Below are 251,735 nucleotides of genomic sequence, written 5' to 3' on the forward strand. Positions count from 1 at the left end.
AGAATGGCGTGAACCCGGGAGGCGGAGCTTGCAGTGAGCTGAGATCCGGCCACTGCACTCCAGCCTGGGCGACAGAGCGAGACTCCGTCTCAAAAAAAAAAAAAAAAAAAAAAGAAAAACAAAAAAGAAAACAAAAAAAGAAAGAAAAATTAAAAAATTCATTCATTCCTATAGATGATGCAAGGAGACCGTGGGAAAGTCACTGCTCCAGCAACCCTGCCAAAGCCACAGCTGGAGTAGTGTGCACTGGGCTGGGGGTCTTTTAGGGGAGTGTCTTGACTCTTACAAGAAAGTTGTAAAGGTGATAACAGCAGTGGCCGGGCACGGTGGCTCAAGCCTGTAATCCCAGCACTTTGGGAGGCCGAGACGGGCGGATCACGAGGTCAGGAGATCAAGACCATCCTGGCTAACATGCTGAAACCCCGTCTCTACTAAAAATACAAAAAACTAGCCGGGCGACCTGGCGGGCGCCTGTAGTCCCAGCTACTCGGGAGGCTGAGGCAGGAGAATGGCGTAAACCCGGGAGGCGGAGCTTGCAGTGAGCTGAGATCCGGCCACTGCACTCCAGCCTGGGCGACAGAGCAAGACTCCGTCTCAAAAAAAAAAAAAAAAAAAAAAAAAAAAAAAAAAAAAAAAAAAAAGGTGATAACAGCAACACAGTCATAAAAGGGTTGCTTTCCGAAGAAAGATTAAAGTCCTGCTAAGATGAGAGGCTACCTAATAGTCTGCCTAAATTTGAAATCAAAAGGAAACCAGCATTCTTAGTTCTCACTATTCTTGTGATCAAGTCCCTTTCATGTGAGCTTCATTCAATAGGAATCTGAATCCACAATTAAATTGCTAGATGTGTCTCCTCTTAGGAGCTTTCTCTTTTCCCTTTCCTAGTAAATCATTGTTAAAGCAATAAATGATCAAATCTAAGACCTTGGTGGAACCCTGAGACCTTGGATAAATGGGGGGAAATTCTCAACAGCTAATATACAACTTAAAGATAGTGACCTGTTCACCTACTTCCTGGTCCCTTCAGATTTAAATGAAATCCCTGTGAGACCATGCATTATAAACCTTGTTTGTCTTTCATCCTTTATAAGAAGATCACAAAATTCCAATAGTAAAAGCAATACAAATTCCTCTGTGGCAGGTACCATAGACTCAAGCACAGAAATTCCCACTGCAGGCAATTTCTGCAGTGGAAATGATTTTTTTTTTTTTTTTTTTTTTTTTTTTTTTAACTCAGATACTGTCTCACACTGTCGTCCAGGGGAGAGTGGCATGAACACGGCTCACTGCAGCCTCAAACTCCTTGGCTCAAGTGATCCTCCCACCTCAGCCTCTCTGAGTAACTGGGATTACAGACATGCGCCACCATGCAGACATAGACTCATTAATATTCTAGCAGATTTGTTGTGGCATCTTATTGTGCTTTTAATTTGTATTTTTCTAATGACTAAAGATGTTGAACATGTTTTCATATGTTTGTTTTTCATCCATGTATCTTCTTTGGTGATGTGACTATTCAAATATTTTGCACATTCTGAAGTGGGTTGTTTATCCTCTTCTAATTGAGTGATAAGAGTTTATATAGTCCCAGCCAGGCACTGTGGCTCACGCCTGTAATCCTAGCACTCTGGGAGGCCAAGGTGGGCGGATCACCTGACATCAGGAGTTCGAGACTGGCCTGGCCAACATAGTGAAACCCCATCTCTACTAAAAATACAAAAATTAGCCAGGTGTGGTGGGACATACCTGTAGTCCCAGCTACTTGGGAGGCTGAGGCAGGAGAATGGCATAAACCCGGGAGGCAGAGCTTGCAGTGAGCTGAGATCTGGCCACTGCACTCCAGTCCGGGCGACAGAGCGAGACTCTGCCTCAAAAAAAAAAAAAAAAGAAGCCGATAGCCTCATCCTTGTGACACTCAACTAACTACCTTCTGTCAAGGATATTAATGAGTCTATGTCTGCATGGTGGCGCATGTCTGTAATCTCAGTTACTCAGAGAGGCTGAGGTGGGAGGATCACTTGAGCCAAGGAGTTTGAGGCTGCAGTGAGCCATGGTCATGCCACTCTCCCCTGGATGACAGTCTGCAGGTAGACAGGCAGTGTTTCAGCCTTGTCAGTATCCAAGAAAACAAATCATATTTGTACTTACTATTGCGTATGCATTAAGGCTCCCCACTTCACTCTATTCTCTCATTCTTTAACATTATTATTATTATTATTATTTTAGGTAGAGATGGGGTCCTGCTGTGTTGCCCAAGCCAGGCTCACACTCCTGGGCTCAAGGGATCCTCTTGTCTCAGCTTCTCAAGTAGCTGGGACTATAGCCATGCACCACCGCGACTGCCTATTATCTCTGTTTTATAAAATCTGAGACAGGGTCTTGCTCTGTTGCTTAGGCTGGAATCTGGAGTACAGTGGTGCAATCACAGCTCACGGCAGCCTTGACCTCCCCAGCTCAAGTGATCCTCCTATCTCAGCCTCCCAAATAGCTGGGACTACAGGCACAGGTCACCACATCCAGCTAATTTTTAAATTTTTTGCGGAGATGGGGTTTCACTGTGTTACTCAGGCTGGTCTCGAACTCCTGGGCTCAAGTGATCCTCCTGCCTAGGTCTCCCAAAGGGCTGACATGACAGACATGAGCCACTGTGCCAGACCTTACCTCATCCTTGATAGGAAGCTGCATCAGTCTGATTCCACAAAACTACAAGGCTCTAAAATCCAGGTTAAAGCCAGTAACCCAGTCCCTTCTACAGCATGGCATAGGTCAAGATCTATTAACAAGGAAAAGGCCCAGTCCTTGTCCTCAGGAGCTCGTGATCCAAGTCAAGATCACATAAAAACATTTGAGTCCCCTTTGAAATGAGTATTGTTTTCCTGAACAAATTTTCAACTTGCTGTAGTTTTTTCCTGATCACTTTCATCCAGTCTTTCCAAGATGGGATATGTTTGTTTAGAAATGATTTCACCTGCGACAGCTGCTTCTCTCTTGCTCAGGCCTGTAGCACTGGCAGGATGGGCAAGTGTCATGGACTTCGTACTGCTAGGAGGCTCTGTAGTCACCGATGAGATCAGAAGTGGCATGATACAGTACAAGAGAGCCCATCTGGGCACAGCCCTGAAGGCCAACCCTTTTGGAGGTGCTTCTCATGCAAAAGGAATTGTGCTGGAAAAAGTAGGAGTTGAAGCCAAAAAGCCAAATTCTGCCATTAGGAAGTGTGTCAGGGTCCAGTGGATCAAGGATGGCAAGAAAATCACAGCCTTTGTACTCAATGATGATTGCTTGAACTTTATTGAGGAAAATAATAAAGTTGTGGTTGCTGGATTTGGTCAAAAAGGTCATGCTGTTGGTTATATTTCTGGAGTCAGCTTTCAGGTTGTCAAAGTAGCCTATGTCTTTTGGCCCTATACAAAGGCAAGAAGGAAAGACCAAGATCATAAATTTTAATGGTGAAAACACTGTAGTAATAAATTATCATATGCCAAAAAAAGAAAAAAGAAATTATGCCACCTAGGACAATGGTGCCATCAGTCAGCCTGTCCTCAAAGGAACTCTCTGGACATGGACCCAGCTGTCCATGCAGATGGGGTATCCCAAAGGGACCACTGCCCTGCCTACAGGGTTCCCCTCCCTGAGCTGGAGTCCAAGCTCATCCACTACCTTGCAACATTCCCTTAACCCTGCAACTCCAGCTCCAACAAATTGGCAGCTGGCCAGATATGAAGATGTTTCCTTTCCTGCCCTTCTGCTTCAGGGAGACGGGGAGGAGCTCCAATAGTTTACATGGGACTCAAACACTGTCTGTCACCTAGGGAAACAGTGCACGTGAGATGACATTGCAATTTTACATGTCTCCTCATGCATTCAGTAGAGCTTTATTTTAGGTTATAGGTCTGTGAGGCAACGTGTCTGTTCTTCAGTTTCCTTATACTGTACTCTGGTCCTATTTGGATTTGACAGTCTCATTTCAATCTGCCATCTAGGCCAGATAGCTAGGTCTCAAGTAAGAAGGATTCTAAGGCAAAACAAAAAAGTTCTAATGTTTACAAGGAGCAAAGGGATGCTTATGTTTAAAGTCTATATTCGAGGCTGTTCACGAGTGTGAGGTCTGGGTCAAATGACTCCCCCGACCCAAATCCTTACTCCACAATAGACTCTACGTGGAGACAGAGAACTGAGAGTTGGTCCCAAATATAGCTACTCAGGTTGTGATTAAACAAATACCAATTCCAGTTAACTCGTGAACTCTTAGGAGTTCTCAGATAATACATATCTCATTTTTGTCTGCTTACATGAGTGCCCACGTAAGAACTGAAAATCTTTTTTTTTTTTTTGGGACAGGGTCTCACTCTGTCACCCAGTCTGGAGTGTAGTGGTGCGATCTCGGCTCATTGTAACTTCTGCCTTCCATGTTTAAGTGATTCTCCAGCCTCAGGCTCCTGAGTAGCTGAGATTATAGGCGTGTGCCACTACACCCAGCTAATTTTTGTATTATTATTATTATTAATTTTTATTTTTATTTTTTGAGATAGACTCTAGCTTTGTTGCCCAGGCTGGAGTGCAGTGGCACAATCTCGGCTCACTGCAACCTCTGCCTCCCAAGTTCAAGCAATTCTCCTGAGTAGCTGGGATTACAGCCTCTTGAGTAGCTGGGATTATAGGTGCCCACTACCACACCCAGCTATCTTTTGTATTTTTAGTAGAGATGGGTTTTCACCATGTTGACCAGGCTGGTCTAGAACTCCTGACCTCAAGTGATCCGTTCGCCTCAGCCTCCCAAAGTGCTGGGATTACAGGCGTGAGCCATCGCCCAGTCCCAGAACTAAAAATCTTAACCCCACACTTCTGAATAAGGTTCTCTGTACATCTAGGACATGGCAGGACCTCCAGCAGAAAAGGCAATTTTGGCCTTTTCCTAATCTATAGCCTTAATTATCAACGTGCAATTCATCCTGAAGGTAACCCAGAAATCAATTCATTGTTTGTTCTGACTTTATATTTCAGGACATTGAACTTGCTTTTGCTTCATTTTTTTCTGGCAGACCTGAAGATCATCCCACAAGGTAGAACAACTCATTTGACCTATTTGACTTGGCCCCAAGTGTGCTTTGTACATAGATGAACTATTCTGAAGAATTCCAGTAGAACTCCCTGGGGGGAAAACACCCATTTTAATTGGCATACACCAGAGTCACCGGAATCAGTTACTAAATTACAATTTCCTTACAGTTTGGAAGGGTTTGGGGATTGTTATTGTTTTCCTGGTAAATTACTGGATCACACTGGTGTCTTGGAATAAGGCAACACATTTTAAATTTAAGTTTCCATAAACTGTAGCTCAACTTCCCCAGTTCCTAGGGGATTTTCACTGGCCCAGACTCAGGAAGAATTTTCTTCTATGGGATCCAAGATTTCAGAGACCAAACATTTCCTGAAGACTTTCCTCTGCTTTCTGACCTCCACCTACCTCCTCCCAAAGACATAACAAAAAAACGATTTCTGATCAGCGCAGGCAGCCAAGAGTGCCCAGTGGGCCTAAGGTATTGGGTAAAGGGACAGGAATCCACAATTCTTTCTTGGTATTAAGGTACCATTGAGTTGCCTGATGGCTCGAGTATGTTAACCCCTTGCTTCATGGCTGGAATTTTAATTACCCCTCCTGGAGCTTTTCTGAAGAATTGATTTTGTAAGTGGCGTTTATTCATATTTCAGAAACCAACTCTATCATCAAATAGGAGTGACAGTCAATTACAAAAGAAAGTTCACCCAAAGCACCAATTTATCAGACTGTGGCACATCCAGAAGTTTTGAAACTAGATAATGCTGCTGTCTCTGCTGGTAGTTTGTTAAAACCTGAACTGGGTGCCTTGGTTAGTGGTTTGGGAACAGAATTTTGGAGCTTTATAGGAGATGTCCTGGTCTGTTGTAGAGCCACTCACCACCCCTGCCTCCAGGAACTGGGGAGCTAGTAGAGTGTGGTGCCTGCCACTTTGACTATCACTGGCCAATCCTGTCTTCTGCATCCCTCCAAGGCTCCATGGGGACATCTAAGGTGAGGTTCCTCCATTTTGCAAAGTTGAAAATATCTCTGCTCATAATTTCAAAAGTCTTGTCTGAACTAGACTTTCCCTGCTCCCTCGGGGTAGGAATTTTGTCTCCTCTCCATCCTGGCATCTTTACCTCCTCCCCACCCCGGGGCCTGGTCCCCAGCCAGTGGACGCTCTGTTAATATGAACTGGCACTGGTGGGTTGCTCTGGGCACTGGCAAGACAGCTCTTGGCGCTTGTCATCAATTAGCCCAATTCTCACCACTTTTTTTCTCCATCCCCGTCATCAGTGGGTGCATCCCGCAGATCATGACCCCAAGTTCTAGATATAAGATTCCTGCCATGTCTCCTTTTCCCCAGAAGACCCCTCGGCGAACGCCCACCCCGACAGGCCCCTAAAGCTGCCTGTATTCTGAGCCTGCGGCTCCCTATCCCTGGAGTCCGATGCCCTCCTGGGCTCAGGCACCGACAGAGAGGAGCCAGGTGGCAGCAGGCAGGGCGCGCCGCCAGAGTGCCTAGCTCCCGGGGCTGCCCGCAGGGTGGGGCCGCCCTCGCCGCCGCTCCCTCTCCGCGCCTTCCCCATCCCCAAAGAGGACACCCCTCCTCCCGCCCGGCCCGCTCCCCACCCTCGCCGCGGCACCGCCTCCCCAGCCGCCCGCCCGCCCGCCCTTGCCCAGCGCCTCCCAGGCAGCCAGCAAGCGAGGGGAGCGCTCTGGGATGGGACTTGGAGCAGGCGGCGGCGGCGGCGGAGATAGAGGCAGAGGCTGGGGCTCCGTCCTCGCCTCCCACGAGCGATTCCCGAGGAGAGCAGCGGCCCTCGGCTAGGCGAAGAGGCCGACGAGAAAGACCCGGGTGACTGCGCTCCTGCCTCGCTTCCCAGGCGCCGGCGGCTGCAGGTGAGCGCAGCGCGCTTTCCCCCGGCTCTGCGCGGCCGGGCGGCCCCGAGGTGCAGGCGGACCGACCCACCGACAGACATACCGAGCTCGGGCTGCCCGACGCGCAGGCGCCCTCCCCAGGCCCGTACTGCGGCCCCCAGCGCCCCGGGGCCCCGGCACCTTCGACCCCTCCGAGGACAGCGGGAGAGGGAGGGGGGCGCTGCCGGACCCCTCGGCGGGAGAAGTCCAGCCACCCCGGCCGGGAGAGCTGGGCGCGCTCCCTGCGCAGGACAAGACGCGCCGCAGCCGCCGCGGAATGCCCCGTGGGGGCGCTGTGGCCCGCAGCGGGGACGCCCAGACCACGGCCACCGCGACCCGGGGAAAGGGAGACCTGTTGAGTGGGTATGCGGGGTGATTCCTATTCCACGGACAGCCGATGGCTCCCTCTTCTCTCTTTGGAACCTAGTATTTTCATGCCCGTGTCATCTGGATTTTGTTCTTGGGTTCTCTATGGCAGCTAAACCTCCAGCTTCCCTATATTATGGAAGAGGGAGAGAAAGGGGAAGGCATTTTGTGGTAGTTGCTAGAAACCCCAGAACAGTTTGGAGCCGTTTGGGGAGAGGACAGAGAAATGGGGACTGTCTCTGGTAGGGTGTCCAGGACTGGGGACACAGGAAGGTGCTCTCCTCAGGGACACTCGCGCCCACCCGAACAAACCCAATTGACCAAGTTTCAATTAGTCATAAATCAGGAAGCCACAATGCATCTGCACCAAGCACACTTACAATCGGCCTTTAAGGAATGGTCGAGAGAAGAGACTGGGGTCAGTCTGCTTAGGTTTCAACCCCAGCTGTGAAGTTGGGTACCCAACTTGAAGGTACCCAACTACTGTAAGCCTCAGTTTCCTCATCTGTCTGATGAGGATGGTAATACCCACAGAGCTGTGAGGATTAAGTGAGATTATGGCTACCGGGCGCGATGGCTGACGCCTGTCATCCCAGCACTTTGGGAAGCCGGGGCGGGCGGATCACCTGAGGTCGGGAGTTGGAGACCAGCCTGACCAACACGGAGAAACCCCGTCTCTACTAAAAATGCAAAATGAGCCAGACGTGGTGGCACATGCCTGCAGTCCCAGCTACTCGGGAGGTTGAGGTGGGAGAATCGCTTGAACCCAGAAGGCGGAGGTTGCGGTGAGCCGAGATCGTGCCATTGCACTCCAGCCTGGGCTACAAGAACTAAACTCCATCTCAAAAAAAAAAAAAAAAAAAAAAAGAGATATGGCAAGTAAAGTCCTTAGAACATTTCCAGGAGCATCCTAAGATCAGGTGAGCTCAATGGCTTGTCTTTCCAGAAATAGCAAGGATCTGCTATGAGCAGTGAATGCACCTCTTCCCCAGTTCAGAAAGAGAGGCTCTCCATGGATACGTGAGGGTAGCAGATAAGCCATGTGTATTCAGCTGGTATTGCCATGCAGGAGTCCACACCGGGGCAGTTCTCCCTGCTTGCTTCCAAAGGGACTACCTCATAAAACCATTTCAAAATACCAAGATGGGTTTATGGCCTGCAATGTTTCCTCTCAGTCCCTGAAACTGGGCGCTTAGAATCCTCTGTGCAGAACGAGATGCTTGTGGCTCTTCACCTTGCATTTTCCTATCTGTCCACACTTTTTACTTTTATTTCTGCCAATAGAATTCAATCTCAGGCCCCCAAGTTACCAGGACACTGTCTTCTATAAATTGGGGCTCTGGGATTCCCTGTTCCCAGAGTGCAGACCCAGGCAACCCAGGGCCACCAAGGCCTGAACTTGCTTGTCGGAGGTGTCAGAGCAGAGTCCGAATCTGAAACACCCTCAAGCAGCTGTCATGCCCTAAGCTCTTATCAGCGAGTGCCATATGTCTTTGTTTAGCAAAAGGTAGTTAAAAGTGTGGCCTGAGATTTAAAGAAAAGGAGAGCTGTTTGCTCTTTGAAATAAGAGAGCCATTGGAGGTTCTGGAAAAAAAATTCTACAGTTTATCTAGAAACAGTTCTGACTGGCACCTACGAGAAAGCAAGGCATGAGGTGGGGAGCAGAAAAGGGGGAGTGACAGGCTTAGGCCTCAGGAAAAGCAGGTCGAAGAGGGTGTGATGGGTGTAACACTGGCCTGAGCAAGGTGTTGGGTGTGAGGCTGGACAAGCAGTGGGAGAGGTGAGTGGGGGAGGTTTAAGACCAGTCAAGTTGGCAGAGTGCCTCTAATGCTGTCCCTGGCACTCACTGCCCTCTGGTCTGTAGCACATGCAGGAGCATCCCTTCTAGGGATTCCCTGTCTTCTAGGGAAGCTATGGAGGACTCCCCTGTTTAAAGCATATGGGAAGATAACTCAGGAGGGCCAGGGAAAGAGGGAGGCTGAGCATATACCAAGGGGAGAATGGGGAATGCCATTACTATTGCTAGTGAATTGTGCCAGGGAGGTCCTTCCAAGGGACCACTTGCCACTTGGAGCTTCAGCCCATGAGGTCACCCTTGAACCTTGCCATGTGGCTCAGCAGACAGCCACCACTGCCTGAAGGGAGCTCAGATAGAATGGCAGGCCTGGGCTGAATTCCAGAGGCCTGGGCTATTGTCAGTAATTGGTGGTAGTGACTATAACAGTGGCTTTGACATGGATGAGATAAAGTTGGGGTACAACCCAAAGGACACTGCTCTTGGCACCCGAAGGACGTGGGTTCCAGTTCCAGTCCCTCATACCTGCAAAGATTTTGGAAAGTTACTTAGACTGTCTGTGCCTGACATCTGTTTCTTCATCTGTAAATGAATAGATTTTTTTGGGAGAATTAAATTAGTTAACATGTGTTCAATGCCTAGCTCAGAATAAATGATCGATATTTGTTAGCTATACTTACTATTATTGTCTGAGCCTCGGTTGTGTCATCTGTCAAATGGGCATTATACTACGTCATAGGGTTGTTGTAAGGGTTAAATGAACTAATTAGTGTGAATTTATCCAACAGTGTGTGAAGGGTGTAAAGTACTCAAAGTGAGTCAATTGAAATGGAAAATTTCACAAAATACCTGCATGTAAAAATCAGTGGCTGAGCAAGTGGATCAGCTAACATTTTTGGAAAGTTATTCTAAAAGTACTGTCAGAGAAACCTTTATCTACTTATGGAAAGTGGGGCTCACTGCCCATGGGGATACCCTGTAGTTATTTTATGTTGTTGTATTAGTTGCCTATTGCTGCTATAACAAATTTGACAAACATAGTGGCTTAAAACAACCCAACGTTGTTATCTTGCAGTTCTGAAGTTCAGAACTCTGAAATGGGTTTCATAGAGCTAAAATCAAGGTGTCAGCAGGGCTCTGTGGTTCCTTTTGTAGGCTCTTGGGAACATGTCTTTCATTTTCTGACTTCTAAAAGCTGACTGCATTTCTTGGCTCCTGGGTTCCTTCTTCTGTCCTCAAAGCCAGTAACAGCATCTTCCAACCCTCCTCTCCATCCTGACTCTCCTGTCTCCCTCTTTTTTTTTTTTTTTTTTTTTTTTTGAGACGGAGTCTCGCTCTGTCGCCCGGGCTGGAGTGCAGTGGCCGGATCTCAGCTCACTGCAAGCTCCGCCTCCCGGGGTTACCGCCATTCTCCTGCCTCAGCCTCCCAGTAGCTGGGACTACAGGCGCCCGCCACCTCGCCCGGCTAGTTTTTTGTATTTTTTAGTAGAGATGGGGTTTCACAGTGTTAGCCAGGATGGTCTCGATCTCCTGACCTCGTGATCCGCCCGTCTCGGCCTCCCAAAGTGCTGGGATTACAGGCTTGAGCCACCGCGCCCGGCCCTCCTGTCTCCCTCTTACAAAACCACACCTAGAAAATCTGAGCTAATCAAGACAGAGTCTCGCCCTGTTGCCCGGGCTAGAGTGCAGTGGTGTGATCTTGGCTCACTGCAGCCTCCGCCTCCCAGGTTCAAGTGTTCTCCTGCTTCAGCCTCCCAAATAGATAGGATTACAGCCATGAGCTACCATGCCTGGCTAATTTTTTTGTATTTTTAGTAGAGACAGGGTTTCACCATGTTGGCGAGTCTGGTTTCGAACTCCTAACCTTAGGTGATCTGCCCACTTTGGCCTCCCAAAGTCCTGGGATTACAAGCATGAGCCACCACACCCAGCCCAAAGTCCCTTTTGCCATGTAAGGCAACAGTCACAGATTCTGGGGATTAGGCCATAGACATCTTTGACATATTATTCTGTCTGCCAGAGATATTAGATTGGGCATGATGGTAAGAAAAACTATTTGGAAAAAAGAAAGAAATATTAGAGTATTAGAGAAAATGATCTAAATCAAAGAGTTTTAGCTTACTGCTGTTTAGGGCTTCTCCCTGTACCCTCCCAGTTAGGTGAGTTTGTTTTCACATCTCTTTTTTTTTTCTTTCTTTTTTTCCCCAAGACAGAGTTTCTCTGTGTTGCTCAGGCTGGAGAGCAGTGGCACAATCTCTGCTCACTGCAACCTCTGCCTCCCAGGTTCAAGTGATCCTCCTACCTCAGCCTCCCAAGTTGCAACACCATGTCTAGCTAATTTTTGTATGTTTAGTAGAGGCAGGATTTCACCACATTGGCCAGACTGGTCTCAAACTCCTGACCTCATGATCCACCTGACGCAGCCTCCCAAAGTGCTGAGATTGCAGGTATGAGCCATCACGCCCGGCTGTTTTCACATGTCTTAAAGACCAAAAGCTCAAGACCAGAGGGGTCAAAGCTGTGGATCAAATCTCCATTTGTCAGCCCAGGGCTTCTTGAAACTCAGTTCAGAAGTGGCTCCTTCCTGTCCTTTTTGGGCTTTCTCCCTCCCCTTGAGTAACCCTCACATTTGTTTCTTTTGTAGATTTTTTTAAAAAACTTTTTAAAATAGACACAGGGTCTCGCCATGTTGTCCAGGCTGGTCTTGAACTCCTGAGCTCAAGTGATCCTCTTGCCTCGGTCTCTCAAAGTGCTGAGATTACAGGCGTAAGCCACCACACCTGGCCAGTAACCCTCAACTTTGGCCCTTAGAATAGTCTCTGTTTCTCCATCAACAGCATTTGCCGACTTTTCTAGCTGCTTCTCCTCCTCCATTTCTAGTGAAATAGAAAAAATGCCCCCATGTCCAGAGCAAGATCTCTGTGAAGCAAATCACTCTAGTGACATTTGACCTCCCTGAAATTCCCAGATGGTGTCTGTACTAGTTTCGTATTGCTGCTGTAACAAGTTAGCACAAACTTAGTGACCTAAAACACAGATTTGTTATCTTACAGCTCTGGAGGCCACAATTCTATAATGGTTCTCATGGGGCTAGAAATCCAGGTGTCAGCAGGGAGAATTTGTTCCCCTGCCTTTTCCAACTTCCAGAGGCTGCACACATTGCTTAGTTTGCTTCCATCTTGAGAGCCAGCAATGTCAGGCTGCATGCTACTCTCGCTGCCACCCCTCAGATCTCTCTTCTGCCTTCTTCTTATCCTTTTTTTTTTTTTTGAGACAAGGTTTTGCTCTGTCGCCCAGGCTGTCGTGCAGTGGTGCAGTCATGGCTCAATGAAGCCTCAGTCTCCTGGGTTTCAGTGACCCTCTCACTTAGGCTCCCAAGTAGCTGGGACTACAAGGATGTGCCACCATGTCTGGCTAGATTTTTTTTTTTTTTAATTTTCATTTTTTGTAGAGACAGGGTCTCTCTATCTTGCCCAGGCTGATCTTCAACTCCTGGGCTCAAGCAACCCTCCTGCCTTGATTTCCCAAAGTGCTGGGATTATAGGCGTGAGCCATCATGCTCTGACCTCTTCTACTTTTTTTTTTGAAACAGAGTCTTGCTCTGTTGCCCAGGCTGGAGTGCAGTGGTGTGATCTCAGCTCACTGCAACCTCTGCCTCCTGGGTTCAAGCGATTCTCCTGCCTCAGCCTCCTGAGCAGCTGGGATTACAGGTGCGAGCCACCCTGCCTGGCTAATTTTTGTATTTTTAGAAGAGATGGGGTTTCACCATGTTAATCAGGCTGGTCTCAAACTTTTGACCTTGTGATCTGCCCACCTCAGCCTCCCAACGTGCTGAGATTACAGGCGTGAGCCACCGCGCCCGGACCCTCTTCTACTTTTGAGGACACTTGTGATTACATTGGCCCACCTAGATAATCCAGGATCATCTCCTCTTTTTTAAGGTCATCTGATTAGCAACCTCAATTCCCATTGCCATCTAACATCACATATTCGCAGCTTCTGGGAATTATGATGTAGACATCTTTGGAGGGCAATTATTCTGCCTACCACAGGACCTGAGAAGGAGTTCCAAATAGTGACTGCCTGGGCTGCCTCATTCTTAATAACCACCCCCTTCCAGAATGTGCACAATGGCCCACTCAAGAGAGAACACCTGTTAAACTCTTCAAAATTTCTGCTACAGCTCTCAGGTCTCTCAGTTCCTGTGTTGGTGGAAGGACCTGAGGTCAATAGAGCCTGGAACTGCACACTTTATTTGTTAAGTTAGTTTTTTTCTTTTAAATCAGAGGAACATATAAAAAGGTGCACAAATCATAAGTGAAATCTCAGTGGAGTTTTACAAGTGAGCCCTCTCCACTGCCATGTAACTGCCCCCAAGATCTGCAGCCATAGCCCCCTTCGAACCCCAAATAAATTATCATCTTCCCCTAAGGCAACTACTATTTTACCTTCTATCACCATAGGTAAATTTATCTTGCTTTATCTTTTATTTTTATTTTGCTCTCTGGACCTGTGTAGAGTATTTGCCTGTTTTTTAAGCAAACTTTTCTTTTTTTCTTTTGAGACATGGTCTGACTGTTGCCCAGGCTGGAGTGCAGTGGCATGATCCTAGTTCGCTGAAACCTCTGCCTCTTGGCTCTAGCCAACCTCCCACCTCAGCCTCCCGAGTAGCTGAGACTACAGGCATGTGCCACCACGCTTGGCTAATTATTGTATTTTTTTTTTTTTTTGAGATAGAGTTTCGCTCTTGTTGCCCAGGCTGGAGTACAATGGCGTAATCTCGGCTCACTGCAACCTCTGCCTCCCAGGTTCAAGTGATTCTCCTGCCTCAGCCTCCCGAGTAGCTGGGATTACAGGCATGCACCACCACGCATGGCTAATTTTGTATTTTTAGTAGAGATGGGATTTCTCCATGTTGGTCAGGCTGGTCTCGAACTCCCGACCTCAGGTGATCTGCCTGCCTCGGCCTCCCAAAGTGCTGGGATTACAAGCGTGAGCCACCACGCCTGAACAATTTATGTATTTTTTGTAGAGACAGGGTCTCACTGTATTGTCCAGGCTGGTCTCGAACTCCTGAGCTCAAGCAATCTGCTCACCTTGGCCTCCCAAAGTGCTAGCATTACAGGCTTAAGCCACTGCGCCTGGCCTACAAACTTCTTATTGAAGTATACATACAAAAAAGTACACTAATCAAGGATGCAGCTGGATTAATTTTCATGCCATAAACCCATGTGTAACCAGCATTGTGATCAATAGAACATTGCCAGCACCCAGAATCCCCCCTCAGGCTCTTTCTGTGCACTAACTAACTAAGTATAACCAAAATCCTGATTCCTATGATTGTAGATACAATTTTATCCATTTTTGAATGTTATTTTGTTCAATATTATATTTGTAAATTTCTCATGTTATCATATGCCATAATTATTTTTTATTGCTGTGTAATATCCCATTGTATGGCCACACCATAGTTTTTCTGTGCTATTGTACAGGGCTATTGAGATTGTTTCCATTCACACTTCTTCTTTTTTTTTTTTTTGAGATAAGGTCTCTCTCTGTCACCCAGGCTGAAGCACAGTGGCGTGATCATAGTTCGCTGCAGCCTCAACCTCCTGGGGCCCAAGCAATCCTCCCACCTCAGCCTCCCAAGTAGCTGGGACTATAAGTGTGTACCACCATGCTCAGCTAATTAAAAAAAATTTTTTTTTTCTGGGCCGGGCACGGTGGCTGATGCCTGTAATCCCAGCACTTTGGGAGGCTGAGGTGGGCAGATCATCTGAGGTCGGGAGTTCGAGACCAGCCTGACCAACATGGAGAAACCCCATTCTCTACTAAAAATACAATATTAGCTGGGTGTGGTGGTGCATGCCTGTAATCCCAGCTACTCTGGAGGCTGAGGCAGGAGAATCGCTTGAACCCGGAAGGTGGAGGTTACGGTGAGCTGAGATTGCACCATTGCATTCCAGCCTGAGCAATAAGAGCGAAACTGAGTTTCAAAAAAAAAAATTTTTTTTTTATAGAGACGAAGTCTCACTTTATTGCCTAGACTGGTCTCAAATTCCTGCGCTCAAGTGATCCTCCCACCTCAGCCTCCCAAAGTGCTGGGATTATAGGCATGAGCTTCTGCTCCTGGCCTATACTTCATTTTGAAAGGGAGTGATTACCTACCCATATCTCAATTGTCATAAATGCAATTCAACCTGCAGAAATTCAGGAAGGGAAGATTGTATTTAGCACTGGTGCCAAATGCGTTCATTAGGAGAGACTTAAAAATGGTCTACTGGTTAGGATTAAGTTCAGCTGCAAGTTACAAAAAAAATGAAATGACAGTGGGTTAAAGAAAGAAGTTTATTTCTGTGTTGTGTTCAAGAAGTCTGGAGACAGTGAGTAGTGTCCAAACTGTGTGTGGGGTAAGGGCCCATGACCTGTGCCTGGTTGCTTTTAGCATGCATAGCTTCCATTTCCATGCAGTCTCACCCCGGATTTCGGGATGACTGCTGAGTACTAAACCAAAAAAAAAAAAAACCAAAAAGAACAAAAAAAAAAAAAACAACTGATGTTAGAGAGACAGGTAAGGCATTTGAAAACATTGTTTTATGGAAAAAAAAAAGTTTTATGGAACATTTATAAAATGAAATAAGCAGTTTTTCTAAATTAACATGTTACTTTATAACTTAAAATGTTTTAAATATGTTTTTTGACTAAATTGATACATTATTATAAGTAGATACTTGATATTTCATCTGTATCCTTCAAAGTATTCAAGTTGACCAAGAAATTGTATGTCGGGTCTTCCAATCAGGAAAAATAGGAGCCAGGCACAGTGCCTCACACCTGTAATCCTACCACTTGGGAGGCCAAAGCTGGAGGATCATTGAGCCCAGGAGCTCGCCACCAGCTGGACAACATGGCAAAACCCTGTCTCTACAAAAAATACAAAAATGTGGTGGTACTGGTGTAGTCTCAGTTACTAGGGAGGCTGAGGCAGGAGGATCGCTTGAGCCTGGGAGTTCAAGGCTATAATGAGCCATTATTGTGCAACTGCACTTCAACCTGGGCATGCAAGACTGTGTCTCAAAAAAAAACAAAAGAAGTCCGGGCATGGTGGCTCACGCCTGTAATCCCAAAACTTTGGGAGAGCAAGGCGGGTGGATCATCTGAGGTCAGGAGTTCAAGACCAACCTGGCCAACATGGTGAAACCCCATCTTTACTAAAAATACAAAAAATTAGCTGGGTGTGGTGGTGGTTGCCTATAATTCCAGCTACGCAGGAGGTTGAGGCAGGAGAATCACTTGAATCCAGGAGATGGAGGTTGCAGTGAGCCGAGATCACACCACTGCACTCTAGCCTGGGCAACAAGAACGAAACTCCATTTCAAAAAAAAAAAGAAGAAGAAGAAGGAAGACATTATCCTCCTATTACAGTCCCCTACATTCAGGCAAACATAGTATGTAGAGGAAGACATGGGCTTGACTTCGGTACTTTTTGGATGCAGAACCAGGGCCATTTTGCTCAACTAGTATTTTGTTAATTAATGAAAGATCAATACATGTGTTTGTTCAAATCAATAATTTTTTAAAGAATTTATTCACACAATTTGGTACCTAGCACAAGGAGGAAACAGAGGTGACAAGGTGTGTGCTGCAGCAGACAACAAACCCATTGTCAGGGGTCTATGAAGCAATCAGTTCTCATTAGAAAAACGAGAGAATATTTTACAGCATGAGTGACATGTGAGCTGAGGCTTGAGGACTGAATGCAATTTCAATGAATGTAGAATGTAGACATTTCAGGGCAAGGGACGGCATGGATGGAGGTGCCCCGCCATGACAAGAGTCTGAGTTCTTCAAGCCCTAATGGGGAGGCTGAGGTGGATGTGGGGGGCCGTCATGGTCCGAGAGGTGGGCAGTGGTCAGTCAAGGAGGGCCTTGAATGTTAACATTGCACAGTGAGGCCACAGGCCAATTCAAAACAACAAGGGAAGGGCCAGTAGGTGAGGGACCCAAGGCATGGAGGGCAGTTCTGAGGCTCCTGGGAGTCTGACTGAGAAAGGGTGAGGGTAGAACGTTCGCTGCAGCAGTGGGAACCGTCAGGAGGGCTAGACAGGGGAGCCGTACAGAGCCGGGAACACCAGAATTTATCCATTCACAAATCTGTTGAGGATCCAGAGGACACGTGGAGGCTGGCTCCAAGTTTCTGGTCTGGATGGCTGGGCGGATGTGGTTAGCAAGACCATGAAAGGATTTGAGGAAAAGATGACTTTGTGTCTGGACAGGCTGAATTGGCAAGCAGGCCTGCACCACTGGGTGGAAGTTACAGACAGCATCAGGTCAACATTGTGGAGAACCGAGGTCTGACATTTAGAGCTGCCTGAAGATGGTGGATGGCCTTGAGTCCTAACCAGATGTCTTCCCATTTGCCAGGGATTCCAGGATTAGGCGGAAGACAGGAAGGTACACCTGAGATTCACGCAACTCCAGTATTGTATGATTCTCTGTGAACGCATATAACAGTTGGTGTGCATACCTGGTATGCTGACAGAGAGATCTTGGGCAAAACTATTGAGCCTGATGTCTAAGAATTTATTATTAGAAAAATCTTTCTTTCTTTTTTTTTTTTTTTTTTGAGACTGGGTCTCGCATTTTTTTTTTTTTTTTTTTGAGACCGGGTCTCGCATGGTCACCCAGGCTGGAGTGCAGTGGCGCCATCTCAGCTCACTGCAACCTCCACCTCCTGCATTCAAACGATTCTCCTGTCTCAGCCTCCCAAGTAGCTGGAATTATAGGTGTGCACCATCATGCCCGGGTGATTTTTATATTTTTAGTAGAGATGGTGGAACAGGAATTAAAAGAAATTGAAGAATGTGTAAGCAGAAACTCAGTTGTATATAAGAAAACTCAATTCCCCCTGAGAAAGAGAAAGAGCCGGAGTCCTTTAAAAATTAACTGCCTGCCGGGCGCGGTGGCTCAAGCCTGTAATCCCAGCACTTTGGGAGGCCGAGACGGGCGGATCACGAGGTCCTGGCAAACACGGTGAAACCTCGTCTCTACTAAAAAATACAAAAAACTAGCCGGGCGAGGTGGCGGGCGCCTGTAGTTCCAGCTACTCGGGAGGCTGAGGTGGGAGAATGGCGGGAACCCGGGAGGCGGAGCTTGCAGTGAGCTGAGATCCGGCCACTGCACTCCAGCCTGGGCGACAGAGCGAGACTCCGTCTCAAAAAAAAAAAAAAAAAATTAACTGCCTGTTTTTCTGTGGCCAGTGAGCCTTATCTCTCCTCCTTTCCCAGGCATCGTGAAGACCCTGTTTCTCTAGCTGTGCAACTGCAAGGTCACTAGACAGATAAATCGTAAAACATGTTTTTCCTTGGAAAGCAAGAAATGATGTAATGCATGTCTCTCAATTAATTGAACAATTGTCTTTGTTTCTTGCTTCTGTGATATGCTTCCCCCTGAACAGATCTCTCCCCACCCCACAAAATGCTTAAAAGTTAACTTAACTCTTTGTTCAGGGCTCAGTCCTTTGGATGTTAATCTGACTGGGCCAGTGCACTTAAATAATAAATATCCTCCTCAACCCCATCGGTCTCTCTGATTCCTTAAAAAATCCCACTGCAATGGGATTTCACCACGTTGTCCAGGCTGGTCTCAAACTCCTGGCCTCAAGTGATCCATCCTTCTTGGCCTCCCAAAGTGCTGGGATTATAGGCGTGAACCACCACACCCGGCCTGAAAATCTTATTCTTAACAAGTAGACTGACTGCCTGAGAGGGGCCAGGGTACAACCTTGTCTCTGCCAGATAACGAGCTCTGAGGCCTTGGAGAGGTTTTTCTACCTGTAAATCTTAGTGTTCCATCCATCAAATTTGGAGCTCATCCGCCTCACAGAATGACTGTGGAGATCAAATGAGATGATACTGTGCAAAATGCCCAGTTCACTGGCCAGCCCATCCAGACACTTAATAAATATTAGTGTCCTGTTCCCTTTCTCTTTTTGTCTGGAGGTGGGGTTGCCACTGGAGAGGGGATCTTGCCACCTTCTTCAGGATAGCAGGATCTTGCCAATGGTCTGGTTTAGATGAAGAAAGTTGGCTCCCAGGCCATGCCTCTTATTTTATGGATGACTGGTTAAAGCCCAGAGAGTTGTTACCTAGGTGAGGTCACGCAGGTGTGTAGAACCAGGCCTCTAGTCTCAAGGACCACAGCATACAGTTCTGGCTCTGGAGGGAATTCTACTCGCCTGTCGATTTACTTGCAACAATGATGCTTAGAAGAACCCGTAGCTATGACAGAATAATCTCCTTCTCTCTCTCTTCCCCCACCCCCTTGGTAAAGTTAAATGAAAAGACTCATTGTCCCATGGAGAAGAGAAAAATTGCTAAAACAAAAGTCAAAGCCGTTCTATTATTTTAAAATATTCTTTCCATGTTCCCAAATGCTTCATGGAATCTGTTCAGATTGAATTAACCTCTATTTCTCAGCACAGCAATTCTCAGATGCCCATATATGAAAGGAACTGTTCTCAAACACCATTCCATTTTCCAGTTAGAAATGGGTCCTGATCTTCAAATGCTGACAGCTGTAAATGCCAAACTGAGAAACAACCATTGAGATGGATACATGCACTGACTTATTTTTTTGTTGTTGTTTCACTGCCATTGCAGTTTTTTTTTTTTTTTTTTTTTTTTTTTGAGGCGGAGTCTTGCTCTGTCACCCAGGCTGGAGTGCAGTGGCCGGATCTCAGCTCACTGCAAGCTCCGCCTCCCGGATTTACGCCATTCTCCTGCCTCAGCCTCCCGAGTAGCTGGGACTACAGGCACCCGCCACCTCACCCAGCTAGTTTTTGTATTTTTAGTAGAGACGAGGTTTCACCGTATTAGCCAGGATGGTCTCGATCTCCTGACCTCATGATCCGCCCGTCTTGGCCTCCCAAAGTGCTGGGATTACAGGCTTGAGCCACCATGCCCGGCCGCATTGCAGTTTTTAGGAAAAAAATCTATCTTGTCTGGTATTGATATTGCCACACTGATTTTATTTTGGCATCTATATAGTATCCTTTTCCCATCCTTTATTACTTTTTTTTTTTTTTTTTTTTTTTGAGACAGAGTCTCACTCTGTTGTCCAGGCTGGAGTGCAATGGTGTGATCTTGGGCTCACTGCAAGCTCCGTTTCCCAGGTTCAAGCAATTCTCCTGCCTCAGCCTCCCGTGTAGCTGGGATTACAGTCATGTGCCACCATGCCTGGCTAATTTTTTTGTATTTTTAGTAGAGACCGGGTTTCACAATGTTGGCCAGGCTGGTCTCAAACTTCTGACCTCAGGTGATCTGCCCGCCTCGGCTTCCCAAAGTGCTGGGATTACAGGTGTGAGCCACCATGCCCAACCCTTATTATTTATCTTTTTTACAAGCCCACAGCAAACATCATAATTCCTTTTTTAAATTTATTATGTTTAATTTACTTTATTTAAAAATATTTTATATTAAAAATATTTCTACTTAAAGGAACTTTAGAAGATTTAATGTTAGTTTTCAAGTCACTGTAAGATTTTCTTTCTATTTTTCTTTTTTTTTGAGGCAGGATCTTGCTCTGTCACCCAGGCTGGAGTGCAGTGGCAGCGATCATGGCTCACTGCAGCTTCGACCTCCTGGGCTCATGCTATTCTCCCACCTCAGCCCCACTCCCGAGTAGCTGTTCTAAGTTTTCTTCCTTTGTGCCACCATGCTTGGCTAATTTTTGTATGTTTTGTAGCAATGGGATTTCGCCATGTTGCCCAGGCTGGTCTCTAACTCCTGGGCTCAAGCGATCTGCTCACCTTCACCTACCAAAGTTCTGGGATCCAAGTATGCACCACGGTGCCGAGCCGAGGTTCCAGTTTCTTCACATCCTCACCAACACTTGGCTATGTCAGTCTTTTAAAAATTGTTTTTTAATTTTTTCATATTCCCAGGTCATACTATACTCTTTTCAATTCCAGCTCATATTATACTCTTTTCAATTTTATCTATTCTAGCAGATTTGTTGTGGCATCTTATTGTGCTTTTAATTTGTATTTTTCTAATGACTAAAGATGTTGAACATGTTTTCATATGTTTGTTTTTCATCCATGTATCTTCTTTGGTGATGTGACTATTCAAATATTTTGCACATTCTGAAGTGGGTTGTTTATCCTCTTCTAATTGAGTGATAAGAGTTTATATAGTCCCAGCCAGGCGCTGTGGCTCACGCCTGTAATCCTAGCACTCTGGGAGGCCAAGGTGGGCGGATCACCTGACATCAGGAGTTCGAGACTGGCCTGGCCAACATAGTGAAACCCCATCTCTACTAAAAATACAAAAATTAGCCAGGTGTGGTGGGACATACCTGTAGTCCCAGCTACTCAGGAGGCTGAGGCAGGAGAATCACTTGAACCCAGGAGGCAGAGGTTGCAGTGAGCCAAGATCGTGCCATTGCACTCCAGCCTGGGTGACAGAGTGAGACTCTGTCTCAGAAAAAAAAGAGTTTATATAGTCTGGATAGAAATAATCAATCAGATACGTATTTTACAAATATTTTCTACTAGTCTGTGACTTGTCATGCCATTGCATTTTGTTTGTTTGTTTTGAGACAGAGTCTCATTTTGTTGCCCAGGCTGGAATACAGTGGTGTAATTATGGCTTACTGTACCCTCGACCTCTCGGGCTCAAGCAATCCTCCAGTCTCAGCCTCCCAAGTAGCTGGGACTGCAGGTGCGTGCCACCCTCCCCAGCTAATTTTTTTTTTTTTTTTTTTTTGAGACGGGGTCTCACTCTGTCCCCAGGCTGGAGTGCGGTGGCACAATCTTGGCTCACTGCAAGCTCCACCTCCTGGGTTCACACCATTCTCCTGCCTCAGCCTCCCGAGTAGCTGGGACTACAGTTGCCTGCCACCACTCCCGACTAATTATTTTGTATTTTTAGTAGAGACGGGGTTTCACCGTGTTAGCCAGGATGGTCACCATCTCCTGACCTCGCACCTCGGCTTCCCAAAGTGCTGGGATTGAACCAACATGAGACATCACGCCCAGCCTAATTTTTGTATTTTTTTTAGAGACAAGGTTTTGCCATGTTGCCTTGCCTTAGCCTCCCAAAGTGCTGGGATTACAGGAGTGAGCCACTGCACCTGGCCTTTTGCCATTGCATTTTGATAAAAAGAAAGTTTTAAATATTTTTAGATACTAATGTGTATTTAACAGTTATGGATTTGTATGTCATTATTAGGATAATATACATAAGTAAGCATAAAATCTGTCTAATATACATTAAGTGGCTTAATATGACAAAATTAGAAGTGAATTAGAAGTGTATACTTTCTTTTTCTTTTCTTTTCTTTTTTTTTTTTTTTTGAGATAGAGTTTTGCTTTTGCTCTTATTGCCCAGGCTGGAGTGCAATGGCATGATATTGGCTCATTGCAGCCTTCACCTTCTGGGTTTAATCAATTCTTCTGCCTCAGCCTCCCACGTAGCTGGGATTACAGGCATGCACTGCCATGCCCAGCTAATTTTGTATTTTTAGTAGAGACGGGGTTTCTCCATGTTGATCAGGCTTGTCTCGAACTTCTGACCTCAGGTGATCCACCCACCTTAGCCTCCAAAGTGCTGGGATTACAGGTGTGAGCCACCGCACCCGGTCAACAGTGTATACTATTGATTGGTTTGATTACAGAATAATACCAATAATAATAATAACAGCAACAACAAGCCCAGTGTGGTGGCTCATGCCTGTAATCCTAGCACTTTGGGAGGCTGAGGTGAGTGAGGAGTTCAAGACCAGCCTGGGCAACATGATGAAACCCCACATCTACTAAAATACAAAGAATTAGCTGGGCACAGTGTGGTGCACCTGTAGTCCCAGCTACTGGGGAGGCTGAGGCATGAGAATTTCTTGAACCCGGGAGGCGGAGGTTGCAGTGAGCCAAGATCACGCCACAGCACTTCAGCCTGGGCGACAGTGAGACTCTGTCTCCAAATAATAATAACAACAACAACAACAACAACAACAACAACAAAATAGCTAACACTTATTCAGCACTTCCTATGTGCCAGACAGTGTTTGAAGTGCTTTAAATATATCTACATATGAACTGATTTATTCTATATAACAATTAGGTCTACTGTTATCTCCATTTTAAAGATGAGAAAACTGAGGTCAAGAGAGGGTAAGTAACCTGCTCAGGGTTAGACAGCTAGCATTATTTTGCTTTGTTTATTTTTAACTGCTCACTCTTCACCTCTCTTCAGTGCCTTTTGGTTAGCAATGGTGACTTGGAAATACAAACATTTCTTGAAATCCACATTAAACCCAAACTACATGCAATGATGTTTGTTTTTTGGAAATGATCACACACCACATCATATTCCAAGTGTTTGATTTGAGTGCAAATGCCTCAGAGTGGAAGTGGGCCTTGAGAGCATGTTGTATACATTTTGAAACAAATAAGCCTGGACTTTTTATCTATTCAGTTTGGAGAAAGGGGAATAGCAATAAAATAATAAATCACATATAAATGATGAAACACACTGAAGAGTGTTTTATAAAATGAGGTGAGGGCATGATGGCACACCTGTAGTCCCAGCTACTCCGGAGGCTTGGGTGGGAGGATCACTGGAGTTCAGGAGTTTAAAGAGGCAGTGAGTTATTGTGCCACTGCACTCCAGCCTAGATGACAGAGTGAGACCCTGTCCTCCCACCCCTAACAAAAACCCTGAGATGATAAATAGCAAGGCGGCTTGAAAGTAAATAGTAAGTTTAGGATTTGAGAAAGAGGCAAGATGTTCTAAGTTTTCTTCCTTTGTTTAGAAGGAATCTCAGAGTTAAAGCTATGAAAAGGGACCAATCTAATTTGTAAACAGTTTAAATAGGCTGGGTGTGTTGGCTCACACCTGTAGTCCCAGCTACTTGGGAGGCTGAAGTTGGGGGATCGCTCAAGCCTGGGAGGTTGAGGCTGCCATGAGCCATGATCACACCACTGCATTCTAGCCTGGGTGAGAGAGTGAGACCCTGTCTCAAAAAAATAGTTTAAATGGTTTAAAAAGTGCTGGGTGCAGTGGCTCACGCCTACAATCCCAGCACTTTGGGAGGCCGAGGTGGGCGGATCACAAGGTCAGGAGATCGAGACCATCCTGGCTAACACGGTGAAACCCCGTCTCTACTAAAAATACAAAAAATGAGCCGGGCGTGGTGGCGGGCGCCTGTAGCCCCAGCTACTCGGGAGGCTGAGGCAGGAGAATGGCGTGAACCCGGGAGGCGGAGCTTGCAGTGAGCCGCGATCGCGCCACTGCACTCCAGCCTAGGCGACAGTGTGAGACCCCGTCTCAAAAAAAAGAAAAAAAAATGGTTTAAAAAGGGGAGTGCGGAGAGTAGTTATTTGTAGTGAGCTACTGCTGGGGTCCCCAACCCCAGCCAGAATCGGTCCGTGGTCTCTTAGGAACCAGGCCGCATAGCAGGAGGTGAGCAGTGGGCGAGCGCCGCTTCACCTGTATTTACAGCCCTTCCCCATCGCCTGCTTTACGGCCTGAGCTCTGCCTCCTGTCAGATCACCAGCACCATTAAATCCATTAGATTCTTTTTTTTTTTTTAATTGCTGCTGCACAAATTAAGGCATTAGATTCTCATAGGAACATGAACCCTATTGTGAACTGCACACTCCTTATGAGAATCTAATGCCCGATAATCTGTCACTGTCTCCTGTCACCCCCAGATGAGATCATCTAGTTGCAGGAAAACAAGCTCAGGGCTCCCACTGATTCCTACATTATGTTGAGCTGTATAATTATATTGTATTATATTGCAATGTAATAATAATAGAAATAAAGTGCACAATAAATGTAATGCACTTGAATCATCCCAAAATCACGCCCCCATCTGGGTCTGTGGAAAAATTGTCTTCCATGAAATCAGTCCCTGGTGCCAAAAAGGTTGGGGACCACTGAGCTAGTGGGTTCTGGAACTTCACCTCTTATGAGCAGTTACTTTGGGCAAGTTACTTAACTTCTCTGAGTTACTCTATGAATTAAATCACTTAATACGTTGAAGGCACTTGGCCCAGTGTCTGGCACATAGTGAGAGGCGGTGAGTACAAGCATTCCTCTGTTTAAATATATATACTTAAGGCACGCATGTCGGCACATAGGATGATACTAAAAATAGTGAGCTATTAAACAAAGCGAGCTGTTGAAAACTGACTGTGAAACTGGACCTGGTGACAGGCCCAGGTCCATTCCCAGGTCAATTCCTGGAAGCAATTTGCTGAACAAACAGTTCACTGAAATAGTGAGGTTTTTTTTTTTTTTTTTTTTTAAGTTTTGAAACATGGTCCCTGCCTCACCCCTGCCCTGTCCCTGCCTCTGACAAGGAAACAACTATGGCTTTTTGTGACTTGATTTCTGGGGGTTTTCCTTTCGGTTTTCTACTAATCAATGCATTGGAAAATTGACCTGCTAGTCCTGGGTTTGAATTTGCTTTACTCTTTTTTTTCTTTTTTCTTTTTTTTTTTTTTGAGACAAAGTCTTGCTCTGTCACCCAGGCTGGAGTATAGTGGTGCAATCTCTGCTCACTGCAGTCTCTGCCTCCTGGGTTCAAGTGATTCTTGTGCCTTAGCCTCCTAAGTAGCTGGGACTGCAGGCGCGAGCCACCATACCTGGCTAATTTTTGTATTTTTAGTAGAGACTGGGTTTCGCCATGTTGGCCAGGCTGATCTCAAACTCTTGGCCTCAAGTGATCTGCCCACCTCGGCCTCCCAAAGTGCTGGGATTACAGGTGTGAGTCACTACATCTGGACTTTTTTTTACTTTTTAAATAAGTTAAATTTTTTTTTTTTTTTTTTTTTTTTTGTAGAAATAGGGCCTTGCTATGTGGACCAGGCTGGTTTCAAACTTCTGGCATCAAGCAATCCTTTCTAGGCCTCCCAAAGCACTAGGATTACAGACATGAGCCATGGCACCCAGCCTTGACCCTGGGTTTGAATTCTGGCTCTGACACTTCCTGACTGTGTGTGACCTTGGGCAGGCCACTGACCCTTCTTGAGCCTTATGGGAATGTGGGAATAATATTAGGTAATTGAGCAAGTTAATACAGGTAAAGAATTTATAATAGGGCCTGGCACGTGGCCTCAGTCTACTACCAGAGTCAAAGCCCATAACCATTGTGCCAACCCTCTCCTAATAAATGTATGCGGGAGACAGGGAGGCAGGGAGGCTGGCTATGTGATGCTACTTTATGTCAACTACACATTAATTTTATATGTATAATTTATATAAACTAATTGATGCCAGCTACTATTATTAGACTGAACTAATATTGTTACTTGGAACTCTCAGATATATAATAGTTTTTTTTGTTCAAATCCAAAATGTAAAATGTGACTATGAGTAATTGATAATGAACTTAACTGATAAGAAACTTCAGGATAGATTTTTCTCAAGTTTTCCATTCAGTCTTACAGTGAGTAAAGTGATGAAAAATTCCAACTATGCATGCCCTGCTCAGAGTGTCCAAGAAGAGCCTACCCATGGGGGCTACTTAAGCTCTCAAAGACCGAACACACAAACAGCATTTTCACTACAAGTGGCCTGTTTGAACTCTGAAAAGGTGGGGCGGCAGGCCTGCAGCTCCTGGAGTTCAGGGAGACCCAGAAATCTCACCCTGCCGCCTTCCCGTGTTGTGTTTGTCACAGCCTTGCCCCTCTTGCTCGTCTTGAAAATGGAAAAGATGCTCGCAGGCTGCTTCCTGCTGTTCCTCGGACAGATCCTCCTCCTCCCCGCCGAGGCCAGGGAGCGGTCACGTGGGAGGTCCATCTCTAGAGGCAGACACGCTCGGACCCACCCGCAGACGGCCCTTCTGGGTGAGTGACGGTGCCCACCCCCAAAAGTGGGCAGGTGGGGGTGGTTCGGGGAGGGCTCAGGGACAGGGATTGGTGACTGTTTGGGAAGCTCTCCTTTCCCTGGGTCCTCGTGGGATGTGCTGGGTCTGGGGTCCTCACCGGTGGTGAATGCATCTGGAGTTGAGGACACGGTTGCACACCAGTTTTCAGAATAAACTTTCCTTTGAAGCCTTTAATTGAATCTGAGGCTCATGGCTTTTCTCCAATATTCGGGGCAAGATTTCTCATCTGAAATGTCCTTGTTGTTGGACCTGTCTGGGCAAGGGTGTTATGAAAATTGTGTATTGGGTTTGCCCAGCTAGATCTGTTAATGATGCTTCCCTGCGTGGCAGCAGGGAAGAAAGAGCTGGCCCAGGGGACATTGTGAGCTGAATCGAGGTATTAGGAATGGAAAATGCCAGGGGTCTATTCATCTGATCCAGTGAACATGTTTCCTAGAGAAAGAAAATGTCATGAAAACATACGGAAAACGTATAAATCAGCTGATTCTAAACAAGGGCCTTGGTAAGCCTGGCTTGTGGAGGTTATAGCAAGGTTGGGTAGTGCCAAGAGAATGAGTTTTGGCATTGACCTGGGTTCAAGTCTTGCCTCTGCTACTTTCCAGATGTGATATAACCTCCCTGAGGCTATAGATGTGATATAACGTAGGTGATATAACCTCCCTGAGGCTCAGTCTTTTTTTTTTTTTTTGAGATGGAGTCTGGCTCTGTTGCCCAGGCTGGAGTGCAATGGCACCATCTCGGCTAACTGCAACCTCCGCTTCCTGGGTTCTAGCGATTCTCCTGTCTCAGCCTCCCTAGTAGCTGGGACTACAGGCGCCCGCCACCTCGCCTGGCTAGTTTTTTGTATTTTTTTTAGTAGAGACGGGGTTTCACCGTGTTAGTCAGGATGGTCTCGATCTCCTGACCTTGTGATCCGCCCATCTCGGCCTCCCAAAGTGCTGGGACTACAGGCTTGAACCACCGCGCCCGGCCGAGGCTCAGTTTTATCATCTGTAAAATGGAAATGTGAATGCCAACCTTGGAACATTTCTGTGAGGAATAAATGAGGTAACACACATAAATTCTAGGTACGCAGTAAGTAAAAGCTTTACCACAATTATCATTCTAATACGTTCTTTGAAACTGTATTTGACATTTGTATCTTGTTGGCCAGCCACTCGAATCTGACCCCCTACAAAGGCTGCTAAGAGAACTGCCCAGCGACCTGGTAGCCTCAGCAGCATCTGAAATTACAATCAGGGACCACAGGGACCTAAAGAGCCCTGTTTTCAGAGGTCAGACTCTTTATTGATGTTAACTAAATGAGGACCCCAGTGATAGATCTTCCAGGTTCTTGAAAGTCCTTGTTTCCATAGTGATGTAAACAAGACTTTTGCAAATGTGAAAATGAGTGGGAAGTGTTTAATATGTTAATTGAAACGTTTTGAAAAACAAATTCCAAGATGATTAACAACATATCTCTCTCTCTCTCTCTCTCTATATATGTATATATATATAAAACTGATGATGCACACAATCTCAGCTCATTGCAACCTCCGCCTCCTGGGTTCAAGCACATCTCCCACCACAGCCTCCTGAGTAGCTGGGTTTACAGGGGCACAATACCATGCCCAGCTAATTTTTGTATTTTTAGTACAGACGGGGTTTCACCGTGTTGGCCAGGCTACTCTCAAGCTCTTGGCCTCAAGTGATCTGCTACCTCGACCCTCCAAAGTGCTGGGATTACAGACATGAGCCAGTATGCCTGGCCAAGATACCTGATTTCTGGATCACCAGCAGTGACTGCACAGTTGGGTTTCTGATGGGGCTGGTCTCAGGAAAAGCCACCACACACTTGCCTGGAAAAGCACACTGCTTCTCTGGGCTCCAAGTCTCTCTCCCTCCTTTCCTCCCTCTGATACACACATACAGACCACATCACCCCCACCTTCCCTGGTTGTCAGCATCACGTCCTCCTTCGCCTAGAAGCCCATTTTGCTAAAGGCACCAACCTTGCATCCAGCATTGATTCCTTCTTCTCATTTTTCAAGAGAATGTGTCAGAGACAAAGAGGAGGATGGGACACAGCGTATCTTTTCCACCCCAAGACTGGAAGTGGGCATGGGTGTTTTCACTCCATGAGCTGTGCAAGTGGCTGCTCCCAGATATTCTGGAGGGCTGCTTGACTTATGAAAATGGTGGAGTGGGCCAGGCATGGTGGCTCATGCCTGTAATCCCAGCACTTTGGGAGGCTGAGTGGGCGGATCACGAGGTCCGGAGTTCGAGACCAGTCTGACCAACATGGTTAAACCCTGTCTCTACTAAATATACAAAAATTAGCTGGGCATGGTGGCAGGTGCCTGTGATCCCAGCTACTCAGGAGGCTGAGGTAGGAGAATTGCTTGAACCTGGGAGGTGGAGGTTGCAGTGAGCCAAGATCATGCCACTGCACTCCAGCCTGGCGACAGAGTGAGACTCCGTCTCAAAAAAAAAAAAAAAGAAAAGAAAACGGTGGCGTGACAATCATGAAACCAGAAGGCAAACACTATGGCCGTGGCCTGGATTCTTAAGTGCAATCTGCTTTTGTTCTTATTTTGATGGGGAACAAAAATGGAAATGCATGCTCATTGGTAGTCCTTGCCCCGAGGGTATGACCTTCTCTTCGTTCTTAGAATACTATAGTGTTTTGTATTTTATGCATGTTTGCTTCTCTTGGCTCTTGGACTATTTGTTCAGATATGGCCCAGGCCACATTTCACTTTTTAGTGGCAAATCATTTTGGCTAAAGCTATGGCATCCACTGGCATGATTTATTTTACTGGTTATTTGCTTGCAAGTATGTTCCTGAAAGTTTAACAGAGTAGAAACAGCAGAATGGTTTCTTAGGTTAACTTTTTGTTTGAACTTTCTGGGTTTTAAAAATGTTTATCTTTTATGTTTAAATTCAGATCAGAGTCTCAGTAACAACTTGAGTCAGTTTGAAAAAATAACGCATCTATTTATCCACCCATCCTGTGAACATCTGCAGGCTGTTCACTCCGCAGCCTGTGATGTCTGTCCACATGGGCTTATCTCTTACCTCATTCATTTATCTGGAATTTCTAATCTGTGCCAGACACTGGTTGTGGGGCGGGGGTAGTGTTTAAGATGAATAGACACCATCAGGAGGTGCACAGAGTAGTGGAAGAGACAGGCATGTGAAAAGATCATTAATTTGGTAGAATCGGTGTGCAAAAGTAGAGGCATGGCTACATTATAGCTCAACTCTGCCTGCTGAGCAGGCTTAGTGTAAGGCAGTGGTTCTCAAGCTTTGGTCTCAGGATCCTTCCTTTTACACTAAAAATTATTTTTATTTTATTTTATTTTATTTTGAGACAGGGTCTCACTGTCTCCCAGGCTGTAGTGTAGTGGCATGATCATGGCTCACTGCAGCCTTGACCTCTTGAGCTCAAGCAATCCTCTAACCTCAGCATCTCAAGTAGCTGGGACTACAGGCAAATGCCACTACACCTGGCTAATTTTGTATTTTTTATAGAGACAGGGTTTCGCCATGTTGTCCAGGCTGATCTTGAACTCCTGAGCTCAAGTGATCCCCCGCCTCAGTCTCCCAAAGTGCTGGGATTCTAGGCATGAGCCACTGTGCCCAGCCAAATTTTTTTTTTTTTTTTTTTTTTGAGACGGAGTCTCGCTCTGTCGCCCAGGCTGGAGTGCAGTGGCCGGATCTCAGCTCACTGCAAGCTCCGCCTCCTGGGTTTACGCCATTCTCCTGCCTCAGTCTCCCGAGTAGCTGGGACTACAGGCGCCTGCCACCTCGCCTGGCTAGTTTTTTGTATTTTTTAGTAGAGATGGTGTTTCACCGTGTTAGCCAGGTTGGTCTCGATCTCCTGACCTTGTGATCTGCCCATCTTGGCCTCCCAAAGTGCTGGGATTACAGGCTTGAGCCACCTCGCCTGGCCGCCCAGCCAAAAATTATTAAGAATCCCCAAGAACTTTTGTTCATTTGTTTTTTAAGAATCCTGAGGACAATCAAGGGAGTTTTTGTTTATGTGGGTTAGATCTATTGGTATCTACTTGATCAGAAATTTAAAAATAACAATAATGAAATCAGAATGTGTTAACAAACTATATATGTATAAAAAACTATATTTCCTGGCCAGGTGCATGGCCAGGTTCAGTGGCTAATGCCTGTAATTCCAGTATTTTGGGAGGTCGAGGTGGGAGGATCACTTGAGCCCAGGAGTTTGAGACCAGTCTGGTCAACATAGGGATAACTTGTCTCTACAAAAAAATTAAAAAGTTAGGCCATGCACGGTGGCTCACACCTGTAATCCCAGCACTTTGGGAGGCCAAGGTGGGCAGATCACTTGAGGTCAGGAGTTTGAGACCAGCCTGGCCAACATAGTGAAAACCCGTCTCTACTAAAAATACAAAAATTAACCTGGTGTGGTGGTATGCGCCTGTAATCCCAGCTACTCGGGAGGCTGAGGCAGGAGAATTGCTTGAACCCGGGAGGCGGAGGTTGCAGTGAGCCGAGATCACCCCACTGCACTTCAGCCTGGGTGACAAGAGCGAAACTGTCTCAAAAAAAAAAAAAAAGAGGGCCGGGCGCGGTGGCTCAAGCCTGTAATCCCAGCACTTTGGGAGGCCGAGACGGGTGGATCACGAGGTCAGGAGATCGAGACCATCCTGGCTAACATGGTGAAACCCCGTCTCTACTAAAAATACAAAAAACTAGCCGGTCGAGGTGGTGGGCGCCTGTAGTCCCAGCTACTCGGGAGGCTGAGGCAGGAGAATGGCGGGAACCCGGGAGGCGGAGCTTGCAGTGAGCTGAGAACCGGCCACTGCACTCCAGCCTGGGTGACAGAGCGAGACTCCGTCTCAAAAAAAAAAAAAAAAAAAAAAAAAAAAAAAAAAAAAAAAAAAAAAGAAAGAAAGAAAGAAAGAAAAAATTACCCGGGTGTGGTGATGCACACCTATAGTCCCAGCTATTTGAAATGCTTAGGCTGCAGGATCACTTGAGCCCCAGAGGTCGAGGCTGCATGAGTGAGCCATAATGGTGCCACTGCACTCCAGCCTGGGTGACAACAGTGAGACCCTGTCTCAAAAAAAAAAAAAAAGAAGAGTGGCACTGTTTTACAGTTTTGCAAATCTTGTAATGGTCTGGCTTCATAGAAGACAGCTGGATTGTCATTTCTTGACCATTCAATCTGTCACGAAATGTTTTCGTTAGATTATATGAAAATGCATGGATATGTAGTTGGAAAAAGTAAGAGCATTTAAATAGCCTTTTCATATAATTGTGAATGTTCTTTGATACTACACCAAAACTTGACAAAGAGTAGTTTCTTAAAGGTTAGTTGCAATGTGAAATCTAAAACCAGATCAACAAACTTTTTGTTCTCTATATACCCACAAGAGAATGAGAGTATAAAAGGCAAACATTCATGTTGTTATGGAAATAGTTCTAACCTCATGGATCCTCTGAAAAGGGCTCAGGGACCCCTAGAGTTCCCCAAACCACACTTAAGAATGGCTGGTTTAAGGGAATCGTTCCCAGTGAAGGTCCTGACCATGGAGAGCCCTGTGGGACAGCAGGTGGCAGAGGCATGAGGATGGAGTGTAGCAGTGGGGCTCTGATGTCGTGCTGGGTCTGCCAGGCATGTGGTCTGAGCTGGAGATAAGCCAGAAATCACTTAGGACCTTGAGGGCTCCAAGGAAGATTTTGAGCTTCATTTTGCAGGGGTGGGAGCCATGGAGGGCTTTAAGCAGTCAATAGTGGGTGTCGCTTTGTCTTTGCACCCACTGTACTCTCTGGACAGACTTGACCTTCCTGGGTTGTGGCAAAGAGCAGAGATCTAAATAGCAGGCTGCAACAGGAGAAGGAACGAGCATCTGCCCTAGGCCAAAGGTCGCTCCAGGCAACAACGCTGGCAGGTAGAGTCAGAGAAGCTGGCTGTGCTGTACCCAGAACCCTTTGGACTTTGGATTCTTCCCCTTGACCAACCTTATCAGTGACACCCATCCCCTTCCACACCCCTCCCTAGGCCCTCCTCAAGGGGGCGCTAACTGGAAGGCATGCTGCCCCACTGCTAATGGCTGCCTGCTTCGTTTGTGCACACTTTTCCTCTTTGTTACACCACTTTCCTTTGAGAGGGTGGACCTATCTCCTGAGCAACCAGTGCGGTATATCAGCCTTTTTGGAAACCTTAATCCTCCTTGCCCAAACTCCCATTCTTTTTTTTTTTTTTTTTTTAAGATAGAGTCTTGCTCTTTCACCAGGCTGGAGTGCAGTGGTGCAATCTGGCTCACTGCAACCTCTGACTCCCAGGTTCAAGCGATTCTCCTGCCTCAGCCTTCAAAGTAGCTGGGATTACAGGTGCCTGCCACGACGCCTGGCTAATTTTGGTATTTTTAGTAGAGACAGGGTTTCACCATGTTGGCCAGGATGGTCTCGATCTCTTGACCTCGTGATCCACCCGCCTTGGCCTCCCAAAGTGCTGGGATTACAGGCGTGAGGTGCCGCTCCCGGGCCCCAGTATATTCTTTTTTTTTTTTTTTTTTTTTTTTTTTGAGACGGAGTCTCACTCTGTCACCCAGGCTGGAGTGCTGTGGCCAGATCTCAGCTCACTGCAAGCTCCGCCTCCCAGGTTCACGCCATTCTCCTGCCTCAGCCTCCCGGGTAGCTGGGACTACAGGCGCCGCCACCTCGCCCGGCTAGTTTTTTGTAGTTTTTAGTAGAGACGGGGTTTCACCGTGTTAGCCAGGATGGTCTCGATCTCCTGACCTCGTGATCCGCCCGTCTCGGCCTCCCAAAGTGCTGGGATTACAGGCTTGAGCCACCACGCCCGGCCTCCCAGTATATTCTTGATTCCCACCACTTCACAAATTACTCTACCGCCAGCCAGCTTGTGGTCTCTGGTGGTGGTCTGTCTTATGAGGTCTTGTTGACATTCTTTTCTAAATTTACTAAACTGGCTCATTTTATTTCTGCTAACTAACCTTGAAACCCTTTTCTTTTCTTATTATAGATTCCCCTTTGGATCAATACTACACACTCAGAAATTATGTTTGTGTTTTAAGAGAGCATTTTGTGGCAATATGGCATCAATTCTAGAAGTGGGAGACAAAGATTTAAAAGGAAGTTGGCCCTGCAGTCTGGTCAGGGGATAGTGGGGCCTGAGCTCCCTCCCACCCCCAACCCCACCTCACACACTGCTGGAAGAATTCCAGAGGTGTTTCAAGGGTAGACACCACAGCATTTAGTAAAGTTTACATATAACAGTTAATTTACTACTTAAAAGCTAACGAAGAAAATCTAAGAACTCACCTGTTTTTTTTTTTTTTTAGACAGGACGTTATTCTGTTGCCCAGGCTGGAGCGCAGTGGCACTCTCATAGCTCACTGCAGCCTGAGCTCAGGCGATCCTCCCAACTCAGCTTCCCAGTTAACTAGGGCTACAGTCATGCACTCCCACACCCAACTAATTGTTTAATTTTTTTGTAGAGACAGGATCTTACTATGTTGCACAGACTGGTTTCAAATTCCTGGCCTCATGCAATCCTCCTGCCTTGGCCTCCCAAAGTGTTGGGATTACAAGTGTGAACCATTGCTCCTGGCAGAATTCACCTTACACAGCCCCACATTCTGCTTTTGGGGAATCACAATGTATTAAGAGGCACTTATTTTCATTTTTGCATGTATCTCTAAACCTGACATCAAAATATTCATAAAATTGCAATACGTTTCGTATAATGAGCTGAAACCTCTTAAGTGAGCAATGTGAAGTTGTTGGCTGCCTGGAGAATTAAATGTAAGCATGGCCTGCTCTGTGTTGCTAATGGAAATTTTTACCTAGGTTGATATTTATTAACTTTTTTTTTGAGACAGAGTCTTGCTCTGTCACCCAGGCTGGAGTGCAATGGCACGATCTTGGCTCACTGCAAACTTTGCCTCCCGGGTTCAAGCAATTCTCTGCCTTGGCCTCCTGAGTAGCTGAGATTGCAGGCACCAGCCACCATGCCCGGCTAATTTTTGTAGTTTTAGTAGAGATGGGGTTTCACTATGTTGGCCAGGCTGGTCTCAAACTCCTGACCTCATGTGATCTGCTCACCTAGGCCTCCCAAAATGCTGGAATTACAGGCATGAGCCACCGTGTCCAGCTCCAACCTACATTTTTAAGGCTTAGAAATTCCACTCAGTGGGATTTCTACATCCCAAAACAATACCTTTAATTGACTTTTTTTGGCCTCTTCTGTGAAGGAGGGAAAGCAGATGCCAGAAGCCATGAGAGTCTCTGGCTCTCCAACCAACCCAACATTTCCTGAAGCCATTTTGCCATAGTTAAAAGTTTGTCTCCTTTCCTGAGCTTTCCAGAGCTTTGTCCATCCTCTTCTTTCTACCTGGAATATCCTTCCCCAAACAAGACCCATTCTCATCCAGGGCCAGGTCAAATGCTGCCTCCTCCCTCTCCAGGCAAGACCTCCATTGAGGGACCACACACATTGCAGATCCTCTGCCAAAGTGCCAACCCTCCCTGCCTTACATTCCAAGGGGTAATAGTGATACCTTCCTCAGAGGGATTCACATTTTAGCTATTTTTGTCTCCTTTTACTACTAGACTGTCTCTTCAAGATAGGGACTGAATATTTTTCATTGCTCATAGCACCTATGAAAGGCAACTCTCATTTACTGAGCCCTTGCTGTGTGTTGGGACGTGTTATCTCACCTAATCCATAGCAGGAGCAAACACTGCAAAGTAATTATTGTTATATTCTATTTTCAGGCAAGGAAGCTGAGGCTCAGATAGGTTAAGCAGTTTTAGCAAACTTGTCAAGACTTCTGCAAACCTAGACAGAAAATGTCCTCAATCCCCAGCCCCTTTATGGAAAGGATGCATGGCTTAGGGGCAGATATGCCTTGCAGCAAAGAGAAAAGCACCCGTACTCTTGAATGTACTATTTTAGCCCCTGCTCGCTCCTCGACCCAGAGTTTTTATGTAGACCATAGAATGCCCTGCCCATCTGTATTTGGAGGTGCTGCTGCAGCCTGTCACACCTGGATTCTACTGACCTCCAGCCCTGGCTGTGGTCCTGCCCAGGGCTCAGTGTGTATTGAACAAGTAAGTGAATGAGACATGCGGAAGGCTGATTTCGTCCTTATTTGAATGACTTCCATCTTGATTAAACTTCTTCTTAGCAAGAGGTTATTTTATTCTCCTGGACCTCAGTTCATTCATCTCTAAAAGGAGGGTGAAGTCAATGATCTCTCAGGTCTCATCTAGGATGTGGTGATGTCACCAATTCCCCTGATACCCTTCTGTGTGGGAACCCTGATGAAATCCGCAGCTTTCCCTCACTCTGTCCAGGTAGGAAAGCCAAGGAGGAATCATATTCTGGAAGCCAAGGAAGGAGAAGTTTTGAGACACAGGATGGTCAGTAGGATCAGGCAGGACAGCAGGGCCGGGCAGTGGGGTCAGGCAACACAGCAGGGCTGGGCAGTGGGATCAGGCAACACAGCAGGGCTGGGCAGTGGGATCAGGCAACACAGCAGGGCTGGGCAGTGGGATCAGGCAACACAGCAGGGCTGGGCAGTGGGATCAGGCAACACAGCAGGGCTGGGCAGTGGGATCAGGCAACACAGCAGGGCTGGGCAGTGGGATCAGGCAACACAGCAGGGCTGGGCAGTGGGATCAGGCAACGCAACAGGGCTGGGCGGTGGCATCAGGTAACGCAGCAGGGCTGGGCGGTGGGATCAGGCAACGCAGTAGGGCTGGGCAGTGGGATCAGGCAACACAACAGGGCTGGGCAGTGGGATCAGGCAACACAGCAGGGCTAGGTAGTGGGATCAGGTACCATGGCAGGGCTAGGCAGTGGCATCAGGCAATACAGCAGGGCTGGGCAGTGGAATCAGGCAACACAACAGGGCTGGGCAGTGGCATCAGGTAACACAGCAAGGCTGGACAGTGGGATCAGGCAACACAGTAGGGCTGGGCAGTGGGATCAGGCAACACAACAGGGCTGGGCAGTGGGATCAGGCAATATGGCAGGGCTGGGCAGTGGGATTAAGCAGTAAGGCAGGGGTTCTTAAACTTCATTGTGCATCAAAAGCTCCTGGAAGGCTTGTTAGAACACAGATTACTGGGCCCTGTGCACAAAGTGTCTGATTCAGTAGGTCTGGGTTGGGGTCTGATAAGTGGTATTCCTGGAGATCTCAGTTTGAGAACTATTACTGTAGAGAAACCTACAAGGTTGGGTGGGAATGGGCAGGAGGAAAAGATACTAGCAGGAGATGCTGTGGGACACGAGCCAGAAAGACAATACAAGATGAGTAACATCTGCAGAAGATTGCAGCTGCAGAGTATAAACTAACTGTAATCTGGGTCCAACCCTTCTGAAACTTTAAAAATAAGCTGCTGGCATTGTCCAACCTTATAAGGAATTGGCAAAAGGTGGGCTTCAAGCCTACATGGGAGCCAGCCTCTTATAGCACGGCAGTTAGCAATACACATCTAAAGAACTAAGTGGCTGGCATGTGTCTTTATCATCAGAATTGATGATACAAATGAAGGTTGATGCATTGAGCTTATCAAATTGTTTTAAATATAGCAAAGGTTTTCTTTTTTTAAACCCTGTGAAGTAAAACCGCCTCCGTTTCAGTGCTCAGCTGCAGTGCATCGTGGGCAGCACAATGACAGTTGGAAACGTGGACCCCATGGAGGGACTGTCATGGCCGCCCTCAGCACAGACCTGCTGTTCCCTATCAAATTCATCATCCGTGCCTATGCTCTGTTTAATATAGAAACGAACCTCTCTCTTATCAATCGGTTTTTATAAACTGTATGAAGTAAAATTCTTCATTCCTATCTTGTGATTAACGCTGGGAGAATCCAAAAAGCACAGCATCTGACCTCCAATAAGCTATAAAGTTAAAAGCTTTTCTAGGCAAGGAATATATAACCTGATTTTTTTCTCCTTCAGATCCTCTCTCTCCTCTTCTTTCTCCCTTTCCTTTGTGTGAAACTCTTTCTTTGTCCCTTTCCTTTTCTATAAACTTCCTTGATCTTTCCCCTCTCCAGTCCTCCCACTTCTTCATTCCCTTCTTCAGTTCCAGGATGTTCTCTCTTCAGCTTGCCCATGTGTTTTGCACCTGCAACTCATGTGTGTGTTGGGGAGTAGAGGTGACGGATTATCCCTTCCGTGAGTGACAGTCACCTTTCTTTTCTTTGCTAGCTGGTGCTTTTAGGAGATAAGGTGTACAACCTTACCCCTAAGGAGCCAGTCCTGTCCCTCATCTCTCTAACTAATGATAATAATGATAACAATAGTAGTGATGATGGCTGGGTGTGGTGGCTCATGCCTGTAATCCTACCACTTGGGGAGTCCGGGTTGGGTGGATCACCTGAGGTCAGGAGTTCGAGACCAGCCTAGCCAACATAGTGAAACCTCTATCTACTAAAAATACAAAAATTTAGCCAGGCGTGGTGGTGGGCACCTGTAATCCCAGTTATTCAGGAGGCCGAGGCAGGAAAATTACTTGAATCTGGGAGGTGGAGGTTGCAGTGAGCTGATATCACACCACTGCGCTCCAGCCTGGGCAACAAGAGTGAAACTCTGTCTCAAAAAAAAAAACAAACAAAAAAAAACTGTAGTGATGACAAGCCACCATGTGCCAGGCACTGTGGTAGGCAGCTCACACTTCACTCTGCATGTACTATTATCCCTTAAATGTCTCATACAAGGTCATTCAACTACTGAGCAGCCAGAGGTAGAATTCAAGAAGCAAACTTGCTGTTTTCTCTATTTAAACTCTTGTCACCCAGGCTGCAGGGCAGTGGTGCGGTCATGGCTCACTGCAGCCTCGACCTCCGGGCCCAGGTGATCCTCCTACCTCAACCTCCCACGTAGCTGGAATTACAAGCATGCACCACCATACCCAGCTTTTTTTTTTTTTTTTTTTTTTTTTTTTTTTGTATTTTTGATAAAGACAGGGTTTCACCATGTTGCCCAGGCTTGTCTCAAACTCCTGAGCTCAAGTGATCCTCCTGCTGTGGCCTTCCAAAGTTTTAGGATTACAGGCATGAACCACCCACCCCGCCTACTTGAACTCTTTTCTCTAACCCCACCCTCCCTGTTTTATCCAACTGAATTGGACTCATCTTTCAGGTCTCAGTAGAAGCGCTTCTAATCTTCTAGGTTAGGATTAAATACTCCAACTATTGCATTCTCATGGAGTGCTGTATGTCCCCAAAACTGCACTTAGCCTGTACAGCAATTGCCTGCTTAATTGTCTATGTGGTTTGTCATTGTACCAGCGTGGCTGAGCAAGGTGCCTGGAACACAGCAGGTATTCCATAAATGCCTGTAGGAAAAGTAAATTAACTGACTTTTCCTCAATAAGTATATATATTCTAGAAATTTGAGTTGTGTATTAGTTTCCTAGGGCTGCTATAACAATATACTGCAAACCAGGTGGTTAAACAACAGAAATATATTGTTCACATTTCTGGAGCTAGAAGTCTGAGCTCAAGGTGTTGGCTGTGTTGGTTTCTTCTGAGCCCTCTCTCCTTGGCTTGTAGGTGGCCGTCTTCTCCCTGTGTCTCCACGTGGTCTTTTCCTCTGTACCTGTGAGTGTCCAGACTTCCTCTTCTTGTAAGGACACCAGTCACACTGAATGAGGCCTGCCTTAATAACCTCATTTTAACTTAATCACGTCTTTAAAGACCCTAACTCCAAATCCGGTTACATCTTGAAGGCCTGGGGGTGAGGACTTCACCATATGAATCAGGGGCAGGGAGAAGGACAGAAGTCAGCCCATGACAAGTTGCTTTGCTTTTCACTTTCCCGGTTTGTGGAGGACAGTGTGTCATCTTTCAACATGTTTCTAAATAGCCTCTTTTTCCTTTCTGATTCACTTGATGTTCCCACTTCAGGGTGATATGACAAATGCTGGGGAAGCATGTTCAAAGACTTGAGCAGTGTGTCACTTATTACTTTACCATCGCATATTTCAGAGTCATTAAAGCAGCTCCAGCAAGTGCAGTGGGCTGTGTAGCCGGTATCCTAGGGCTGCAGATACGACACGAGTGCACTCTAACCAGGGTGTGAAACCAAGTCCAAGTAAGATTTTTCAAAAGCCAAGAATTAGCACGACTAGCTCAGTCCTGTTTCAGTATATCCAGGGGAGGCTGATTTATAGGGAAAGATGAAAGGAGGACAATGTGTATATTATTTTGGCTGCTCAGAAGACCGTGGGGCTGGACAGGGGGGAGGAGGAAGTTATTATCTACAGCCAGCCAATTAGTAAGAACATCAAAGAGGAAGCTGGATGGCCAGATGGACCAAGAGCTGGGGCACAGGCAGGCTCTTCGGGAGAAACAAGATGAATGGATGCTTCGGACAACCTGAGTTCAGAGCGGGGAGAGGCCTTTGGAAAGGCTTGATGGATTATGTGCACTGAGGGTCATTGCGCCATAAGAAGTCCCGGCGGATGAGCCCCAGAGGCCCTTAAAGTCAGAGTGGACCGTTAAGTAAACTGCGGAGGAATTTCTCCTAGGAGGGCTCAGACTTGGCAAAGGCTGAGAAGGGCTGCTTTCCATCTCCAGCTCTTAATTCCCAAGCCCTGACACTGGGGCTCGCTTGTTCCAGCCTACTCGATCCATTTATTGAATAAAGATATACTGAGAACTGGCCGGGCACGGTCCGCCTGCAATCCCAGCACTTTGGGAGGCCGAGGCGGGCGGATCACGAGGTTAGGAGATCGAGACTGTCCTGGCTAACACGGTGAAACCCCGTCTCTACTAAAAATACAAAAAATTGGCCAGGCGTGGTGATGGGTGCCTGTAGTCCCAGCTACTCAGGAGGCTGAGGCAGGAGAATGGCGTGAACCCGGGAGGTGGAACTTGCAGTGAGTAGAGATTGCGCCACTGCACTCCAGCCTGGGCTACAGAGCAAGACTCGGTCTAAAAAATATATACACACACACACACACACACACACACACACACACACACACACACACACTGAGAACCCCCTTATTCCGAGGTCTGTGCTAGGCCCAGTGAAAGATGAGGAATCCTTACATCTTTGGGACTTGGTGGGGTCACAGGGGAAGCGTCCTCCTCTCTTAGGTACCTTTCATCCGTTTGCACCCAGATGTGGCCTGTCCCATGTGATTGTCCCACCACTGGTCAAAGCAGGCCTCTCTACTCTCCTCTTCCAGTTAAAGCTGAATTTGTCTCCAAAGTGAAGAAGAATAGGAAAACCATCAATTTTATGGAGCTTTTTAACTATACCAAAATGGTTTCATTCTGATACACTTTTTTTTTTTTTTTTTTTTTTTTTTTTTTTTTTTTTTTTTGAGATAGAGTCTTTCTCTGTTGCCCAGCCTGGAGTGGAGTGCAGTGGCCTGTTCTGGGCTCACTGTAACAACCTCTGACTCTTGGGTTCCAGCGATTCTCCTGCCTCAGCCTGCTGAATAGCTGGGATTACAGGCACGCCCCACCACACTGGGCTAATTTTTGTATGTTTAGTAGAGATGGGGTTTTGCCATGTTGGCCAGGCTGGTCTGGAACTCCTGACCTGAGGTGATCCACCCACCTTGACCTCCCAAAGTGCTGGGATTACAGGCGTGAGCCACTGTGCCCAGCCCTGATATACTATTTTGTTTCATTATTTGCCTGGGTTTTATTGATTCATCCACTCAACAAATATGTATTGAGAAGCTACAGTGTGCAAGGCATTGCTTTGGGTGCCAAGGATACTGCAGGGTCAGGCCAGGGTCACATCTGGCTCACCACCAGTCAGGCTTTAGGGTTTGGTACAAATTCCATGGCCTCAGGCACCATGGGTGCATGGGATCAGCAAGAGAAGTCCTTAAAGAGATGGGAAACTCACTCATCCCCTTCTGTAGAGGGGATATATTTGACAACAAATTAAATATCTTCAAAATCCATTTGTGCATTCAAGTTTTTCATTTCTTCTTAAGTCTATTTTGGTCATTGACATCTTTCTGAAAAATTGTCTCATTTGTCTACATTTTCAAATCTGTTGTTATAAATTACAGCTCATAATACTGAGCTATGAGGCCGGGCGCGGTGGCTCAAGCCTGTAATCCCAGCACTTTGGGAGGCCGAGGCGGTGGATCACGAGGTCAGGAGATCGAGACCCTCCTGGCTAACACGGTGAAACCCCGTCTCTACTAAAAATACAAAAAAAAACTAGCTGGGCGCGGTGGCGGGTGCCTGTAGTCCCAGCTACTCCGAGGCCGAGGCGGGAGAATGGCGGGAACCCGGGAGGCGGAGCTTGCAGTGAGCCGAGATCGAGCCACTGCACTCCAGCCTGGGCGACACAGCGAGACTCCGTCTCAAAAAAAAAAAAAAAAAAAAAAAAAAAAAAAATACTGAGCTATGTTTTAATAGGGAACATGTATTTTATAAATACATGTTTATAAAAATAGAGTACCACTATGTTGCCCAGGCTGGTCTGGAACTCCTGGGCTCAAGCAGTCCTCCTGCCTCAGCCTCCCAAAGTGCTGGGATTACAGATGTGAGCCACTGTGCCTGGCCAGGAGACACGTATTTTTTTTTAACAAAAAGTGCCCAATGCTAGGCCACGTGTGGTGGCTCACACCTGTAATCCCAGCACTTTGGGAGGCTGAGGCAGGCAGATCACTTGAGGTCAGGAGTCTGAGACCAGTCTGGCCAACATGGTGAAACCCCATCTTTACTAAAAATACAAAAAATTAGCTGGGTGTGGTGGCGGGCACCTGTAATCCCAGCTACTTGGGAGGCTGAGGCAGGAGAATCACTTGAACCCAGGAAGTGGAGGTTGCAGTGAGTGGAGATTGCACCATTGCATTCCAGCCCAGGCAACAAGAATGAAACTCCGTCTCAAAAGAGAAGGAAAGAAAGAAGAAAGAAAGAGAGAGAGAGAGAGAGAGAGAGAGAGAGAGAGAGAGAGAGAGAGAAGGAAGGAAGGAAGGAAGGAAGGAAGGAAGGAAGGAAGGAAGGAAGGAAGGAAAGAAAGAAGGGGGAGGGGCAGGGAGGGAGGGAAGGAAGGAAGGAAGGGAAGGAAGGAAGGAAGGAAGGAAGGAAGGAAGGAAGGAAGGAAGGAAGGAAGGAAGGAAAAGAAAAAGAAAAAAAGCAAAAAGTGCCCAGTGTTTTATTCTAGATCACAAAGCTCTTAGCAAAAATTCTAAAGAAACACTGAGACCTGGGGCATGGGTGTGTGTTGCCAGGAGAGAAGTCTCTATTGCCTCTTGAGTTTCTCCGATAATACCTGGCTTTTGTAGAAGAGCTTCACAGTTTTTCAAAGCACCCATCCCTGGCCTTACCTCTCCCATCTCCCTTGTCTGTCTGATGCCTCCAACTTCTCAGAATTGCCAGGGCCAGGGCACTGCTGGGCCCATGGTGTGGGTCTGTATTGCAGTAAAAGGCTCGTTACCCACTCCCCTCAACACAGTCTCCTGTTTTTAGGCAGCTTAAGAAAGCAGTCTTGTCCGTGGAGGAATGCCCAGTCTTCTTGGTGCAGATGCTGGGTTTGGGGACCCAGCTGTTTGCAGGAGTTGTCTAGGGATGTCAGGTGCCCAGTACCTAGGGACTGTGAGACTCCTGGGATGTTAGAGTCCCCACGCTAGCAGGGGGAAGACACTGGCCCCAAGAGAAGTTGAGTTTAGGGCAGCCAGTCCTCTGGGAGAAAGGAGAGCCTCAGATGCCAGCAAGCTTGTTGCCAGCCATTTTCTGACAACCCTGCTTATTTCACCACGTACGGTAATCAACATAGACTTTCATCTGCTCTGAGGGGTGCAGGTGGTGCTCCATGGAACACACACATGCACACCTTCACCCACCCTTTCCTGTACCTTTGGAGTTTGTGGCATGGGAACACTGTATCTATTGCCCTTGGATGTGGTTATAGTGCCACAAGCTTCTCTGTGCAGTACCTGAATGACAAGATCATATTTTGTGTTAGTTCCACGTGGAAGGGCTCTTCCTTACAGACATTGAAAGGGTACCAGTAGAATCTAAGTTCTAGGAAGGCAAGAGTTTTTTGTTTGTTTGTTTGTTTGCTTGCTTTTTTGTCTGGCACATGATAGATGCTCAGCAAATATTTTCTGGATGGGTGAACAAATGGAAACTGGAATGAAATGGAGATGCCTAGGTGGGTGGCAGGAAGGACTCTGCCTCTCCTGGTCTTTGCCCTGTAGATGCCAAATATTCTAGGTGGGAACTGGGAAGTTGGCAGATGCAGTTCTGTAGAGAGTCAGTGGAGCAAAGATTGGAAAAACATCCAGCCTGTGTCAGCTAGCAAAAGAGGGGTTTTGGGTCTATTTTGGGGTCAGAATATTAGAGGAGGTACCGTGTAACCTCAGGGGTCAGAGCATGGTTGAGTAGGAGGCTCCAAATAGTAAGTGAAACCCAAGGGGACAGAGATAGGACCACTTGATCTATCCTTATAGGTTCAGAGCTATGTCTTATCAAATGTTTTCCCTTCATGTATTAGCATGATAATCAACTCTTTCTACTTTGGTTTGATAATGCAATGTGTTACATGGATAGATTTCCTAATGTTGAACCAATCCTTGTATTATTGGGGTAAACTTTACTTGATCATAATGTACCTTTTAATACCTTACTAGAATTATTTTGCTAATTTATTTTTGTATTTAGATTCATAAATTAAACTGGCTAGTATTCCCTCTAATTTTCATTTCTTGCAATGTCTGGTTTTGGTATCAAAGTTAAGTTAATTTCATGAAAATAAATTGTTTTTGTAAAGTAGGTATTAGCTATTCCTTAAAGAGCTGGTAAATTTGCTCATAAAACCATCTGGGTTGAAACCCTTCTGTAGGGGAGATATGTTTGAAACTAATTTAATTTCTTTAAAAGCCATTAGTCTATTTGACTTTTCCATTTCTTTTGAGTCTATTTTGGTAATTGATATTTTCCTTGAATATTATGCCATTTGTCTACATTTTCAAATCTGTTGGCATAAATGACAGTTCATAATACCCAGCTGTTTTTTAATAGGGAACATGTGATTCTTTAATCAAAGGTGCCCAGTGCTTTGTTTCTGTAGATCACAAAGTTCTTAGGAAAAATTCTAAGGAAACATTGGGGGATGGGTGTGTGTGCTGCAGGGAGCTGAGTCTCGATTGACTCTTGAGTTTCTCTGATAATATCTGGCATATGAAAAAAGCCTTACAATTTTTCAACACACCTATTGCTTGCCTTATCTCTTTTGTCTTCTCAAAGTCCTTGAGATGTAGATTTTATAATGATTCTCGATTTATAGATAAGGAAAAGCCAGTCAGAGATACCAGTTTATCTGTAATATAGATGAAATCAGAAGCCACTCCTAGATCACACCATTTTAATTAGAAGAGAGTTTAGAGATCATCTTGTTGAGAGATTCTTAACCTGGGATCCATGGACCCTCAAAGTGCTCTTGGGTAGACTTCAGTGGCTCCATGCTTTGGATGAGAACAAAATTACGTTATTTTTCACTAAACTCTAAGTGCAATTTAACATTTCCTTCTATTATGATTGCAAGCAACAAATACCAGAGTAGCAGCAGTACTATATCTCCAATAGAGATCACAGATTTTCATGGCACATTGTAGCTGTCAGAGATAACTCAAAATATGGTTTACATTCATCTCTACTTCAAAATTGCACATTAGTAGACCCGCCTCTTGATCTTGACATGTTATTTTTAAAAGTACATGTTACTGTATACCAAATTTGTTTTTTAAAATATTTTGATAACTGCAGTTCAAATAATTGGCCTCCTTTCTAATCCTTTGCATTCATTTACTTGTTTATTGTGATAAAATATACATAAGATAAAATGGACTATTGTAACCATTTATAGTACATGTTTGATGGTATTGAGTAAATCTACAGTGTTGTGTAACCATCACCACTATTTCCAGAGCTTTTCATCATCCCAAATAGAAACTCTGTACCTAATTAAGAAATAACTCCTCATTCCTCCCTTCCCCATCCTCCAGTAACTTCTACTTTTTGTCTTTAAGAATTTGCCTAAATACCTCATATAAATGAAATTCTGTCATATTTATCCTTTGGTGGTTAGCTTTTTTCATTTAGCCTAATGTTTTCAAGGTTCATCCATGTTGTAGCATGTATCAGAACTTCATTCTTTTTGTGGTTCAAAAATACACTACATTTTAATCCATTCATCTGTCAATGGCCACAGGTTGTTTTCACCTTTGGACTATTGTGGGTTTGTTGTTGTTGTTGTTGTTGTTGTTGTTTTGAGACAGGGTCTCATTCCTATCACCCAGGCTGCAGAGCAGTGGTGTGATCAGGGCTCATTGTAACCTTGGCTTCCCTGGCTCAGGTAATTTTTCCACCTCAGCCTCCTTAAGCAGTTGGGACTACAGGCACACACCATGCCTGGCTAATTTTTTGTATTTTTAGTAGAGACAGGGTTTTACCATGTTGCCCAGGCTGGTCTTGAACTCCTGGGCTCAAGCAATCCACCTGCCTTGGCCTCTCAAAATGCTGGGATTATAGGCGTGAGCCACTGTGCCTGGCCACCTTTTAGCTATTGTGAATAAGGCTGCTATGAACACTGGCATACAAATATGTTCTTGAGTTCCTGCTTTCAATTCTTTTGGATATACACTAAGAAGTGGAATTGCTGGGAAATATGGTAATTCTATGTTTAGCTTTCTAGGAACTGCCAAACTGTTCTACAGTGGCTGCAGGCATGTTACATTCCCACCAGCAGTACACGAGGGTTCCAATTTCTCCACATCCTCACCAATACTTGTGTTTTTCATTACAAAAAAAAAAAAAAAAAATTACCATCCTAGTGGGTGTTGCATTTTATTTTAGGCATGTAAAAACTTTATTCTGAGAAGGAGTCAGAACTTTATTCTGAGAAGGAGTCCAGACTGCTATGGGGGTCCCTGATACAAATAAAGATTAGAAAACTAGGATGAGGGAACTCAGAGCTCAGAGATATTGTCACATGTCCAAGGTGAGATGATGGACTAGCAGCAGCCCAGGCCTTAGAACTAAGTTTCCTGGGTCTCAAAGGAGCCCTTTTCCCTCCTACCAGATGGTCTGTTCTCATGTACATGATCCACCCCAGCCAGTGGTCAGAACTGAGTCAGAGCTGGAGCTAAGCCATTGACCAACCAGCCACCGAAGCTGAGGCCAGCACCAGACACAGACTAGATGGACATAATTAATCCCTGTTTGCAAATCGCTGCAACGTAGAACTACCATGCACCACCACGGCTGCTAAATCCTTATCCAGCCCACAAATATCCACGAATGCCTGTGTGCAGATCAAACTCCATATTCAGTTGGAGTGTTTGGGGGACACTTACCGGGACATCAACGGACAATTTGGTTTATAGGTATGAAATTCAGGAGGGAGAAATAACCCTGTGTATGTTTCATTTAATTACAGAATAGGTGTCTTGATCTCTTGTTTCTTTGTGGGGACCCTCTATTTCCGCAGAGGCAGGTTCAGATGGCCTCTTGAGTTTTCTTACTGAGCTCCGTCAGCCTTGGCTCCTGAACCTTTCCACACTTATCAGCTCGGTTTTTGAAATAACCGTAGCTGACTTTTTTTTTTTTTTTTTTTTTTTTTTTTTTTTTGAGACAGAGTCTTGCTCTGTTGCCCATGCTGGAGTGCCGTGGTGCAATCTTGGCTCACTGCAACCTCTGTCTCCCGGGTTCAAGCAATTCTCTTGCCTCAGCCTCCTGAGTAGCTGGGATAATAGAGACCTGCCACCATGCCCAGCTAATTTTTGTATTTTTGGTAGAGACCGGGTTTCACCATGTTGGCCAGGCTGGTGTCGATCTCCTGACCTTAGGTGATCTGCCCGCCTTGGCCCCTTAAACTGCTGGGATTACAGATGTGAGCCACTATGTCCTGTCATCATAGCTGACTTTTTTTTTTTTGAGACGGATCTCACTCTGTCACCCAGGCTGGAGTACAGTGGCTCAATCTCGGCCCTCCACAAGCTCCACCTCCTGGGTTCACGCCATTCTCCTACCTCAGCCTCCCAAGTAGCTGGGACTATAGGCACCCGCCACCACGTGCGGCTAATTTTTTTTTTTTTTTTTTTTTTTTTTTTAGTAGAGATGGGGTTTCACTGTGTGAGCCAGGATGATCTTGATCTCCTGACCTCGTGATCCACCCGCCTCAGCCTCCCAAAGTGCTGGAATTACAGGCGTGAGCCACGGCACCTGGCCCATAGCTGACTTTTAATGAGTTTTAATTCTAGCTCTCCACTGTGCAACCATGAATAAGTAACTTAACCACCCTGAAGTTCAGTTGTCTTGTTTGTAAAATGAGGATAATAATGATACCTCTCTCACAGAGTGATTATGAGGATGGAATAAGACAATACACATAGAGGACTTGGCACAGAGCCTGGCACAGAGTAAGCATTTCATTAGTGCTGTCATTGTTGATTTTAAAGTTTATTATTAAAAGTCACTCTGACACCTGTAATCCCAGCAATTGGGAGGCTGAGGCGGGTGGATCACCTGAGGTGAGGAGTTCGAGACCAGCCTGACCAATCTGGTGAAAACCCGTCTCTACTAAAAATACAAAAAATTAGCTGTGCATGGTGGCGGGCACCTGTAACCCTAGCTACTTGGGAGGCTGAGGCAGGAGAATTGCTTGAACCCGGGAGGTGGAGGTTGCAGTGAGCCAAGACTGTGCCATTGCATTCCAGCCTGGACAACAAGAGCGAAACTCCATCTCAAAAAAAAAAAAAAAAAAAAAAGTCACTTTGTAAGTTGCAAAGTGCAACTCTACTATGAGATCTTTACAACTAGGAATTAAGCCAGTTATGATGGCCCATGCCTGTAATCTCAGCACTTTAGGAGGCTGAAGGGGAAGGATTGCTTGAGCCCGGGAGTTCCAGACCAGCCTGGGCAACATAGTGAGAGCCCATCTCAAAGAAAACCAAAAAAAAAAAAAAAACCTTAGGAATTAGAGGTTCTCATCTCTGGGCCTAAAACATCTGGTGGAGCAGCTTCTCAAGAACTGTATACTGAATGAATGAATGAGATGACATTTACTAATAGTAAATGTTTTATTAACTTTTATCTTTTATTTACCTATTTGACCATCTCTTGTACTGATTTAGATATAAAATATCAGTTTTTCTCTTTCAACCTTTTTTTTTTTTTGAGGCAGAGTCTCACTCTGCCACCCAGACTGGAGTGTGGTGGTGCAATCTCGGCTCACTGCAACCTCTGCCTCCTGGTTTCAAGTGATTCTTCTGTCTCAGTCTCCCGAGTAGCTGGGACCACAGGTGTGCCACCATGCCCAGCTAATTTTGTGTTTTTAGTAGAGACAGGGTTTTGCCATGTTGGCCAGGCTGGTCTTGAACTCCTGACCTCAGATGATCCACTGGCCTTGGCCGTTCAAAGCGTTGGGATTACAGGTGTAAGCCACCATGCCTGCACCCCCCAACCTTTTTTTTTTTTTTTTTTTTTGAGACAGGGTCTCACTCTGTTGCCCAGGCTGGAGGGCAGCACCCTGATCTTGGCTTACTGCAGCCTCTGCCTGCCAGGCTCAAGTGATCCTCCCATCTCAGCCTCCCAAGTAGCTGGGGCCGCAGGTGTGCACCATCATTCCCAGCTAATTCTTTGTATTTCTTGTGGTAGAGATGGGGTTTCACTAGGTTGCCCAGGCTGGTCTCAAACTCCTAAACTCAAGCGATCCACCTACCTTGGCCTCCCAAAGTGCTGGGATTACAGGTGTGAGCCACCATGCCCAGCCTCTTTCAACTTTAAATCAAGTATCAGTCTTAGAATCAATTCTCTATAGAATTTGTCATATGAGCCAGTCTGCTCTCTATTTCTCTGAGTTTGGCTTTTTTAGATTCCACATATAAGTGAGGTCATGCAGTATTTGTCATTCTGTGCCTGGTTTCTTTCACTTAGCATACCATGGGGCCAGGGAAGGTTTTTCTTTTGTTTTCTTTTTCTTTTCCTTTTCCCTGCTCCAGCTCAAAGGATGGGGCTGGGGAATCTTTAGATGAGTCGGGGGAAGGCCTCAATGAGAAGGTGACTCTTCTTCACATACCTGAAGGCAGTGACAGGATAAGGCGCCAGAGTAATGTTGCAGGAAGAGAGAACAGCAGGCAGGAATATGCATGAATTGTTCAGTACAGCAGAGAGGCCAGTGTGGCTCTTGCTGAGTGAGTGAGGGGACCACAGTAGGAGAGGAGATCAGAGAAGTAACAAGCGGGCCTTTAGTGGGGCCATTGAAACAGCTTAGGATTTTCTCTGAGAGAGATGGGAGCCATTGGTAAGGGAATTACACGATTTCACTTTTTTTTTTTGAGATGGGGTCTCGGTCTGTTGCCCAGGCTGGAGTGCAGTGGTACAATCTTGGCTCACTGCAACCTCCGCCTCCCAGGTTCAAACGATTTTCCCACCTCAGCCTCCCCAGTAGCTGGGACTACAGGGGCGTGCCACCACGCCCGGCTAATTTTTGTATTTTTGGGTAGAGACGGGGTTTCGCCATGTTGGCTGGTCTCGAACTCCTGACCTCAGGTGATCCGCCTGCCTTGGCCTCCCAAAGTGCTTGGATTACAGGTGTGAGCCACCGTGCCCAGCTGATTTGGTTTTTAAAGAATCACTTCTGCTGCTGAATTGGGAACAGTCTGCAGAGAGGCAAAGTCAAGCAGTGCTTAGGAGGCTAATGCCATTGTCCAGGGACAGGATGATGGTAGGGTTGAGGAATCTCTGGAGTGTAACAAACACTAAGAATTATTTTATTTTGTGGCAAATGTCCTAAAGCTTTCTTGAGCAGTACCAGGTTGCTGGGAATGTATAGAGACAGCCTACAGAGTACCCTGCGGTTTTAGCAAGGGAACATTCATGTAATATAAAGGCATGCAGGTTGTACGCTTGTATAGTTGTGTGTATACTGGTTGTTTCCTGTAGCAAAATCATGAAGACTATGAGTTCTACAGTTAGAGTCCCTAGACTCAAATCATGGCTCCACCAGTTACTAACTGTGTGACCTTGGGCAAATAAATTACCCTAACTTCTCTGAGCCTCATTTTTCCCTCTAGTAAAATGGGGACAGTGGGTTGCTGTGAGGAGTAATGAGTTAGCGTGTGTACAACATTTAGCATTGTACTGATATATAACCATGGCTCAATAAAATAGTAGCTCTCATTATGGATATCGATATAACCATTTGTAAAGGTCAAGGAACATCTCTATTTAACTTATTTTATTTATTGATTTATTTATTTTTTGAGACAGAGTCTAGCTCTGTTGCCTATGTTGGAGTGCAAGGGTGCGACCTTGGCTCACTGCAACCTCCACCTCCTGCGTTCAAGCAATTCTCCTGCCTCAGCCTCCGGAGTAGCTGGCATTATAGGCATGTGCCACCAGACCCAGCTAATTTTTTTTTTTTTTTTTTGTATTTTCGGTAGAGACAGGGTTTCACCATATTGGCCAGGCTGCTCTTGAACTCCTGACCTCCAGTGATCCGCCCGCCTCAGCCTCCCAAAGTGCTGGGATTACATGTGTGAACTAATTAACTTAGTTTATTTAGAGCCATAGCATACTGGAGCTGAAAAAGAACTAAGACACTTCGTTTAGACCAATGCTCTCATTTTACAGGGGAGAATGAAAACTAGAGATAGAAAGTTACATAGCCAAAATAAAATAAAATAAAGTTATGGGCCAGATGCGGTGGCCCACGCCTGTAATCCCAGCACTTTGGGAGTCCGAGGCGGGTGGATCATGAGGTCAAGATATCGAGACCATCCTGGCCAACATGGTGAAGCCCCGTCTGTACTAAAAATTCAAAAATTAGCTGGGTGTGGTGGTGTATGCCTGTAATCCCAGCTACTAGGGAGGCTGAGGCAGGAGAAACGCTTGAACCTGGGAGGTGGAGGTTGGAGTGAGCCGATATCACACCACTGTACTCCAACGTGGTAACAGAGTGAGACTCCATCTCAAAAAATAAAATAAAATAAAATAAAATAAAATAAAATAAAATAAAATAAAAATAAGGTTATGTGACCAGTGTCACCTAGCTGGTAGCAGAGTGGGGACCGGAACACAGGTCTCTGGACTCCCAGTCTGGTACTCTCTCTGCTATGCCACATTGCTTCCATATAACACCAGGTGAGAATAATAATAACAACAATAAAGGCTTATTTGACTCTTTGTGCCAGGCACTATTCTAAGTACACATATTTGCTCATTTTATCCTCATTACAACCCTATGAGGCAGGTACAGTTATTGTCCCCCATCTTGTGGAAGAGGAAACTGAGGGTGAGAGGGATAAAGCCACTTGCCCAGGGTGTAGAATGAGTGTGGTTTGGGAGACATGGGCAGGAGGCTGCTGCCCCATTACACTGCACGACCTGCTTCTCCCTTTATGTAACAGGGAAATTGAATCTAGTCTTTCAAGTCCTTTTTCAGCCTTCAAATTTGCAGACCCTAAATGCTTTTCTATTATCGGGTCTTGAAGAAATACCTTTCCACTTCATTAAAACTGCTGTCTTTTTTTTTTTTTTTTTTTTTTTTTTTTGAGACGGAGTCTCGCTCTGTCGCCCAGGCTGGAGTGCAGTGGCCGGATCTCAGCTCACTGCAAGCTCTGCCTCCCGGGTTTACGCCATTCTCTTGCCTCAGCCTCCCGAGTAGCTGGGACTACAGGCGCCCGCCATCTCGCCCGGCTAATTTTTTGTATTTTTTTAGTAGAGACGGGGTTTCACCGTGTTAGCCAGGATGGTCTCGATCTCCTGACCTCGTGATCCGCCCGTCTCGGCCTCCCAAAGTGCTGGGATTACAGGCTTGAGCCACCGCGCCCGGCCTAAAACTGCTGTCTTTTTAACTAGTCTTCATCTTTAATGATCATCTATAAGAAAGACTATTTGCAGAAGAGCCTAGAAACCAAGTCACAAGCCTGTGAGAGATTCCTGAAATGTTATTTCTGGCTTCCATAGCAACCCTACATAGGGCGTTAAGCTTAATGGAGTCAGCGAGAGCAGCTGGAGCTGGGCATTGGACGTGCTGAGAGCGCTGGGGAAACAAATCGTTGGCTCAATAGTTTTCCTTTTGTGTAATATACTGTCCCATTGTGTTTAGGGAGTTACGACTTCTGCCAAGTTAAGTAAGAATGGAGGAAATGAAGCATTGTATCAAAGTGTACAGTGTTTCCAAGCAGATTGGAGGGTGCGTACATGTCTGCCTCTAGGGGAGTCTCTGCAGAAGATGAGAGTGGGCCTGCAGAGACGTAGGGGTGGGGAGGAAGGGCAGCTCCGCTTTCCCCAACTTTGGGTGACTAGGCCTTCAGGTGAGCTTTGTGAGGACTGAGCATGCCCGTTTGCCGACTTCAACAGAGAGTTGGGGTGCTGCGTGAGCGAGGCATCAAAGAGGCCGAGATGCTGAGGATGACAGAGGCAGAGATGCTGAGACTGACGGAGCCACTAGGGCCAGTGCAGGAAACAGAGCTCACTAGGTATTTCAGGAAGAAAAAGGTTTAACCTAGGGAATTCGGTTATATAGTTGTTGGAAGGGCTAGAGGAGTGGGAGCCCAGGGACTACCACGCAAGAGCACCTCACTGGGATCAGGATGCTGCTGCCACCAGAACTGACTTCTGTGCAACTGCTGAGCAGACACCAGAATACAAAGTCTGGCTGCTGCAACTAACTGGCTTTCTAAAACGTTGCTTGCCGGCAGAGCCAGCATCCACCCCGCTTCATCCTTTATGAATGTATAGAATTGGGGTTCCCCAGTTCTTACTCAGAATCCTAGCTGCCTGCAACGTAGTCTGGGAAATACTGGTTTTGTCATTTTAGCTTCTGCGACACTGGAAGACTCATAGGGAGAGGTGGGAGTTCATGCCAAGTGCCAATTGACAACAATCGATGATTTTTTTCTTCTTCTTTTTTTTTTTTTTGAGATGGAGTCTCGCTCTGTTGCCCGGGTTGGAGTGCAGTGGTGCGATCTTGGCTCACTGCAGCCTCTGCCTCCCGGGTTCAAGTGATTCTTTTGCCTCAGCCTCCCAAGTAGCTGGGATTATAGGTGCACACCACCACACCTAGCTAATTTTTGTATTTTTAGTAGAGACGCGGTTTTACCATGTTGGCCAGGCTGGTCTCGAACTCCTGACCTCAGGTGATCTGCCTTCCTTGGCCTCTCAAAGTGCTAGGATTACAGGTATAAGCCACTGCACCCTGCCAATTTTTTTTCTTTTTTTTGAGACGGAGTCTCATTGTGTTGCCCAGGCTGGATTGCAGTGGTACAATCTTGGCTCACTGCAACCTCTGCCTCTCGGGTTCAAGCAATTCTCCTGCCTTAGTCTCCCAGGTAGGTGGGACTACAGGCACGTGCCACCACGCCCGGCTAATTTTTGTATTTTTAGTAGAGATGGGGTTTTGCCATGTTGGCCAGGCTGGCCTCGAACTCCTGACCTCAGCTGATCCACCTGCTTTGGCCTTCCAAAGTGCTGGGGTTACAGGCATGGGCCACCTCGCCCAGCCTGATATTTATTTCATTTGAAATTTGGATTAAGTAGGTAGAGGAGTTGAACACCAAATAGAGATGAGTTGAAAGGGCCCATCGTTGACCTAAACTATTTGCTCCACCACCTGAAAGTCCTTTGGGATTAAGTCTAGGCAACAGAGGGGCAGAAACTCAACTCCCAGAGACAAAAGAGCAGCCTTAACGTTTGTTCTCTCTGGTGCCTTCTCTATTAGTACGTTCATAAGGAAACATTAATTTACAGAGTAGGCTGGGAACTTGGATGGGAGGGGAAACAGGGTTGGGGGGCAGGCCTGGAGAGATTGGCTTTGGGCTGGGCCATAGATAGAGAAGACTGAAGTCTGGGCTGAGTCAGGAACCCTTAGAATAAGCCTAAAGTAGGAAGGGCACGTCTAAAACCCTTCAGTGCTCCTCATTTCTCCTAATGAAATCCAGACCTTTTATTTTTTTGGGAACAAATTCTTGCTCTGTTGCCCAAGCTGGAGAGCAGTGGCACAATAATGGCTCACTGCAGCCTCACCCTCCAGGGCTCAAGGGATCCTCCTGCTTCAGCCTCCCATGTAGCCGGGACTATAGGCCTGCACCATTACACCCGGCTACTTTTTTTTTTTTTTTTTTTTTGTCTTTTGTAGAGACAGGGTCTCAAACTCCTGAGCTCAAGTGATCCTCTTGCCTCAGCCTCCCAAAGTGCTGAGATTATAGATGTGAGCCACTGTGGCCTGCCTGAAGTCCAGATTTCTTATGCAGGAGGCACATGCCGTCCGCCCACATGGCCCTGTCTTCCCCAGCTTGTCCTTTAGGACCCAGCCTTGCTACATCACCTGTGGTTACCTGGGTGCGTGTGCATCCCACTCTGTTCTGGCCTCCAGCCTTTGCATATGCTGCCTTTTTACCTAAATGCACACCCCAACTTGTTGCCTGGTCAACACCTGCTTACCTTATAATAACATCATCCTATTATAATATTCATCACCTTGACCAGGGATCTTCCCCCACCCTCTATCTTGGGACAGGTGATCTACTCCAGGCTTTAGTCACTCATGCTTTTGCTGTTGTTGTTGTTTTGCTTTTTGTTTTTAGAGACAGAGTCTCTCTCTGTTGCCCAGGCTAAAGTGCAGCAGTGTAATCATAGCTCACTGCAACCTTGACCTCTTGGGCTCAAGCGATCCTCCTGCCTCAGCCTCCCAAGTAACTGGGACTACAGGTGCATGCCATCATGCTTGGCTTATTAAAAAACTTTTTTTTTTTTTTTTTTTTTTTGTAGTGATGTGGTCTCACTCTGTTGCCCAGGCTGGTCTCTAACTGCTAGGCTCAGGCAGTCCTCCTGCCTTAGGCACCCAAAGTGCTGGGACTATAGGTGTGAGCCACCGTGCCTGGCCTGCTCGTGTTTTTTATGAATCTTAATGAATCTGTCTTCTCTGCAGGGTTATAAGCTCCTCCCAGGCTGAGACTGGTTCTCATACTCTATCCCTAGCACCCAGCACAAAGAGGGGATTCCTGCAATGTTTGTACAACTCAACCAAACCAAAATGATGATAGAATTGTCTCCAAAGACAAACTTTGCCTTTGCTGGCACAGGGGTGTGGAACCTTGTACCCTGTTGTCTAGCCCCTTCCTCCTTGCATACCTGCCCCTCCTCCCCTCCTCCTTCCAGCCCTGAGGCACTGTTTTGGGGCCTCCACCTCCTTCCTCTCCTTGTCTTGCAGCCCAGCCCTGCATTGCTATTCACAGGTCTCTCTGCTCTGCTCTGGCTTTCACTTGCTGAATTCTCAGAAAGCAGATGAAGCAATTTATTCAGTTAAAGTGCTCCTGTGGGTCAAATGTCAGTTTGCTTTTTAAAACCTGCCTATGCTGCTTTTTACTTTGCAGAGAGCAGAAATAAATTACCTGTTTTGTTTCCTGGTGCTTTCTGCACTCTCTTGTATTGAGGGATGGTGTGTGTGTGTGTGTGTGTGTGTGTGTGTGTGTGTGTGTGTATTACAATTTTAAGAACATATCATTTCTCTTTTTTTTTCTTTTTTTTTTTTTTTTTGAGATGGAGTCTCGCTCTGTCGCCCAGGCTGGAGTGCAGTGGCTGGATCTCAGCTCACTGCAAGCTCCGCCTCCCGGGTTCACGCCATTCTCCTGCCTCAGCCTCCCGAGTAGCTGGGACTACAGGCGCCCGCCACCTCGCCCGGCTAGTTTTTTGTATCTTTTAGTAGAGACGGGGTTTCACTGTGTTAGCCAGGATGATCTCGATCTCCTGACCTCGTGATCCGCCCGTCTCGGCCTCCCAAAGTGCTGGGATTACAGGCTTGAGCCACCGCGCCCGGCCTATCATTTCTCAATTTGAGAAAGGAAGATAGTGAAGGGGTTTGATAGAGAATATCAAAATTATTTTGTATGTATTCAGTCAGCTCATTTTTTAAAAGAAAAGATTTTAATATCACTGGCTATTGTTTTTATTTATTTTATTTTATTTTTTGAGACAGAGTCTGACTCATTTACCCAGGCTGGAGTGTAGTGGCACAATCTTGGCTCACTGAAACCTCCACCTCCTGGATTTAAGCAATTCTCATGCCTCAGCCTCCCAAGTAGCTGGAATTACAGGCACGCACTATGACACCTGGCTAATTTTTGTATTTTTAGTAGAGACGGGGTTTCACCATGTTGACCAGGCTGGTCTCGAACTCCTGGCCTCATGTGATCTGCCCACCTTGGCCTCCCAAAGTGCTGAGATTACAGGCATGAGACACCGTGCCTGGCCTGACTATTGGTTTTAATTTTAACTTTAATTTTAAGTTCAGGGGTACATGTGCAGGTTTGTTATGTAGGTAAACTCATGTGTCACGGGGACTGGTTGTACAGATTATTCCATCACCCAGGTATTAAATCTACTACCCATTAGTTATTTTGCCTGATCCTCTCCCTCCTCCTACCCTCTGATGGGCTCCAGTGTGTGTCGTTCCCCTCTATGTGTCCATGTGTTCCCATCATTTAGCTCCCACTTATAAAAACCACTATTTCACAGCTTATTTATACTTCTCTTTATCAATTAAGAAAAAGACTGTTTGTATAGCAAACTCCAAGAGAAGATATGAGGGGCATTTTTTAGTGAGACTTGAGCAAACTACTTTACGTTGCAAGGAAATTCAATTCATTGGAAACTTTTTCCTCCAGGACTAAACTGGGGCAGCTTTCATTTTGGCTCCCTCACAAAGAAAATTGTCCAGGGTCTGGAAACCACAGTTGTTGAACCTCATATGACGTCTCTTTTCTTTCAGCTCATGCAACATTTACTAGAGGAGACTGGTGTGATGTGGCGTGTTTTTCCTTTCCTTTTTTTTTCTTTCCATTTTGCTGGCTCCTTGGTGCACACTTCCTGAGGGCCTGAGAGGGCTGTGTTCCTAAAGGAATTTATGACAGTCAGCAGGGACAACTGAAATTTGAGCTGGTGTGAACCCAGAATCCCTCAGGGCCCTACTGGCTGGAGTCTCTGCTTTAGGGAGCATCATTGCTACCCAAAGATGCACGCCCATTCCCCAGCACCTTCATAAAACAACAACAAAAACTTGTCATGGCATTGCCAAGCATATTTTGCATAAAAACTACCCAGGATGGATACTATCTCCATGGGCAGATGGAATCCATCCCGAAAGCATCTTTCTCTGCCAGCACACTCACCTCTCTCTGCTCTGCAAATGCCCTTCTGGGTAGTAGCTTGTTCAAGGGTACACAGAGCAAATCCGGCAATTCTGAAATTTCAACTTTTGTTTGTGAACTTCAGCTCTGCTCAGGAAGAACTTGTCAGAATGAAGGTTGACATTCAGCCTGTGTCTCAAGCATTCTTGAGAGAAACACACAGTGCCTGGCATCGTGAATGGCATCAGCTGCTTTCTACCCAGCTCTTTGGGATAAGTGGGTCCATGAGAGAAAATATACACAGCAGGGAGAAGACTGCATCAGCTCTGGCAGGACAGGGAGCCTGGCTACCCCAACTTCCTTTTCCCGAGCCATCTGCTACTTTTCTTTTTCTGCAACTAGGCATCCAAAGCAGGATGTATGCGGAGGAAGACCCTGGAAATCACCTCCATCTAGATGTACATTGTTGCGTTTATCCTCAGTAGTTGGTCAAGAAGTAGAGTGTATTCTCTATATATCTCTATTGGGTTCATCCCCCCTTATTCAGAAGTAGAATATCTAGGCTGGGCATGGTGGCTCACACCTGTAATCCCAGCAATTTGGGAGACTGAGGCTGGTGGATTGCCTGAGCTCAGGAGTTCAAGATCAGCCTGGGCAACATGGCAAAACCCTGTCTCTTTCAAAACTACAAAAAATTAGTCAGGTGTCGTGGTGTGTGCCTATAGTCCCAGCTACTCGGGAGGTTAAGGTGGGAGGATTGCTTGAGCCTGGGAGGCGGAGGTTGCAGTGAGCCAAGACTGCGCCACTGCACTCCAGCTTCGGTGACAGAGTGAGACCCAGTCTCAAAAAAAGAAAAAAGTTTTTAAAAAGTTTTAAAAACACTAATTTTAAGAAAAGAAGAATCTCTAGCGACTGTTGAGTGTGATCTGAAGTTAGGGTGTTCTGCTTAAGCACAGATTGTGCCTATTGAATAATAATTCCTCTTACCCTGCCTAGCTCTACAGTCACCTCTATACTTGTCTCAATGACTCCTGCACTGTGAGCTTCTTGAGGCCAGGGCCTGACGGTACAGCACTAACAATTGTATTTTGCCTGTGGTGCCTTCAGTAAAGTGCCTTCTATGTGCCAGCCCTGAGCCAGGCATTGATGAAAGATGAGTAAGTCCAAGTCATGATCTCAAAGGTGGCTTATAGATTGATGGGACTTACAGGCCAGTAAATACCATAAGTATTTGTGGGGCAACATCACGCACGTTAAGTTACTCATTTGGCTTACTGTCATCACGACCTGGTGCTGAGAAGGCACATTTGAACTCTGGTAGGTGCAGCAGGTGAATCACTGGGCCTGAGCGATGCCTCCCAGGGCACTGGCCAGGGCAGAGGGTGAAGTGGGGACATTTGCACTTAGGGGACTGTGTCTTGAGTTGAGCTTTATCTCCTGAGTCGCATGCCAGGTTCAGCTGCCAGTCAATGTGTTATCTGGTGATGGGGAGGGTAAAGGGCTCTTCACTCTTGGACACCTACTGGGAGCAGTGGCTAAAAATGCAGGTATTAGAGTCAAACTGACTTGGGGTTTAAATCCCTGTTCTGCCCCCACTCATTAATCCCCTCACTGTGCAATTGCCACTTAAACCCTCTGAGCCTCACACAAGTGGAGGACAACGGTGCCTATCTTCTTTATTTTCTGAACCTAATTGAATGCCAGATATGTATGTCATGCACGTGATCTGATAATGGAACAGAATATTTGCATCAGGAGACACGAGAGACTCCAGGATGTATGACTGCCATATTTCCAAGGCCACTCCTGGTTTGGGGGAAGAAGGTGGCAGGACATCAGAATGGGGTGCCCTGTCACTATCTTCTTTTCTAGACCCTTGGCAGATGGTCTCTCAGGCTCACATATCCCTAGAGAGAGAGCTCTCAGAATTGTTGTGCTTAAGAATCACTTGGAGCAATTACAAATGCAGATTCTTGGGCCTTAACCCCAGATATTCTGATTCCCTGGGTCTAGGGTACAGCTGGAATGCAGTGGTGCGATCGCAACTCACTGCAACCTCTGCCTCTCAAGTTCAAGCAATTCTCCTGCCTCAGCCTCCTGAGTAGCTGGGATTACAGGCGCCTGCCACTATGCCTGGCTAATTTTTGTATTTTTAGTAGAGGCAGGGTTTCACTATGTTGGCCAGGCTGGTCTCAAACTCCTGACCTCAAGTGATCCACCCACCTTGGCCTCCCAAAGTGCTGGGATTACAGGCATGAGCCACCATGCCTGGCTGTCCCCACCTGTTTCTGATGTTATCGAGCTGTCGCGTATCCCAGCTGCTACCTGTTCTTTATTGTGCCTTTGCTGACGAGCATTCCCAGCCCATTCCAGCTCATGGCAGGGTATCTGCAATCTTTCTCTTCCCTGCCCTCCCACACCCCCCACCCACAAGCTTTACCTGGAAGCTCATGTACACACCAAAGGGAATAAGCAAGGACCCAGACGGGCAGCCAGGTGCCTGGCACTAGATCGGGTACTAGGGATTCATAGGAGACACTGCATGTGGCCACGTAGCTGCAGGAGATACTGGTGGAAGGCAGTCAGACAGAGGTAAGCAGGAAGTGTTGGGGCTCAGAGGAAGGCCATTGAGGCCAGTGGAGAGTGGCCCATCAAGGAAAGGTTTTCAAAATAGATAACCACAGGGCTGAGTCTTAAGCTGAACAGGGAGCTGAGGGCATGCCTAGCAGAGAGGGCGCTGTGTAGGGACTACAGACAGGCAGTGTGACATTGTTGGGGTATAAGGTATAGGGCAGGGAGTGGTGGGCTGGTGTAGAAGGCTGAGTTCATGAGTTCATTCTCCCCTGAACATCAGCAACCTTGCCATTAGTGACCCTTAGGATGGTGGCTTTTGAATAAATTGCTTTGATTGAATAACTCCCCGAGACTTATGGATACTGGCAGTTTATGTGTTTATTTATGCATTTATTTATGAGACAGAGTTTGGCTCTGTTGCCCAGGCTGGAGTACAGTGGCATGATCTCGGCTCACTGCAGTCTCTGCCTTCTGGATTCAAGCAATTCTCCTGCCTCAGCCTCCTGAGTAGCTGGGACTACAGGAGCACACCACCATGCCTGGCTAGTTTTTGCATTTTTAGTAGAGATGGGGTTTTGCCATGTTGGTCTCGAACTCCTGACCTCAGGTGATCTGCCCACCTCAGCCTCCCAAAATGCTGGGATTACAGGCAGGAGCCACTTCACCCAGCTCGATACTGGGAATTTAAAGCTGTCATTTCCAGCTCTTGTGACTCAGATCAATGAAACTCACCAAAATACTCATTCATGGGAAAGTTCTGGCAGAAAGAGGAAGATTAAGGTCCATTTTTTGTCAGGAGAGTCTCTCTCTGGAAAAGCCATTGATGAGATGACTGGGGCATAAGGTTGGGAGGAGTCTAATGGGAGTGATTGGAAAGTGACACCTTGAGGACAAATCGGTTTCTTTTCATAAGCTCCCTCCAGTCTGTGTGTGATGGGAAATTGGAGTGCTGTGTCAAGAGGAATCCTGTGATTGAACTTTGATTCTGAGACCAGGACTGATTAGGGCTGTCAGCCACAGATGCCAGGGCTGGGGACATGGGGGTGACATGCAAGGCTTGGACTTGCCATCCTGGCTGCAGATTTTATCATGTGACCAGCTGTCTCTCTTTCTTTGGTTTATGCAGTTGATTTCAAACCCTACATGCAGGGCTTGACATTTTTACCAATTACACTCATCTTATTAGTTTCTACTCATTATTCCATCCCTCAGAAACCCTTTCTGGGCCTGACTCTATTACTCAGATTATTAGCAGTTCCTCCCAGCGTTGTATGCAGTGGTGTAGGGAGAACCACGAATGCCTCCAGAATTTGCAAAAATGTTCGGAAAATGTTACCAAGTGGGAAATGATTTGCTAATGAGTTCACAATATGTCTTAGACCCATTAAGTAATCCAGGGTGTCTCCCTAATATAGTAGAAGCAAGTTTTCAGAATAATCCCCAGTGGTTTTTTCAGAAAATGTGAATAGAGCACGACTGAGTCAAAGAAAGCCCTAGCTCATCAACTGCCTTCTGCAGTGTCAGGCCTGATGCAATGCCGCAGCTGGCGACTGACTAATAAGGGAATTGGAGAGGGGAGAATTGATTATTTCCTGGCCAAGGACCATGGTGCCTTAATCAAGTGCCCTAAATGCAGGCCACTGCAGGGGAAGTCGCTCTGGGGTACAAAACAAATATAGTCTAAATTACATCTGAAATAGCCTTTCAATTGTCCTTAAGTACTGAGAGCTGGTCACAGTCTGGAGGCACACAGGGACAGAAGCACCTGAGGAGGCTCAGGGGCCGCATCTCGGGTGTCTGTGGACGTGCTCCTGCAGGAGCACAGTGGTGAGTGGGATCCCAGTGCTGTGTCGCATGGTCGTCTTTGCTCTCAGTCCATCTGTCTCTCTGTCTTTCTTTGACAAGCTCATGTAGTTCAAGTCTCATAAATCAAATGCTTATAGCCAGGGTTCCCAAGCCCCAGGCTGTGGACCAATATCAATCTGTGACCTGTTAGGAACCAGGCTGCACAGCAGGAAGTGAACGGCAGGTGATCATTACCACCTGAGCTCCACCTCCTGTGAGATCAGTGGCGACATTCCATTCTCATACGAGCGCAAACCCTATTGTGAACTGTGCATGCGAGGCATCTAGGTTGCGAACTCCTTATGAGAATCTAAATAATGCCTCATGATCTGAGGTGAAACAGTCCCCCTCTTCCCCACTCTGTCCCTGGAAAATTTGTCTTCCGTGAAACCAGTCCCTGGTACCAAAAAGGTTGGGGACTACTGGCTTATTGGATGCAATTTCCTTGTATTCTGGTGTGCTAGTTTTATATTCTTATGGTGGAGGATCCATACCACTTTCACAGTTTGATGAGAATATCTCTTCCAATCTTTCTATTTGTTTTGTTCTGACCCCATGCCCACCTGTCAGCCCTCCATCATGAATGCGGTTTTACCTGGAAGCTCATGTGCCGACCCTTCACATGGCCAGCCTTGTCTGCCTGCCCTTATTTCTCACTGAAAAAGAATGTTAGCCCTTATAGTCAGACAGTGTCTCATATGATTAGCTAGTTTACCTCTATTCATTTTTTCAGACATGGGTAAAATTGAGTATTTCAATCTTTGTTGCAGAGCACCAGCCTGTACGACCAGGTTGGTAGAAGGATTCTATTTCATGTGCCAGTTCTGACAGATTGTTTACTGGTACTTGAAGTGCCACGTTGAAAGGATCCAGACTGAGGGGGACAGGGCCAGAATTGATTCACAATATCTGCCAGAGACTGAAGAAAAAGGCATTGCTAAGCTTGCTTAGAGCCTGAAATAGTCAACCATTCCCTCTCCTTCTCTACCAAGAGATAGTCAACCACTCCCTCACTGTCCTTCTCTCTCAGCACGTATCATTAGAGACCTCCTTCCAGACTGGCTTGATATGTTTATACTTATCAACAACAGCACACTGTATCTTTTTGGTCTTCCTGCTTCATGTATCCCATTATTATTTGTGTCCCTTTCACAGTCGGGAGTCTTTTCCTTCCTTTGTATCCCCAGGGCCTGACATACAATAGGTATGTTGAATGACTGGCTCTACGTTAACAGTTCTACCTAATTGTTCTGCATACAGGGAATCTGCCTCATTAGGGTCAGTCATTTGCCTTGCTGAGATCCATACTACAGAGTTCCCTGGATCCTCTTGCTCTGTGCCATCTAGGAATAAAACATACATTTTGCACGCCCCCCCTTTTTTTTCTTTCTTAAACTCCTGCTGGCTCATTATGATCATGGCTTACTGTCTCTCTTTCTCTCTGTTCTTCTCTCATCATAAAACAGCTTTTTGTCCCCAGTGTCCCTTTGAAACTCTTGGTGAGCTAGTTTATTCTCTGTCCCTTTAGGAAATTTTAATCATGTTTTTAATCATGCTTCGTAGTGTTTTGGGTCACCCTTACATAATTTTTAAAATCCTCTGGTTATTCCTAGTTCTAAGAACAGTTTTGGCTCTTGGCTTACTGCTGCTCTGTCCAGCATTACCCTTGTCATAATTGTTGGTGATTTCAATATCCACATGAATCATGAATCATCCTTTAATAGCTTTGAGATTCTTTTCTCCAATATTCTGGTCTTCCACCAGATCTCAACCACTCACTTCTCTCTCTCTCTCTCTCTTTTTTTTTTTTTTTTTGAGATGGAGCCTCGCTTTGGTTGTCCAGATTGGAGTGTAGTGGCACAATCTCAGCTCACTGCTACGTCTAGCCTCCCGGGTTCAAGCGAGTCTCCTGCCTCAGCCTCCCAAGTAGCTGGGATAACAGGTCCCTGCCACCACGCCTGCCTAATATTTGTATTTTTAGTAGAGATGGTGTTTCACCATATTGGCCAGGCTGATCTCGAACTCCTAACCTCAAGTGATCCACCCACCTTGGCCTTGCAAAGTGCTGGGATTACAGGCATGAGCTACTGTTCCCAGCTAGATTTCAGCCACACTCTTATCTTGACTGTGTAATTACAGTAACTTTTATCCCGCCATAATCTCAGTTTAAACCTCCTATCTTCCCAGCTTACCCCTACTAGTATTCCAACTCCAACAATTCTGTGACCTTATCTGGACTTTCAGTTAATTGATCCTGCTCTTTTTTCACTGTCTTTCACCTCGATTCCTCTATTTCCTGCTTCCCCAGCTTTAATTCCATCGGGAATCACTATAGTCACTGTCAACTACCTTTGCCCCTTTCCTGATTCATCATTCTCGTTTGGCTACATGATAACCCTGGTTACATTCAACTTTTGCCAGCCTTCCCCCATATCTGTGTAGCCGAATGTGGCTGCAGCAAAACATGCAACCACGTGGATTGGTCTCATGTGAATTTCATAACTGCAGCCTTCACGTAGGCCTTTAATGTGGCCTGGAAATCATACTCTAGTTCCCTAATCCCTTCACTCTTCCACTGTCCTAGAAACTGTTACAGTTTTTTTCACTTGTATTATTACATTTTTCACGGTTCTCTTGTTAAGTGCCCACAAACCATCTGCTCGTGGGAACTTTGCTGGGAATTGATATGGAACATCACATTTTCTGAAATCAGTTTTCCTGGGTATTTGACTATTGTGCAGACTATAGTCCTTCTATTCCCCACAGCCCTTCAAAGATTGGTGACCTCTCTGTCTCCATCACACCTGTCCCATCCTTCATTCTCCCCCGACCCTTGCTCCTACTGAAGCTTTCCATAAGCGCCTGTCAAGGAGTGAGAATGGGAACCACCCGTGGCTTGATTTGCTGGGCTGCTGCTATCCAGGGAGGCAAGCATCTGTTTTCATCATATTATTAAGTTTTTTTTTTTTAAGCACTTGGCAGGAGGTAGGCAAGTTTGGGCCATTGCTCTCAGGCCCTGAGTCCAGGCACGGAAAGAACTGACCCCAGAGAGCCAGTGCAGCCCTGGTGCATCTTGCATATTCTGGAAATGGCAGATCTAAAAGGACAAAATCCTTTCATATTCATCATGAGTATAGCTTGGTGGTTAAGAGTGCAGACTACAGAACCATCACGATGGGTTCAGATCCCAGCTCCTCTACTTCCTAGTGATAAAAGAAAAAATTCAACCAAATTGAATTTAAAGGAGTTTAACTGAGCAATGAACAATTTGTGAATCGGGCAGCACCCAGAATCACAGCAGATTCACAGAGACTCCAGTACAGCCACATGGTGGAGGATTTATAGACAAAAAAAGGGAAATGACATACAGAAATCAAAAGTGAGGTACACAACGGGTGGATTGGCTACCAGCTGGCGTTTTTCTTATTTGAACATGGTTTGAACACTCAGCAGTGTATGAATGGTTGAAATACGGCCGCTGGGATTGGCCAAGACTCAGCTATTGTTACAGATGCATACTCCTAAGTTAGGTTTTCAATCTTGTCTGCTTACTAATCTTGGTTGCAGTTTTTCCACAAAGACTGAAATATAGAAGCATGGAGTCATTCTCAGGCCATATTTGGTTCACTTTTACACTAGGTAGGAGAACTCAAGCAAGTCATCTCACCTCTAGACTCACCGTCCCCATCTATTAAAGAACAGTAACAACACCTACTTTTTTTTATTTTTTTATTTTATTTTATTTTTTTTTTGAGATGGAGTCTCGCTCTGTCGCCCAGGCTGGAGTGTAGTGGCCGGATCTCAGCTCACTGCAAGCTCCGCCTCCCAGGTTCACGCCATTCTCCTGCCTCAGCCTCCCGAGTAGCTGGGACTACAGGCGCCCGCCACCTCGCCCGGCTAGTTTTTTGTATTTTTTAGTAGAGACGGGGTTTCACCGTGTTCGCCAGGATGGTCTCGATCTCCTGACCTCGGAATCCACCCGTCGCGGCCTCCCAAAGTGCTGGGATTACAGGCTTGAGCCACCGCGCCCGGCCCAACAACACCTACTTTTTAAGGTGTGTGTGAAGAGTAAACAAGCCAACACCTGTAAAGCATTCAGAACAAGGCCTGGCACTAATTAAGTGCTCAATAAATATTAGCTATAAATTACGATTATTTTCTCTTTTGAGTCTCACAACAGTATTGTAAGGTATTATTATCCCTATCTTGCAGAGGAAGAGACTGAGGGTCACACAGGTTAAGGAGAGGCTCAAGATCATTTGGACAGAAAGTGGCAGAGGTTGGGCTTGCATGGGATCATAGGACTCTAATACTGTTTCACTTAGGATTTCAGAGCCCGCTTTGGTCTCCAGATGAAATGATTTTACCCTTGTCATGGAGATTCATACTCATTCCTTCTCCAAATGTGTCCTAACTTCCCCAGGCAGATGGCACCAAATATTTACAGTATGATTACACGGCCTTGATTGAATTTAGCCAGAACGGGAGAGAGGCTGATTAGTGACAAGGCTGCAATCTTGAGAGGAGGAAATAGTTCTGAGGTTGCACATTGTCATTCTGCTGGAGTAGAAATGTTGCTTAAAATTGTCCTGGCTCAGTTCCCTTTCTCTGGAAGGGTAAAAGACACTCATTTGCCCAATACATGGACTTTGGAGTCAAGCTGACAGTACTGGAAGAGCTGTTAACAGAGTCCAGATCATCACTTTATGGTTAGAGGGAGGACGTTTTATTATGGGCCCACAAACCGTCTTCCAATTGTGGCTGAAAACCCTGTCATGAGAGGCCAGAAGGAAGATCATTGTATGTTCTTCTCCCAGGCCAAGGAGACAGGATGTCCTTCATCAGAACTAATTGTCAGCATAAGACAATTCCTGTGCTTATGCTGGAAATCCATTTCCTGGAAACAACTCTCAACAGTTCCCATGTGGAGAATATGTGAGACTTTTTACAGCAAATGTTTTAGAGTGTTTCCAGGTATCTGCAAAGCTCCTATCATAATAGCTGGCTGTATTGATAATTTCCTAAGGGTGCCTGCCATGAGACAATGGAAAGGGCATCAGGTCTGACCATGGTGAGCCATGAGGGCCTTGCAAAGATAGAGTCAACTCTCTGGGCCTCAGTTTTCCTTTCTATAAAGTGAGTGACTTGGACTCTGTTGGGACCCCTCCACCTCTAAGAGTCTACTAGTCTATGATTCCATGAATTAAACTTCAGAAGTGGTTATGCTCCCTCATAAAATGGTAAAGATTTGGGTCCCAGAATCTCTGACTCCATTAGCAGGACCACACCTCCTCTAGAACTTTTTGGCTTCGTGTTTGTCATCATCTTTTTGAACTAACTGCTCTGATTCAATCTCTTTCACCTGACGACTTGCTTCCACCAGAATTCCATTTAATTCCACAGATGTTGAATGAAGACTTTCTGTGTTTCCAACTGCATGCCTACAAAGATAAATGAGACTAGTTTCCTAACCTTGGGGAAGTCCCAGTGAGATAGCAAGGTCACTTTATAGAACTTCTTTTCTCCAGAGAGCTCTCTATTTCTTTGACTTGTGTGTGTCCCTAGACCAGTAACATTGACTTCACCAGGGAACTTGTTAGAAATGGAAACCTACGGAATCAGAAGCTCTGGGGTTGTGGTGCACTGGTCTTAGTTTTTTTGTTTGTTTGTTTTTGTTGTTGTTGTTGCTTTTGAGATGGAGTTCCACTCTTGTTGCCCAGGCTGGAGCGCAATGGCATGATCTTGGCTCACAGCAACTTCTGCCTTCCAGGTTCAAGTGATTCTCTTGTCTCAGCCTCCTGCGGGCATGCACCACCACAACCAGCTAATTTTGTATTATTATTATTATTATTATTATTATTATCATCACATTTTTAGTAGAGATGGGGTTTCTCCTTGTTGGTCAGGCTGGTCTTGAACTCCCGACCTCAGGTGATCCACCTGCCTTGGCCTCCCAAAGTGCTGGGATTATAGGCGTGAGACACTGTGCACTTGGCCTGGTCTTAGTTTTTAATAAGTCCTCTAGAGAATTGAGATGCACATTTGAGTTTGAGAACCATTGAACTAGCCCTTTCAGGGACAAGCTATGAGACTGTGGTTCTGAGCCTTCAGGGACCCAAGGAGACATTTTGAAGAAAATTCAGTTACTTGGGCTGCCAGGACTTGGTGTTTTCAACTCAGAATTAGAGCTTTCTTGGAACCTCCAACAACATTTTGAACCTTTGTGGTGTTTTTGTAAATGTGCAGGTGTTGTGGAAGCTACCCATTTGTTTTGTAGGGAAAGAATCCAATTTAGCACACAATTCTCCATGGAACTTCCAGGCTTCCCTTTAAATTGATTGTGATGCTTGGATAGATACTGACACCATGACTAAGACCCATAATAAAGGCCCAATCCAAGGAGGATCCGCTACTTCCAAAGATCTCCAAAGGAAGAGAGTTCTCAGAGTGTGAGTCTTGTGTGAATTTCCCTCCCTTCAAAGGTGCCTTAATTAATATCCTTCTCCATGGCAGGGTCTAAGCCTGGCCCCTCTTTTCAGCAGGTAAAGATTATTGGGTCACATTCTCCCTGCAGTAAGTTCAGACATTAAGGGTGGGGCAGGTGTGGCTCTTGGAGAGGGGACCTGCCTGGGTCTTGGGAATGCTCTCCCTTGTCCTCCTTCCTGGGATCTGCAGATCCATCATCCACTGCCCCAACCCAGGGCTATAGGCTAAACCATAGGAGCCTTCATGAAAATGAGACACCCCCGCCTTCTTTTTTTTCTTTTTTCTGAGAAGGAGTCTTGCACTGTCGCCCGGGCTGGAGTGCAGTGGCACCATCTCAGCTCACTGCAACCTCCACCTCCTGGATTCAAGCGATTCTCCTGCCTCAGCCTCCCAAGTAGCTGGGACTGCAGGCACATGCCACCATGCTTGCCTAATTTTTTGTATTTTTAGTAGAGATAGGGCTTCACAATGTTAGCCAAGATGGTCTCGATCTCCTGACCTCATGATCCACCCACCTCGGCCTCCCAAAGTGCTGGGATTACAGGCATGAGCCACTGCACCTGGCTGAAAAGCACCCACTTAAGGTGCCTCTTAGGGTGAACTCAGCCCCTGGGGCTCAGGGCTTGGCTGGATTTCAGTTCCTCTCACTTCCTTGAGCAGGTGCCTGTGTGCAGCACCAACTATACAGCCATAGCTGTAACCCTGCCCCTACCAAGCCTAGGGCTGGACATGAGTGAGGGCTGATGGAGGGGTGGGCAGGGGAGAGCCTATACATGCAGCCAGCACATGTCGGGAGTTCCCACATGCTGGATCCTTCATTACATAATTTCCTTAAATTCTTACAGCTGCCCAACGAGGTGGATAGTGGTTGCACCTCTGTATATTTTTTTCTTTTTCTAAATTATGAAAGATTTCAAACCCTCAGTGCTCCCATGTTCTCATCTATGCAGTGGGTATGATGCTTCTTGCTCCTTTCTCAAAAACTTGTTCTGAAAATCAAATGACACCACAGTGACAAAGAGCTCTGGAAAAAAGATGTTAAAACATCCTGCAAATGTTGGGTTTCATATAGATCTTATCGCTGAGACCTCAAAGGCTCAGTTTCTGGGTCCTCTCTTTTGAGACACTCACCCTGGACTCACCCAGCCCCCAGGGTTATGCATGGGTATGGCAAAAGGTTGGTTTCCTGCCAGGCTACTGGTGTTTGGGGGGGTGCCTCCTCTCCTAAAACCATTAGACTTGTAAGGCAGCAAGGATGAGGTGTGTGTGCAGGCACTCAGGGACGAGTCACAGTCTGGCAAGCTGGCCTGGACAGGATGACCTCACGGGCCTTTCCCACTTCTCATTTTTATGACTAGCTTCACTGTTTCATTTTGGCTTTCTCTCTCTTTCTTGCAGCTGTGGTGATTAGGATTTAGGGCAAGCATTTGGGATCCCTTTTTTAATCCCTTTCAAATCCTGATTCAGCTGCAAAGTCCGGGAAGGGAGGAGAGAACAGGGGAGGAGGGACCCACCCTGGTGAAAGGCAGTAGCTCAGAATATCCGAGAAACTCCAACAGGAATGCCCAGCCTCCACCCACTGAGGCTGGAGGCCTCTCATCTCATCCAATATCATCCTAATGCTAGAAACACAAAAGGGATGAGTTTGTCTATGGACTCAAACCTTTTACAGCCTTCTTGCTTAGATGCTTAAGGCATAAATATGGTAGTCATGGTGGTAAGGGAAAGACTTAACATTTGCCTTTTTCCAATTTAACTGTGTCCTTTGTTGAAATATTTCTTAGGTCCCCTTTTCTCCATTTCCACTACTGTCCTGGGATTAGATCTGAGTCCCCCTCTCAATGAGATTAGTCCAGAAATTGTGTAGACCATCCATCTTGCAAACCACTGCCAGACTCTGTTGACTTTTCGTTATGTAACTCCCCTATGGGAGAGGTAAGTTACATAATATGATGCTAAGATGCCCCTCACTGGTGGCATCATGTACATATTTCTCAGTCTGAAAGGAAAGGTCTTTTTAAACTGGCTTCAGGCCATCTCTCCAACTAATTTCTTCCTGAAACTCCTAATATTCCCTCTACTGCAAGGTCTCATCACTTATTCTGTTACTCACCACATTCATTCCATCTTGGGCTTTGGTTCATGTGATCCACTCCATGTGCGCCTTCTCTCTAATCTAATCACCATGCACCTATGAGGTCAGCTAATGTCCCATCTCCTTGACACCAGCCCATTCATATCCCTATTCTCTTAGCAGCTATTGTCAGGACCACACAGTTTTTGTGACAGTTATTCTTTCATAGTTTTATTAGTTATGTCTCCCCAGGTAGACCGGAAGCTCCTTAACTTTGGACCCTGTCCTAAGCTTCTGTTATATTCTCTGCAGTGCCCAGCCAAGCTTATGTGTCATGCAGTAAAGAATAAAATAATTTTGACCCTGATCAGGTATTTGGTTACATAAAAACTGCATTGGCGACTTTCTGGAAACTAACATGTTGATTTATCTTGCAAAAAGATTGCTATCTGATTATAGCCAGTAGTCATGATCTTCCAGCCATGCACAAATATAACCTTATACTTCATGAGTGGGGAGGAAAATTGATGAAGACTGGAGGTTTCAAAGGTGATCATCAGCCCCAGGATTTCCAACAATAGCTGATCTGCACTGGGTCCTTAATTCCCTTTTAATGTTTTTATATTTGTATTTATAAATATTTTTAATTCAATCTTGCTCTTGTCGCCCAGGCTGGAGTTCAATGGCACTATCTCAGCTCACTGCAACCTCTGCTTCCCGGTTTCAAGCGATTCTCCTGCCTCAGCCTCTTGAGTGGCTGGGAATGCAGGTGCCCGCCACCATACCAGGCTAATTTTTGTGTTTTTAGTAGAGACAGGGTTTTACAGTGTTGACCAGGCTGGTTTTGAACTCCTGACCTCAGGTGATCCACCCGCCTCCCAAAGTGTTGGGATTACAGGTGTGAGCCACCACGCCTGGCCTCTCTTCTAATGTATTTGACCACTCCTTTTTCCCCAGAGAGCTCCTGTGAGAACAAGCGGGCAGACCTGGTTTTCATCATTGACAGCTCCCGCAGTGTCAACACCCATGACTATGCAAAGGTCAAGGAGTTCCTCATGGACATCTTGCAATTCTTGGACATTGGTCCTGACGTCACCCGAGTGGGCCTGCTCCAATATGGCAGCACTGTCAAGAATGAGTTCTCCCTCAAGACCTTCAAGAGGAAGTCCGAGGTGGAGCGTGCTGTCAAGAGGATGCGGCATCTGTCCACGGGCACCATGACGGGGCTGGCCATCCAGTATGCCCTGAACATCGCATTCTCAGAAGCAGAGGGGGCCCGGCCCCTGAGGGAGAATGTGCCACGGGTCATAATGATTGTGACGGATGGGAGACCTCAGGACTCTGTGGCCGAGGTGGCTGCTAAGGCACGGGACACAGGCATCCTAATCTTTGCCATTGGTGTGGGCCAGGTAGACTTCAACACCTTGAAGGCCATTGGGAGTGAGCCCCATGAGGACCATGTCTTCCTGGTGGCCAATTTCAGCCAGATTGAGACGCTGACTTCCGTGTTCCAGAAGAAGTTGTGCAGTAAGTCCTGCTCCTCTGTCACTCTTCTAGATAAACCATTAGAATTCATTCATTCATCTTCAGGTGTTCATTCTGTGTTACCATGTTCCAGATACTGTGCTGGCAATGGGTTTTCAACAAAGGCCAAGATAAACACAATGTGCTCCAGAGGCTTACACTTTGACCAAGGAGACACTTCTTTTTCTTTTTCCTTTTGAGACGGAGTCTTGCTCTGTCGCCCAGGCTGGAGTGCAGCAGTGCGATCTCGGCTCACTGCAAGTTCCACCTCCTGGGTTCACAGCATTCTCCTGCCTCAGCCTCCCGAGTAGCTGGGACTACAGGTACCCACCACCACGCCCGGCTAATTTTTTGTATTTTTAGTAGAGATGGGGTTTCGCCGTGTTAGCCAGGATGGTCTCGATCTCCTGACCTCATGATCCACCCGCCTCAGCCTCCCAGAGTGCTGGGATTACAGCGTGAGTCACCGCGCCCGGCCACAGACACATATTTTTGTTTATTTATCTTTCAGAGACAGGGTCTTGCTCTGTCACCCAGGCTGTAGTGCAGTGGCATGATCAAAGCTCACTGTAACCTCGAACTCCGGGTCTTAGGTGATCCTCTTGCCTTAGCCTCACAAGTAGCTGGGACTATAGGTGTGCACCACCATGCCTGGCTTATTTTTTAATTATTTGTAGAGACAAGGTTTCGCCATGTTGCCCAGGCTGGTCTGAAACTCCTGGCCTCAAGTGATCCTCCTGCCTCAACCTCCCAAAGTGCTGGGATTACAGGCATGAGCACCCAGCTGAGACAGACATTAAATATGTAATTATACAAATAAGTAACTATAGTTGTCACAGTGTAATGGAGGAAGAATTTAGGACGTGACGGAGTGTGCAACCCCGGGACCTGACCTAGGCCTGGGTGCTCAGGGAGATTGCCCTGGGGAAGGGACACATAAGTCCAAGCCACAGAATGAGGAAGAGTAGATAGACAAAGTTTTTCTTCAGCACATGGAGCTGCCCTGGAATTCCCTAAGTTGGAATTCATGAGTTGGAGTAGGGATAGGAATAGAAAGGCAGAAAAAGTAACATAATCTCTCCTTGGATGGTGTGGAATACCATGGCATTTTTGCCCCATGGTGGTGCTGGCAGAGGATGCTTTCTCAGCTGACAAAGAGGTCCAACGTATACAGAGGACCAAGGTGTGGTCCTGGCAGCTCCCTGCCTGTTAAGATCGGAGGGGCCGCTCCTCACCTGCCAACTCTTTCTGCAGGAAGATGCCTCTCGGAGCTGCATTCTTCTGTGTTGGAAGCTTTCTTCCCTCTTTTGCTTTCTAACGCTCTTTCCATAGGTCTTCTCTCTCCCTTCCTTCCCGCGCACTTTCCAGTTATCTCTACCCCTGCTCCTGCCCCACTCTCCTCAGCTGGTCAGCCTGCATTCTCCGCAGTTTCCTGCCTCTGTGGCTGCCTTTCTGTTTCTTCCTCCTCCAGGAGGGCAGGGGCCAGCGGCCCAATCCGGGAACTCGAGTCCTGATTTGGTAAACAATGTCCCACCCTGACTTATCCATTCCCAGTGGTCCCTGTCCCTTCCAGCTACCATGAATCTTTGATGGGGAAATAAAAGGAAATAATCTATTTTTAAATATCTATTTGTAAATGATCTATGTGTAAATATCTATTTGTAAAATGTAAAATATCTTTTCCTAGAGCAGGGTGGAGAATGAGCTTTAGAGCCAGACTCCGCACCAACTCCCCAGGAGGGGGCACCCAGGAGGGGGTTCTCAGAATGTGACATATTCTAGACCCCTAAGATATAGGCCCCAGGGAAAAACAGTGTACTTTTGATGTGTATTAAACAAAATCCCCTGTTGAGAACTAACCTCAACAAGTGCAGAGATCTCATTTGTTCTTGACTCCAGAATCAAAAGATTTACTTAAGAAATCAATGCCATGAAGAAGAAAGAACTTTTTTCCTTGCAATGCCACTTGGAGAGTGTTCAGAAGTGCCATTTCCCTGGCACTGCAGAGGTCGTGTTGTGGTGTGCCATGGCCCAAGTCAGCTGGAACACTTTAATCAGCAGGACGCACTGCAAGCATTTCCAAGGTTTATGACTTTGAATGACTTCTGCAGAATTTATGTTTCCCCTTTCCTGAAAATATTAAAAGGGAAATTGGTTCTGTAACCATTTTGACAGTTTATTCATTTGTGTTGGAAAATTTTAATGGAGGGGTTCTTTTTATAATCATTCTGGATTTATCAGAAAATGGAAAGATAACATGATAAGGCTGAGGAGCTACACAGTGGGACTGACCACCCCCGCTCTGCCCCCATGGTGTTTAATAGGATATACCAATATGGACTTGTTCGTGGAAAAACTATCTCTGTGTGCTTTATGACAAGGCAGCAAAATGAAAAGGCAGTTTGGACTTTTCCTCCCTTCATCTTCTTTGTTATAATCTGGAAGCTCTAAGAAAACATCAGTGTTATTCCATTTGTTCCTGTGGCCTGAGAAATGAATCCCCTGTGAGTCCCCCCATCCACTCTGCAGGAGACAGGGCTGCTGTCTCTCCCTGCACTGCCCTGCCAGGCTTTGTTCAGCAGACTCAGCAGCAGTCTTGAAAGGCTGAAGAGGCCCCAGGGCCTCTTTATCAACTGCACAGTAAAGACTGCAGTAACTAACATTTATAAAGCACTTTTCCGTATGTTATCGCAGAAAGTCCCAGGAGGCAGGCAGCACACTCCTGCCACTCTCTTTTTACAGGTTAAGGAAGTTGCTAAGTGAGTCACCTGAAAAACAGATAGCCAAGATATAGTTGGATGCTAATTCCAAATCTCTTGCTCATTTCACTCCTCTGCATATTGGGAATTATAAATTCCTCTTTTAAGGTAAACTATTTTCTGATGGCCACCTCCACAGTCCAGCCTGGCCAGGTAAACCTACCTTGCAGTTGGCATTCACCTGAAATAGGTGAAACTCTGAAGGGCGCCTTCGTAGGAGGAAGAGGAGCTGACTCTAGCTGTACAATCTTGAGCAAATCTTTGTGCTCTCTGAGCCTCAGTTGTCTCATCTGTAAAATGGGATTTTATATGCAGAAAGTAGATGAGTGAACAGGTGTTGTAAATGGTAGAGTCCTATTCAGTGTGCACTGTGTTATGTATTATTACAATCAAATACACTGCGGACCAATGGGCTAGGCAGATGGCCTCAGTTTTGTTCTGCACTCAGATGATTAGACAACAATGGTGAGCATTTTCCAAGTTGCAGATGACATCTCTGAGGTTTCAGAAGTTTCATTTGTTCCTTAAACATTCATTGAACTTGTAAACCAAAAAGTATCTGAGACAAGTCCCAATCAATTTAAAAGTTTATTTTGCCAAGGTTAAGGACATGCCTGGAAAAAATGAACACAAAATCACAGGAACAATCTGTGGTCTGCGCCTTTTTCCAAAGATGATTCTGAGGGCTTCAGTATTTAAAAGGGAGAGAGGGAGGGCATGGTCACATTACTGAATCCACATGTTGCAAGAGAAAAGGAGCAGGTAAGGGAATGGTCAATTATATATTCCTCTAGCGCTCAGTAAATCAACACTTTACATAAGATAAGGTGAACATAGAGTAGCTACTTACGGAGATATTTAACCTTTTATCTGTAGCGATCTGCTTAGGAACAAAAGCAAAGGCAGTTTCTTGCATTACTCAGCTTTTAGCTTAATGTTTTTCCTTTTGGCATGGTGAATTGGGATTCTGAGATTTTATTTTCCTTTCACAAACTATACCCCAATAATAGCCAATCTTGTCCTGTGCTAGGTACTTTTAAATACAGTATTCCATTTCATACTTAAAATAGCCCTTTGAGGCAGGTACTATCATTATCTTTTTTTTCTTTCTAAGAGATAGGGTCTCACTATGTTGTCCAGGCTGGCCTCGAACTCCTGGGCTCAAGCAACAGCCTCCCAAGTAGCTGGGACTATGTGTCACTATACGTGGCTCTATTATCCCTACTTTACAGAACTGGAAATTGTCAGGGTCTGCCTGGGGGCTCCAGGAGAGCTTTGAAGACAAGGTGATACTAATCATTACTAACATTTCTTGATATTAATGTATGCATGTGTTGTTTCAGGCTATTAGCATATGTTAACTCACTTTATTCACACAACAAACCTGTCAAGTAGATGCTCTTTTAGTTCCCATTTAATGGAAGAGGAAATTGAGAACCAAAGAGGTTAAATAACTTGTCCAAGATCACACACCTGTAAGTGCTGGAGCTTGTTTTTTGTTTTTGTTTATTTGTTTGTTTTGTTTTGTTTTTTGAGATAGGGTCTTACTCTGCCACCCAGGCTAGAGTGTAGTGGCATGATCATAACTCACTACCGCCTCAAAGTTCCATCCCAGCTTGGACTACAGGTGTGTGCCACCAAAAATGAATAATTTTTATTTAAATCTTTTTTTTTTTTTTTTAAGAGAAAGAAACAATGTCTTACTATGTTACCCAGGCTGATCTTGAACTCCTGGGCTCAAACAACCCTCCTGCCTCTGCCTCCCAAAGTGCTGGGACTATAGACATGAGCCACTGTGCCTGGCCTGTAAGTGGTAGAGTTGAGACGTGAGCCCAGGCATTCTGCAGGCAGAACTGAAAACCAATGCTGCATCCGCAGATTGGGACAGGCGGTGTCTGGGTGTGATCAAGGCAGGACCTTTATCATACAGTGAGGAATTGATTAGACTCTGGAGTCAGACCTCGCTGGGTGAGAGTCCTGGCTTTGTCTCTTTGGCTGTCTGGCTGTGAACCTGAGCACAGTGGAGGCTTTATACCTGCAGGCAGGGACTTCCCATACCAGCCACAGCAAGGGGAATCCTGAGGCTGCATTCTCAGGCCAACCCTGAGACCACCAGGGAGAGGCCAGGTGCCCTGTGAATTGAGGTCCTGTCTACGAGATGACCAAAACCCACACATCCTGGAGTCTGCCATTTTTGCCACCCAGTAAGAGAAAACACTGAATCTAGGGGCTGCAAACGCTGTCCCAAGTGTTCTGGTGATTCTTGCCACCTGGGCAGGACTGCTTTTAATTAACTTCTAGATGCTGACTTTATCAGCCTCGTCTGGTATTTTGGAGCAGGGAGCCAGGCTGTTCCTACCCTAATAGCCCCACTCCACCCAGGCCAGGCACAATTTAAGGTCCTAATAGTATTCCTAGGACACACCCTTCATGAACTGACCTGGGCAAAGTCTACAGTGATTGTACCCCTTTGAGGCCCTGCTGTGAAGTGGGGAGGCTGGACTGACTTCACAAACGTTGAGTCTACTGTACTCAGTAATACAAGACCTCCAGCCCACCTCCCTACACTGACCACTCCTTTAGTCATTCATACAATCATTAAAAAAAAAAAAAACTGTTCTTACTTCCTAGTCAACATATCCAATCCCACCAATGACTTAGACTGCTGATGAGTTATTCCTTCCTGCTGAACACAAGGCCTTGCCTGAGTGTAAACCCAGAGGGCCTTCTGATAAATGAGGCTCATAGGACTGTTTCCAGCAGGCCGGTGGAGGAGGCAAGACTGTGGTCTCCCCTTGGCTCTCATCACAAATGCCTGTCCCACAGAGGGCAAGGCATGAGGCCTGGATGCTCTGAAAGTCACTCAGCACTCACCCACAGCATTCTACAGATGGGAAAGTTTTATTCTAGTTTAGTGAAGATGTTTGGGATTCTTTTGGTTGAAAGTGTCAGGAATTCCATTTTTTTTCTAAAAGGTAAGGTTAGTGCATTATATCCATGGAAACAAGGACGGCAGTCGCGGGGGTCGTGCTTTCACTCCATCACCCCTCCACTCCTCTCCTTCTCAGGTCCACAGTCAGGAAGCATGGCCCCCCCCCCACCCCAGGCCCTGAGGCTCATTTGTCCTCAGTTTGAGCCCCCTTTTATTCGGTTCTGGTTCCTAAATGCCAGTAAAGGACTCTGATTGTCAAATCCTGTACCAACCAACAGTGGTCAGGAGTGGGACTACCTCAGACCACCACGGCAGCTCCCAGATGCAAGGTGTCTGGAGTGCGAAGGAAAGGCAGTTTTTAGAAAAAGCAAGTAGCAGATTAAATAATAGTAAATGTCTGTACTGAGGTCCCTAGAGCCCGTCCATGCCTCTACAGGTAAAGAAATAGCCTACAAAAGCTACCTGATTTCCCAGAACTTCCCTCACTTGTTCAAGGTAGAGGGGAACTAGAACACAGTCTTCTAGCTCCCAATCCAGTGCCTTTTCCATTACACCAAGTTATAATGTTCTAGTTCCAGTTTCTCTTATGGCACCTGGCCAACATAAGCCTTAGTAACAAGCTGTCACTGTAAAACCCAATGCAGTAGTTCTTTTAATTCCCCCTCCCCACCACCACTTTTTTTTTTTTTTTTTTTTTTTTGAGATGGAGTCTCTCTCTGTCGCCCAGGCTAGAGTGCAGTGGCACGACCTCTGCTCACTGCAACCTCTGCCTCCCAGTTTCAAGCAGTTCTCCTGCCTCAGCCTCCCGAATAGCTGAGACTACAGGTGCCCACCACCATGCCTAGCTTATTTTTATGTTTTTAGTAGAGATGGGATTTCGTCATGTTGGCCAGGCTGGTCTCAAACTCCTGGACTCAAGTGATCTGCCCACCTCAGCCTCCCAAATTGCTAGTATTACAGGCGTGAGCCACCATGCCTGGCCTAATTTCCCCATTTGATAGGTGAAGAAAGTGGAGTTCAGAGAAACCAAGTCATTTGCACAAGGTCATAGGGAGTGGCGAAGCTGAGCCTTCAGGCGGTCTATTTCCAGCAGCCATCCTCTCCCCACTGCTGCCTGCTGCCCTCCAGATATTATCTCTCCCTCACATCTCCTGTCTTCTTACTTTGTCTGTTAGGGTCTCAGCAAGAAGACAGGCACCAGGTACATCACTTGGGCCTCCCACTCATGGCAGTGGGTGACTGCCGTGTAGTTGGCTGCCTACACACGACACTTCCTTAATTACAGAGGGAGACAGGGACATGCTGTGAGTGCCTCAGAAATGCCCTCTGCCCTTGGGTAACTTGACTCCAGCAATCGATGAAAAGAAGAGAGTCTTTCAGGATGCAAAACAAATGCAAATTAAAAGTGGGATAATGATTACCCTTCACCATAAGATTGTCAAAACTTAAAGTTTGATGACACCAAGTACCGAAGTTTTGAGGGCATCATTAGGACCATCATTGCTGATACGAGCTGTCTTGGAAGGCAATTAGGCCATATCCATTTAAAGTGAGACCCAGTCCTAGAGAAACCATCGCACATGCCTTCAAGGAGACATGTTCAGGAATGTTCATCACAACACTGTGAAATAAAAACTTGGAAACCACCCAAATGCTGACCAATGGGGAAATGGCCAAATAAAATGAGGACAGTCATGTGACCAATGGATAAATCAATTGGGAGGGATAAACTAGATCTAAGATTTTGATTAAATCTAAAATACAGTTAGTTTTCATTATTCACAATAATTGTGTTTTATAAAGTCACTACAAACACTGAGTTAGAGAATACTAAACCATTGCTCCTGCGGGAATATAGGGTTAGGTTCCTGCAATCCTCTGGTGACAACATTTTTTGTCAACTAATCAATACATAGCCTTGTTTTATGTATGTTTCTGTTTAAAAACATCTTATTTGTTTTTTGTTTGTCTGTTTTTTGAGACAGAGTCTCGCTGTGTCTGCAGTGGCACAATCTCAGCTCACTGCAACCTCTGCTTCCTGGTTTCAAGTGATTCTCCTGCCTCAGCCTCCCGAGTAGCTGGCATTACAGGCGCCTGCCACCATTCCTGACTACTTTTTGTATTTTTTTTAGTAGAGTCACGGTTTCACCATGTTGGCCAGGCTGGTCTCAAACTCCTGACCTCAAGTGATCCGCCCACCTCGGCCTCCCAAAGTTCTGAGATTACAGGTGTGAGCCACCATGCCTGGCCGAAAACATCTTATTTGATATATACCATTGATTCATTAACATCAGACCCAGAGCCAACGATAACTCCTGACTGAATGAAACTTATCTAACATGTATTTTCCCTGTAAGGCACATTGCAGTCTTTCTGCACTGAGGAACACTAGACAGCACATCACGATTTTAAACAGCAAAATCATTTACAGAAATGAAAAAAAAAATCGTGGTGCTAAGTAGACTGTGAAAAGGATACTTGTTTACAGAATGAAAGCTGAAAAAGAAGGCAGAGTGGCACCTTATCCAACCTCAGCTGGGAACATCTGCACCAGGCAACACATTTTTTTTGTAGTCTCAGCTACTTGGAAGGCTGAGGCAGGAGGATCACTTGAGCCCCGGAGATTGAGGCTGCAGCGAGCTGTGACTGTGCCACTGCACTCCAGCCTACGTGACAGAGCAAGAGCCTGTCTCACAAAAGAAACTAAATGTAGAGATATTTTAAATTGAGTGCTTATGCACTCTGAGCATGTCCACTAGTGACCGTGAAAATGCTGTGAGTATTGGTTTGGGCTTACAAATACAGTTTAGTGAGTAGGCAAATTCATAAATGTGGAATCTGTGAAGAATGAGGATCAACTGAACATGTCTTCACAGTTTGACATCTCTGAAACTGGGGTGCATTTTAGATTCCATGAAATACAGTACACGTATCAACATGGATAGAATCTGTGATTAATGTTGAGTGAAAACTGAGTTGAAGGTCAATATATATAGGATGAACCTACAGATGCAAAATAAAACAAAATGCCACCATAATTCTCCTTTGCTGTAAAATGGTTAACAGGTATCTTCAGCATTCCCCAGGCACTATTCTCAACACTCTACCATCTCCATTAATTTACCCTTTTTGAGGTTCTTATGAGGTAGGTGCTATTTTTATCCTCATGTCATATAAAGAGGTTAAGAAAATTGCACAAAGGGCTGGGTGTGGTGGCTCATGTCTGTTATCCTAACACTTTGAGAGGTTGATGCAGGAGAATTGCTTCAGCTCAGGAGTTTGAGACCAGCCTGGGCAACATAGTAAGACATCATCTCTATTTTTGAAAATGAGAAAATTTCTAGTTTATTTAAAAATAATAATAATAAAAGAAAATTGTACAAGGTCACAAGAGACCTGTTTATTTCACCCTGAAGTAAAAATGACTGATCGGATCTACAAACCTTCCTAGTGCTATTTGTGCCCTAACACAGACAGTCAAACTCAGAACAGTACATTCTAAATTATATTGTTGTGAAATAAAACCGCTTCACTTCCCTAGTTCATTTATTGTCCACCATATTTCTTACTCCAATGTAAAGTGACATAAACTTCAGATGGATTTAATCACAGCTGAGTTTTCATAAGTGCTGGATTAATGGAATTGTTCTAAGCTTTTGAGAGCTCCTTTTATTTTAGCTTCATAAAAAATATATTTCTACATATAGACACCTTTTTTGTTTATGAGAACACTTGCATAACTTGTTGTTTGTACTGTTGCTTGTTAATTTTAAATACAATCAAGTTACATTGAGTAAAGTCAGAAATTAGGACATTAAAAAAAGAGAATTTTTATGAGCTACAGACAGACTTATGCAAGAACCAATGTACCAGAAAGCTGAGGTGCTTCAGAAACTAAATGCAGAGGGCAGGCATGGTGGCTCATGCCTATAATCCCAGCACTTTGGGAGGCCAAACTGGGAGGATGGCTTGAGCCCAGGAGTTTGAGACCAGCCTGGGCAATGTAGTGAAACCCTGTCTCTACAAAAAAAATTGTAAAAGTTAGCCAGGCATGGTGGCATACGCCCGTAGTCCCAGCTACTCGGGAAGCTGAGGTGGGAGGATGTCTAGAGCCCAGGAAGTGGAGGCTTCAGTGAGCCGTGATTGTGGTACTACACTCCAGCCTGGGAGACAGAGCAAGGCCCTGTCTCAAAAAAAAAAAAAAAAAAGAAAAGATGCTAAATAAAGAGATAACATAAAGATTATAGAAACATGAAACGTGTGAATGCATTTTTTACTCCAAATTTTGGTGTATACTTTTGCATATTAAAAAAATTACATTACCCTTGAAATATGATTTTGAGAAACTGTTAGTTCTTTAACACATTCTTGCTTATTTAATAGCTTTTCCTCCAGCCCCATTGCTGCTTCCTAAAAATCCACACTTAAGCCAAAGGCCCCTCTGATGCTGGCAAACTTTTCTGATTCCCCAGCCCACCACATGGGTTGAATTGGAAATTTAAGTTGAATACTAAGTTGAATTGGAAATTTCTTTTTTTTATTTTATTTTATTTTTTTTTGTAGATCAAAACCAATCAAGTATCAGCAATTTCATATAGTTCAGCCTAACACCGTTTCTCTTTGATTTTCCATGGCCCTTTATCTGGCCCTGTCTTGTCCACCTTGGACTGTGAGCCCCCTTGAGGGTAGGGACTGCAGCTTGTTTCTGAGTCCTGCCCATAGGAGAGGTGCTGAATAAATGCTTGCTGGCAGGAATGGAGTGAGAAAGGGCGTCACCGTTGACTTACCTTCCTGTGTCTTCCCTTTCAGCGGCCCACATGTGCAGCACCCTGGAGCATAACTGTGCCCACTTCTGCATCAACATCCCTGGCTCATACGTCTGCAGGTGCAAACAAGGCTACATTCTCAACTCAGATCAGACGACTTGCAGAAGTAAGACTGCTTTGCTGATACATTTGTGGTTTCTTCCTCTCCCCTCTTCCTCTCTCTTCTTTTATCTGGGCTCATTTTATTCATCTGTGATGCCTCACCCACCCCAGTTATCATCTCTTGGGGACAGAAATAAAGTTTGGTATTTTCTGTTGACCCCATCACAGTGCCTAGTCCAGAGCTGGGCACACAGTAGGCCATCAGGAAGAGTTAGAAAGCTAGGTAGAAGCACCATCTCAGAAATAGCCTCTTTGAATGTATGAACTGGTCTTCTTTACATCCAAGCTTGTTCTTTAGCAGGGACTACCGAAGAGCTTTTTCATCCACTGTCTTTATTAACTGTACCCTAAGGAACTGTTTCCATATTTTATTATCTTCTATAAAGCGTGGATTTAGGAAGAGTTATTAACTTCTGCTGGGAGTGATTATTCAAGTTCTGTTTTAGAGGGGTGCAGGGACCCAGTTGCTTTGGTGTGGGACACTTTATAGGTGTCCTAGATTTTAAAAAGGGGGTAAACAGATGTAAGATATTAGAACTCACATTCTCTTTTTTGGCTAAGTGCCAAAGACTAGACAATATACTGATATTTGAGCCAGCACAAGGTAGTCTACCCCTTAAAGGACAGAATTACCCATACACAGAGTACCATGTCCTTACTTTTTAAAGTTATGGATAAAGCCACTGAGTTAACCCACAGATGACCAGGCTACCAAAAGCAAGGCATGAGGAACCCACATGGAAGCAAACAAAACTCAGCTAATCTGACACTTAGTTCATGCACTGAGTAACTGTTGCAATGTGTCATTGTTGCAATGTGTCATTGTTATTATACCTCATGGCAAGCAATTAAGCATTAATGGAAAGCAGTTTGCACAAATGGCTGTAATTAGTGTCACATTTGTAGAGGCAAACCACCTTTTTCATGTTTCTTCTCACTTTTCTTCAGTTTCAGGGTTGAGTGGTTGGCTGGAGTTCTCTCCCTGCCCCTCAAGATTAGGTAACATCTGCTTGACCCTCCAGTTCTGTGTGGCCTGTGGAAGCCCAAAGCCCTCTGGACTCTGAATCGCAGGGGTGGGGTGGGGGATATGTGTTCTTAGGCTCCTCTCAGACCCCAGGATCCCAAGTTGAGTGCAGCCTGAATCACCCTTATCTTCCACTTGAAGATCTGACGCTTCCTCAAGACCCACAACAAAGTCACTTGCACCAGATACTCACAGGTTTGCTAGAGTTTCCTAAAGAACTGGGGGAGACTGTGAAAGGACATCTCACACATTGCTCAGCAAACAACCTAGAGATCTCTTTAGACACCCCCCTCTATACACCTCCACCTCTCCAGGTGTTCTACCTCCCCACAACCATCCTCTGGAGGCATCCCTCATCCTCTTCAGGCATCCTCCCCTCTGCCCCAGATGCTTCTCTGGCCCATCTCAGCCTCCCATCATCTTGCCCACTCTCTTCCTGCCCTTCTCCTTCTCCTCCTCCTCCTCTTCCTCCTCCAACTCCTCCTTCTCCTTCTCCTTTCTTCTTTTCCTTTGATTTGTTTTTTTAAGACAGGGTCTTGCTCTGTCGCCCAGGCTTTAGTACAGTGGCACAATTATGACTCGCTGTAGCCTCAACCTCCTAGGCTCAAGCAGTCCTCCCACCTCAGCCTCCTGAATAGCTGGGACCACAGCTGCATGCCACCATGCCGGACTAATTTTTGTAGAGATGAGGTTGCTCAGGCTGGTCTCGAACTCCTGAGCTCAAGTGCTCCATCTGTCTCAACCCCCCAAAATGCTGAGATTTACAGGAGTCAGCCACTGTGCCTGGCACCCTTCTCTTCCTAGGAGCACAAAGAATTCCTCTCCTTGTCTCATGTCCCACTGAGTGACTGGGATCTGGGACTCTGCTGATATTTATTTTCCATGGGCTGGCCTAGCCAAGCCAGAGGAATTCTGACACCAGCAAATAAAAAATAAAATGTTCTTGCCCTGATTTTATGAGCAAGGCCTTCCCCCACACAGCAAGGTTTGCCAGACCCCTGCCTGGGCCTGCCACAGGCCCTGATGTCCCCCAGCTCTCAAGTACTGCTCTGGCCTTGGCTTCCTCCTGCCTAGGGATAGTGCCACAGGAGAACATGAAGCAGACCCTGCCTGGACTTCAGACAGACTGACCAGGTGGAGGTGGAGGGAGGCTCTGGCGGAGGAGGGCTAGGAGCTCAGGGCAGGGCTTCTCAAACTTCAGTGACTAAGAATGAGCCAGGAAGCTGACTCCTGGGCTCACCCTTAGAGATTCAGAGTTAACAGGTCTGGATTTTCAATGAACTGACGAATGACTGCCACGCTTTGAGATTCACTGGCCTCAGGCAGTGACGGATCCCAGGGAGGGGCTTAGCTGAGCTCTGCTGTCCCATCTGACCCAGCTCTCTAGTCACCCTGAAGCAGTTAAGCCATCTTAACCTTCAGCCAGACTTAGCTTAATAAATGTGCAGTGATAAAGGATAGCTCTCTCTCTTTCAGAAGAAGATAATACTAATAACTCGCAGTGAGACAGAATAGCTCTCTCGGCCGGGCGCGGTGGCTCAAGCCTGTAATCCCAGCACTTTGGGAGGCCGAGATGGGCGGATCACGAGGTCAGGAGATCGAGACCATCCTGGCTAACACGGTGAAACCCCGTCTCTACTAAAAAATACAAAAAAAAAAAAAACTAGCCAGGCGAGGTGGCGGGCGCCTGTAGTCCCAGCTACTCGGAGGCTGAGGCAGGAGAATGGCATAAACCCGGGAGGCGGAGGTTGCAGTGAGCTGAGAACCGGCCACTGCACTCCAGCCCGGGCGACAGAGCGAGACTCCATCTCAAAAAAAAAAAAAAAAAAAAAAAAAAAAGAATAGCTTTCTCTCTTTCAGAAGAAGATAATACTAATAACTCTTTTGCTTTCCCAAAATTGGTGTACCAGGGGCCTTGGTGGAAGAACAAGGCCTTCACTGTCCACAGATCTGGGCTTGAACCCTGACCTTATCACTTACCAACTATGGCTGTCTCACTCTGAGCTGGTTATTTAAACTCCTTGACTCTCAGTTTCCTCACCCATAAGATGGGAAGGGTGGTAACAAATCAATACCTATCTCACTGATTATGTCCTTGTTAGGCCCTGTTTTTGGTCTGAGGGACAGTTAAAAGCCATGCCAAGTAAAGGCTGTGCCATCTACTGACCCCTGCTGATGAGCAGGGACCTGTGCCTGCCAACACCGAGAGAAACTCACAATGGGCCTCGAGAGGAGGGATGCACTCCACTTCTGGAAGCTATTTACACTTAATTTCCATGTCCTGGGCGTAGCTGGATAATCTCCCAGATGAAAAGCCATGTGGCTGACACCTCCTCCCCAAAGCACCTCTTACTCCCTAAGAAGTGCTTGCCATTCTTTCTTCCATACAATCATTGATTGGTTCATTTATTTTTTCATTTAACAATTGTTTTTGAGCATAAAAATGTGCCAGGCAGCATGAAAAGTACTGGAAATAAAATAGTGAATAACACAGCAATATTCTTTCTTTTTTGGAGCTCACATTTTTGCATGGGAGTGAATCAAATAAACAACCAGGGTAATTGCAACCAAAAGTGACTGCAATCCACGTCCACCTCAGTGTGCAACACATGAAGTCAGGCCTAACTATAGCCACTTGTTAGGTGTTTACCATGTGCCAGGAGCTTTCCTGCGTGCTTTATATCTGCTGTCTCATTTAATTCTCACAATGAGCTCCTTTTTTTTTTTTTTTTTTTGAGATGGAGTCTCGCTCTGTCGCCTGGGCTGGAGTGCAGTGGCCGGATCTCAGCTCACTGCAAGCTCCGCCTCCCGGGTTTACGCCATTCTCCTGCCTCAGCCTCCCGAGTAGCTGGGACTACAGGCGCCAGCCACCTCGCCCGGCTAGTTTTTTGTATTTTTTAGTAGAGAGGGGGTTTCACCGTGTTAGCCAGGATGGTCTCGATCTCCTGACCTCATGATCCGCCCGTCTCGGCCTCCCAAAGTGCTGGGATTACAGGCTTGAGCCACTGTGCCCGGCCCACAATGAGCTCTTAAAGTGGGTTTTATCACTCTCATTTTACAGATAAGCAAAATAAGGAACAAAAAGGTTAGACGATTTACCCAAGGTCACATGGCTAGCAACGTGATCAAACCAGAATCCATGTCCTGTTATGTCCTCGCTCTTGGCCATCATTTGAGAGTGTCCCATAACCCTAGAGGACCCCTAGATGGCAGCAGGACAACCCCTTCAATCAGAAAACCTTCTCCAAGCCGGGAAGACAGATAGGTTCCCCAGCCCACTAATCCCGGGGAGACTTAGAACTAATTCAGGACTAACATTCAACAGATTGTTACTTCCCCAAGGTCACTACCAATTGCTGTGGTACTGTCACTGCACAAAATCATAGTGGGAGGGCTTCTTCAGCAACTGCCTTCGAATACACACACACATACACACTATAGAATATATACATATGTATATGTCCCCACCATTGTATATTTGTAATTCGTGTGGAGAGGGGAAGCAGACAGTTGATTGATACATTCTTTGAATGGTGATGGACCTTGGCTATTAGACTTCTGGCTTCTTTTCCTATGGAACTTCAGAATTCTGTCCCCTCCCAGTGTCCCAGAAGGGTGATGGTTCTTATAGAATCAGGTTATTACAAAACACCTGAATCCCATATTCAGACAACCTGGATCAGCAGTTGAGCTGAAATCCTACTTGTCTGTAATTTCCACTTTTGATCCTATTTCTGCCATCTGAAGCCGTATACCAAAAAGTTATTTCCTTATCCAAATAAAAAGAGAAAGCCCTTCAATTATTGAAGAGTGTTATTCCCACACACTGACCCCATTCCTACCGATTTTCTCTTCTTCAGGGGAAAAAAACACATCTTTTGATGACTTAGTTTTGGGTCTCTTCACTGTCCAGGTAACCCTCTTCTGGGTGGATATTAGTTGTTTAAAAGAGCCTTTCCATCCGAAGACTAGATCAAATGCATTAAAGAATCTTAACTTCCATCTTTTCTTGGCCTTTTGGCTAAGATCAAGGTGTAGAATTTTACCTTCCAGGTTGTGTCTATATGGACAATTTTGAATGTACTGGATGTCAACATTGTGGATTACTTCTGCCTTTCAAAAAGTCTTCCCTATCCAATACCATTATATGAGATATATGCAAAAGCATCAGCATAATACCAGAACAATGGAATTTTATGTTCCTTCCTTTTCCCTTTTAAAAAAAATGGGGGGAAAGAAAACCTCATGAAGTGTGCCCCTCTTCACATGCTTCCCCTTCCCCAAATTCCTGTCCTACTAACAAGAAAACTTTATCTTGTTTCTTTTTCTTGACGTATTTTTCAAAATAAGGAATTTTCCCTTTCTTCTGGAACATTTAATCTACCTGAAAGCTGATGATAATGCAGCATTTAGAAAACTTCATTTGGCAGAAAATGTAGACTTTCTTATCCAGCTTAAATTTTTTTTTTCTCTCAAGAACGATACCAAATGCATTTAACTGCTTTCATTCTTTGGAAATGTTCCCAACATTATTTTTCCCAAGCTACATAAGTGATTTAATAGATTTATGCTAGAGTTTAAACAAGGAGCATGACCCAGAAAAACCACTGAATTATTAGAGAGAGATAATTATAACCAACATTCTTCATGAATTTAGATGTGAAAATTCTTAAAAATTTAGCCAATAGAATTCAACAATACATAAAAAGAACAATACATCAAGACCAAATGGAGTTTATTCCAAGAATGCAAGTTTGGTTTAACATTCAAAAATCAATCAATATAATTAACCATAGTGGCCAGGCGTGGTGGCTCATGCCTGAAATCCTAGCACTTTGGGAGGCCGAGTTGGGCGTATCACCTGAGGTCAGGAGTTTGAGACCAACCTGGCTAACATGGCAAAACCCTGTCTCTACTAAAAATTAAAAAAAATAGCCTAGTGTGGTGGTGCATGCCTGTAATCCCAATTACTCAGGAGGCTAAGGCAGGAGAATTGCTTGAACCTGGGAGGTGGAGGTTGTGAGCCGAGATTGCACCACTGCATTCTAGCCTGGGCAACAGAGCGAGACTCTGTGTCAAAACAACAACAACAAAAGCCACTAAAACTAATAAATGAGTTTAGCAAGGTTGCAAGATAAAATGTCAATATACTTAAAAAATTACTTCATTGTATTTCTGTATACTGGCAACAAAAGTCAGAAATTGAGATTTTAAAATCCCAGGTATAATGGCATCAAAAATATGTAAATTAGGGATAAATTTTAAAGATGTGTATGATTTACACATTGAAAATATAAAAGATTTCTGGGATTAATTTAAAAAGACCTAAATAAATGGAGAGATATACCACATCATGGATTGGAAGACTTAATATGGCCAAGATGTCATTTCTTCCCAAATTGATCCATAGATTCAAAGCAATCCCCTTCAAAATCCTGGCAGACCTATTGTTTTTAGAAATTGACAACTGATTTTAAAATGTATATGAACATGCAAAAAAAAACTAGAATAGTCAAACCCAGTCAATTCTCATTATTCCCAGTAGTTATGATCTATAAAATATCCATAAACACTAAATTGCAAATTCTGAACCATTGCTCCTAGATGAAATACAGAGTTGGGTTCCTGAGAGCTTCCAATCACAACATCCAATCATAAAGTTGTTTGATGTTTTGTTAAAGACACATTTTTGAGTATATACTGTTAATTCATTAACACTGAAAGCTATTGTTCATGTCTGAACAAAGTACTTAGGAACAATAGACAGCATTTCAGCACTACTCTTGGGGGCCATTTTCTTTTCTTTCTTTTTTTTTTTTTTCGAGACGGGACGGAGTCTCGCTCTGTGGCTCGGGCGGGAGTGCAGTGGCCGGATCTCAGCTCACCACAAGCTCTGCCTCCTGGGTTCCCGCCATTCTCCTGCCTCAGTCTCCCGAGTAGCTGGGACTACAGGCGCCAGCCACCTTGCCCGGCTAGTTTTTTTGTATTTTTTAGTAGAGACGGGGTTTCACCGTGTTAGCCAGGATGGTCTCGATCTCCTGACCTCGTGATCCGCCCGCCTCGGCCTCCCAAAGTGCTGGGATTACAGGCTTGAGCCACTGCGCCCGGCCTTGGGGGCCATTTTCAACAGCAAAATCACCAACGAGAAGTACAAAAAGGCAAAAAATGTGGCACTGCATAGACCACAGAAAGGATGCTTGTTTATGGGATGAGAGCTGAAATAAGAAGACAGAACATTGCCTTGTTTGACCTTGCCTGGGAATATGTGTACTGGGTGACTCAAATTTTTTGCCACTCTGCATATGTCCATGAATGGCTGAGAAAGTGTCATGGATATTGACTTGGGGTTACAAGCAAATTTTAGCAAGTAGGCAAATTCACAAATATGGAATCTGTGAATCATGCAGATTAAACAAAACTTTGAAAAAGATAAAGTTTATCTTTAAATTTTGTTTAAACTACCTGATTTCAAGACTAATTATAAAGCAACAGTAATCAAGACAGTGTGGCATTGGTATAAAGATGAACATATAGAGCAATGGAACAGAACAGAATCGAGAAATAAACCCATATGTATGTGGTGAAATGATTTTTGACAGAATGGGAAGGCAATTCAATGAGGAAACACTAATGTCTTCAACAAATAGTGTTGCAGCAATTGAATTGCCATGTGCAAAAAAGCAAGCAAGCAAACAAAAGGAAAATAGATCTTGTCTTTACCTCATACCATGTATAAAAATTAATTCAAAATGTATTCTAAGCCTAAATGTAAGAGCAGACACTATTAAATACCTTGATGAAACGGTAGAAGAAAAATCTTGGTGACCTCAGGTTGGCAAAGATTTCTTAAATAGTACACAAAAAGCTACAAAACATAAAAATCAGTATACTTCATCATGATGAAAACATTTGCTCTTCAAAATACTCTGCTACTAAAATGAAAAGGCAAGCCACAGATTGGGATAAAACATTTGCAAAACATATGTCCAACAAAGGACTTTAGAATATAAGGAATTCTAGCACTCAGTACCAAGAAGACAAACACCACCATAAAAATGGGCAAAAGATTTGAACAGACACTAAATCACCGAAGACATATGGGTAGCAAAGAAGCACATGAAGAGATGCTCAATGTTATCAGACATGAAATACCACTATACCTCCACTAGAATGGATACTTTTTTTTTTTTTGAGACAGAGTCTTGCTCTATTGCCCAGGCTGGAGTGCAGTGGCATGATCTCGGCTCACTGCAACCTCTGCCTACTGGGTTCAAGCAATTCTCCTGCCTCAGCCTCCAAGTAGCTGGGTCTACAGGCACGTGCCACCAAGCCTGGCTAATTTTTTTTTTTTTTTTTTGTATTTTTAGTAGAGACAGGGTTTCACCATGTTGGCCAGGCTGGTCTTGAACTCCTGAACTCAGATCATCTGCCCACCTCAGCCTCCCAAAGTGTTGGGATTACAAGTGTGAGCCACTGCGCCCAGCCAGAATGGATACATTTTAAAAGATTGACTATACCATGGGTTCACAAAATTGGGAACTGGAATGCTCATATACCACCAGTGGTCATGTAAAATGGTTCCGCCACTCTGGAAAACAGTTTAGCGATTTCTTACAAAGTTAGATATTTATCTATTATGTGACCCAGCCATTCCACTTTTAGATATTTACTCAAAAGAAATAAAAATTTATGTCTAAACAAAGATTTGAACACAAATGTTCACATCAGCTTTACTTGTAATAGCCCCAAGCTGAAAACAAGTCACATGTTGATTAACAGGTGAATGGGTGATACATTGCAACACATGCATCCTGTATAATACTCCTCTGCAGTGAAAAGAATGCGCTATTGACAATTGCAGCAGCCTGGATGCATCTCCAAATCACTGCGCTGAATGAAAGGAACCAGATCAAAAAAACAGTACATACCATGTGGTTCCATTTGTATAAAATTTTAGGAAATGGTATCTACTCAATAATGACAGAGAGCAGATTAGTGGGGTACTTGGGCTGAGGAGTGGAGAGCAGCAGGGAGAGGGATAACAAAGCGGCATCAGGAAACTTGGGGGATGATGACGATGCTTATTATCTTGATTGTGATGATATATTGATAAGCCCGATTTATCAAACTGTACACTTGAAATATGCGCAGTTTATTGTATGCCAGTTGTCACTCAATAAAGCTGACATTCATTAATCAGAACAAGGTTTCGGAAGCAAGTAGTGGTGCTGGACCAGACTGCCTTTCTGGAATAGTTTGTTTGTGGCATCAGTGGAGGAGGAGAGAAGGAATGTAAGCAGGGATAAATTATGGAGCAATTTGATTCTCAAGCTAAGTTCCAACAGTGTCCTTTGTTGAGTAGGGGAACTGAACATGGTGTGTCAAGGGCAAAACCAGGTCATTTTAGTAAATTGGGGCTGGCAATAATGTGTGTGCTGGATTAGAGATAGAGAGTGGGGCAGGGATGTCTTCACTTATCCGCTCATTCATTCAATACCTGTGGATTCCCCTCTATGGGCCTGGCACTCTTATGGCGTATTTTTCTTACATATTAGGGACCCAAGAAACATTCAGATCTTGGCTTCCCTTTTGCCCCCAACAGAGAGAGAAGAATGTGAAAGATGGAATCAGAGAACAATTCTAATCGGTCCAGTCAATTCAGTGTATGTTTCTTACGCCCATAGAATTAAGTAGGAGACCACGGCAACCATCCCAGCCCCAGGGAGGAGTTTATGACATCAGATAGGTGATGGCTGGTGGGGTCAGAGTAATTGAGACTGACAGATAACTTCATAGAGGAAATCTAGTTTTCAGGACAAACAGATGCGCCCAAGAGAGAGCCCACACACGTGGTTGGGTGCAGCTGGAGATGGAGAATTCGAGTTCAAGGAAAAGGCCTGAACAGTACGTGCTTGGTGGTGGTCATTGACCCTGAAAATAGATGAAATCTTGGAGGGAGAAAGCGGGTGTGGAAAGTGCAGGTCAGGATGTGAGCTCCGGGGCGGCCCACAGTCAGAGCTTGGGGCAAGGCTGGAAGGGTGAGCAGGCCGCACGCACGCACACTCAAAGCAGCTGCCTTCCCTGACAATCAATAGCAGCCACATGAGCTGTGGCTCAGCTGCTGTGAGCTGAAGCAGTGGGCTTGCTAAATGCCATCATCCAGCTTCCCCTTAACCCCGGCTGTCAGACCTGGGCCTGGGAGCTTAGGGATCGTTATGTGCAGTTTGCTCACCCTCTGGCTGTACCAGGACACAGCGTTTTCTACGAAAGAAGGAATCTGGGGTGAGTAGAGCCCCATGGGAGAACTGAGCTGACTAAATGTGAGTGGAGAAATGCCAATTGTGAAAAAAATGTACACATCAGGGGAACATGAGCTTGAACCTTGTACAGCTTTTCCTCCGCTTGGCTGTTTTTATGAGCACCCAGGCAAATGGTTCTCAAAGTGTGGTCCCCGCGGAAAACAGTATCAGCTTTGCCCAGAACTTACTAGAAATGCAGGTTCCCAGGCTTACCCTAGACCTACTGAATCAGGATCTCTGGAACTGGGGCCCAAGAATGTGGGTTTTCCCAAGCCCTCCAGGAAATGTCGATGTACGCTGCAGTTTAAGGGCTACTGACTTAGATGTTTTAAATAAGATCTCTCCCTGGGAGCATCCACTCAAAAGCGGGTTTATATTAACATAATGTGACAACGGTTTGGAAATTGAAAAGCACTCCACAAGAGTAAGACATTATTCTTGTTTATTTATTATTTTTGTCAACCTCATTCACTCAGATTTACCTGTATTTTAAAACTTTGTTTCAGAGATTCCCCCCTTCCTCCTTTTCCCTTCCCCAAGGAAAACCAAAATCTTGTTAGTGAACAGGAGAATTGATTGAAAAAAACTTCAACTGCTGCGGGAAAGGAGGAGACTAGGCACAGCTGGAGTTTGCCTGAAAGGATAGTTTTTCTCAGTGACATTGGGTTTGTTTTGTTTCTTTCAGTGTAGAAGCACGAGGCTGATGACTCATCTACCATGGACGTCTTTAAATCCAAACTGCAGTTGTCAAAATAAGATTAGGACTTTCAGACATGATGAAAGAGAGGGCACGGTCTCGAAAAGGCAAGCTTGGGTTTTTCCTGCATTTGTGGAGCCCCTACCTCATAGCAAGCTTTCCTGTGGAAGTGGTCAGAGACCCCATCGTTTACCCAGTTGAGTGAAATGGCAGCCCTAATAACCCATTTCTCCTTCTCTCTTGCTGTGATAAACAATTTCTTTCTTTCTTTTTTTTTGAGACGGAGTCTAGCTCTGTCGCCCAGGCTGGAGTGCAGTGGCGCGATCTCGGCTCACTGCAAGCTCCGCCGCCTGGGTTCACACTGTTCTCCTGCCTCAGCCCCCTGAGTAGGTGGGACTACAGTTGCCCGCCACCACGCCCGGCTAATGTTTTGTATTTTTAGTGGAGACGGGTTTGCACCGTGTTAGCCAGGATGATCTAAATCTCCTGACCTCGTGATCCGCCCGCCTCGGCCTCCCAAAGTGCTGGGATTACAGGCGTGAGCCACCGCCCCTGGCCCGATAAACAATTTCTGATTTCTACATCTCAGGTTAAATAACACCAAGAGCTATAAAAAGTAGAGGGTGTGTTCTAAAGGTGTTCATTTACTTTAACTCCAAAGACGAGATTAAAATGTCATTGGTGTCAGCAGCATGCAGTGCAGCTTGTCTAAAATTCTGAAACATTGGTAAAAAAAACCCTTTGATTTAGCCCTGGATGATGGCCAAAGCATTCGCCCCATTCTTCGTGCTCCCCCGTCAGTTCTCCCTCCTTCCGGTATAAGCAGATGAAAGTTTCCAAATTCTCTGGACTGAGATGCAGGCGCCAGGGTTTCTAAAGGAAGGCGCTTACATCTAGGGTGCATGGGAGCCTCTGGGGAAACGGTGGTTGGGTTTGAGCACAGCTTTGGGGCTCTTGGCAGCAAATCTTCACTCATTAGTTTCACCTGGGAAGACTGAGTTATCCCTCTTAAAATTCTCCAGGCACTGAAAGAAGCAAGCAGATTTTGCTGACTGTCAGATACATGCTAATGGTTGCTCCCTGGCAAGGCATAGCTCAAATTTGGCCAGGTCTTTTGTTATAAAATTCCAAATTACCTACTTTGCTGTACCACTTCAATTCAGCATAGAACTCAAAAACCAAACTTAACCAGAGATACATTTTTAGAATGTTAGGATCTAATATTCATGTTTGTAGGGTTTTTTTTTTTTTTTTTTTCTGAGACAGGGCCTTGCTCTGTCACCCAGGTTGGAGAGCAGTAGCACAATCATAGCTCACTGCAACCTGGAACTCCCTGGCTGAAATGATCCTCCCACCTCAGCCTCCCTGGTAGCTGGGACTACACGCGTGTGCCACTGTGCCTGGCTAATTTTTTGATTTTCTGTAGAGACAAGATCTCTTTCTGTTGCCTAGGCTGGTCTTGATCCTCCTGCCTTGGCCTCCCAAAGTGCTGGGATTACAGGTGTGAGCCACTGTGCCAGCCCATGTTTGTAGCTTTTATAGGTACCTAATAAAGTGAAACTATTAGAATTGGGATGTGAGCAAACTTTGGTTGAAGTTCATCTCTCTCCCATGCTTAAATAGGTATGCGCTACTGACACTTTTCTCTTCCCCCTTAATTTAGGACAGGAGAAGGATGCTAACATGTGTTGAAGACTTACTGTGAGCCAGGCACAGTGGGCTACACCTGTCAGCCCTGCACTTTGGGAGGTCGAGGTGGGTAGATCGCTTGAGCTCATGAGTTCAAGACAAGCCTGTCCAACATGGTGAAACCCTGTCTCTACAAATAATACAGAAGTCAGCTGGGTGTGATGGTGCGTTCCTGTAGTCCCAGCTACTCAGGAGACTGAGGTGGAAGGATTGCTTGAGCTCGGGAGGCGAAGGTTGCAGTGAGCCTAGATATTGTGCCATTGCACTCTAGACTGGGTGACAGAGCCAGACCTTGTCTCAAAAAAATTAAAAAAAAAAAAAAATCTACTGTGAGACAGATGCTTTGCCCATCTAGATTATCTCACTCAACCCTACAAATAAGATATTTAACCTCTTTATTAAAATGGAATCTCTCTAAAGTCCCTTACTTGAAGTCATCACCTAGCTGGGGCCAAGTCTGGCTCCAAAGTCGATATTTTTTTCACCTGCCTGCCTCACCCCTACCTTTTCTGAGGAGATGTAACTGACATCCTGTCCTCCCCCAGTGGTGGTTCCCTTTATCATTTTTCATATCACCTCTTTCAGGTCCAAATAAAAATTTGGAGAAGGTCAAAATCATATTTTCATTTCACACTGTTAAAAATGGAAGCCTGCTCTCTCACCACTCTCAACTCCCCTTTCCTGCTTATAACGTATCACAGATTTTTACCTATTTGCTTTGTTTACTATCAATCTTCTGTCAGTGATGTGCTGCTAAATGTTTAACAATCAGGTCTCCAGGAGACAAAAGCTCTGATTTGGAGTGTCTGCCAATTTCCGTGGTATAAATACTCCCACCATGGACATTTCAAGCTACCAAGATACACATCATCGTGTGAGTCAGTACGAGCTGCCTCTAGCACATGACTGGTCCCTCACTGGACCATCAGCTCTATAAGGGAAGGAATTTTTTTTTTGTCCACTTATTCACTGTTGTTTCCCCAGCACTCTGAACCATTTCATCATGGAATAGATTTATTCATTCAGTCATCCACAATCCTTTTAAAATGGGCCACATGTCAGATGCTAGATATCTGAACTAGTGCGCTGAGCAAGACATGCACTGTGGCTGCCCTATGTGGCAGGTGAAATAGACATGAAATAATTAGTTGCAAATGAAGTATTAAATTATAATTGTGATGAGGATTATGAAGGGAAACTCTGAGGGAGGACTTCACCCCTAGTGGTAGGTCAGAGCTTCCTGAGAAAGCAGACTTTCAGGTGAGTCCTAAAGGAGGTATGAGAGTTAGGTAGGGGAAAGGAGGTGAGGAAGAGGCTTGAGCATTCTAGACAGAACGAATGGCCTGTGCAAAGGTCCCAAGGCGTGAAGAAGCTTGATTTGAAAATGGAGAGGGCTGTGTAAATGGAGCAGAGAAAGTAAGAGGAGGCTTGAGATAAGACTGGAGAGGTGAAGGGGTGGGCCTTGTAGCCCCCTTGACCATCACATTAGAGTTTTTGGACTTCATCCTAAAGCAGTGATAAGCCATTAAGGGTTTTAAGCAGAGAGGCAGGAGCAGATTACTCTGGCTACAGGAGAATGCTAGGCTGGGATGAATACAGGAAAACCAGTTAAGAGGTTGCCATGGCTGTTCAGCCAAGAGATGACGGTGGCTCCATGGTGGCAGGGGAGATGAAGAGAAGTAAATCCAGGATTGACTGGATCTGAGGGGTACAGGAGAGGGAGGAACCCCGTGACTTTCAAGTTTCTGTTGCCATCTTTGGCCCCAGGGTAAAAGTTAGCTATTCTAAAAATTCATCTTTGCTAAAGGGAAATTAAAGAATACTTCAGAATCATCCCCAGCTGTCCCATTTCTGCCCAGTGACATTTATTAATTGAGACAGTGCTCTAGGCTGCCCAGCAAGGGAGGCTGTCAAGTCAACAATAGATAGCTACTAAGCACCGACTGTGTGAAGTGCATGGCATTATACAGGCACCGTAAGGAACACCAAAACTTAGAGAGATGGCCCTGTCCTTCACAGAGCTTACAAGAGTAGGTAAGAGAGATGAGTTAGGAACACCTGACAACCCTGTGCTTGTGTCACATGAGCATAAGTTCATTCATCCATTCAACAAGTACTTGTTGAGCAAGGACAAAGTGCCAGGCACTGTGCTAAATACCGGGACGTGGTGGATAGCAGGGCACACAGGTTCCCTAACTGTCATGACAGCTTTTCTGGAGTCCATTGCTGGGGGCTGGCTCTGAGATGTCATTGTGCTCTTGATGCAGGACAAGTGAGCCCCAAGGTGGGGCTTAGCCCATGAAGGTTCTTGGCTTTATCCAGGAAAGAATTCAAGGGCAAACAGAGGTAGAAGTAAACAGCTTCTACCTCTTAATATTCTTAATACTGTCTTGTCTTAATATTGACAAGACAGTATTACAGCCCTGGCAGTGTTACGCCTCTGTGACTGCTCCTGCAGAGCAGGGCTATCCTTATATGCAGAGAGTAGGTAGTAGCTCAGGGCAGTTTTACAGTCAGATTTATACCCACTTTTTTTTTTTTTGAGATGGAGTTGCCCAGGCTGGAGTGCAGTGGCGTGATCTCAGATCACTGCAACCTCTGCCACCCAGGTTCAAGTGATTCTCCTGCCTCAACCTCCCAAGTAACTGGGATTACAGGCACCTGCCACCACACTTGGCTAATTTTGTATTTTTAGTAGAGATGGGGTTTCACCATGTTGGCCAGACTGGTCTTGAACTCTTGACCTCACATGATACACCAGCCTTGGTCTCCGAAAGTGCTGGGATTAGAGGTGTGAGACCAGTGGACTATACCCACTTTTAATTGCATGCAGATTAAGGGGCAGTTTATGCAGCAATTTCTAGGGAAGGGATAGTAGCTCTTGGGTTGTCAGGTCATTGACATGGAGAGGGGTGGTAACTCCCAGGTGTTGCCATGGCAATGGTAAACTGACGTGTCACACTGGTGGGCGTGTTTTATGGAAAGCTGCTTCTGCCCCAGTCCTGTTTTTGCTAGTCTTCAATTTGATCCTATGTCCAAGCCCCGCCTCTGGTGTTGAGTCCTGCCTTCTACCTCACTCTGAGCCCTCTTCTGGTATGTGAGTACCTTTTGCTAGGGATGAGGAGAGGCAAAGAGACTTGGAGAGAATTTTGTTCCCATCTCAGTCATCTTCTGAAGACCCCACATCTGATGGAGGAGGTTATTCTTAGGATTTTAGGACCATCCCTCCTGGGAGGCAGGGCATCTGGGCCTTTTTCATTGTTCATTCAGCAAATGAACTCTTATGGAGGCCAAATACATGTGCTAGGACACTGTGCTAAGCTCTGGGGGGTCAAAACTGACCTGTTTATATTGGGGCAGACAGCCGTGATCAAGTCCTTCCAATACCATGGGATCAGTGCCTAAATGCTAGAGCGGAGCCATGTCTATAGTGCTGTGGGGACACAGGGGAAGAAGCCTTAAGTCCAGCCAACTTGAAGGAGGCTTCCCACAGGAGGTGACATTTGACTGGGGCTGTGAGCCATTCACAGGGATCACCAGGTGGAGAAGGTGGAAGGCTGTGCCGGGGTAGGGGGAGCTCTGGACGCAGTGCTTGTCATGCTTCAGTGAAATCCTCCTGGCCTCAGAGAGAAAGAAGGGCTGTTTTTCAAAAGCATAAGGAATCATCCAAAAACATCTGTATTTGTTTCAAAAGGAAATGGCCACTGCCAGAAAAACAGCAAAATTGTTTTGTCAGAACCCAGTCTGTATTTATTCCTTTGTCTTTGTTTAATTAGATTAATCCCTGAATGGTTTCCCTTGGGTCGGTACAAATCACTCATGGCCATAAATCCCCAACAATTCTAAAAACAGTAAGGAAGGACAATCCGCATGAAGCCAGCTGGCAAGCTTGCTGTTTGTGGGACAGTTCTGGGATGCAAGCAGTAATCTCGCACCCGCACATAGGTGTTTGGGGTTCTTTTAGCCTCTTGGAGAGGTGAGCAAGGACAAAAATCATTCAGATTTGTTTAGAAGAGGAAAGCTGAACCTTAGGGTCTCAGTCATTAAAGGGGGAGACTGACTGCTGGATCTGGGCCCCTTCCCCACGTAGGATTGTGAGGACCTTTTATCTGCTAGGTTCCATGGCATTCAGCCTGGCTGCACACTGGGGCCACCTGGGGACTTTGACAGATACCACTGCCCAAATCCCACCCCCTACCAGTCTAATTTAACTGTGGGAGAGAGTACCTTGGCATGGAGATTTTCAAAGGTTCCTGCCGCTTCTGCAGATGGGAGCTTGCAGTTACTCACAGACTCTTCTGCGGATATCCCAGCCCATCCTGAAAGGAACAAGCATGTCCTTGCTTTGCTCTGCCTACCCTGTGCAGGGAAGTCTTTTAGAAAAAAAGATTGTTCCTTCGAAGTCCTGGTTCATTGCTTTTGAAATGGTACTTTCAAAAGGGTTCACTTGTAATAGGTTGATTTTTTTCTTCCTCCATTATTATTATTATTATTTTTTTTTTTGTTTGTTTGTTTGTTTGTTTGTTTTTGAGGCAGAGTCTCGCTCTGTGGCCCGGACTGGAGTGCAGTGGCCAGATCTCAGCTCACTGCAAGCTCCGCCTGCCGGGTTTACGCCATTCTCCTGCCTCAGCCTCCCGAGTAGCTGGGACTACAGGCGCCAGCCACCTCGCCCGGCTAGTTTTTGTATTTTTAGTAGAGACGGGGTTTCACTGTGTTAGCCAGGATGGTCTCGATCTCCTGACCTCGTGATCCGCCCGTCTCGGCCTCCCAAAGTGCTGGGATTACAGGCTTGAGCCACCGCGCCCGGCCTATTTTTTTTTTTTTTTTTGAGACGGAGTCTTGCTCTGTCGCCCGGGCTGGAGTGCAGTGGCCGGATCTCAACTCACTGCAAGCTCCGCCTCCCGGGTTTACGCCATTCTCCTGCCTCAGCCTCCCAAGTAGCTGGGACTACAGGCGCCAGCCACCTCGCCCGGCTAGCTTTTTTTGTATTTTTTTTAGTAGAGACAGGGTTTCACCGTGTTAGCCAGGATGGTCTCGAACTCCTGACTTCGTGATCCGCCCGTCTCAGCCTCCCAAAGTGCTGGGATTACAGGCTTGAGCCACCGCGCCCGGCCTCTTCCTCCATTATTATAAAAGTTCCTGTTAGAAAATATGAAATCAGACAATTATAAATAAAAGAATGAAAAATCACCTGTGTTCGCGCCACTACTTGGTAACCATGGTAGTCAGAGTTCCTGTCAGACCCCTGATGGGGCAAGGCAGCATCTGCAGTAGAGATTGGGAGGACCCAGATGGAGAAGTTGCTGCCACCCTTCCAGAGCTGGTTCCAACATGCTGGAGTGTCACCTCCTAGCCGTCAGGACTTTGTGCAGGGACACTGCCCACCCACTTAGGGAGCTTAGAGTCTGGTAAGCTCCAAGACACAGTACATCCATCACTCCATAAACACATAGGTAGTTAACATTATGATTTATGCCGGAAGGGAAAGTGCAGGGGTGGGCTGACAGCCGATGGGTGAGGCCAAAAGTTTAAAGAATGTTTAAAGGTCCTCATAGCAAGAGGTTCATTTTCTTATCACTATTCAGGCAACCCAAAGCTACTTCAGCCCGGAACTCAGAAACCTACTGCTGTTCCCAAGAAAGCAGTGCTTTTCACTGAACTTTGCTAGAGGTCCTTAAATTTTCCCAGACCCGAGAGGATCTGTGGTGCTGCCAGGCTTATCCTTCCAAAGCACAACTTGGGTAAAATTGCTGGTCTCTCTTTTTAAGGATTTTTCCTTAGGTGGTCCCCATTGCCCGCTGATTGGAGTTCAGCCTACTCAGTCTGTGTGTAGAGATCCCTCTGCCTCTGGTGTCAGTGGTCTTTCCCATCCCCTCTTCTGCTACTTCCCCTGGAATTTCCAGAGCAGAATGAAGCTGCCACGCCTCTCCTGCCTCCCTCTTACTCACAGTGTGGAGTGCCCTTTCTCTTTCTCCGTACCTGCCAGCCTTTCCCAGTCCCTGCTAGACTTGCAGTAATCTGTCCCAATTCTGAACTCCCATAGTTTTCTTGGCACTTCTCTTAGGGATTTTTATCATGTCCTGCCTCGCGTGTTAGTTATTTAGGTGGCATCTAACAGCCAATGTGGCATTTCTGTTCCTCAAATGGGGTCAGTTTGTTCTTCAGGACCTTTGCATTCACTGTTCTTTTGGCAGAAAATACTCTTCCTAAAGCTTCTTGTTACTAGCAGCTAGTAGAATACAAGCTGCGTGACAGCAGAAACCCCTTGTCTGTTTTGTTCACCATGGTATCCCCAATGCTCAGGACATAGTAGGTGCCCAACACATATTTACTGAATAAATGAATGACTATCATATGATTCAGACATTTCTTATGTTTCTGGCCTAGCTTATTTAGGTTTTGTCATTCTTTGATCACTCACTGTGATCTTTATATTAGCTGAAGTTTTCTTCTGGTTATGGGTGTTTTCCTTACATCTGAATCCATTGGAAATCTACATTGGACATTCTGATTGGAGTTCCTAATTGGAAATGTAAGATATAAACATACTGCTGAGAGGTAAAACAATTTGTGTCTATAAGGCTTTATTTTTTTCATCTGCTTTATTGATTTGGGAGTGAAAAGACTTCTTTTAGGATTTTAAAACCAGAATTCTTATTTATATAATCTTAGACCTAAGCATTTTTAAAATGCGATGACGTAAGTTTTAATGTTTAAAATTGTTTAATGCATTTAATAGAGTTGTTGAATCAAATCAGCTTTTATCTTTTTAAAAATCAATTTGATATTTTATATTTATCTAAAAGCATAATAAGCTATGAAATTCAAAGATCTAGAAGATAATATTAAAATGTAGCCATTGGATTCAGTAATTAATCAAGCTTTCTAGGTAATTAAGTTTTTTAAAATCATACCTGTTGTAGTGATAGCTTTTTTTTTTTTTTTAGACAGAGTCTCGTTCTGTCGCCCAGGCTGGAGTGCAATGGTGTGATCTTGGCTCACTGCAACCTCCACCTCTCAGGTTCAAGCCATTCTCCTGTCTCAGCCTCCCACCTTCCGAGTAGCTGGGATTACAGGCGCGTGCCACCACGCCAAGCTGATTTTTGTATTTTTAGTAGAGATGGGGTTTCACCATGTTGATCAGGTTGGTCTCGAACTTCTGACCTCAGAAGATCCGCCCGCCTCGGCCTCCCAAAGTATTTGGATTACAGGCTTGAGCCACTGCACCTGGCCAGTGATAGCTTTTAACCAGAGAAAATTCTCTTCAATATATTCAACCCCTTTAATGCTCTCTGATTGTCTCCCATTTTAATGGTAAAATCATTGGTACAGCTAGCTGTTTCATGGTATCTGAGCTGTTCTCCTTGCTGGGAAATAGTGTCAGAGACTGAGTCAGTGATGGATGGAAGACGCCTTTAATATTTTCATCCACCAACATATTCTTAGTTCTGTTGCAGTAGATGCATACTGTAAGTCTGTTCCTACATTGCATGTGAATAAACAGCCAGAGCTTAGCACTTTGTGGACACGTAATAAATATTTGACCAAAATAAGACCACGAATAGGCATATATGTATTTCTCCTTGGTAATGTTTGTTACCTCTACCTAACCTCTTGGCTTCTCCATTTTCCTCATTTGTTACTAGGATGAATAAATAGACCACAAAGAGGGTTTTCAAAGAGCTTTGTCTCATTCCTCCTTATACCAGCAACAGAGCGAGACTCCATCTCAAAAAATTATTTAATGTATTTCATAGAGGTGATGAATAATTCCAATTTTGAAAAATATGTTGGCCGGGCGCGGTGGCTCAAGCCTGTAATCCCAGCACTTTGGGAGGCCGAGACGGGCGGATCACAAGGTCAGGAGATTGAGACCATCCTGGCTAATACGGTGAAAGCCCGTCTCTACTAAAGAATACAAAAAACTAGCCGGGCGATGAGGCGGGCGCCTGTAGTCCCAGCTACTTGGGAGGCGGAGGCAGGAGAATGGTGTGAACCTGGGAGGCGGAGCTTGCAGTGAGCTGAGATCCGGCCACTGCACTCCAGCCTGGGCGACCGAGCCAGACTCCATCTCAAAAAAAAAAGAAAAATATGTTTTATTTATTTTTATATTATTTATTTATTTTGAGACAGAGACTCGCTCTGTCGTCCAAGCTGGGGTGCAATGGCACGATCTCGGCTCACTGCAACCTCTGCCTCCCAAGTTCAAGTGATTCTCCTGCCTCAGCCTCCTGAGTAGCTGGGATTACAAGTACACACCACCATGCTCAACTAATTTTTGTATTTTCAGTAGAGATGAGGTTTCACCGTGTTGGCCAGGCTGGTCTCCAACTCCTGACCTCAAGTGATCCGCCCACCTCGGTCTCCCATAGTGCTGGGATTACAGGCGTGAGCCGCTGCGCCTGACTGAAAAATGTGTTTTTATATACACGCAGAAACTCACCTGGAAAGAAAACTCACCGAAATGTTAACAGTGGTTGCCTCTGGGTGGGGGGATTACAGGTGAATTTTGTTTTATCTGTTTTTTAATGCTTTCCAAATTTTCTACTATGATCACATATCGAATCCTATAATGTTTTTAAAAGTTACTTTGGTGAGGGCTCTGGAGCTGCTTGTTGCCTCGCCCTGGGCTGGAGGCGTTCTCAGGTGTGCCCGACGTTGTGTTCTAACAGCGTGACTTTGCCTCAGTCCAGGATCTGTGTGCCATGGAGGACCACAACTGTGGGCAGCTCTGTGTGAATGTGCCGGGCTCCTTCGTCTGCCAGTGCTACAGTGGTTACGCCCTGGCTGAGGACGGGAAGAGCTGTGTGGGTGAGTATCCCTCCAGCTGGGCTTGGTGGGGAAGGACAAGTTAAGCATGGTGAGGAGGAGGGGAGACTCACATGTATCTCCCACATATTCATTTCCTCGCCTTTAGGTTTCCACAAAGTGCTCAGTTGTTTGGTGTAGTTGTTAGGCAGAATTTGAACTTTAAAAGCTTCATTTATGGCTGAGGTCAGTGTTTTCTCATTCTGGGTTTCCAGTAAAAGGAACACTTATGGTAATCCATGCAAATGTAACTGTGTGTTACTGCGTCTCTTGAAAAGGATCGGGTGGATTTTCTTCAACTTTGGAGGGTATGTTTGGAATGGCCTGACTTACATAGAGCTCATGTGTTATATATGAAATTTACTTGGGTGGGTTGCTGAGTGACACCTCAAAGACAACAGGCAGCTTTCCTCCCTAATGTCACCTATAGCTCAGTGAAAGGCCAAAGTGACTTCCAGGTGGAAGAGCCCAGCCATATGGGCTCAGCGTAATCAGATAGCGTGGTCAGAGGAGACTAGCAGTAGCCTCAAATACCAGCCCAGGTAATGAGGCTCAAGGGCAGTGCTTGATGCTGCAGACATCCCCCCGTTTGTCTACAAAGCCTTTGCAACTTAACATGGCCTCATTTCTCCTTATACCAACAAACAGTGCCTGGTGGATAATAGGTGTTTCATAAACTGAACTGAATACTTATGAGGCAGAAAATCTAGAAGAAAAAGAACTTGACTGACATCAAAAGTGGAATGTAAATTTTCCACTAAATCCTGCATTTTGTCTTCCGTGTTCTATCGTTTTCAGGGCCCTATTTTCTTTTGCTTCTCACAAACAAGCTATGCTTATTTTTTTTTTTTTTTGCACATAGAATTTGCATTTCCCAGCACACCTTAATTCTTGGCTAGGGATATGGAAGGCAAAAACAAAACAAAACAAAACAAAACAACAACAAAACAGTAGCATAGGTGGTAGCCTGCAATTGGCAGGTTTGTTTTTACACACTGATAGGAATGAAGGCAACCTGTGCCTCTGACTCTCATCAGAGGGCCAGAAATGCAGCCGGTCTCCTGGGCCTTAGGGTTGTTTTTCTTCTTAATCTGCTGGTAGTGGTCATGATAGAGTGGCAGGGTACCACACCCACTACCACTAGCAAAAAAGAAGCCAACATATATACCGATGGTTATTTTTGCTTCCTTAATTTTTATTATTCAAGTAATACCCATTCATAGAAAAACTTAAACAGATGAGAAAAGTCACTATTAATAGGTTATTGTATTTTCTACCAGACTTTCTCCGTATAAATATCTACTTTAAAACATTTTGTTGGCCAGGCGCGATGGCTCACGTCTGTAATCCCAGTACTATGGGAGGCCGAGGCGGGCAGATCACTTGAGGTCAGGAGTTTGAGACTACCCTGGCCAATATGGTGAAACCCCATCTCTACTAAAAATACAAAAATTAGCTGGGCCTGGTGGCATGCCCCTGTAGTTTCAGCTACTTGGGAGAGTGAGGCAGGAGAATCACTTGAACCCAGGAGGCGGATTTTGCAGTGAGCTGAGATTGTGCCACTGAACTCCAGCCTGGGCGACAGAGCAAGACTCATCTCAAACAAACAAAAAATATTTTGTAAAGATTTAACAAAATGAGGTCACACTGTCTATTTTGTTTTATAACCTGCTTTCCCCGCCTGCCTCCGCCCCACTGTTTGTTAATTGGGTAGAAACTCTGAGTGCTGTGTGGTCAGGAGGAAATCGAGCCATTGTGAGTTAGGCGGGTGGAGGAGCTTCAGGAAACAGGATGAGGGTAATTGGTTGATTAGGACAAGGGGAGGGGCAGTAGAACACAGGGCTTGCTTGGTCACAGGGAATAGATGGGGCAGGAAGCCAACCTTGACCCATGGGAAACTGGAGGCCACTGAAAAACCCATTTCTCTGAGTGTTTCCAAATAATTACCTGCTTGTCCATGTGTAGTAGAGAACCTTTGTATCTCTGAGGATTTTGCTGTTATTTTTGGGATTTGACATTTATTGAAGAGCTACATGCATGAGAGGGTAGATGCTGTCATTGCCAGAGAGCTTTGGCATGCTGTTTATTAGAGATGGGCGTTTCTCTGCGGCTGCTTGTTTGCGTATAAGAATGTCTGCATTTTCTCAGAGGGGATCCAATCCAAAGAGTGGGAAAATGGGAGAGACTGCATCCCATTGCAACCCAGGTTTCCTCCGTCAGATGATCCTAGCATCACCAGCCTTACCACCTTTCCCCAATGCCCTTTGTAGTGATTCACCAAGCATCCGATCTGTTATAGGCTGGGAGTGAGATGATTAAGCAGCCAGGACCTTTGTTGCCAGTAGCCTTTCTTAGGGACTCCAAACAAAATCCCACAAGGTTATTTGCTGCTCAATAGGGCTATGGTGAGTGCAAAGCAAATGATAGAGAAAATAGAGGCCACAGAAGGTCAGAGAGAGACATCCTAATGGCTAGGCTGGAAGATCTGAGTGTGAAAGGAAGGGTGGCAATTGGACAAATGTCCAAGGCAGGGGGAGATACGAAGGACAGTGACTGTGGAGGTGGCAATGCTCTTCAAGCATTAGAGCTGAGTCTGGCCTGGGATGGGCAGGGCCAGCTCCCGGGAGCTGGTAGGTCAGAGAGTCTGTTACAGTGAGAAGGCCAAACTGAAAGCTAACCAGGTGGCCTAACCTGAGGGCTGGAAAGGGCTTATCAAAGATGGAGACTCCAGATACCAGACTTAGAGCAGAAAATTTAGAGAAGAGAAGAGACTGATGAGGACTCTGGACATATTCCATTTGTAGCTGATCTGAGGTGGCCTGTGTATAGATGGCAAGGTAACATTAAGAACAGAGTGATCATACCTCCCAGTTAATACAGGACAATACCAGTTTATGTCCTGTGGACCAATTCTTTTTTTTTTTTTCTTTTTTTTTTGAGTCTTGCCCTGTTGCCCAGGCCATGATCACAGCTTTGCAGCCTCAATCGCCTGGGCTCAAGTGATACTCCCACCTCAGCCTCCTGAGTAGCTGGGACCGTGTGTGTGCACCACTGTGCCCGGCTAATTTATTTTTTTTAGAGACAGGGTCTCTGTACATTGTCTAGGCTGGTCTCAATCTCCTGGGCTCGAGTGATCCTCCTGCCTTAGGCCTCCCGAAGTGTTGGGATTACAGGTGTGAGCCACCTCGCTTGATGCCATTTCTTTTTATTTTTAGACAGGGTCTCACTCTATTACCCAGACTGGAGTGCAGTGGCGCGACCTCGGCTCACTGCAATCTCTGCCCCCTAGGCTCACACGATCCTCCCACCTCAGACTCCCAAGTAACTGGGACCGCAGGTGCATACCACACGTCTGGCTAATTTTTTGTATTTTTGGTAGAGATGAGGTCTCTATGTTGCCCAGGCTGGTCTTGAACTCCTGAGCTCAAGCAAGCCACCTGCCTCGGCCTCCTTAAGTGCAGGGATTACAGGCATGAGCCACTGCACCCAGCCAACCCCATTTCTTACCCAGCTGACCTCATTTCTTGATGGCACATCTTTTCACTTTGAAAGGGGTTCCAGTCTGGATGATAAATTACATAATCACCCCAGTTAAGGCTGTCCAATTTTGACTTAAACTATTAAGCTCAGCAGAGAATTCCTGTATACATGAAGTAGAGATGATGTTGAAGACAGCAGAAGGAACTGGATTGTTCAGGATTTTGAAAATCAGATGTAAAGCCTAGATTTTATCTCTGAAAAAGAGCCACCGAAAGGTTTATATTTGGGTGACAAATGCAAAGCTTCATTTTTAGGAAATGTAACCTCATGGGGAACCGCAGGGTGTATTCCAGGAGAAGGATGGCAAGAAGTGGGAAGACCAGATAGGAGACTATGGCAGTTATCAGGTGAGAGAGGACAGGAGCCAGCCAGGATTTGAGGTGTGACTGTAGGAAAGGAGAGGGAGACAGTAAGGAATGAAAGGAGGTGCTATACATAAACGGAACAAGGAAAAGTCAAAAGTAACTCTAGGCCAGGTACTGTGGCTCATGTCTGTAATCCTAGTGCTTTGGGAGGCCTAGGTAGGAGGATTGCTTGAGCCCAGGAGTTCAAGACCAACCTGGGCCACATGGTGAGACCTCATCTCTACCAAAAAATAAAAAAATTAGCTGGGCATGGCTGGATGCGGTGGCTCACGCCTGTAATCCCAACACTTTGGGAGGCTGAGGCAAGCAGATCACCTGAGGTCAGGAGTTTGTGACCAGCCTGGCCAACATGAGGAAACCCAGCTCTACTGAAAAAAAAATACAAAATTAGTTGGGCATGGTGGTGATCATCTGTAGTCCCAGCTACTCTGGAGGCTGAGGCAGGAGAATCACTTGAACCCGGGAGGCAGATGTTGCAGCGAGCCAAGATTGTACCATTGCACTCCAGCCTGGGCAACAAGAGCAAAACTCCATCTCAAAAAAAAAAAAAAAAAAAAAAAAAAAATTAGCCAGGCACGTTGGCACATGCCTGTGGTTCCAGCTACTTGAGAGGCTGAGGTGGGAGGATTGCTTGAGCCCAGGAGATCAAGGCTGCAGTGAGTCATGTTCACACCACTTTACTCCACCTTAGGCGACAGAGCGAGACCTTATCTCAAAAAAAAAAAATAAAATAAAAAAGACTCCATGATCTTGAGCTTCCATGACTCTGAGAGTGATGGCAACAGTGATAGAAGAGTGATGGAATAGATTTTCAAAAAGATAAGGCCAAGTGTGGTGGCTCATGCCTGTAAACCTAGGATTTTGTGAGGCCAAGGTGGGAGGATTGCTTGAGACCAGGAGTTCTAGACAGGCCTGGGCAACAAAGCAAGGCCCATATCTACAAAAAAAATTAAGAAATTAACTGAGCGTGGTGGTGCACACCTAAAGTCCCAGCTACTCAAGAGGCTGAGGTGGGAGGATTGCTTGAGCCCAGGATGTTGAGACTATAGTGAGCCATGATAGTGCCACTGCACACTAGCCTGGGCAACAAGAGCAAGACCTTGTCTAAAAAAAAAAAAAAAAAAGGTTGGGGTGATCATTAGTAGTCATAGACAAGGCGAATTTTGAATTCAGGTCAGACACCACAAGAACATGTCAAGAGGAAGCAGAAAACTCAGCATTAATGTGACAGAGAGAGGTTAGAGTCAATGCTGCAGTCAGGAAGCAGCATAGTTTATTTCTTAATTTTCAGTTATTTTCTGTTTTAAATATTTATGTGTTGGTTCATTTGTTTTGAGGGCATCTGGACCTTTAAAACAGTGCGACCTGAGTTGAAATCCCAACTCTGCTATTTGCTAGGTGTGTTAGGCCATTTGCATTGCTATAAAACAAATACCTGAGATTAGCTAAAAGAAAAGGCTCATGATTCTACAGGCTGTAGAGGAAGCATGGTGCCAGCATCTGCTTCTGGTGACGGCCTCAGGAAACTTCCAATCATGGAAGAAGGTGAAGGGGAAGCAGGCAATGTCACATGGTGAGAGCAGGAGCAAGAGGTGGGGGGAGGCGACACACTATTTTAACATCAACCAAATCTCACATGAACTAACTGAGCGAGAAATCACTCATCACCAAGATGATGACACTAAGCCATTAATGAGGGATCCACTGCTGTGATCCAATATCTCCCACTAAGCCCCACCTCCAACATTGGAAATCACATTTCAACATCAGATTTGGAGGCAACAAACATCCAAACCATATATTATTCCACTCCTGGCCCCCCATATCTCATGTCCTTCTCACATTTCAAAATACAATCATGCCTTTGCAATAGTTCCCCAAAGTCTTAACTTGTTCCAGCCTTAACTCAAAAGTCTCAAACTCCAAAGTCCAAAGTCTTATCTAAAGATGAGATCCTTCGACCGATGAGCCTGTGAGATTAAAAAAAAAAAGTTATTTATTTCCAAGGTACAACGTGTTATAGGCATTGGATAAATATTCTCATTTCAAAAGGGAGAAATTGGCCAAAAGAAAGGGTGGTAGGCCCATACAACTTTGAAACCCAGCAGGGCAGTCATTACATTTTAAAACTCCAAAACAATCTCCTTTGACTCCACGTCCTGCATCCAAGGCACACTGTTGGGAGGGGTGGGCCCCTAAGGCCTTGGTTGGCTCTGCCCCTGTGGTTGCAGGGTATAGCCCCTGAGGCTGCCATGACAGGTTGTTGGGTGCCCATGGCTTTTGCATGCTAAGGTTGCAAACTGCCAGAGGCTCTACCATTCTCGGGTCAGGAGGGCGGTGGCTCCCTTCCCACAGCTCCACTAGGCAGTGCCCCAGTAGGGGCTCTGTATGAGAGCTCCAACCCTACATTTCCCTTTGGCACTGACTTAGTAGAGTCTCTCTATGAGGCTTCGCCCCTGCAGCAGGCTTCTGCCTGCATCCAGGCTTTCCAAGACATCCTCTGAAGTCTAGAGAGAAGCTGCCAATCCTCTTTCATGCCTGCATTCTGTGTGCCTACAGACTTAACACCACATGGTAGCCTCTAAGGTTTATGGTGGCTTGTACTCTCTGGAGCAGCAGCCCAAGTTGTACCTGGGGCCGTGTGAGCTATGGCTGGAGCTGGAGCAGCCTGGATGTGAGGAGCAGTGTGCTGAGGCTACACAGGGCAGTGGTGCCCTGGACCTGGCTCCCCAAACCATTTTTTTCCCCCTAGGCCTCTGGGCCTTTGATGTGGGGGATGGGGGTGCTGCCTAGAAGATCTCTGAAATGCCTTTGAGGCCTTTTTCCCATGTCTTGGATATTCGCACTGAACTCCCTTTTAGTTATGCTTATCTCTCTAGCAAGTGGTTGCTCCACAGCCTGCTTGTATTCCTCTCCGGAAAATGCTTTTTCTTTCTCTGCCACATGGCTAGGCTGCAAATTTTCCAAGCTTGTACATTCTGCTTCCCTTTTACATATAAGTTCCAACTTTATTTATTTGCTCCCATATCTGATCATAGGCTTGAATGCTTTGCTGTTTAGAAATCTCTTCCACCAGATAGCTACCTTAGGTCATCACTCTTAAATTGAAACTTCCACAGATCCCTAGGGCATGAACACAACACAGCTAAGATCTTTGCTAAGGCATAAAATTGGTGACCTTTACTCCAGTTCCCAATAAATTCTTCATTTCTATCTGAGATCCCATCAGCCTGGCCTTTACTGTCCATATCTATCAGCAGTTTGGTCACAACCACTTAACAAGTCTCTAAGAAGCTCCAAACTTTCCTTCATCTTCCTATCTTCTTCTAAGCCCTCCAAACTCATCTGACCTCTGCCCATTACCCAGTTTCAAAGCTGCTTCCATACTTTCAAGTGTGTTAATAGCAACACCCCACTCTCAGTACCAGTTTTCTGTGTTAGGCTGCTTGCATTGCTATAAAGGAGTACCTGAGACTGGGTAATTTATTTTAAAAAGAAAAAGTTTAATTGGCTCACAGTTCTGCAGGCTGTACAAGAAGCATGGCATTGGCCTCTGCTTCTGGTAAGGGCCTCAGAAAGTTTACAATCAAGGCAAAAGCCTAAGGGGGAACAAGTATGTCACATGACAAGAGCAAGAGTGAGAGTTGGGGCATGGGGAGGTGCCACACTCTTTTAAACAACCAGGTCTCATGTGAACTAATTGATCAAGAACTCACTCATCACCTAGGAGGTGGTGCTAAGCCCACCTGGGGGATCTATCCCTGTGATCCAATACTTCCCACCAGGGTCCACTTCTAACATAGGGGATCACATTTCTTTTCTTTCTTTCTTTCTTTTTTTTTTTTTTTTTGAGACGGATTCTCGCTCTGTCACCCTGGAGTGCAGTGGCGCAATCTCGGCTCACCGCAAGCTCCACCTCCTGGGTTCATGCCATTCTCCTGCCTCAACCTCCTGAGTAGCGGGGACTACAGGTGCCTGCCACCACGCCCGGCTAATTTTTTTGTATTTTTAGTAGAGATGGGGTTTCACCATGTTAGCCAGGATGGTCTGTAGCTCCTGACCTCGGGAGGATCACATTTCAATGTGAGATTTGGAGGACACAAACATCCAGACCATATCACTAAGCACATGTCTTTAAGTCTTTAATTTCTGAGCCTTATTTTCCTCATCCATAATGTAGAATAATAATATCTACATTGTAAGGTTTTATGGGATTAAATAAGATAGTGAGTGACGTTCCCAGTATACTCTAGGAACTTAGCATCATTATTACAACACCTATTATCATAATTTCCTGTATATAGTGAAGTATGGAGCGAGAAGAGGGTGAAGGACTGAGCCTTGGATTGCAGCCACATGTAGGAAGCAGGAAGTGGGGGCAGGAAAAATATTCATGAAGAAGTAGCTTAAGGCTGGGGGAGAGACAGAAGAATCATGGAACATGACAGGAAGATAATTTCTTGGCCAGATCAATATTAATGTCATGCTCCAGCATGGCCAAAGGTAACAGGACTTAGAGAAAAAGCCATCAACTTGAGTCACAGATTCACCTCTGCAAACATTTCAGAACTCTGCCAGGGACTTTGCTAGGCTTGAGGAACACAAGGGTGACCAGGAGGCCATTGATAATGGCAAAGGGGAGATGGGTAAAGGGCAGATTTCAAGAGTCAGGGAGTGGGTGATGAGAAAGTGTGGGCAGCAGGTTCAAACTATTTATTTAAAGAAATTTGGTAGAAGTTAAGCATGTCCAGCTGATGCAGGGCAGGCACATCCCAAAGTGGAGCTTAGCCTACCTGGGTTCTTGGCTTTGCCCAGGAAAGAATTCGAGGGCAAGCCAGAGGTAGAAGAAAACAGCTTTATTGAAGAGGCAGTGTTATAGCTCCGTGACTGCTCTTGCAGAGCAGGGCTACCCTGTAGGCAGAGAATAGCAGCTTAGGCAGTTTTGCAGTCATATTTATACCCAGTTTCAATTGCATGCAGATTAAGGGGAGGTTTATGCAGAACTTCCTAGGGAAGGGGTAGTAATCATTGGGTCATTGCCACAGAAAGGGATGGTAACTCCCAGGTGTTGCCATAGCAACAGTAAATTGACATGGCACACTGGTGGACCTGTCCGATTGAAGGCTGCTTTCACCCCAGCCCTGTTTTAGCTAGTTCTTAATCTGGTCTGATGTCTCCACCCCACCTCTGGAGTCAAGTCCTGCCTCCTACCTCACAGCTACTAGTGAATTTATGCAGTAGGTTTTCAGTTTCAACACTTTCATAGCAGTGGTTCTAGTACTTCTTTTGTTACCAAAACATTAGGGGTTCAGTCTAGGTCCTGTTGCTTGTTGCACAGAAAGCCAATCACTGAGACAACAAGTATTACCAGGAAAGAAGGCTTCAATCAGGTGTCAAGAAGATGGGAGATCAGTCTCAAATCCATCTGCCTGACTGACTAAAATTGGGGCTTAGGCTGGATGTGGTGGCTTATGCATGTAATCCCAGTACTTTGAGGGGCCAAGGTGGGAGGATCACTTGAGATCAGGAGTTTGAGACCAGCCTAGACAATATAGTGAGACTCCTGTCTCTGAAAAGAATAAAAAAAAATCGGCCGGGCGCGGTGGCTCAAGCCTGTAATCCCAGCACTTTGGGAGGCCGAGACGGGCGGATCACGAGGTCAGGAGATCGAGATCATCCTGGCTAACGCAGTGAAACCCCGTCTCTACTAAAAATACAAAAACTAGCTGGGCGAGGTGGCGGGCGCCTGTAGTCCCAGCTACTCGGGAGGCTGAGGTGGGAGAATGGCGCAAACCCGGGAGGCGGAGCTTGCAGTGAGCTGAGATCGGGCCACTGCACTCCAGTCCGGGCGACAGAGCGAGACTCCGCCTCAAAAAAAAAAAAAAAAAAAAAAAAAAAATCAGCTGGGTGTGGTGGTGCACGCCTGTAGTCCCAGCTACTCAGGAGGGAAGACTGCTTGAGTCTGGGAGGTTGAGGCTGCAGTGAGCCATGATTGCAACACTGCATTCCAGCTTGGGTGACAGAGTGAGACCCTGCCTCAGAATAAAATAAAATAAAAATTAGGGAATAAATGTATAATAACCATATGGGGGGAAAGCAGGAATTAGGGAGGAGTATGGAAGAGGAGTTGGTCAACACGCAGCAGGTGGTTGGTTAGGCAATCATAAATGGTGAGGGGTCTGGCATGTCATTGTGCAGATACAGTGATCTAGTAAGTTTCAGCTCCTTGATACTGTCAGGGAGGCCTAATGGTTTGTTTCTTGAGAAGGGTTCTCAGATAAAACAAATGTCATTCTCTCAAGTTTCAAGACTGGAAAGGTAAATTTCTATGTTTATTCAAAATAAACTGTAAACATCAGTTCTGTGAGACAATTGGGCCGGTTTCACTTTGATTCATCCCTGAATTATTACTGTGACCTGCATGAAAATTCAGTTCTTAGTCATGGACTCAGCATTTTTTTATAGATTGTCACATGTTTGAGTAAGTGGAACGTTCAATTCCAGCACCAGAGTTTCAACTCCCTGCGAGCTCATTTCACCATTGGCAGTCCTGAATTTATTTCCATATTCAATGGTGGATTGCTGACTAAGAACCTCCTTTGCTTTAGTGGAGTCCCTGAATTTATAATTCATCAGCTGCCACTAAAGTCACATTCATTGCCATCCAAAACTGTTTTTCAAAGACCATTTATCTTGCTCTCTGAACATGAATTTTCTGCTGTACTTACTCACCTGGTGTTTACAAACTGCCTTTTATTTTGGGGTAACTTTGGTCCTGTTTGCATCTTATCTACCCAGGCAGATTGTAAACCCTTGAGGGCAGAACCACTTGTACTTTTCATCTTTCATAGACTGGACTTGAAATACATTTTTCTTGAAGCACTGACTGAGGTTGATCGCAGTCTGATGCATTCATGTTTTATAAAAAATATTTTCCCCATTGACTGATTTTTAAATTATAAAGTCATTTTTGTTTATTTAAAAAAAAAGTCAGGCCAGGCATGGTGGCTCAAGCCTGTAATCCCAGCACTTTGGGATGCCGAGGCGGGCAGATCTCTTGAGCTCAGGTTTGAGACCAGCCTGGTCAACATGGTGAAACCCTGTATCTACAAAAATAACAAAAAGTAGCTGGGGGTGGTGGCATGCACCTGTACTCCCAGCTATTTAGGAGGCTGAGGTGGGAGAATTGCTTGAGCCCAAGGAGGTGTGTGCCACCGCTCCCAGCTAATGGCCAAACCCCATCTCTACCAAAAATATATAAAGAAATTAGCCAGGCATTGTGGGACATGCATGTAGTCCCGGCTACTTGGGAGGCTGAGGTGGGAGGATGGCTTGAGTCTGGGAGGCCGGGGTTGCAGTGAGCCGTGATTGTGCCACTGCATTTCAGCTTGGGTGACAGAATGAGACCCTGTCTCAAAAAAAAAAAAGAAATTTTCTGTGGGTTTTAAATCGTGCATTTGGAATTCCAATTATGCTGTGCAGAGGAGAGGTTTTGTGAGTCTGACTGTGTGTGTGTGTCTAATGTATGCTCAGCAAGTAAATTGGTTCTACCATTTCTCTAAATGACAAATTTGGTTTTTCTTAATTTGTTATCAAAAAACTTTAAAATCCAAGTGCTCCTCTCTAAAGTATCCTGTTTCCGCTAATGCCATACCCTTGCAGACTGAGTCCTGCTGAGAAAACCTTAGAATTGGACCAGCTTGTAAATCAGAAATCATTGATTTTAGGGTTTTATTACCGGCAGCAAGTATCATTTATTCTTAGAGACAGTGGAGTGATTTCTCACACATTGGGCAGAGAATGAATGTGGCAAGACTGACTTCTGACTCTGGGATCTTAGCACTTGTGATCCGGAGGACTAAAGAGCTACCAACTGGGGAATTACTCTTTCCATTTGTAAACAAGAGTGTAGAAATTTCAGGCATAAATGACTGAGAACAGATTTTGTTGAAGTAGATGAGAACTTGGAACAATAGAGCCATCACTGAGTTACGCACGAGGTCACCTCCATACATCTGCACCCTAATCTTGACCTCTCTTTTTATGAGTACAATTTTGCAACCAAGGAAGTTATGCAAAGAACCCAAACCACTTGGCAAATAACATTAGAGCTGAATGCACTAGAACTCTCTTGGCCTTAACAAACTGTTAGGTTCACGTGCGTGGCAGGGGGTTCTTCCATGTCTAACCGCTGCACTGATGGCCTCATCTGCTGTCTCCAGAAGCCTAGCAGTGCATCAATGGGTGGATCTCAAATCAAGATGGGATTTGACACCTTGGAGTTCTACAGACCAGAGACTTGGGACCCAGGAATGAGTGAATCCTGCCTTGCCAATCACATCCTCCCCCTCAGTTCCCCACAGAGCTGTGTACACAAAGAGCAAAAACATTATGAGAGTCAAAATCCAGAGAAGCTCTCTTATGCCATGAATTGGGCCTGTGGTTAGCTGATTAATGGAAAATATCATTCAGAGAGGGGAATCCTAAAAAACTACATATGCAAACCCATGCTAGTCATTTTATTCTTATTTAAAACACATAAACGTATACTTAGTAAAAATCACTTTTATGCTTTTAAAAAATACTAATTTTAAGTTGAAGAAAAAATATATTTACAAATCTTTTTTTTTTTTTTTTGAGATAAGGTATAATTCTGTTGCCCAGATTGGAGTGCAGTGGCATGATCTTGGTTCACTGCAGCCTCAATCTCCCAAACTCAAGCAATCCTCCCACCTCAGCCTCCTGAGTAGCAGGGACCACGGGTACACAGCACCATGCCCAGCTAATTTTTGTATTTTTTGTAGAGATGGGGTCCTGCTGTGTATCCCAGGCTGTTCTTGAACCCCTGGGCTCAAGCAGTCTGCCTGCCTCGGCCTTCCAAAGTGCTGGGATTATATAAACATATTTTTTTTTGCATAAACCATACCCATAATGTGTTGTCTATGATTTTTTAGTTTTGGTTTCTTTAAATTGGAGCAAGGATTTCAAGACATCTGTAAAGCAATCTAACAGCAGAACTCTTATAAATTTTAGTGGAAAATTTCCCAATGTTTTACATTTGTTTCATCCATGCCTGGTTCTATAGCAATTTTGGTTAGCAAATTGCTTTCATTTTTTCCAAAGCTTTCAACCTAATTTTTATTTTTAAAATCTCAATTTCTTTTCGTGCTTATATTTTATTGGTTTTTATTTTATTTATTTATTTATTTTGAGACAGAGTTTCACTCTGTCACCCAGGCTGGAGTGCAGTGGCACAATCTCAGCTCACTGCAACCTCCGCCTCCTGGGCTCAAGCAATCCTCCCACCTCAGCCTCCAGAGTAACTGCAACAACAGGTGCCCACCATCATACCTGGTGAATTTTTGTATTTTTAGTAGAGATGGGGTTTCACCATGTTGGCCAGGCTGGTCTCGAGCTCCTGGACCTAAGCAATCCACCCGCCTTGGCTTCCCAAAGTGTTGAGATTACAGGTGTGAGCTGCCCAGTTTTTTTTTTTTTTTTTTTTTTTTGAGATGTAGTCTTGCATTGTCGCCCAGGCTGGAGTGCAGTGGCGCGATCTCGGCTCACTGCAACCTCCAACTCCCAGATTCAAATGATTCTCCTGCTTCAGCCTCCTGAGTAACTGGGATTACAGGTGCCTGCCACCACGCCCAGCTAATTTTTGTATTTTTAGTAGAGACGGGGTTTCACCATTTTGGACAGGCTGGTCTTGAACTCCTGACCTTGTGATCCACCTGCCTTGGCCTCTCAAAGTGCTGGGATTACAGGCTTGAGCCACCACGTCTGGCCCCAGCCCAGTTTTTATAATATTTAAATTACTTACAATAACATGTACAAATGACATATACAGGTTGGGAAACAAAAGCAACCTTGCCTCTAACAATGGCTCTCAAATGTTAGCATGCCTCAGAATCACCTGGAGGGCTTGCTAAAACACGTATTCCCAGGTCCCACTGCCAGAGCTTCTGATCAGTAGGTCTGGGATGCAGCCTGAGAATGGGCATTACTGACAAGTTCTCAAGCGATAGTTGATGCAGTTGGTTCACAGACCACACTTTGAGAACCAATGTTTATAAAAATACATCTCAGTCAATGGAAGAAGTACACAGGTGTCCTAGAGCCCATGTGTTCCACCAAGGCTGCTTTATCAGCATATAAGCCAGCCATTGCGAGGCATGTACAGATGTTTTATTTTTATTTTTTTTATTCTTTGAGACGGAATCTCGCTCCATCTCCCAGGCTGGAGTGCAGTGGCGCAATCTCGGCTCACTGCAACCTCCGCCTCCTGGGTTCACACCATTCTCCTGCCTCAGCCTCCTGAGTAGCTGGGACTATAGGCGCCCACCACCACACCCAGCTAATTTTTTGTATTCTTTAGTAGAGACGGGGTTTCACTGTGTTAGCCAGGATGGTCTCGATCTCCTGACCTCATAATCCACCTGCCTTGGCCTCCCAAAGTGCTGGGATTACAGGCGTGAGCCACCGTGCCCAGCCACAGGTGTTTAAAACACAGGTGTTCTAACTGCCTTGAGCGTGTAGCATGCCCTGGGTTATCAGGATTCATATGGTCAGAGGGAATGAAAGCATTGCTTGATCAGGAGTTGGCTAAAGAGTTATCAATTAAAAGAGCATCTTAGTACAACTTTTTTTTTTTTTAAACACTTGAGCCAATGTGGATACTCTATTCTAAAACATTCTGGAAAAGGGGAAAGTTTAGAGTATGTGGCTTAGATCCGAAGCCTATGCCAAGCCTTCAACACCTCTCTAATTATTACATTAGTCTAAATTATGGGGCCAGCATAATTATGAGGTATCCCTCTGAGGGACAGAAGTGGCTGGGCTCAGATTATACCCCATGGTATAAGAGAGGATGTTCAAGAGAGAGGTAGAGTCTGAGTTTCTGACTTTTAGGTGTAGTGACCTGACCACTCATCATTGCAGCACCATCAATGTCCTATAAGTTGGAAGTCAGATCAGCGGCTCCTCTTTTTGTAGGGGATACTAAGAAGTGGGTGGCCATAGATAGGACTGGATGACTGATGGCAGGCACCCATATCCGGGATTGGGAGAGTTTCATGATGGTGAGTCGAGCCCAGCATGAGTAAGTTGAAGCTGGGGATTGTTGCCTGCTAACACAGGCCCATGCAGGCTCTGGTATGGCCAATTCCTTTGACAAACAGACTGGACCATGTGCCAGAGTTTATTTAGCCTTCCTCGATCTCAGTGTTCCCAATGTCACCATTGATTCATTTAATGATCCCTTGGTTCTTGAGAAATGAGAAATGAACTGTTAGAAGGAGGTGGTGATAGCTCAGTCGTTATGACTCCACTCTAGCAAGCGGCTAACGTCCCCTGACGTTCAGACCCTGAGACGACATGAATGCCCTATCCCCAACATAATGACTTGTGAATTTAACCTGCAAATACTAGGTTCTACTAGAACTTTTTAGGGAGCTGAAGTTACAAAAACAATATTTAGACTGAAACTTTTTTTTTTTTTTTTTTTTGAGACAGAGTCTTGCTCTGTTGCCCGGGCTGGAGTGTAGTGGTGCAATTTCAGCTCACTGCAACCTTCGTCTCCCGGGTTCAAGCAATTCTTCCTGCCTCAGCCTTCTGAGTAGCTGGGATTACAGGCACCCGCCACCATGCCCAGCTAATTTTTGTATTTTTGGTAGAGACAGGGTTTCGCCATGTTGGCCATGCTGGTCTCGAACTCCTGACCTCTGGTGATCCACCCGCCTTGGCCTCCCAAAGTGCTGGAATTACAGGCGTGAGCCACCACTCCCGGCCTGGACTGAAACTTAATGAAGCTTTGGAGCAAAAGAATAAGCTTTTTTTTTTATTTTTTTTTTTGAGACGGAGTCTTGCTCTGCCGCCCAGGCTGGAGTGCAGTGGCCGTCTCTCAGCTCACTGCAAGCTCCGCCTCTCGGGTTCAAGCCATTCTCCTGTCTCAGCCTCCCGAGTAGCTGGGACTACAGGCGCCTGCCTCGTCGCCCGGCTAGTTTTTTTTTTGTATTTTTTAGTAGAGACGGGGTTTCACCATATTAGCCAGGATGGTCTCGATCTCCTGACCTCGTGATCCGCCCGTCTCGGCCTCCCAAAGTGCTGGGATTACAGGCTTGAGCCACCGCGCCCAGCCAAGAATAAACTTAACACAGGTTATTACCCTTTACAAATCTTTAGTGTTTCCCTTTGCATCTTTTTATTACTATGCTAAATATGTCATTATCTTCTCCATGCGTGGTTTTGCTTTTTAAAATTTTACATGTGTATTAATTTTGTAGATTCTATTTCCTTGTTATTATTTACACACTTTTGATACTAATATATCCTAAAACATTGTAGGGAGTACCTTTTTTTTTTGAAAAGGGACTTGTCTTAAGTTCCTGAGCTCAAATGATTGCCCTGCCTCAGTCTCCCAAGTAGCTGGGATTTCTAAAAACTTTTTCTTTTTTTTTTTTTTTGGAGACAGGGTCTTGCTCTGTCGACCCCAGAGTCGATCCTAGGTGCACTCTCTTTTTCTCATTTCATCTCTAATCCAACAGGAATCCTGTTAGCCCACCTTCAGTATTTACCAGGTGTATTAGTTTGCTAGAGCTGTGCTCTGGTTTGGATATGGTTTATTTGGCTTCACCAGGTCTCGTGTTGAAATTTGATCTCTGTGGCCAGGCACAGTGGCTCATGCCTGTAATCCCAGCACTTTGGGAGGCTGAGGCGGGTGGATCTCTTGAACTCAGGAGTTTGAGGCCAGCCTGGCCCACATGGCGAACCGCTGTTCCTACTAAAAATATAAAAATTAACTGGGTGTGGTGGTGCACACCTGTAGTCCCAGCTACTTGGATGGCTGAGGAAGGAGGATCACTTGAATCCAGGAGGTTGAGGCTGCGGTGAGCAGAGGTGGTGCCACTGCACTCCAGCCTGAGTGACAAAGTGAGACCCTGTCTCAAAAAAAAACAAAAAAAAAAGAGAAAATAAATTTGATCCCCTGTGTCGGAGGTGGGGCCTGCTGGGAGGTGTTTGGGAACACCAGTCATATTAATTACAGCTCACCACCCTAACGAGCACATTTTAACTTGGTTACTTCTGCAAAGACCCTATTTCCAAATAAGACCACATTAGTAGGTACCAGGGTTTAGGACTCCAACATGTCTTTTTGGGGGACACAATTCAACCCATAACTTCCAGAACACCACTCCCCCTCATCCCCTGCAACATCCTGGTTTAAGCCTCCACCCATCCCCCGTGGGATCACTGGAGTCACTTCCTTACTGGTTTTCCACTCTCACATTTGCCCTCTCAGTCTATTCTTGACTCATGGGTCCAGAACCCTGCAGTGACTCCCAACTCATTCAGACTAAAAGCTGAGGTCCTTGCATGGCCCATGGGTCCCTCCTGACTTCCGCCTTCTCATCTCCTACATCTCTCCCTCCTCCAGCCACCCTGGCCTCTTTGCTGATCCTCCAGCCCCCCAAGGAGAGTCCCACCTCTTGGCTTTCACACTTGCTGTTTCTTTTGCCCAAGATACTATCTCCCAGATACCCGCATGGCTCGTATGTTAGTCAGCACTGTTCCTAACCACCCACCTTCTCAGAGAGGCCTTTCCTGACCACCTCTATTACATCCCACCTGCTACCCACTCCCCCACTGACCCTACTCCTATTCATTGTTTTGTTTTTCTCCAGAATTTTCTTTATTTCCTAATAGTCTATGCTATTTACTTATTTTATTTCTTGTCTATTCCCCAGTTCCACCATCATTATCTAAATGTAAGCTCCTCGGGCTGGAATTTTGGATTATTTTGTTACTTGTTCTATCCCTAGCACCTAAAACAGGACCTGGCCCATAGTAGGTACTCAGGAAATATTTGTGGAACTAATGAAAAATCAGCCAGTGTATTTTCTCATTATTAAACCATTTAACCTTATTCAATGTTCATCTTATTTTCTAGGAATTTTTGTTGTTGTAAACAACACTATTAATAGCTTATTGTATATAATTTCACCCTTTTCCCAGCTGTTTCTTTGGGTTTCACATCCAGGGTGAACATTGTCAAATTGCCTTCTGAAAGGATCTTTCTCAATTTATAATGCCCCCACCATTAATAACACTGCTGCCTTTCTACCACTGGGTTTTCTCTCATCTTATTTTTGCCAGTTTACTAGCTGTAAGTGCACCTTGTGATGATTTTGATTTGCAGTTCTTTAACTTTTAAATACAATAGTTCACTTGTTCTTTAGTTTATCTTCCTGTATGAATTGCCTGATACAGACTCCTGATTTTTTTTTTTTTTTGAGGAGGGCAGAGACCTTGAGTTCATATCTGTTTATCCTACTCTTTTTGGGGGCAATAATATTAATCCTAATTAGTATCTGTTATCAGTATGCCCTCATCCTACCTTTCCCTTTTCCTCCGTTTGCATTTCTAATTCTGAATGTGTTTTATTCTCTCCAGCTGTGGACTACTGTGCTTCAGAAAACCACGGATGTGAACATGAATGTGTAAATGCTGATGGCTCCTACCTTTGCCAGTGCCATGAAGGATTTGCCCTTAACCCAGATAAAAAAACGTGCACAAGTAAGTTACACACATATGCACACACAGAGAAATGTTGATGTTATTGCTGTGGTAACTGTGGCCATGGAAATCTCTCAAGTATAGATTAACATATAATTATGTCATGGGGGTCTAATACCTTTTGCCCCATTCCTCTTCTGTCAGGACTTTCATGACTTGGCTTAAGACCATAGACCACTGTATCTCAACATCACTATTCAGGGAATATGATGAAGGTACCATGACTGTTCCTTCAGCATCTGCTGAGCATGCTGACAATCAGACGAACTTACTTCGTGCTAACTCAGCTTGACTGTGCCCATCAGCACTAACAGGGCTTGAGATGTTTTCATTGAAGCTTTGTGGCTTGTGGGCTTTAGCTCTGACTCCACACAAGAAAATCGCTGAGCCAAAAAGAATTGTAAGTGGTTTCTTCTGGTGGATGGCAGTTTGCAAAGAACTGCTCATTTTTTGTTTGAGATATTTAGTTCGATTTGATTTTAACTATATACATAAAAATCAGAATTAATTTCAGCTCCCAAAATCTGAACATAAAACTCTATAAATTAAAGATGATCATTAGTTTTGCAAAAAAGATAATAACTAGTTGCAAAAAGATTCCAAAAGTGTTCTATTAAATATAAAGGTACATCAGGAGACTTAAGGGATTGTGTGTGGATTATTATCCTTCTATAGGGAGGATCGCTTGAGAAAAGCTTGTTTTTTAAGTATTAGGGCCAAGCATTTATAAAAAGTGAACTTTAATAACAGTCTAGAATAAGGTAAGGCACCTCAGAGACATGCATCAGTGACATACATCCTCAGAGTAATGCATCAATTAAAACAGGATTTTAATTCATAAAAAGTTCATGTACCTACAACCTTTCTAAAATGCTAAAATGTATTCATTATGCAAAACAGGATACGTCTGCACAAAACCTTTTTCAACATAAACTTACTTCCTACTCTTCAATACCTAAATATCAGCAGCTTACAAACACCAGAGCTGGAGGTGTGGGTGATATATGGAACTATAAGGGACACATTAGGTCAAAAGCATACATTTCTGGAGCCCCAGCCATGTGCCAATAGAAATGAATAAGGCAAGGTCGTTAATGGAGAAGATACTGTGGCTGAGTCTTGGAAGTGGAGCTGTCATTCATTAGGCAGAAAAGGGTGAGGTGGGGGTTCCAGGAGAAGGAAAGAAGTCGAAGATGTGAACCAGGCAGAGAACTGTAGTCTCCATGCCCCGTGCATGACTGGAGTATACTGTGGTTTATTTGTGTTGTTTATTGAAAGAGTAAGTAAATGAATGAGTGGGCTTTTGTGTTCCTGGTCTCCCTTCCCTTCTGAATATTCTGAACTATAAAATAGCAGCCTGGGCTGTCGTTGTGGTTGGGGAGTTGTGGTTGTTGGGCTGATGAGTCAGTGTTCCTCATCAAAGAGGAGGTCGTGGGCTGTCAGCAGCCAGCCTTGGTTCCAATCCCAGCTTCTCTGCTTTTTCTCTTGGTGATCTTGGGCAAGTTATTTATGCCTCAGTTTCCTCAGTTACCATAGAGGATGATAATACTGCCTACTACATAGCATTATTATTTCCTTTTTTTTTTTGACACTGGGTCTTACTCGATGTCACCCAGGCTGGAGAGCAGTGATGCAATCTCGGCTCACTGCAACCTCCACCTCCTGGATTCAAGCGATTCCCCCACCTCAGCCTCCCGAATGGCTGAGACTATAGGCTCGCACCACCACACCCAGCTAATTTTTTTGGTATTTTTTGATAGCAATGGTGTTTCACTATATTTGCCAGGCTGGTGTCGAATCCCTGACCTCAAGGGATCCACCCACCTCAGCCTCCCAAAGTGCTGGGAGTACAGGCATGAGCCAGAGCACCCGGCCATAGCATAATCTTGAAGACTAAATGAGGCTGGGCACAGTGGCTCCTGCCTGTAATCCCAGCACTTTGGAAAGAGAAGCAGGAGGATTAGTTGAGCCCAGGAGTTTGAGACCAGCCCTGGTAATATGGAGGGACCCTATTTCTACAAAAACTTTTTTTTTTTTTTAAATTAGCCAGGCATGGTGACAAGTGTCTGTACTCCCAGCTACTTGGGAGTCTCAGGTGGGAAGACCACTAGTTGAGCCTGGGAGGCTGGGGCTGTAGTGAGTCATGATGGCACCACTGCATTCCAGCCTGGACGACCCAGTAAGACCTTGTCTTAAAAAAAAAAAAAAAAAAAAAAAAAAGGCTAAAAAGGGGTGATGTAGGCTTCAAAGACTTTATTTCTTTATTTATTATCATTATGTTTTTTAGAAATAGGATCTTGTCTATCACCCATGCTGGAGTGTAGTGGTACAGTCCTAGCTCACTGCAGCTTCCAACTCCTGGGCTCAAGCAATCCTCCCACCTCAGCCTCCCAAAGTGCTGGAATTATGGTCACCATGAGCCACCACACCTGGTCTCCAAAACTCTAAATTTTTATTTATTGTGCATATACCACATGTCTGGGCTAAGTTTAAAGGTGCATAAACCATTCAGGATTTCTACTGCAGGCTGGTGAGGGACCCTAGCCATAGCCACACTGAGTAGCTGAGTCATGGTGCCAGGAGTTATGTGACCAACAGCCTAGAGTTTGATGCAACCAGGACCACAGCAGGAGTTAGAGGAAGGAGACCAGTTAGACCAGAACAGGTGAGATGCTGCCTTGCAGGGATGAAGGCTGGAGAAAAACACATGGCCTAGCCAGTCTCCTACCTTTTTCTCCAGACTGCACCCCCTGGCTGGGGTCACCTGATTTCTACCCCAGCACCAGCCCTAGTTCCCAGAGTGGCACCCTCTTCCCCATCCTGTGGCTCAGCATGCCTCCTGTCCCAGATCCCCAGCCCAGGGTGGTGCAGGCAAGGAGAGTGTTGGAGCCCTGGAATCAGACCCTGGAAGTAGATACCGCAGCGTAGGGGGACTGGGAGAGGAGGTTTGGCTAGGAGCCACAGGAGGGGCTGATCCAGCTGTGAGGTCTCACCAGCTAGGCAGCGAGCCCAGCAGTGCAGTTGTCAGAATCAAGACCCAGAAGTGGGTCACCCCAATGCGTGGGCAGGGAAGAGTGCTGGGAGATTGGAGGGTTCCGGCAGGCAGCCTCAGGGCAGTACATCCCTTAGAAGAGCCCTCTTCCCACCATGCTTGGGGTGGGCAGGAGCCAGACCCGGGAGGAGGGAGATAAGAGGAAGAGAGGAGACAGAGTACTTGGAAAGCTAAAAGTAGAAAGTAAGGCAAAAGCCCAGTCGTAAGAATGAAACACTCAGAAGTGCTCCAGATCTGTGGCGGGGACAAGAACTGAGAAACAGGGACCAGTTAAAATTACAGAAACAGGATAGAGGCAGAAGCTCAGAACCGAGGTGGCCACACTGTTAGTACGAAGGCCTCCCACCGGCTTCCAGCCAAGTCAGCCTGGCTACTGCTGTGACGTTGAAAGATTTTTTTTTTTTAATTCTACTTCTTATAAACTTGCAAAAAATAAAATAAACTCAGTTTCTTAAATTTCAGCCTGTATTTTTAACCAAAAGTATATTTGAAAGCGAATCCAATTAGTACGTATGCAATTATTGTCTAAAAATGTAGACTAGTCAATGTAATAAACCAAGCATGGTTAATTTATGATTAAGCCAAAATGTACATAATAGGGCTTCATGTTCATGAACTAGTACTATAATTTGAAATCTGTAAGTGTTGTTCAAAAAAGCACTACCTTTATATCAATTTCTTACCTTAGAGCAGCCCATCCAAAGCTAGAGGGGAGAAAGGTGGAAACAGGTACCATCAGTTTGCAAAATGTTAGCAAGACTTTTTTGTTTTGGTATTGTTGTAAAACATACATAATAGAAAGTTTACCACTGTACCCATTCAGTGGCATTAAATACATTCACATTGTGAAAAACACATATCCTAGCCTGTCTCCTTCCTGCCTGTCCAGACCACACCCCTTGGCTGGGGTCACCTGATTTCCACCCAGCTATAACTATCCTCACCATCCATCTCCAGAAATTTTCATCATCCCAAACTGAAACATTGTACCCATTGAACAATAACTCCCCATTGCCTGCCCTGTCAACCACCATTCTACTTTCTGTCTGTGAATTTCACCACTCTCAGTACTTCATGTAAGTGGGATTGTACGGTATTTGTCCTTTGCTGTCTGACATATTTCACTTAGCATAACGTCCTCAAGGTTTATCTGTGTTGTAGTATATATCAGAATTTCCTTCCTTTTTAAGACTGCGTAGTATTCAGTTGTATGTATATACCCCATTTTGTTTATTCATCTGTTGATGGACATTTGGGCTACTTCCATCTTTTGCCTATTGTGAATAATGCTACTATAAACATGAGTGTTCCAGTCCTTGCTTTCAGTTCTTGTGGGTTTTTGTGCCCAGAAGTGGAATTGCTGGTCATCTGGTAGCAAGACTTTTTGAGATCTAAATTGAAACCCTTACTCTTTAGCCAAGCATGAGAAAGAACACTCTCAGATATCCAGGGTCTTTTCACCAGAAAGATCTATAGAGGACTTCAGTCCGCTGGACAGGGATTCATGTTTTTGGTAGCAAGGAGACTGTGGGCTTTGAGTCTAATGCCCAATCATCTAATGCCTGTAATGATGCATAAAGGCAATTGTGGACACCATCTTTTGCATGTTGCCATTTATTATTTTCGTACTTGGAGGTCATTATGTTCATTGATTTTCAGTCTCCAGTGATAACTTGGTTGACATTTCCATCCTTATTTTTCAAATAAGAATGCTCTGCACAGAGTAAGGCACTGAATGGATATGTTTGTGTTTGCACTAAAAACAAAACACAGAAGGAAATAAACTTTTTAAAGTAGAGATGAGGTCTGCTATGTTGCTCAGGTTGGACTAGACCTCCAGACCTCAAGTGGTTCTCCCAGCTTGGCCTCCCAAAGTGCTGAGATGAGCCACCATTCCTGGCCGGAAATAATTTTATGCTGAATCAGCAATAGAAGAACTACAAAGTATTGGTTGTCAGGTTTCTTGGCCAGGGCATAGTTAACATACTGAGTGCCACTACCTTCCTATAGCCTGTAATATGCCACTTTTGTGAGTCCCTATGTGCATAAATCAAACACTTGCAGCTGGAAGAAGCCTTAAAGTTCAACCTAGTTCTTGCCCAACTATCCATCCTACAATACTCTCACTGTGCCATCCCCCAACCTGCACTTGAATACCCCCACTGACAGGATATTCACTATACCCCATGGCAGTTCATTCCACTTTGTATAGCTCTGACTCTTAGAAAGTGATTCCCTAGACGGAGCTGATATCTATTTCCTTTCTCTTAGAAATGAACAAAACAAATTTGGCTACTTGCATTCTTTGTGGCCACTAAGAATGAGTCATATCAGAGTAACTTTATTTCATTTAGTAGACTAGCCAGGCATGGAAAATGTAGTAGCGACCATCTAAACTTTAATAGGCATTTGACCAATTTGTGTGTGGAGAAATTTGTGCTCAAGGAATGATTGGTTGGGTTTGTAACTGGCCAAATGTCTGTAACCACAGGATGCTGATTGTTGAACTGAGATCTTCCTAGAAGGAGGTTTTTAAGCAGTTTGCTGGGAAGAAGCCTTATGGAAGGCATGAGAGCTATCTCCCATTCGTAATGTCCCCCATGTTGCTTCTTGGTGTGCAATGTTTATGTATCTAAACCCTCGAAAAACACACTCCAGTAAGAGTAATACCAATAACCTTTATTCATTCTACAAATATTTGTTGAGTAGCTACTATGTGTCAGATATGATTGTAGACACTGGGCATGCAGTAATAAATTATACAGAACAAAAGAACCCAGCCAGTATCTGTCCTTATAGAGCCTACATTCTATTGGAGCAGGATAAGAGAATACTACAGGTCTCAACAGCAAAGTAATACTAGCCTTTGATTCAAGATTTGAAGGCAGTGACAGACGGAGGAAACCTGAGGCAGAGGTAGAAATGAAATTCTATGAAATAAAATTATCTGTGATACTATCACACAGCACCAGTACAAAATTGATATTGTTTTAGTCCATTTGTGTTGCTATAAAGGAACACCTGAGACTGGGTAATTTATAAAGAAAATAAGGTTTATTTGGCTTATGATTCTGCTGGCTGGAAGATTGGGCATCTAGTGAAAGCCTAAGGCTGCTTCCACTCACAGCGGAAGGTGATGTGGAGCCGACCTGTACAGAGGTCACATGGTGAGAGAGGAAGCAAGAGAGAAAGGATGGGGAGGTGCCAGGCTCTTTTTAACAACCAGCTCTCATGAGAACTAACAGAGCCAACGTACTCATTACTGTGAGGACAGCACCAAGCTATTCATCAGGGATTCCCCACCAGGACCCAAACACCTCCCATTAAGCCCCACCTCCAACACTGGGGATTAAATTTTAACATGAAGTTTATGGGAACAAATATCCAAACTGTAGCAGATATGCACCTGAAGATATATATATTGTTTTCAGCAATGTTCCCTGATTATTTTCTTCTGTAAATCACAGGACACTTCCTATATGGTCCTTTTTCTTTTTTCTTTTTTTTTTTCTTTTTTTTTTTTTTTTGAGACGGAGTCTAACTGGTCGCCCAGGCTGGAGTGCAGTGGCCCTGTCTCGGCTCACTGCAAGCTCTGCCTCCTGGGTTCACACCATTCTCCTGCCTCAGTCTCCCAAGTAGCTGGGACTACAGGCGCCTGCCACCACACCCGGCTAATTTTTTGTATTTTTAGCAGAGATGGGGTTTCACCGTGTTAGCCAGGATGGTCTCGATCTCCTGACCTCATGATCCACCCGCCTCTGCCTCCCAGAGTGCTGGGATTATAGGTGTGAACCATGGCGCCCGCCCATTGTTCTTTTTTGTGTATGATTTGGGCCATTTTCCATGGCAACTAGTTTCACAATTACAAATGTGTACATTTATTTTTAGTACTTTTTCTGATTACAAAAGTAATACAGGCTCGTTGAGGGAAACTGGTTCCTATAGAAATGCAATTCTATGAAATAAGATGATTTGTGATGCTATCACCCAGAGAAAACCATTGTTTTTGTGTTTCCTTTTGTTTTGTGAGACGGGGTTCTCACCATGTTGCCCAGGCTGGTCTTGATCTCCTCAGCTCAAGCAGTCCTTCTGCCTCAGCCTCCCAGGTGTTGAGATTATGGGCACACACTGCTGCACCTAGCTGATAACCATTGTTTATGCCAGTTTGGAACATTTCTCTCCAGTCTTTTTAAATGTATGTATATGGATTTATTTTTATAGAGTTGAGATCATGTAGTATAACAATAAATCATAAGCATTTTGACATGTCACTTCAATGTTATCAAAAACATTTTAATGTCTGTGTAAAATTCTATTAAAGGTATATGTCAGAACATATTCAGGATTTTTTGACTGCTCAAATAGTATTGTGATAAACATTCTTATGCTTGAATCTTTTTTTTCTGATCATTTTCTTAGGAACACAACAAAAAAGAAAATTTATTGAGTCAAAGGCTATTAACATTTTTAAGGCTTTTGATACATATTCAAAATTATTTTCCAAAAGCGTTGTACCGATTTATACTCTACCATAAGTGTTTAAGGAGCAATTTTTTTTTTTTTAATTTTTTTTTATTTTTTTTAATTTTTTTTTTTATTATACTTTAAGTTCTAGGGTACATGTGCATAACGTGCAGGTTTGTTACATATGTATACTTATGCCATGTTGGTGTGCTGCACCCATCAACTCATCAGCACCCATCAATTCATCATTTATATCATGTATAACTCCCCAATGCAATCCCTCCCTCCTCCCCCCTCCCCCCTCCCCATGATAGGCCCCAGTGCGTGATGTTCCCCTTCCCGAGTCCAAGTGATCTCATTGTTCAGTTCCCACCAATGAGTGAGAACATGCGGTGTTTGGTTTTCTGTTCTTGTGATAGTTTGCTAAGAATGATGGTTTCCAGCTGCATCCATGTCCCTACAAAGGACGCAAACTCATCCTTTTTTATGGCTGCATAGTATTCCATGGTGTATATATGCCACATTTTCTTAATCCAGTCTGTCACAGATGGACATTTGGGTTGATTCCAAGTCTTTGCTATTGTGAATAGTGCCGCAATAAACATACGTGTACATGTGTCTTTGTAGTAGAATAATTTATAATCCTTTGGGTATATACCCAGTAGTGGGATGGCTGGGTCATATGGTACATCTAGTTCTAGATCCTTGAGGAATTGCCATACTGTTTTCCATAATGGTTGAACTAGTTTACAATCCCACCAACAGTGTAAAAGTGTTCCTATTTCTCCACATCCTCTCCAACACCTGTTGTTTCCTGACTTCTTAATGATTGCCATTCTAACTGGTGTGAGATGGTATCTCATTGTGGTTTTGATTTGCATTTCTCTGATGGCGAGTGATGATGAGCATTTTTTCATGTGTCTGTTGGCTGTATGAATATCTTCTTTTGAGAAATGTCTGTTCATATCCTTTGCCCACTTTTTGATGGGGTTGTTTGTTTTTTTCTTGTATATTTGTTTGAGTTCTTTGTAGATTCTGGATATTAGCCCTTTGTCAGATGAGTAGATTGCAAAAATTTTCTCCCATTCTGTAGGTTGCCTGTTCACTCTGATGGTAGTTTCTTTTGCTGTGCAAAAGCTCTTTATTTTAATTAGATCCCATTTGTCAATTTTTGCTTTTGCTGCCGTTGCTTTTGGTGTTTTAGACATGAAGTCCTTGCCCATGCCTATGTCCTGAATGGTACTACCTAGATTTTCTTCTAGGGTTTTTATGGTATTAGGTCTAACATTTAAGTCTCTAATCCATCTTGAATTAATCTTCGTATAAGGAGTAAGGAAAGGATCCAGTTTCAGCTTTCTACTTATGGCTAGCCAATTTTCCCAGCACCATTTATTAAATAGGGAATCCTTTCCCCATTTCTTGTTTCTCTCAGGTTTGTCAAAGATCAGATGGCTGTAGATGTGCGGTATTAAGGAGCAATTTTTATTTTTAAATTAAATTATTTATGATTTCAATAGGTTTTTGGGGAACAGGTGGTGTTTGGTTACATGGACAAGTCCTTTAGTGGTGATTCTGAGATTTTCAGTACACCCATCACCTGAGCAGGATATGTAATACCAAATGTGTAGTCTTTTATTCCTCACCACCCTCCCACCCCAAGTCCATTGTATCATCCTTATGCCTTAAAGCTTAGCTCCCATTTAAAAGTGAGAAGTGGGATATTTGATTTTCCATTCCTGAGTTACTTCACTTAGAATAATGGTCTCCAACTCCTTCTAGGTTGCTGCAAATGCCATTATTTTGTTCCTTTTTATGGCCGAGTAGTATTCCATGGTGTATATAGACACTATATTTTCTTTATCTACTTGTTGATTGGTGGGCATTGGGGCTGGTTCCATATTTTTGCAATTGCAAATTGTGTTGCTATAAACATGTGTGTGCAAGTATCTTTTTCATATAATGACTTATTTTCCTCTGGGTAGATACTCAGTAGTGGGACTGCTGGATCAAATGGAAGATCTACTTTTAGTTCTTTGAGGAATCTCCACACTGTTTTCCATAGTAGTTGTACTAGTTTACATTCCCACCAGCAGTGAAAAAGGAATTTGTCTATTTCATCTTAACACATGGACACATGGTAGGGAACAGCACACACCGGGGCCTGTAGCAGGAAGCAGGGAGAGGGAAAGCATCCAGAAGAATAGCTAATGGATGCTGGGCTTAATACCTGGGTGATGCGCTGATCTGTGCAGCAAACCACCATGGCACATATTTACCTAACAAACCTGCACATTCTGCACATGTACCCTAGAACTTAAAAGTTGAAGAAAAAAAAAGTGTTTCTTAAGGGGGCAACTTTAAAAAATTTTGCTGATTTTCTAGGAGAAAATTTATTCTTTATGCTTTTTTATCATGTCTTTAATACCTGTTCTTCATAAAATTATCCAATTATATATATATCTAATTTATAAATGTATATTTATTGGTGTTATTATTTGATTAATGAATATTTTCCAATATAAGTGATTGTAAGGGAATCCTACAAATTTCATGCAGCACGGACTGTGCCTCTTTGTTCAGTGCTGATCCTAGTGCCTGCCCCATGGTGAATGCTCAGGAGTGTTTACTGAATGAATGAATAGACAGGGAACTGAACATGTCTTCATATATGAGACATTGAAGAGAGAGGGAATAATAAAAAGCTGAGCTAAAATAAAAGGAATAGAAGACATAAAAGCAATGGAGAAAATTGGTAAAAACCAAAATGTGGTTTTTTTAGAAGATTAAAAATATTGATAAATGTCTAACCAGACTAGTCAAGGAAGAAAAAAGAGAGAAGACACAAATTACTAATATCAGGAATGAGAAAGTGGACATCAATACATATCCTACAAACTTTGAAGGATAATACAGGCCAAGCATGGTGGATCATGCCTGTAATCTGAACACTTTGGGAGGCCAAAGCAGGAGGATCACTTGAGGCAAGGAGTTCAAGACCAGCCTGGGCAACATAGAGCCCATCTCCACCAAAAAAAGAAAAAAAAAAAAAATATATATATATATACACACACACACACACATACATGTATACACACATACATATACATGTATACACACACACATATATATATACAGAAAAATCATGAACAAATTTATGCCAATAACTTTGACAACTTAGATGAAATGAACAAATTCCTTGAAAGACCAAGAATAAATAGAGGCTGGGCATGGTGGCTCATACCTGTAATCCCAGAACTTTGGGAGGCTGAGGTGGGAGGATTGCTTGAGGCCAGGAGTTCTAGATCAGCCTGAGCAACATAGCAAGACCCCATCTCTACAAAAAATAAATTAACTGGGCAAGGTAGCAAGTGCCTGTAGTCCCAGCTACTCAAAAGGCTGAGGCAGGAGGGTTGCGTGAGCCCAGGAGGTTGAGGCTTCAGTGAGCCATGATCACACCACTGCACTCCAGCCTGAGCAACAGGGTAAGACCCTGTGCCCTGACAGACTGAAAAAAAAAAAAAAATAGTCTGAATAGATCTCTATCTATTAAAAGAAATGGAATGTGCACTTTAAAACCTTCCCACAGAGAAGACTTCAAACCTAGTTGGCTTAACTGGTGAATTCTACCAAACATTTGAAGAAAAACTGATACTAATTCTACACAAATTATTCCAAAAAATTGAAGAGGAAAAACAATTTTCAACTCATTCTATGAGGCTATCATTGCCCTGATGCCCAAATCAGAAAAGAAAGACATAAAAAAAGAAAACTATATACAAATATGTCTCATGAAATACCTGCAAAAGTTCTTTAAATAGTTTCTAGCAATCAAATTCAACAATATATTGAAAAATACAATACATCATGACCAAGTGAATTCCAGGAATTCAAAGTTGGCTTAACATTCAAAACTCAATCGATGTAATTCATAATATTAACATACTAAAAAGCCATCTCAATAGATGCAGAAAAGACATTGGATAAGATCTGACATTCATTTATTCTTTAAATAAACTTTCAGCAAATTAGGAATGAAGGTAACTGCCTCAATCTGATAAAGTACATCAATGAAAAAACCATCAGCTAACATCATACTTAATAGTGAAAGACATTGCTTTCTTTCAGGAATAAATTTTCTTTTCCTTTCAGGAACAAAATTTCTTTTCAGATCAGGAATAAAACAATGTCCACTCATACCACTTCTATTTAATATGGTACTGGAAGTTCTAGCCGGTGCAATAAGACAGAGAAAGATAAATAAATGATACCTAGATTGTAAAAAAAACCCATCTTTATTAACAGATAACATGATCACCTATGTAGAAAATCCAATGGAATCTACAAAAAAGCTACTAGAACTTTTAATAGCAAGTGAATTTATCAAGGTTGCAGGACACAAAATTAGTATACAAAAATAAATTAGTTTTATATACTTACAATGGACAATCAAAATATAAAATTTAAAAAATACCTTTCAGGCTGTGCGCGGTGGCTCATGCCTGTAATCCCAGCACAATGGGAGACCAAAGTGGGCGGATCACTTGAGGTCAGGAGTTTGAGACAAGTCTGGCCAACGTGGTGAAACCTTGTCTCTACTAAAAATACAAAAATTAGCCAGGCATGGTGGCAGGTGCCTGTAATCCCAGCTACTTGGGAAGCTGAGGCAGGGGAATTGCTTGAACCCAGGAGGCAGAGGTTTCAGTGAGCTGAGATTGCGCCGCTGCATTCCAGCCTGGGTGACAGAGCAAGACTCTGTCAAAAAAAAAAAAAAAAAAAAAAAAAAAGACAAGCCTCTCAATAAAAATGGGCAAAATATTTGAATAGACACTTCACCAAAGAATATATGGAGGTGGCAAAGAAGCATATGAAAATATATTCAGCAACATTAGTCATTAGGTAAATACAAAGTGAAGTCATATTGAGATAATCATACCCACTAGAATGACTGAAATTACCAAGTGTTGATGAGGATACGGAGCAACTGGAACTCTCATAAATTGCTGGTGGGAATGTTTAAGCAGTTAAGCATACATGTCCCATATGACTCAGCCATTATGCAAGAGGAATGAAAGCATATGTACACACAAAAACTTGCACATTAATGTTCATAGCTGCTTTATTTGTGATAGCCCCAAACTGGAAACAGGTAAATAGCCCTTCAGCAAGTGAATGGATAAACAAATTGTGTTGTAATCACATAGTGAAATACTACTCTGCAATAAAAAGGAACAAACTATTGACACACATATGAATATGGATGAATCTCAAAATAATTATGCTGAATGAAAGAAACCAGACCAAAAAGAATACATACTATATGATTACATTTATTTAAAATTCCATAGGGAGATAAAAAAAGAAGATAAAATTAAAATTCTAGAAAATGCAAACTGATTTATCTGGATAGAAGATAAATGGTTATTTGGGACTGGAGAGGGTGGGGAAGAATGAATTAGAAAGGGGCAGGAGGAAAGTTTTGAGAGTAATACATATGCTCGTTATTTTGATTGTGGTGATGGTTTCATGGCAGGATACATATGCAAAATGCATCAGATTGTTTTTCTTGAGTATATGCAGTTTGGTTTTTGTCAATTATACCTCATAAAAACTAAAAACAAGTAAAAGAGACTGTATTATTCCAAAATTGCTATGCCATAAAACACAAAGAGAGGCTGTGGAAATGTTCTGGCCCATCACTATCCAGTGGGACACTCGGGTTGATGGAATGCTCTGTTTGCATCAGATAGTACAGTAGTCAGGAGCCATATGTGGCCATTGAGCACTTGAGATACAGCCAGTGCAACCCAGCAACTGAATTTTTGTTTCTTTTTTTTTTGTTGTTGTTGTTAGAGACAGGCTCTTGCTTTGTTGCCCAGGCTGCAGTGCAGTGGTACAGTCATAGCTCATAGCTCACTGCAATCACCAACTCCTGGGCTCATAAGATCCTCTGGCCTCAGCCTCCCTTGTAACTGGGACTATAGGCAGGTGCCACCATGCTCAGCTAGCTTAAAAAAATTATTCTTTTGCCGGACGCAGTGGCTCATGCCTGTAATCCTAGCACTTTGGGAGGCTGAGGCGGGTGGATTGCCTGAGTTCAGGAGTTCGAGAACAGCCTGGGCAACACAGTGAAACCCTGTCTCTACTAAATTACAAAAAATTAGCTGGGCGTGGTGGCGTGCACCTGTAGTCCCAGCTACTCAGGAGGCTGAGGCAGGAGAATTGCTTGAACCCGGGAGGCGGAGGTTGCAGTGAGCTGAGATTGTGGCACTGCACTCCATCCTGGGCAACAGAGCGAGACTCCATCTCAAAAAAAAAAAAAATTCTTTTTGTAGAAATGGGGTCTTGCTGTGTTGCTCAGGCTGGTCTCAAATTTCTGGGTTCAAGCAATCCTCCAGCCTCAGCTTCACAAAGCACTGGGATTACAAGCATGAGCCACCACCCCTGGCTGAATTTTTATTGTTATTTCATTTTAATCAATTTTAATTTAAATAGACATATTAGGCAGCATGGTTCTAGATTAAGGGAGACTAAGCAGATACGTAAACAAAATACAGTCTCTGACTCTAGACTAGATCCTGTACTGGAAGGTGAAAAATGCTATGATGAACATAATTAAGTCAACTGACAAGATTAGAATATGGATGGTAGATTAAATGTAAGTATTGTATCAATGTAAACTTATGAAATTTATAACCATACTGCAGTTATATAAGAGAATATCCCTCCTCTTAGGAAACACAGACTGTTTTTAAGGGAAAGGACCAGAATGTATATAATGTACCCTCACCTAGGTCAGAGAGATGACCAAGTAATCACAAGAATGGGGTAAAATGTTAACAAAGGTGAATCTGGGTAAAGAGCATGTAAGTGTTTCTTGTGCTATTTTTATGTTTGTAACTTTTTGTAAGCTTGAAATTGTTTTAAAAGAGAAAGATTTTTAAAATGCCTTTATATATGACTATGGTATTGCAATTATATTGTTTATAAAGACTCCCAGTGTTTTAAAGCTACATTATGAAGCATTTATGGACAAAAGAATACAATGTCTGGGCCAGGTGTGGTGGCTCACTCCTGTAATCCCAGCACTTTGGAAGGCTGAGGCAGGTGGATCACGAGGTCAGGAGTTCTAGACTAGCCTGGCCAAGATGGTGAAACCTCATCTCCACTAAAAATACAAAAATTAGCTGGGTGTGGTGGCAGGCGCCTGTAATCCCAGCTACTTGGGAGGCTGAGGCAGTAGGATTGCCTGAACCCAGGTGGCAGAGGTTGCAATGAGCCAAGATTGCACCACTGCACTGCAGCCTGGGTGTTAGGGTGAGACTCCATCTCAAAAAAAAAAAAAAAAAAAAAATTAGTCAGGCATGATGGCACGCACCAGTAATTCCAGCTACTCGGGAAGCTGAAGCAGGAGAATTGCTTGAACCTGGGAGGCGGAGGTTGCAGTGAGCCTGGATTGCACCATTGCACGTCAGCCTGGGCAACAGAGCGAGACTCTGTCTCAAAACACATAATAATAATAATAATAATAATAATAGTAATAATAACAATACAATGTCTGGAGTTTGCTTCAAAGTAATGTGGGATCTTACTACAGAGAGTTGGAACATAGTTGAAAGCAGAGCAGCCATAGATTGATTCTCCTGAAGCTAGGTGATATGTACATGGATTTATTATACTACTCAGTCCATTTTTGAAATTGGACATGATTGTATATTTTGCTTAACGCTTCCATAAGTTTAAATTGGGAAAAATTGGCATCTTACTCAACATTTTTTCCTTTCAAGAATATTGTATATCTTTCCCTTACTCAGTTTGTTTCCTCTGGTATGGATTGGGAACTCTCATTTATACCAAATTATTTATTAGGAAGATTATTTATGCAGTTCAAATGTTCCTTAAAATAATAAAAACCCTCATCAAAACAAAGACTCCTTTTAAGATTCCATCAGTGGTCATTTATTTCAAGCAATTTTGAACAATGTTTTCAAGTTCCACTCTGGGAAAATACTTTGCTCAGATTCTGCAATAAAAGTTTATTTCCATATTTAAAAATACTTATACAAAAAATACGAAAAAAGAAGAAATAAAAAATAAAGAACAAAAACAAAAAAATACACAAGTAAAATTTCTTTATGACAAATTTCATGAAATACTTTAAAAATATATATTTTGGTTTAAATTAGTGTATCCCTAGAGGTCACATTCTCTGTGAATCTTGAGGTAAAGATCCTGTTTATGTGCAGTCGAGCCCCGTAAAGTAACCAGGAGGTGTTTTGAACTCAGAGTATTTATGCTTTTCACTCCTAGGCCTTATTTTTCCCAGGAGATGAGTTTGTGTCTTATTGTTTGGCTTACTGTTTGATGGGTATAAGTGGTTTGGAGTTTGGCTTTGGGAACGTTTAATTGTTTTAATTGCTTAAATTTGCTAAAACACTCAGCTAAACCATTCTCAGCCCACAGTCTGGCAAATACCCCATTTTCATTTTAGTGGCTCTTACATGAATCAAGACAAGGACAGCATGTTCACAAATTTGTTGGTTGCATAAACGTTTTTTAATATGTCAGGAAGTTTGTCTTTGCCTAGCAGAAGAGTCCAGGTATAATAACAATAATAATAATAGAAGAAGGAGGAGGAGGAGGAGGAGGAGGAGGAAAGGAAGGAAGGAAGGAAGGAAGGAAGGAAGGAAGGAAGGAAAAAAGAAAGAGGAAGGAAGGAAGGAAGGAAGGAAAAAAGAAAGAGGAAGGAAGGAAGGAAGGAGGGAAAGAAGAGGAGGGAGGGAGGAGGGAAGAGGGAGGAGGGGGAAGGGAGGGAGGAGGGGGAAGGGGAAGGGGGAGGAGGGGAAGGAAGGAAGAGGAGAAGAAGAAGGAGAAGGAAAGAAGGAGAAGAAATTTCTCTTAGGAGAGGCCATATCTCTAAACATGGAAGTAGCTTTATTGGGAGACCCCTTCATGGTGTGACTCTGTGAGGTGTGGGATTTTACCTGTTTAGGAAAATGAAGACTGGAAATCCCTGGTTTTCATATGCTAGTTGTATTGATTGGTTTGCCATTCTTGTGATTTTCCCTTCTTGCCAGAGATAGACTACTGTGCCTCATCTAATCACGGATGTCAGCATGAGTGTGTTAACACAGATGATTCCTATTCCTGCCGCTGCCTGAAAGGCTTTACCCTGAATCCAGATAAGAAAACCTGCAGAAGTAAGTTACAGTGGGAGTTGGAGAAGGGCTTGTTCTGCTAAATGCTCCTCTAGTTAGTTTTCCTTTCCGTGCAAATCTTAAGAAAGATGTACTTGTATTCAGCATTGTTTCTATTAACATTATTCTGCCCTTTACTTTTTCACTAGATCCTATTATGTGGATGATTTTTAGATATTGAATAGATCTGGTCATTAGATTCAATTAGCCAAGTGGGGACCCAAGCTGAAGCTCCCACCTATGTGAAATGCAGGTGCACTCTCCCTCCCCTTACTCCCATAGCACTGGGATCTTGGAAAAAGAAAAGAATGGGCCCAGAGATGAGAGGTAGAAGGAGCTGGTTTCTTCTAGTCCTACAAGATAAGACACTTGATGGATGCTAAGAGGGAGGACATTGCAGCTGTATTCCCTTTGATAGGAAAGAAGAAGAAAAATGAGACTCTGGGACATCCCAGCAGGATTCAAGGGGTACAGGGTGTCAGCGGGATGATATTGAGGATGTGCTGAGTGCCTCAAATGCCTGTCATCTGGCACATCAAGGGGCATGATTGGGAATCTGAGCACAGGCCCCAGAGGGCACCTGTTTAAGACAAACCATTCCCGAGAGACTGCTAGAATGGACAGCCCACAAGGACAGAGGCGATTGTCTTTTTCTCACTGCTGAATTCTCAAAAGCTCAAAGAGTACTTGGCATTCACAGAAGTGCACAATGTTTGCTGAATGGGAATGTGTAAGTGAATCTTTCTACGATGTATCATCCTAGAGAAATTGTGGGTATTTTTTTTTTTTTTAATCCTTCAATCTTGTTAGAAAGATAGCCTTTTTTAGGCGTGCAAGTTGTGGATTTTTTTTTTCAGGAAGTCTTTCCCTAGTCAGTCCACACTTAGGCACACTGAATTGTTTGGGGTCCGCTGACAATGTCATTCATAGAACTCTCTGGAGCTTCCATTGAGGGATGTAATTTTCTGTATGCTTCTTCACCCATTTCTTCCTGATGGTGTATACACCAGTGTTCTGCATGGTAAGACTGTGTTTTCAAAGGTTTCACATATATCTTTTTTGAAAAGCACCATGAGCTGTTTAACTGAATCCAGATGAGTCACATTCTGCTCATAGCACAGATTAACTTTCCTAGTCATTCTAGCAAGTGTTAAACTGTGTATAGTGGCAGATGGTTGCAAATCCCGGATTTTGAAATGGAGCCTCTTTTATAAAACTATTCCCACTGCCTTGTGAGGGTACAAACCCTGGACACATTCAAGCATTAAATGAAAATTTTAATGGAGCGCATTCAGAATGTGAAAACAATTAGATAAGCTATTTTCCATGAGACCACGCATGCCTGCAATAGGTCAGAGGGCCAACTCTTCTGGTCTGGCCACTCCTCTGTGCTATTTACACCTTTTGCTAGGAGTGGGTGTGTGAGGGACTGACTGCACCCAGGGGAAATCACTCCCAGGTGGACTCATATTTGCAGACCCAAAGCTCTTCTGTGGGTGGTGATTAGATCTGGTTCAGCTCAGATGCTCATTGCAAGCTTCCTCATGTGTTACTGATGCAGGGGGGAAAAGGAAACAAGTCAGGCCTGGGGCTATGGGCAGAAGACATTTTCTGCAACTCTTACCAATTGTCTGAGTCCCTCGACTTCTGCTACTCCCTCCACACCCTTCCTGGAGAGGCACTTGGTATAAGAGGAGGTCCAGTGCAATGCAGGCATGCATGGAAAGAAGAAGATTGAGAATGGAAGGGCGAGTAGAGAGGGAGTGACCATTTGGGAGTGGTCTGAGCGCTACAGATTGGTCCCCGGGTAGGCCTGTTTGCAAGCTAGCTGTGGCCCAGACCAGAGTCCCTAATGCTCATCCATGTATATTCAGTGGGTATAGCACCTCTTTAGCCAGGCACCCTACTTTTTCATCCAAGAAAAATGAAATTTGTTCCTAAAGGCTCGTGTCCTCATCAGCCCTCACCCAGCGTCCTGCCTCATCGTTACATTTTCCATTGTCTTTGCTGTGAACCCAACCCTGACTCCTGAGGTCAGCCTGCAGGAGCGGCCCCTGACTTCATGCTTGCATTCAGTCCATTAGGGCAAGACAGCTATAAACGGAAGCGAGTGCTCACTAGTCTCTCTGGAGCATTATGTGGATGAGGGAAGCCAAGAAATTGGGCTTAAAAATCTGGAGTCCGTTATTAGAAGCCTGAGGTCTCTTGAGTGATCTGAGCATTACAAATCTGCAGCCCAGGGTACAGCCATTTACATTGAATAGTAGGTTGATGGATGTGGGCAATTTTCAAATCTAATATGAAATCTGTTTTTAAAGGAATTTGATGTCATCCAAATTAAACTGGGGGGAAAAAGATCAAGGCAGAATCCTACTGGAGAAAAGACTCTTGGCCAGGATTTGTTCTTGCTCCTCATCTGGGCACAATTTCTCCTCCTGGAGAGTGCTGTCATCAGTTTACGGCATGAATTTTTAAGGCAGCAGTGCAAAGCACAGAAACTGTGACTGCCCTTCCTGCCCAGGTAGAGCCCTAGGGCCAAATCAGATGTGGTTTATCCCCTTTGCTGGACTCCAGGATCCCTGATTCTGGTACCATGATGAGCACTCTCAAGAATCGGTGTGAAGCCCACAGGTTTGACTGAGCCAAGAGACGTGATGTCCAGGCTTGACAATGTCACTCTTATTGGTTATGTGTCTCTGAGCAGCTACTTTCTACTTCTCAGGACCTGGATTTCCTAAACTGTAGGAACAGGACTTCCTGCACTCTGTTGGTATCAAAATGTACTGCCTGGGGTCACTGATCTTTCATGGTTTCAGTCTTACCTCCTCAGGGCTCCAACTCTTTCACAAGTTAGCACTCAGAAAGATCGTTTGATTTGTTTGCTGACAGTCCTGTCATCTGACCTCACAGAGCTTTAGTGGACACTTCGGGCCTTACCAGATTAAGTTGTGTCCCTCCTGACCTGTGGGTGCCACATTAGAGTACCTATCATGGTACCAGATACAGGATGCACAGTAAGTCCTCAATAAATACTTAGTGAATGAATAAGTGAGTGAGTGAATATCTAAGAAGCACACACGTGAGGAAATATGACAAAAGGGTGGTGAGAAGGCAAAGAGCCACTGTTAAAACTCTGCTAAAAAGAACCATTTGGAGAAGGTTTTTTTTGTTTGTTTTTTGTTTTTTCAGACAGAATCTCCTTCTGTTGCCCAGGCTGGAGTGCAGTGGAGCAGTCTTGGCTCACTACAACTTCTGTCTCCCAGGCTCGGGTGATTGTGTCACTTTGGCCTCCCGAGTAGCTGGGACTACAGGGGTGCACCATCATGCCTGACTAGTTTTTGTATTTTTAGTAGAGATGGGGTTTCACCATGTTGTTCAGGCTGGTCTCAAACTCCTGGACTCAAGTGATCCACCCGCCTCAGTCTCCCAAAGTGCTGGGATTACAGGCCTGAGCCACCACACCCAGCCGAAAAGGGTGGTATCTGAATTGTTGTGGGCCAGATTGCTGGGTGATAACCTCTTTAAGAATCTAAATGTTTTTCAGTTGAATTACCTTATGTGTAAATCATTCTTTAAAAAAAAAAAAATCTTGCTTGAAACATTGTTTACTAATTTATTTTAATTTTTTAAAAATGTTTTTCTTTTTATATTTTTATTATATGTGCTGCCGAAGTGAGCACTCCTTTTTATATTTTTAAAATTGATATAACAAAGTTGTATATCTTTTTGGCATTTTTTTTTAAATTGACAAATAAAAATTGTATACTTTTATTGTGTACAATATGTTGTTTTGAAATATGTAAATACAAATTTTTCTTAAAGACAACATTGGCTTTTTTATTGTGGCAAAATATATATAACATAAAATGTACCATTTTAACCATTTTTAAGTACATAGTCCAGTGGTATTAAGCACATGCACATTACTGTGTAACCATCACCACCTTCAATCTTCAGAACTTCTTCATCATCCCAAACTAAAACTCTATACCCATTAAACGATAATTCCCCAGCTCCCCCTCCTCCATCTCCTGGCAGCCACCAATCTACTTTTTGTCTATGAATTTGACTATTCTAGGTGCCTCATATAAGTGGAATCATAGAATGTTTGTCCTTTTGTAACCAGCTTATGTAGCTTGACATAATGTCTTCAAGGTTCATTCAGCTGTAGGACGTGTCAGAATTTCCTTCCTTTTTAAGGCTGAATAAGGTTCCATTGTATCTAGACATCGTCCTTTGTTCATCCTGTGATAGACCCCTGGGTTGCTTCCACCTTTTGGCTTTTGTTTATTAATACAGCTCTGAACTTGGGTGCGTATACCCAGAAGTGGAATTGCTAGATCATATGGTTAATTCTATATTTAATTTTTTGAGGAACCGCTATGCTGTTTTCCACAGTGGCTGAATGCTGGGTTTTAAAGAGAGAGTTGACTAAAGATTATTTCCCCTTTCCCTGATGGTGTAATGGAGTGATTCCTACAGGCCCCAGACTGCGGGCCCTTCATATTCTGTGTTTGTCTGTCTGTCTGTGGCTGGTGTTTTATCTCATTTTTCTCCATCGAAGCTCTTGGCTTGTTTCCTGGCACTCAGTTATGGCCTGCACAGGTGAGGCTGCTGCTGAGTCAGGTAGGTGAATGGAAACTGCACACAGCTAACAATATCCTGCCTCTCCTCACATGGGAGCGGGTTCTAGAGAGAGAGCGCTAAGGGTCAGTGATACAGCAAGGTGATGTCTCTTCTTCTAGGCCATCCATGCGTGTTGTGGCCTTCTCCCCATGCACTCTGTCTGCAGCCATTCTGCTCATACTCTGGGCATGAAGCAAGCTCCAGCCACCAGTCACCTGGAAGGGCACCTCACAGATTCTTTTTTTTTTATATATTTTTTTAAGGTGGAATCTCGCTCTGTCACCCAGGCTGGAGTACAATGGCATGATCTTGGCTCACTGCAACCTCCATCTCCTGGGTTCAAGTGATCCTCTCACCTCTGCTTCCCGAGTAGCTGGGACTACAGATGTGTACCACCATACCTGGCTGATTTTTGTATTGTTAATAGAGGCGGGATTTCACCATGTTGGCCAGGCAGGTCTGGAACTCCTGACCTCAAGTGATCCACACACCTTGGCCTCCCAAAGTGCTGGGATTACAGGCATGAGCCACCGTGCCCAGCCGGATCCTTTAACAGACCCTTTGAGAGGTCCCTCAGGTCTGGGTCCCACTCACATCTCCATTTTTACTAGCAGTAGGTCTTGATCAAGTTATTAACCTCACTATACCTCAATTTCTCAGCTTTGAAATATGGATAACAATCACACATATCTTGCAGGGTCAAATGAAGTTATGTTTGTAAAGTGGCTGGCACAGCATCTGGCATTTAGCAGGTGTTTAACAAATGGCAGCAGCTGTGATTATCATTTCTAAAGTTACTATCAGATTGCCACTAATAGTGAGAAAAATAAAGATGGCATGGTCCCTGCTTGTGAAACTCAATCTAGTGAAAGAAACAGACTTTGAACCATCACAGATACAAAATATACTACATAACCATTGTGATGAATGCAATGAAAGAGAGATCCTGCAGCAAGAACTGACTTCATTTGGGAGGTCACAAAGGATGACAAAATGACGTTGAGCTGACTGTGAAGGAAGACAGAGGTTAGCCAGTGCAGCGAGGAGCCACTGAGGCAAGAGGGTAATGTGTCATATCTTCAAGTGATTTGTGGATGTGAACTTCGTCAAATAACTTTTGGGCAGATACATGGTAAGAATAAAATGTATTCATTACTTTGTGATTTCAGATCATTTTCCCTGTATCAATTATAGTGTTTTTTGTTCACACAGAACAGGAAATCCAATTAATGGTGTCTTAAGGACATTTATTTTGTACCTAACAAGTCCAAAGGTGGTTGGTCCTATGGATGGCTCAGTGACTCAGTGATGTTATCAAGAATCCAGACTCTTTCTTTCTATTCTGGCAAAGCATGTTGCATTTTCATCTTCATCCTTGTCACCTCTTGGTTACAAGATGGTTGCTGCAGCTCCCAGCATCATATCCTCACACTACTAGACTCAAAGGCAGAAAGGACAGAGGACAGAGAAAAGCGTTTCTCTTCATACACCTTTGTTTTTTTGTTTTTTGTTTTTGAGACAGAGTCTCAGGCTGGAGTGCAGTGGCACAATCTCAGCTCACAGCAACCTCTGCCTCCTGGGATCAAGCGATTCTTGTGCCTCAGCCTCCCAAGTAGCGAGATTGCAGGCACGTGCCCCCATGCCCAGCTAATTTTGTTTTTGTTTGTTTGTTTTTAGTAGAGGTGGGGTTTCACCATGTTAGCCAGGCTGGTCTTGAACTCCTGACCTCAAGTGATCTGCCCACTTTGGCCTTCCAATGTGCTGGGATTACAGGCATGAGCCACTGCTCCTGGCCACCTTTGTCTTTTCAGGAAGAAAAATTTTTCTTGAGGGTCCCCAGTAGACTTCTTTTGTTTCATTGGTCAGAACTAGGGCATATTCTCACCCCTTGACCAATAACTGACAAAGAAGAACATGGTTGCCACGCTGGCTCAGACCAGCCATGACTCATGCTTGGGGGTCATGGGGTAATGGTTATTGGCAAGACAACCAACAGTGTCTGCCACATCCCCAGAGAAAGAACAATGCTGCGCAGTTAAACTGATCCAGCCCATCCAGTGAGGTTGGTGGTGACCTTTTCCTGCAACGCCAGTCTCATAAAGGCTCTCCACAAGCTCATTTTGTGTCCTTTTCCAGTTCTCCGTCTCCCCTGGAGCCTGCTATGTGTGGGGTCTTACGGCTTTAGCATTTTCTACCAGGAAAGGAATTGCTTATTTGCTGGTTATGACACAGTTTCCATCTGCTGGCAGAAACACAGCATGGATAGAGTGACCTTATCATAGGACAGAATTACAATAGTCTGGGGCAGCATCAGAGATGGGCCTCCTCCAGTCCCATGATAGGATGCCAGCGTGATCTCAACAGAGCAAGGTGAAGCGTTTGGACCCTTCTTCATGGAACTGCCAACTCCTGCCTCCCTAAATAACTGGATATTTTGCAAGATCACCTTTTGTTTATTCTGCCTCGTGCCATCCAATGTCACTGTCAGATGTCACTGTAGACAGAACTCTCTACATGCTTTGAGCCCTAGTGATCAGGTTAATTTAAGAGAGAGACTGGATTTTCTTAGCTTTTCCATCTTTCTTGCAAGGAGGTAGGCTGGGGAGTGTGGCCCTCACCCCAGCTCTCAGCTCTTTGGCCATTGACTCAGTTCAGCTCAGCTCAACTGAGCCTTGGCTTGCTCTTTGGCCATCAAAGAGGGAAAATGCTAGAGAATCCACAGGTATATTTCAGGTGCCAGGCTCTCTTTTAAGCAAGCTCCGGGAGAGCAGGAGCTGTTTTCTCTGCGTCCTATAGCTCACCTGGTTTCCTGAAGATTTAGTGAAGTTTGCCTACCTTTCCACCTCTACTGCAAAGTCTTCTTTAAGACATAACCCTGGCCTTGTCACCTCCACCAAAATTCTCACCTCCAATCACCCGTTTAGAGCCTTCGCCGATCCATCCTGGGGCTTGCAAAGCCCACACGACCAGCCATGCTCAGGTGGGCCAGCTCCCTCTGCCTCCCAGCCTCATCTCTCTCCCATGCTCCAGCCATACTCAGCTCCTCACAACTCCCCAGGCATGCCTCTCGCCTTCATCCCCGGGCATTTGTGTTCACTGTCCCCTCATCCTGGGGTATTCACATTCACGGTCCCCCCGTCCCTGGGCGTTCGCGTTCACTGTCCCCCCCATCCCCGGGCATTCGCGTTCACGGTCCCCTCATCCCGGGGCGTTCGCGTTCACTGTCCCCCCCGTCCCTGGGCGTTCACGTTCACGGTCCCCTCGTCCCCAAGCATTCGCGTCCACTGTCCCCTCGTCCCCAGGCGTTTGTGTTCACTGTCCCCTCGTCCCCAGGCGTTTGTGTTCACTGTCCCCTCGTCCCCAGGCGTTTGTGTTCACTGTCCCCTCGTCCCCAGGCGTTTGTGTTCACTGTCCCCTCGTCCCCAGGCGTTTGTGTTCACTGTCCCCTCGTCCCCAGGCGTTTGTGTTCACTGTCCCCTCGTCCCCAGGCGTTTGTGTTCACTGTCCCCTCGTCCCCAAGCACTTGTGTTTTTTGTCCCTTCACCCTCAGGCGTTTGTGTTTGCTATCCTCAAGTCCTCACATTCTCCTTCCTGTGGAGCTCCCTTACTTATGGAACTCCTCCTCCTCCCTGGGGCCTCCAGTTGGCCTCATCTCTTCTTGGAAGACCCTCTCACCCCAGGACTCAGTGAGGCCCCTGCTCTGTGCTCTGCATTGTCTTACAGTTGCTGTCCTTGCCTGACTCCTCACTAGAGCCTGAATCCCTTGAGGCAAGGCCTCCATCTTAGTCGTCATTAAATCCCTGCATCTAGCTCAAGGCCTGGCACTTGGTTGGCAGACGAATGAATGATCTGTCCCAGCTCACCTCAGCAGGTGGCACCCACCAGCCCTCTCTATGGGGGTTCGTGGAAGCCCCGAGCGGCTGCTGTCAGCCCTGGGAGAAGCCCAGAGTCTGAAGGAGGGTCTGTCCTTCTTCCCCTCAGGGATCAACTACTGCGCACTGAACAAACCAGGCTGTGAGCACGAGTGCGTCAACACGGAGGAGAGCTACTACTGCCGCTGCCGCCGTGGCTACACTCTGGACCCCAACGGCAAAACCTGCAGCCGTGAGTGTACCCTAGGGGTGGGCTGCTGATGGAGGGTGGGGTCCACTCACAGGCGCTGGTGGGCTCACTAGCAACCAGTCATTTCTGGAGCCCCTGGGGTTTCCTGATGGTCCATCAGGTTCATCACCCATAGAATATGACTATTAATACTATTGGCCTACCCAACTTGGGTTTCAAGGATTAAAAGAATTAATAGGAATAGTCTGGGCATTGTGGCTCACGCTGTAATCCCAGCACTTTGGGAGGCCAAGGTGGGCGGATCACCTGAGGTCAGGAATTCAAGACCAGCCTGGCCAACATGGTGAAACCCCATATCTACTAAAAATACATTAACTGGGTGTGGTGGCGGGCACCTATAATCCCAGCTACTCGGGAGGCTGAGGCAGGAGAATTGCTTGAACCTAGGAGGCGGAGGTTGCAGTCAGCTGAGATTGCACCATTGCACTCCAGCCTAGGCAACAAGAGCAAAACTTTATCTCAAAAAAAAAAAAAAAAAAAAGGCGTAAAATACTTAGAACAGTGCTGCTAGGCATAAGCACTCATTAAATGTTAACTAATATTAGTGTTTTCTGTTGAGCGCATTTACTAGGTCAGACAGGCCTAATTTCAAATCCAACCTCTACCACCTACTAGATGTGTGTGACCTTGGGCAATTTATTTAACTTCTCCATGCTTTGATTTCCCATCTATGACAAAAAGCAAAACATAGTCATATTGTTCCTGCAGGGTTTTTATAGGGAGAAATTGGGGCCATTTCGATACGTTAGCCTGGTGCCTGACACAGGGTAAACTTCCAATCAAGGGGAACAGTTGTGGAGACTGTGAGAGTGCCAGTGCCTGGCGCCACACTGGGACAAGAGGCTGGAGGGGACAGACCTTGGAAAGCAGTGGGCTACAGAGGCTGACCTGAGGGCAGAATCAAGAAACATGGGATTTTCTGAGAAGGCTTGTCTTAATTTTCTTGTGTCAGAGCCACAACAAAGCTCCACTGGATGATGTAAATGTATGGGAACTTGCAGACTCTGCCAGCTGGGCAGCTCCGTGGTTTTTTATGAGGTACCGTCTCCACGAGTCCTGGCCAGCAGGGTGGGAGCGCCTGAGTGTGGCGATGGACCCTATGCCCTTGGCATGCGGGAGAGGGCCCCACCTCCATGACATGGCCTATGCAGAAGGGGCCCTTTGTGTGCCTTTCCCCTCAGCAAGCTCCACATCTGCTCCCCTTTGGAGACAGAGATAGATTGTGAGTAAGGACAATGCAGCTGTTGAGCCCTGGGCTCCACACGGCCGGCAGGGAAGTTTCCCAGATGAAATAAGAGGTCCAGGGCAGTCCTCAGGAAAGCGGGCCCCTCCAGTGTCCAGAGAGAACAAAGTGCCTCGGTAAAGGCTTTCTAAGGACTGATCTCGGAGGCCAAAGGGCTTTTGAACTGGAAAGTTGGTGCCAAAGTCAGTGCCTGCTGTGTGTTGCCTCTGCGTGTCTGTGAGTCCTCATGAGAGACCAGCAGGGAGCGGGTCTCCCATTCGACGGGAGATGCCCTGGTGACCATGGATCTGTGTGTGTCCTGTTTCCTGGAGTGTTAGGTCTGCCTGCTGATGGCCCTGGCAGTTTTCCCAGGGCAGGTGGTCTTGACCTAACTGAGCCCACACAGATCACCAGGGACATGGCCTGACTGCCCCTCCCAGCATGCTTCCGGGGGCCAGAAGAGTTCTAAGGACAGACCACAAGAGATCCGGACCCTCCCGTCTCTCTGGGATCTAGTCAACTCAAAGTACAAACCAAGCCATTTCTGTCTTGCAGTTCTTAGAGAAAGCCATGGGCTTCTGCTTTCCCTGAGGGATCAGGGAGCCCAGGCCATAAAGACAGCAAGCGCTTCTGAGGCACTCACTCTGCAGGCAATGCCCTGAGCACCCTCCATGCATAAACTCCCTGCATCCTCACAGCCGCCCTACTAGGCACCCACATTCTTGTCCCCATTTAAACCACAAGGGGAAACTATGACACAAAGAGATTAAGTCACTGTCCTAGGGTCCTGTGACTAGCAAATGGCAACATCGGGATGTGAACACAGGCATGTATCTCCCAAGATCCAGCAAGTGTTCGCAGGAGGTACGTCCACCAGTGGAATGTTCCAGAAGGCACTGGTCCCAGGCTCTGTGGGAGTCAAGAGGCCCACCTGGCAGTCCTGCACAAGGCCACCAGTATCTGTCCAGTCTCTGGAGGTGCATTTTCTCCATCGGGGAAACTGGGGAGGCAGCCTGCAGGGCTGTTAGTGGGAGCCGTCCACCACAGCTGTGTGTTCATTAGCCCTTGGCGCTTGCTGCCCAGGGGACCAGCTGTGCAGCATTCGGATGCCAGGATGGGCCACACATGCAGGCCCAGGCTTTGGTTTGTTTTTTTAATCCGGATGTCCTGATGATGGGGGTAAAAAAAAGAAATTGATTTCATTGAGAATGACAATTCTTTTTCATTTTCAATTAGAAACGAAACGGTACAACAAATTCTTAGCACTACTTGATAATAATAATGTGTTCATTAAGTGGTTGCTGTATGCCAGCTACTGTTCTAAGCGCTTTACGTGAATCAACTCCTCTTATTCTCACCCTGTTCCTATAAGAAAGCAACCATCCGCCAGGCGCAGTGGCTCGCGCCTGTAATCCCAGCACTTTGGGAGGCCGAGGCGGGTGGATCACCTGAGGTCGGGAGTTCCAGACCAGCCTGACCAACATGGAGAAACCCCGTCTCTACTAAAAATACAAAATTAGCTGGGCCTGGTGGCACATGCCTGTAATCCCAGCTACTAGGGAGGCTGAGGCAGGAGAATTGCTTGAACCTGGGAGGCAGAGGTTGCGGTGAGCCGAGATCGAGCCATTGCACTCCAGCCTGGGCAACAAGAGTGAAACTCCGCCTCAAAAAAAAAAAGAAAAAAAAAAAGAAAGCAACCATCAACATCCACATTCACAAATCAGGAAACGATGGCAAAGAGGCCATGGGACTGCCCAGCATCCGTAGCTAGCAAGTGGCAGAGGTGTGATTTGAATCCAGGCGGTTTGATGCCAGAACCCGCATTCTAAGCACTACTCTATCAGCTGTGTGGCTTTCACCTTGACCCTTCTGAGCCTCACTTTCCTCTCTGTGAAATGGGAATTGCACCTGCTCTCAGAGGTGCCCTGAGACGGTGGATTCTGTGCGCCATGGCCCTGGCAGAGTGCTGCTGTCATCAATACCAGGGACAGCATTTCCCAGCTGTTAGGGTTGTATGCTTTACTCTTTAAACAAAGAAATGGGAAAGAAGGCTGGGCATGGTGCCAGGCACCTGTAACCCCAGCTAGCGACTCTGGAGGCTGGGGCAGAAGAATTGCTTGAACCCAGGAGGCGGAGGTTGCAGTGAGCTGAGATCTCGCCACTGCACTCCAGCCTGGGTGAAAAGGGAAAGAAAACCAACAAGCCAAGCTGATTTTCTAGAGGGGCCAGAGGCATGGGGTAGAATGACACCTTCCCTGTGGCTTATTATGCCTCCGGTTTTGTTTTTCAATCTTGGTTGCTGGTGGGGTGTTGCCCCCTCAGCTCCTCTATGCTTTCACATGTGTGAAATGCAGGAGTGGACCACTGTGCACAGCAGGACCATGGCTGTGAGCAACTGTGTCTGAACACGGAGGAGTCCTTCGTCTGCCAGTGCTCAGAAGGCTTCCTCATCAACGAGGACCTCAAGACCTGCTCCCGTGAGTCCCTGCACGCTCCTCTCGTAGGGGAAGGTTTGCACCAGGAGTAAAACCTATGTGATTGCAGAGGGCACAGGTCGTGCCTGGGCACTCTTCCCCTGCCCCTTGCTCTGCTCCGGGAGATAGTGGGGATGTCCACTGGGACTGCATGCCTTCGAGGGAGGGTGGGGTGGGCATGACGGTCACTTGATCCCATCACCGTCGCCTAGAGGTCTCACTGATAAAGGGCTGCCTGGCTTTTGGTTTTGCAGGGGTGGATTACTGCCTGCTGAGTGACCATGGTTGTGAATACTCCTGCGTCAACATGGACAGATCCTTTGCCTGTCAGTGTCCTGAGGGACACGTGCTTCGCAGCGATGGGAAGACGTGTGCAAGTAAGTGTCTGAAGGACAAGCGGGACCTACACAGGTGTTCCGTGGGTGCAGGTGTGGGTACACTACCGACGTGTATATGTGCCTGTGTGTCCTGTCTCCAGGCTTTGCTGGGCCTGAATGAAAGTGTGTGACGGCATCTCTTAGCCATTGAGCCTTGGTGGCTACTCCACCCCTCTCCTCAAGCTTGCTTCCCCCATGCCCTGAAGTGGCTTTTTGCTGTTTCCATAGCCCACCTCCCTGTCATTCCGAAGCTGGACAGAGCCCTAGTCCTCAGCCCTCTCTGCTCTACCCCCAGCCGTCTAGTATGGCATATGAATAATCATCATGTGGACCCCTCGCTGACTGCTGGCTGCGTGCTGAGCACTGGGCTAAGCACACATGCTGTTGCATTCAGGGGACAGATGAGGGAAAAACTGTAGCTCGGATTAAGTAAAGAGCCTAAGGTCACCAGCTAGTAAGTGGTGGGTTCAGACTCTACTGGGTGTGATTCCAAAGTCAGTCCTGGGAGAAGAGGATGCTCCTGAGAAACTCTTTGCTCCGCTTTCTGATCCCGGTGATCTCACAGCATATGGTAAGGCTGGCAGTGATGTGTCCTGGGTACACATTTCCTTGCAGCTGGTCCCAACCCCTGTCTCCATTAATTAAAAAAAAAAAAATGCTCCCAGACCTTCTCTCCTTCACTGAAGAATGCTGGTGTGTTTGTTGCCCTGCAATTCTGTTTCTAAGTGGACCAAGATAAAGAATTGAAATAGAGTCATTTTGAGAGAAGGGATCAGAAATGGAAGAAAAGGACCACAATGTATCTTCCCCAGCCTGCTGGTCTTTCTGGTTATAGGGCCAAGTTCCCTGACCACTGGTACAATTGTAGGCACAACCTAATTTATCCACCTTTTTATATCATCCATTCATCTAGGCAGATGAGCTGGCTGCACAGCTGGGCGTGCCTCTCTATGCTGCCTGTGAGAAAATATTTCCAGTTTGGGACAGATCCTTGAATCTCAGCAAATGGGTTATCCGTGTTATAGCTTTCGGTGGCTTCCCGCCCAGCTGCCTCCCAGACTGCTTCTGCAGCCAGCTCAGGGAGGGACTGGGCACAGGGGATGCAGAAAGAGGGTGGGTGTGTTGAATTGCATTGACATTGACAGCATGCCAAAGCCAGATGTAAGGGGTTTGTTGGTTCGTTTAATTCTCCATCATTTTAGATTATTCTGAGAATAAGAGGAGTCTTTCTTCTGTCTACCTCGTTCCTGTAATAATCAAGAATGGACTATAAGATGATTATAGGACCCTAAGAAATTCTCATGAGCCCTTCTAAACAAATGCAGCCCCATCTCCTTTGAATCATGTGCCCCTTCCTCTCCCCTGCCCAGTTCCACATCTGGATTATGACTTGGCCACTTTTAAGTGTTGCCCATCTTCTCATTTAAAGTGGGTTTCTAACCAATGGCACAGAGGAACCATCTACATGAGTAATGTTCAACAATGCAATGAATAGTGAATTTTGTTATTTATATATGGTTGTGTCTAGATGAGAACTTGTGAGATAATCAGATAAGTTAGAATTGTCCTCAGGAACTGTACATAAGAGATGCATTTAACCCATCAGCTGATACATATGTGTTGAGCTATTCCCCTAATTGAAGACTTTCTGCCTGCCCCAGAATGATTCATTCTGACTGTCCTGTCCTGTTAATAATGGGCTAGGTTTTCAGTGTGGCCACAGCTAACTGGGGGTTGGGATGTAGGTTCCCCAGCTCTACTCTAGATGACAAAGAGCCAGACAGCATGATTGTACCTTTTTGGTAAAGCCTGCGGGGGGTGGGGGGCAGCCAGGCCTGGCTCAGCAGATAAGAGTGTTCTTGCCTCTTTATAGAGGCAGCCTCTACTTAGAGCTTTGATAGCAAGTGGTCTTAAGAATGTGTCACTCATCTTCTGGAAAGTTCTCTAAAGCATGGAGGGGTTCCAGGGGCCCTGGGATGAAATGGGCACTGCTGTCCCCCTTACCCCTTCAGGCACCTTGGGTTCTCTGGCCTCTGGAGTGATGTCCCCTCCCTTCCTCCAGCCCCCTGACCCCAAGCTCTGCTTTCCCAGATTCTCCCAGAGGCCTTTTTGCCTCAGGCGGTTAGATGCACAGACTCAGGGTGTTGGGGGGAGGGGATGGGGCGATCTCTTTTACCAGCTGCAGCTGAGAGGACTCCTTCCCTCTCTAGACGGTTCCTGAGATTGACCTTGTGCAAGGGGATCCCAGCACCAAGAAAGACTCCACAGGCCTGATGTGCATGGACCACACTGGCCACTGGCCTGCGAGCTCCTGGAGGTTGGAGGTCAGAGGCCAACATGAAATGACTGGGAGTGTGAATGGACAGAGGCCACCTGTCTTTTTGCCCCACGGCCCCTGGCACAGGGTCTGCTCCCCACTTGATAACCCTCAGTGGCTTTCCACTGTCTCCTAGAATAAATTTCCATTACACTCCTTGGTTTGGCAGAGTGAAGAACCCCCTCTTCCACTTCTTTAGCCTCGCCCCGGGCCGTCCCTGAAGCCTCCTCCTGTTCTTCAGTCAAAGTGGCAAGTCCCCTATTCTCTGAACAGGCCTGGTGCCTTCCAGCCCATCCCAATGTCACCCCCATGGGCAACCTCCTCCCATACCTGATGGACTGTCCTCTCCTCCTCCCATCCCAGACTCTGCTGGGGCCTCTCTTCAGAGCTCTCCTGCCTGGCCTCATCCTGGGGTTCTCTGTGCACAGGTGTGAGAAACAGTGTGGCAGAGCAAAAAGAGTACTGAACTGGAAGTCCAAAGACTGGGTTTAAATCATGTTGCTTCTACTCTGGGCAAGGGAATTAGCCCTCTCGGGGTCTGAGCGCTCATCTCTAAACTAAGAATGGTCGTTGCTGCCTTTCAAGGCCACTGTGTGGTTCAGGGAGACTGCTGTTGCAGTGCTATGTGAACTTGTGAGCTGCCGTGACCCCTAAGGGATTCCTCTTCTTGTCTACCCTCCTCAGCATCAGAACCCCCTGTACTGAGGAGACTCAGAAGGTAGCTCCTGGCATTGCTGCCTGGGGACACATCTCCCAGGGCCATGCCTGCTCTCCTTGGAGGGGCCCCGGAGATGCACAACTCTGGAAGGGGTCTGGACTCTTTCCAAGGGCTGTCCTACAAGGAACCCTCCCTTCTGCAAGCAGAGGATGCCAACGGGGATCAGAGCCGTCAGCCTAGGGCACTGGGGGATCTCTGCTGGTGATACTCCCAGTCCAACTACCACGGGCAGATCTGTGAGGGCCTGTTAGGCTGCCTGAGGCCCTGAGCTTGGCCTTCCAGGGCTGAGGCAGCCCTAGGCAAGGCTAGGGGAGTGTCTTAGTCTACTCAGGCTCCCATCACAAAATACCATAGACTGAATGTTGTTTCTTAACCACAGAATTTATTTCTCACAGTTCTGGAGGCTGGAAGTCCAGGGTCCAGGTGCTGGCATGGCTGGGTTCTGGTGAGGGCCCTCTTCCTAGTTTGCGGACAGCCAGCACCCCACTGTGTCCTCATATTGTATGGGTTGTAGGGGGAGAGAGCAAAAGAGTACAGGCAAGTTCTCTGGTGTCTCGTCTTATTATAAGAACACTAATCCTATCAGGTCAGCATCCCGCCCTCACAACCCCATCTAAACCCAATTACCTTTCAAAGACTCCACCGCCACATACCCTCACATCAGGGCTAATATCAGATGTGAATTTTGGGGGAAACAGTCTGTAGCAGGGAGTAGGGGGAGGGGACCACCCTCACTCTCAGGTATTCACATTACAGGCTTGATGCAACAGAAGGAAGGTAGAGATTTTCCCTTATTTTGTGGGAAACGGACACATAGAGGAAAACGATGCCTCCAAGCTGGCCCTGGTCGGGGAGTCAGTGGCAGGGCCAGGACCAGAGCCGAGTCCCCTGATTTCAGGATCTTTTGCCCAGTGTGAGATGCCCTGGAAAAGCACATCTCAGTTCAACTGCTTCTTGGTTTGTCTGAGAAAAAGCCTATATTAAGTTAGCAAAGGATTGGCTGCTCCTAGTTTTATTACGAGAAAAGCCAGGAAGCAGTGTAATTCTATCTGTCGGCTTCTGGTTTCTGTCTTGGCAGATGGCCGCTGTGGCTTTCCCTTTCTGGGGTTGGGGTTGGTTTTAACAGCGTCTTACGTGGAGCCCCAGATGCAGGATTGCTGTCTGTCATCACGGCAGAGGTGCAAGTCCACAGAACACGTTGCCCCGCAGTTGCTGCGCCACAGACATATGTGACTCACCTGTGTCAGCGTGCAGGCTGCTAGACATGGACCCTAAAGACCTGTGCTACATCCTAAAACTTCTCATCATCCTGAGCACACACTGCAGAATCCATTCACGATGAGGGTTTAATTAAAAACGTAAGCCTGGGTCCTTATGTGTAAAAGGAGGAGAATCCTTCTTTGTTTTTTTTTTTGTTTTTGTTTTTTATTTTTTATTTTTTGAGACAGAGTCTCGCTCTGCCCCCAGGCTGGAGTGCAGTGGCCGGATCTCAGCTCACTGCAAGCTCCGCGTCCCGGGTTCACGCCATTCTCCTGCCTCAGCCTCCCGAGTAGCTGGGACTACAGGCGCCCGCCACCTCTCCCAGCTAATTTTTTTGTATTTTTAGTAGAGACGGGGTTTCACCGTGTTAGCCAGGATGGTTTCGATCTCCTGACCTCGTGATTTGCCCATCTCGGCCTCCCAAAGTGCTGGGATTACAGGCTTGAGCCACCGCGCCCGGCCGAGAATCCTTCTTTGAGAGGAAGAATGTTTTCTTCCTCCCTCTTGAGATTTCTCATGCGTCCTCCCACCTATTTCACTTAAGTGATGGCTCCTCATGGAGTCTGTCTTTACTCTCCTCTCTGGATTTGAATCTAGATACTTCCTTAAGTGCTTGGTTCCTTTACCCTCGTTCTCTACGAATATTTACTGTGTACCTGCAGTGTGCGGGGTGCTGGGGATCTCTGGGGTTGATGCAGATTCAGTTTGTGCCCTGACAGCGTTTAAAGCTTCTTGGGGAAGAAGGATAGCAGAGACAGCATCCATTCCGTGGTGTGAGAGTGGTGATGTGGGAAGGAGGGGGCCGCGGGAGCCTCCCCTAGTCTAGATAAAGATGTTTAATCCGACACCCAGAGGAGGGGGCCGCAGGAGCCTCCCCTAGTCTAGAGAAAGAGATGTTTAATCTGACACCCAGAGAGCAAGTACAGTGAGCCAGCCAGAGATGGAGGGGAAATGCTTTCCTAGGGGCCAGAGAGTGAACTGTAGGAAGTTCCATGCCCTGAGTATGCGGTACTGAGTGCAAGAGGGAGGCGGGTGAGAGACAAGCCTGGGGACGCCAGCGGGACACATGACCCACCTACAGCCTGCAGAGTTACGGGAGACTTCCTGGCAGGCATCTCTTGAGAAAATGATTTTTGTCTAATTTGTCTTCTGAGAATCTGCCAGGCTGCCTCAGCACACCCTTTTAACCTAGGATGATCCGTGGATGTGCAGCTGGACCAGGGACACGGAGGTGACAGGTTTGAATATAGTCCCATCTCTGCCCCCAGGACAGCTAAGACCAGTCACCTCTGAAGGTTCAGGGACATTGGGAAAGTCACTTCCCCTCTGACCGTCAGTTTTCTCATCTCTAATGAAGGGGTTGGACTAGTTCATATCCAATAAGTTGAACTTCCAGCCCCCAAACAAGGATATTGCCTGGCTCAGATAAGTGTTCTGTAAACACTTGCCGAATGAATGAACTTATTGTGGTGCCCACCATCGTCTCCCAGGCTGAAGACACCCGGTGGTAGTGAGTCATGGTGGTGGCTCTCTTTGCCTGTTAGGGGACCACTGAGGCATTTTCCTATAGGGGAGTATCTTTGCCTTGGGGAGAAACTGACTCCAAGTTGGTTTCCAGACTTGGTGGATAGAAAGCTAGTGCCTATGGTCAGCAGGTTAACTATCGTCCAACTTTGGCATTCTCTAATTTCCCATCCGTGGTTCTTTGAATTTATAAGTGGCCCAGAACATCCCTGAAGGGCAGAAACTGGACATTTTGCTGAACAAATATGAGTCGTGCATTTTGCAAGGTGGGTGTGTGGGAGAGAGTGGGAAGCCTAGCTGGCCGCAAACATCTATATACGCCATGGGTTCTCATTTAAAACATCTGCACAAAACCCCTGTGAGGTGGATCTAATTACCCTCAATTTTCAGAATAGAAAACTGAGGAAACGTTTCCTTTTGTTCCACAGGATTTCCTAGGGGTCTGTTAGGTGCCAGGCATTATGGCCACTGCCAACATCTCACCTCTGATGATTCATTGAAATCATCTGTGGGGCTTGGAAAAAGTCTAAAGACCCAGGCAGCATCCCAGAAACGCTGAATCAGAAACAGAAACAGAGACGGTCTTACATTGTTGGTGAGGGTAGAGATTGAAATAATCTCTTTGGAGGGTGATTTGGAAATACTTATCTGCCTTTAAATATTCATACCCTTTACCTAGGCAATTCTGCTTCTGGATGTGTAACTTTCAGGTATGCCTTCACATTGTACATAAAACTACGTGCACAATATCCATTGCAGATAAGGTGTGGTGGCTCATGCCTGTAATCCCAGCACTTTGAGAGACTGAAGCAGGAGGATCACTTGAGGCCAGAAACTTAAGACCAGCCTGGGCAACATAGTGGGACCCCTGTCTCTATAAAAAATATGAAAATTAGCTAAGCATGGTGGCATGCACCTGTAGTCCCAGCTACTCAGGAGGCTAAGGTGGGAGGGTCACATAAGCCCAAGAGCCAAGGCTGCAGTGAACCGCAGTGACACCACTGCACTCCAGCCTGGGCGACAGAGCAAGCCTGTATCTCAAAAAAAAAAACAAAAACAAAAACAAAAACAAAAAACCGCCTGAGCTGAAGCTAGGAGGACAGGACTGGGCACAAGGGAAGTTCCAGAAAGGAAGGGCTTGCTCAGACGGGTCTGTCTAGATTATGGCTTGACAAGGCTGACATGAAAGACCTATAGCTATTTTATTACCATGGAAAGTGGAGTATTATTATTATTATTATAAATTCATGATGGGGGAAAAAAAACACCTCACCTCCGTGGCCATCCAGTTGTCTGTATCATGGATTACTTAATTGTACTTTCCACTCTTACACTATGTGGGGAACTACCCCAAGCCATTGGGAAATGTTCTGCATTAGTAGTGAGTCTAGAATTTGCCTAGAAAAGTAAATCATGCTCAGGGCAAGTGGGAGTGTCCAACTCGGCTTTGAGCCTCCTCTGCAGCTGTAATTGCAGTTATCAACCTTTTCCCATTCTTCAAAGATTTTGGCAGTGCTTCTGCCCAAAGAAAGAGAGGCAGAATTCCCTTCACGTTTGAAAGCTTGCTTTAGAATATAGCAATGCAGTATAGTCAGAAAAAATGGGGATTTATTTATAAGATGACAATTTTTGTCTGGTTCTTTCTCTTGTTAACAATTGGTCTTGACAAGCCATTAGCCTTCCCAACCCTTAGTTTCCCTAGCTGGTGAGTGACAATAACAACAGCTGCCTTAACTAACCCAGAGGTGGTTCTGAGGAGTCCTCTCCAGAGAGATACTGCAAAGATGCTTTACCAAAAAAAGTGTGTGGTTTGTGCCTGATTATAAAGGTCATTATGTGCTTTGGGGCCTTTATTTAATAACTCCAATTTGTGTCCATTTTAGAAATTCTACTCAATCTGAAAGGATTGAGTTAACTTTCAGAAATACGTATGGTTCTTATAAAAAGTCACCACACACCTATCCTCAGTGTTAAGCTTTTAAAATAACAGCCTGGTTTTCACAGGTTCACAAACCTTCTAGTCCCCCAGAAGCCACCCAGCCCTATAAGATGGCAACACCATCCTTCAGTTGCTCAGTCCAACAACCTCGGAGTCTTCCTTGACTCTTCCGTCCTATCCATATGGACTCTTTATTAATATACGAGCAAGTTTTATTCTCTACCTTAGAATACAGCCAGTCTGACCACTTCTCACTAGCTTGGTCTGGACCACCAAGATCTTTGCACAGGGCTGCTCCTAGCTGTCCGAGCTGCATTCTGTGCAGAGTGATCCTTTCAACACAAACCCATATCATGCCACTCCACTGCTCGAAACACTGCAGTGACTACCCTTCTCCTTCAGATCTGACCGCCACATGGTCTGCCCCAGCCAGCCTTGCTGGCCTCATCCCCTGCCAGGCTCCCGGATGCTCCAGTCACAGTGGTCTCCTTGCCTTTTCTGAAACACACCAACCAAGCAGCTCCTGTTGCTGCGGTTTACAAATGCTGTTCTTTCTTGCTGATCATGCTCTTTCCCAGACACCACCACTCACTTCCTCTCTTTCTGCAGGGCTCTGCTCAGTGTCACCGTATCTGACACACCATATAAAATAACAAGCCCTCCCTACTCTCCAGCCCAGCAGCCACTCTCCATCCTTCTTTCCTGCTCTTCCTCCATAGCACTTTTTCCCACATGATATATCACACATTTGTCTGTTTTCCACGCATCCCTCTTCCCCTGACACCTGCTGCCAAATGTAAGCTTCACAAAAGCAGAGACTTTGTTTTGTTCATTGCTGTATCCCCAGAGCCTAAAACAGTACCTGGCTCATCACGGGGACTCACAAAATATTTGTGAACTGACTGAATACATGAATGAATTGGTTACCTAAGTGTAATATATACATACATACATAAGTAGATATGTAAATAAGTTGATATTATAGTTACATAATAGCCAATTAGGTTAATCTTATTTTCTAATATTTATAAGTAATTTATCTCTCATTCTGTAACTTGTATTCTCATGTTTTTTGTTATTTTTCTTGTGGAGATGATTATATTGTTTGAATTTTATGTGCCATGTATATATTAAGAATTCTTTCTCACTTTGGGAGTCTGAGGTGGGTAGATTGCTTGAGCCCAGGAATTCGAGACCAGCCTGGGCAACATGACGAAATCCCATCTCTACAAAAAATTAGCCAGGTGCGGTGGTGCATGCTTGTAGTCCCAGCTATCCAGGAGGCTGAGATGGGAGGATCACTTGACCCCAGGAGGCGGAGGCTGCAGTGAGTTGAGATTATGCCACCACACTCCAGCCTGGGCGGCAGAGTGAGACCCTCTCTCAAAAAGGAATTTTTGCTCATAGACACGCTTTATATTCTGAAATGTGTACTGTAGGATAAGGCACTGTTTTAATTCAAGGTGTCTGAAATGTCTTTTATGATTGAATAAGCCACTCATGTATGAGTCATTTTCTTCTTCTGTTTCTCTAATTCCCATTTGATTCTCAGAATTGGACTCTTGTGCTCTGGGGGACCACGGTTGTGAACACTCATGTGTAAGCAGTGAAGATTCGTTTGTATGCCAGTGCTTTGAAGGTTATATACTCCGTGAAGATGGGAAAACCTGTAGAAGTAAGTTTGTACTGGAGCTGGCTCCTACTACTATGCCAGACCACTGTGTGAAATTGCTATCCTCACCTCTGTATACATCAGTTCCTCTCAGAAGTCAATGCCACACGGCAAAATGTCATGTAGTGTCCTGGATAGGACCCTGAAAGAGAAAAAGGACATTAGGGAAAAACTAAGTAAATGTCAATAAAATACAGACTTTAGCTAATAATCATGTATCAGTATGGGTTTATTAATAATAACGGATGGACCACACTCATGTGAGGTGTTAATAATAGGGAAAATTAGGTGTAGGGTATATGGCAATTCTTTGCAGTATCGTCTCAATTTTTGTGTAAATCTAAAACTGTCCTAAACAATAAAGTCTATTAAAAAAATGGACAAAGTGGATGCCAGAGCTATTACTGAAGTTCTTCATTTATATGCTCTGTGGCAACAAACAGTGGTTTGGCAGTATACTGTAGTGGAAAGATGGACAGTCAGAAATCCAAGATTCAATCAGCTCCTGTCTCTGCCGTTCATTAGCTGGGAAAGTTGTCTAACTTCTCTAAGCCTCTCTGCTTATTTATCTTTAATAATGTTGTTGTTGTTATTTCTGGTAGCACAAATCCTTCCCAGAGGGCACCTTGTGATGAAGCCAGTTTTGCCTTTCAGAAGGCAAAGCTTCTTAGATGGGGCTGCAGCCAGCCAGCCCAGGACAAGCAGCCTTAGAGTGAATTGCTGGCGTAAATCTCAAGACACATCTCTGAATAATCAAAGGGGAGTGTGTGACCCTGGTTTCCAGCCCTATCAGTTATCTTTTTCTCAACGTCTCAAAGCACTTTATAAAGAGCAACTCCTGTTGACACTTTTGTAAGGAAAGATGGGTAGCTGGAGTAATTACTCTCTCCTTTTTCAGGACAGCAAAGCTAAGACTCCAAGAAGTTAAGTGATTCTCCTAAGTCATACACTATGTCAGGCACAAAGCCAAAGTGAGATTTCAGTGCTGCTAATCTAAATTGAGGTTTCATCTCCTAAGGAATCATATCAACAGTGTTTCCATTCTGATATCAGAAACTATGTCTACAGAAAGCTGATGATGGACTGCATTTTAACACTAAAGTAGTGCTGGTGAATGATGATGGTGAAGACTGTGAAACAGTTTGAAGGGTTAGCCCAAATTAGAGCCACTAAACTTTGTTCTCAATTGTATCTTCCTGCCCCATGGACCACTGAGCTCAGGTGGCAGTAGAATCCGGTAGCTGACTCCAGTGGATGGGTCCTCCAGGGTGAAGTCCATGTGAAATGCATGTTGGTGAAATTGTTGTAACTTGCTCTCCTGTCTTCAGGGAAAGATGTCTGCCAAGCAGTAGACCATGGCTGTGAACACATTTGCGTGAACAGTGACGACTCATACACATGCAAGTGCTTGGAGGGATTCCGGCTCGCCGAGGATGGGAAGCACTGCCAAAGTAAGTAGCCTTGAGGTGGAGAAGAACTTTTCCCTCTGTGGACTCAGAATTAGAGAACTTCATTTAATCCTTAAAGTCCTCCTTTATTACCACTGTCACAAGTGTCAGTTCCTGCCTTGGGTGCTCTGAAAGTGTTTAGCTAGAGATCAGTTCAGTAGCCTCTTGCTTTTTTGGGAATTGCTCAGTCAAGGCCTGAGTTTTGGGTTTTTTGCTTCTCTTCATTTTCTGCCAGCCGTCAGCCCTTTCCACAGCAGCTGTGTGGGTGCCCAGAGCCTCGCACAGTGCCTGCCTAGTCACTGGCCTGAATTAGAACTTCTGCCAGCAATCACTACAAGGATCAAAGGTTAATTACAGAGCTTTCTCCTCTTGGCAGACCTTAAAAGTAAGGGCAAAGGGTGAAAGGGTATATTCGTCCATTTTCACACTGCTGATAAAGACATACCTGAGACTGGGCAATTTACAAAAGAAAGAGGTTTGATGGACTCACAGTTCCACTTGACTGGAGAGGCCTTACAATCATGACAGAAGGTGAAGGGCACATCTCACACAGTGGCAGACAAGAGAAAAGAACTTGTGCAGGGAAACGCCCTTTATAAAACCATCAGAACTTGTGGAGACTTATTCACTATTAGAATAGCACAGGAAAGCCCTGTCCCCATGATTCAATTACCTCCCACCAGGTCCCTCCCACAACACATGGGAATTGTGGGAACTACAATTCAAAATGACATTTGGGTGGGGACACAGCCAAACCATATCAGAGGGATGTCCTGTGGGTTTTATTTTTCTATTATTTGTATCATTTGCTTCTATAGGTCACCCAGAACAGGCTCTGAGAGTTTAGTTAGAAGGTATATTCACCAGAGTTCTCCAGAGAAACAGACCTTCTCTATGTATATCTTCATCTTCTATTATATAGAAATATAATAGAAGACATATATAATATACATGTCTTCTATAGTCTGTTCTATCTTCTATTTATATATATCATAGAAGATATATATATACACACATATATATGTATGTGTGTGTGTATATATATATGTATACTATGGTCTGTTTCTATCTTCTATTAATATATCATCTCCACAGGAAAAATGGACACACACACACACACACACATATATATGGTGAGAGAGGAAAACATTGGTTGATTTTAAGGGATTAGCTCACACAATTGTCAGGGACTGGCAAGTTCTAAATCTGTAGGCAGCCTGGAGACCCAGGCAAGAGCTGATGCTGCAGCCCAAGTCTGAAGGCAGTCTGGATGTAGAATTCCCTTTTCCTCTGAGGACCTCGGTCTTTTTCTCTTTAGGCCTTCAAGTGATTGGATGAGGCCCATCTACATTATGGAGGGTAATCTGATCTGCTTTACTCAAAGTCTACTGATTAAATGTTAATTGCATCTAAAAATTAGCTCACAGCATCATTTAGACTGGTATTTGACCAAACAACTGGGCGCAATAGCCTAGCCAAAGTGACACACCAAATTAACCTTCACAGTACCCAAAGGAAGAGAGGGATGTCATACGAGCTCAGTGAGGCGGGCATTAGGAGAGTACAGGGCAGGGATTTTTCCCCACCATGAGATTCTGAGCTGGTAATTCCCTATTTGGGGGGGAAGGGTGGTTGACAAAGTCTACTTGCTTTTGTGACACTTTGCCCCAGTGGGTAAAATGACCCTTCTTTAATTAAGTCAAAATAAGTTCAGTTGCTTTTGAGGTTGATTTTTGGGAATTTTCTCACAGGCTCCTTTGAGATAACTGGGGACATTCCACAAGCCAGCAAGGCGGGTTGGATGGATCTCAGTACCTCACTTCTTCCCCCGGGAAGAGGGACTCCTGCCTTTACCGAGAAGTTCTGTGTGAACAACTGGTGCCTAGGGTGCCTGTGGTGCCCTGGCCTGACTCTGCAGGGATTCCCCTCACAACTGCAGGTTCAGCTTCACACTGCAGTGGCTCTCTTGTGGGGATTTTTCTATAATTCTGCCCATTGTGGCTGTCTGTGCTGCTTTGTTCATGCTTTTCTTTTTGTTTGTTTTTGTTTTGAGACAGGGTCTCACTCTGTCACCCAGGCTGGAGTGCAGTGGCAGTATCTTGGCTCACTATAACCTCCACCTCCTGTGCTCAAGCGATCTTCCCACCTCAGCCTCCTGAGTAGCTGGGACTACAAGCGTGCACCACCACACCCAGTTAATTTTTGTATTTTTTGTAGAGATGTGGTTTCACCATGTTGCCCAGGCTGGTCTTGAACACCTGAGCTCAAGAGATCTGCCTGCCTTGGCCTCCCAAAGTGCTGGGATTACAGGTGTGAGCCACCACGCCTGGCCCTCTTGCTTTTCTTTCTGCAAACGTCTGCACACTCACACACTGTTATTCATTCAACACATCTTTTGCTCAGTAAGTTAAGCTACTGTACACAAGGTACAACTTCTACCTCTGGAATTTGATCCTAAATCAGATTTCACCATTCCTGCTTCCTAGAGGGATGTGTACTCACTGATTCCAATTTCGTGTGAAGCCTCTCCTTGTGAGGGCTAATGACAGGAAAGAGCCATAGGCTGTCATGCTATGGAGGTGCACTCAGGAGACAGCTGTGTCATCAACCTGCCAGATGACCGTGGGCAGCAGTGAAGCTTTCTGAGGATCTGATTCTTCATTTATACCTTGAGTATAATTACCCTTGTCTTCTTCCTCTCACAGAGTGTTGTGAGGGTTAAAGGGCTGTAAGTACTTCGAAGAGTTTAAATTACCTCACACATGAGAAATGTTCATTAGACAATCTGAACTGGAGTGTTTGGGATGTCTGTGGCAAAATAAATTAGAAGCTAAAGCACATCTAATAATAGGATAGTAAATCAGGGACACCTAATCACCCGTCATACCATTCAGACTCATGGGAGCTGGAGCTTTCTGAGAGGAGCTTTTTCTCTATCCTGAGTATGAGACTAAAAAAGACATTATGAAGGAGGTTTGAAGAGAGGTGTGTTTTCTTTAAAAGAGATTACTTCCACAATCTCTACTCACATGACTATTCAGTTCACCTCATTTCTACACTGATGGCATTGTTCAACTCCCTACATTTTCCTCAGGGAAGGATGTCTGCAAATCAACCCACCATGGCTGCGAACACATTTGTGTTAATAATGGGATTTCCTACACCTGCAAATGCTCAGAGGGATTTGTTCTAGCTGAGGATGGAAGACGGTGCAAGAGTAAGTGATCTGAACTTGGCTCTCTGCTTTAATTTGGTTTTGGAGCAACTGCTTTTTGGAGTATTTTCAGGCGACAAGTCCCTCACCTCTGCTTCTCCCATAAATATAAATGCATATGCACAAATACAGAATGGGGAAGAGAGGGCTTAACTGCAGCCCCTGTGAAAACACTTTCAGTTTTAATTGACAGTAAATTCATTATCAGCCAAGAGGCTAGGCTGATCATAGGCTGAACAGCAATGTCTGGATGAGGGAGGTGGAGACAGCTGTGCTCTACTCTGGGCTGGAGAATTACCTTCAGTTCTGGGCATGGTACTTTAGGAGAAGAGAGATGGATCAATGGTTTAAACATTAAAACACACACACACACAAACAAAAGAGCAAAAGGAGTCTTGAGAGAATTATTTTATAATCTGAGAGAAGATCTTTCTAAACATGACATGAAATTTAAAAGCCATAAAAGAAAAACAAAGGAAAATCTATAGTAAGAGAGTAAAGCTGTGATACCTTTTTTTAACCTATTAGTTACCAGAGATCAAAAAGTTTGATTCCTTATGTTGGCAAAGGTATATTGTAGTAGGGAATGATAAATGGATCAGTGGGTGTCTGAACTGGTATGACCTTTCAGAGCGCAATTTGGCAAGGTTATGAATCCAGTTCCACTTCTAGAATTTATCTTACAGATATGTGCATTTTTACAAAGCCATGTATACAAGGATATTTTATACAGCACTATTTGTAGCAGCAAAAAACTGGAAACAAGCTAAATGATCACCCCTGAGCCTGGCTGAATAAATTAAGGCACACCTATGTAATAAAACACGACGCAGCTGTTAAAACAACAAGCAGCTCTGGATGTGTCCCCAAGATATTTTAAGTGAAAAAAGCATGGTGCTGAATGTTTGTTATAGTATGTTACCATCGATATATTTTGTAAAACACTCTAACATACAGTCTCTCTTTCTCTCTCTATATGTGTGTGTGTATACCCTTATACACACACACACACACCCGTTTTCTAATATTTTTTGTTCCAAATGCATGTATTATTTTTTAGAAAAAAAAGATAAAACATGATTTAGAAATAATTAAGAATCATGATCTTGTGAGGAAGTTCAGTATTATGTTAAGCAGAAAAAAATTAGGAAACTGAGGATCTTTGTAGAAAAAAACTTTTGAGGTACCAAATACCAACGTGACTGTCATCTCACTCATGATTTGTATGATACCCACCCCACCCTACCCTGGAAAGAAAGGACACTGGGAGAAGCTACAGCTCAGCACGAGGACAAAGAAGCCTTCTACCAGGGAAGCTGCATGTCTAATTAGTTCAGTGCATAAGCTTCAGCTCAGACAGATCTGGATTTGAACCCCGATTCATACTACCTCTGTGACCTTGGTCAAATTATTTAACCTCGGCCAGGCACTGTGGCTCACGCCTGTAATCCCAGCACTTTGGGAGGCCAAGGCAGGCGGATCACCTGAGACCAGGAGTTCGAGACCAGCCTGGCCAACATGACGAAACCCTGTCTCTACTAAAAATATAAAAATTAGCTGGGTGTGGTGGCACGCATCTATAATCCCAGCTACTGGAGAGGCTGAGGCAGGAGAATTGCTTGAACCTGGGAGGCAGAGGTTGCAGTGAGCCAAGATCACGCCATTGCTCTCCAGCCTGGGCAACAGAGCAAGACTCCATCTCAAAATAAATAAATAAACAAACGAAAATTAGCCAGGTGTGGTGGCATGCACCTATAATCCCAGCTACTTGAGAGGCTGAGGCCAGGAGATGGAAGTTGCAGTGAGCCGAGATCATGCCACTGCACTCCAGCCAGGGTGACAGAACAAGGCTCTGTCTCAAAAAAACAAAACAAAACAAAAAATTATATAACCTCTCTGAGTCCCAGTTTCCCCATCTATAAAATGAGAATAATACCCCACAAAGCCATCACAAGGAATACATGAGATCATGTATCCAAAGGTGCTGAACAGCCGGGTGTGGTGGCTCACGCCTGTAATCCCAGCACCTTGGGAAGCTGCAGTGGGAGGATTGCTTGAGCTCAGGAGTTCAAGACCAGTCTGGGCAACATGGTGAAGCCCTGTCTCTACAAAAATTAGAAAAATTAGCTGGTTGTGGTGGTACGTGCCTATGGTCCCAGCTACTAGGGAGGCTGAGGTGGGAGGATCACCTGAGTGCAGGAGGTTGAGGCTACAGTGAGTTGTGATTGTGCCACTTCACTCTAGCCTGGGTGGCACAGCGAGACCTTGTCTCAAAAAAATTTTTTTAATAAAAAATAAATAAAGGTGTTAAGCCCAGTGCTGACACACATTAAGTGCTCAAAAAATGATCACTATTACTATTCACAATAGCAAAGACATAGAATCAACCCAAAATGCCCATCAATGATAGACTGGATAAAGAAAATGTGATGTATATACACCATGGAATACTATGCAGCCATGAAAAGAAATGAGGTCATGTCCTTTGCAGGGACATGGGTGGAATTGGAAGCCATTATCCTCAGCAAACTAACACAGGAACAGAAAACCAGACACTGCATGTTCTCACTTATAAGTCAAGCTGAATAATGAGAATACATGGACACAGGGAGGGGAACAACACATACTGGGGCCTGTTGGGGGGAGTCAGGGGAGTGAGAACATCAAGATAAAAAGCTAATGCATGTAGGGCTTAATACCTAGGTGATGGGCTGATAGGTGCAGCAAACCACCATGGCACACGTTTGCCTATGTAACAAACCTGCATGTCCGGAACATGTATCCCAGAACTTAAAATAAAATTAAATTTAAAAAACAACAGACAGGCCAGGTGCGGTGGCTCACACCTTTAATCCCGGCACCTTGAGAGGCCGAGGCGGGCGGATCACATGAGGTCAGGAGTTCAAGACCAGCCTGGCCAACATGGTGAAACCCTGTCTCTACTGAAAATACAAAAAATGGCCAGGTGTGGTAGCACGTGCCTGTGGCTCTGGCTACTTGGGAGGCTGAGGCAGGAGAATCACTTGAACCCAGGAGGCGGAGGTGGCAGTGAGCCAAGATTGCACCTCTGCACTCCAGCCTGCGCGAGAGAGCGAGATGCCATCTCAAACAACAACAACAACAACAAACAAACAAAATGATCACTATTGTAATCATCAACAGCAGAGATGTCCAAAAAGGGGCTTCAGTGGTAAGGTGACAATTCCTCAACAGGAGAAGCATTGAGGCCCAGGCTGAATGGTCACTGGGTGGGGATGTTGAAAAGAAGATGTAAGCAACAGTGAGGCTGGAGTAGATGATCTTTTTTTTTTTTTTTTTTCTTTGAGACGGAGTCTTTCTCTGTCGCCCAGGCTGGAGTGCAGTGGCCGGATCTCAGCTCACTGCAAGCTCCGCCTCCCGGGTTCACGCCATTCTCCTGCCTCAGCCTCCCAAGTAGCTGGACTACAGGCGCCCGCCACCTCGCCCGGCTAGTTTTTTGTAGTTTTTTAGTAGAGACGGGGTTTCACCATGTTAGCCAGGATGGTCTCGATCTCCTGAGCTCGTGATCCGCCCGTCTCGGCCTCCCAAAGTGCTGGGATTACAGGCTTGAGCCACCGCGCCCGGCTAGAGTAGATGATCTTTAAAGGGCTTATCCATGCCTGAAGTTCTAGAACTTTCTGAAAATTACATTCTGAAAGCAAGTCACAGCTCCATTCCAGTCTTATCAACTTATCTATCAAAAAGAAAATGCCCAAGAAAAGTGGGAATTACCCTCTGGAAAAAAAATAGCTAACAAGTGGGGCTATCCTTTCTGTGTCTGAAAGCAAATATGTGGGCCCTGATCTCCCTGATGTTTTTCCACTCTGCCTTGTTTTGTGTTTCCTGGAGAAGGCTTCTGGACCCCATTCTGTGCGTGGGGGTTGCAAGTGCTAGTTTTGTTCTGTAAGAAAAATGTGTACAGAAAAGAGAAAACAGACTCACTGCTGGAAAATTATTTCAGTATTTTTGAAATCTGCTGAAGAGCCACATGCATGCTGCCTGAGTCTTTTTCCGGTTCACTTAGGAACAGACTATGAATGTAAATGAAGCTTTGAGTTGGCCTTTTCCTCTTTCACTAATAAAAGATCGATAGGTTGAGTGATGAGGAAAAGCACTTAATGGAGAAACAGAATAACCCAACCCCCGAACATGCTCTCTCTCTCTCACACACACACACACACACACATACACACACATACACACACTCTGACATTAAGCATGTTATACTGGCCAAGCATAGAAATGGTTTTACATGTGTGTGTCTTTACATGCTTATATTGTTGTGCCTCACTTGGAAAGATTAGACAGTTGCTTGATATATAAAACAGAATGTTTATCACAGATTGTGGATTGTTTGAAATGAGATCATCTGGCCCAACGCAGTGACTTACACCTGTAATCCCAACACCTTGGAGGCCGAGGCGGGTGGATCACGAGGTCAGGAGTTCGAAACCAGCTTGGCCAAGATCATGAAACCCCGTCTCTACTAAAAATACAAAAATTAGCCAGGCGTGGTGGCATGTGCCTGTAATCCCAGCTACTTGGGAGGCTGAGGCAGGAGAATCGCTTGAACCCAGGAGGCAGAGGTTGCAGTAAGCTGAGAAAGTGCCATTGTACTCTAGCCTGGGCGACACAGCAAGATGCTGTCTCGAAAAAAAAAAGAAATGAGATAATCCATTTTGGATCTGTCCATTTTTCTTTTGCAGTCCTAAATAACAAAAAGCCTCTCCATACCCAAATTGCTTAACATAAAGCTTTTATTTCTGTCTTACTATCAACCATCTATTAATAGTTGCCTGAGACCGGGCACAGTGGCTCATGCCTGTAATCCCAGAACATTGGGAGGCCGAGGCGGGTGAATCACCTGAGGTCAGGGTTCAAGACCAGCCTAGCCAACATGGCAAAATCTAGTCTCTACTAAAAATACAAAAAAACTAGCCAGGCGTGGTAGTGTGTGCTTGTAATCCCAGCTACTCGGGAGGCTGAGGCAGGAGAATCACTTGAACCCAGGAGGTGGAGGTTGCAGTGAGCCAAGATCACACCACTGTACTCCAGCCTGGGCAACAGAGCAAGACTCCATCTCAACAACAACAACAACAACAACAACAACAACAACAACAAAAAAAAAGCCTGAAAAATTTCCATATAAAGAATTTATGGTGATAATTTTTTGTTATTTTTTTTACAGAGAGATGCAGGGTCTTGCTCTGTCACCCAGACTGGAGTGCAGTGGCACAATCGTAGCTCGCTGCAACGTATAATTCTTGGGCTCCAGTAATCCTTCTGCCTCAGCCTCCCAAGTAGCAACGGCTACAGGCATGCATTACCACGCCCAGCTAATTTTTCTTTTTTTAAGAGAGACAGTCACTCTGTTGCCTAGGGTGTTCTTGAACTCCTGTGCTCAAGCCATCCTCCTGCCTCAGCCTCCCAAAGTGCTGGGGATTATAGGTGTGAGCCACTGCACCAAAGCTAATAATTATTTTGTCAGCTTTAATAGGTCAGTAGGGTACTCACAGGTGTGCTACTCAATGAACATCACCTCATTCACTTAGTCTGTCACCACACATTTACTGAACACCTTTTTTGTGCCAAGTATTGGGGGGTGGGGCACAAAAATGAATGAAACACAGTCCCGGCTGAGGAGGAACTCACAGACTGGAGGAGGAAACACATCATTAAATAATTATTGTAGAATGTGGAACACTAGATAGAGCACATTAGATTGTATGCAACTTGGTGTCAGGGATTGTGTCTTGGTCACTATTGCAATCCTGCTACGTCCACTGCCTTGTACAAAGCAGGTCCTCAATAACTTTTTGGTTGAATAAATTAGTAGTGTTAGGGGTATATAGAAAGCAATACAAGCTGAGTTACTAGGAAGGCTCCCCGGCAGAGGTGATGGCTGAGCTGAAGAAATCTCTTTCTCCATTGACTGTCAGAATGCCAGCACTAGGGTAACGTCACCCTCCTGGAGTAAAGTTCTGGGAGTCTTTTGGGTATTGTTAGACCCTTCAGTGTACTCTACACCCAGCTTCTCCCAGACCTGTCAGTGTTCCAGGGTACAATATAGATTTGTTTTCCTAGACAATTGTACATCTGCCATTTTGCTTGTGAAAAATACTATTTTTATCAATATGACAAGCCAACCATAAAAGTATATGTGGGCCGGGCGCGGTGGCTCAAGCCTGTAATCCCAGCACTTTGGGAGGCCAAGACGGGCGGATCACGAGGTCAGGAGATCGAGACCATCCTGGCTAACACGGTGAAACCCCGTCTCTACTAAAAACTACAAAAAACTAGCCGGGCGACGTGGCGGCACCTGTAGTCCCAGCTACCCGGGAGGCTGAGGCAGGAGAATGGCGTAAACCCGGGAGGCGGAGCTTGCAGTGAGCTGAGATCTGGCCACTGCACTCCAGCCTGGGTGACAGAGCGAGACTACGTCTCAAAAAAAAAAAAAAAAAAGTATATGTGAAAATTATTGTTGCTTGTGGCCCTCCCAACACCTCATCTGTCCTGTGTATTATCTAAAGAAGAAGAAAACTGGTTCCCCAAAGTGGTTATGCCTCCAATTAAAGCATCATTTTATTCTACTTTTGTGCATAAATGATTTTTTATTCAACTATGTCAACTTTCCTTTTATTCTTATAGAATGCACTGAAGGCCCAATTGACCTGGTCTTTGTGATAGATGGATCCAAGAGTCTTGGAGAAGAGAATTTTGAGGTCGTGAAGCAGTTTGTCACCGGAATTATAGATTCCTTGACGATTTCCCCCAAAGCTGCTCGAGTGGGGCTGCTCCAGTATTCCACGCAGGTCCGCACAGAGTTTACCCTGAGAAGCTTCAACTCCGCCAAAGACATGAAAAAAGCTGTGGCCCACATAAAATACATGGGAAAGGGCTCTATGACTGGGCTGGCCCTGAAACACATGTTTGAGAGAAGTTTTACCCAAGGAGAAGGGGCCAGGCCCCTTTCCACAAGGGTGCCCAGAGCAGCCATCGTGTTCACCGACGGACGGGCTCAGGATGACGTCTCTGAGTGGGCCAGTAAAGCCAAGGCCAATGGTAATATGGGGTGGAGATGCGGTTTACACCACTCAAGGTTCAGGTTTCTTAAACTCACTCAGTGGTCTCAGTTGGCCATAGGGGTAAGCTGCTTTGAGTAATGCAGAAAGGCCTCCTGGCAACTGCCATTATACATCTTTACTACCCTGCCACCTAGAGGCCTTAACAGGACCCCACAGTAGTTAAATAAAGTGCTCAGGAAGGAGTCTGGTGACTAGAAGGTTAGGCTAAGCTGACCACAGGCGGGTATCCTGTCACTCTGATTTCCTAGCCAGTGTGTGATCTCCAGTGTGAGAATCACTTAGAACATTCTATTCAACCACAGACATATACATAATAGTTCCAAAACACTGGTCTGGTTGCTCTAGAATCAACTGAAGAGCTTGTTAAATTGTTTCTGATGGGAATTTTTACTGATTATGTATATATATTCTTGTATTTTTTAACCAATACTTCAAGCGAACATTCTGAAAATGCAATAGCCTTAGGATGGATAATACTTTTGTGTTTGCAGGAGGCAAATTTAGCTTTTCAGAAAATCAGATGATGGAAGAGATTATGACTCTAAGCTCTTGTTGCTCAGTAAAGCCCAGCCTCTTCTCTGGGTTTTGCTGACCTAAGGGTTACTTCAGTTGTACAGATGTGAAGCATGCTTGAGGAGTATGACCCTTGGCTAAAGGAAACCCAGAAGCTAGGATGATTGGTAGAGACAGTTTATGGTGAAGTTTCTAGATCCCTTGATGCAGATAAGAAAACTTGAAGTAGTGAAGTAGTTTGCTTGAAAACTGCCTTTTTTTCTTTCTTTTTTTTTTTGAGATGGTGTCTCACTCTGTTGCCCAGGCTGGAGTACAGTGGCACAATCTCGGCTCACTGCAAACTCCGCCTCCCGGGTTCATGCCATTCTCCTGCCTCAGCCTCCCGAGTAGCTGGGACTACAGGCACCCGCCACCATGCCCAGCTAACTTTTTGTATTTTTAGTGGAGACGGGGTATCACCGTGTTAGCCAGGATGGTCTCCATCTCCTGACCTTGTGATCCACCTGCCTCAGCCCCACAAAGTGCTGGGATTACAGATGTGAGCCACTGTGCCCGGCCAAAAACTGCCTTCTTAAAGTACTTCTTGAGGACACACTGCTTTAGCAAGTCCTGTAAGAGGAAATAAGGTATGTACAGATCAAGGCCTCATCCAAGACTTTATGGACCCAGGGCCTAGATCAGGCCTGGCACATAGTAGATGTGTGACAACTACTTGCTGAGTGAATGAAGAAAGGAGTAAGAGTACTGGCAGTCCCATTGGTGAACTCCGTTCCTCCTCACAGAAAGGCTGGTTCACATCAACATCCACTCGCTGTCTTTGTGATGGAGGTCATTTTATTGATACTGCATACTTTCCTCTTTTTCTAGCCCGAGAGTGGTAGCAACAAAGTGTCCTGCCCTGAATCATCTGAGTAGATTGTAAAACTGGCTGTTCACACTAGCCTAGATTGCTAGAGCTCATGTCAAACTCATAGGCCCCCTAGTCTGCATTCTTAAAAAGAATTAGGGGAAGCATCTTGGTCTCCAGAGATAGTGGTTAGCAATTTCATCTCACTGAAACTAATCTACTTTACCCTTTGCTCCATTTAAATGTCTCTACACATCACCCAAAGACAGGTGGTAGGAGAAACTGATGTTTATTTGATTCTTGAATCAACAAGATTTATATGAGGTGACATCCTCTTATGAATTTAACTACTCTTATGTATAGCAAACAGAATCTTAAAATAGTAATTATCCTTTTTAGGAAGTTATGCATAAAATCACTGGGCTCCCAGACAAATATGCTGAACTTGGTTATTGACCTTACACAGACTCAGAACAAGGCATCATAACTCTTGCCCTTTGTCTTGAGTCATTTTTAAGTACATTTTTAAGAATCTAGTCTATTAATTCGCTAGAATAAGTTATCAGTGCTGAAAAATGTTTGGACTCAAGCAGAACATATTCTTATTGTGTTTTACTTTCAAATGAAGAGTATACAGGGGAAGGGAGTCTAATGATCAGTGTAAGAAAAGCTTTTGAAGCAAACGCATATCCTTGTTGAAATTTAAGGCTGATCTTGGGTTTGTTCTTTTTCCTGACTTTAGGGGTTTCCAATGGTCTGCAGATTCTCCTTTTCAGCTTAGCACTTCCTCACAAGGTTGTGTCATCTTAAGAGAAGTGGGCAAAAAGCAGCTTCACTTGGCCTCAGGTCACTTACATTTCCTATCCTGTAGCTTTGAGTAGAAACTAGGTTATTAGGTCATAAATTGACTTGATTCTTAGAATTCTTCCAGAATAGATTCCCATTTAGCAAGCCATAAAATAGTGCTAATTTCTGTGAATCCAGAAGGCTAATTCAGAGGGAAGTTGCAGATTAGTTAAACAGCCCAGCCCAGAGCTGAGAAACAGGTTAGTAGTTTAGTTCCCCAGCATCTCCCAGATGCCTCACTTCTCTCTTGGATCCCTCCCTTTCGCTCATAGGACAAAAATTAAAATGGTAGAAAAATAAAAAGGAAGGTTGGCATGGACCTTTCAAATCACACCACTTAACATCTAACTGGCTTTGGGTGCAGTACACACAACTTCCAGACCCTGGGAACACAACTCTAACTACCTTCCTCTTAATTTTTCCTGCACCCTAGGTATCACTATGTATGCTGTTGGGGTAGGAAAAGCCATTGAGGAGGAACTACAAGAGATTGCCTCTGAGCCAACAGACAAGCATCTCTTCTATGCTGAAGACTTCAGCACAATGGATGAGATAAGTGAAAAACTCAAGAAAGGCATCTGTGAAGGTACTATAGCTTATGCAGAAGACCTTAGCAAACAGGGCAGCATGAACTCTTTTTTTTTTTTTTTTTTTTTTTGAGATGGAGTCTCACTCTGTCACCCAAGCTGGAGTGCAGTGGCACAATCTCAGCTCACTACAACCTCCACCTCCTGGGTTTAAGTGATTCTCATGCTTCAGCCTCCTGAGAAGCTGGGATTACAGGCACCCACCACCACACCCAGCTAATTTTTGTATTTTTAGTAGAGATGAGGTTTCACCATGTTGGCCAGGCTGGTCTCGAACTCCTGACCTCAAGTGGTCCACCCACCACAACCTCCCAAAGTGCTGGGATTACGAGCGTGAGCCACCGTGTCCAGCCAATACGAACCCTTTATTGATAAATTCTCAACCAAAAAAAGTGTCTCCTTCATGGGCAGGACCAGCAATGCCTAGAAACAGTACAAAAAGAAGGGCTGGGCACCATGGCTCCCACCTGTAACCCAAGCATTTTGGGAGGCTGCGGTGGGAGGACTGCTTGAGTCCAGGAGTTCAAGACCAGTTTGGGCAACAAAATTAAAACCCTTTGGGAAACAAAGTCTCTGAAAAAAAATTTTTTTAATTAGCTAGGCATGATGGCACATACCTGTAGTCTCAGCTACTTGGAGACTGAGGAGGGAGGATCGTGTGCGCCCTGGAGGTCATGGCTTCAGTGAGCCATGATTGCACCACTGCACTCCAACCTGGGTGACAAAGCAAGACCCTGTCAAAAAAAAAAAAAAAAAAAAAAAAGTTGTGGGGAACAGGGGAGGTGGGAAAGAAAAAAGTAATAGCTACCATTGTTTGAGCCCTTGCTCTGTGCCAAGCAATGGTAGTAAGTGTTTTGACATACCAGCATGCTTCATCCTTACAAACACCCTAGAGAAATGATCATTTAACTAAAAATCAATTATTATATAAATCAGGAGAGCTGAGGTGCAATTTCAGAACATACCTATAATTGAAGTGGAAAGGGACGTAGTTCTTCCAAGCCCACTGTTAAAATTAATGCCTTTCTGCATGGACTATTTGTTTACAGAATATTAGACTGCCCTTTAGATTTTTGTTATGCATGCTTTTCTCCAGTTTACTAAGTGTGCCAGATATGCTTACGGATAGCAGTTCTGCCCATTTTTCCTTGTATTCATGTCCCCGGTTCAGCAGTTAGATCCAGTCTAAGTGCTGTGTCTTACCCTCTAGGGAAAGAACTCTTGAGATGAGGGGTAACAGGGAGGGAAGGCCTTTCAGATCTCTGTGAGTAGAGAATGTTTTGCCTCTTGATTGTTTCATTCAAGTTGAAATGCCTCAAGTGGAGCTGCTGCCAGTGCAACTAAAATCCCTCAACAACTTCACCTTTTTTTCTGCCCTGCTTTCTAGACATGACATTTTTGGGAGCATTCTTAAGTAAGATGTACTTAAGGGGTCCAAGCTTCTCTTACGAGAGAGAATTGCCCTAGAGAGGTCATAGGTATCATGGTAACCAACTGCTTTTTTTAATCTTTGGTGTTACCAAACAAAACCAAAAGACCTTAGGTTATGGCAGGTAGGTAAGGAGGTGGTCTGGGACCAGCTTCCTGAAGCACACACACATGCCTGTGGACAACCGTCACTCCTTTTGGTCATCTTTTTCTGCTCAGCTCTAGAAGACTCTGATGGAAGACAGGACTCTCCAGCAGGGGAACTGCCAAAAAGGGTCCAACAGCCAACAGGTACAGTTTTTAAGGCAGTGTTTTTAGAAATGTTGGTGGGTGCTTCTACCATGGTTTCCCTCCAGATAACAGTTGTAAAGAAGTGAATGTAAGTATGTTCAAATTATGATAATCAAGGACCTTTTTTCCCTCAAAAAGCTAGTTAACTTTTACTCTTACATTAAGCCATATTTGGTAACTAGCATCGTTTCAGGTGACAGTGTTTTTTGTTGTTGTTGTTTTGAGACAGAGTTTCATTCTGTTGCCCAGGCTGGAGTGCAGTGGTACAATTTTGGCTCACTGCAACCTCCACCTCCTGGGCTCAAGTGATTCTCCTGCCCCAGCCTCCCAAGTAGCTGGGATTACAGGCGCCTGCCACCATGCCTGGCTAGTTTTGTATTTTTAGTAGAGAACAGGGTTTTACCATGTTGGCTAGGCTGGTCTTGAACTCCTCACCTCAAGTGATCCACCCACTTTGGCCTCCCAAAGTGCTGGGATTACAGGCATGAGCCACTGCGCCCAGCTGTTTTTGGTTTTTTGCTGTTTTTTTGTTTGTTTGTTTTTTTAATAACGATGTTTACTCCACTGAAGGTAACAGTCATTTTGCTTCAGTATGTCCCAAAGTAAAGCTCTGCACCAAGTGCTAGGAATACCAAGTACCTTACTCTGCTGATGGCTGTTTTATAACCAAAAGCGTTAAGCAGGTTTGATTGCAGTTTTCTTTCTCTTTACAGAATCTGAGCCAGTCACCATAAATATCCGAGACCTACTTTCCTGTTCTAATTTTGCAGTGCAACACAGATACCTGTTTGAAGAAGACAATCTTTTACGGTCTACACAAAAGCTTTCTCATTCAACAAAACCTTCAGGTAATTCCAAGTAAAATATTACTATAAGATAACTTAATTTCAGCCTTTCAGCTTGCCAACAACCTTAGCTTAGAAGGAAAGGAAAGAAGGAAGTAGGAAATGGTATAGAGGAAAAGAGAAGAAAGAACTTAAGTAAAATGAGAACTGAAACATAAACTAAAAGAAACTGGAGCAGTGTTCCTCACTAATCCACAGTAAGGGCCACTTCCAGTGTTGGAAGCATATACAGCGCTTTCCTGGTATTTACTTTACTGGATCTGGCTGCATGGAAAAAGTGGAACATGTCTTTCATTATGGTTTCCTCCATATGCTGATTCATTCCTACTATTATGTGTCTGGGAAGTCTGGTGGATTCTAGAGGTGAACATTTTCCATCTGCTTTCTCAGGAAGCCCTTTGGAAGAAAAACACGATCAATGCAAATGTGAAAACCTTATAATGTTCCAGAACCTTGCAAACGAAGAAGTAAGAAAATTAACACAGCGCTATATCCTTTTCTTGTATTATGCTTCTGTATGGAATGCAAAGAATATTATCAAAACTTCACACACACTCTATGTAGGTTTTATCAACTGAAGTCAATCCCATGAAGTCACGAAGAACAGTGAACTCCAGGAAAGGCTTTTTGCTTTAAAAAGCAGCCTGACAGGTGTTTGAGAGCCAAGGGCAAGCCAAGCTTAGCAGCAACAGTCAAGCACTTAGTTGCCATCGGCCCTTCTAGGGGGCTTAGCAAGAAGGCCCGTCGGTCAGCATACAAAGTAAGGAAAAGAGACTGACCTAACTCCCTCTCTGCTAGGAGGGTATGTAGGCCATGAATGAGGTCTGAAGTGCATCAAAGGTACAGCAAGTATAGGCAAAGAATGTTGTAGAATGAAGAGGTTTCAAACTCAGTCTAAACTCCAGACTTTTCCTTTAGCCCAAAGGAACACCACAGCCACATACGGATTCAGCGTGTGTAGTTTCTGGAGGACAGGGGTGGTTGTTTTTCTTTTTTTTTTTTTTTCCTTGGCAGCAGAGATCTTCTCTTATCAGCACTCTAAAAAATGAAACATTCCACCAAGGGAACAGCAGGCTCCAGTGATTCATTAAAACAATATTACAAATGAAAGGAATGCTTGGTGATAATAAAGAAAAGAGGATTCGGTGCTTTTGCATATTGAACACCCTGCCAAGTGCTCTAAACTTAAAATTACAGTAAGCGTACTAAAGCTGTCTGATATCTCAAGTGCATCAACTAGTCTATAGGGAAATGGCTTAATTCTGATCTATCTCTGTGCCAATGGGCTTATGTAATAAGGAACAACAGCATAGAGCAATTCCATTTCTGAAAGTTGGAAATATGCTCCCTAAAGTAAAATGAAATAATCTTCCTGAGAGTGGTTAATATACATTGACGAATCTGGGCTCTCATTCTGCCCTCAAGTGGGCAGATAGAGGGTATTGAGGAGCTTACAGGGTAGACCAATACCTATTCTAATGCCCTTTTCCTCTCACTTGCCTGTCCCACCCCAAAGTTCTACTCACAAGAGACTAAAGAAGGTATATTTTTACATAGGTCAGAATTCCTCAAAACGGTGGCCTTATGTGGCATCATGGTGAAAACTCCCTATCTCCCTTTGCTTCTGGCTTCGTATCTTACTTTGCAAGGCTGAATTCTTTCATTGTCTTCTCTTCACCACATTCTCAACATTATCAATTCTGGCTCCTAGCAGTGTGCTATGGCAAACTAATTTATAAGCATTAAGGGTGGAAGTGGAATTACAATTAAAAAAAAAAAAAAAAGACTGCAGCTGGGTGCTGTGGCTCACACCTGTATGTAATCCTAGCACTCTGGGAGGCCAAGATGGTCTTGCTTGAGCTCAGGAGTTCGAGATCAGCCTGGGCAACATAGGGAGGCCTTGTTTCTAAAAAATAATAAATAAAATAAATAAGGCTGGGTGCAGTGGCTCACGCCTGTAATCCCAGCACTTTGGGAGGCCAAGGCAGGCAGATCACCTGAGGTGGGGAGTTCGAGACTAGCCTGGCCAATGTGGAGAAACCCTGTCTCTACTAAAAAGACAACAAAATTAGCTGGGCGTGGTGGCGCATGCCTGTAATCCCAGCTACTCGGGAGGCTGAGGCAGGAGAATCACTTGAATCCAGGAGGCGGAGGTTGCAGTGAGCCAAGATCACACCATTGCACTCTAGCCTGGGCAACAAGAGCAAGACTGTGTCTCAAAAAAAGAGAAAATAAATAAATAAATAAATAAAATTAAAATTAAAAAGACAAATTCACACTGAGCTATCTGGCTTTGATGATGTTTAAAAAAAAAAACCCAAAATATTTGTCTTAACAGAAATGTTAAATGAGTTTACAAGTCAGGGTTTTAAAATACTCAACAGAAATGGGGGGGAAAAAAACCAAAACCTTTTCTATTTCAGAAGCCAAAATTTTACATGGATAAATCAAGTTATAATTAAATGTAAATAAAAATAGACAATTCTTCATCTTCCTTAATTTGAGATTTACTAGAAGAAATGACACAGAGAATGGAAGCCCTGGAAAATCGCCTGAGATACAGATGAAGATTAGAAATCACGACACGTTTGTAGTCATTTTATCAAGGATTACAATGAAAGCAGTGCAGAGCCCCAAAGCGCAGGCTATTGTTAAATCAATCATGTTGTGAAGTGAAACAATCAGTACTGAGAAAGCTGGTTTGCCATAGAACAAAGACAAGAAGTAGACACTACCTTGTATAAATTTATCTAGGAAAAAAATCCTTCAGAATTCTAAGATGAATTTACCAGGTGAGAATGAATAAGCTATGCAAGGCATTTTGTAATATACTGTGGACACAACTTGCTTCTGCCTCGTCCTGCCTTAGTGTTGCAATCTCATTTGACTATACGATAAAGTTTGCACAGTCTTACTTCTGTAGAACACTGGCCATAGGAAATGCTGTTTTTTTGTATTGGACTTTACCCTTGATATATGTATATGGATGTATGCATAAAATCATACGACATGTACTTGTGGAACAAGTTGGATTTTTTATACAATATTAAAATTCACCACTTCAGAGAATGGTATTCAGTGCAAAATTCTTAGTTTAACTTTAAATGGAAGATATCTATATATGTGAAATGGCCAACATGCCTATGAAAAAAATGCTGAATCTCATTAGTAATCAGGAAAATGCAGGTTAAAACAATACCATTTTTCACCCATCAGCTTAGCAAAAATGAGGATTTTTTTAAACAAGTGTTGGTAAGGATGTGGAAATGTGAGGCTCTTCTAAGAATGTAAATGGAGCCGGGCGCGGTGGCTCAAGCCTGTAATCCAGCACTTTGGGAGGCCGAGACGGGCAGATCGCGAGGTCAGGAGATGGAGACCATCCTGGCTAACCCGGTGAAATCCCGTCTCTACTAAAAAATACAAAAAACTAGCCGGGCGAGGTGGTGGGCGCCTGTAGTCCCAGCTACTCGGGAGGCTGAGGCAGGAGAATGGCGTAAACCCGGGAGGCGGAGCTTGCAGTGAGCTGAGATCCGGCCACTGCACTCCATCCAGCCTGGGCGACAGAGTGAGACTCCAAAAAATAAAAAATAAAAAAGAATGTAAATGGCACTCTTTGTAGAGTAAGTCTTTGACATCTCATAAAACTGAAAATGCACACAACCCTGTAAATCTAGCAACTGCACTCAGTTATCTAACTAGATTTCAGCACATACATACAAAGAGACCCGCATAAGAATGTCACTAGACTCTGTAAAAGCAAAAAACAAGGAACAACTTAAACATCATCAGAAGGGAAACTGATAAACTCTGGTGTATTCCATACCACAGAAATACAACACCACATGTACAGATATGTGCTACATCTACACAAATACATGGTCAAACTCAAAACAAAGATGACTTTTAAAAGAATGACAAAATATTTAGCATACCATTCCTGAAAATTAAAAAAACAAAATCAAAAATGTCACTAGTTGTTCAAAGATATGTAAATATATATATGTAAGTATAGGAAATATTCTAAAAGGATATACCTAAATTGAGAAAATAGGGAAGTGAGAATAGGGCCAAAGACTTCAACTTTATCAACTCAAGAAGGAACTTATAGCAAGAAACACCCTAAGTGGGAGCTTCAATAAGAAACAAAGATAGCCAAAATGACATCCTTTCCACGGAAGTCACTGTATTTTAGAGTCCAAATGATGCTTTACAAACAAGACATGTTGAATAAGCTTATGTTTACATATTTAAAGACAAGTATTTCCATTAGAATGTCCTCTTAAGGGACAGTGCAGGAGAATTGGAAGACCATCTCCTAGGCCTTGACTTTATCTGAAAATCATGATTCTTTCTGGGTATAGAAGTTTTGATTCAAAGTATTAAACCTTTAGTTTATATTACATTTGAGTAATCCATTTGACCCTGAAAACACAAGTTTTCATTAGGAAGTAGTACTGGTCTGGGTTGACATTACTTTTGAGGTAGTCATGCATCACTTAATGATGGGATACGATCTGAGAAATGTCATGTTAGGTCATTTCATCATTGTGTGAACATCAGAGTGCACTTAGAAAAACCTAGATGGGGCTGGGCACGGTGGCTCACACCTGTAATCCCAGCACTTTGGGAGACTGAGGTGGGTGGATCACGAGGTCAGGAGATTGAGACCATCCTGGCTAACACAGTGAAACTCTGTCTCTACCAAAGATACAAAAAGTTAGCTGGGCGTGATAGCAGGCGCCTATAGTCCCAGTTACTCAGGAGGCTGAGCTTGCAGTGAGCCAAGATCGGGCCACTGCACTCCAGCCTGTGGGACAGAGCAAGACTCCGTGTCAAAAAGAAAAACAACAAACAAACAAAAGAAAAACCTAGATGGGTATCCCACTACACACCTAGGCTATGTTATATACCCTATTGCCCCTAGACTACAAACCTGTACATGTTACTGAACACGGTAGGCAACTGTAAAACAATGGTGTTTTATCTAAACACAGAAAAGGAACTTTTCAGCCTTATTATAATCTTATGGGATCACTGTTGTATATGCAGTCCATCACTGGTGCATGACTGTTGTGTATGCAGTCATTATGTGGTGCATGACTATCAGTTCTGGCATTGCTGCCAAGGTGGCTCAATTCTACTTTACTCTCTGTTGTGTTCAGGCTCCACCTAGTGGCTCAAAAGACTGCCTCCTCCTTTTCAGCAATTAAATACCTTTGAACCTAACATTTTATCTCTCTGCCATGAGAATTTTTTTTTTTTTTAAGCTATTAAACACATTTCTCCTGGGGGAAGAAAAACCTCATGGCCAAAAAAGAAAAAAAAAAAAGCCTCCAACCAATGCATTAAAATCTACAGATTAATACAAGATATTTAACTTGAAGATTGTCTAAAATATGATTTCTCAATTTTCCTTGTTTTTGCCACTTGTACATCTCAGTGTAAGGGTTCTGCATTCCATTTTCATCACTTATTGGATTTAATCTGCAAAATAAGGCTAATAATAATATTGAGTGGTCAGAGGATTAAATGAGTTAACACACTATTTTGTAAGGTACCTAAAACTTTTATAACATTTATTTTTTGAGATGGAGTCTTGCTCTTTCACCTAGGCTAGAGTGCAGTGGCGTGACCTCGGCTCACTGCAACCTCCACCTCCCGGGTTCAAGCAGTTCTCCTGCCTCAGACTCCCAGTAGCTGGGATTACAGGGTGGGACTTCGCCATGTGGCCAGGCTGGTCTTGAACTCCTGACCTCAGGTGGTCAGCCTCAGCCTCCCAAAAGGCTGGGATGACAGGCATGAGCCAACACACCCGACCACATTATTTATTTTTAGAGACAGGGTCTTGCTCTGTCACCCAGGCTAGAGTGAAGTATCACCACGATAGCTCACTGTAACCTCAACCTTTTGGGCTCAAGCAATCCTGCCTCAGGCACCTGAGTAGCTGGCACCACAGGCCTGTACCACCACAATGGGCTAATGTTTTTAACTTTTTTGCAGAGAACGGATCTCATTACATCGCCCAGGCTCGTCTCAAACTCCTGGCCTTAAGAGATCCTCCTGCCTCAGCCCCCCTAAGTGCTGAGTTTACAGGCGTAAGCCACAGTGCTGGGCCCTAAAACATTTTTTTTTTTTTTTTTTTGAGACAGAGTCTCGCTCTGTTGCCCAGGCTGGAGTGCAGTGGCGCGATCTCGGCGAACTTCAAGCTCCGCCTCCCGGGTTCACACCATTCTCCTGCCTCAGCCTCCTGAGTAGCTGGGACTACAGGCGCCCGCCACCGCGCCCGGCTAATTTTTTTTTTTTTTGTATTTTTAGTAGAGACGGGGTTTCACCGTGGTCTCAATCTCCTGACCTTGTGATCCGCCCGCCTCGGCCTCCCAAAGTGCTGGGATTACAGGCGTGAGCCACCGCGCCCGGCCCCTAAAACATTTTAAATGTTCAGTATTAACTGTTATATTTTTACTCTTTAGCAGCCAAGAGTCTTGGACACAAAGATGGTGCTAGAGCTAAGTGTATGTTGAGTGAATGAAAGGACAGAATAAATTCCTTGCTGACCTGAGGAAAGTAATCTGGCAGATTCCCACCCCTAAACCATCTTTTGAAGCAAACAGGCAGTAGTAAATTAAATAATGGTAAATGCTAAGAAATTTAAGAACTACTATTAACAAACTTCTGAAACAGCACAAGTGTATCAATAAGAGAATGAAGTAAATGTTTAAGCCCTAGTAGTCACTATCCACTCTAATTTTTGATAAGTGACACAAAGTTGAATACCTTGAGTCCCTGTCCTGCAGAATCTTAGTCAGAGAGAGGTAATCAATGCCATAAAAAAAGGTTCTAAGGTAACTCAGAAGCACCTGTTTTAGACTGGGTGCTAGGCTGACCCTCAGAACAAGCACAGGTAGGCCCAGAAAAGGGAGGAATGGGGGAAGGAAACCAGATTCCACTGCAGGTGAAGGGAGTAGCAAGTCTAAGTAGTTGGTAGGTGGAAGACAGGGGATGGAAAACTTTTCCATGACACAGATGATTATCTTTCAGATAACCCAACTATTAATAGTTGTATTCATAATCAGCCTAAAATTTGGTTTCTTCTCTACATTCCTTCTGCTCCTGCCACCATCCCATACCAACTGCAATTCTTAACACATTCTACAATATCCAACCTCTTCTTTCAGATTTCTATTTCCATATCTAAGAGTTCAGTAGAGGTATGGAGTAAATCCAATTGGCTGGAATTTCCTACAATCCTCTGAATATTAGAGCTACCCAAACACACTGCTTTCATTATAATCAGAAAAGAAAACTGAAATGTCACCTTACACTTTCCCAGATCTTCCTGGTGTCACTTTCTCTCTGACAGCAGTTTAAGAGCACTTAATCAAAGGTAGGCCAGAATGAATGAGGAATGTTTCCTATCTACTAGCTTTAAAATTCTTGTCTCTCTCAACTTTCTTGCTGAAAGAGAGAATAGTTGTGACTGCACAAAAAGAACGTGTAATGAAAAGGCAAAAACCAAATGATCTTATAGCATATCATCAACTAAATAGAAGGCCCTAGAAATCATACATTTTCTAAAAAACCATCATTCCAAAATGCCTGCAGCCAGAAAACTACAACAGACACCACACAAAGAAAGGGTACACCAACATTCTGCAATATTGTAGTCTTCAGGTCACCACCCTTTGAGAAATTAAATTCGAGCTAGTCAACCTGAAGGAAAAACTAACCCAAATAGTGTGAAAAGTCAACTTATGGGAAAAACTGACCAAGTAGATAATAAGCACACAAACTACCTTAACCACGAGACTGAAACATTTTGAACTATGAAAACACACTATTAAAGACCAGTAGTCAGACCAAGCAATTCTTATCAAAGATTCAAATATTTTATATCACTTTGGCCACACCGGTCTCTGGATATGTAAACATGAACACCTTAGAACACTTAAAATCTTTCATATATTCAGTGATCTTAACCAGGAGAGAAGCTAGTTTAAAAATGTGGTGACATTTGGGGGTGATTACAATGACATCGAAGGAAAACCAAGAATGAAAAATACCTGCAGAATCCACAGCCCTCCACGACAAAGAATTGTCCCATTACACAATGTCAGTAGTGCTCCCAAATTGAGAAATACTGAGTAAATGAACTGGTAAAACTACTAAAAACCAGACTCTCCAAAGTATTAATATATCCACAACCTCAGATTAACTTCGGACACAAACTAAAATCATGAGCTATTCCCTTGAAAAAAACCAAACTCCTAACCCCCACCTATCAAATTGGGAACATGACCCACCCAGGGCTGTTACACAGCTATTAAGAGCTGGGGTCCTCTGACTCCAAGTGCAGTAAATGCTTGATTCTCTGCATACTATTTAGAAGGCATCCTCATTTACTGTCTCACTCATCTACCATCAACAATTGCCTGAAAGAGGGGAGAAAAGAAGGAGCAAGGAGATTGAATCTAAAATCCAAGACATTGTCTTTTCTGACACTTCTGTGGCCTCCCTCCCTCAAAGCCCAGCTGACTACATAGGGCATACGTTACTAGCACCATTCAACTCTGTAAATTAATATCTAACTAAATCATTATTTCCCCTCAAATTAATTCCTTTGAATGTTCCAAAGGATATTAACATATGAAGGATTCCCTGGGACATACTCTTGGGGGATGCAGTATAGTTTCCAAAAATGTGAATACTTAACGTACTTCACAGTGTATCTTTTAGGAGTATATGATATAAAACATACTCGGGCAAACATGGACTTAACTACTGATTATCTGGGATTACTCAGAAATTGTCCAAGTGCACCAACTACTTACCTTAGGAAAGATTATTCATTAAAGTAAAACTTTTCTTGACCTATGACAGCATTTTGGATGGGGAAACATTTCAGTTAATCTTTTTTAGCTACTCAGATTTGGTAAATTGCCAATTCTGGCTAAATTCCGGGCATTTAACTTGTTGCCTCCTAAACACACTCAAATATAAAATGCAAACAATGTCCTGAGAATGGTATTACAAAACTTGAGCATCCTAAAAATCTAGTACTAGAAAGGAACCCAGTGCCCTCCCTTTACAAAAACTGGGCTGGGATCAGTGGCTCATGCCTGTAATCCCAGCACTTTGGGAGGCCAAGGCGGGGGATCACGAGGTCAGGAGACCGTGACCATCCTGGCCAACATGGTGAAACTCAGTCTCTACTAAAAATACAAAAAAAAAAAAAAAAAAAAAAAAAATAGCCGGGCTTGGTGGCATGCACTTATAGTCCCGCTACTCAGGAGGCTGAGGCAGGAGAATCGCTTGAACCTGGGAAGCAGAGGCTGCAGTGAGCCGAGATTGCACCACTGCCTCCAAAAAGAAACAAACAACAGCAGCAACAAAAAAAACCCTGGAAAACAGAAATCAGGATGTGTAACTACTGAAAAGTCTTGCCACCACATCTGCCTCATCCTCTCTAATCCAACCTTCAGGAAATTGTATTGAAACAAAAATAGAGAAAAATACTGAAATAGATACAATATTTTTAAAACAAGCAAATTTTATTAAAGGAAAATTTTGCATGGTTTACTTTTCACCAGTCTGTTCTGGCATGCTTCTAATGATGTCAGAGTCACCTAAAAAATAAAAATACAGTAATTTTACAATTTATTTAACAGCAACTGGTACCATAAAATTTCTCTACCTTTGGTTATCCTTTCTGTAGACAATGGTCTGCAAATTAACACTGATTTTTTGCAAAAGTTATCACATTACCTGTACTGTCATTTTTAAGGTTGATCAAAGATAACCCAGAATCATAGCCATTATATGATCACACAGAACGATCATATAATAAAATTGGTTTATCACCAGCATTTATAAAACCAGACCTAGGGAAAGAACTAGGTCTGGGGACACATGCATGGTCTTAATATAGCGAATGTTTAGCCTGTCCTGACTATTACAAAATCAGAACAGCGAGAATATTCGCAGTATTCTATGAATCAAAGATCCACAATTGGAAACAAAATGATGTAGATTTTTTGGCACTTTTTTTTTTCCCCTCAAGCTAATTTTACATATCTATTCTCAGGAAGCAAGAATTACTTTCTTGTTTTGCCAGATTATTCTCCCCTTATAATTTCACCTTTTACCAAATCTCTAAGTTATTATCTCATAGGTACTTCATCAAATGAAATTCATTATCTGACAGTAAAAATTTTAATTTATAATAAAGCCAAATTATAACGTGTTGACATTCATAACCAATTCGCTACAAAATACAACTACAGGATTTGCCTTGCTATATCCATATTCTATCTGAATTTAGGAACCAAAGACATTTGCGTAGTAAGAAATACTTGTCCAGACATTAGATAGGCCAAAAAAAAAAAAAAAAAAAAGACTTTACTGATTTAAAAAGCATACCTGGATCAATGATAGCCAGTGTGCACACTCTGTAGTATTTTCCGCATGCTGTGCCCAGTTCAATATTATTTCCACTGTAGTGATGGACACCAGTTTTAGCCAACATTGCATAGTACTCTATTTCAGATTTCCTTTGGGAACCAAAAAAAGGCAAATAAATAAATGCAATACCAAGTGACTGACAGACTAAATGTCACTACTTCTTTTACTAGTGTTAATGTTCTTAAGACCTTCAAAAAGTAACAAAATCACATACTACCCTTAAAAACATCATATTCATTATCCAATACAAACCAACATTTATATGTATCCTTTGCAAGTGAAGGGGCAACCAGCAAATATCTACTCAACCCCTACCATGTTTAAGACAGTATTAATACTCACAGAAGATGGTAGGATGCAAATAAACAAAAGCAAAGCATTATTTGTGCAGTGGCACGATCTTGGCTCACTGCAACTTCCACCTCCCGGGTTCAAGTGATTCTCCTGCCTCAGCCTCTCAAGTAGCTGGGATCACAGGCATGCACCACCACACCCAGCTAATTTTTTATATTTTTGGAAGAGATGGGGTTTCACCATGCTGGCTAGGCTGCTCTCGAACTCCTGACCTCAAGGGATTCGCCCGCCTCGGCCTCCCAAAGTGCTGGAATTACAGGCATAAGCCACTGCATGCAGCCCTATTCTTTTTTTTTTTAATCTAATGAAACTGAGCCACAGAATAGTAAGTGGAGGATCCAGAATCCAAACCTTTAAAAAATAAGCCATTTCTATCACTATCCCCCATTGCCCAGAATTCTAGATGGGGAGTGACACCGTTTTAAAGTTAAAATTTCTGGCCTCATGCATGTAATCCCAGCACTTTGGGAGGCCGGATCATTTTGAAGTCAGGAATTCCAGACCAACCTGGCCAACATGGTGAAACCCTGTCTCTACCAAAAATACAAAATTTCAGCGTCAATTTAGTAGACACTAATGGTTTTAGGAATCGGAAAGGAGTCATATACTATCTTGCCACTCAATTATGTAGATCCACATACCAGCAATAGTGCTACAATGTACTAGTTAAAGAAGCACCTCAAGCTGGTAGCTCACGCCTGAAATCTCAGCAGTTATGACAGGCCGAGGTGGGTGGATCACCTAAGGTCACGAGTTCCAGACCAGCCTGGCCAACATGGCGAAACCCCATCTCTACTAAAAATACAAAAATTAGCCAGGCATGGTGGCGGGTGTCTGTAATCGCAGCTACTCAGGAGGCTGAGGCAGGTGAATTGCTTGAACCTGGGAGGAGGAGGTTGCAGTGAGCTTAGATTGTGCCACTGCACTCCAGTCTGGGTGACAAGAACAAAACTCTGGCTCAAAAAAAAAGCACCCTGAGCCCCATCCCAAATTCAATGAAATCAGAACTTGCATTTTGACATTACCCATGCGACTCCTTTGCACAGTGATGTTTCAGAAGCACTACTACAGCAGACAGGCTTTAAAGTTTCAAAGAATGGTTAGGGAAAAGCCCAACCCATGGGACGAGATGGAAAGGGCCCTCCAAGCTTTGACAATAACTAGACACCCTATATAAAACGCTGTAAGCAGCTTATGCATTACCACAGAAAATTTGGTCACATGGCTTATATTCTGCAAGGTCCAAGTTTCTTTAGCTTATTTACAACACTCCCTAAGTTCAATTTCACAACAGTGAGTTAAGCATAAACCTTGACTCAGAACTGATTTAGTGGGCTAAACTAGGTGATTCTATGATAGCCTGCAACTCCATGGCCCAGCCTCAACTTTTGTTACCTAGTTTTTTGACAATAAAACAAGTTCACACAATGAAGCATCATTAAACACCTCAAAGCTAAAAGAACCAAAAAAGCAGGACACAAAATACATGGAAAAAACAAATAATGTGTCTGTGCTTCCATCAAACCCCAATGTCCTGTTTTCACTCCTCCTGCCACACACACATTTCTCCCCTAGAAATAAGCTCACAGAAGGGGAGCACATGATTTGGGGGTGGGTGGGGGAGACGGCAACGAAGGGCCAAACACCACAATCGCTACCATAATTATCCTGCAAGTGTTCGAGTTCATGGTACTCAGATTACAAGTTTACACTCCTGTATATTCGTTCACGATGAATTCGCGGTAGGCGACGCCCGTTCAGGTTCTTCGATTACCTCAAAGCTGGGCAGTTGTTAGCAAGAATGACCAATTTCGCTTTGCCTTGTCTGATCATCTTCAGAGTCTGCTTGTACCCCAGGACGTACTTCCCACTTTTCATAACGAGTTGGAGCCTAGAGTTGATCGACTCCAGCGACTTTTTCTACAAAGCAAACATTAAACACGGACCTAAGGGCCTCATTTGCAACCACCTCAAAACTGGACCCAGCTTTTTGAAGCCAAGCCTCTTAACTTCCGAAGTCGAGGACCCCAAGTCATTGAGAGGGCCACTGGGATTTCCTCTGGGGCCCTCCAAATGCCAGCAGGCATGCTGTCACCCCAGTGGGCTCACATCTGCCCGCCCCAGCCGAGACATCTCTCCACGTGAATCGGCTTCCGGGCCTGGCCGGCCTCACTCACCGTCTTCTTTGCGGCCACCATCTTCCTGCCTCAGGTGCGGGACGGCCCCCAAGCTAGAAGAGACAAGAGGACAGGACAGGAAGTTTAGGATCCGGAGTTCCAAATGGCAACCCGCAAAGCTCCCCGCGCTGCCTAAACCTTGGTCAGCAGGAGCCCACTCACCAAGACCAGCCGCTAAGATGGCCGGGGAGGGAGAAAGGAAGGAGTTCCCACAATGCAAAGCTCTTCACGGCAGAGCTGGAATTGCAGGACCGGAAGCGGAAACAGATCGCAAGCAGAAGGGGCGGAACAAAGAGCGGAGGGCCGCTGCGGGTTGCTATTGGTACCGCTAGCTAGAAAGGCTGCGGGGCCAGTACGCGGCGTCTCATACCTTTAATCCCACCACTTTCGGAGGTCGAGGCGGGAGGATCTGTTGCGTCCAGCTCAAGGCCAGCCTGGGCAACATAGTGAGACCACCCCCGTCTCTACAAAATAATAATAAATAAATTAGCCGGGCGTGGTGGCGCGCTTCTGTAGTCCCAGTTACTCCTAGCTCCGCCGGAGGCTGAGGCGGGAGGATCGCTTGAGCTCTGTAGGTCGAGGCTGCAGTGAGCCGTGATCGCGCCACTGCACTCGGCCGGGGCGACAGAGTGAGACTGTCTCAAAGAAGGGAAAAAAAGAATGGCGGCGGGGGTGTTTCCTTTCCCCCTCTGCGGGCCTTTAAGCTTCTCGGCGTTGTGTTGCTTTTCGGCTTGGAGCTGAGGTCTAACGAATCGAGGAGCTTAGAACCCGGAGGGAGCTGGAACTGAAGGTGAGGTGGGAGGGTCGATGAGAAGAGGCTGCGGCGGCTGCGACCACGGTCTTAATGCGGCTGAATTCACCTTTTCCCTGAGGCGCGACTCTTGGAGAGCCTTGTGGATGACTCCGCTGCGCCGCAGCCCCCGCATTTACTCTCCGCTTGGTAGAAGCAGCAGTGCCCTCACCCCTCCGGTCACCCAAGTTACCTGTCCCCTTCCCCTGGAGAGCTGTGGCGCCCTGCGCGAGTTTCCCAAAATTCGCCTTTTGTGTCTGTTAGCGTGAACTGGTGAGCCGAGTTTGCACTGAGAGCGCGAAAAACAGGTCTAATTTTTAAAAAGTATTTCTGCTGTTAACGTTGGATTTTGGTATAGATGTCCAGAGACAGACCACTGAAAATATTAGGCGCTGAGAATCCCCACCTAATCAATCAGACCAGTGGGTAAGCTACGTGAGGGAAACCTCTTCCCTTCCTAAATTAAGCCTCACCAAAAAACGCGTGCTGTACCAGGAATCATTTACAGATATGTATTTAATACTCACAAAAGTCCCATGAGATAGTAACCCTTTTATTGTCCATTTTACATATCTAGGGCTGTTGTCAGAGCTAGGACCAGAGCCCAGGTAACTTAGGTCTCTTCACAAAGTTGATTCAGGCCGGATGCGGTGGCTCACACTTGTAATCCCAACACTTTGGAAGTCCGAGGTGAGCGGATCACCTGTCAGGAGTTGGAGACCAGTCTGGCCAACATGGTGAAACCCCGTCTCTACTAAAAATACAAAAATTAGCCAGGTGTGGTGGCTTGTGCCTGCAATCGCCACTACCTCAGGAGGCTGAAGCAGGAGAATCGCTTGAACCTGGGAGGCAAAGGTAGCAGTAAGCTGAGATCGGGCCACTGCACTCACTGCCTGGGTGACAAAGCGAGACTCCGTCTCAAAAAAAAGTAAAAAGGCCGGGCGGGTGGCTCACGCCTGTAATCCCAGCATTTTGGGAGGCCAAGGCGAGCGGATCACAAGGTCAAAAGATGGAGACCATCTTGGCCAACATGGTGAAACCCTTTCTCTACTAAAAATATAAAAATTAGCTGGGCTTGGTGGCGCGTGCCTGTAGTCCCAGCTACTTGGGAGGCTGAGGCGGGAGAATCACTTGAACCCAGGAGGTGGAGGTTGCAGTGAGCAGAGATCACGTCACTGCATTCCAGCCTGGTGACAGAGTGAGACTCCGTCTCAAAAAATAGCAATAATAATAAGAAATAAAAATAATGTTGATTCAAGTGTGTGCCCCTCTTTGATGAGAAATTAACCAAGTTGAATTAGATTATCATAGTACTTGCTTTAATATTTAGTCATAAATTACTTAACACTGCAAATCCAGATATTTGCCTTCCTCTATTACTCTAGTTCTATAAACAAACTCTTTTTGTTTTTTACTAATTTTAGAACTAACAGATAACTAGTTCTCTGACTTAAAGACACTGAGACCTGGAGAAGTTGTGGTGCTGCTACCTGATAGAGTAAAAGTTGAAACATCCCTCCCCCTTTTAATCCTGTGTTCTTTATTTTTTTTTCCTGGTCCACATTTCATTTGTGGTTGTCATCCTATTATAAAAACTGAATCCTCAAGAGCATTTTCCATTGCAATTCACTCCACGTACGATTTGGAAATATTTATAGTCTGCCACTGACATCAGACATTCAGATATGAATCTTTTTTTTCCATTATCATCAAACATTTTTCTTGATATGCAGAGAACTACACCTTACTTCAGTAGGCTAATAGTCATGTTGAGAAGGCAAGACCTATAAAGACAGTGAGTACAACTAACTGCCATGTGAAGTTGTCGTTACAGATGTTACATGTTCATTCCACAAACAGTATCATGTGCCATCACCTGTGTTGAGCCTGTGGTCATAAAAGATTCCTTCAGAAACCTTGCTGTCTATTGTCTGAAGGAAGGTATAAGCCAATAGCATAATGTGTTTATTTAACAAATATATATGATAAATTCTTCCTCACTCCAGGGAATAAGAATATACAAAGACATGCTGACTGTTCTTAAAGAGCCTACTATTTAGCTAGGCCTTAAAGGAGAGTAATATAGGAATAATTAGTTTTGTATAGACTTTCGTGTACTTTTCACAAACCTTAACTCATGGTTACAATAACCTCATAGGCATTATTATCCTTATGTTACAAGGGCTAAGATTAGAGAGAAAAGTTGTTAAATAATTTAGTAAAGGTTAGACAGGTCAGAGCTGAGATTTGAAGTCAAGCACTTTGCAGGATTAACTGAAATCAAGGAGGGGATGCATTCTAGTCAGAGAAGAGCAGAAGCAAAGCTAAAAGGTGCTCACTTCAGCAGCACGTATACTAAAAATTAGAACGATGCAGAGAAGTTAGCATGACCCCTGTACAGCAATGACACACAAATTTGTGGGGAAAAAAAAAAAAAGCTAAAAGGAGACAAGCAAGAGTGGTTAGTACAATTTGGCTGGAATATAGCATTCATGAGAAGGAAGGAGAAAAAAAGAATACAAAAGAAAAGTGGAATATTAAAGCTTTAAATGTTACAATTGTAAGTTTGCTTTAGAGTGGAATTATAAGAAATCATTTTACGCTCAAATTTTACTTCCTTTTCTAAGCTTTTCCCAGAAATTTATTTAAATCCCTGGAGATTCCTTGTCCATTACTGAATCGCCTTTGGGAGAATGAATTCTGAATGGAAGAGGCGTGTTGATCAGTGATGCCATTGGGACCTGAAAACAGTGAAGGCTCTAAAATTCAATAGCCACCAGGAAAATCAAAGTTAGATATAAAATATTAAATTATTTCTAGAGATGGGATCTCACTATGTTGCCCAGGCTGGTTTTGAACTCCTGACCCCAAGTGAACCTCCTGCTTCAACCTCCTAAAGTACTTGGGTTATAGGTGTGAGCTGTTGTGCCAAAGTTTTTATTTATTAATTTAGGAGAGAGGAGATGGAAGGATAGCAGAGAAAGGAGCACAAAGCTTTTTTTTTTTTTTTCTTGAAGGACAGATTGACAGTGTGTCAAAACAGAATGAACATACCTATATAAGCATTTCGTATGAAGATAAACAAGATGACAGTGGCTTCCTCAGGAAAATGGGATTGGAGGTTGGAAGGAGGTAGAGAAGTACTTTTTATTAAAATTCCCTTCTGTGCTATTTGAGTCTTTTGGCCCAGTGATTCAACTTTTAGGAATTTATCCTGCAGAAACAGTCACAGAGTTGCTTAAAGATATGGGAACAAGAGTATTTATTTCAGCTTTATTTATTTGTTTTTTGAGACCAAATCTCCCTCTGTTGCCCAGGCTGGAGTGCTGTGGCGTGATCTCGGCTCACTGCAACCTCCGCTTCCCGAGTTCAAGCGATTCTCCTGCCCAGCTAATTTTTGTATTTTTAGTAGAAACACAGGTTTCGCCATGTTGGCCAGGCTGGTCTTGAACTCCTGGGCCCAAGCAATCCACCTGCCTCGGCCTCCCAAACTGCTGGGATTACAGGCTTGAGCCACCATGCCTGAGCAGCATTATTTATAACAGCAAAAAATTAGAAACATCAAATGCTCATCCTTCTTAAACAATATACAGTCATGCATGGCATAACGTTTTGGTCAATCATGGACCACATACACAACAGTGGTCCCATAAGATTATAGTACATTCTTTTTACTGTACGTCTTCTGTGTTTAGATACACAAATGCCACTGTGTTACTGTTGTCTACAGATACAGTAGCACGCTGTACAGATTTGTAGCCTAGGAGCAACAGGCTACACCATATAGCCTAGGTGTGTAGTAGGCTGTACCATCTAGGTTTGTGCAAGTTCACTCTGATGTTCCAACAACAATGAAATCGCCTAACGATGTAGTTTTCAGAATGAATCCTAGTCATTAAGTGATGAATGACTATATATTTGTATAGGCATAGAAAACAGTCTGGAAAACTAAATATTTGTAGAGGCATAGAAAAAAGTCTGGAAAAGTCAGATATTATCAAAATGTAGAGAGATGAGAAGAGTGGGTCATGAGGAAGTGGCCTTTACTTTTTCTTTAGGTTTTTTTAGTACTGCTTGAATTATTTTACAGTAAGCATTAACTATTGTTACATAAAAAATTCCTTTTTAATATTAATAATAAAGTGTTCATTTGCAATAAATGTGTCATGAAACATCAATTACTCCTCAATGTAATACTTCTCAAAGTCTGGCTCTCAGATCACCTGCATCAAAATCAATGATTCAAACTCCTGGACCCCACCTAGGCCTATGGAAGAAATCTCTGGGTGTGGATCCTGGGAATCTGAGTTTAACAGTCATCCTAGATGATTATTATAATTACTAAAATTTGAGAATTAGAGACCTAAAGAATGAGATAGCCAAATTGGTTCTAAGACATACCTGCTTAGATAGAGGTATAAAGTAAACAATAATGATCCCTTGTATTGAGTGCTCTACTTTCAAAGCTTTTTTTTTTTTTTTTTTTTTTTGAGACAGAATCTTGCTCTGTCACCCAGGCTGGAGTACAATGGTGCATTCTTGGCTCACTGCAACCTCCACCTCCCAGGTTCAAGCACTTCTCTTGCCTCAGCCTCCCAAGTAGCTGGGATTACAGGCACCTGCCACCATGCCCAGCTAATTTTTTGTATTTTTAGTAGAGACGGGTTTTTGCCATGTTGACCAGGCTAGTCTCGAGCTCCTGACCTCGTGATCCACCCGCCTCGGCCTCCCAAAGTGCTGGGATTACAGGCATGAGCTACCATGCCCCGCCTTTTTTCCTTTCTTTTTTTTTTTTTTTTTTTTTTTTTTTGGAGACAGGGTCTTGCTGTGTCACCCAGGCTGGAGTACAGTGGCACAGTCATGGTTCACCGCAACCTCAACCTCCCTGGCTCAAGGGATCTTCCCACCTCAGCTTCTGAGTAGCTGGGACTACAGGTGTGTGCTGTTGTGCCTAGCTTATATATATATGTATATTATATTTATATAATATATTTATTGTACAGACAGGTTTCACTATGTTGCCCAAGATGGTCTTGAACTCCTAGGCTCAAGCAATCTTCCTATCTTGGCCTCCCAAAGTGCTGAGATTACAAGAACTTGCCTCAAAGCTTTTGTTTTATTTATTTTTTGAGACCAGGTCTCACTCTGTCATCCAGGCTGGAGTGCAGTGGCACAGTCACAGCAACCTCGACCTCCTAGGCTCAAGCAATGCTGCACCAGTCTCCAGTGTAGCTGGGACCACAAGTACATGCCACCATGCCCAGTTAATTTTTAAATTATTTCTAGAGATGGGATCTCACTATGTTGCCCAGGCTGGTTTTGAACTCCTGGCCCCAAGTAAACCTCCTGCTTCAACCTCCTAAAGTACTAGGGTTATAGGTGTGAGCTGCTGTGCCAAAGTTTTTATTAATTAATTTAGGAGAGAGGAGATGGAAGGAGAGCAGAGTAAGTGGCACAAAGCTTTTATTTATTTATTTTTCTTTTCTTTTTTTTTTTTTAATCTTTTTTGAGACAGAGCCTTGCTCTGTCACCCAGGCTGGAGTATAGTGGCAGTGATCTTCACTCACTGCAGCCTCCGCCTCCCGGGTTCAAGCGATTTTCCCATCTCAGCCTCCCGAGTAGCAGGGACTACAAGCACCCGATACCATGCCCGGCTAATTTTTGTATTTTTTGGTGGAGTCGGAATTTCACCATGTTGGTCAGGCTGGTCTCAAACTACTGACTTCAAATGATCTGCCTGCCTTGGCCTTCCAAATTGCTGGGATTACAGGTGTGAGCCATTGAGCCTGGCCACAAAGCTTTTAAATACTCACTTTCCTCCAAAGTAATCAGGATAGTTGCTGTCCCTGTTTTACAGAATGATTAAAGTGCATGAGGTAACTTTTCTGAGGCACTTTTCTTTATATGATACCAAGTATCCTGTCCCAATTATGTGCTATGGTTTGAATGTTTGTGTCCCCTCCAAAATTTATAGGTTGAAACCTAATGCCCCAATGCGATAGTGTTAGTAGGTAGAGCCTTTAAGAGGTAATTAAGTCATGAGGGCAGAGCCCTGATGAATGAATTAGTGCCATAAAAAGGGCCATGAGAAGGTTCATTGTCTCTTTTGCCCTTCTGCCTTGTGAAGATAAATTATTCCTATCTGCAGAGGATGCCGCATTCCAGGCATCATCTTAGAATAAGAATCACCAAACCTGCTGGCACCTAGATATTGGGCTTCCCAGCCTCCAGAACTGTGAGCCAGTAAATTTCTGTTTATAAATTAACCAGTCTCAAGTGTTCTGTTAAAGCAGCAGGAAAAGACTAAGATACTATGTGTCCTCACTATACTTTAAAGAAAGGACTTAGTTGCTTTCTCCCAAGGATCTTACCATGATTTTGTACTGGAAACCAGTGATGTCCAAAGCACTCATTTTGTGTATGAATCAGTGACCACAAAATGGGAATGCCTCCTAGGGAGTCTTAACTGAATCCACTGTATCTCTCTTTGGAGACAGACTTGAGGCCTTGGTTTCTCTGTCTCTCTGTCTCTCTCTCTCTCTTTTTTTTTTTTTTTTTTTTTGGTAGAGATGGAGATCTCACTTTGTTGCCCAGGCTGGTTTGAAACTGTTCCTGAAGCGGTCCTCCTGCCTCAGCCTCCCACAGTTCTGGGATTACAAGTGTGACCCACTGTGTCTGGTCAACATTTCTCTTTCATACCTGCATGACTTTGAGCAATTTTTAAAATCTCTGCGGCTGGGTGTGGTGGCTCACACCTGTAATCCCAGCACTTTGGGAGACCAAGGTGGGCGGATCACCTGAGGTCAAGAGTTCCAGACCAGCTTGGCCAGCATGCTGAAACCCTGTCTCTACCAAAAATACAAAAATTAGCCAGATGTGGTGGCAGGTGCCTGTAATTCCAGCTACTTGGGAGTCTGAGGCAGGAGAATTGCTTGAACCCAGGCGGCGGAGGCTGCAGTGAGCTGAGATCGTGCTACTGCATTCCATCCTGGGTGACAGTGAGACTCCATCTAAAAAAAAAAAAAAAAAAAAGAAAAAACTCTGTAAGTCCCCGTGTCCTCATCAATAAAACTGGATAAAATAGAATAGGCCAGGCGCAGTGGCTCCTGCCTGTAATCCCAGCACTTTGGGAGGCAGAGATGGGTGGATCACTTGAAGTCAGGAGTTCAAGATGAGCCTGACCAACATGGTGAAACCCCATCTGTACTAAAAATACAAATATTAGCCGGGTGTGTTAGCATGCACCTGTAGTCCCAGCTACTGAAGAGGCTGAGGCAGGAGAATTGCTTGAACCCAGAAAGCAGAGGCTGTAGTGAGCTGAGATTGCGCCACTGCACTCCAGCCTGGGCAACAGAGTGAGACTTTGTCTCAAAAACAAACAAAAAAACTGGATAAAATGAAGATGTGTACCTCATAGTATCGTTGTGAGGATCTCAGTAAATATTATAGCACCGATCACAGGGCCTTGTATAGGAAAACCAGGCAGTGGATATTCCTCAATCTCACTCCCACCTCCACACCACTGCAACCCATACATACCTTTTGCAGTTAATCACAACAGCACAAAACCTATACACTAGAGGGAGAAACACTTGCAATGCAAAAATGACAGCCAGATCCTTTGGTTCATGAATATTTTGTAAACATTTCCACATACATAATTATTAGAGCAGGGGTTGGCAGACTTTCTGTTGAGAACAAAATAGTAACTATTTTAGGTCTTCAGGTCCATATGGTTTCTGTGACTACTCAGTTCTGCAGTTGTAGCACAAAAGCAGCCATAGACAATATGTAAAGGAATGGGCACGAATGTGTTCCAATAAAACTTTATTCACAAAATCAGGCAGCAGCTGAATCTGGTGTGCAGACTATAAGAAGATTACTGTTATTGAACATAACTATTTTTAAGTCACATAGAGAATACCCTTATTCTAAAGAGATGTACATTGACATATTTGGGGTGAAATATCATGATTCTTTCAATTTATTTTCAAATAGTTCAAATAAAAATGTATGTAGATAGGCAGGTAGAACAAATGCAACAAAACGTTAATTGTTGAATTTAGGTAGAGGGTATATGAGTGTTCATTTTACTGTTCAATTTTTTGTAAATTTAAAAACCTTCATACCAAAAAGTTGGGAAATGTATATGCTTTAAGAAAGGACTTTGCCATCCAGATGTTATTCTTTCTGGTACTAGTCTAGCATTTCAGAGTGACTTTGAAAGAATACCAGCAGGTAAATGTTGGACAGAATTAACACAAGGCCCTCCTTTGGTTTTCCTTCACCAAAATTGCCGCTCCAAGTTTCTGAGAACTCTGTATACACCTGAAATTATTGTGCTTCTGGCTTTTACTTGCTATGAAAATTAAAAGTGACAAGGCTGCATTTCCTGTTGGAGCAAGTACTGACAAGTTCATCTGGTTTGTATTGGCCCATCTCCTTATTGTCAAGCAGTGAAAACTATCATATTCATTGTCATCTACTATTTAGTGTTCAGATTAGGAAGCCGCCTATTATTGATTTGGAACTTAATTTGCCTAACTCATCCTTCATATTCTTGCCAGTCATCCTGGACATTAAACATGCTCACAAAGATCAGGAGAGGGAAGGACAATGAATCCAAGTGAGAGAACCCTGTAAACTCAGTGAAAGCTGGTGGCCTTACAGTTAACTAAAACATTTACATAGGCTGGGCACAGTGGCTCATGCCTGTAATCCCAGCACTTTGGGAGGCCAAAGTGGGGGGATCACTTAAGCCCAGGATTTTGAGACCAGCTTGGGCAACATAGTGAGACGCCATCTCTATTTAAAAAAAAAAAAAAAATTCGTTTTAATTAGCCAGGCATGGTGGTTGGCATGTGCCTATACTCTCAGCTGAGGTGGGAGGATCGCTTGAGCACAGGAGGTCAAGGCTGCAGTGAGCCGTGATCATGCCATTGCACTGCAGCCCAGGCAACAAAGCAAGACCCTGTCTCAAAAACAAACAAAACCCATAAAACATTAAAAACATACATACACCTATACAGAATTCTGAACAGGGGACAGGAGGGAATGAAGGTTACCTACTCATCTCTACCATTTCTGCCTCCACAATAATAAGAGGGAATGAAGGTTACCTATTCATCTCTACCATTTCTGCCTCCACAATAATACGGAATCTGAAATACTTCTCTATTTCTTTCTGTTCAGACTGGGAGTGCTCCAGACTCTTAACAGTTTTGTTTTCTGGCCTTCACACTCTACGAGTCCTGCTGGACTTGGTTAAAAATAGGCCAGATAAATGCTTTCTCCCATTTTCTTCTAACACTTTTTTTAATCCAAGGAAGCATATGCTTTTTATATTCTGGGGTACAGAGAGCTCACAGTACTTTATTCACTATTTTACTGTGGAGAAGTGACACTTCTGGAGAGTAAAATGTTATCTAAAAAGTTTGGTCTTTTGGTTGATTTACATTTCTTAGAGTCAGTTTTTGAAATTTTACCATAACTGATATTCCTGTGTGTCTCTGTCCACAAGAGTATGAAGTTTTACATACCATTTTCAATGATTTGAAAAGCCTACAATGTACTTTTGTCCTTAATAAAGCCAGGAAGCACAGGCTAAGACGTCACATGTTTTTTGCTTTTAATCAGAATAATATTAATGTAACACTGCGTGTCATGCTGATCAGAAAATATCACTGATTACTTAATGGGGAAATACATAATAAATGCAATTTTGTGATAAAATCAAAACATAAGTATGTGGAAGAAAAATGATAAAAGGAGTCCCTGGAGGTGAAAAGATTTATGAATTACTGTCTATTTTCATCTATAAAAATCACAATATCAGGCCAGGCAAGGTGGCTCACGCCTATAATCCCAGCACTTTGGGAGGTCGAGGCAGATGGATCACTTGGGCCCAGGAGTTTAAAACCAGCCTGGGCAAGATGGCAAAACTCCATCTCTATTAAAAATACAAAAACTTAGTCAGGTGACGTGGCCCGTGCCTGTAGTCCCAGCTACTCAGGATGCTGAGGTGGGAGAATTACCCGAGCCCAGGAAGTTGAGGCTGAGGTGAGTTGTGATCATGCCACTAAACTCCAGCCTGGGCAACAGGAGTGAAACCCTGTCTCAAAAATAATAATAATAATAGTAATAATAAAATTTTTAATCACAGTATCACTTATGACCTGGTATGAAGCTAGTCATCAAATAAGACTAAAGGAATAAGACAGGACAGGTAATTGTTGAGAAAGCAGTCAGGAAAAGGGGAGGTGGTATAAGTGTGTGTATTAGTTTGGAGACTTGTAAGCAACAGAAACAAAGTAGCTCAACTAAGCAGAAAAGAAATTTATTTTGTAGTTCAACAGGCACAGTGGCTCATGCCTGTGATCCTAGCACTTTGAGAGCCCTAGAAAGGAGGAACACGTGAGCTCAGGTGTAGTCTGAGACCAGCCTGGGCAACATGGTGAAACCTCATCTTTACAAAAAAAATACAAAAGTTAGCCAGGCATGATGGCATGCCTATAGTCTTAGCTACTCAGGAGACTGAGGTGGGAGGATGGCTTGAGCCCGGGAGGTGGAGGTTGAGTGAGCCGAGATAGCGCCACTGTACTCCAGCCTGGGTGACAGAGCCAGATCCTGTTTCTAAACCAAAACCAAAACCAAAATAAACCAACGAAAAAACCACAAATGAACAAGAAGCCAGATCTGCATATGCAGGTCATGGGAGAAGCAGCACAAGTTATTAGTCACTGATTCAGAGCCCACCATGCAAACTGCAGGGTGGCACCTCAATCTTACCTTGTCTGGTACTATAATTGAGTGGTTTTTTTTTGACAGAGTCTTGCTATGTCACTCAGGCTGGAGTGCAGTGGCATGATCTCAGCTCACTGCAACCTCTGCCTCCCAGATTCAAGCAATTCTACTGCCCCAGCCTCCCGAGTAGCTAGGATTACAGACATACACCACCGCTCCCAGCTAATTTTTGTATTTTTAGTAGAGATGGGGTATCACCATGTTGGCCAGGCTGGTCTCTAACTCCTAGCCTCAAGTGATCTGCCTGCCTCAACCTCCCAAAGTACTGGGATTACAGTCATGAGCCACCACACCCAGCCGTTGTTTTTTTTTTTTTTTTTTGAGATGGAGTTTCACTCTTGTTACCCAGGCTGGAGTGCAATGGCATGATCTTGGCTCACTGCAACCTCGCCTCCCGGGTTCAAGCAATTCTCCTGCCTCAGTCTCCTGAGTAGCTGGGATTACAGGTGTGCAGCACCACACTCAGCTAAGTTTTTGTATTTTTAGTAGAGATGGGGTTTCACCATGTTAGGCAGACTGGTCTCCAACTCCTGACCTCCGGTGATGCACCCGCCTCAGCCTCCCAAAGTGCTGGGATTACAGGCGTGAACCACTGTGCCCGGCCCTGGCCAAATATTCAAGGTGCCATTCCACCATCGTATATGTTTGGCTGCTTCTGGATGATGAGGTAAATGGAAAGACCAGTAAATCACACAGAAATTAACCTATTACCTTACTTGTCTCACACTACCTTACTCATAATAAAATGAGTTCCTTGATAAGATACAGTACGGTCTTCCATCAGTATCTCTGGGGGATTGGTTCCAGGACCCCCTCCCCTAGGATACTAAAATCCATGGATGTACAAGTCCCTTATGTAAAATGGTGTGGTATTTGTATATATTTTATGCACACCCTCCTGTGTGCTTTAAATCATTTCTGGATTACTTATAATACCTAATATAATGTAAATGTTATCCAAATGGTTGTTACACTGTATTGTTTTTTGTTTGCATTTTTTATTGTTGTATTGTTATTTTTATTGTTTTTTTCTGAATTGTTTTGATCCGCAGTTGGTTGAATCGGTAGATGTGGAGCCTGCAAATACCAAGGGCCAACTGTACTGAATGTACCATGCTGGCATGCACACTATTGGGTGATGCTGGCAGAAGCATGATAGGCAGGAAAAGCAAATCTAATGCAGTGTCCATTACAGTAAAGATCATCTGCTGTCCTCTCAAAGTATGGTACCATTTCAGCCTCTTGCTACTGCTGGCAAATTAGGCACTCAGCCAGGTAAACCTTAGTAAGAGGAAGAGCGTGGTGTTGAGCCCATAATTATGGTTGTTCACCTAATTATAAAATGCTTCCTCTGAAGAAAATAGAAGATACCATGGCTTGGCTGACAAATTACCCTTAAGGAAAAGTGAGAGATCCGAGGGAGCTCCTAGATAATTGATGCGGAAAAGGGGGGAACTTAACTGGGCTCAATAAGCCCTGGTTTAACATGAAAGTATTAAGATTCAGAGAATTTTAAATTACATATTGATATTTAATCTGTGAGATTATTACATTTCTCTTTTGGGAAGAATGGAGTTTTTAGAAATTTCACTATCTAATAAAATTAAATGTGATTTTAATTTTAAAATGCGCCATCAGAAGTAGAAGCCTGCTGTCAACTGAATTGTGTTCCCCCCGTCCACAACCCAAATTCATATATTGAAATCCTAACCCCAATGTGACTGGGTTTTTAGGAGATAACTAAGGTTAAATGAAGTCATAAGGGTCCGACCCTAAGTCAATAGGACTGTGGCCTAATAAGTGTAAGAGAATATAAGAAAGAGAGAGAGAGGCCAGGCTTGGTGGCTCATGCTTGTAGTCCCAGCACTTTGGGAGGCTGAGGCAGGTAGATCACCTGAGGTCAGGAGTTCCAGACCAGCCTAGCCAACATGGTGAAACCCTGTCTCTACTAAAAATACAAAAATTAGCGGGGCGTGGTGGCCCACACCTGTAATCCCAGCCACTCGGGAAGCTGAGGCAAGAGAATCACTTGAACCCCGGAGGTGAAGGTTGCAGTGAGTCAAGATCGTGCCACTGCACTCCAGTCTGGGTAACAGAAGGAGACTCCGTCTCAGAAAAAAAAAAAGAGAGAGAGAGAGATCTGCCATGTGAGAACAGAGCCAGAAGGTGGTTGTCTGCAAAGCCAGGAAAAGGGCCTCAGCAGGAACTGAACTGACCCCCACCTTGATCTTGGACTGTCCAGCCTCCAGAACTGTGAGAAATAAACTTCTGTTGTTTAAGCCACCCAGTCTATGGAATTTTGCTATGGAAGTCCAAGCTGACTAATACAGGGCCTTTTGTAAGCATTTACATAAGACACAAATACTCCCCACATCTGGACTCACTCTGAAAGGTCCATCTAATTCCTTTCCCCTAAATTCCTTGTGCCAATCCTGTAATCTTGTTCCTTCCAAGTCTCTAACCATACAGCGAAATCACTAGCCACTTTCAACATATTTCTCTTTCCTTGAGGCACAGTAACCCTTGGTGGAAGGCTGGAAGGTAGAATCACTGTACATATTGGTATTGTTATGAAGGACACTTCCTCAAAGGTACCCAGTCTCCCTGCATTCAAAGGGATTAGTGATTCGATTGCTGAGTGGCCAAGACTTTTTCAGGCCTGAATTACAGGGGAAAGAGGAAGAGGAGGACAGAGAAAGTAAAAAAAAGAAGAGGAACAGGAGGAGGAGAAAGAAGGAGAGAGGGAGGAAGGGAAGGAAAAAAAAAGAAGGAAGGGAGGGACTTCTAAACATATAGTAAAGCCCAGGGCTGTGTATACATGACCCATATAGACAAATATGGCAAATGTTAGGCAATTTGAGCATCAAAGTAAATAATGATGGTGTTGTAATCCCAGCTTTTGGAGGTCAAGGCAGGAGAATCACGTGAGGCCAAGAATTTGAGACCAGCCTGGGCAGCATAGCAAGACCCCATCTCTATTAAAAAAATATTTTTTAATTACCCAGGCATGGTGGTGCATGCCTACAGTCCTAGCTACTCAGGAGGCTGAGGCTGGAGGATTGCTTGAGCTCAGGAGCTCGTGGCTGCAGCCAGCTATGATTACACCACTGCACCCCAGCCTGGGTGACAGAGTGAGACTCTGTCTCAAATATTTTAAAATGGTGCTATTATGGACTGAATTGTCTCCTGGGACATTTATATGCTGAAATCCTAACCCCCAGAACCTATGAATGTGTACACTATTTGGAAATGTAGCCTTTGATTGGGTGATTAAGGTAAAATGAGGTAATATGGGCCCTAATCCAATATGACTGGTGTCCTTGTAAGGGGGGAGATTAGGACACAGACAAGCACAAGGGGAAGATTAAGTGAAGACATAGAGAAGGTGGCCATCTACCAGCCAAGAAGAGAAGCCCTCAGAAGAAAGCAGTTCTGCTGACATCTTGATCTTTGACTTCTAATCTCAAGAAGTATGAGGAAATCCATGTCTGCACTTCCAGCCATCCAGTCTGTGGTACTTTGTTATAGCAGGCCTAGCAAACGATCACAGATGGTAACATGCTACATTGGATAGTGTGAGACTTCAGGAGTGCTCACTGATGTAAGTGAATAAATGGGGGAAAGGAAAAGCACTTCCTTACTTCATAGAATGGCAGCTAATCAATATAGAAGGAATAATGTAATTAGAAATCACAGGCACAGTGTCTCATGCCTATAATCCCAGCACTTTGGGGAGGCAGAGGGAGGAGGATCCCCTGAGGCAAGGAGTTCAAGACCAGCCTGGGCAACATGGCAACATACCCATCTCTACAAAAAAAATTTTTTTGGATGGAATCTTGCTCTATCACCCAGGCTGAAGAGCAGGCTTGGCTCACTGCAAACTCCACCTCCTGGATTCAAGAGATTCTCCTGCCTCAGCCTCCCAATAGCTGGGATTACAGGTGTGTGCCACCAAGCCCAGCTAATTTTTGTATTTTTAGTAGAGATGGGGTTTCGCCATGCTGGCCAGGCTGGTCTCAAACTCCCGACCTCAGGTGATCTACCTGCCTCGGCCTCCCAAAGTGCTGGGATTACAGGCATGAGCCACTGCGCCCAGCCTCTCTATCTCTTTAAAAAAAGGCCTGGCCAGGCACAGTGCTCAACTGTGAGACCAGCCTGACCAACATGGAGAAACCCCATCTCTCCTAAAAAATACAAAAAATAGCCAGACGTGGTGGCACATGCCTGTAATCCCACCTACTCAGGAGGCTGAAGCAGGGAGAGTTGCTTGAACCAGGGAGGTGGAGGTTGCAGTGAGCTGAGATCTTGCCACTACACTCCAGCCTTGGCGACACAGTGAGACTCAGTCTCCGGAAAAAAAAAGGCCACGCATGGTGGCTCACGCCTGTAATGCCAACACTTTGAAAGCCCGAAGCGGGTGGATCCACCTGAGGTCAGGAGTTCGAAACCAGCCTGACCAATATGGTGAAACCCTGTCTCTACTAAAATTACAAAAATTACTGGGAGCGGTGGCAGGCGCCTATAATCCTAGCTGCTCCGGAGGCTGAGGCTGGAGAATCGCTTGAGCCCGGGAGGCAGAGGTTGCAGTGAGCCGAGATTGTGCCATGCACTCCAGCCTAGGCAGTAGAAAGAGACTGGGTTTCAGGAAAAAAAAAAAAAAAAAAAAAGTCTGTTCTCCTAATAAATGTCAAAGTCATGAACGACAAAGCAAGACAGGAGAAACTACTTCAGATTAAAGCAAACTAAAGAGAGACACAACTAAATGCAACCTGCAGTCCTGTACTGGACAATTGGCAACAAGGAAACATGGAGGGTGGATTAAACCGTACTGTATCAAAGTTAAACTTTCTTGTGGTAATTGAGTTATGTAAGAAAATAAGACTGTCATCGCACATCTAGTCCACCAATCAATAGCCCCTAGTCCCAAGGCTGCCTCCCGTCCCTGGCTATTTAGTGATGAGTCAGATGATACCTCCCAGCGCTTCGCCCTCGCCCCCTGACATCCTCCCTATCCCTGCTTTAGGGACTTTTCCTCTCTGACTGTGCCATACCCTCCACCGTCTCCCCTCCTGCCTCCTGGGATCCACTTGTCCCTGCCCTCCTCTGCGTCCTGGCCCTCCCGCTCTCTTCTGCTCTGCCCTCCGTGGCTCGTTCCACCTCCTGCCAGCTACCTTTCGCCTCCAGGTGCGCAGCCCTACGCGTAGCTCCGCCGCGCGCTTGCGCTCTACGCCCAAGGGAGCCGGGCTGCAGAGCTGGAGAAACTTCCGCGGCTACCGGTGCGGTTGCCTTCGGATCCCGGCTCCAAGCCGACACCCGCGCGGGGCTGAGACAGGTGTCTGCGCTCCCCGAGATGGGCTGCTCCAGCAGCGCCCTCAACAAGGCCGGCGACAGCAGCAGGTTTCCTAGCGGTGAGCAAGGGACCGGCGCCGCCGGCGTCCGGGCTGGGGACTCGGGTGGGCTAACTCCCCGGGAGGTCCGAAGGGTGTGCCCCGTGTCCACCCCGCCTGGCAGGAGCCGGGCCTCGCCCCGGAGGATGCCAGCAGAACCCGGGACAAAGCGCGATTTCCTCCCGAATCTGGAGCGGCCCTGCTGTGACCGCGGATGCGGCGGCCCTGGTGCGCTTCGCAGCGCTAGCTGCTGGACGCTGGAGGCCCGAGGCCGGCAGTTGAACTCACCCTGTCCGCTGATGGGATCTCGGGGAATTGGCGTTGAAGCCCTAAGGCGGTTAGCCTCGGCATTGCCTTAAACACAGGAGAAATGTCCTATCAAGGCCTTCTCCCAAGGCTGGGGGCCGTGACTGACGCCTGCAATCTCAGCAGTTTGGGAGGCTGAGGCGGGGCGATCGCTTGAGACCAGAAGTTCGAGAACAACTTGGGTAACAAAGCGAGATCTTCCACTCCCCCGTCTCTACTAAAACAACAACAAAAAACACTTTTCCCCATTTACGCCTCCCATTAGCGTTTCAGCATCAAAGACGGCAAAAGATGAGGAGAATCCAGAGGAGCATTCACTCCATCAAATGGGTCCCTCCACTCTGAATAGGTCAGACACACTTTCCCCTATCTTTGACTTAAGTATCCATTGAGAAGTATGTGTGATCAAAAGTGGTCATCACTGACTCTTGCTGAAGAAACTCAACAAGGACATTTTGAGCATCTACTATATAATACCCCAGTGCTTGGCTAGATGCTGGAGATACAAGTGACCGTTTGTGGAGATTGAGGGTGGAGGAAACAAGAAACACGTGAAACAATTAGCTAAGATCATTTCTGACAGTGATAAGTACTGTGAAAAGTATACACGCAGATCCATGAATTAGAGAATGGGTTTTACAGCCGACTCACTTTTCTTAGATTTTGAATGTCTAACATTTTGGACAATGCTATGGAGGTTAAGCAAACTCCATCAAGGTAGTTTACAGTCTTCTGCAAGGCGAACTTTAGCGGGGATTTTGTACTGGAGTGAATTCCTTTTCACAGATCTTCTCTTAGCACCTTGTGTTATTGCAGTAACAGAAAAGTCTTCCTCTCTGATGTTGTTGGTAGAGCGCACCAGATGGTCATGAATGCTTTTCAAAGCTCAGCCGCTGTGTCCTAGTCAGAAATAGGTTGTGTTTCTATTATTTTTGTGATGTATGATAGTTTATTTCTAGTTTCCATAGATAACAGAAAGCGATGACAAGTCAGGAAGTAAACAAAAAATTAAAAACATTATAAAAGTGATTCCAAACCCCTTCTCACTGACAACAATGTGAAAAGATGGAAAAAATCATTTATAATGCACAGTGCTGCTAACTTTTCTCCTAAAGAGCCCAGAGCTTCCATACCCTCAACGAGAGGCCAGAGCAAGCTGTTTCTCCAATGTGTCATGTTTTGTGTTATGAAAGTAAGTAGAGTTTCACATTCTGTTCTCTGATAAATTTTTGTGGGTTTCAATATGAAAAGTTGAGGGAAAATGGATGCTTCAGGAAGATACATTTTATTATTCTGACTTCTCTTAACCCCTGCTGTGCTTCAGTTATGCTAGGAGGAGCATCCTGGTTTAACAAGCAGAGTACTGAGTCACCATTACATAGTTCTAAACTGATTGAAACATGTATTTCAGGGAATGTAACTCTCGGGGCAAAAGTATTCAGTAGGTGGAGTGCAGTTTTTAATCCTCTCAGAAAATAATGAATAACTTTATCTTAAAAATATTTTATCATCAATATGGATAACTATTCCACTTGAGTTATACTCTTCCATTTTTTATTCTAGAACTCATTGCTGTTCTGAGTTTTCACAGATGTTGTGAAAGAGGTGTTAAAACACCTGAAAACCAGTTCTAGCCTTTAGAAAATCAACCTAATATGCTGCATAAATTGCTCAACACACACATTGAATCAATCAACAGGTCTATTTGCTTCTGACCCTCGATCAAACAATACTCTTTTGTAATTAGATACTATTCTGTGTTCGTCAGCATTTCAACTTCATGATCTTAGGCCCAATAAATAATTCATTCCTGTTTCTGCAGCTTTAAACTTCTTTAAATCCTATGTACAACCCCAAGCTTGAGTGTACATACTTTTAGATAAAAATAGTCCAAGTTTATTATGTGTCTGGTACATGCATTTATTCACTGTACTCTCAGTGCCTAACAATACTTGGCATATAATAGGTCCTCAGTAATGATTTGTTGAATGAATTACTTCATTTAATCCTTATAACAATGTTATGGCTAAATATTATGGTTGTCCTGTTTTTACAAATAAGAGTAAATAATTTACCCAAGGTCACAGGGCTCCTAAGAATCAGAGCTGGTGCTTTGAACTCATATGCTTTGCTGGGCACAGAGGCTCATGCCTGTAATTCCAGTGGCTCTAGAGGCTGATGGGAGAGGATTGCTTGAGGCCAGGAGTTCAAGACCAGCCTGGGAAACATAGTAAGACCCTGTATCTAAAATTTTTTTTTTTTTTTAATTAAAACATGTATTTCAGGGAGTGTAACTCTTGGTGGTACAGACCGGAAGTCCCAGCTACTCAGGAGGCTGAGGTGAGAGGATTGCTTAAGCCCAGGAGTTCAAGGCTACAGTGAACTCTGATTGAGCCACTGCACTTCAGTCTGGGCAACAGAGTGAGACTCAATTAAAAAAAAAATGAACCTATATGTTTAAACCAACTTCTGCTAACGAGATGTAAATCTGTTTTTGCCTCAGATCACTCTGGATCCCCATTAGGTGTGTGGTCACCCACTATAAAAACAGTGAAATCAATACAATAAACACATTATACTATATATCTTTTTTTTTTTCTTAGACGGCGTTTTGCTCTTGTTGCCCAGGCTGGAGTGCAATGGCGTGATCTCGGCTCACTGCAGCCTCCGCCTCCCAGGTTCAAGCGATTCTACTGCCTCAGCCTCCCAAGTAACTGGGATTACAGCCGTGCACCACCACACCGGGCTAATTTTGTATTTTTAGTAGAGATGGGGTGTCTCCATGTTGGTGGAACTCCTGCCCTCAGGTGATCCACCCATCTCAGCTTTCCAAAGTACTGGGATTAAAGGCATGAGCCACTGTGCCCAGCCTATACTATATATATTATTTAGGGATAGAATAATCCCTTATTATGATTCTAAATATTAGTCTAATCCCTAAATAAGATATATAGTATAATGTGTTATACAAATATTATATATTTATTTTATTTTTTATTTAAAAAATTGAGACAGGGTCTTGCTATGTTGCCCAGGCTGGTCTTGAACTTCTGAGCTCAAGTGATCCTCCCACCTCGGCCTCCCAAAGTGCTGGGATTATAGGTATGAGCCACTGTGCCCAGCCTATGTTATAAATTTAAATTAGACAGCAGCTACTAGTAGACAGACATTAGGTTGCACAGAAATAATCTATTCTACTGATTATGTGGGGACATTTGCCCTGACCCATTGGACACTGAATCTCACAGAGCTTCTTCCTATTGCCTCCCAAGATGACTGATCAGATAGGTGTGTGTTTTGGGGAGAGCAGAATTGGAGACTCTGATTGCAAATAATTATCCAGTGCTCCTCAAAGCATAGAACAGTGCCTCATATGTGGTAGTCACACATCGATTTTTATGACGTGCCCTGAAGTGTGTGAGAAAAGAGATTTTCTTTCCAAAGGATAATCAGACAGATTAAGTTTGGAATTTCTTGTGTTTGTGGAAGCAAGTTTTAAATATTAGGACAATTTCTATTCTTTTGAGTGTCCTGAGGATCCGATGCAATCTGAACGCAAAGGTTTTATTGACTCCACAGACCGTAATGTGCCTGAAGGTGTCTAGATGTTCACATCCAAACCCTCCTCCCAGTGTTCCTAGCCCTCTGGTAACATGGATAATCACTGCTCGATTCTTTCATACTATAAATGCAATCCTTTTGGCAGACTTCTTTCCAAGGTGTTACAGCCCAAGCACCAAACATGGACAAAGTCAATAGGTGGTAATTATTGACAAGTTCATTGCTAGGTTAATGTGTACATTTCCACTGACAGCTATAATCATTTGTTTGTTCTAACCTGAACTTTCACTAGCTGCTTGCTGTCCATGCTGCCTAGGCAATCAGATGAAGCTTGAATTTCACACAGTTATGTGAATTGTTCTTTGTACTGCGGTCATACCTTCAGTTTTCACCCAATATTTCACACTGTGACATCTAGTTAGGTCATCTGGTCCTAACTACACAAAAGTTTTCCTTTTGAATTGAAGAAGAAACTTCATTAACATTAAACTTAATTTGTTTAGGCTTTTCTTGCATATATAAATTATATAAATTTTTTTTCTTTCAAATGTGTGCCTTCGTGTCCTTTCTGGAGCCTGGCATGTAAATAGCATTTGGTATGTCTTTGTGGTAAGCCTGGCGATTGCATACAGTTAATTGAAATGGAATAAAAAAACTACATACATGGTTCAAAAATGTGAAAATACTTGGAAAGGGCAGGCCTGAAAAGTACACCTTCCACCCTGTCCTCATCATCTATTTAGTTCGAATCACACACATGAATAAACACTTATTATTTTAGGGGTTTTTTGGATATATTCTTTCAAAGTTTCTTTATGCTTTGCAAATATTATTTCCTTCTCTCATCTTTATTTATAAAATGTAGTATACTATACCCACTGTTCCTCACTTTGTTTTTTTTACCTAACACTATGGAGATTTTTCCATGTTGATATATAGGGAACTTCTTTCTTCGTGTTTATACCTGCATAATAATTTCTTCCTTGATTTATTTAACCAGTCCCCTATTGAGGGACATTTAATTTGTTTACAGTCTTTTCCTGTTGCAGACAAGACTGCCATGAATTCCTTTGTGCCTACATCATTTTGAATGTGTACAAGTATATCTGTAGGACAGTTTCCCAGGAGTGGCATTTCTAGGTCAAAATACGCACTGATAATTTTGATAGATAACTGCCTAAATGTGTTCTGTAAGAGTTGAAGCAGTTTACACTGTCATCAACAATAAAGTAAATCTCTTTCTAAAATGGAAAACTTTCAGACATTTGGGTAATCGCATCGAAACATAGACATGGGACAGAAGTCAGGAGACAAGGTAAGGAGCACGCACTTGGTTTCAGGTGCTTTAGTTTGTGATCTCATTTAATCCTCACAATAGCCTTAAAACACAAACATTAGTTGCACCAAATACAGCTAGAAAACGGAAGCTTAGTGCAGATAAGTCACTTGCCCTGGTCTCAGAGCTAGTAAGTCTAGTAAGCCTACTTACTAGATGGATAGATGGACCTGGGGCACATGGCTAACTTGTGTGACTCCAAAGCCCCTGTTCTTTTCACAACTTCCAGTTTCATCTGGGATCTAACCCTAGTTCTGCAAGAAACCTGTAGTGTGGCCTTACACATAGAACACATACAATCAGCTGAGTGTGGAGGCTTGAGTCTGTAATCCCAGCTACTTGGGAGGCTGAGGCAGGAGAATCAGGAGGTCAAGCACCACTGTACTCCAGCCTGGGCAACAGAGTGAGACTTCTCTCTAAAGAAAAGAAAAAAGAGACCGGGCATAGTGGCTCACACCTGTAATCCCAGCACTTTGGGAGGCCAAGGTGGGCAGATCACCTGAGGTTGGGAGTTCGAGACCAGCCTGACCAACATGGAGAAACCCCATCTCTACTAAAAATACAAAAAATTAGCCAGACGTGGTGGCTAATTTTTTACAGGTATGCGCATGCCTGTAATCCCAGCTACTCAGGAGACTGAGGCAGGAGATCACTTTAACCCGGGAGGTGGAGGTTACAGTGAGCTGAGATCATGCCATTGCACTCCAGCCTGGGCAACAAGAGCAAAACTCTGTCAAAAAAAAGAAAGAAAGAAAGAAAGAAAAGAAAAGAAAAGAAAAGAAAAGAAAAGAACAGAGGCAACCAATAACTGTTGAGTAGTTGGATGGGTAAATGGATGATTGACAGAGACAGGGATTCAGGGAGGTAAGAGTATTACTCAGAAAAGTAGAAGAGGAATCAGAACCTAATGAATACCAGAAACTGAAAGGTAATATTGGCCAAGATGGGCTTGGGAAGAGAGTGTTGGGTTATGAAGAGGGCCTTCTAGCTATGCAGGAAAAGGTTAACACTGTAAAACAACGCTTGATTGACTACCATTAAATCATGCTTCTGGACTGAGCGCAGTGGCTCACGCCTGTAATCCCAGCACTTTGCGAGGCCAAGGCGGGTAGATCACCTGAGGTCACGAGTTTCAGACCAGCCTGGCCAACATGGTGAAACCCCGTCTCTACTAAAAATAAAAAAATTTGCTGGACGTAGTGGCAGCTGGTGGTAGCTAGGACCTGTAATCCTAGCTACTTGGGAAGCTGAGGCAGGCGAATCTCTTGAACCTGGGAGGCAGAGGTTGCATCGGGCAGAGCTCACTCCATTGCACTCCAGCTTGGGTGACAAGAGCAAAACTCTGTCTCAAAAAAAAAAAAAAAAAATCATGCTTCTGTAAGGTGGCCCCACATCCAGCTCATGTGTACAGTTTCACTTCTATGTTAATGTTTTAACAATATCAAGTTGAAAGAAACCCTGAATACCTGTGGGGGTTAATGAAAGGCTCACCAAAGCTGATAAAAACTTGACAAGTCTTTTTTTTTTTTTTTTTTTTTTTTTGAGACGGAGTCGCCCAGGCTGGAGTACAGTGGCCAGATTTCAGCTCACTGCAAGCTCCGCCTCCCGGGTTTACACCATTCTCCTGCCTCAGCCTCCCAAGTAGCTGGGACTACAGGCACCAGCCACCTTGCCCGGCTAGCTTTTTGTATTTTTTAGTAGAGACGGGGTTTCACTGGGTTAGCCAGGATGGTCTCGAACTCCTGACCTTGTGATCCGCCCATCTCGGCCTCCCAAAGTGCTGGGATTACAGGCTTGGGCCACCACGCCCGGCCAAACTTGACAAGGCTTCTAATCCTAGACTGTGTAAGTGTGAGTAGTACTAGGTAGTTTTTTTTTTTTCTTTTTTAGAGACAGGGTCTTGCTCTGTTCCCCAGGCTGGAGTGCAATGGTGCAATCAAAGCTCACTGCGGCTTGGACTCCTAGGCCCAAATGATGCTTCCACCTCAGCCTCCTAAAGCACTGGGATTACAGGCACGAGCCACTGTGCCCCACCGTACTTTTTTTTTTTTTAAGCAAAATGCCAGACTATAGCTCTCTAGGTGTGTTTATGTCTTGAAAGTACTGTAATGACCTCAGAAGCTTCTTCACCCATCTCAGGGCTATTGCTGTTGTTTACAGTCCTTGAACCACTTCTTGGGAATTGCCTTTGGGCTCTCAAGTTCATTCATTATATATAATCAAGGGTGTCTGAGCTTTATCCTTTAAGAATGAAGATTGAAAAAACAACAATCCACATTGTTTTTATTTTATTTTTTAAGTTTTTTTTTTGGTAGAGACTGGTTCTCACTATGCTGCCCAGGCTGGTGTCAAACTCTGGGCTTCAGGCAACCCTAATACCTCAGTCAGCCTCCCAAATAAAGGATTACAGGCGTGAATCACCATGCCCAGCCCCCCATGGTTTTTAGCAGCTGAAATCCCCTAGGAGTTAAACCTTATGAAGGCGGGTGAAATAAGACAGGCAGTGCAGGTGTGCATGATTTAGCACTACCTAAGTTGTTATATCAGAGTTTCCCAGCCTGTGAGAATAGATTATAGCCATGCCAGCATTTCTGCTAGCCTTTAGGGCAGCCAGGTGGGATCTTGACAGACTGAGCTGTCTGTCAAGATCATTTGTTGCAGTGTAATGCACAAATACCATATTCTATGTATGTCATGACATTGAAAAGATCAGGAAGTGTTGGTGGCTCAGTGCAGTGGCTCGTGCCTGTGATCACAGCACTTTGGGAGGCCGAGGCAGGAGGATCATCTGAGATCAGGAGTTGGAGACCAGCTTGCCCAACGTGGTGAAACCCCATCTCTACAAAAAACACAAAATAAATTAGCTGGGCATGGTGGCGTGCACCTGTTGTCCCAGCTACACAGGAGGCTGAGGCAGGAGAATCACTTGAACCCGGGAGGTAGAGGTTGCAGTGAACCGAGATTGTGCCACTGCCCTGCAGCCTGGGTGAGACTCCATCTCAAAAAAAATAAAGAAAATAAAAATTAAAATAAAAAAGAAAGTGCTGGGATGTGCATTCCAGCTCATCTGTCATTTTCACTAGTAGTTTCTTTTGCTTAGAGACAACATCTGCCTTCAGCCACCCCAGCAAGGACTTCTGTTGGAATGTTCTTCCTAAAACATTCTCTTTGCTTATTTCTTTTCCTCACTGTTAATGATAATGATAATGAACCTTCTCTTTTTATTTTTTTCCTGTAAGGTGATTTTTGTGTGTGTGCCTGTTTCTGCCTCTTCCCATTTTCTCAAGACTCTGATATAAACCACAGAGTTTCTTTTTTGCTAATTTGCTTTACTTAGTACTTAGTCTACAGGTATAGCACCTGTAGACTAGATGTTATGGGAGGTTCTGGTTACCTGTACACCTTGCATTAATGTATGGGTATGAATTTCAACATTTCATTTCAACTGAAAGACAGTATAGAGTGCTGATTAAGAATGGGGGCCTGGAGTTAAACTGGATTCAAATCCTCATTCAGGATCAGTTATTAGTTGTGTGACTTTGAGCCAGGTACTGACCCTCTCCATGCTTCTTCATCTACAAAATAGGATCAACAATAGCACTTAATAGAGCTGAGGAATAAATGAGTTAATACATATAATGCACTGAGAATATAGTCTGGGCCAGGAACAGTGACTCATGCCTGCAATCCCAGCACTTTGGGAGACTGAGACAGGAATCTTGCTCTGTAGGCCAGGAGTTCGAGACCAGCCTAACCAACATAGTGGTTTTTTTTTTTTTTTTTTTTTGAGGCAGAGTCTTACTCTGTTGCCCAGGCTGGAGTGCAGTGCTGTGATCTTGGCTTACTGCAACCTCCTTCTCCCGGGTTCAAGCAATTCTCCTGCATCAGCATCCAGAGTAGCAGGGATTACAGACATGTGCCACCATTCCTGCTAATTTTTGTATATTTAGTAGAGATGGGGGTTTCACCATGTTGGCCAGGCTGGCCTCGAACTCCTGACCTCAGGTGATCCAACCGCCTCAGCCTCCCAAAGTGTTGGGATTACAGGTGTAAGCCACCGCACACAGCTTTTTTTGTTTGTTTAAGATCAAGTTCTAGATCCCTGAGTTTGTTGATTTACTTCCTTTTTAAATTTTTTTTTTAGAGACAGGAACTCACTCTGTCACTCTGTCACCCAGGCTGGAAGGCAGTGGCGCCATCACAACTCACTGCAGCCTCGACCTCCCACCTCAGCCTCTCACCTCTCACCTCAGCCCAGCAGCTGGGACTATAGGCATGCACCACCACACCTGGCTAATTTTTTTGTGTGTTTTTTGGAGAGTCGACATTTTGCCATGTTGCCCAACCTGGTCCCTAACTCCTGGGCTCAAGTGATCCTCCTGCCTCAGCCTCCCAAAGTGCTGGGATTATAGGTGTGAGCCACCTCACCTGGCCTTGCTCACTTTTTTAAAAAGTAAATTTATTTAAAGAAAAATGGTGACAAAAATATTAAGTCAGTAATAGCACAAATGGTAAAGAAATATTCAAAAATCATAAAAGTGGTATGTGAATGGCCACAGTTTATGAGACAGCTTTTCTAAAGCTACCAGGTCTTCTTATTTAGCTAGATTACTTGCTCTTGTATTTTTGCTGCTATAATTTTTAAGTTTTTTAATTTTTTTAGACAGGGTCTCTGTCACCCAGGCTGAGTGCGGACTCAACCTCCTGGATTCAAGTGATCCTCTTGCCTCTGCCTGCTGAGTAACTGGGACTACAGATGTGCACCACCATACCCAGCTAATTTTTTATTTTTCGTAAAGACAAGGTCTCACTATGTTACCCAGGCTGGTCTCAAACTGCTGGTCTCAAGTGATACTCCTGCCTCAGCCTCCCTGCTATAATTTTTAAAAATAAATTTTATTTTAGAATAGTTGTAGATTTACAGAAAAATTATGTAGTACAGAGAGTTCTCACATATTGCATTCTCACTTTCCTCTTTTTTAACATCTTATATTAGTAGGATATGTTTGTCACAATTAATGAACCAAATCTGTTACGTGATTACTAACTAAAGTCCATGCTTTAGTCAGATGTTCTTAGTTTTTCTCTAATGACCTGTTTCACTTCCAGCGTCCCATCCAGAATCCCACATTGCATGTAGTCATCATGCCTCCTTTGGCTCCTCTTGGCTAAGAGTTTCTCAGATTGTCCTTGTTTTTGATGACTCTGACAGTTTTGAGGAGCGCTGGTTAGCTATTTTGTGGAAGGTTCCTCAACTGGAATTTGTCTGGTATTTTTCTCATGATGACACTGGAGTTATGGGTTTTTGTGTGAGTCACCATGCCTAGCCTATTCTTGTTTCTCTGTATTTAAATTTCAAGATTAAGTTTGTCTTCCAACTTCATCACATTTACTTTGTGATGATCAAAACGAATTCTAGGTATGTAAATTCAGGTGCTTTTATTAAAAAAGAAAAGCGGTCTGATTGATTTTTATTTGCCCCCAAAGAATTTTTTGGTTGATAATTTTATATGTCAGTTACATGGAATATAGCCTAAGTTCGCCTTTCTTCAAATGAGTGTCCTGTTGGCATCTACCAGCTGATGGAATGCACACTTGGGGATTAGCATTTGTACCATGGCACACAAGACAGTGTTTGTACATGCTTTGATGTGGGAAAAGGGCAAAAAGATCTAGAATAATGCTGCTCTACAAATGTTGATTGGATGAATGGATGAAGGATAGAATGGAATTGAGGCAAAAGCAAAGTAAGAAAATGAGAAGGAAGATGAGTGGACTACTCCTCTGGAGTTGACTCATGCTACATTCTTGGTTCCAAAATGTCAAAAGCTCAAGAACCTAGAAATGGTGACAGCAAGGAAAAATACCAGGACCCCCTTCCTTACAAAGTTGCTCAAAAACCCAGCAGACAGGCCAGTGAAGTCTTTAGGATGTCTGATATGGCATAGTCACAGGAAATAACGACAAGATTTTCTTTTTGTTGGGTAGAAACTTTTCATTTCTGATTAGGGTTGAACTGAGTTGAAAAGCTTCCACCATAATGTGAATTTCAGGTATGTTAACTCTAGTTCTAATCCCTTCTGTAATGTTGCCTAGCATTTAGTTTCTTTGTGTGCCTATCACAACGGTGCTTACAACAAGGGTTCTGTTAGTTCAGCTGTCACACAGAATTTGTGCATAGATCAATTTACAACAGAATCAAGGGAGATAATGAGCACCAAAGGATTAGGCTCAGAGCAGTGCATGATTTGATGAAATGAGGAGTTCAGAAAACAGACACATCTTCAAACAAATTCAGATGTGAAAACAATGCATCTGTCTATAATATTTATTATGTAATAACATAGATTAGGCATAGAATGTGTCCTATTTGTGGACAAAAATATATCTCATTGCTTTTCAAGTTAGCCTGCTAGAAGAAATGATATAGTACCTTTTTCTACCTTGAGGAGGTATGGTGAGGATTCACAAACTCATATCGACAGAGTATATGGAAATACTTGGGTAAGAGGTAATGTATAGCCACTAAGTTGTGCTTAATGAAGGGAGTAGCTATTTGAATTTCCCTGAAGACAGTAAACCCTAGGATACCAGGGACCACATTTTCCTCTTTTTTTTTTTTTTTTTTTTGAAACAAGGTCTCTGTCTCTTGCCCAGGCTGGAATGCAGTGGCGCAATCATGGCTCACTATATCCTTGACCTCTGGGGCTTAAGCAATCCTCCCACCTCAGCCTCCTGAGTAGCAGGGACTACAGGTGCATGCCACTTTGCCCAGCTAATCCAAATCTTGCTACCTGCTAGAACCCCTGTGGCCACCCAGATCTTGCCTGTAGTATGCATTTGATGAAAATGTGATGAATGAGTGAAATCAAAGCCAGCAAACAGAATGAAACATTTATTTATATACAAATTATGAATGGCCTTTATTAACCCCAATCAAGTTTAGTTAAATCATTGCTAAAGTTACGAGTACTTTTATTTATTTATTTATTTGAGATGAAATTTTGCTCTTGTTGCCCAGGTTGGAGTGCAGTGGCACCATCTTGGCTCACTGCAACCTCTGCCTCCTGGGTTCAAGTGATTCTCCTGCCTCAGCCTCCCGAGTAGCTGGGATTACAAGCACCCACCACCAGGCCGGCTAATTTTTTGTATTTTTAGTAGAGAAGGGGTTTCACCATGTTGACCAGTCTGGTCTCGAACTCCTGACCTCGGGTTATCCACCTGCCTCGGACTCCCAAAGTGCTGGGATTACAGAGTGAGCCACCATGCCCAGCCTACTTTTCTATTATTAATCAATAATCATGTTTTAAACTGTACCATGATAACAATACAACTTTGTAGGTCAACACTGACAACTTCATAGTGTTTAGGAGACTGTGTATCTAAGCCCTTTAATGTTGCAAGTTAGTTTTTCTGTTGCTAATTTAGCTATAGTGTATTGACAGGTCACCCCTGGTACTCAAGGGACCTTTGTACAATTAGAAAGAGGCCTTCCCCACCAACAACACATGCACCCTTCAGGTGCACCCAGGCTGGAGTTCTGCCTCATGCAGTGAGAAGCTTGTACGGCTGTGTGCTGCGTCCTTGTTTAGTGGCTACCTTTTCATGTCAGATACCATGCTGGGAAAATTACACACATTATCCACTCTGTCAGTTCCCCTAACAAGCCTGAAAGGCAAACAATATCCACATTTTACAGTTAAGGAAACTGAGATCCAGAGAGGTTAGGAACTAACTTGTCCAGATCGCACAGTTAAGTAAATAAATGGCAGAGTCAGGATTCACACCCAGTGTTTGAAGAGTCTGAATGCTCTGCTTTGGCTAGAGGGAAGGGAGGGAGATCAAACACTAAAAAATGTACTTCCTTTAGCAGCTCAAGGGTAAGAATAAGGTGAGGGTTATGTAATCTGGAGCCAGAAAGGAAGTTTTAGTGGTAATAGTAGCCTTTATTGTGTTCTCTGAGAGACGGTTCAAAACAACTATTTGTTTTCCAATCTTTTCATTTATTTCCTCTTTCTTCTTCTCTTTCTCCTTCTCATTCTTTCTTTCCTTCTTCTTCTTCCTCCTCCTCCTCTTCCTCCTCCTCCTTTTCCTCCTCCTCTTCTCCCTCCTCTCCTTCTTCCTCCTCTCCATCTTCTCCATCTTCTTCGTCTTCGTCTTTGTCTTGCTCTGTTGCCCAGGCTGGAGTGCACTGGCATGATCTCGGCTCACTGCAAACTCTGCCTCTGAGATTTAGGCAATTCTCTGGCCTCACCCTTCCAAGTAGCTGAGATTACAGGTGCTCATCACCATGGCCAGCTAATTTTTTGTATTTTTTTGTTTTAAAGAGATGAGGTTTCGCCATGTTGGCCAGGCTGGTCTCGAACTCCTGACCTCAAGTGATTTGCCCGCCTCGGCCTCCCAAAGTGCTGGGATTACAGGCGTGAGCCACCGTGCCCAGCCTAATCTTTCTTCTTTCACACAAATGTACCAATATTGGAATGAATGAAATCACCTTACTTTTCTGTTTGTGCATCATAATTTCTCTCTCTCTCTCTTCTTTTGAAACAGGGTCTTGCTTTGTCTCCCAGGCTGGAGTGCAGTGGTGCAATCATGGCTCACTGTGACCTGAACCTCCTGGGCTCAAGCTATCCTCCCATCTTGGCCTCCCGAGTAGCTGAGACTACAGGCCTGTACCACCACATCCGGCTAATTTTTACATTTTTTTGTAGAGACAGGGTTTTGCCATGTTGTCCAGGCTGGTTTCAAATTTCTGGGTTCAAGTGATCTACCTGCCTTGGCCTCCCACAGTGCTGGGATTACAAATGTGAGCCACCACACCCAGACACTGTGCATCTAATTTCACCCTTGTTTGGGCCACTATGGGAGGTATAACAATAGTGATGCTAAGATTGACAAGATTAATGGGTGCTAGTCTCTGTACTAGTTCTGAGTATTATCTCATATAATCCTCATGTCAGTTCCCTGGTTCAGTAATAACACTATTCCCACTTTACAGGTGATGAAACTGAGGCAGAGAGAGGCTTAATAAGGCTGGTAAGTGCAGGAACTGGAGTTAAAATCCACTACACTGGCCGGGTGCCATGACTCACGCCTGTAATCCCAGCACTTTGGGAGGCTGAGACAGGTGGATCACCTGAGGTCGGGAGTTCGAGACCAGCCTGACTAACATGGAGAAACCCCATCTCTACTAAAAATACAAAATTAGCCAGGCTGGTGGTGCATGCCTGTAATCCCAGCTACTTGGGAGGCTACGGCAGGAGAATCGTTTGTACCCGAGAGGCGGAGTTTGCAGTGAGCCGATATCGCGCCATTGCACTCCAGCCTGGGCAACAAGAATGAAACATCATCTGAAAAAAATATATATACATATATAAATATATATATAGACACACATATAAATCCACTATGCTATAGGTGTCCTTTTCAAGGTCATAAGGTGTCTGTCCTTTTAGAGTAGATTTGTCTCTTCTATCACATAGGAAAAAGAACTGAGCTATTCCTTGGGAGCTACTGTCTCTGAAATACAGCCATTTAAAAATTTAGAGTGTAATTAATCAATATGAGGCCGGGCGCGGTGGCTCAAGCCTGTAATCCCAGCACTTTGGGAGGCCGAGACGGGCGGATCACGAGGTCAGGAGATCAAGACCATCCTGGCTAACACGGTGAAACCCCGTCTCTACTAAAAAATACAAAAAACTAGCCGGGTGAGGTGGCGGGCGCCTGTGGTCCCAGCTACTGGGAGGCTGAGGCAGGAGAATGGCGTGAACCCGGGAGGCGGAGCTTGCAGTGAGCTGAGAACCGGCCACTGCACTCCAGCCCGGGCCACAGAGCGAGACTCCGTCTCAAAAAAAAAAAAAAAAAAAAAAAAAAAAAAAAAAAAAAAAAAAAAAAAAATTAATCAATATGAATTACAAAGTAAATGTGGCCCTGCCCTTCTAGCATTTTCTCTATTTTGGGTGTGTATGGTCATTTTAAAAGTATTATATGTCCTTTGGGCTACCACAAAAAAAAATATTAAAAGACAATGACATTCTTTTGTAAAGTTTCCCAACTTGGTTGACTATTTTCAGGTTGTGTTTTATAAAAGTATATGTTGTGGACACTTGCCTACTTCCAGTGTACCAGTACAATTGGGAAAGTTACATAAGAACTGGCCTCATGCCTGTAATCCCAACACTTTGGGAGGCCGAGGAGAGCGGATCACCTGAGGTCAGGAGTTTGAGACCAGCCTGACCAACATGGAGAAACCCCATCTCTACTAAAAATACAAAATTAGCCGGGCATGGTGGCACATGCCTGTAGTCCCAGCTACTCAGGAGGCTGAGGCAGGGTAATCGCTTGGACCTGGGAGGCAGAGATTGCGGTGAGCCAAGATCACACCATTGCACTCCAGCCTGGGCAACAAGAGCAAAACTCCATCTCAAAAAAAAAAAAAAAAAAAAAGAAAAAAGAAAAAAAGAAAATGGACGAACCTGGGCAACACAGAGAGACCCTGTCTCTAAAAAAATTTAACACTTAGCCTGGCGTGGTGGTACATGTCTGTAGTCCCAGCTACTTAGGAGGCTAAGGTGGCAGGATCACTTGGGCCTGGGAGACTGAGGCTGCAGTAAGCTATGGTCATGCCATTGCACTCCAGCCTGGGTGACAGAGTGAGACCCTGTCTCAACAACAACAATAAAAGAATGAAAGTGAATGGATATTGTGATCATGGGTGTAAATATTCTAGCTATGGCAAAAATCAACGGATCACTTGGACACTTAGGACACCATTTGTGGAGAAATTAATTTTCTCAAACTTTCACAAAGCTTTTTTTGGGAGAGAAAACTTAGACTGATAGCATAATATGTTTTTCAAAATGTAAAATTGTGTGGCTGTGTTTTGGGTGTGCCAGCACATTTTTTTCTGCACAATTTTTACTGTAGGAGAATGATGCCTTTAGAATGTACTCACTATTGGCACAGGTGGATGAAAATGGTTTGTCTCATTTAACTGACAGTACTAATCACTGTAATAACTATTTTACCAGAAAATATAATTTGGCAGACATCTGTGATTAGTACATTAATACATTTCCTGTTTTTTTCCCTAAGGCAATTATCACCAGACCATCCTTTGTGTGATATCAAAATGCATTGTCTTTTCAGGATGAATTTCTTTTTAGACCTGAAAAATCACCTTGATTAAGTCACCCTACTTGCAATTAATTTGAAGGCTTCATTCATGATGAGGCGGGGGCGGGGGGGAGGTGAAAAATAGCCCTCTCCTCAATTCTAATTGAGCCCTGAGTCTCATAAGGTTTTTCTTGAGTTCTGCTTCTCTATTTCCAGCTGTAATCCTTCTCTGCAGGAGGATTCATACCTAGTCCCCGAGGCAGGGTGGAGATGCAGATATTGAAACACACACACACACACACACACACACACACACACACACACACACACACACACACACCCTGCTACCCTCCTCATTTCCCTCCTCACAGGAACCTCTCTATAAAAACTGCCCCTTTCTCAAAACAGAAGACATATTTGTTAATAGGATAGAGAGCTCAGCTCCAGGCTGTTACATATGTTTCCAGCTAAGATTTACATGCCCAATAGCCTCCTGGATTTGCCACCAGGATGTACAATCTACAACGATCTCCAAGATGCCATGCCCCAGCCTGAGCAATTCATGTCTCTCTTACTGGCCCAAATCCATCTATCCCTCTCCCCTTCCCCAGAACACATATGTTTAGAGGCAGGGTCTCTCTCCCTTGCCCAGGCTGAGTGCAGTGGCACGATCACAGCTCACTGCAGCCTTGAACTCCTGGGTCCAAGTGATCCTCCTCCATCAGCCTTGTAAGTAACTGGTACTACAGGTGCACACCACCATGCCCAGTTAATTAAAATTTTTTTTGTAGCGATCAGGTCTTGCTATATTGCCTAGGCTGGTCTTGAACTCCTAGCCTCAAGTGACCCTCCTGCCTTAGCCTCCCAAAGTTCTGGGATTACAGGCATGCTGTGCCTAGTCTATCCTATATTTTCTATCTCCAGCAACAGAGCTATGAACCAGTGTTTCTCTAGACCCTGCCTCTCTCTTCAGCCCCTGAACTGTCATTATATCCAGTCATTTTTACTTCTCATTTCTGAGTCCTATTTGCCCAGTGTCACTGGACACATTGACTTCTGTGTTGCCTGCCTCTAATTCATTCTACAGAGGGAAGTTTTTTTTTTTTTTTTTTTTTTTTGAGATGAAGTCTCACTCTTGTCCACCAGGCTGGAATGCAATGGTGCTATCTCGGCTCACTGCAACCTCTGCCTCCCGGGTTCAAGTGATTCTCCTGCCTCAGCCTCCCAAGTAGCTGGGATTACAGGTGCATTCAACCACGCCTGGCTAATTTTTGTTTTTTTAGTAGAGACAGGGTTTCACCATGTTGGCCGGGCTGGTCTCAAACTCCTGACCTCAGGTGATCCACCCACCTCGGCCTCCCAAAGTGCTGGGATTACAGGCGTGAGCCACTGCACCCAGCTGGGAGGTTTTTAAAGTCCAGATTGGATTGATTCATTTCTCTGCTCACAATTCTTTATTTTAGTTATCTTTTATTTATTTTTACATTTTAAAAATGATCAGCTTTTTGGAGGTATAATTGACATACAGTAAACTGTACACATTTATAGTGTACATTGTAGTAAACTCTGGTATATCTGTATACCATAGAAGCATCAGCACAATCAAGATTATGCCCCTTTGAAATCTCCCTCCTGTCCACCCAATCCCAGTCTCCAGAGAGCCATGGTTCTGCTTTCTATCACTGTAGATAAGTTGGTATTTTCTAGAGTTTATATAAATGAAATCATATGCTATGTAATCTTTTTGTCGTCTTTTACTCAGCATAATTATTTTGAAAATCATCTATGTTGTTGCACTTATCAGTTGTTCATTTCTTTTTTTATTACTGGGTCATATTCCCTGGTGTGAACGTTCCACAGATTTTTTGGCCCATTCACCTGTTGATAGACATTTGGATTGTTTCCGGGTTTGGGCAGTCACAAATAAAGATGCTATGAACATTTGTGTATAAGTGTATGGACATGTGGTTTCTTTTCTTTTGGGAAAATACCTATAAGTTAAATGGCTGAGCAATATGGTGCATGTGTATTTATTTAACTTTTTAAAAAAGTCCTGCTAGAAATTCTTATTCTTGGTGCCTCGAGGATAAAATCTAAACTCTTTAGCACCACCTGCAGGGCCCTCCCTGACCCGGCTTCTGCGCCAGCCTCCAGCCACACTATCCTTTCCTGAGTCCTCCAGTCTTCCCCGTGTGTTCTCCTGGAACTCGTAGAAACTTTCTGAGCACACTCAACTCGTGTGACCTCTTGCCACTCTGAGTACACAGAGGTCACACAGCGTTTATCGCATGGGATTGTTTTTGTTAGATTACTGCTTCTGATGGCTTCACCTGTGGTACTAGAGCCTGTAGTTTTCATCTTTGTACGTAAACTGCTTTTGTACATCCCGTGTTTTCATTTGGAAAGTTTTCTTTTTTACATTATAAATAATCATTAAAGCATCTTCAGAGGTGTTGGTGAAGGTGGTAGATTGAAGATATGGATCTCATTTTGTGCCTTCCTGAAAACCACTAATATGACAGTAAAGAGATTTAAAAAAATAGTTTAAACCCACAGAAATGGGAAGAACAGGGAAAAGAAAGACAATAATAGAACAGTACTGGAGTTTAGGAAGTGGACAGACATGTGATAACTCTTTTAACATGCCAAGGAAAGCTCAATTTGATTAGCAGTAGAGAAAACTGAGAACCACCCTGGATACCACAGGCTCCTTAAAATGCTCCGGAGCTGGTGGCTTGGTACCTCAGTAAGTCCTTCCTCTTCATGAAGATTAAATTGATAGGCTGTTTGATATGAATACGTGTGTTCAAAAGAGAGAAAAATGGCAGTGAGTTGAATAAATGATAATACCTGAACTCCTAGGAAATGAAAAGGCATGACAATTATTAACTCGGGGAAAAATAAAAAATTGTAATAGCTTAATATATGGCTCAGTTCTTCATAAAAGACACAGTCATTATACCGACATATAATTGGATATTGGTATGATCCAAATTACAACATTACTATTTTAAATAATTAATGTACAGTCACGAACTGAAAGGAAATGTGGGCCGGGCGCGGTGGCTCATGCCTGTAATCCCAACACTTTGGGAGGCCGAGACGGGCGGATCACGAGGTCAGGAGATCAAGACCATCCTGGCTAACACAGTGAAACCCCATCTCTACTAAAAATACAAATAAATTAGCCGGGCGTGGTGGCGGGCGCCTGTAGTCTCGGCTACTCGGGAGGCTGAGGCAGGAGAGTGGCGTGAACCCGGGAGGCGGAGCTTGCAGTGAGCCCAGATCGCGCCACTGCACTCCAGCCTGGGTGACAGAGTGAGACTCGGTTGTGACTAAGCGAATTATAGAGAAATGCCACACTTTGAGACAAATTAAACAGTCTTTTATTTGCCGGCGTCCGAGAGGCAGCTAACGCTCAAAATTCTCTGGGCGCCGAGGAAGGGGCTAGTTTTGTTTTTATACCGTGGTCTAAATAGGGGAGGGAGGATTTTAACTGAAGCAATTTTTACAGAAGCAGAACTGGCAAAAAGTTAAAAAATCAATTGGTTACAAATGCAGTTACAAAAAAAAATAAACAGTTCCAGGTGCAGGGGCTTAAACTATCACAGAGATAAATGCAGGGGTTTGGGTGCCATCCACCGAGCGCATCCCCTGGAGCTGCTGGCGCAGCTTGCCTCAATATCTTATCAGTAGGTGCATTCCTGGACGTGCTTTGAGTCAGTTTTACACTAGGTGTGCCTTAAGGGAGGGAGGTGAAAGGGAGCTGCAAGTGAAGAAACTAAAAATGGAGTCTGACTGGCTCTCTCTCTGCTAGGAGAGAGTCACTCAGGTAAAACAAGGTAGGGTATTACCACTCCCTCTCAGAAAAAAAAAAGAAAAAAAAAAAAAAGGAAATGTGAATGTGTAACAGGAGGGAGTGGCTGGTGGTCGAGGAAAATAGGAAAAGAGCTAAGTTTTTATCTTCCAGAGTAAAAGTTAATTGAGCAGGGCGTGGTGGCTTACGCCTATAATCCCAGCACTTTGGGAGGTCAAGGCTGGTGGATCACTCGAGCCCAGGAGTTTGAGATCAGCCTGGGCAACTCGAACCGCATGGGACCACATCGCTATTTAAAAAAAAAAGTTAATTGAAAGGCCCAAACTGAAAAATCCTGAAGCACAATTCATTTAGCAACATAGAAAAAAATATTCCTCCAAAACAGCTAAAACAATTAGCTTCTATAAGCGAATTATTGCTTCTATAAGCAAATATTTCTTTTTTAGAAGGGGAAATGGGAGAGGAGACCTGAGTATTACTTGTCTTTAGCTTACACTAGATAAGCAGATAACTCTAAACTGCATGCACATATGACAGGTGGATGATAACTTAGTGGGAAAAAAGAAAAGAAGAAAAACAATCTTTGGAGAAAAAAAGAAGAGGAAAAAGATCCCCTAGAGACCCACTTTCACTTTTGACTTATTTTCTTCCAGTTTCCTCCCCGCTCATTTGTGATTTATTTTCCCTCTTTTGCCCTTCCTCCCCTGCCTGCCTTTCTTTCAACATTGCTGTAATCATACTTTACATGAAATTGATAGCTAACTTGTTCAGCACTTAATCGCACAGTAGACTTTGGGTTAATAAGTACTTTATATGCATTACTTTATTTGATCAACCCAATCATGAGTGATTTCTCAAGTTATTGTATCATAATTATTTTCTCATTTTAGCATCTGGTCTTCATGATCATCTTTTTCATGGTATAATAATATTCCATGGTATGGAATATTTATCCATTGTCTAACTTATTAGACTTTTAAGTTGTTTTCTAGCTTTTGCTGCTATAAAGAACACTGTGGGGTGGGTGTGGTGGCTCATGCCTATAAATCCTAGGACTTTGGGAGGCTGCAGCAGGAGAATCACTTGAGCCCAGGAGTTCAAGACCAGCCTGGGCAACATAGCGAGATCCTCTCTTTAAATAGAAAAGTAAAACAAAAATAAAAACATGGAAGAATGTTGGGATTATATATATATATATACACACATATATATATATTCTCTCCCAAAGCATCTACATAGGTTTATGCTTTTAGAATAAATTTTCAAGAAGTAAAACAACGACAACAAAAATTTCCAGAAGTAGAACTGCTGGGCCAAAGAGTATCAACATTTTGCAAATCTTAAATATATTTCTTTTTCTTTTTATTTATTTATTTATTTATTTATTTATTTTTATTTTTTTTTTATTTTTATTTTATTTTATTTTATTTTTTTTTTTATTAGACTTTAAGTTCTAGGGTACATGTGCATAACGTGCAGGTTTGTTACATATGTATACTTATGCCATGTTGATGTGCTGCACCCATCAACTCGTCAGCACCCATCAATTCATCATTTATATCATGTATAACTCCCCACTGCAATCCCTCCCCCCCCCCCCCCATGATAGGCCCCGGTGTGTGATGTTCCCCTTCCCGAGTCCAAGTGATCTCATTGTTCAGTTCCCACCTATGAGTGAGAACATGCAGTGTTTGGTTTTCTCTTCTTGTGATAGTTTGCTAAGAATGATGGTTTCCAGCTGCATCCATGTCCCTACAAAGGACGCAAACTCATCCTTTTTTATGGCTGCATAGTATTCCATGGTGTATATGTGCCACATTTTCTTAATCCAGTCTGTCACAGATGGACATTTGGGTTGATTCCAAGTCTTTGCTATTGTGAATAGTGCCGCAATAAACATACATGTGCATGTGTCTTTGTAGTAGAATAATTTATAATCCTTTGGGTATATACCCAGTAATGGGATGGCTGGGTCATATGGTACATCTAGTTCTAGATCCTTGAGGAATTGCCATACTGTTTTCCATAATGGTTGAGCTAGTTTACAGTCCCACCAACAGTGTAAAAGTGTTCCTATTTCTCTACATCCTCTCCAACACCTGTTGTTTCCTGACTTTTTAATGTTTGCCATTCTAACTGGTGTGAGATGGTATCTCATTGTGGTTTTGATTTGCATTTCTCTGATGGCGAGTGATGATGAGCATTTTTCCATGTGTCTGTTGGCTGTATGAATGTCTTCTTTTGAGAAATGTCTGTTCATATCCTTTGCCCACTTTTTGATGGGGTTGTTTTTTTTCTTGTATATTTGTTTGAGTTCTTTGTAGATTCTGGATATTAGCCCTTTGTCAGATGAGTAGATTGCAAACATTTTCTCCCATTCTGTAGGTTGCCTGTTCACTCTGATGGTAGTTTCTTTTGCTGTGCAGAAGCTCTTTAGTTTAATTAGATCCCATTTGTCAATTTTGGCTTTTGCTGCCGTTGCTTTTGGTGTTTTAGACATGAAGTCCTTGCCCATGCCTATGTCCTGAATGGTACTACCTAGATTTTCTTCTAGGGTTTTTATGGTATTAGGTCTAACATTTAAGTCTCTAATCCATCTTGAATTAATCTTCATATAAGGAGTAAGGAAAGGATCCAGTTTCAGCTTTCTACTTATGGCTAGCCAATTTTCCCAGCACCATTTATTAAATAGGGAATCCTTTCCCCATTTCTTGTTTCTCTCAGGTTTGTCAAAGATCAGATGGCTGTAGATGTGTGGTATTATTTCTGAGGACTCTGTTCTGTTCCATTGGTCTATATCTCTGTTTTGGTACCAGTACCATGCTGTTTTGGTTACTGTAGCCTTGTAGTATAGTTTGAAGTCAGGTAGCGTGACGCCTCCAGCTTTGTCCTTTTGACTTAGGATTGTCTTGGCAATGCGGGCTCTTTTTTGGTTCCATATGAACTTTAAAGCAGTTTTTTCCAATTCTGTGAAGAAACTCATTGGTAGCTTGATGGGGATGGCATTGAATCTATAAATAACCTTGGGCAGTATGGCCATTTTCACAATATTGATTCTTCCTATCCATGAGCATGGTATGTTCTTCCATTTGTTTGTGTCCTCTTTGATTTCACTGAGCAGTGGTTTGTAGTTCTCCTTGAAGAGGTCCTTGACATCCCTTGTAAGTTGGATTCCTAGGTATTTTATTCTCTTTGAAGCAATTGTGAATGGAAGTTCATTCATGATTTGGCTCTCTGTTTGTCTGTTACTGGTGTATAAGAATGCTTGTGATTTTTGCACATTAATTTTGTATCCTGAGACTTTGCTGAAGTTGCTTATCAGCTTAAGGAGATTTTGGGCTGAGACAATGGGGTTTTCTAAATATACAATCATGTCATCTGCAAACAGGGACAATTTGACTTCTTCTTTTCCTAACTGAATACCCTTGATTTCTTTCTCTTGCCTGATTGCCCTAGCCAGAACTTCCAACACTATGTTGAATAGGAGCGGTGAGAGAGGGCATCCCTGTCTTGTGCCAGTTTTCAAAGGGAATTTTTCCAGTTTTTGCCCATTCAGTATGATATTGGCTGTGGGTTTGTCATAAATAGCTCTTATAATTTTGAGGTACGTTCCATCAATACCGAATTTATTGAGCGTTTTTAGCATGAAGGGCTGTTGAATTTTGTCAAAAGCCTTTTCTGCATCTATTGAGATAATCATGTGGTTCTTGTCTTTGGTTCTGTTTATATGCTGGATTATGTTTATTGATTTGCGAATGTTGAACCAGCCTTGCATCCCAGGGATGAAGCCCACTTGATCATGGTGGATAAGCTTTTTGATGTGCTGCTGAATCCGGTTTGCCAGTATTTTACTGAGGATTTTTGCATCAATGTTCATCAGGGATATTGGTCTAAAATTCTCTTTTTTGTTGTGTGGATGATGTTGGCCTCATAAAATGAGTTAGGGAGGATTCCCTCTTTTTCAATTGATTGGAATAGTTTCAGAAGGAATGGTACCAGCTCCTCCTTGTACCTCTGGTAGCATTCAGCTGTGAATCCATCTGGTCCTGGACTTTTTTTGGTGGGTAGGCTATTGATTGTTGCCTCAATTTCAGAGCCTGCTATTGGTCTATTCAGGGATTCAACTTCTTCCTGGTCTAGTCTTGGGAGAGTGTAAGTGTCCAGGAAATTATCCATTTCTTCTAGATTTTCTAGTTGATTTGTGTAGAGGTGTTTATAGTATTCTCTGATGGTAGTTTGTATTTCTGTGGGGTCAGTGGTGATATCCCCTTTATCATTTTTTATTGCGTCTATTTGATTCTTCTCTCTTTTCTTCTTTATTAGTCTTGCTAGCGGTCTGTCAATTTTGTTGATCTTTTCAAAAAACCAGCTCCTGAATTCATTGATTTTTTGGAGGGTTTTATGTGTCTCTATCTCCTTCAGTTCTGCTCTGATCTTAGTTATTTCTTGCCTTCTGCTAGCTTTTGAATGTGTTTGCTCTTGCCTCTCTAGTTCTTTTAATTGTGATGTTAGAGTGTCAATTTTAGATCTTTCCTGCTTTCTCTTGTGGGCATTTCGTGCTATAAATTTCCCTCTACACACTGCTTTAAATGAGTCCCAGAGATTCTGGTATGTTGTATCTTTGTTCTCATTGGTTTCAAAGAACATCTTTATTTCCGCTTTCATTTCGTTATGTACCCAGTAGTCATTCAGGAGCAGTTGTTCAGTTTCCATGTAGTTGAGTGGTTTTGATTAAGTTTCTTGATCCTGAGTTCTAGTTTGATTGCACTGTGGTCTGAGAGACAGTTTGTTATAATTTCTGTTCTTTTACATTTGCTGAGGAGTGCTTTACTTCCAATTATGTGGTCAATTTTGGAATAAGTGCGATGTGGTGCTGAGAAGAATGTATATTCTGTTGATTTGGGGTGGAGAGTTCTATAGATGTCTATTAGGTCTGCTTGGTGCAGAGATGAGTTCAATTCCTGGATATCCTTGTGAACTTTCTGTCCCCTTGATCTGTCTAATGTTGACAGTGGAGTGTTGAAGTCTCCCATTATTATTGTATGGGAGTCTAAGTCTCTTTGTAAGTCTCTAAGGACTTGCTTTATGAATCTGGGTGCTCCTGTATTGGGTGCATATATATTTAGGATAGTTAGCTCTTCCTGTTGAATTGATCCCTTTACCATTATGTAATGGCCTTCTTTGTCTCTTTTGATCTTTGATGGTTTAAAGTCTGTTTTATCAGAGACTAGGATTGCAACCCCTGCTTTTTTTTTGTTCTCCATTTGCTTGGTAGATCTTCCTCCATCCCTTTATTTTGAGCCTATGTATGTCTCTGCATGTGAGATGGGTCTCCTGAATACAGCAGACTGATGGGTCTTGACTCTTTATCCAGTTTGCCAGTCTGTGTCTTTTAATTGGAGCATTTAGTCCATTAACATTTAAGGTTAATATTGTTATGTGTGAACTTGATCCTGTCATTATGATATTAACTGGTTATTTTGCTCGTTAGTTGATGCAGTTTCTTCCTAGCCTCGATGGTCTTTACATTTTGGCATGTTTTTGCAATGGCTGGTACCGGTTGTTCCTTTCCATGTTTAGGGCTTCCTTCAGGGTCTCTTGTAGGGCAGGCCTGGTGGTGACAAAATCTCTAAGCATTTGCTTATCTGTAAAGGATTTTATTTCTCCTTCACTTATGAAACTTAGTTTGGCTGGATATGAAATTCTGGGTTGAAAATTCTTTTCTTTAAGAATGTTGAATATTGGCCCCCACTCTCTTCTGGCTTGTAGAGTTTCTGCCGAGAGATCTGCTGTTAGTCTGATGGGCTTCCCTTTGTGGGTAACCCGACCTTTCTCTCTGGCTGCCCTTAAGATTTTTTCCTTCATTTCAACTTTGGTGAATCTGGCAATTATGTGTCTTGGAGTTGCTCTTCTGGAGGAGTATCTTTGTGGCGTTCTCTGTATTTCCTGAATTTGAATGTTGGCCTGCCCTACTAGGTTGGGGAAGTTCTCCTGGATGATATCCTGAAGAGTGTTTTCCAACTTGGTTCCATTTTCCCCCTCACTTTCAGGCACCCCAATCAGACGTAGATTTGGTCTTTTTACATAATCCCATACTTCTTGCAGGCTTTGTTCATTTCTTTTTCTTCTTTTTTCTTTTGGTTTCTCTTCTCGCTTCATTTCATTCATTTGATCCTCAATCGCTGATACTCTTTCTTCCAGTTGATCGAGTCGGTTACTGAAGCTTGTGCATTTGTCACGTATTTCTCGTGTCATGGTTTTCATCTCTGTCATTTCGTTTATGACCTTCTCTGCGTTAATTAGTCTAGCTGTCAATTCTTCCACTCTTTTTTCAAGATTTTTAGTTTCTTTGCGCTGGGTACGTAATTCCTCCTTTAGCTCTGAGAAGTTTGATGGACTGAAGCCTTCTTCTCTCATCTCGTCAAAGTCATTCTCTGACCAGCTTTGATCTGTTGCTGGTGATGGGCTGCGCTCCTTTGCAGGGGGAGATGTGCTCTTATTTTTTGAATTTCCAGCTTTTCTGCCCTGCTTTTTCCCCATCTTTGTGGTTTTATCTGTCTCTGGTCTTTGATGATGGTGACGTACTGATGGGGTTTTGGTATAGGTGTTCTTCCTGTTTGATAGTTTTCCTTCTGACAGTCAGGACCCTCAGCTATAGGTCTGTTGGAGATTGCTTGAGGTCCACTCCAGACCCTGTTTGCCTGGGTATCAGCAGCAGAGGTTGCAGAAGATAGAATATTGCTGAACAGCGAGTGTACCTGTCTGATTCTTACTTTGGAAGCTTCCTCTCAGGGGTGTACTCCACCCTGTGAGGTGTGGGGTGTCAGACTGCCCCTAGTGGGGGATGTCTCCCAGTTAGGCTACTCAGGGGTCAGGGACCCACTTGAGCAGGCAGTCTGTCCGTTCTCAGATCTCAACCTCCGTGTTGGGAGATCCACTGCTCTCTTCAAAGCTGTCAGAGTCATTCATGTCTGCACAGGCCTCTGCTGCTTCCCCTGTTGTTTTTTAGCTGTGCCCTGTCCCCAGAGGTGGAGTCTACAGAGACAGGCAGGTTTCCTTGAGCTGCTGTGAGCTCCACCCAGTTCCAGCTTCCCAGCGGCTTTGTTTACCTACTTAAGCCTCAGCAATGGCGGGCGCCCCTCCCCCAGCCTTGCTGCTGCCTTGCGGTTAGATCGCCGCAGACTGCTGTGTTAGCAATGAGGGAGGCTCCGTGGGCGTGGGACCCTCCCGGCCAGGTGTGGGATATATTCTCCTGGTGTGCCTGTGTGCTTAAAGCGCAGTATTGGGGTGGGAGTTACCCGATTTTCCAGGTGTTGTGTGTCTCAGTTCCCCTGGCTAGGAAAAGGGTTTCCCTTCCCCCTTGCGCTTCCCAGGTGAGGCGATGCCTCGCCCTGCTTCAGCTCTCGCTGGTCAGGCTGCAGCAGCTGACTAGCACCGATTGTCCGGCACTCCCTAGTGAGATGACCCCAGTACCTCAGTTGAAAATGCAGAAATCACCAGTCTTCTGTGTCGCTCACGCTGGGAGTTGGAGACTGGAGCTGTTCCTATTCGGCCATCTTGCTCCGCCCCCCAAATATATTTCTTATCTTTATCCAGTGCACTTTTGCATCCTTTAAACTATCGTGCCTCATGCAACTCTGAGATCAATATGAGGGAAAGAAGAGAGATTCACTGCTGTTTTAGAGACAAGATCATTGGGAGCTAAGTTTCCAAGCTCATATGGTTGGAACAACGGCCAGAAGTAAAATGCATGTTTCCCTACTTTCTGTTGATTTCTTTTCCCACTGTGTCCCCTAAATGACATGCAACTCAGGCTGAACTGTCTCTGCTACTTCCCTTCCCAGACATCTTAGCCTTTATCTATTAGGGCTTCTCTGCCACAGTCCCTTTTCCATTTGCTGGGGGCTTTTCTGTGTTAGAAGGAAAGTAAGACCTCTCTAGCAGCCCAAGGACCTCACATCATGAAATCTTCTAAGTTTAGGAATCTTCTATTGCCCTCCCCCCTGCAAAAAATGGAAAAAAATTTCAAAAAAAAAAAAAAAAAAAAAAGGAAACCTTCTAAGTCTCAAGATGAGAAAGTGTGAGACAAGGAAAAGAACAGAGAAACAAAGTGGAGTAAGCTCAGTTAGAATCTGGGACAGGAGCCATGAAAAGATGCACAAGGAGCACACAGGAGAAAACTGTGGTTTTCGAGGACTTCAGAGCTTAAGATGAAATGTTTGAGATGGAGACAATAAAGGGATTTGACTTGGAGAGTGTTAGGGGCATGGTATGGCCTTTCTGTACTCAGATATACTTGGAACTGTCTTGAACTGTTAAATCTACTTTGTGATGTCAATTCACTTTTCAAGAAAAACTAAACAATAATTTGTGTTTTCTCTTTTCTTTTTATTTTTCAAATGAATAACCAAAAGTAACTTCAAATGAGCGTTTTTCAACCCCAGAAGAAAGTGGGTCCTGCTTTGCCCAACCAAAGCCACATACATTGGGAAGAGAATCTACTGTTGATGGCAATGTACAAAGGGAAAGCCATCCTCCCTTACAAAAGCTCAAGGTTTCAGCAGAGCCTACAGCGAATGGTGTTAAACCCCTCCAAGAACAGATCCTGGCCAAGGACATAGCACCTGGAAGGGATGCTGCAGACCAATCAGGGTCCACAGAAAAGACTCAGCCTGGAGAGGGACTGAAGGAATCTGGGCCACCTCAGCCAGGTGGCAAAGAGGATGCCTCAGCAGCAGAAGGAAAGAAGAAAGATGCAGGAGCAGGGACAGAGGCTGAGCCTCTAAAAGGAAATGCTGAAGCTGAGCCTTTAGGACCAGAAGCCAAGGGTCAGCCTTTGGGGACAGGAGGAGAGAAGGACTCCCTCAGAGCAGTGGAGGCCACCGAGAATCCACAAACTGCTGCAGAGATGAAGCCTCTAGGAACAACTGGGAATGTTCTGCCTCTGCAAACAGCTGGAGAGCTACAACCTCAGGGCACGATGGGAAAGGATGAGCAGGCCCCGCTTCTAGAAACAATTTCCAGAGAGAACGAATCTCCAGAAATATTGGAAGGAAGTCAGTTTGTGGAAACAGCTGAAAAGCAGCAACTTCAGGCAACATTGGGAAAAGAGGAGCAGCCCCAGCTTCTAGAAACAATTCCCAAAGAGAATGTAACACCAGAAGTATTGGACAGGAGTCAGCTTGTGGAAAAGCCTGTTATGAATGATCCACTCCATAAAACTCCTGAAGGTCCAGGAAACATGGAGCAGATTCAATCTGAAGGAATAGTTGGAAGCATGGAATATCCAGCACGAAATGTAGAGACAGGAGCATATGTGGAAATGGTCAGGAACATCCATACTAATGAAGAGGACCAACACATTGAAGGTAAAAGTTATGCTGGCAAACCTTCTGGATGTTTAGATGTGTTCCATAGGAGACCAGCTCTGGGGGGTGGGGTGGGGTGACTGACACACAGTACCTGAAGTCACTTTCAGGTGGTTGAATTTCGTTTGACCAAACCAAAAAGGCTTCTATGCCTGGGAAAGAGGCATTCAATTAATGCTCAGTTTATCAGCAAAACTTTTCCGAAACATCATCTCTGTTCAAAATTTTAACCTAGTGTTTAAATACTGTCTAACTTTGAAGGCAACGTGTGAAACTTTCTGAATTTTTCCAAGTTGATGCTTCATCAGGCCCTATGTATGAAATAAGGATCCAAAGTAAAGGTGAATAGATGATTACTGGAGGAATTCACCTTCCAATGAAATGATATATACATCATGGATCTTAGAATGTTACTTTCATCTTTGTGAAGCTTATCTTAGAAAATGACTGTCAGGGCAGGGTGCAGTGGCTCACATCTGTAATCCCAGCACTTCAGGAGGCAGAGAGGGGAGGATAGCTTGAGCCCAGCAGTTCATGACCTGCCTGGACAACATAGTGAGACCTCGTTCTCCAAAAAAAAAAGAAAAAAGAAAATGACTGTCAGTCTGCTCTTGTTCTTCTGTAGTTTTAAAATCTGTATTAGAATACCAGAGAAAATGTACTATGTCTTAGCATATAGTGTTTTAAAATTTTAAATGTATTTTACCAGCATAAAACAAATGATGTTTACAGTGTTCTTTATTGGTATTAAAATTTAAGAAAATATTTTCTTCTGGGGTATGATTTACATTTTGGTAAATTTTAGCTTCACAGTTCAGTATAATTAAGTGAAACATTCATTATAATCATCCATCTGTTCTTTTTTAATTCTTTCATTTTATTTATTTATTTATTTATTTATTTATTTATTTATTTATTGAGATAGAGTCTCGCTCTGTTGCCCAGGCTGGAGTGCCGTGGCGCAATCTCGGCTCACTGCAACCTCCGCCTTCAGGGTTCAAGCGATTCTCCTGCCTCAGCCTCCTGAGTAGCTGGGACTACAGGTGCACACCACCATACCCAGCTACTTTTTGTATTTTTATTTATTTGTTTATTTTTATTTTTTTATTTTTATTTTTATTTTTATTTATTTATTTATTTTTTGAGGCAGAGTCTCACTCTGTCGCCAGGGCTGGAGTGCAGTGGCCGGATCTCAACTCACTGCAAGCTCCGCCTCCCAGGTTTACGCCATTCTCCTGCCTCAGCCTCCCGAGTAGCTGGGACTACAGGCGCCCGCCACTTCGCCCAGCTAGTTTTTTGTATTTTTAGTAGAGACGGGGTTTCACCGTGTTAGCCAGGATGGTCTCGATCTCCTGACTTCGTGATCTGCCCGTCTTGGCCTCCCAAAGTGCTGGGATTACAGGCTTGAGCCACCGCGCCCGGCAACTTTTTGTATTTTTAGTAGAGATGAGGTTTCACCATATTGGCCAGGCTGATCTCCAACTCCTGACCTCATGATCCGCCGCCTCAGCCTCCCAAACTGCTGGGATTACAGGCATGAGCCACTGTGTCTGGCCAATTCTTTCATTTATTAACTGAACATATGCTAGGTGCTGAGATGCAGACTGAGGAAGAGTCAGTCTCTGTCCTCAAGGGACTCACTGTCTAGTGTGGGAAGGCAGGATGTGTGTGCATCACCATAGTCTGTTGTGGGAACTGCTTTCCTAAGAATGCATAAGAAGTGCTCTGGGAACAACTTGGGAGAGGCAAATAAAAGCAGATAGTTTTTACATCAGGATTGGCAAACTCAAAAGTCTTTAAGCCTAGGATACTGAAAATGAGTGAGGTAAAGGACACATGTCATACCGTGGGAGCCCAGGGGACCTTGGAAAACAGGAGAGCACAGCCTTGTCAAAAGAGGAAGCTCTGCACAGCTCCAGCCATGGAACTAGAGCCAATGTTGCCAAAGCCAACTTTTCAGGGAAACAGGGTTGTATGTGCAGTGTCCAGACTTGTTAGTGTTGGCTATCTGTAAATGTTTAACGATTGTATTTAAACACATAATGGCCAAGCCAGACAGGTTTGGGGGCACCCCTGGACCACCCTTTGATTTACTTACAAATTAGTCTTGCTTGCTTTCTCTTTTCTTTTTTTTTCCTTCCTTCCTTCCTTCCTTCCTTCCTTCCTTCCTTCCTTCCTTCCTTCCTTCCTTCCTTCCTTCCTTCCTTCCTTCCTCCCTCCCTCCCTCCCTCCCTCCCTCCCTCCCTCTCTCTCTCTCTCTTTCTTCAGAGACAAGAGCTTCAAGCTGGAGTGCAGTGATGCAATCATAGCTCACTATAAACTCCAACTCCTGAACTCAAAGGATCCTCTTGACCCAGCTCCCAAGTAGCTATAGAACTACAGGAATGTGCCACCATGCCTGGCTAATTTTTTTTTTTCTTTCAGAAAATTATTATTATTATTATTGAGACAGAGTCTTGCTCTGTTACCCAGGCTGGAGTGCAGTGGTATTCTTAGCTCATTGTAACTTCTGCCTCCCAGGCTCAATACATTCTCCCTCCTCAGCCTCCTGAGTAGTTGGGCGCCACCATCCCTGGCTAATTTTTGTATTTTTTGTAAAGACAAGGTTTTACCATGTTGGCCAGGCTGGTGTCAGACTCCTAGGCTCAAGCCATCTGCCTGCCTCAGCTTTCCAAAGTGCTGGAATTATAGGCATGAGCCACCACGCCCAACTGCCCAGCTAATTTTTGAAAAATATTTTGTAAAGACAGGAGGTCTTTTTGCCCAGGCTGGTCTTGAACTCCTGGCCTCAAGTGATCCTCTTGTCTCAGCTTCCCAAAGCATTGGGATTACAGGTGTGAACCATCACACCTGGTCATGAACTTTCTATTGTAACATGTTCTACCGCCATTTCTTTGGTAATTTTGCATCCTGATTTTATAGAGAGAATTTATTTCATAAGAGTATGCCAAGACTTGAGATGTTAATTGACTTGACATCAGCCATTCAGAGGCTCTGAGAGAATCGAGATGATTACTTTTCTTTTTCTTTTCCTTTTTTTTTTTTTTTTTTTTAGACAGAGTCTTCTTCTGTCTCCCAAACTGGAGTGCAGTGGTGTGATCTCGGCTCATGGCAACTTCTGCCTCCTGGTTTCAAGTGATTCTCTTGCCTCAGCCTCCCGAGTAGCTGGGATTACAGGCTTGTGCCACCATGCCCAGCTAATTTTTGTATTTTTAGTAGAGATGGGGTTTCATTACTTTGGGCCAGGCTCCTGAACTCCTGACCTCAGGCAATCCACCTTCCTCAGCCTCCCGAGGTGTTGGATTACAGGTGTGAGCCCCTGTGCCCAGCCGAGATGATTACTTTTCTTGATACCCCCAGATAAACTTACTGTTTAGACCTAAAGATCAAGAACTGCCCCCCATTGGAGACAAACTATGGGATAATTTGTTAACTCTAAATAAGTGTCTCTTAGTATCTCCTTTGGTTACTTTTCCAGGTGAGACAGGGGAAAAGGTGGAAACAGAGATGAAGAATGAGAAAGTGAGGGAAGGGGCTGAAACCAAAGAAGAAGAAACAGGAGAAGCGGTGAACCTTTCAACAGCCACATAGATAGAAGAGTGAACCCACACAGCGCGTTATCACAGAGAAGACAAAACTGGTAGTGAAGCTTGTGGTTATGTATCTTATCTTTCTATATTTACATGTTTTCTGTAAGGAGTGCGGTTATAGAGAGACTGTTGGAACCACAAGAAGGATGTTTCCATGTTCTTGATTATATTGTTCTACAAAACTGCTAAGCCATGAACAGTTTTCTTAGCTACTTAGAATGGTTATACATTTAAAACGATAAAAAACAAAGCCAATAAAAATTATGTGATTATTTAAGAGTGTGAGGGTGACTTTCTTCATTGTGGCCATGGGGCCATTCAGTATAGAAAATGGGACCCTAAAAAGAAAGTGTAAACCTTTAGGTACAGGTGGCTAGAGACAGGAATTAGCGAATTAGGGAACTCACAATAATAAAGTCACACAGTCATAATCATGATGGAATGAGAATGAACAACAGCACAAATAATAGGATGAGCTATACCAAATATTTCTGTTTTGTTACAGAATTCAGAACTGATAAGAACCTTAGGAAATATGTCATCTACACACTTGCTCTTCTTTAAGGTTGTCAACTACCACAGATCCTTATTTATCATGGAATATTAAATATGTTAGCAGAATCCTTTGCAAAGGATGGAAACTCTGGTGCTATCACAAGGGTAGGCATTTTTCGCGATGAAAGGCTACGCATTCGCCATGTGCCATTTCGAATCAGCTGTCGATTTTATACTCACGAGGGGTTTTTCAATTGTTGTTATCCTTTTGAATAACATTAAAAGTATTTTTAATTAATTCACTTTTAAATGTATTTTGGAGACAATAAACAGCAAGGATTAAAACCTTGTTTTATGTTTATGTAGAGTCTACCTTGCTGTTTATGTAGAGTCTACTCCTGGGCTCTATTCTTTTTTTTTTTTTTTTGGAGATGGAGTCTTGCTCTGTTACCCAGGCTGGCGTGCAGTGGTATGATCTCGGCTCACTGCAATCTCCGTCTCCCGAGTTCAAGCAATTCTCCTGCCTCAGCCTCCTGAATAGCTGGGATTACAGGCGCCCGCCACCATGCCAAGCTAAATTTTGTATTTTTAGTAGAGGCGGGGATTCACCATGCTGGCCAGGCTGGTCTTGAACTCCTGACCTCGTGATCTGCCCGCCTCAGCCTCCCAAAGTGCTGGGATTACAGGTGTGAGCCATTGCACCCAGCCACTCTATTCTTTTTTAGATGACTGCAATTTAATGGTAGGCTTTAGCAGTGGAAAAAGGCTAAGAAATCAAGATTTTAGAAATATTTATGATATTTCTTTAGTGATGCACCACAGAGTCAGTTTTTGAGAATTCTTCCGAAGTTGGCAAGGGATTTTGGCAAGTGATTGTATGTAAGTAATGAAAATAATAGTTAACTTGCCCACCAGTGAGTGCCTTGTGTTTTTGAGTATCAGAATAGTATTCTGGAAATATTTTGTGTATTTATCTTGCTTGTAAATATGTATTTTTCTTTTAAAAAAAAATCCTGGGCCGGGCACGGTGGCTCAAGCCTGTAATCCCAGCACTTTGGGAGGCCGAGACGGGCGGATCACGAGGTCAGGAGATCGAGACCATCCTGGCTAACACGGTGAAACCCTGTCTCTACTAAAAAATACAAAAAACTAGCCGGGCGAGTTGGCGGATGCCTGTAGTCCCAGCTACTCAGGAGGCTGAGGCAAGAGAATGGCGTGAACCCGGGAGGTGGAGCTTGCAGTGAGCTGAGATCCGGCCACTGCACTCCAGCCTGGGCGACAGAGCGAGACTCCTGTCTCAAAAAAAAAAAAAAGAAAAAAAAAAAGAAGAAAATCCTGTTATTTGCTAAATAAATCCTTATATTTTTAAGGTAGCTGCTCAGATGAATTAACTAGTCTCTTTATTTTTATTTTTTATTTTTTGAGAGACAGTCTTGCTTTGTTGCCCAGGCTACAGTGTAGTGATGTGATTGATCATGGCTGAATGCAAGCTTGACCTCCTGGGTTCAAGCAATCCTTCCACCTCACCTGTCCTGAGTAGCTGGGACTACAGGCATGTGCCACCATGCCTGGCTAATTTTTGTATTTTTAGTAGAGACAGGGTTTTACAATGTTGCCAAGGCTGGTCTCGAACTCCTGAGCTCAAGCAATTCACCTGCCTCAGTCTCCCAAAGTGCTGGGACTACACGCATGAGCCACCCAGCCTAACTAGTCTCTTACTTTAGCTTCTACATTAAAATAACTACTAAGATGGCCTATAATTAATTATAAGAATACAGGATACAGGGAAAATATATTCTCTTGATTCTGATTTTAATATTTATTTATGTTCTGACTGTAAAGTGCCGAGGAAGACAATAAAAGGAGCTCCTTGAGGAGATGACATCATCCTTTCTGCAAAGTAAAGGCACTGGACTGTGATTGCATTGAAAGCAAGCACTGTGTTTTATGCATTTTTGAATTCAGGCATTTAGTTCCTTTAACGGAATGTGGTAGGTACTTGGAAAATATTTGTTGAATCAGTAAATGAATAACAAATACCAAGGAGTCCCATTTAAACTTAATTCATTAAAAAATAATACATATGAAAATATAAATTTGGCCAGGCATGGTGGCTCACACCTGTAATCCCAGCACTTTGGGAGGCCAAGGCAGTGGATCTCTTGAGTCCAGGAGTTCAAGACCAGCCTGGGCAACACGGTGAGACCCTGTCTCTACAAAAAATATAAAAAATTAGCTGGGCATGACGGCATGTGCCTGTAGTCCCAGCTACTCAGGAGGCTGAGACTCAAATCATTTATTTTCATAAAATTTTGGAAATTTAAAAAAATTTCTGGTAGTTTCTCTACTTTTGTCTTTATCCTTTAATGTGGTTACTAAAATATTTTTGGAAACTTTAAAAAAATTCTTTTAGATAATATTCAGTTTTAACATTAAAAACCTGTAAGAAAAATTTAAATATTTCACAATATCTCAACATTCTAAAATTTAAATAGTCCATCAAAATAAGCTGTTAATTTTAAAAAGTAATAAATATCTATGGTAAAAGTCAAATACAGAAGGGTATAAAATAGGTAGTGAAGTTTCCTTCCCATATCCTTTAGTCCTTCTATGAAAAAATAATATTTATTGTGTATACTTCCAGAAAAAAAGGGTATATGTATATACCAGGCTATATGTATATGCTAAAATATAAGTGTATATTTACATATCTACATTTTAACTTTTTTATAGATGGGGTTTTGCTATGTTGTCTATGCTGGTCTTGAATTCTTGGCCTCAGTGACCCTTCTGCCTGGGTCTCCCAAAGTGCTATAATTACAGGCATGAGCCACCACGCTCAGCCTACATATCCACATTTTATTTTATTTTATTATTTATTTATTTATTTTCCCATCGTCAATATGTATCGAGCATTTACAGTGTACTAGGCACAATAGAACATACAGAAAACATTGTCCCTGCTCTTGAGGAGCTTACATTCTAAAAGAAAAAAATACACCTCTTTTAAAATGGCATTTTTGTTTGGTGTTTTCTGCAAAGTACTGAGGAAATATTTTGTTAAAGTGAGCTTTGGGTATAACTTAGCCCCATCATTATTTAGAGAAGAGAGGAAGAAGAAAGAGGAAGGATTTTAAAGGCAGACAATGACAGACCATTCAGGATAGGTAGGGTTTTAAAGGGAGATAAACACAATCTCATGAACTAAAGAGATATTTGCTGCAGTAAATAGGATGGGGGAAATAGTCTGTGGGGTGCAAGCAAAGGAAGCAGGGTGCCTTAGGCATTGAGTGGAGCCAGAAAGATCATGCGGCCTTTTCCCAAGTACATGGCCACCAAGTAGGAATGGGTGGTGACAAGACAGAAGGCTAAAAAAGGAAGGTAATCTTGTACACCTGACAAATAGAAAGACTAAAGGATCAAAATCGAAGACAGGCTATAAGAATATCAAGAAATTCTTAAAAACCAAAAAGTGATTTGGAAGCACAAAACTTATAGTTAATTCTACCCAATGTCATGATGGGCCAAGAACATTGTGGCTTCCTAAGTTAGAAAATGCCATATACCAAAATTTTAAATGGAACATATTATATTGTTTTCCAATCAATCTCCCCCTCTCCCAGAAAAAATAGGAACTGATTTTTTTTCAGTGTGGGGAGGAAGAGAGGGGATCATGGGACATGGAAACAGTAGTTATATTAGTAGTATTTTTGTTGTTATTTTGTGTTTAAACTTGGTAAAAGCCCATTAGCTGCCAAGAGGGAATAAGGAATAAATTTCAAAAATTGTACAATTTCCTTTAGAGAAGTTTCAGAACGAAAAGACTAACTTACATGAAAAGCTGTAGAGAAAGTAGTTGAAAAGTCCATTCATAAAACTTTTATTCCACTTACATGAATTTAACGTGTTCTTAACGATTATGCTTGGCTTGTTCATGAAAATTTCATAAGACATTAAACAAAGCTAGCCATCATCTCAAGGTATTTCCCTGTTAACTATTTTTACAGCACATGCATGTTAGGCAAGTATCAAAAAAAAAAAAAAAAAAATCACAAAAGCAAAAAACCTAAAGAAAAGTTAAATACATGAGTTTTTGTTTTACTGTGCTTGATATACATGAAGTAATGAATACCAAGCAATTCATTTTTACTGCATCTTTACTTTTACATTTGTTCTTAGGTTGCCTAAAATATTTAAATACAAATAAAATGAGTGTAGCAAAAATAATGAAAGCTAACAGCAGGTAACTTTACAAATAATGGAATGTGAACCGTTTCTGCCCTTATCCAGAGTAAAATGGGTCACAACTTTGTCTAAAGGAACACTTCTGCAGCTGTAGTCAAAGGTGTGCCCGTTGAGACTGAGTGTTCCACAGATACACATGGTTTAACCTGTGGTGTCCATGGAGTATGTTTCTACCACAGCCTTCTAAGTGCTCCAGACCTTAAAGTACCCACAATTACTATACCTGTGACTGCAACCAATGCTCCCTTTTATTCCCCACCAGGACAAACCAATATGTAGGCAGTTTTCTTTGCTTAGACATGGAAGCGGTTTTACACTGGTCCTGGTGAAGCCACAATGTACCAAAAGTACTATGCCAAACATTTATAACTTGTATAAAAATTCCACATCCCCATATTGGCCACCTCAAGATGAAAACAGATAACTCCCTAGTGTTAACTGGCTCTACTCTCCTAATATTAAACATAAGAACCACATGGGAAATATAGAAATTCTAATAGAAGTAACATAAACCTGTCACAAATTGTAAACAAAAAACTGTTTGTGGGACAGCATGGATGGCAAATGGTCTACTGTGTAAATTTTAGAATGAGGCAGACAAAAGTTGGAAGACCGGTTAATTTTCCCCTCCTTCTCCTGCTTCAGCTTTGTCTTCTTGGGTATCCGATGTCCACAATGTCAAATTGTCTCTCAGTAATTGCATTATTAGCATGCTGTCTTTGTATGACTCTTCACTTAATGTATCAAGTTCAGCAATGGCTTCATCAAAAGCTGTCTTTGCAAGAGAGCAGGCTTTCTCTGGGGAGTTCAGAATCTCATAATAGAACACAGAGAAGTTAAGGGCGAGACCCAGTCTGATAGGCTACATATCCACATTTTAAAACACAAATGACAATTTACATAGCCCTTGTACTGTGAAAACTGCATGTAAAACCACTGATTGATCCTTTCCTACATTAAAAATTTTTCCTTTTGCTTAAGACTGAGTCTTAACAAAGCAAAATGTATTCTTTTTTTTTTTTTTTTTTTTTTTTTTTGAGACGGAGTCTGGCTCTGTCGCCCAGGCTGGAGTGTAGTGGCCGGATCTCAGCTCACTGCAAGCTCCGCCTCCCGGGTTTATGCCATTCTCCTGCCTCAGCCTCCGAGTAGCTGGGACTACAGGCGCCCGCCCCCTCTCCCGGCTAGTTTTTTGTATTTTTTAGTAGAGACGGGGTTTCACCGTGTTAGCCAGGATGGTCTCGATCTCCTGACCTCATGATCCGCCCATCTCGGCCTCCCAAAGTGCTGGGATTACAGGCTTGCGCCACCGTGCCCGGCCGCAAAATGTATTCTGATCCTAGGTCCCCAGACCCTGAAAGGAGATGACCGGTTTTGTCCCCAGATTCAAAATGCACAAGATGGACAACTCTCTATGAGTTGTTCACAGAGAAACTGCCAGCAGGGCTGGATTTTTCTATCCCTGGGGTGCTGTGCAACCGCTTTGTAGTTCAGTTGTGTTCTTTTAATTAAGATAATTTCATTATTTCTGTACCTAATATACCTCTAACTGGGATGGAAATGAACAAATTTCCCAATTCTCATTCTTGCGAGTGAACATTTGCATTTACCAGCAGGGGGTGCCAGTTTGCAAATCTAGGAAATACCCAGACCAGACTCAAATTCTTGGCCAGAAGTGCCAACCCCTGAGGAACCCACAGGGTATAAATGTGTAATCAATGGCTGGATGTGGTGGCCCACACCTGTAATCCTAGCCCTTTGGGAGGCCAAGGCAGGAAAATCGCTTGAACCCAGGAGTTCGGGACCAGCCCGGGCAATATAGGGAGACCCTGTCTCTACAGTAAATAAATAAATAAATAAATTTTATTTATTTATTTTTTTAAAAGAAGAAATGTGCGGTCAACCTATTACCTTACTGCTTTTTCCATTTAGACTTTGGAGTAAAAGCTCTTACCATATTTTGAGCAGTCAAAACACCCATACCACTCTGAGCAAATGGTTTATTCCACATTGGGCCTTGAATTAAGAATTGCTTAATTAAGAAAAGGTTTCTTTCCACATTTAACTAATCAAAGAATGTTGGATGGTCATGGTCAAATAATCCTAGTAGGGTTTACATTGTACTCTTTTGGTAAATATAATAGCTTGTTAGAGATGGCAAATATCTTTTTATTTTTTGGTCACTCAGGCTGGAATGCAGTGGTATGCTCTGGTCACTGCAACCTCCACCTCCCAGTTTCAAGTGATTCTCCTGCTTCAGCCTCCCTTGTAGCTGGGATTACAGGCAAGCGCCACCATACCTGGCTAATTTTTGTATTTTTAGTAGAGACAGAGTCTTACCGTGTTGGCCAGGCTGGTCTTGAACTCCTGAGCTTAAGCAATTCTCCTGCATTGACTTCCCAAAGTACTGGGATTACAGGCTGAACCCCTACACCTGGTCGCATATCCCATTTTTATGAAGATAGTTTGGTGATCCAAATCTGAATTCTCTTTAACAAAGACCAGCGATGTGGACATCATAAAGCCATTCATTGGCCCACATACAAATGTGTGTAAGGCAAAAGGTAAGATAAAAGGAGAATGACCCTTCCCTTCTTCTTTCTCCCCACACCAGATAGCAAGGCATGCCGTGTTTGAAATGTTGAAAGCATTTGCTTATAAGATGTCATAACATCTAAAACTATATCAGCTTCTCATTTCTCCAGAGTTGATAAACTTATGAGTGTTTGGTTATAATCTCAAGGGTTTAATTGCCTACGCAGAATCGGTGTAATTTCAGAGAGCAGCTGACAAGTATGGAATTTCTCTTCCAGTTCCTGTTAGTATCAACAAAAGTTGGCATTAGTATCAACAAAAGTTGGCATTAGTAATCCATGTACAGGCAAATGGCAGGCTTTTCACTTTACTCGTCAGTACCACCACTCAGCACATTTATTGGGGAACATTTGAGTTGTTAAAAGTTAACAACCATATCATTATTCTTGTGCCTAATGAAAGAGTTCTTTGGACATCAAAGCCAGGGTTTAATAACTCCCAAAGGTAGAAGAAAGGCCAACCTATATTATTCTAAAACACTCTTTCAGTTTAATAATGTGCTACTGAAATTAATAAACATGCTACTTCCATCCACCACTGGGGACAGAGGTCTGCAAACCTCACTAATTTCCAGAAAAAGAGTTCTGAGAAACCAATTGGGGATACCAATTTTGTTTTGAGATCTGCCTCATTTTGTTTTCTCATAGAATATAGATATTTCTAAAATTTCTTTTTTGTTGTTGTTTTTTTGAGACAGAGTCTTGCTCTGTCTCTCAGGCTGGAGTGCAATGGCATGATCTCAGCTCACTGCAATCTTCACCTCTTAGGTTCAAGCCATTCTCCTGCCTCAGCCTCCCAAGTAGCTGGGACTACAGGCATGTGCCACCATGCCAGATTAATTTTTCTATTTTTAGTAGAGATGGGGTTTCAACATGTTGGCCAGGCTGGTCTCGAACTCCTGACCTCAAGTGATCTGCCTGCCTTGGCCTCCCAAAGTGCTGGGGTTACAGGCATGACACACATGCCTGGTCTTAAAATTTCTTAATAAAAGTAAGCATAGTGATTCGTACTATCACATAAATTTAAAAATAGTGCATGTTGTATTGAATTGATTTGTGTGACCCTGATTCTAGACACTTTTTTTTTTTTTTTGAGACAGAGTCCCACTCTGTCACCCAGGCTGGAGTACAGTGGCGTGATCTTCGCTCACTGCAACTTCCGCCGCCTGGGTTCAATGGATTCTGGTGCCTTAGCCTCCTGAGTAGCTGGGACTACAGGTGCACGCCATTACACCCACCTAATTTTTGTATTTTTAGTAGAGACGGGGTCTCACCTTGTTGGTCAGGCTGGTCTTGGACTCGCGACCTCAGGTGATCCGCCTGCCTTGGCCTCCCAAAGTGCTGGGATTACAGGCATGAGCCACCACACCCTGCCCTGATTCTTTTTTTTTTTTGAGACAGAGTTTCGCCCTTGTCACCCAGGCTGGAGTGCAGTGGTGCGATCTTGACTCACTGCAATCTCTGCCTCCTGGGTTCAAGCGATTCTCCTGCCTCAGCCTCCTGAGTAGCTGGGATTACAGACTCTAGACACTTTAAAAAGTCATTTTGGCCAGGCGCGGTGACTCATGCCTATAATCCCAGCACTTTGGGAGGCTGAGGTGGGCAGATCACAAGGTCGGGAGTTCCAGATCAGTCTGGCCAACATGGTGAAACGCCATCTCTACTAAAAATACAAAAATTAGCTGGGCGTGTTGGTGAGCACCTGTAATCCCAGCTACTCAGGAGGTTGAGGCAGGAGAATAGTTTGAACCTAGGAGGCAGAGGTTGCAGTGAGCTGAGATGCGCCATTGCACTCCAGCCTAGGTGACAGAGCGAGACTCCATCTCAAGCAAACAAACAAACAAACAAACAAAAAGAGTCATTCAATGACAAGAGAAGAGGCTTTCCATGGCAACTGTACTGTTGTAGAGTAGCTTTGGGTTGGAGAGGGGGTTTGGGGCCCAGCACCTCACTAGGAAGTCACAAGGCCCAATGGTGACTTTTCCAACCACCACCACACCCCTAGCAGTTC

General features: G+C 44.3%; 3 protein-coding genes, 2 non-coding genes and 1 pseudogene across 9 annotated transcripts; 4 read left to right on the top strand and 2 right to left on the bottom strand.

Annotated features, from left to right (window-relative positions):
* The first annotated feature begins 3,014 nt into the window (after positions 1-3,014).
* On the top strand, positions 3,015-3,440 carry LOC115899641 (annotated as a pseudogene).
* A 3,050-nt stretch (positions 3,441-6,490) lies between these two features.
* Positions 6,491-182,400, top strand: MATN2 (matrilin 2). 4 transcript variants are annotated; one of them, XM_030937687.1, is made up of 19 exons: positions 6,491-6,943; positions 26,809-26,976; positions 72,067-72,636; positions 83,134-83,256; positions 104,650-104,772; positions 123,126-123,248; positions 139,839-139,961; positions 148,566-148,688; positions 152,283-152,405; positions 152,657-152,779; positions 162,090-162,212; positions 163,538-163,660; positions 166,752-166,874; positions 173,538-173,951; positions 176,614-176,766; positions 178,415-178,486; positions 179,257-179,334; positions 179,722-179,820; positions 181,843-182,400. In XM_030937687.1, the coding sequence occupies exons 2-19, from the start codon at positions 26,835-26,837 to the stop codon at positions 181,896-181,898; spliced, it is 2,814 nt and encodes a 937-aa protein (XP_030793547.1). In that variant the 5' UTR covers positions 6,491-6,943; positions 26,809-26,834; the 3' UTR covers positions 181,899-182,400. The 4 variants fall into 4 exon arrangements, with proteins under 4 accessions (XP_030793547.1, XP_030793546.1, XP_030793548.1 ...); XM_030937686.1 differs by having other exon boundaries at positions 6,672-6,943; positions 179,200-179,334; XM_030937688.1 differs by lacking the exon at positions 104,650-104,772 and having other exon boundaries at positions 6,672-6,943; positions 179,200-179,334.
* A 6,455-nt stretch (positions 182,401-188,855) lies between these two features.
* RPL30 (ribosomal protein L30) lies at positions 188,856-192,583 on the bottom strand. Its single transcript, XM_010385627.2, has 5 exons — positions 192,483-192,583; positions 192,321-192,373; positions 191,918-192,063; positions 189,748-189,878; positions 188,856-188,954 (listed from the first exon to the last, which is right to left on the bottom strand). The coding sequence occupies exons 2-5, from the start codon at positions 192,339-192,341 to the stop codon at positions 188,905-188,907; spliced, it is 348 nt and encodes a 115-aa protein (XP_010383929.1). The 5' UTR covers positions 192,342-192,373; positions 192,483-192,583; the 3' UTR covers positions 188,856-188,904.
* Positions 189,181-189,312, bottom strand: LOC115899797. Its single transcript, XR_004059401.1, has one exon. It is a non-coding gene; the product is annotated as a small nucleolar RNA SNORA72 (small nucleolar RNA).
* Positions 192,584-195,441: 2,858 nt separating the features above from the next.
* LOC115899783 lies at positions 195,442-195,548 on the top strand. Its single transcript, XR_004059388.1, has one exon. It is a non-coding gene; the product is annotated as a U6 spliceosomal RNA (small nuclear RNA).
* A 13,492-nt stretch (positions 195,549-209,040) lies between these two features.
* On the top strand, positions 209,041-242,671 carry ERICH5 (glutamate rich 5). Of its 2 annotated transcripts, XM_030937690.1 has the most exons (3): positions 209,041-209,321; positions 237,850-238,803; positions 242,282-242,670. In XM_030937690.1, the coding sequence occupies exons 1-3, from the start codon at positions 209,264-209,266 to the stop codon at positions 242,392-242,394; spliced, it is 1,125 nt and encodes a 374-aa protein (XP_030793550.1). In that variant the 5' UTR covers positions 209,041-209,263; the 3' UTR covers positions 242,395-242,670. The 2 variants fall into 2 exon arrangements, with proteins under 2 accessions (XP_030793550.1, XP_010383926.1); XM_010385624.2 differs by lacking the exon at positions 237,850-238,803 and having other exon boundaries at positions 209,122-209,321; positions 242,282-242,671.
* Positions 242,672-251,735: the final 9,064 nt, after the last annotated feature.

This window comes from Rhinopithecus roxellana, chromosome 9 (assembly GCF_007565055.1).
Source record: "Rhinopithecus roxellana isolate Shanxi Qingling chromosome 9, ASM756505v1, whole genome shotgun sequence".
Lineage (NCBI taxonomy): Eukaryota > Metazoa > Chordata > Mammalia > Primates > Cercopithecidae > Rhinopithecus > Rhinopithecus roxellana.

What these genes read in the sequence shown, in the direction of transcription:
- MATN2 (XM_030937686.1), top strand. Translation starts at nt 26,835, where the DNA reads ATGGAAAAGATGCTCGCAGGCTGCTTCCTGCTGTTCCTCGGACAGATC. An exon ending in AGATAAGAAAACCTGCAGAA is followed by an intron (nt 139,962 to 148,565) that starts GTAAGTTACAGT and finishes TCTTCCCCTCAG; the next exon opens with GGATCAACTACTGCGCACTG. An exon ending in GGATGGAAGACGGTGCAAGA is followed by an intron (nt 166,875 to 173,537) that starts GTAAGTGATCTG and finishes TTATTCTTATAG; the next exon opens with AATGCACTGAAGGCCCAATT.
- RPL30 (XM_010385627.2), bottom strand. Translation starts at nt 192,341, where the DNA reads ATGGTGGCCGCAAAGAAGACG. An exon ending in TGGTGGCCGCAAAGAAGACG is followed by an intron (nt 192,064 to 192,320) that starts GTGAGTGAGGCC and finishes TTTGCTTTGTAG; the next exon opens with AAAAAGTCGCTGGAGTCGAT. An exon ending in ACTGGCTATCATTGATCCAG is followed by an intron (nt 188,955 to 189,747) that starts GTATGCTTTTTA and finishes TTTATTTTTTAG; the next exon opens with GTGACTCTGACATCATTAGA.
- ERICH5 (XM_030937690.1), top strand. Translation starts at nt 209,264, where the DNA reads ATGGGCTGCTCCAGCAGCGCCCTCAACAAGGCCGGCGACAGCAGCAGG. An exon ending in CAGCAGCAGGTTTCCTAGCG is followed by an intron (nt 209,322 to 237,849) that starts GTGAGCAAGGGA and finishes AATAACCAAAAG; the next exon opens with TAACTTCAAATGAGCGTTTT. An exon ending in AGAGGACCAACACATTGAAG is followed by an intron (nt 238,804 to 242,281) that starts GTAAAAGTTATG and finishes TTACTTTTCCAG; the next exon opens with GTGAGACAGGGGAAAAGGTG.